The sequence below is a fragment of the Podarcis filfolensis genome (genome assembly GCF_964270895.1).
Source record: "Podarcis filfolensis genome assembly, chromosome: 4".
In the NCBI taxonomy this organism is placed as follows: Eukaryota; Metazoa; Chordata; class Lepidosauria; order Squamata; family Lacertidae; genus Podarcis; species Podarcis filfolensis.
Genome location: NC_139607.1, coordinates 2,300,805 through 2,589,162, shown reverse-complemented (window position 1 = coordinate 2,589,162; position 288,358 = coordinate 2,300,805). Strand labels below are relative to the sequence as shown.

General features: G+C 43.5%; 1 protein-coding gene across 13 annotated transcripts; it reads right to left on the bottom strand.

Moving 5' to 3' along the window:
• Positions 1 to 82,385: 82,385 nt before the first annotated feature.
• PCDH17 (protocadherin 17) lies at positions 82,386 to 225,124 on the bottom strand. Of its 13 annotated transcripts, none has more exons than XR_014547212.1 (6): positions 220,714 to 223,379; positions 175,948 to 176,006; positions 175,608 to 175,780; positions 165,081 to 165,235; positions 93,368 to 93,442; positions 82,386 to 84,982 (listed from the first exon to the last, which is right to left on the bottom strand). XR_014547212.1 is itself a non-coding variant. In XM_083610455.1 (6 exons), the coding sequence occupies exons 1-6, from the start codon at positions 223,312 to 223,314 to the stop codon at positions 84,297 to 84,299; spliced, it is 3,678 nt and encodes a 1,225-aa protein (XP_083466581.1). In that variant the 5' UTR covers positions 223,315 to 223,376; the 3' UTR covers positions 82,386 to 84,296. The 13 variants fall into 13 exon arrangements, 12 of the variants coding, with proteins under 12 accessions (XP_083466581.1, XP_083466586.1, XP_083466583.1 ...); XM_083610455.1 differs by lacking the exon at positions 165,081 to 165,235 and adding an exon at positions 121,243 to 121,326 and having other exon boundaries at positions 220,714 to 223,376; XM_083610460.1 differs by lacking the exon at positions 165,081 to 165,235 and adding an exon at positions 121,243 to 121,326 and having other exon boundaries at positions 175,608 to 175,777; positions 220,714 to 223,376.
• Between the last annotated feature and the right edge of the window lie 63,234 nt (positions 225,125 to 288,358).

Sequence of the window (288,358 nt, the reverse complement as noted above, 5' to 3'; positions counted from 1 at the left end):
CTGATGGGGTGCACCTGTCGGTCACTGGGAACAAACTCTGGTTGCAGGATCTGGCCAAGGGCCAAAGGAGTGGTTGTGCATCTGAGTGGTTTGGTGGTGACACAGCAAAATGGGGGGGGGGCTCGGGGGCATTGGGTTGGATCCTTAGCTAAAAAATCCATGTACGAAAAAGTAAGAAACCTTCACTTACCAGAACTGTAAGCCCCTCTCTCTGAATAACCCCAAATTGTTTCAGGTGAATTCAGCTGAAATGCCCTCCAAAATTCAATCAAAACCTGAGAGTGAAGCAGAAGGAAACCAGCCCTATTGAAGATTATGCTTCACTTGCAGTGAACTTGGTTTATCATCACAGCCCCCTCAAGTCTGAACGTCACTGGAATCACTGATGTTATTACCTAGGACAAAAAATTATTCCCAGACCTCTGAGCTGATAACATGCACAGAAATCCCTTCTGCCACAAAACCATCTCCCCTTATGGTCTGCACAGTGTTGTTGACATCTGATAATCTGGTATCCCATTTATAATGACTATTGTGTGTAGAAAATATTAATACTGTATGATTTCTAGCTCAGTGCCTGAGCGAGAAATATGTTGCACATCAAACAGTCAGCACCGATGCGAGAATAATAGACTCATTTACAAGACGCGTCAACAAATAGTTCTTAAAGCTAGTGCAAATGTATTCCTAAAAGCATCAGTGTTGGAAATGGAACAGAGAGAGTCTGCTATTCCCCAAAGTTAAAACTTCTTCTAAAAAAATATTTTCAGCATGCTTCCCCTCTCTAAAACATAAAAGATAAAAATGTTGGGTGTAAGAAATATGCACAAGATTTACAAGTGGAGCAGACTGATTCTGTCCTTCCAAAACAAGGAAGGGTTTGCAGTTTTTCCCACTCTCGGACCAGGCTGCTTTACACAGGCTTAACTGGGTAAGTGACTGGCTTCACAGTTTAAAATCTTGCACATCGCCTTTTTTTTTTTTAATTGAAGAATGCAAAAATACATAATTATATCTATTCTTAAGGAAATCAGCTCTGAGTGCTCACTGGAAGGACAGATCATAAAGCTGAGGCTCCAATACTTTGGCCACCTCATGAGAAGAGAAGACTCCCTGGAAAAGAGCCTGATGTTGGGAAAGATGGAGGGCACAAGGAGAAGGGGATGACAGAGGACAAGATGGTTGGATAGTGTTCTTGAAGCTACCAGCATGAGTTTGACCAAGCTGCGGGAGGCGGTGGAAGACAGGAGTGCCTGGCGTGCTCTGGTCCAGGGGGTCATGAAGAGTCATAAACAACTAAACAACAACAACAATGTGCACTAAACATGGTGAGATGTAAAGAAAAAGAGAAACAGTACCCAAGGTAGAAGACAAAGTAAAGGGAGGAGGGGAAGAAAACCAAAATTGCATACTTTACAAAGTTGTTATTGTAATTCACCAGATCCTAACCTATTACAATATTTGTAAGAATGGATTCCAAATACCATTGAATTTGTCCATGGCAAGTCTGTGTTTATATGCAAGTTGTTCATATGTGAGTTTGTATAGGTCTTCAATCCAATCGTAGAAGGGAGCTGCCACATTTTTATTTTTCCAATTCATCAGCACCAAGTCTTTTTGCCTTGGTTAGGGCTTGGAGAGTCCATTCCTTTTGTAAAGTTCCATGTGCTGGGTATATAATTCAAAAGGATATTTTGCACCGTAAATGTAAGATTATTCTGTACAGTTCTGTTGATAGTTTCTTGATAGCTTACCTGTGTTATAATACTTCCAATTCAAAAAAATTGCACTGTGATCAGAAACATAACATACATCAATATCACAGTTTGAATTTGATGGTACAAGGATGCTGTTATTAAGAAAAAAATCCAACCTAAATTTTTTTTTATGCACTTGATTATAGAACAAAAACTTTCGGTAGGATGTCTTAAGCACCACGGGTCAACCAGATTCACCTCTTGCATGTACTTTTTGAGAGTTTCTCTAACTAATGAATCTTTTTTTCGTGGTGGTGTGTTTCTATCAAGGTTAGGATCAATTATTTCATTGAAATCACCTCCCATTATAAGTTTATCATATGTACTTTGACTCAGATGACTAAAACACTGATAGAACGTATCTGGGGAATCTACATTTGGCCAATATATATTATTCAACATTATTATCATTTTGGCAATTGTCACACTCAAAATAAAATAGCATCCATTTTCATCACTAATAACTTGTTGTATATCCATCTTCAATCCTTTTCATATCAAGACCTCTAGCATTAGTGGGATAATTTGTAGTATAGTGGTACCTCGGGTTAAGTACTTAATTCGTTCCGGAGGTCCATTCTTAACCTGAAACTGCTGCTGCACCGCCGGACCACGATTTCTGTTCTTAACCTGAAGCACTATTTCTGGGTTAGCGGAGCCTGTAACCTGAAGCGTATGTAACCTGAAGCATATGTAACCTGAAGCGTATGTAACCTGAGGTACCACTGTATATACCTTTCCTACCCAATCCTTCATTAACACTTTTTTGTCTTGTTGCAACAAATGTGTCTCTTTTAAATAAGCGATATTAGTATTTAAATATTTTAAATATTGCAGAATTACTTGCTGGTTTTTTTAAATGTCTTTACATTCAGACTAACTTCATATTGTACTATTAATTTTCTTTTGGCCCCTCTTATCTCAAGTCATAAATCTTGCACATCACATAACAGCCTAATCTAGCTGACATTAAGGCAAGTGGGGAACAATGGAAGATAAATATGATTTGGGGAATCATCAATTCCCCTGACAATATCAGTGAGGGCTAAAAAGAGGGGGTGTTGAAGCTACTTCCCACTGGACTGGTCCATCTATGTGGACATAGGAAAGGACCTCAGTCCTTGGAGAGCCAGTACAGAGTCATCGTCGTCATCATCATCATGTGTAATGCAGGAGTAAAAAGGCTAATGCAATTCTAGGCTGCTTCAACAGAAGTATAGGGTCCCGATCAAGAGAAGTAATAGCCCCACTCTATTCTGCCTTGGTCAGACCACATCTGGAATACTGCATCCAGTTTTCAGTGCCACAATTTAGGCTGGAAGGTGTGCAGAGGAGGGTGACCAATATGATCCAGGGTCTAGAAACTCAGCCTTATGAGGAACACTTGAAGGAGTTGGGTATATTTAGCCTATAAAAGAGGAGACTGAGAGGAGATATGATTATAGCCATCTTCAAATATCTTAAGGGCTGTCACATAGAAGTGGAGCAAGCTTCTTTTCTACTTCTCCAGAGGGTAGGACTCAAACCGATGGATTCAAATTATAAGAAGGCAGATTCTGACTAAACATTAGGAGGAACTTTCTGACAGTAAAATCTAGACTCTCCTTCATTGGAGTTTTTAAAGCAGAGGTTGGATGGCCACCTGTCATGGCTGCTTTAGTTGTGATTCCTGCATTGCAGGGGGTTGGACTAGATGAGCTTTGGGGTCGCCTCCCACTCTACAGTTCTATGATTCTATGATCTCCTTAAGGTTATAGCTAACCTTAAGGTGAGATTAAATAGCAGGTGAGCACCCTTAGGCACCTCTGAAAGTGGAGAGTGTTTCTGGGGGCCAGCTACTCTGGGTTATGGGGCCCTTACCCTGGACATGGAACACCATGGCTCTAGCTGTAGTAGGACTAAAAGAGCCATTGTCCTGGCACATGGCACATGCTTGCCAGTTCTGAGAGGTGTTGAAAGTCAACAGTATGTGGAGGACTACAAGTTCCTGCCTCACATGGTATAAGCAACACACCCAATACAGTCGTACCTCGGAATAAATACGCTTCAGGTTGAGTGCTTTCGGGTTGCGCTCCACGGCGACCCAGAAGTAACGGAGTGCGTTACTTTTGGGTTTCACCACTTGCGCGTGCGCAGACACTCAAAATGATGTCACATGCATGCACAGAAGCAGTGAAACACGACCCGCAGACACGCTGTTACGTCTTACATTCTGTTCGGGATGCGAACGGGGCTCCGGAATGGATCCCGTTCGCATCCCGAGGTACCACTGTAATAGTAATGCATCTTTACCAGTTTGGAATATCTTGCTTGTTGATGTCTGAAACAGTGGGATTGCTGCTGCTGCTGCTGCTGCTGCTGATTTAAAGGAGGGAAGTGTTCGTTTCCTGATGACACAAAAGGACAGGAAATGTAGCAAATATCTTCCAAGAAAAAAAAAGATGCGTGTCCTATGATTTAAAGAACTTCAAGACCAAACAGAAAGGCACCTGGAGGAAAACGACATGCAAAGGTACAAGAGGAAGACAGCTGAAGAGAAACAAAAAGAAAGGAAAAAAATATAACAGAACAAGGACACCCAGAGGCACAATCTGATCCAAATTATTCTGGGCGTCATAGCAGAATGAAATATCCAATCTGACTTCCCCTTACATACACTTGAAACAAATATCCCATCATTTGTGCCTCTTGAAGTTTTGTGGTATGGATGTGCATACCTATGCAAAATAAACACTGATGAGAGAGGCAGAGGTGAGCAGAGACTCCAAGATGAGAGACTTAAGCAGCAATCATAGCAGCAGGCTCCATAGGTCAGGATCCAGCAGATCTCTGGCTGAGCTGGAGGTTAACTCCCTCCTTCTTGGCTCAGTATATCTCCCCTGGCTCAGTGGGCTGAGCCAAGCTGGTGTAAGTCCTGAAAGAAAATGGTGTGGCAGAGGCATGGCAGGGGAAGGGCGGGGCAGGATGGCTTAGGTTATATATTAAGCCACCTGGCCAAATGAAACTGGCAAAAAGGGTGGCATAACTCAAACACTACTTTATAGGCTTAGGCCAGCTGAGGCAGCAGTAGCCCCACTGCTGAATGGAGTTTGGATGTGCTGCAGCTTAATACCAGCTCACCTTACACTGTCCTCCTTTGTGTGGGCTTCTTGTGCATAGGTTCATTTCCTAAGGGTAGTGTTCTACTGGTGCAACAGGGCTTCAGTTTCCTCTTCTTCCCCTGTAACCCACCCAAATTTAGCTCCCCTCACCCTGGAGCTGATTTTGAAGGCACACAGAGGCCTGGAGGAGACAGAAGAGGCAGTGCCACTCCACACACAGAACAGAAGTCCCTTGTGCCAGTAGAGCTGCCCAAAGTGTGGCTAAGAGGAATGCGGTCTGGACTGGAAGTACAAAGTGGAGGTACACCATCACCCACAACCACCAAGCCCAAGAAGGCTTGTAAAAGAGTTTTTTTTTAAATGACTTTTTAAAAATAAAGAATAACATTAAACATTGCAAACAACTAATAATGGGCAATGGTCCCCAGGGCCTTTATGGGAGCTGCTTAAGTCCTTCCTTGCCAAGCCATCACATGTTTAGAGAACACATGCACTATGTTCACAGTGGTGTGCTGCTCTCTGGCTGGGGTTCCCAACATCTACACATTCAGTTATATGCATGAAAGAGCACCCTGAGTACACAAAGCGGAATACACACGGGAGCTTTCACACAGTTGGGAACCACAATGGTGCAGGATTTCTGATTATATTCATGTCAGGCTAATAATGCTTTCCAGGTGTCCTCACCAGCTGCCTGTTTCTGAAGCCTGTCACCTGCCGGTGCCCTTTTTATCCTGCCGTTTCAGCTGCCCAGTAAATATTAATTATATCCCAAAGGCATCATAGACACTATATCAGGTTTTTATAAAAATGTATTCATCATTCCCCGCCTTCAATGTACTGGGACCGGCCCGTTTCTTCTCCAGCTCACTCAGAAGCTTCACTCCTCCCTTGAGAAGATGAGCTCTTTTCAAACAAATTCTAAATGCTGCGTGAAGTTACAAGGAGGCCTGTCACTTAAATGGGTTGCAACTACGTAGGTCAGAATCAGTGGGGGAGGTGCCTGCCCAGAAGGGTGCACCAATGTTGGGAGAGGCTTCGTATATTAATAAATGTTGTGCTTTAGTGAAAGTTAAAGAGCATTGCCAGCACTCCACGTATCAGGAGTGCTGAACACATGCTAGAGGCGGTAGACAATGTTGTCTCCCTGGGCTCCACTATAACTGCAACCTTTCCATTGATGCTGAGCCAGACAATTGCAATTCTTAGGCCACTCTTCTGAAGGTGGTTCCGAAGGGATCCCTGCTATCAGAGTTGCTCCTCTACTGTTCCTATTCTCTCCCTACCCTCTTCCTTTGCAATGAAACAGCAGACACTTAAATAATTGCTGTTTTACTAATACTTCACACCTAAGCATGCTTGGCATACGTCAGGAAAATTCCTGACATGTCCTGGTTTTCGGGTGTAAAAATGGTGTCAGGGGGGAATTATGTCAAATTGGCAAAATGTCGGGGAAAACCAGGATGTATGGCAATGCGATGGAAAAAGCTCAACAATTTGGGTTTTTTCCTTTTAAAAGTTCATACCGAGAAACCATACATTATGCAGACGCAAGCCTCACTGAACTCCATGCAAATTGTTCCCTTATATCTATGTCCAGGATTGTAGCCTGAATGGGTTAGTCTTTAAGGTCTCACACAGGACTGTTAACAAGGGTCCCCAAAAATTTCCAGGTTGGTGGGAAAAGACTATTTCCCTCCCCTCAATGTATGCACGTCTATGTCTTATTTCCAGAATGTGGAATAAGGTAGAAGGATATAAATGGACTGGGGCCAGAGAGATGAGGGTTAAGATCACCACCCAGCCATGAAATTCACTGCGTGAGCTTGAGCTGCTTAATGCCTCTCAGTGTCAGATCCCTCACAGGGTTGTTGTGACGATGGCATGGGGGAAAGAAGACCAAGGATTTCCACCTTGAGCTCCTTGGAGGATACAAACTCAATAATAATAAATAAAGGATGATAATAATACATCTACTCCAGCCTACCAGTCTCTGGTTTTGAATAGGGGGAGGGTCAGGTTAGAAATCATGAAAAAAGACCAACCTAAAAACAGAAGGAGAGAAAAATGGTGATTTCAAAGCATGGCAGAAGTTTGAGCAGAATGAGCAGCTGATGACACTGAGGAGGGAGTTTCGAAAGGCTCTACCTTATCTTTTTGTGTTTGTCTCTGTGCTGCACCCATCTCTGCTATTTCTCCTTGTTAAAACTGGTTTGATTGTATTAAATAAACTCTGTGTGCCTCTATCCCAACTTTAATCAACCTCTGCTGTTGTTTAAAACTACCATTTCCTGCTCAGTATATTCCATCCCTGCTTTACTCAAACCTTCACACTTGTTCAAGTGTAAAATATGAATGGGACAGGAAAGCGTTTGTGGCTTTGAGAATGTGGGAAGGGATTTAACAAGAATACTCATTGGCAGAACTGTACCCCGTACCAGCCATGGACCAGCTTCCCCTAGTTAGATGGTATGCTGGCAAACAGGAAGCCCAAGGCTTCCTCAATGCCATGTCCAAAATACTCTCTAAGCAAAATTTCTTGGCAAAGCACCTGTGAATGTGGTGAGAACTGTACCTCGAAATGAGGCTGGATTTGAAATGCCATCCAAACTTCTGTTAGGAAAGGTCAACATCTCAACCAAGGTGCAATAATTGGGCTAAGGAACTAGTGAGAATTCTAGAGGAAGGTATAAAATGCCCAGAGCTGCCTACTGTAGAGCTGCCAATGGATTTTTTTAAAATATTCAAAATGCCTCAGAATTGCATTGCTCAAAGATCACAGCATTAACTGACAAATATTTATTTAACAAATGTAAGGTAATTAGTAAGAATTTGCAGAATTGTTTCACACAACTGCCTATGTTCTCACACTGTATAAGGCAACGACATGTGAGAATTTCATGGGGTATGAGGAAATGACACACAGAAATTACTTTTTCACACCTGGGCAGGAAAAGAAATCTGTATATCTTCCAAAGGTAACCTCTACTTTTGTTTTTCTCCACAGCTGTACAGTATAAATCTCTTGGTGTCACTAGAAATGTTCCCATTGTTCCTCATGTAACTGAAGTACATGCATATCTTCATTAGCACTGAAAGGAAAAACTGATTACCTGTTTCAGAGATGCTTCTGCTATTGAAAGCTAGAGTGTCGCAACAAACACATGATAGTTACCGGTACCTGGCAGCTCCTTACATAAACCAAGTATCAAGACATGACCTGGAAATGAATAGAGGGCCCCAATAGTAATGCCAGGGCAACATTAGGCCCTATTCAGCTCTGCCCCCAGCAGTAGCTGGCCAGACTAGTAAAGCAGGAAGTTGGTGGTCATTCTTTGTGGCTTGTCCCCAGCATCTGGGAAGCAAAGGTTTGCTGTCTCCAGAGATGGCCCACCCGTGAGGCAGACGGAAGCCGCTGCCTTGGGTTGTGGGATCTCATGGGCTCCCCACCCACCCCTGCCACCACACAACCCCTGTCAGCAAAGCTCTGGCCACCTTCTTGTTTCACCTCTGAAACATGTTTCCAAAGAGAAGTACACTAGCCATTCGGACGCATGCTCATCCATGCAGAAGGTCACACGGTGGCATCCCATGGGTTGGGAAGGGCACTCAATGTATGAGGAAACCTTGCAGTGTCCTAGTACCAGGAAGTCAGTAAAACTTGTGTGTGTGATCAACATAGCAGCTAGGACCTGCTACATGTGTAAGACCAAGGTTCCAGTCTTGATAAGCCATATTGTCCAAGAATGCCTACACCTGCCACACACATCTATTCTAAAGGGGGAGTTGTTTGCAACTAGTCAGCAGTATAGACCAATAACTCCAGCGCCGTCTTCTTTAGGAATGAGCAAACCCTTGCCTCTTTCAAGGCAGTAGAGACCCTCCCCTGTTTCATAAGGAAGCATTAACCAGGCCAATCAAACCCCCTCTGCTAGATTTAATAAGCCAAGAGGGACAGGGGTAAAGAGTGTGCTTGGTTGGACATAGAACCACAGGACCCTTGTCCACATCATCAGGCTGCATAAACTGAGTGGTCCACCAATGCATTTTGGTAGGGAGTGCAACAAATATGGAACCAAGGTCTCTTCAAAGTTGAATGACTTTATCCTTGAAATGTGCAGCTGGTTGGTCAAAGCAGGTCTTTGAGGGCTCCAGAGATTATTTCTCCTCTGTTGGATCAGCAACCTCTGGACCCACCAGAAAAAGCTCCATCAGGCAGTTGCTTGAGAATGAAATGCAAGCTATGAAGTTCACTGTCTTCATTGCCTGCACTGCCACACAGTAGACACAATCCTATGCACCAACCTGTGTTTTGTCTGCTTCAGAGTGAGACTTGTGCTTTTGCTCTAGTCTGTATGGCTTGCTTCATAGCCCATAAGTTCATGAGCATATTTGGAGTGATATTGTCAACCACCCACCTCATCTCACTGACTGGGGCTTCAACAGCATTGTTGACTTTCTCCACTGGAAAATTCCCCAGAGCAATCCAGAATCTGTCAGATTTCATTAGTCTCTGGTGGCAGACCCATCCAAATAATCCAGCTGCCTTGAAAGGGGATGGGGGTGGGTATTATCGCAAACAATCCCGACATCACCAAATGGTGGGCAGACCATGACAATATGGTGCACTCCAATTCCAATGCCCACCTTCAAAACACCCCTCACATCACTTGTGAGAAAAGACAACAGCAAATGTCTGCCCTGTTCGGTGTGTTGGACTGATGTCTCTTTGAGATAGTCCTATTGTTGGCATGGAGTTTAGAAAGTGAAACAAGTTCAAAAAGTTTGGGAACCAAAGTTTGAGAATCTTCTTTCCAAAAAGAAGCAATTCTGGGGCAATGGTTCACAGGTTCTTGGAGTCTAGTGTAATGCAGGTTAATGATTGTATAAAAACAAGGCAACAGAGGAGATAAAAGTGTTACATTATTGGATAATCCATGCATCATCTGTAATAACCAGTAATAACTTCATAGGAAAGCAGAGCACTCAGACTGAAAGTCAAAGTATAGACATACAGTATGTGTTTCAGTGGGGGGGGGGGGCAAGAAAGCTTAGAAAGATTACAGAATGCAGTGCCAAGTGTAGCAATCAGTTAAAACAGTAAATGTGAAATGAAATGAAAATTGCAGCAGAGGTTAAGATAAATAATAAACCATATTTTCAAGTACACAAGAAATGAGAGGTCATTGAAGGAGACAGTGGGATTTCAAAGAGATAGCCTGGATAATTTACTAACCGAAGAGGCAGACATTGCTAAAATGCAATCAAATGAATTCTTTTTCTCTGTGTTCACACAGAAGACTGGGGGACAGATGTCAGCAACAGACATAAATTTCCCAGGAGAGCCAGTAAAAAATATCCAAGGCAGATAGATTCATGCTAGAACAGGTGATCAAAAAATTAGAACATCTGAAAACTAGCAGAGCTTCAGAGCTGGGCGGGGGGAATATGTGGATCCTCTCAGGAATTCACAAAGAAAAGGCTACAAATGGCAGGGAAAACAATTCCAGAAAAATTTGGAACCCTTTGAGGATTGCAGAGGGGTACCAAGATGAGGAACTATTCCCAGATGGTGGGCCTGGTCATTCTCATAGGTTGACAAAGCTTTGCAGGTATAAATAAAGGCAAAGGTAAAGGGACCCCTGATCGTTAGGTTCAGTCGCGGGAGACTCTGGGGTTGCGGTGCTCATCTCGCTTTATTGGCCGAGGGAGCTGGCGTACAGCTTCCGGGTCATGTGGCCAGCATGACTAAGCCGCTTCTGGCAAACCAGAGCAGCACATGGAAACGCTGTTTACCTTCCCGCCAGAACGGTACCTATTTATCTACTCACACTTGATGTGCTTTCGAACTGCTAGGTTGGCAGGAGCTGGGACTGAACAATGGGCGCTCACCCCGTCACGGGGATTCAAACCGCTGACATTTCTATCGGCTAGCCCTAGGCTCTGTGGTTGCAGCAACACATAGGGTTGAGATTGAGAACCAGCCTTGCAGTAAGATAAATTATGGGGGCTGGGTCCCCTTTAACAAAAGTTTGCAAACTGATGGCAGGTTTTTTAACGAAAGCCTGAAACAAAAATGTGGGCCTGTTCCAACACTTCAGTAGTCTGCCTTTAGAATTCTGCCAGTGCCTCAATGAGTCTCTGGAATGTGGAGATGAGCCGGTTGATTGATATGATCCTAGTATCCTAGAATGGTAAAGTCTGAAGTAGTCCCAAAGGTCATCTAGTCCAACCCCCTGCAATGCAAGATTCTCAACCAGATCATCCTGGCAGATGGTCACCCAACCTCTGCCTAAAAACCTCCAAGGAAGGAGAGTCCACCACCTCTTGTGGGAGTCTGTTCTGTTGTCTATATGGTTTCTGGTACAGACTATATAGCTTTCTGGTTTACTGGGATGTTGAAGCAAAGAGTGAACACGGCGTAGGGCTCACCTTCTGCTTGTTTTAGAGGGATTCTTCCTGGTGAAAATGTTGATTGTTTTATATTTACTGTTTTAGCCCACTGGTATAACGCTGATATATGTTTTATAAGTTAATAAACAGCCTTGACAAGGTCCTCTCTCATCAGGAGGGGTCATGGTTGGTGTATCACCTGAAGCTGGAGAAAAGCACCCCACGCCACTGGTGCCACCTGGGCACCTCAACAAAAATGCCTGGTTGGGGAGAGTGCACCCCAATTCCAAACAGGTTAAATATCCAGCCCCTGGGTCCCAGCTGACGACTTCCACTGCTGTCCTAGAGTCAGATGTAAATGAGCGAGAGAGCCCATGGGTGACTGTGCAGCACAGATATCCAGATGACTTCACCAAGCAGTTTCATGCAGGTGTTGAACAGTGTGGGGGACAAGATGGAACCCCAAGGAGCCCCATAGGCCACAGGCCCAAGGGAAGGGCAGCAGCCTCTCAGCACCACCATCTGGGTCCAGCCTCCCAGGAATGAAGGAAAGAAGAGAGTGTACACAGAGCTTGTCCCTACAAGGTGGTCCAGAAGGATACCATGGTCGCTGAGAGGTCCAGGAAAACCAACAGGGTCACACTCTCTGGTCCATCCATCTCCTATCACAAATCAGTAGAATGGCCAACCAGTTTTATTTCCCAAAACCAGTTAGGAAGTCAGACTGAAAAGGATCTAGATAATCAGTTTCATCCAGAAATCCCTAGAAATGCTACACATCTTGTCCAAAACAGAAGTATTTAACAGTAGGTGATAATTGTTCATACTGGAGGAGCCATAACAAGAGGGAGGAAGGACCTTCACAACAGGGGCTGAAAAGCTGACAGTCCTAACACTCTTATTCCACAGGTGCCCAGACACCCACAGGAGGGATCTCTTTGCAATAGCTATACTTTTCGGTTAGGGGTGGTTAAGGGGTGCAGAGACTTGATTGGCCAGAGAGCAGGTGATCTGCAGAAATGCCTCCACAAGCTTCTGTAAGGAGCATAAAATATGTATGGGACAGAAAAGATTGTGTGGGTTTGTTTACTTTTGGGTGGCTGGGGGCTTTAAAAGAATTGCTTGCTGTTCTCATTGGATGGTTGTGCCCTAGCAGCTCTATCAGAACAGTCTTCACTGCTTTTCTGACTTGAAAATAAATTGTCCCATGTGAGCCTTGTACTTCCTTTTTTTTCTTTTTGGAAAAGCAACCCTTGGCCTACATGCTGGCCATGCATATTTGGACTTAGCAAACCTCTTGACGCCCTTCCTTTTTCTCCTTACTTCAGCAATTGTAGATATAATGGCTGATTAAGCTAATTTGTCGTACAGCATCTTGCAAGCAACTTAGAACAATCAATCACCTCACCATCACAAAGGTTAAAATAAACTACCCACCTGAATAATTCAGTCTGAATAGTTTCATAATTATATACTCATATTGCAGGGGGACTGACTATGACTGAGTGTGGGTTATGTCAGCCCTACGAAGTAGTCTAGTGTTGTTATACCCATTTTTCTGAAGGGAGTGGTGAGGAAGTTTGTGACAATCATGTTGTTAATTTGAAGAAGTGCAAATTTTGAAGAATAACTGTGTTTCAGTTTGTATATTGATCTTTGCCACTGCCAGTTTCTTACACTTGCTAATCGCCATCATTCTATGGGTGTTTCCAGCAATCGTGGGACCATTTCCCCATGGCCACCAACTGTTCATCTGGCACTGCATGCATCACAGAAGAAGGTGGATGAGTCGCCTATAACTCAGATTACTCGGTGTCCATGCTTTTGAAGGAATGCCTTCATCTCCCACTCTCTTGTGCAGAGATATATGTCTAATTCCAGGAGCAGCCCTGAAAAATTAGGAAACTTGGAGGGCATGCAAGGTCCCTTGAAAGGAGGGAAGCTCCACCTCACGATGCTGAGACCTGGCCAGGATCCACATATGGCTACTGCCTCCAGGAGCTTGCAGCTCAGGTCAGATAAAGTGTCCCTATTGCAGAAGAGGCATTGAAGCATGACTTACAATAAAATGTAATCCAGGCAGATCAGAAAAATCAGGAAGTATGTAATCATAGCTACCCATTATAGAACAGTACATAGCTAATTATCTCCTTTGAACTACGCAACAAGATATATAAAGCAAAACTTAATTAACACCACTACAAGACTAGTATATCCCAGACCAAACACCAGGTTTTTCCATTTATTATCAGAATTCTAAATCTGTTCCAAAATGCATTTATCTACTTCTGGAATAGGGACATATGGTGTGTGGTCTATGAGAAAATTATTAATTTGAATGGATAGTTCTAAATTTTAAAATACATTTCTTTATATTTCCTGAGGAAATATCTGAATGCACGAATCTATGCCTGGTTAATGGAATAGAGCCAGGTTTCTGTTTGGTTTTTTTTTTAAATAAAATATTTATTGAGATTTTACAAAAACATAAGTTTCCAAAATAGAAAAAAGTCATATAGAAAGAAAAGGTATTTTCGGGTTGTGCTCCAGAAGCATGCGCAGAAGTGGCAAAACGCGACCCGCGCACGCACGCAGTCGCGTCTTACGTTCTTTTTTTTTTAAAAAAAAAGATATTTATTGGGATTTTACAAAAACATAAGTTTACAAAATAGAAAAAAGTCACATAGAAAGAAAAAGATACAAAAAAGAAGACATAGAGAAATACATAAAAAAGAAAAAAGAAGAATAAAAATACAAAATACAAAAAACAAATAGATAAAAAAGAATTAAAAACAAATCCGTTTTTAGTAACTTTAAACTCATTAGCTTGTTTCCTTGACCTCCTCACACCTCCCCTTTTTGTATTCCCATTTAAGTACCGTATTTTTCGCCCTATAGGACGCACTTTTTCCCCTCCAAAAATGAAGGGGAAATGTGTGTGCGTCCTATGGGGCGAATGCAGGCTTTCACTGAAGCCTGGAGAGCGAGAGGGGTCGGTGGGCACCGACCCCTCTCGCTCTCCAGGCTTCAGGACAGCCCCAGCGCCAGCCCCACAAGGTCGGGGGACAGAGGGAGGCGGAACGCCGCCATCCCGCTGTCTCCCGAAGTGGTTTGGAGGCTGACGGCGGGGAGACCCCGCCGCCAGCCCCGCAAGCTCGGGGGACAGCTGGGAGATGCAGCGCGTCTTCCTGCTGTCCCCAGACCTGATCTGAAGGCAGGCAGCAGGGAGAAGAGCGCTTCTCCCCGCTGCCTGCCCCACAAGCTCCGGGGACAGCTGGGAGACGCAGTGTGTCTTCCTGCTGTCCCCAGACCTGATCTGAAGGCGGGCGGCAGGGAGAAGAGCGCTTCTCCCTGCTGCCTGCCCCGCAAGCTCCGGGGACAGCTGGGAGACGCAGCGCGTCTTCCTGCTGTTCCCGGACCTGATCTGAAGGCAGGCGGCGGGGAGAAGAGTGCTTCTCCCCGCTGCCTGCCTCGCAAGCTCTGGGGACAGCGGGGAGATGCAGCGCGTCTCCCCGCTGTCCCCGGACCTGATCTCAAGGCGGGCGGCAGGGAGAAGAGCGCTTCTCCCCGCTGCCTGCCCTGCAAGCTCCGGGGACAGGTGGGAGGCGCAGCGCGTCTTCCCGCTGTCCCCGGACCTGGTCTGAAGGCAGACTGCGGGGAGAAGAGCGCTTCTCCCCGCTACCGGCCCCACAAGCGCCTGGGGGGGAAAATAATTTTTTTCCCCTTTATTTCCCCCCCAAAAAACTTGATGCGTCCTATGGGCCGGTGTGTCCTATGGGGCGAAAAATACGGTAATCAAATCAGCAAATCCTTACCCTCTTTCGTTTATCTTAACTCTATATCTTAACATATTATAACTCTATATTTTCATCCATTTATCAATTCATTTTTGCATATTCTTATTAACTTTGTTGCTAATGCCACTTATTTTCAATCCAACATCATTTTAACATTCATTAATTTTACAGTGTTTCTGAAGATAGTCTTTAAATTTCTTCCAGTCTTCTTCCACCAACTCTTCTCCCAGGTCTCGGATTCTGCCAGTCATTTCCGCCAATTCCATATAATCCATCACCTTCATCTGCCACTCTTCCAGGGTGGGTAGATCTTGTGTCTTCCAATACTTTGCAATAAGTATTCTTGCTGCTGTTGTTGCATACATAAAGAAAGTTCTATCCTTCTTTGGCACCAATTGGCCGACTATGCCCAGGAGGAAGGCCTCTGGTTTCTTCAGGAAGGTATATTTAAATACCTTTTTCATTTCATTATAGATCATCTCCCAGAAAGCCTTAATCTTTGGGCACGTCCACCAAAGGTGAAAGAATGTACCTTCATTTTCTTTGAATTTCCAACATTTATTATCGGGCAAATGATAGATTTTTGCAAGCTTGACTGGTGTCATGTACCACCTGTATATCATTTTCATAATATTCTCTCTTAAGGCATTACATGCCGTAAATTTCATACCGGTGGTCCACAACTGTTCCCAGTCAGCAAACATAAAGTTGTGACCAATATCTTGTGCCCATTTGATCATAGCAGATTTAACCGTTTCATCCTGCGTATTCCATTTTAACAGCAAGTTATACATTCTTGAAAGTATCTTAGTTTTGGGATCTAACAGTTCTGTTTCCAATTTTGATTTTTCCACCTGGAAGCCAATTTTTTTATCCAAATTATAGGCCTCTCTTATTTGATAATAATGAAGCCAGTCTCGCACTTTATCTTTTAATTTCTCAAAACTCTGCAATTTCAATTTGTCTCCTTCTTGTTCCAATATTTCCCAATATTTTGGCCATTTGGCCTCCATATTGACCTTTTTCTGAGCCTTCGCTTCCATTGGTGACAACCACCTTGGGGTTTTATTTTCCAGTAAATCTTTGTATCTTATCCAGACATTGAACAATGCTTTCCTGACAATATGGTTTTTAAATGCTTTATGTGCTTTAACCTTGTCGTACCACAAATATGCATGCCATCCAAAAACGTTGTTAAAACCTTCTAGGTCCAAAATGTCTGTGTTCTCAAGAAGCAGCCAGTCTTTCAACCAGCAGAATGCTGCTGATTCATAGTAAAGTTTAAGGTCTGGCAGGGCAAATCCACCTCTTTCCTTTGCGTCAGTTAATATTTTAAATTTTATTCTAGGCTTCTTGCCCTGCCAGACAAATCTGGAAATGTCTCTCTGCCACTTCCTGAAACAGTCCATCTTGTCCAAAATTTGCAATGATTGAAACAGAAATAACATTTTTGGCAATACATTCATCTTTATAGCTGCAATTCGACCCAACAAGGAAAGCTTCAAATTTGACCATATTTCCAAATCTTTTTTCACTTCTTTCCAACATTTCTCGTAGTTATCTTTAAATAAATTTAAATTCTTAGCAGTCATATTAACCCCCAAATATTTTACTTTCTTAACTAACGTTAAACCAGAGAGCCAGGTTTCTGAACCCAAAAAGTTTAAAACAACAACACACACCACACCAGTTCAAGCCCCCACCCAGAGAACCTGGGAACCAGTTTCGACTGGGTGATATGCCACACCATTCACACACCAGACAGCAACTCTGTATTTACTTCAAACACATTAGGCAAAGAAGAAGAACGCTAGAGGACTAAGAACAATTCCAATTTCATTCCAAGTATCCTAGAGTCCTGTGTCATGGGTTTTTCCCCATTTCACTTTTAATTTGTGCATGTAGAAAACAAGCATGTTGTACAGAAATCTAGCCTAGCCTTCTCTCTCTTATATGCTATTTTTCTATGTGCAGGATTTTTTATTTTATTTTTGTATTCAGTTATATGAGCCCACATCTGCAAAGCCCAAACTCGGGTTTAGCACCTCAGCAAGTATTACACTTTAGAAAACTTGTTTAAGAGCACTGCATAATGACTTGCTTCCTCCCCCTCTATTTCTTTTTTGACACTGGCTTTGGGGCATGGTGCAGCTTTTGCATCTCTCAAAGGACCAACTCTGGCAGAGTGTGTCACAGGAGGTGAGACAACTACAGGTTGTGCATGCATTTTTTATGCCTGTACACACCAGAGTTTACAGATGCGACGTCTGCTGATGTGCCCCCTTGCTTTAACCAAGTAAACAAAGAAGAAGAAGAAAGTCTTATGCATTTGATATTTATTTTCTCTTTTGATATTTCCTATCTTTTCTTGTGCAATCTGTCCCTTCGTATTTGGGAGGGGGAAGAAGGGAGGTAATGTGCTTTAAGATCTTCATTTCTCTTTCTCTCTCTTTTAAAGTCTTTTTTCCATTCTGTAAGAGAGTAATGATCAAGAGATACCTACCATGTCTCCATAGTATCTCCTTTATAAAAATATGTGTGAGCTTGTACAGTATATATAAGATTTAAGTGAGAGAAAGCCACCTGAGGTTTCATTAGGCAATAATTCAGGAACAAAGGTAAATTCACATCCCAACCATATGGGTGTTGAACAGAAACAAAATCTTGATAAAGGACACCTCACAATATTTAAAGCTACATCAACTAAATGATTAATATAGTGAAAGATATCATGCTGACACGGGTGGCGCTGTGGGTTAAACCACTGAGCCTAGGGCTTGCCGATCAGAAGGTCAGCGGTTCGAATCCCTGTGACGGGGTGAGCTCCCGTTGCTCGGTCCCTGCTCCTGCCAGCCTAGCAGTTCGAAAGCATGTCAAAGTGCAATTAGATAAATAGGTACCGCTCTGGCAGGAAGGTAAACGGTGTTTCCTTGTGCTGCTTTGGTTCGCCAGAAGCAACTTAGTCATGCTGGCCACATGCTGACCTGGAAGCTGTACGCTGGCTCCCTTGGCCAATAAAGCGAGATGAGCGCCGCAACCCCAGAGTTGGCCATGACTGGACCTCATGGGCAGGGGTCCCTTTACCTTTACCTTTATCATGCTGAAGGAGCTATGGGAGCAAAATGAGAGTTAGGCAAGTGAGGGGGAATGAAAGGGGATTTAGTAGGGTTTGTTTTTACTTTTACATCCATGTTGAGACAGCAGCAAAAATAGCTCATGGTCTTCTAGGCTGCATCAACAGAGGTCTAGTGTCCAGATCAAGGAAAGTAATAGTACCACTTTATTCTGCCTTGGTCAGACCACATCTGGAATACTGTGTCCAGTTCTGGGCATCACAATTTTAAAAGGATGATGACAAGCTGGAACATGTGCAGAGGAGGTGACCAAGATTATCAAGGTTCTGGAAACCAAGCCCTATGCAGAGCGCTTGAAGGAGCTGTGAAGGTTAGCTAGGAAAAGAGGAGACCAAGAGGAGATAGGATAGCCATTTTCAAATATCTCAAGGGCTGCCACATGGAAGAGGAAACAAGCTTGTTTTCCCCTGCTTTGAAGGGTAGGACCTGAACCAATGGACTCTAGTTACAAGAAAGGAGATTCTGACTCAACATCAGGAAGAACTTTCTGACAGTAAGAGCTATTTGACAATGGAAAGGTCTCCCTTGGTTATGGACTCTCTTTCCTTGGAGATTTTTAAGCAGAGGCTGGATCTGTTATCTCAGGTTTAGCTGAGATTCCTGCATTGCAGGAGGTTGGACTAGATGACACTTGGGGCACCTTCCAACTCTGTGATTATACTAGACCACTGTCGTCATTATGTCCTGTTACAAGTTAGAATGCTCCTGTGGGCAGACTGATCCAGCAAAGGGCATCCTTACATTCACTTTTAACCAGTGTTTTTTTTAAAAAAGAAAAAAAAGAAAAAGAACTGCCGGAACTCACCATGAACACCTCCCTCTTAGAATGGCAAGGACACCCACCTGAGAGGTGCTGGAACTGAGTTCTGGTGAGTTTCCCTTGAAAAAAGTCCTGCTTTTAACCCAAACGTGCATTGCAGGACTCATTTCTTAAAATTATAGTGGTGATGCTCCTTTCCTGTTGTTATCCACCAGCTGAAGACCAGTTCTCTATTTGGTTTCTAATTGTTTTGCAGAATGTAGACATTCTCTGGCATCTTTTTTTATTTGCTATTTATTTAAGATGCTTTAATCTACAGTGCAAACCACTTGCAGATTTGTTTAAATATTAGTGCTATGAAAATTGTCAATTTTGTATTTTATTTTTTGGAAGAAAAAATGAATCTGCCCTGGGAGCACTTGCTGAAGGGTGAACTACACATACATATAATAAACAGTAAGATAATTCCATTTGGTTCCCATATTACAACCTCCAAAACAAGCAGGAAGAATAGGTAGTCTAAATCATAAATTTGTAGAGGTGCCATCAAATGGAAGCTCAGAGATCCTGCACTCAGCCATCCAGTTGGACAGTTGTACCAGCACTTGAAAAGGCATAATGCAGAGGAGCAGAGGAGGTTCAATCCAAGCAAACTTATGCAAGGTAAAGGTAAAGGACCTCTGGACGGTTAAGTCCAGTCAAAGGCGACTGTGGGGCTGCGGCCCTCCTCTCACTTCAGGCCGAGGGAGCCGGTGTTTGTCCACAGACAGCTTTCCGGGTCATGTGGCCAGCAGGACTAAACCGCTTCTGGTGCAATGGAGCACCATGACAGAAACCAGAGTGCACGGAAACGCCATTTACCTTCCCGCTGCAGCAGTACCTTGCATTGGTGTGCTTTCGAACTGCTAGCTTGGCAGGAGCTGGGACAGAGCAACGGGAGCTCACCCCATTGCACTGATTCAAACTGCCGACCTTCTGATTGATAAGCCCAAGAGGCTCAGTGGTTTAGACCACAGAACCACCCGAGTCCTTGTGCAAGCTTATGTGTGCAAGCTTAAGAGCCCTAGCTGCCAGTAACACTACATGACATTCAAGATCATAGACCCATTAATAATGTTTTTACTAGTGGTGATATAATCTTTGATGCTAGCAGTAATTGCAGGTTCCTTTGCTGCATTTGATAAAGCTGTTCATGTGTTCATCTCCATGCATTCTCAGAATGTGTGGCAAGAGAATGAAAGCTGAACTGGGCATGCTAAACCTATCCACCCCACTTGTCTCTGCCTGCTGTAGCCGCATTGAGCAGAAGGTCTAACGGGGGAATAATTTTTGCATTTAGAATCTCCACATGAGATTCTGGGTGGTTCCTTCTTTTTATTATTTTACAACATACAAATGTATTTTATGCCTTTGACCTTCCCACTGAATGTTGATTTTGTTCTTCGCCTGCCAGAAAGGATTCTGTCTGTAGATTATGTGTGACTAATCCATGTAGTTTATATTTATGCTGTGGATGGAGGTAAAAGTTTCTGCAGTTCCTATCCTTCTTTTAAATAAAAACTAATTGTGGTCTGTGGGAGGATATCAGATATCCTCATTACTCTTCTCTGAAAACAGATCTGTGGGCTTTGTTGTCAGTGGTGCACAAATGTCAATATGTATTGGAGTTCAGCAGCTAATCAGAATCATGTAATCCATAGAAACCATTTCTGGCTAACCGTAACAAATAAAAGCAGTTGCGTAAAACTGTGCAAGGGCCCTAACAGTAGAGGAATGCTCACAAGACAAAAAAGTGTCTCCCCAAAAATCAATATCCAAGTCTTGGCACACTTCACGCTCCTAAGTGCTTCAGTGCTTTTGGGGGGGGGGAGTTGCAGGGTTTACGTAGTTTGGAATAGTCATAAAGACAGCTCCTTGGCACTTGCAAGTGTGAGAGGGGGAGAATCTTCATTTGCAGCAATTTTCCACTTGCAGAATCTAAAAGCCTTCTTTGTTTGTTTACTAAGCCAGTTTTAAGCACTTGCAGGAGACACTCACTGGAGTCCACAGGCCAAAAGGGCCAGTCTGCCATCACTTCATATATTTTTAGCAAGGTAAGTAGATTTGGGAAAAACAGACCATCCATAAAACTACAGACAGCAATGCTGCTGCTGCCTGGAAACATCTCTCATTTCTGTTCACTGCAGTTCACTTATTCCTTGTATGTTTTCCCAGTTTTCAAAAAACAAATGAAAACACTTATGCAGACAGTACAGTCATGGGTTTGGATGTTAAGCAGTATGCTAGACCCCACTGATCCCTGGATCCAGCAAGTGTTAAAATCTAATCAAGCTTTCTAATTCCTGGAAACAGCCAAGCTGGCTTTCTGGTAAGGTGATGGGGACTGAAGGGCTCAGTGTGAGATGGCAAATGGGTGGCCCCCCTCTCTGAAAAGACAAGGCAGAGCTGAGGGCAGAGAGTAGCAGTGATGTGAGCTAGAGGTAAAAGCAGCAAGCTGGAGAGAGAGAAGAGCCAGGACTGATTTGTTTGAATCCAAGGCTGCAGCTCTGGGAGAAGCAAGACCCTTTTGGAGTGTTAATGCTGTGAAGCCCTCCATTGCGTATATGGGCAAATAAACCATATATCCCAGGCATGTCCAACTCCCATGAGACTGTGATCTACTCCCAGTTTTTTAAAAAAAAAACTGGTACTGATCTACCCATTGTCATTGGAGGGAGGAGGAGCGTCTGTGGGGTGGGGGGGGTGTGGATTGCCCAGAGTTGCTGAGCTTTTTTTAGGAGGGCAGTGCCCAGAGTTGTAGAGCTTTTGGGGGGGAGGATTGCACATAGTTTTTTAAAAACTTTTTCCCTGTAATTTTTTGTACATGATCCCGCGATCTACCAGGATCAGCCAGAGATCTACCAGTTGGACATCCCTGATATATCCTAAAGACACCACTATCTCTGCTGCCCCTCATTCTGATGAAACCAAATCCTGGGTAAATGCCTGAAAGCCCTGGAATCTCACAGCACTCAGACTGGTGTGGCAAGAGCACTACACCCACAAAAAAGGCAGTCACACTAGGATTTGGGGCACAATTTTAGCCTGAGCCTTAATATTGTTCTGCTATTTATTTTTACTTGGCTTATTGCAGAAAGGGAAAACATGATGCATGGATGGATGCATGGATGGATGGATGGATGGACACACATACCCCCTTGGCATTCATGTGGCACATTTCCAAAGGCTCAGAGCGCTTTGCCTCACAGCAGTGCAGTAAGTCTAGTATAAATGTGAGACCATTTTGTTTTGCATCTCTATGGAGTGCTGCCTGGTCATTGTCATACTCAAATGAGCTCCCTAAACCTACATGTGTAGCATTAACTCACATGGGACTGTTCCTGGGCCTGTGTACAGCACTCTGCCAAGTTAATGCAGCATTCCTGGGTGTCGAATAAGGCAACAAACTGCTTGAATATAAGAAGAGCCCTGATGGATCAGACCAGTAGCCCATCCTGTTCTCACAGTAGCCAACCAGATGCCTATGAGCAGTGCTTTTTTTCTAGAAAAACAGGTGCTGGAACTCAACATGAATACCTCTCTCATTTTCTTAGAATGGCAATGGTGCCCACCTGAGAGGCGGCAGAGCTGATTTCCTGTGAGTTCCTCCTGCCTATGAGAATCCTATATGCAGGACCTCTGTGCAACAGCACTCTCCCTCCTGCAGTTTCCAGGAACTGGTATTCGCAAGCATACTGCCTCCAGCTGCGGGCCTCAAACATAGACATCAGGGTTAGTAGCCACTGGCAGCCTTATCATTGGAACTAAGGGAGAACCAATGATGCTGTCCATTTCACTTTTCAGCCATTCACCAAATCTTTGTATCACAGGACAAATCTAACAAATATGTAACATGCTCCCATTTTGGTGTGGCTTTGCTCTTCTGGAACTGGCATCATCCAGTTTAATTTTGGACACTCTTCTCGCTTGCAGGGAAGTAAACATGGGAGGGGGAGTATGAAAGGCAGAGGTCTGAAGTGGGTAGCCTCCTCATTGCTCTCTGTGCAATTGTGCAGGGCTGTAAATCACACATCCATGAGCAGAGGAGGTCTTGTGCTCCAGACCTTTACCCTCAAACTTGTGCAGGGCTGCAAACTGGCGAACCCTGATGCCCTAGAGGGCCTTGGCAATGCACCCCAAATCACCTCTCCATGTTCACGTGCATGTGAGCAAAAAGGATGCCCAAACAGGGCTTGCAAAGATTTGCTGGCTGGAATAGTGTCACACATGTGCATTTGGTAGATGTTTTAGTTGTGTGTGTTGGAGTCTTTCTGTGGAAAGCAAAGGAAATCTATTTCCTCCCTGAACATCTGCATTATATTCTCTTAGGTTTTCCTTTCCTCTCCCACACACGCCTTGCTCACAATAATGCAGCAATATGTGCTTTGGGGATGTGAACCTGCTGCATTCCAAGAAATCCATTACTTTCACAACAGTTGGGTAATGTCTAGTTTCACAGACAATACACAATTATGCAGTCATCACTTTTTGCAAAATATTTTCTTCTGAGGATACTTGAACAATCCCCTGAATGGAATAGTGCTGGACAGCAGTGAAATAACATCAATTCTCTGAAAATTGGGATCTCCATTAGCACGGCTTCCATCTTATTTCATAGAAGAAGGTAATTGTTTATTTAAGTTACTATCCCCATCTGTTCCAAAGACACAGACCCTGTTATCTTTGAATATTCAAAAGACATGGTAACAGTATAAATCAGTTCCACAAGTAGCCACTTGCCAGTAAATAGACACCTAGTGGCAGCCCACTTCCCTTTGTTGTGTGAGGACTGCTATAAGGTGTTTGGGGGGGGTGATTGTGTGTGTGTGTGTGTGTGTGTGTGTGTGTGTGAGAGAGAGAGAGAGAGAGAGAGAGAGAGAGAGAAATCCTACCCTTCCAAGGAGTCCAGTTAAGGAAGTGACTACCATAGATTTGTGTGGGCAGGTGGGGTAGCAAACGCCACCACCACTGACTTACTAATGTTGGGTACTTATTTGAAAGTAAAATTACTCAGCAGCAGTTGACTTGCAGACACTGAGGTGTGGCTCACAAGGTAAGTGTTGAAGTAGCAATGCCACCACATAGGATTATCTCCTCAGCATTACTGCTACATCAGATCAAAATGTTTGCTGTTCTGTTCCCACACTGGCCAGCCAGGCGCTTATGGAAAGCCCAAGATTTGATGAGTGCAATAAAGGTGTGCCACAGCCCGACTCCAGGCACACTGGAGCACAGGGTATGGTGCCCAAAGACATACCTGTCTAGGTGTATGCATGTATGTATTTATGTAGGTATAACTTTTATACACCGCCCTTTTGAATAAAAATTCATCCAAGGCTGCACATTGCCCCAAAGGTCAGGCTCTGGTTACACATATTTATTTTTCCCTGTCATTTCTTTGTAATTTTGTAGGGACGGAGTGAAGCAGCCGGGTCAGGGGCAGTGATGGCAGCGATGGCAGAAAGCTCAACAGCAAGAGCAACTGAAAAGCCAGCCCAGCAGGATTTGCATTCATTGGTGCAACTCACCCAGCCCTTAATAAATTGTTTTGGGGCTAGAAAAGTTCAAAGCCAAAAGTGGCTGATTTCCCCGGAGCCAATCAATACGAGAAGTGTGCTGGTGTTAGGATCACAGCTGAGTGGGTTTTGTCCTTTCATCACTAGCTGCAGATGGCATGTAATTTAGGGATGCCCGTTTGGTGAAATTTACTAGCTTCTCTGGAGATTGCACATATGGGATTGCATTTTAAAAAAACCAGTTGTGCCATATATAGTATGTAAAGTAACAGATGTAAGTATTGACGGGAAAAGGATAACATTTTTTAAAGAAGCTATATCTACGAAACAGATACTATGTGTGCATGTGGTATGCTTTGAAGCATCCTACGTGCCATTTTTAACTTCACAGAAAATAGACAGAAAATACCAAAGCTCCTAAATTAGATATGAGAATCTGTCATTACGGTTTATGGCTTTCTAGCATCTATATTGTATTGCTCTTGTGGCAATGAAGCCTATGACATTGCCTGGCTCAGAATTTTCAGTTGCACAGGAAAGACTAAATTTCTAGTGCAGGTTCTGTGAGGTAAATATTATCTCGTTTGTCTGGTTATTTCCTGCTTAGACTACTGCAATGCGCTCTACATGGGGCTACCTTTGACTGTGACTCGGAAACTATTACTAATCCAGAGTGCAGCTACCAGACTAGTGACTGGGAGCAGCCACCGGGACCATATAACACCAGTCCTGAGAGATCTTTGCTGACTGTCAGTATGTTTCTGAGCACAATTCAAAGTGTAAGTGCTGACCTTTAAAGCCCTAAATGGCCTCGGCTCAGTATACCTGAAGGAGAATCTCCATCCCCATCGTTCAGCTCAGACATTGAGGTCCAGCGCCAAGGGCCTTCTGGCGGTTCTCTCGCTGCGAGAAAAGAAGCTACAGGGAACCAGGCAGAGGGCCTTCCCAGTAATGGCACCTGCCCTGTGGAACACCCTCCCATCAGATGTCAAGGAAGATATCTGAAGGCAGCTCTGTATAGGGAAGTTTTTAATGTTTCATGTTTTTTTGTTGGAAGCCACCCAGAGTGGCTGAGGCAACCCAGGCAGATGGGCGGCATATAAACAAAATATTATTATTATTATTATTATTATTATTATTATTATTATTATTACCTCACATGGAGTCAACTGAAAACTGGAGAGCTATCCTAGTTGTAGGGAAGATATGAAACAGGAGCCCAAAGTCAAAGAAGTTAAAGGGTGGGTGCACAGAAGGTGGTGGCCTGAGACAGAACAACCTAAAGAAAGAGTATATGGAGAATGAGGCTTCATGGAAAGGACAGCAGATGCAGGGAACTGAGGAGAGATGAGGCTTACTAGGCAGATATGAAGAAGCCTCAGAGTACTTAAGGGAAGAAATGAGAAAAGTGCTTAGGAGACCAATAAAAAGCTAATGGAAGTAGGTCAAAGCAGGGATGGTGAACAAAGGAAAAACTAATGATAACTTACAACCGGGGCAAATCTATATAGGGATTGGAGAAGAGATCCTGAGGGTCATATAGTTCAACCCTCTGCAATGCAGAGGCCATCCAGCCTCTGCTTAAAAGCGTCAAATGAAGGAGAGTCCACCACCTTCCAAGGGAGTCTGTTCCCCTGTTAAACAGTTCTTACCATCTAAAAGTTCTTCCTGATGTTTAGATGGAATCTCCTTTCTTGAATTAATTGGTTTGGGTTCTGTTCTCCAAAGCAGGACAGAACAAGCTTTCTCCATCCTCCATGTGACAACCCTTTAGATATTTGAACATAGCAATCATTTCTCTTCTCAGTCACCTCTTTACCAGGCTAAACATACCCAACTCCCTCAACCGTTCCTCATAAAGCTTGGTTTTAGGACTCTTTATCATCTTGGTCACCCTCCTCTGCACATGTTCCAGCTTGTCAATATCTTTCTTAAATTGTAGTGCCCAAAACTGGACACAAGACTCCAGATGTGGTCTGACCAAGGCCGAATAAAGAGGTGCTATAACTTGCCTTGATTGGGAGACTAGACTTCTGTTGATGAAACATAGAATTGCATTAGCTTTTTTGCTGCTGCGTCGCACTGTGGACTAATGTTCAGTTTGTGATCTCTTAATACCCCTAGATCCTTTTCACATGTACTACTGGGAAGCCAGGTGTACCCCATCTAATATCTGTGCAGCTGGTTATTCCTGTCTAAGTGTAGAACCTTACATTTGTCCCTATTGAAATTCATTTTGTTAGTTTGGGCCCACCTCTCCAGTCTGTTAAGGTCATTTTGAACCCTGATTCTGTCTTCAGCAACATTGGTTATCCCTCCCAGTTTGGTGCAATCTGCAAAAGTGATGTGCATCCCCTCAATGTAGAAATGGATTGAGGCACTGGGAGAGGATATATTATTTAGTTATTAGCCTTCCTTACACACGTGAGTGAGGACAGCAGAGTACCATCCTTTGCAGCTTTAAACTTGGAAGCTAAAACAAAGTTGTTTTAACCTTCTAGAAACAATAAGCCAAGATACTTTAAGGCAGACCGGATTTTTGTGATATTATCCCTCCCCCCCCCCTTAAAAACATCACACACACACACATACACAGAGAGAGAGAGTTTGGTGAAGAAATAAAAGTAGACACATCTACAGCAATTACAGTAGCAAAATGAAGGCAGGTTAATAAATACTATCTAAGTTGTTGTTGTTTAGCTGTTTAGTCGTGTCCGACTCTTTGTGACCCCAAAGTACAAAGTGTAAGTTCAGAAATGCAGAGCTCAAACATGCACATGTGGTCAGCTTGGAAGCCTGAAGAAAGAGGAGGCTGCCCAGACAGGAAGGAAGTAGCATATCTCTCTAGTAAGCTCTGTGAGCCTCGGCCCCTTCATGTGTCTATCTAGCAAAACAAGAATTGTGGGTTTGACTCACTAATGTCCCATACCTTCATCCAAGTCATTTATAAAAATGTTGAACAACAATGGGCCCAGGTCAGAACCTTGCAATAGACCTTAACCTATTGGCAGAAAAGGCCATTGTTCAGGAAAAGAAGAAAGCAGAGAAGCAGAAAGCAGAGAGAGCCAGTGAGGTGTAGTGGTTAAGAGCAGTAGACTCATAATCTGGGGGACTGGGTTTGCGTCTCCGCTCCTCCACATGCAGCTGCTGGGTGACCTTGGGCCAGTCACACTTCTTTGAAGTCTCTCAGCCCCACTCACCTCACAGAGTGTTTGTTGTGGGGGAGGAAGGGAAAGGAGAATGTTAGCCGCTTTGAGACTCCTTCGGGTAGTGATAAAGCGGGATATCAAATCCAAACTCTTCTTCTTCTTCTTCAGAAGGTATCTAAGGACTGGATCCAGGATCATTGTAATCCACCTCAAGAGTTGTTAGGCTGACGGGTGGTATTGTCATGTCTTCAATAAATGCATTAAAAACGTTAAACCATCAGACAAACAAAGCATCCAAATGTACGGCTGCAGATTCATATTACATTAATTAAGTTATATTATTTTTTCACAACGATAAAAACTTCAGGTCAGTTCTCCACATATTCACATCAGTTGGCAACTTAAAAATCCTCATAAAATTCATCTACATTTTAATCTAAATTTCTTCTAATATACACATTTTTGTATGCAATTTTGCCTAGCAAACATATTTCTGCAAAGTTATTTTCCCCCAATGCAATGCATTTGGGTATGTTATTTTCAATAATGCACACATTTGTATGGACCCTTTACTCCAGAATATACATTTTGTACACATTGCTTTTCTGGAGAACTGTATCACAAATTTGGAAAAAGTGCACATTTCAAAGGATGACCAATTCAGTTCACATTTTGATTCAGGACACGTGAACTGGGCAAATTTGCTTTTAAATGTAAACTGAATCCGATTTCTCCTCCATCTCTGAATATCACAGTCAAGGTCTTAAATCTCCAGAGTGTACTGAACTACAGAATGAAGAGCTTTTTAGTTCTTGGTGTAGAAGACTGGAGCCAAGAAGAGTATTAGATAAAACCTACCCTAGATTAAATGGTTGTGGTTTTTTAAAAATATATTCCTTCATGAACATACAAGAAAGAATTTTGAGTTCTAGCCAAATTTTTGTTTGTTTTTTAAAAGTATGTGTGACCTTCCAGCTTTGCAAAAATGTTGTCAGTGCAAAAATCCTCCACAGATATTGTTGGACTACACCTCCCATCAACCACAGTGTTGAATCAAGCCTTGTCAGTCAGAGGAATTTGGCCACCCTCCAGGTGCCCGGCTTGAATCCTTGTGACCTCCTGTCTGCGACTCCCGGCAGGATCAAGGGAGGTCTCCAATCGGCGATTCTTCCCAACGTGAAAGAAGAACACACCATTCCTCCCCCTCCTCTCCCAGGGAGGGGAAAGAGACAGACAGAAATATATCTACATGTCTTTATTTCTGTCGTTCCAGCAGTACAGAGAAAACATGTCTGTACCCTCTGATATCAGCAGCCAGAGAGAGGATAACTCCACCCATGTACTTCCAGTACAGGGTCATGTGACACTCTGAGCTAACATCCGGTGCTCAGAGCACATAATAGACTGTCCCTTCTTCCCATGGTACAGTCCCATAACATCAACATCCTGTTTGGCTTTCCAGCCATCTGGAGCACTCAGCAGCATTGCTCCTTTTTCGTAACAACCTCCCCCAAAAGAATCAATGTGTGTTGCGGCAAGCATAGCGTGATCCAGAGAAGAAAACAAACAGTTGTTATACACATAACACTCCCCTGTTGTTTCAGTTCCACCCTTGGAACTACCCGCCACTGGTTTCCCCAGTGTACCTCTCTGGTTGTCTGGCTTCCAAGGAATGAGTGCATCTGCATTACCTTGGCTAGCAACTCTCTGTTGTGTCTTTGTCTCTGACTTTGACACAGCTCCAACCTGTCCTCGGTTGTGTACAACAGCAACACATGCAACAGCTAAATTAGCATACCCTTCTGAGTACCTTTTGGGTGGTTCACCCTTTGTGACTCTCTCAGACCTGCGTATGAGGTGCTGATCCTCTCTGCTCACTGGTTCAGCCTCAGGGCTCTTAGGAGAACCAGTTCCAACAGTAAACAGTGGTTCAACCTTCACCGGTGAAGGTCTATCCATTGTGTGAGATTTCCTCTCAATGACTGTGACAACAGAGCTCTCTGAGCTATCACTGTCGCTCTCAGTACCACTGTACTCTGTGAAATCATCATCATCATCTGAATCGTCCTCTGTGGGAAATGTGTGTGCTATCACTCTCTCCTTTTCAGGAGCACTCTCTAGAAATTTTGTGAGAATCACCTGACCAGATTCAGACAAAATTACTCTGTAGAGACCCTTTTCATATCCCACAAAAATGCCTCTGGCATTCTTTACTCCACCTGGAGCTTCTGTCCTCACATGAGACCCAAAAACCTTGAAATGGGCAACAGAAGGTTTTCTCTGGAACAGTTTCTCAAAAGGAGAACTTCCCAACTCTTTCGACACCTTTCTCACCCATGCATGGCAATACGACATGAGTGACTCCGCCCAGAACTCATGTGGCAGATGTGAACTAAGCAATTGCGCATTCATTCCCTTTTGCAATTCTTTGTTCACTTTTACACAGACACCCCTGTTCCATGCTTCCGCTGAAACAGCAACCTTGTGTCTAATTCCTTTCTTCTGCAGGAACCTCTGGAAATCCTGTAAAAGAAAAATCTGCTTCTCATCTGTCAAAAGACAATCAATGTTAGCATCATGCATATCTTTAACTTTGTCACAAAACTCCTGAAACCTTTCCAAGGCTTCCTGTGGCCTCTTTAACACATAAACCCAGACAAAGTTAGAGAAATGATCCACACACACAAGATAAAATCTTGCATTGCCTCTAGATGGTTCTAGAGGACCAATCACATCAGCATACACCCGCTGAAACGCTCTGTCGACCCTGGCCACCTTCTTGGCGCTTGTTTTGGTCACACCTGCAAGAGAAATCATGTTAGACTCAGAATTACATTCCATGTAATCACTTTGCTTAAAGTCCAACAAATATAGTCCATCCTTCTCTCTGGCCGAAAGAAATAACTCTCCATCTTTGTAAATCTCGCAGCTCTCAGCATCGTAGGACAATCTCAGTCCTTTCTTTGCAATCTGCGAAACACTCAGCAGATTGAACTTCAATTCAGGAACCAAGTAAACATTGTTTATAGTCAGGTTCAGACTCTTAAGATAGACAGTTCCAACCCCGGTCGCTTCCAGCTTCTGACCGTTGGCTTGTTCCACAGCGAAGCTTTGCTTCTTAAACGTCGAAAAGAGCGCCTTGTGTGGGGACATATGAAAATTACAGCCCGTATCGATTACAAAGGAGTGTCCAACATCTGGCGTGGTTCCTTTCGCCATCAGGGCCTTTGCAGGTTTCACCGAAGACTTGGTACGACCTTTGCCTGCTGCCTCAGGCTTTGCTGAGTGGCCCTTCGCTCCTGTTGGCTGGCATGGCTTTTTGCAGCTCCGCTGACAATGCCCAGCCTGTCCACAACTGTAGCATCGGACAACGTTCAAAGCTACAGCATCCTCTCCAGTAGCAACATCAGTGGGGGAATTAGAACTCCGTTCTTCCCTCCCCCTGTCCTTGGCATCCATTTTGAATCCAAGCCTCAGCTCTCCACTCTCGAGCTAGTAAAATCCCAAAAGCTCCTTTTGAGCTGTTTTTCTGCCTCTCTCTCAGGCAGGCAATCTCCAAGCTGTCTCAAAGTCAAAACAACTTTCGCTTTCCCGGCTCTGACTGAGCCAGCCCCAGGTGTCAGTAACCTTCTAAGCCGACTGACCTTCGTTGCTCAGCAACTGTGCATACTTCTTCGTTATCTCACCACAAAAATCTGTGGTATGCAAGCCTTTACTCTCAGAGCTGTTTTTTCCAAACGCAGCTCTCGTGAACCAGAGAATAAATCAATCTGCATTCACACTTTTAGCCCGATATTCAGCATACCTTTTTGGGGCTCCGTTGCTTGGAAAACACCCCCTCTTGGTGTCCTTCCGTCTGTTCAGCTTCTGGCTGCAATGCAGACGTTATCTTCTTTCCTTGGTGCAGAGGATGGCACACGATCCATCAACCTCTCACCTCTCATGCTGATTCCCATGGATCAGATAACCAGCAGCGTCTGCTACCATATGTTGAATCAAGCCTTGTCAGTCAGAGGAATTTGGCCACCCTCCAGGTGCCCGGCTTGAATCCTTGTGACCTCCTGTCTGCGACTCCCGGCAGGATCAAGGGAGGTCTCCAATCGGCGATTCTTCCCAACGTGAAAGAAGAACACACCATTCCTCCCCCTCCTCTCCCAGGGAGGGGAAAGAGACAGACAGAAATATATCTACATGTCTTTATTTCTGTCGTTCCAGCAGTACAGAGAAAACATGTCTGTACCCTCTGATATCAGCAGCCAGAGAGAGGATAACTCCACCCATGTACTTCCAGTACAGGGTCATGTGACACTCTGAGCTAACATCCGGTGCTCAGAGCACATAATAGACTGTCCCTTCTTCCCATGGTACAGTCCCATAACATCAACATCCTGTTTGGCTTTCCAGCCATCTGGAGCACTCAGCAGCATTGCTCCTTTTTCGTAACAACTATGACCAATGGTCAAGGACATAGGCACCAGGTTCCACCCAACTTTTTGGGGAGGGGGGAATTGCATGTGTGTGACGTCACCCGTATGACACACACATGTGACAGGGCCTGCCACAGTTGCAGGGAGGCCTGACATGGCCCACTGCAGTGAGGCCCAATGGGTCTCGGCCCCTCAAGATTGGGGGGAGTCTGCTCCATCCCAATATATTTCCTCAGCCCCGCAGAGTTGGCACCTATAGTCAAGGATGATTGGACTTGTAACCTGACATTATTGCCAGGGCCACAGATTCCCCATCCCTGGTGCAGAACTTTTGCCGTATATTACAGAACTTGTTCCTGCTCACCTTGCCTCCTCTAACTTGTATTAATCTTGGGTTTTTTATTTAAATGATCTTGGTTTTTTTATTTAAAAAAGAAACCTTCCAAAACATTCCTAGATATGTGAGTAATGCTGAAGGCGGAAGATCTTTTTTTAGCTACATGGGAAGTGCCTTGTGGGTGTTTTTTACTGTCCGCGCTATTCTGTTACTTCAGCTCTTTTATCTCTTGGTTATTTAAGTGGTTATTATGTGCTAATGGTTTATTGCTATTGAGACTGTGATATTCATATGTAATTCTGAAATGCTGTTTGTCACTCTGAGGAACCTCATGTGAAAAGGCAAGATATAACACTCCAGATATAACACTAAACACGCAGCTGCTCTGCCAAAAACAGCAGCACCCCCCTCCCCCCCCCACAAAGTATGGTTGTGATATTGTGATGCTGAAAGACTCTTTGCCATCTTCCTACCATCACAGATGTGGGAAAGAGGTGGTAAAATCCAGAATTATTATGACATGAGGTAAATTGTATTCAATATTTCAGAGAGGGAGCGGTTGCTAAATGAATGGCTTTTGTTTCCAGCACCATCTTATAATTTGGCCCTGATTAATACCAGCAATGAAGCAGCAACAATGACTTACAATGCAATGGGGTGTGTTCCCCGGCAAGCATGCACAGGATTTCAGGTTTAGCTTCAGAACTGGGAACAGGTGTAAAACTGTATGGAGAACAGCATCAGCCTTGTTCTGGCAGGGCATGTGGTGGTACCTGATTTCCATTTCTCTATTCAGGTGTTAGCGAGCACATATGCTGGAGACAAGGGATCTGCCCAGACTTTTCTATTCAGCAGTGCAATCTGGTGTCTCTCTCTCAGCTGTTCATTCTGCCATCACATATGGAAGCAAAACATAATTAAAAGATTGGACTGGTCCATGAGGCTTTCTGACATGGATTGTTTGTAGACTGCACATAATTTTGTGCTATTTCTCTCAGCCTCCTGACGTAAATAGCCAGGACCGCAATTTTGCATGCAAATCATGGGCATTAACAGAAGATCTGATGGAGGTTCCCACCCCCTGTTGTTTATGAATGCCAGGCATTTGAAATTGCTAGGCACAGAATAGCTTTCACCTTGCAATGTTCTCTCCACACTTCCTGAATAGGAAGCAGGTTCTCCAAGGAAGAGCAAAGGCTGGCTGCCAAGACAAATCCAGGCTGGGTTGCACAGCCCCCATGGTGTGCCACAAGGCTGAGGAAATTGATTGAGTGATGACTGTACAAGCAGAACCTTTCTTCCCGCATGCAGCTGCATTTTTGAGCTCTTGCAGGGACATGCAGGAAGCCAATCCATACACAGTCCTGAATATGTGACTGGTAGTCAGGATGCTGACAGTTGCATGGAACAGCTACAATACTGTTTGCGTGAGTGGTCAGGGGGTTTCTTTACTTCAGCCATGTAAGGTTCTTGAACTCCTGTGGAGAATGGAAGGTTGACATTGCAGTTACTTCCCATGGCTGGCTCTTGGGGGAGATGTATTGGCGAGGGAAGCAACCACATTGGCCTTTTGCAAATGATTTGTTAGGCGTTACCTTACCAGAGCAGCATGGGAATATGTCTTTAGGGCTTGTCCTCACTTCTGCTTTTCCTGCTGCTTCCCCCTGGGAAGAGCCACTGTTTTCCGGGGGGGGGGCGGAGTTCTGCAGATAAGACATTTTTCTGCAGATTGACATTTGTTCTGATTCAGTGCTAAACTGGGTTTTCTGGGGAAAGTGGTGACACAAATGAAAAGCCACTTGCAGCTGTACCTAGAAAGCATGGGACAAGCGGGAAACCTCTCAGCCCCCTGCTCTTCTAGGCTTGGGTCAAGCAGAAGCATGGATGACGTGCCCTTAGTCTCCCCATAATCTAAGACTGACTCCTGAGGCCTCTTCCATCCTCTCTTGGCAGCAGAGGAAGTGGAGAACAAATGGACAGTGGGTGAATGAGTGGGAGGCAGTAAAAAAGAGGAGGAAAGGAGGTGTCTTTGGCCCACCACTGATATGCTGCCCCAAAGGGAATGTGGTGCCCATCCCAGAAAAGCTGGCTCACCCTTGCAGTAAACAGTCAAGACTTTCCCATTATGAATTTCCAATACTTTTTGTTTCACTTTAACATATGAACACCTTAATGTTCTAATAGTAACTGCAGAGATGAGATAGATAGATGATAGATAGATAGATAGATGATAGATAGATAGATGATAGATAGATGATAGATAGATAGATAGACTCAATTATATAGATCCAGGTGTCTCTATAAGGCCCTAAATATTGTTTAATCAGGATGAAGTTTAAATATTTTTACATTATTGTTCCTGAAGTACAAAGAGAAATTGTGACCTGAACAGCTGATAACTCAAATCCAGCAAAGAATCAAATCTATTGTCATCAAATTTATATTTATATGCATGGAACATTATAACTGACATCTGATTAATTAGATTGCTTGAATACTATCACTATTATCAAGAACCATTTTGAATTACCCCCCACCACTAGAATTGCCATTTCAGATTTCAGTGGGGAAGAACAAATGACTGTTGAAGTAGCTGCCGTCCAGAACTACTGCCACTAAGTACGTAGCAACTGAGGAGAGGCTTGTCTCTTACTAGCTCATCGTGCAGAGAAGTGGCTGAACTTTAGCTGGCTGTGCTCAGCATGAGTCACTGGTATCAGCAGCCAACACTCACACGGCGAGTCCATAGCGGCACCCCTGAACTGCGCCGCCTCCAGTGTTGTTGTGTGGTGCCAATCCAAAGGCCAAGTCCCTGCCTTCTCAGCAGCTACTGTGCCAGTGGCAACCACTGCACGATCCATTACCTGGTGACAGTCATGAGAAACAAAATCAACCAGGTTTCTTTAGACCAAGTATGGCAAAACAGAACAATACATGAGGGCCATATACAAGAGCTGGGGTGATATTGCAGACAATTAGAAGACAAGTAACCTGGCCAGAGATAAGGGACACTCCTCTTTCAACCATGGTGTCACTATTAACATGCAGCATGCCAACGCATTGGGAGAAAATTGCAACTACTTTGCTCCTCTCCTCTGCTGCCACCATTCTGCTGGGAGTTAATCCACGGTTGGCTTAGAAGTACGTCAGGTGTCTCAACCCAGGCTTGTGGTTTGTTACCCTGAAACAAACCATGAGTTTACCACGGTTTACAAATCAGAATTTTTTGAGTTTGGACTTAATGCTAAGGCAGGTGAAGGAGAAAAATGACTGCAATTTTGTCCCCACATACCAGCAAACTGAGCATCCATCTTTAAAACATAGTTAAGATTAATTGTGATTTAAAATGATGTACAAACCAGGGGGCAACCTGAAATATGAGAAGGAACTTCACCTGGACAACTTTGCATAGTCCAAACGACTAAATCAAATCGGGGGGGGGGGGGGAATAAAGGCATACTAAATGCAAAAAGAATCCCCTAAGGATGTGTGTTATGTATGCACATAAAGTGAAGGAATACTAATGAAGAGACTAAATGGAATTTCATTTGGATTTTTTGTCAGAAATGCAGTCACATCAGGGGGGGAAGTTACTCTAAATTCCTGCATATTTGAATACAGGACCATGGGAATTAGACCAATGGTTCTTTTCGTGCTGCATGTTCACCACGAGTGTTGCTCAAGTATGATACATCAGCAGATGGAGCATTAGATTGCAAAATGAAGAAGAGTGAGCAAAACATACACTTTGTCCTCTTTTCTCCCTTCCTTCCTGAACCATCCCCTCACCTTAATCGCCCCCTGGATACATGCTGTCAGGAGCTTGAGTGGAAGTCCTCTCCTGATACTCTTCCTCCCACCCTCCCACTTTTCTTTAAGTTGAACATTTGCATGCATACCCATAGAACCACACGTAAGCAGAGGCCCTTACCTTGCCCAAGTGTGACCCCATTAAACCACAGGTGGCACTGGAGTTCGGCATCAGGAGGAATAAATGGGATCCCACAACAAAATGTTCCTAGGTATCTAAGGTGTGACTTGGCATTAGCCTTGGCATTTTCCTTTCCCTTGGTGCAAACTGTATGTGCTTAGAAGGCAGAAATTCAATGGATGAAACTTTGGTCGTTCCCCCCGAGTTGTGCAGAGGGGGCTGCCATTACCTGTGGAATTTCTGCCTAAGGGCAGGTAGCCCTCATGTGGGTCGGGGTGTGTGTCTGGAGAAGTGGTAGAAAACCTGATCCAACCTGTGGGACGGGGGGAGGTCACCGAGGCTCCAGTCTTTGGGAATTGGGAGAATTATATAAAAGGAGGGGGGGTTTCAGGGAGAAATTGGGCTGTAGGGTGCCCCCTGCCAAAGGTCAAGCATGAACCCTATTTGGCCACCAGCTTCTCAGTTGTTGTTTGTTTCCCTTAGTTATGGTTAAAACTTCTTGGCTTGCACATAATGTTCTGCAACGCGCTACATAATTTACAAAATCCACATTTTGGGGCAGGCAGCACAGAAGGTTTTTTTTTCTTTTTGGAGGAAGGGGGTGTCACAATGGGAAAGCAGCAGAACCTGATGGTCTAAGTGCTAGTGGAAGGGAACCCTTCAATGACACAACATTTGCAATGGGGAGGGGACACACACATCCCACCCACCCCAAGTCAGCTCCTCCCGCCTGCTATTCCAGGATGGCTCCAGAGTTTTTAGCTGGCAGAAAAAAAAACCCGGGTGGGATCCTGCTCAGGGAGGGGTCAAGACAGAGAGGAGAGGCTGGGGGGTCAGACACAAAGCAGGGAAGAGGACACACAGCGAGTCTCTCTTGCTCTGGACTCAACAGTGAGCAGCTCAGGAAACCAGAAACACAGCTGGGGGGGGGGCATGGGAGTCACTTTCTCCACCATTAATTCTGCTACACTCAGCTGTGAGGTGAGTGAGAAAGCCACCTCTCCATGGGCAGCATACAAAGCACACAGAAGCCTGGGAAGCAGGTAATCCAGAAGGGATCCGGCTCCACTTTGGACATTTCAGTGTCCAGGAAATGCAATTTACCCCCCCCCCCATGCAATTTGGCCCCCAGAGGTACTGACTAGCACAGTGTAGCAGCAGCAGGTGGGCAGCGGACCACGGGATCAAGGGGGCCCCACTGAGGCCCCCCATCTCCCCCTCTCTCCAGCCAGGAGAGAATCTGAAATATATTCCGAGTCCTGTAGTGATTTCAGGCTCTTTATTGCAGCTTGTAAAACAGTGATTGAATTGCCCCCCAAACCTCAGGCTTTTATATACATTATTTACACAATCAGAGTCCCGTCTGATTGGCTGATTCTGCTTCCCTCCTGGAGCCTGATTGGTCTTTTCCTGCAGGCCAATCAGTTGTTGCATTCTAGGATCCTACTTGCCTATTGTTCTAGGATCCAAGCTTAGTACATAACAGAAGAGAGGAAAAGATTCCAGCAATCGAGACCCCTCCCCTCGAGACCTGCCGTATTCTGGGAGAGTTACACTGCAGGGCTGCCATCTAGGCCCCTCTCTTCCCTCACACGGCCCCTTCCACCCTTACGATTCACACCAGGCCCCCTTCACAGATGCAAGGAGCCCACAGAAAGGAAAGGGAGAGCAGGACCAGGGTCTGAGATTCCCAAGGTGCACAAATTACAAGAGAAGTCTAAAAGGGGTACATTTCTGAGTCTCTCTCTAGAAGCTATGAACACGAAGCTGCCTTTAAAATGCTTACAATACTTTTCGACCTCCCATTTTCATATCTAATGGCCAAAATTCATAATTGAAACCTGTAATTTCTAGCACAGCGAGAGCCAATCTGTCCATGAAATAGAATTTGGGGCTCTTGAAGTTACTTCTGCCTTCGTTTTCAGAATTTGATGTGGGGGAAGGCACTTCCTGTAACAAAAAATAGTAATTTACATGCAGAGTGGCAGCTTCATTAACTACTATAGTGAAGCTATGCACAATCCAAAATTAATAGTGATTTTGGAGTCCTTTGGCTTCTGGAATCCTCTTGCTAGATTTCTGAAATGCAATCCAGCAGCCTCATGCAAACCAGTCACTGCAAGGGAACACAGTAGTTAGGAGACCATTTATTCAGTTCTGCTTCATTATTATTCCACAGTTCCATATTATTATGCCTTGGCTTCCACTCTGGTCATCTTCTGGCAAGAAAAGAGAATTTCAGAATAATAATGGAATTTTTGCATGTACTCTCACACTTTACTTGTCACACATTTTCACCCTTCAAATGTCTTCTTAGGTTTTTCTCCCCCTTCCTGCACAAGTACACTAGCGCGGAGAATGTGCCCCCCTAATATAAATAAATAAATTAGAGAAGGGAAGACAAAAATAGTGTTATTCCCCTAGTCTGTGCTTCCATTTTAGCTGTAGGTAGGAGTGCAACAGACCTGAACCCAAACAATGAACGGAGGCACACTTTAAACTCCACCTCACATCCTTACAGGTGAGTGATATACGCCCCCCCCTCCTCAGCCGTGTTTACTGGATCGTCTCTCAGGCATGTGTGTGTACGCGCTCCTAGCAATTGTGGACTTCTTGGTCCTTCAATAAATAAAGGCCTTTTTTTTTGTTTTTCAAGAGCAAAACAGAGAGGAAGAAAAGAGCTGGCAGCACATTTGAAAGCTAGTGTTGCTGGAGTGCTTTCTATTTTATGCCTAGAGGAAAAAGTGATGAGACGTGAGTGAGGGAAGGGATGACATCTTTCTGAAGTAGTTGAACCTAGAGTCTGGATGCCCGATAGGAGCTTATTTTCACAGTGAAAGCAGCCCTTTCTGCATAATGAATAAAGATAAGATATTTGTGAAATGAAATATGCCACTGCCCCTTTCATTTCTGAAAGAAATAACTTATTCGCATGAAAAAACTGTCAGCATGGCGCATTGCTTTCACCAGAGTGTTAGCACATTTTCTTGACAGTTTATTAAAGTTTCACATAGAAGTCATGCAGATTAGTCTAAATATCTTATTTTGCCTTAACACCAGATTCCTGGTGGTGGTGGGTTTAATTTAAAAAACAACCACCAGGAATGAAGTCTTCAGGTTCATTCATCATCATTTGGTTCTGAGCTTGCAGTATGCCAAAAAATAGTAAACACTTGTGGAATCTGTAGTAATTGAAAGCAGCAGTAAATTACATTTTAAGTGCTCATCAAGGTAAGAGGGAGGCTCTTCAGGAGCTCATCGTAGCCTCTTGTTAGGAAATATGCCAAAGGAGGCCACATGAAAGTTCAGAGATGGTGCTGATTCCCAGTCTCTTCACACACACACACACACACACACACACACACACACACACACACCCCTTTTCATTCCGGCGTGCAGGAGAAATAGCATTCCTGGTTTTGTTTAAAAAAACAACCACAACAAAGTGGCAGGATAAGGATTTCCTCCTCCTGACTTTTCAAGTGGTCTGCATCATAATGAGTTCAGTTTTCAGAGCTCTCTTGGAGAATTCCCACAGAAACTCAGAGTTTTCCAAGCTTTCCCCTAGAAAACTGAAGGCAAAAACCAAGGCCAGATTGCTCGTTCCCAACCTTACCTATTGAAAACAAATTTTCCCTTATCTGAAATTCAGCAAGACTTGACTGCTGACATCCGTGTTCCAATAACGTTCTCCACTGTAATGCCATCTAGGTGGGCATGTCTTCAGAGATGCTCAGGAATCCTATCTGGTACAGAGTGCAGCCATCCAGTTGTCATTGGATGCTGACTTGCACACAGCATTTCTCCCCAATTCTGAAAGCAGTTTGTTGGCTTCCAGTCAGTTTCTCAACACAATCGGAGGTGCTGGTTTTAATCTTAAAAGTTTCAGATCAAGCTTATGAAATGTAGGCTCAAGCAAGCTCTTTTTTTTTCCTTTCCAGATGATCTTTATTGAATTTTTAGTTACATACTATACACACATGTACATTATATTTCACATTTGTTCTTGCCCTCCCGAGCTGACTTCCCTCCTTCCTTCTTCCAGCTTTTTTATGTCATCTTTAACTTTTCGAATTGTCTTTGTCCATTTTATATATAATTCTTCTTCTTAATTTTTTTCCATAAAATGCCTGTAAACAAATAAATCTTTCTATATTTACAATTCTTGTTGTCTGTCTATATTCATTTACAAATATTGTTCAACCATAGTCCTAATATACATTTTTAATTCATTTTGATATTATTATCCAATAAATTTATTGTGTTTTCCCGTTATGAGGTATATTTTAGTTCTACTGGTTTCTCTATTTCACATCATCTTCTCTATATATAACATAATTTCCCCCCATTCTTTCTGATATGTTTCATCACCCTGATGTCAAATTTTTGCAGTTAGTTTGGCTTTTTCTGCATACTCCATAACCTTGTACTGCCACTCTTCTATTGTAGGCAATTTTTGCTGTTTCCACACCTAAGCCAGCAATAACCTCACCGCTGTTGTTGTGTATAAGAACAGTTTCTGGTCATTCTTGTCAATATCCTCTCCCACCATTCCCAACAGGAATGACTCTGGTTTTTTCAAAAACGCATACCTAAAAATCTTCTTTAATTTGTTATATATATATATATATATATATATATATATATATATATATATATTCCCAATACGTTTTCACTATGTCACATGTCCACCACATGTGGAAGAAACTGCCTTCTTTCACCCCACACTTCCAACAGTTCTTATTTCCTGTTTTATACATCTTTGACAATTTAATTGGCGTGAGGTACCATCTGTACGTCATTTTTAACAGATTTTATTTTAACAATGTATAAGCTGTAAATTTTAGGCCGGTGTTCCATAATTTTATCCACTTTTCAAACTCAGTGTTGTGGCCTACATCTATTGCCCACTTAATCATGACACTTTTGATTTCTTCATCTTTTGTGTGCCATTCTAGCAAATACTCATAGACCTTAGACAGTGGTGTTTTTTGTTTTTTTGTAGTACTGCAGTTTCTAGTATTGATTTTGTTTGTTCATACCCTCTTGCTTTCTTATCTTTTGAGAATATGTCATTCATTTGATGGTATTCCATCCAAGTTGATAATTTGTCTTTTAATTCCTCATAAGGTTTGATCTTAATTACATTATTCTCTTCCAATAACATGTCTCCATAGGTCAACCATTTTCCTTTCATATTTAGTCTTTTCAGTGAAAATGCCTCTTGGGGTGACAGCCATCATGGTGTCTTCCTTTCAAACCACTCTTTATATCTAATCCAGACTTCAAATAGTGGTCTTTTTATGATGTGATTTAAAAAGTCCCAATGTACTCTGACCTTGTCTTACCAAAGGTATGCGTGACACCCGTATCTGTTTCTGAACCCCTCCAGATATAATATGTCTGTATTTTCCAAGCTGAACCATTCTTTTAACGATGTTATACATGCAGCTTCATAATATATTTTGAGGTCCGGTAATGAAAAGCTTCCTCTTTCCTCTTTATCCGTTAAAAGTTTGAATTTTATTCTAGGCTTTTCCCCCTGCCATACAAACCTAGAAATCACTTTTTGCCACTCATTGAATTGGCCTTGTCCTGTTATAATTGGAATAGTTTGAAATAAAAAGAGCATCTTTGGTAGGACAATCATCTTAATAGATGCTATCCTTCCACAGAAGGATAGCTTCAGTCTGTTCCATATTTCCAAGCAAGCTCAGTGAAGTCTACCAGCCACATGCTGTGGCTTTCTAGGTGCTTTACAAACTGCTCCTCGGTTTTAAAGACACAAGTAGGCAGCAGAAACCAGTTTCCTGCACTTCTGGCAGCTCCTCACCATGCAGCTGGGTTTGCATTAGTTGTGGGTCAAAGGTTGTGCAGGTTGGTATAAGGTTTCAGGGCAGAGATGAAGAACCTGTGGCCCTCCAGATGCTATCAACCCTAGCCAGCATGCCCTATGGTCCATGATGACAGGAACGGCAGTCTTATGGTAGTGTTGGGATGCTGCCGGGGAGACGGGGGCATTTGGCAGGCCCCCAGCTGGCTCCAGCCACCAGCCGGGCGAAACTCCGGTTCTCAGAACAGCATCAAAACTGCAACTCAAACCTCAGAAGCCTTCAGAAGCTTAACCACGCAAGCCAGCAGAGATAAGAACTCTTTGCAATGGAAGAGGCGGACAGAGACATGTGTAAGCATTATTTACAGGCGTTTATTCAGCATAGTTCAGGAACAAAGGAAAAAACATATCTGCTTCCCTTTGTGTCCAAGCAAAACAGCAGTAGCAAAAGCAATATACAAACGGAAGTTCCCAGCAAGCCTGTGCTGGAAGTAAACAGGCATGTGACACACAACAGTCATGCCTGTTCCTTTTAAGGTGAAACGGAACTATATCCTAACAGGCAGTGGCAGAGCCACAGATTCCCAACCCAGTGTAGTGTCAGATATATGGTCTGTGGGGATCCTGTGCACAGCCCTTTGGGTGGAGGCTATTCATTTACCTGATGATATCAATGTTAGGGGTATAGGAGGAGATGATAATGTTTCTGTCTGTATACTGTGCTTCTCCCTCCCTCCTCAAACAATATGGGAATGATCCCTACTGTGAGGCAAGCAGGGGGAAAGGGTGATGCTAGTGATGTCTCTTAAGTGGGTGCTCCTGCCCTCTCCCCTCAAAAGAAAACCTTGGCAAACAATAAGGAAAAGCATAATGATGATGATCTGGATGGTCTTTGTGCACTTTCCCACCCACAGGCAGCTAGGATTCCAACCGCCCCCCCATCAAAAATCCCAACAACTTTTGAACAATTCAGGGGGAAATGATGGTGATGATGATGACTCCCCCTGCCAAAAGACAATAACTTGGGAGCAACCAGGAGAGACGTGATGAAAATGATGCCTACATACTGCTCTCCCCAACAACTTGGTAATAATCAGAAAGAAAGAGATGGTGATGGTTATGCCATGTCCTCCCCTCACCCTCATGTTCAACTGAGGCCCCTCTCACGTAGCTGCCTGGTTCATGTGCCAGCAATCAGCCCCACCAACACAGCAGCAAAGGGACAATTCCCATGTTGCTTTCTCCAACCGCCCTCTCCCCATTTTCAAAAGCAGCTGCCTGCCACATGGCTGGCACGCAACAAAACAAGTTACAGGCAATGTCTGTGATTTCCCACGCCATTCCAATACACTTTTTTTCAAAGTAGCTGCCTGCCTACTGCTCCATGTAGCTGCCAGGAGGCAAGACAAAACAAATGAAGCAGCAAACAGATGAATCTTGCACTTCTTCTTCCACCACTCCAGAGCAGCTGCCTGCTGCTTTCTCCACAAGTCCAGTGGGCAGAAGCGGCAAACAAGCCATGACACTTCTCTTCCTCCCACTTTTCAAAAAGCCACTGCCACCACCGCTCCCCCCCCCCCCCGCTTGAACAAGAAAGCTCCCTCCATTTTTTCATGAATAGGCAGCAAATCAAAGAGAAGGCAAACAACCTTGACACTTCCCCAACATCCTCCCAAAGGAGTGGCAACTATCTTATTTCCTTTCCATCTTTGTCCCACAACAGCTTCCCAGGCAAACCCTTCACTCTGGAAATACCAAATGGAGTTGGAACTGCTCTGTGCTGCAGGGTCAGAAGAAGAATGATGTCATCCTTCTGCTGGTGTTGGGTTGGAGACTCCAGCTTAGAAGGTTGCCTACACATTATGTTTCTTAACTGTCTTTCTAGAAGGGCCAAAGGCTTCTTACAAATGAAAGCTCAGCATCTAGGGTTGCTGCTCCCAAAGGGGTGCAATTACTCCAATTGTCCAGCCCTTTTAGATCCCCAGGGAGAAGAAGAAGAAGAAGAAGAAGAAGAAGAAGAAGAAGAAGAAGAAGAAGAGGAGTGTGGATTTGATATCCCGCTTTATCACTACCCTAAGGAGTCTCAAAGCGGCTAATATTCTCCTTTCCCTTCCTCCCCCACAACAAACACTCTGTGAGGTGAGTGGGGCTGAGAGACTTCAGAGAAGTGTGACTGGCCCAAGGTCACCCAGCAGCTGCATGTGGAGGAGCGGAGACGCGAACCCGGTTCCCCAGATTACGAGACTACCGCTCTTAACCACAACACCACACTGGGAGGGAGTGCTGTTGCCTGGGGTCCAAACAATTCACTTATCAACCAAATCTAGGACCTCCCTCATTGGCTAAAAATCACTGAGAGACGGGAGCAGCCAGGTTGGCAAATTTAACAGAAATCGCTTAGAAACGGCACATTACACTTCATAACGTTGTTGTTGTTTAGTCGTTTAGTTGTGTCTGACTCTTCGTGGCCCCATGTACCAGAGCACACGAGGCACTCCTGTCTTCCACTGCCTCCCGCAGTTTGGTCAAACTCATGTTCGTAGCTTCGAGAACACTGTCCAACCATCTCGTCCTCTGTTGTCCCCTTCTCCTTGTGCCCTCCATCTTTCCCAACATCAGGGTCTTTTCCAGGGAGTCTTCTCTTCTCATGAGGTGGCCAAAATATTGGAGCCTCAGCTTCAGGATCTGTCCTTCCAGTAAGCACTCAGGGCTCATTTCCTTCAGAATAGAGAGGTTTGATCTTCTTGCAGTCCATGGGACTCTCGAGTCTCCTCCAGCACCATGATTCAAAAGCACAAATTCTTCAGCGATCAGCCTTCTTTATGGTCCAGCTCTCACTTCCATACATCACTGCTGGGAAAACCATAGCTTTAACTATACGGACCTTTGTCGGCAAGGTGATGTCTCTGCTTTTTAAGATGCTGTCTAGGTTTGTCATTGCTTTTCTCCCAAGAAGTAGGTGTCTTTTAATTTCGCGACTGCTGTCACCATCTGCAGTGATCATGGAGCCCAAGAAAGTAAAATCTCTCACTGCCTCCATTTCTTCCCCTTCTATTTGCCAGGAGGTGATGGGACCAGTGGCCATGATCTTTTTTTTTTTTTTTTTTTTTTTTGATGTTGCACTTTCAGACCATATTTTGCGCTCTCCTCTTTCACCCTCATTAAAAGGTTCTTTAATTCCTCCTCACTTTCTGCCATCAAGGTTGTGTCATCTGCATATCTGAGATTGTTGATATTTCTTCTGGCAATCTTAATTCCGGCTTGGGATACATCCAGCCCAGCCTTTTTGCATGATGAATTCTGCATATAAGTTAAATAAGCAGGGAGACAATATACAGCCTTGACGTACTCCTTTCCCAATTCTTAACCAATCAATTGTTCCATATCCAATTCTAATTGTTGCTTCTTGTCTCATATAGAGATTTCTCAGGATAAGGTGGTCAGGCACTCCCATTTCTTTAAGAACCCTCCATAGTTTGCTGTGGTCCACGCAGTCTTTTGTGTAGTCAATGCAGCAGAAGTAAATATTTTTCTGGAACTCTCTGGCTTTCTCTATAATCCAGTGCCTGTTTGCAATTTGGTCTCTGGTTCCTCTGCCCCTTCGAAATCCAGCTTGTACTTCTGGGAGTTTTTGGTCCACATACTGCTTGAGCCTTCCTTGTAGAATTTTAAGCATAACCTTGCTAGCGTGTGAGATGAGTGCAATTGTGCGGTAGTTGGAGCATTCTTTGGCACTTCCATTCTTTGGGATTGGGATGTAGACTGATCTTCTCCAATCCTCTGGCCACTGCTGAGCTTTCCAAATTTGCTGGCATATTGAGTGTAGCACCTTAACAGCATCATCTTTTAAAACTTTAAATAGTTCAGCTGGAATACCATCACTTCCACTGGCCTTGTTATTTGCAGTGCTTTCTAAGGCCCATTTGACTTCACTCTCCAGGATATCTGGCTCAAGGTCAGCAGCCACACTACCTGGGGTGTATGAGCCATCCCTATCTTTCTGGTATAATTCCTCTGTGCATTCTTGCTACCTCTTCTTGATGTCTTCTAACTTGTTAGGAAGGCCTTTTTGGAGGCTGCTCCCAGACTTTGAAACTCCTTCTCTAGATAAGTTATTCTTGGTCCTTCCTTGCTTTCCTTTCACTGGCAGGTGATAAACCTTATTTCAACAGGCTTTGAGGAACTGACTGCTTTTAATGAAAGGGCTGGTGCCATGCTGTTTTTATTGTAATCACCTGTATGTTTAAAATGGATATTTTATATTTATATATAGTTTTAATTCAATAAACAGTTAATTCCTGATTAAAGATTGTTTATAGCTGTTCTATCCTATTTATAGCTGTTCCTGTTTAATCTGTAAGCTGCCTTGAGTCCCTATCAGTGAAGGTTTAGGATCAGAGTTTTCCTTCTCCTAGTGGACGAGTCTTATCTGCCCCTCGCCTCCCTCTACAGCACATGCAGAAACCACTTTCTTGACCGCTGGACCCACTATTGGTCTCTATCTGCCAGAGCCTTAATAGCCCAACTCAAAACACAATCCACAAATGCTTAATATCTGGATAGTCCTAGAATCATAGACTTGTAGAGTTGGAAGGGACCATGAGGGTCATCTAGCCCAACCCCCTGCAATGGAGGGATCTTTTGTACAATGTGGGGCCTGAACCCACCGCCCTGAGATTAAGAGTCTTGTGCTGTGCTGACTGGGCTACCCAAGTCTTTTCACCCTATTTTGATTACCCACCATTTAAATTTATTTCCATTCAATTTATTAATATTAGAAATCCTTCGTTCTGTTTTAATTTTATTTGATGTCCCGCCACCTCAGATGTGTGAGGCCCCTTCTCCTTCTGCTTCTGCAGACTTTGCCTGTGCCTGCCTGTAGTCTTCTTTAATCAGTCTTGAGTGATTTTATTTCAATTATGTATTCCCCCTAACCCTTTATTATTAATTACTATTGCTCTGTATGTGTGCCAAATATTGTTTTTCGATTTATCAATATTTATTCCTGTTATTATTAATTATTGCATACTGTCTTCATGTGCCTGCTTTCCACATGGATACTAGTGATTGCCGTAAGCACTTGCTGTGCAGCTGGAGTCACTCAGTCTGTCCTCAAGGGAGTTTCTTCATCCCTTTATCTACCTACCTACCTACCTACCTACCTACCTACCTACCTACCTACCTACCTGTCTACAGCATTGGTGTGTGGTTTGATTTTTGTAAATCTACCAAAGAATAAAATAAAATAAAATCAGGATTAAGGGGTTTTCTCAGGATGGTGGGCGGTGCTTGTGCTTTGTCTGATAGGGGTGGGGGGGTGGCACTTGGCCTTCTTTGATAGGGAATGCTCTGCGGGTGGTGGACAAAAAATGGGTGGGGGTTGAGAAGGGTCACTTGGGGGGAGTGAGAACTGGGGGGGGGGCAGAAACCCAGATGCTGCTGGGGCAGCTGCCAAGCAGAAGAGAAATGGACACACATAGAGACTCAGATAGCCACCTGTTTGTCACATGGTCCCACCCTGGGAGGGGCCAAGCATGTGCTTTGGGCAGAAGGGGTTCCCCTCCCAGAAGTACCTGGCACTTACCCTTCTTCTGGTAGGAAACACTTTGAATAAGGGGTGGGGTCAAAAAGTGGGGGTCCGTGAGGGTCAGTTGTGGGGGGAGTGAGAATTCCTGTGGCCGGCAGAAACACAGGCACCCAAGGGCAGGACACCTTCCAACATTCCTCTGATAAAAATGTCCCTATTTCCTCTGAGGAATGTTGGAGGGTGTGGAAGTGGCTTTTGTTCCTCAGAACTGCAGTGCAGAGGGAAGGGAATAGCCCTAAATCTCACTCCAGGGGATTTCCTCTCTGCGCAAGATCCCCCACTTAGACTGCAGTTTCATGTAGTGAACTGTTGAGGAGGAGCCCTTTCCCAGAGAAGCTTCTTGAGGACACAGAGGACTGCAGGGGGGAGGGGAAAGGATGAGCTCCTCTTCACTTATGCAGCGTTTTGATAAACCCTGTACAGTCATACCTCGGGTTACAGATGCTTCAGGTTGCGTTTTTTTCAGGTTGCGGACCGCCGAAACCTGGAAGTATCGGAATGGGTTACTTCCGGGTTTTGGCGGTCGCGCATGCGCAGAAGCGCTAAATCACACTTTGTGCATGCGCAGAAGCACCGAATTGCAACCCACGTGTGGGTTGCGGATGCTGTGGGTTGTGAACGTGATCCGTGCGGGATGCACAACCCGAGTGCCCACTGCATATTGCACACATAGAAATATGTTCCTTCTGAGCTTGGTGCCATGCAATCCTCGCTACAACCACCATTAAAGGTTATGCAGGTTTTCTTGCTGCAAATATGAACTTGCTTACTGATGCGTTTCTGGGGTGATGCCAAATGAGACTAGGGTAGTAGAAGCTGTTGCCAAATTGCATTAACCCTTCCTGCTGTACAGATGAAGCACCATTTTTGTCTTCTGTTGATGCAACCATCAGTTTACCCTTTCCACATTTTGTTTATTTAAACAACAACAAAAAACAAAACAAAAAACCCCCAGCATTGTATCTTATTTTCAAAGTAATATATTTGACGTCTGAATCAGAAGATCACCTGTCTGAATGGCAGTTCCCTCTTCAATCCTTGCCACAGTTTCCTCTGCCCTTACAGGCTTCGATTCCCCAGCTCCTATTTAATATTCAACTCACTCAAGAACATTCAATGTACTTTTGCAACAATATCACTTTTCATCTTTGCCTAGTCCTTGAAAGTGAGAGGGGAGGATATATGCCTATTAAATACTTTTTTAAAAAAAATCTTGACGGAGTTCCTCCATCTTCTCCAAAATAATTGCACCGTTACACTCATTCACATTCTCCTATAACTGTCAGGTGCTAGTTTTGATATGTAGCACAAGACAAGCATCAGGTGTAATCAAGAGCTCTTTCTTTACAACACAATTTCAAATAATTTTGAGAGTAATCTGAGCACAGGTCATTTCCTTATCTGCGATCCAGACAAGTAGTCGTCATGATCCACTATGCCTTTTGTAAAATCCTATTAGAACAATATTCTTTCAGCAACAATAGTTTGACTTTCGGTGGGGGGGATCTATCATTTAAATAACTACCCCAGTCACATAGGAAGATGCAATTACACCAGGTGTTATTGACTGATGTGTTTAATAATGTAATAAAGATGTCATCTCTGACTAAATTTGTTATCTGAGAATAGGCCATTTTACCTCTAAAGCTGGCAAAGAAAAATATTGCTTACAGATAGAGGCGGTCTGCCAAGTTACCAGTGCTATACATTCAACATGTAACATACACTCAGGGATTTCAGTGGGATCTGAAACAGAAGGCTGAGAGAGGCTATAAGCAGCTCACCGGAGATTCACTGTCAGGATTGTTTGGACTTCAGCCAACAGCCTCTAAATCTGCCCATTGGAGCTCATTGTGGTGGTTTAGTTACAGTTCACTGTTATCAGTTGACAGTTATCAGCTTTTCAACAATCATGCTGTTGGAAAACTTTTTTGCCCCTCAAATGGTTTTGGAGAAGAGGTTAGGGCAGCTATAAACATCCTTCCATAGTTTTAAAATCTGGGCACTTTCTGGTAATGGTGGCTGGGAGTCATAGGAACTGGAGTTCAACAACATTTGGAGGGTACAACACTTGTTTCCCCTCCTGTGCACCACATGGTGAGTCACAACTGTTTATCCTTGTTGTTGTTTAGTCGTTTAGTCGTGTCCGACTCTTCGTGACCCCATGGACCAGAGCACGCCAGGCATTCCTGTCTTCTACTGCCTCCCGCAGTTTGGTCATCCTTACAGATTCTGAATTGCTCAAGTAATTCCAAACTTGTCTTCTTCTTTCTGGAGGGAGACCTTTATGGGCCTGTTTATCATTTTGCCTTCACCTCTACCATGAGGGCCTATTCAGGCCTTGCAGGGGTCCTGATTGGGCCCACAAAGCTGCTTCCCCCAAACCTGGCCCTCACCTGATGTCAGGTGTGGCAAAGACACAGCAGCAAAGGAGCAATTGGGAGTCTTAAAATATACACCCAATTATTCCTTGGAAAGCAGGGCTTGTATTACATTGCAAAAGGTAAGTTCCACTGGGATTGACAGTCCACAGGCCTTTCTCTTCCCATCAGTGGATGGGAAGTGAACTCCAGTGAAGAAGATGGCAGGAATAATGGAGTGCATTGGAGATTAGGAACACTCACATCCATACAGATGCTTTCAGCATTCCCTCCATCTGGATATCTCATATTTGGGGGTTCCAAAATACCTGGATCTTCTTCTGGAAATCAGGTTCTCCTCCCAGAGAGATCACCACAACTGACTCTCTCTTGGGTGGGTAAGTTTGGATTGCCACAGCTACCCGATAGGTCCCTCGGAAGCATGAGACCTGTTCCGGCCAGTGGGGTTGCAGAAATTGCTTCCGAGGGATAGATATATCTGCATGTTGCTTTGAGATTATTCTGTTTCGCTTCGTCCACCGGATCACACTGGAGATGGAGCTCAGCGGAAAAGACTCTGGAAACCTGCCGGAAAGTTTGCCTTTATTCTCCTTCTAATTTAAGGAATAGCCTTGGAGTTTTTCCATTGCATTTAATTCTCTTCCCGGTCCTTCCTTAACTCCCTCCCCCTCCCCTTTCCCCCTTCCCTTGCAGGTTTTTCTTTTTCCTGTGGGATCTATCCCCTTTATCCGTGCTTCAAGCGCCTCTCTGCAGTGGTCCGCTGGAAGTGTTTGGGCGACAGGGTCTCTGGCCAGCTGAGAGTGCAGTTTCATATCTTGCTTGGTGGGGAATTCCCTATTATTTTAATCCCCCAAAGGTGCTTGTGACTTGGTTGAGCCTCTTTTGCGGACGCATCATCCTGGGTGCCCAGGTTTTTTTTGGGGGGGGGGACACCAGTCCTTAGCTGAGAGCAAGCCAGGGTGGGGCATTAATGCTGTGGAAGGGGGACGTACGCCATTGCAAGTGCCCCCAAACTTGGCAGGAATACCATTGGCAGGCCCAGGAGGACTGGAGGCCATTGGTAGTGATTAGAGGGGGTGCGAGTGCCATTTTCTTTAGTGCGCACAGCGGCCATTTTGTGAGTATTTTTTGGCGCGAATGTCACTCCTGTGACTAAGCGAAGTTTGGACGCCATTTTATGCACTCTGCTTTTGGCAGGAGCACCATCTTGGATCCCCCTCGAGTGGGGGGGGGGTGACGGCCATTTTAGGAACCTAAGTCTGTTGGGTTGCCTCTTTTCCTTTATTTTGTGCTGGTTGAGGCCTATTGAGGAGCCTGCTGATTTTGCAAAGGGCTGATCCTTCTCGCTCATTAAGCTTGGTCACTATGCCTCCTAAGAGGGTCCCAGCTTCTGCGGAGACGACCCTTCCTTCCAAAAGAATAATCTGCTGGCCTTCCCAGTTGCTTAGGACTGAGCCTTCATCCTTGCCACCGACCCAAGCTGCAGGACGCTTGGAGGCAGTCATGTCAGGGTTGACTCAGGACCCCCGGGCATTCTTCTTCAACAGTCATTGAGGCCCATGGCCCTTCTGACTCTAGCGATGATGGGGAGGTTTTCCTTGGTCTGGGGAGGCTTGGAGGCAGTCATGTCAAGGTTGACTCAGGAACACCCAGGGCCTTCTTCAACAGTCATTGAGGCCCATGGCCCTTTTGACTCTAGCGATGATGGGGAGGCTTTTCCTCGGTCTGGGGGTCTTATTTAGCGATTCCCAGTTATCTCGCATCCTGGTACCGGCCTCATCATGTGGGCGCCATGGTAGCTTAGATGCTTCTCTGCAACGCACCAGTAAAAGCCAGGGTCCTGCCTACCACTGCTTTCACCTCGGTCTAGGTCCGAGCCAGGGATTGTTGCTTCCGTATCTGGGCAGGGTGTGGGTCAGGCCAGTACCTCACGCTCTCAAAGTTTGTTCCAGATGAGTGCAGAACCTCAAGATCAGGCCCCTGCTGTGGCTTCATCCAAAGAGGACAGCCTGCCAGTCACTAAGAGGCCCTCTACTGCCAGTCAGCGTTGCCAGAAAAAGCATTCAAAGAAGCGTGCCAGGCGGAGTTGTGATGCTGACACCACGTCTTCCACGGGTGCATCTTCTTCTAGCTCAAATGCTGAGGACCAGGCAGTGGTGAGCATATTGACGAAACAGTCTTCGCACTCCAGTAGAGTAACGACACTTTTGCGGGCCTTTGCGCTGCGCTGCTTGAAATTTAATATCGTGTTTTCAGCCCGTTTAATTCCTGGGCCTCTAATGAAATCACCAACGCTTTATCCCATTTTCAGATGGAGCGCTTCAGGCTTCAGGCCCCGGACTTCCGTCAATTGCCGGATTCTTTTCCAGAGCACCTTTGGAGCCTTGGAAGCATTTAGTATTACAGGGAGTAGTAGCTTCAGTTTCCCCCTCCACTTTTCGTTCATACAAAAGGGAATGGACTGAATTCTTAACCTTTTGCTTTCAGTCCAGAGCAGTGGAAATTGGGTGCCTCCATCTCCTGAGCAAGTATTGCAATACTAGGCTCACCTATTTCAGCTCGGCAGGGCCAATAAGACCCTTCGGATTCAATCAGCTGCTATTTCCTTTTTCAGCAAATCTCTTTTTGCCAGAGATCATTGCGTCAAGTTTGTGGTGTGCAAGGCTTTGGAGGGCTGGGGTAAACTTCAGCCCTCAAGGTCCATGGCCAGGAAGCCGATCACTTTTGACCTACTGGGCAGGACACACAGCAAGTTAAGACTTGTCTGCTGGTCCAGGTATGAGCGGTGGCTTTTTCAGTCACCCTTTTTTGGTGCCTTGAGGGTTGGAGAGGTCGTGCTTGAAGCCGTCCAGAGCCGAGAGCCCGGAGGCTTGTTGCTTTGGGATGCAGAATTATCTGAAGCTGAGCTGGTCCTTGCTATAAGGCAATCTAAAACTGACCAATTGGGCAGTGGTGCCCTGCTGCGACTTCCAGCTACCGGCAGGGAAGGCCCTTGCCTGGTTAGGGACGCTAGGAAGTACCTGACGTTGTGGCCCCCCAGGGCAGGTGCATTCCTAGTTCATGAAAACGGAACCCCTTTGGCGAGGCATCAATTTAACCGAGTGATGCAAAAAGGTATTGCAGCTTGTGGTGTCCAGCCCAATGGGTTTGCACCTCATTCCTTTCGCATTGGCGCTGCCATGATAGCTGCCCACTGGGGCTTGTCCGTGGAAAAGAATAAGGATATGAGAAGCTGGAAGTCTGACGTTTACAAACAAAGGATATGTGAGGAAACGTTGCTAATCGTTTCTAGCACTGCCTGTCCTCTCCTTCCTTTAGGCATGGTCCCATTGCACATTTGGATTGTCGGCCACAGCACTGTGTACTGGGCTGAGCAACGGGCAGCAGAGTCTGGGCTTGGACGTTGACTTAGCCTTCCTGGCAATATGTAAGTGTCCTGGATGTCCAGATGGGGAATGTGATGGGAGGAGTTCCTCCCGATGGTGCGGTGGAGGCTGTCCTGCGAGGCACCTCCCGCAGCCATGGTGGTGCAGCTGGGCGAAAATGATCTGCCGTCTTCCTGCGGCAGGAGTATGCGTACCCGCATACAGGAGAACTTGGTCGAGATGGCAACGGCTCTTCCTGGACTCAAAATTTTCTGGTCGCAATTGCTTCAGCGACATGTGTGGCGTGGAAGCCACTGCCCAGCTACCAGCACGTGGGCCAGAAGGCACCTGGATAGCGCAGTGGCCAAGAAGGTTCTGGCTCTGGGAGGGGCAGTTATCCGTTACTCAGGCATTCCCTTCAGTGACATGGACTTGTACAGATCTGATGGAGTGCATCTTTCCAAGGCCGGAAATGATGTTTGGCTGACCAAGGTGTCAGCAGGGTTAAGGGACTGGTTACAGGTGTGATGGTTTGGCGGCGAGAGCAGGTGCTTGTGTGGCGGTTAGGCATTGGTTAATGTGTGTGGAGGGGACGAAGCGTGGCTGTGACCTGTCCCTCCAGTGCTTGCTGTGTAGGTATTCCATGAAAGGAATCCAGGGGCTCACCATGCATTTGTCCGACCCCTGAAAGGGGGATAGGGCTGTGCAAGAGCCCCTGGGAGCTTTCGGTATGTGATCTTAGGGATCTGCACCCATCCCAATCGATCTACCAGGGTGCTTACCTTGACTGACATCTGCAACTGGCAGTTGTCAGTTCTGTTCCTGTCCTGGATAGTCTGGGGCAGGTTCAGATAGTCTAAACTAATGCCTAAGCAAACCAATCACAGCCTGTAATCAATAAAGTTGTGGCCAAAATTATGCCAAACCTCAAACTAAAATTTGAGTCGTGTGAATTTATTTCTAGGTGGTTTTGGTGATCTAACCACACAAATTCGTTTGATTTGAATTTCTACATAGAGTTATTGGCAGATTTGTTTAACTGAAGATTATTGAAGCATAGAACTAATGAAATGTTGATGCAACTGCAGACATTATCACATGATTAAACGAAAAACTGCTTGGAAATGTCTTTTTCACATGCACTGTGTCTTCCAACCCAAGTGCTTTGGGGCTATTTGTTTTTACAATTGTGAAAATTACACTGAGATGGCCTTGTAAGTGTGGTTTGCTAGAGTTGCATGGTCAGCTTTCTATAGGAGCCTTGGACACAGATCTCCTTATCTGGATCAGGCTGAAACTATGAAACCAGACTGGCCTTTTCAGGCATTAATTAACCTGCTGTCCAGGCGATTTGTTTCTCTCCTCTGTGCATTTCTCAGCAGGGGATTTGCAAGGATGATAAAGAAGCTTAAATGTAACTCCTGTGCTTTCCATTAACTAAACAAGATGTGTTTTAATACACACGATTACTCATGCAAATAGAAGAAACAGAACAAGAATAAATTTTGACATTAATGGTAGAATTCTCAAAGAAAATCTGAATGGTGGAACAGAACATGGAGAACTGCCAGTCCATTGAAGATTAATGGAATAAAACTGGGGAAATGCACCACCCCATTCTTCCTGGGCAGCTTTCTTCCCAGTCCTGCAGGTTGCAAATATCTGATTTTTAGAAAGTGGGTCTGAAACACCAAGTGCCCTCTGAAACTACTCTGGCACTAGATTTGGTGAAAAAGAATTTATATTCATCTAGAAAGTGGCCCTGCTGTACAGAGAAGTTTCCCATAGAGATGGGCTGTATATTAGTGGGTGGGTTCCATCCTTAGCTTCATTCTCAGCAGGCTTCATTTACATCTTTATGCCTGTTTTCCCCGTTTTCGTATCTCTTACCAACCCTCGGGATCCTTGCCTCTTCTTCTGCTTCCTCAATTTCTGCATTCTCCTCAGTGTAGTTCACACATGGTGACTGTGTTGGGTGTTGCAAATCTTTCAATGCCTGGAGTGGATTCACTCTCAAAACTGCTTCAAGGCCTCCCATTGTCATTTGTTTTATTTATGTCAATTAAAAAATACCACCCAACAACAAAGTTCTCTTAGGTTATAAGTCAATAAACTACAAGCATGCATTTTTAATAATAATAATAATAATAATAATAATAATAATAATAATAATAATAATACAATAAACTGTGCTAGTGCCAGCACTTTAAAAAGTCTTCTTACACCATGCAGATACATTCCTGCACTTCATGATGGCGCTTGCAGCAACTGCTTCATGCTGCTACCTGATGGTGCTGGCCTGCACACAGAGCAGTCTTTTCATTGGAGGAAACAGCCACATTCCCCTGGGGGCTTCCCAGGTGAAATGTTGAAGATTCCCCATGTGTACACGGTTACTTTCTGCTCTTCTCCTTCTTCCCAGTTTATAGTTCTCTCACATCCTCAGCACCACCAGCAACAAACAGTTCAAGGCAAAAAAAGTGGACAGGCAGATAGAGGTGTGGAGCATTATATGAAATGTGGGGGAAATGTTCCTTCAACTCTTTGCTTTTTTGTGCTGCCTGGATGTTACCCAGGCATTGAAAATGAAAAATAAAACAAAATACCAATTTGGACAGTCAGGAAGTTGAGAGCAGGGGGAAAGATGAAAGCCTGAATCAGTGAATCCAAATCCCAACAGAAGTTTGGCAGGTGACCAAGCTGGTTCCTGTGATGCCAGCATCCGTGGCGAAGGGCCAGCGTCTAATCTTGGATGCATGGCGTGTGGCACCTCGTATCACAATTAGGGCATGTTTGAGGCTCACACAGGCACAGACGCTGATTTTACTGATGCCAGGGCCATGTAGAGGAGATCCCGTGAACCCTAACAAATGTTTCCTTGACAAGATAATTGCTTTTAACCATTTGGAAGGAGTTATAAAAGCTTATACTTAATGGAGACATTTCCTCCCATTTTATTCCTTTTCCTTCCACCAAATGGAGGCCAATGTTTCCTAGCAGGAACAAAATTTGAGTCAGAGACTAAACACTGCTGTAAAAATAGCACAGCAAGATAGTTTTTCGATCTCTACTCACTTTTTCCCCTCCTCAAATATACATTGGGCATTAAAAAAATCATAAACTCACAAGTATTTATTATTTAAGCTAATTCTGCAGCATTGTAAAACAATGTGGAAACTGCCAGCTAGAGAGAAATAAAGTGTGCTGGCCTAGCAGAACTCGATTAGAAAGTGTGATTTGATTATCTCTGGCTTATTTGCATCACAGTGCTGGTTCAGTCGGTTGTACCTGACTGGAATATTTTCTTGGCAGCTCAAGCAGGAAGCTTGAGAAAAAAGCTTGAGAAAAAAGAAGCTTTCCACCATTTTTCACGCTGGAACTTTCTGGCATGCTATTGGTTTAATTAATTAATTGATTGATTAATTATCCCCTCCCGTCTCTGTTGCATTCCCTTCCTGGTTTTCTTGATGGGTTGCTTTGGAAGATCTCCACAAAGATGAAGTTGATCTTAAGGATGAGAAAAGGTGGAAGGATGGGATGCCAAGGAACTAAGAGTTTGCATGCACATGGATTGATGCAACCTCTTAATTTACTGTAGCCTTGAACGATGCACATTTCATCCGGCGAGATGAGGGAGATCACAATCAATCAGATTCTGATGTCTTTAAAAGTCACAATAAAACAGAAGACAGCTGTATATTTACTGTCTGGGAGCTGCAAAGAAGACCCTCTCCTGTGGCAATATTTTTTTTTAAAAAAACACTACCTAACTACAGAGGTCAGCCTGAAAAGCAGGAAATGGAAATGAAAAGAAAACCCTGACGTTTTTGTTCTAAGAAGAAGGATCATTACTTGAATGATTAATTTTTCAAAGACTTCATCCCTCCTCCCTAAGCATTTATTTTCACCTAGTTTTCTCTTCTATACGTTCTACGACTTCTTCAGCCAGGAGGGAGGATGCTCTATGAGCAACTGCTAGGGGTCCAGAGACTCCATCCCTGCCATGCTGCTTTCATCGACCCCCCTCTTCTTGAGCTCCCCAAGCTTGATAATCTGGCAGGCAGGCAGTTCTTCAAAATTAAGATTTGCTATGAATTTCTGTTATTGCTCTGGATTGCAGCATAACTAGACATAGCAAGATGCTGGTGTACATTTGAGGGCATTTCAACTGGACAACTGGTTTAGCAGAAAAACAGACTGGTCGAATTCAGGGATGTGCAGATCCAGACTCATTTTTTGTAGTGTGGTATCATTTTATTCTGTATGCATGTAGAGAGGATCAAGTGAAATGGACACCTCAAATGCGTTGAAAGTTATGAAGGGACATGCGGCAGAGTGGAGAGTTAGACAGAATGCCCATGGTTTTAACTTTTACAGTATAATAGCCATTCCCTGAGAAAACCTGTATGTGCACATATCCTTATATTTGATTTTATTTAGTTTCTTTGTTCATAATAATTTCTACAATGGTCATTTGGTATTCTTCAAACATAATACAAAAAACAAAGCAATAAAACATAACTGGAATAATTTCCCTGTTCCTTAGAAAAATGGAACTGTAGCTTGTCAGAAGTAGAGACTGAAAGTGACCAGGGGATGACATCCCAAATGTGACACAGTTAAAGGTGCATTCTGATGTGGGGTTGATTCCGTTAGTTTTCCTGGTTATGCTAGTGCTTCTGTCCTGATCTCTAACAGTCCCTTTACAAAGCATTAACTGTATGGCCCAAAAATGGAAACAAGAGGAGTTACCGACCCTTGAAGAGTGGAGAATGAAACTTATGGACTATGCAGAATTGGACAAATTGACTGGGAAGATCAGATATCAACGGGATCACAAGTTCATCGAGGACTGGGGAAAGTTTACAGATTATCTGAAAAGCATATGTGACGAACAGACAACGCTAGTGGGATTTAAAGAGGATTTGTGAAAGGTAAAGATGTATTGTAAAAAAGAAATAGAACTGAAAGGATAATATTAAATGGCAATATTAAATATAGAGAATGCGTAAAAATGGAAAATATGGATGATTGGTGGAGAAGCTGGTGGAAGGCCAAAAAGTTGAAATTTGTGAAAATTGTTTGAGATGGCGAATTTGTAAAAGGAAAAATTTAATAAAAATTATTACAAAGCATTAACTGTGGCATTATACCATGGTACCTCAGGTTACAAACACCTCGGGTTACAAACACTTTGGTTTACAAACACTTTGGGTTACAGACTCTGCTAACCTGGAAGAAGTACCTCAGGTTAAGAACTTTACCTCAGGATGAGAACAGAAATTGTGCAGCGGCGGCAGCAGGGGGCCCCATTAGCTAAAGTGGTACCTCAGGTTAAGAACGGTTTCAAGTTAAGAACAGACCTCCAGAATGAATTAAGTTCGTAACCAGAAGGACCACTGTATGGCTTTTCATTGAAATAATGCTGTGACACAACAGCAGATGCCATGAGACATGCCACTACCCTCCACCTCTTAGCTGCTCGTGGGCTTCTCTCCCCCCCCCCCGAAAGTGGCAGGTGCTGGGATACCACCCAAATTTCATCCCATGACTTTCAGGGTTAACAAGGTTGGGTTCAGATTTTTTTTTCCTGGGAGCAATTAACATGGAAATGAGCACTAAACTTCCTCTGTTAGGTTTCCAGAACTAGCATTTATGTCACATAAAATGCAAATATCAGGGATAAAGTACCGTCTGAATACAGCCATACACAATAGTTGTGAGTCCTCAGAAACCATTGGATTCCTATATCTCACGGAGATAAAAACCAAGAAATGTAACAGTCATTATTGTCTATCATTTGGTTTATTAATCATTTTGACACTGGTTTATATAATGTTATCATCTCTTTTAATGTGTGTGTGCCTGTGTATTCAACTAAGAGATTTACCACAATGGGGAATAATAATAATAATAATAATAATAATAATAATAATAATAATAATAATTTATTTATACCCCGCCCATCTGGCTGGGCCTCCCCAGCCACTCTGGGCGGCTTCCATAAAAACCAAAAATACAGTAAAATATCACACGTTAAAAACTTCCCTGAACAGGGCTGCCTTAAGATGTCTTCTGAATGTCAGGTAGTTGTTTATCGCTTTGACATCTGCTGGAAGGGTGTTCCACAGGGCGGGCGCCACTACCGAGAAGGCCCTCTGCCTGGTTCCCTGTAGCTTTGCTTCTCGCAATGAGGGAACCGCCAGAAGGCCCTCGGCGCTGGACCTCAGCGTCCGGGCAGAATGATGGGGGTGGAGACGCTCCTTCAGGTATACTGGACCGAGGCCGTTTAGGGCTTGAAAGGTCAGCACCAACACTTTGAATTGTGCTCGGAAACGTACTGGGAGCCAATGTAGGTCTTTCAAGACTGGTGTTATATGGTCTCGGCGGCCGCCCCCAGTCACCAGTCTAGCTGCCGCATTCTGGATTAGTTGTAGTTTCCGAGTCACCTTCAAAGGTAGCCCCACGTAGAGTGCATTGCAGTAGTCCAAGTGGGAGATAACCAGAGCATGCACCACTCTGGCGAGACAGTCCGCAGGCAGATAGGGTCTCAGCCTATGTACCAGATGGAGCTGGTAAACAGCTGCCCTGGACACAGATTTGACCTATGCCTCCATGGACAGCTGAGTCCAAAATGACTCCCAGGCTGCGCACCTGGTCCTTCAGGGGCACAGTTACCCCATTCAGGACCAGGGAATCCTCCACACCTGCCCGTCTCCTGTCCCCCAAAAACAGTACTTCTGTCTTGTCAGGATTCAACCTCAATCTGTTAGCCACCATCCATCCTCCAACCGCCTCCAGACACTCACACAGGACCTTCACCGCCTTCACTGGTTCTGATTTAAAAGAGAGGTAGAGCTGGGTATCATCCGCATACTGATGAACACCCAGCCGAAACCTCCTGATGATCTCTCCCAGCGGCTGCATGTAAATGTTGAAAAGCATGGGGGAGAGGACAGAACCCTGAGACACCCCACAAGTGAGAGCCCAGGGGTCTGAACACTCATCCCCCCCCCACCACTTTCTGAACACGGCCCAGGAGGAAGGAGCGGAACCACTGTATGACAGTGCCCCCAGCTCCCAGCCCCTCTTGATGGTCCAGAAGGATGTTATGGTCGATTGTATCAAAGGCCGCTGAGAGATCCAGCAGAACTAGGAAACAGCTCTCACCTTTGTCCCTAGCCCGCCGGAGATCATCAACCAGTGCGACCAAGGCAGTTTCAGTCCCATGATGAGGCCTGAATCCCAACTGGAAGGGATCCAAATGTATTTACTGAATTTCATTTTTCCTGAGCATCTCTCTACCTTTGGTCTTCTTGAGGTTAATCAGAAATGGTACAATACAATCAAATTGTAAGACGTCTATTTCAAACAGCACATTTCCATTTCACTGACCAAAACATACGGTTTGAGTAAAATTAAAATAGCAGCATGCTTTGACCCAGCTTTCGGTCTCCATCACAGGCACATTGGGTCATATATAACATAGATTAAATCTACTAGGGCCAGAAATCTTCATTCCCCCCCCCCTTTGTCTCAGAATATTGCCAGCCTCCTCCTGTTTTCATTATACCAATGTAATGCCAGCCATTTCCTGTTTTCATTAGACTATTGTAATGCTAGACTCCCACTGTTCTCATTAGTGCAGGACTCTGTAATGGCAGCCACCTCATGTTTTCATTATAACTTAACTGTATGGTGCCAGCTGCTTCTTGTTTTTTTCTGTACAGAATTATATTTGACCACAGCTTATATAAAGACACGTTGAGGGATTTCTAGGTTTCAGGAAAGAAACAGAGGAGAAGGCTACTTTTCTACTGACTCGAGGCATTGCTCCCTCTTGCCCAGTATGGTCTATCTGACTGGCAGAGGCTCCAATGTCAGAGCTATGTGAGGAAACCTTAGCAGATGGCTGGCATGGGCTCAGATGTGTTGGCCCACGGCCTTGAGAAGGAGAGCCAGTTCTTCCTCCCAGGGTCATAGAGCAGTCAGTTCAGATAGACATTCCTATATTCGGCATTCCTATATGTCACACGGGAAAGGCAGCATGGAAACCAGTAACTTAGCTAAAGCAAAATGATAGGCCAGGATTTGGACCAGGGACCCTCTCAGGTTAATGAATGTTATGATATTTTTGAAAAAAATTATTATGGGATGCTAGGTTGTATTTTATTTAAGTAGTTATGTGCTTGGCGCTCCTGATTGGAGGAAAGGCAGGATATAAAAACAAATACTCAATAAGTAAATCAAATCACTCTCTCCAGAGAGGCTGCAGGCTTGGACACAGTACTGCAAATGCATAAATATTGAGCTGCTCTGCTAATTATCAGTGATTATTGTGACTCCATTGATGTGTGTTTGATTTAATGGCATCAAGTATGGAACCAAGATAAGTCGCCAGGGCATTCACAAGTTTTGTCACCCCGGAAACCTGTAATGCTCATTATTTCAGAGGATACAAACTTGTAATGACACAAAATTCCCTATGTACAGTATAATGTATCCCCTTTCACCAAGGGGATCTCATCTCTGGCATACAAGAGAGGAAGGAATACTGAAAGTGCTGTTCAGTACCAGGACATGCCCAGTTGTGTGGTACATGGCTGATCTTCCATTGCCTGGTGAAAAGCTCTGTTCTGCTCTCCCTAGGGAAACTCTGGGAACAGACCCTTTCCTGGATAAAGTGGTGTTTTGTTCTCATTGGCAATTGCTTGCTGCCACAGCACCTTGCAATGGTCCTAGCCAACCAGTGAGCACGGCCTCCTTGATGCAGGTGCTGAAGGCATGTCCTAGACCACCGCCCTTAGTTCCTGCCATACCCACAACATTTCTTTCCAGTGCTGCCCTCTGCCTTCAAGGCTCAGTCTCAAAACGCCCCTAATAGGTACAGAACAACCCAATCCCAGATTTGCTGTGCTGGATGAGGCAGAAGTGCTGGGCTCTGCTCTGCTGACGGAGACACTCCACTGGTAAGCACTTCTTGGATATAATGAAGCCGCAGTGCCATTTTATAGGAGGTGAGTAGAGAAATGGTGGGAAGGAGGGGTGCTTAACTCTTTCCCTACGTTCCACACATACACATGCACACCACACAACAGCAGCTCTTCTCCCTTTGGCATTCAAAACATTTTGTGTATCATGTGTATCATTGTGGGGGTTGGGGCCTACAACAGAAACATGTGTTGGTCATTAAATCACATCCATTTCATTCATTCACAAGCATTTCAATTGCTTCCTTGCGCTTTTTCATTGTTGTTTTCCATTGCACCCATAGGTACTCTTCTGCTGGAACTTTTTTGTTTTCCTTCCAAATGGCATTCTGCTATAGCAGCTTTAAATAAATAAATCAGATCTGCCAAATTTCAGGCAGCTTGGAAAACATGCTGCCCAGTTTTTGAAAGGCAGGCATGTCCTAACTACAACCAAAACTACTCTAATAAGCTTGTCATAACTATTCCTCTTTACAAATAGTTTGGGGAAATTTTCTTTAAAAAGGGAAACACAAGTATCACATACTCATTCAAGATCTTTGCCACTCCCTTAGCCAGAAAGATATCTGCAATAGGAAAGATGGAATAGGGCAAGATGTAAACTCACTGCTTATGGAAGTGTCTGTTGCTTGGTATCAGAGCATGCAGATGGTCCTGATTTCAATTGCTGGGGATGGTTAGAGGGTCTCAGATTGCAGGGCAAGGCTCTGGCCTGAGATCTTGGCAAGCTGCTGCCAGTAAAAGAATACAATCCTAATGAAGGTGAATTAAGACGACTTGGTCTGATACAGCTGTAGCAACAATGGCTGACCATAAGAATAGTTGTGAAGATTAGTTTAAATAATGTATGTCAGAGCTGCCCAACCCGGACTTACCAAGCTGAACACAAGTCACCAGGGGCTCACAGTACAAGCCTATAAATGTTTGCTCAGAGGTCACAGCCTGTTGCATGGGGCTTATTCCCTAGGAGTTGTATTTAGGAATACAGGCTCAACTTCCTGACCTGTTTTCCTGATGGGTGTATGCAAAACTAGGGGTCAGTCACCACCTTGTGCATCCCAATGCACAACTGGGTGAATGCATTAAGCTTGATGGGACACAGGGTTAGTAGGGATGGGTTCAACACCTGGAGTGTGCTATACAGCTTAGGTTATTGAGAATCACCTGTGCATTTCCTAGTTTAATAGCAGCATTTATACCCATTCTTGTCTTTTGACACATGAGTTCCATATAAACCATATTGAAATACCACTTACGTGTTGTCATTTTTCTTTGCCTGGACAAAGGTTGCTTTTTGACTTCTGTTTTAAATATATATGGGGTTGGGGTTTCTTTCTTTTTTGCCATGTTTTAACCATTGTACATTTTCCTTGTTGCTTGGCAGAGACCACAAATGCCCTCACAAGATAATATTGAACTAGGGTATACCACTATTATTAAAAATACTGGTACCTTCATTCATTACTTAGGTGGATCTTTACTTATTTTTTGTTTTGTTTTTTACTTTATAACAAGGGGGAAATGTTCTTTGTCATCTTCCAATTGCAGTATTATTAATATTACAAAACAAAGTAATTGACAGATGTGTAAAAGTTTGATTCAAATGATTAAAAGCTGCTGAAAACCATAACCTGTCAGTTTTCCCTGGGAAATAAAGACCCATCCATCTGCTGGGGGCTCTGAAAATGACTGTAATGAGTCACCTTTAAAATGACAGCTGTCACCCCAGGAACAAAGCCTTGAAGCTGAGCTAAAATATATAATAAATTATGTACCATGTAGGAAGAGCGTAAACCCTCCCGACACAAACCCTAGACCCCAAAGTCAGCTTCTAATTTTGTGCTATTTTGATCGCTTTCCTCAAGGTAGAGAATAATATCTTGTAACATTATCTGTGATCACTAGCATTTGGGCTAGGCCCAAGTCAATAAGAAGATAGTGATGCCATAGCGATGCTACTTTTTGATAAGGTGCAGAGTGTCAGCTTATATCATTGCAGTTTCCTGTCACATTGCATAGAATGAATGAGGTTTTACCGGGAGAGAGGCAAGTGATAGCATCACACCTGAAAATTAATTCTCTTGAGCTGTGCTACCCCCAAAAGAAGTTATGAAATATTCTTTTTGGTTACTGGCTTGCAATTTCTCCACCGACTCAACCTCCTCCCCTCTTATAAGAGAGGACCTCACCTTCACAGTCAGGCAGTTTTGGCAAGAGGAACTCTCCTAGGTGTGTTCCCCCTCCCCATTTTCTCTCCCTCCTTCCCCCCCACATCATCATTTTTGTCTCCAGTTGCTGGTGTCTAGTGTGAAATAGGGCAGGTGGAGCTGTAACATCCTCTGTGAAATAAAATGCAAATTCCACTATGCAAATGGACCATTAAGAGGTAAATTAGATTGAACAGCGGTGGTAAATCAGCAATTATATTGTTGTTGGCTTAAAAAAAAAGCTAGTGAGATTCCAACAGAAGTAAAACCTGAGATGTTTGCAACACATGTTGGGGGTGGTAATACAACTCGCCACTGGAAAAGCTACCCTAGGGCTGCTGATGTGCTTTGCTGGATCTGGCGCACATTTTGCTGCTGTTTTGAAGTTGTCTTCAAAAGAGGGGATGCTGAGCAAACTGCCTCGAGACGGCTGGTATTAATTACTGTTTATAATAGCTTCCATTTTCACATAATTATTGCATATTTGGGCACATTATGCCAAAGGATATCCCCAGCATGGGCTGGTGATTAGGATTAATATTTATATTGTGGTTAAAATGTCCATGGTTTACCTTTTCCTGCCAAATAGCTCCCAGTCCTTCTGGATTACCCATAGCACCTTTGGACCATATTAAAGTACAACTAAGTTTAAAAACACCACCACACAGGGCAGTACCATAGCTACGGGGGCGGGGGGGGGCTTAGCTGGGGTTTTTTGCCCCAGGTGACGTTTCCAGAGGGGCACCATTGAGCCTCCCCAGCCTCTGTGTGTGTGTGTGTGTGTGTGTGTGTGTGTGTACACAAATGCACACAGGGGGTGGGGGTGCCAAATTGGGTCTTTCACCCGAATGAAACAAAGCCTAGTCTCACCCCAGCACAGGGTCTACTACCAATCCCTGTATTAGGATCAGCTTCTTGAACCAAAGAATAATGATTATTATTTATTAAATTTAAATATGGCCCTCCTTGTTCTAAACACTAGTCCTGCTGTTATGGGATATGTGGTGGATGAGCAATGCAGATGTTTGAGGAGGGAATTACCAGTAAAACCAGAGCCTTGGCAGGATGCTGATTTGATGGGGGGAAACCTCATGACTTTGCCTCTGGCAAAATGTTGTAAGTTCACTCCAAGAAGGCCTCAAACACCAAAACATGTTCTCTTTTATTTGGATACATCTGACTGAACTCCAGATCTCAAAGGAGCAGGTTGATTTTTCAGGCTGCTCAGGTTCAGTAGATTTTTACACACACACACACACACACACACACACACACACACACACACACACACACAACTTGCTTGCTACTGGGCTGAGCTTCCTGCTCAGACTTCTGCCTCTCAAAATACTCTTCAGTTCTGTCATTTTAAGGGTTCTCCCCGCCCCCAATCCCTGTACCTTTTGGGCAAATCTGCCCATCTCAGTCTCCCACCTTCTTCACCCTCCTTCCCAATCAACTGCCCCCCCCTTTCTGGCCCACACGTGGTGTCCACATGTGAGTGAGGGATAAGGAGGATGCAGTGGCAGGTAGCTATTCCCATCCCATCATGCTCCCCTTGTGGCTGAGATGGGAGTGGGCAACTGTGGCTCCCAGTCTCCTCCGCCATTTTCTTTCCCCATCTTTCCACACAAACCTCCAACTCACAGTCAATCCCCATCTGCAAAATGGGCATAATAATGCCAATCTATTTTATAGGCCTGATGTTGTGTTATTGAGATGATCTAGGGAATGGCTTGAAGCAAGTTTGTTTGCCCTGGTTGATGACTTTTCCACTGGGAAATGGGCCGGGGGAGGGCAACCCTCTTCATTCTCCTGTACTTCTCAGCAGTTTTCAATGCCATCACCTGTGGTGTTCTTCTAGTCCAGCTGGTTTCATCAAGACTTGGAGGTGTGGTGGTGGTCACAGTCCTTTCTGGCAGGATGGCCCAGAAGGTTGTGCTAAGGGACTACAGTTCTGCCACATGGACAATGACATTAGCAGTACCTCAGGTTGTCGGTTGTCTTCCACGCTGTTTAACATATACATGAATCTGCTGAGAGGAGTTATCCAGAGGTTGGGGTTAAAGTCTGAGGGAAGCTGTGGAAACTGTTATCCACAGGCAATTTTGGGGATAGACGAAACATAGTCCAGATAACCCAGAGGTACTATGGGTGGAGAAAGATCTTGATCTGGATGGAGGTGTGCAACCAATTCTGGATAGGGCTCCCCTCCTAAGAGACAAGGATCACAGTCTGGCATTTCACTTGGATCAAGCACTGCGGATAGAGATACTGGGATCTGGTCTTGTGTGTGTGTTTTCTAATTATAACAAACATCTATACCATTTTTTGTGTATTGTCCTCTATATGAACTCCATTGCAAAAGGATAGGAATAGGAGTTGATTGTTCAAATTTTGTTTTGTTCTAATTTCTTGGAAATTTGTCTTTCAAGTGTTTTTTAAAGTTACTATAATAATAATAATTTATTATTTTACCCCGCCCATCTGGCTGGGTTTCGCCAGCCACTCTGGGCGGCTTCCAACCAAATATTAAAGACAATACAGCATCAAACATTAAAAACTTCCCTAAACAGGGCCACCTTCAGTTGTCTTTTAAAAGTAAAATAGTTGCTTATTGCCTTGACATCTGCTGGAAGGGCGTTCCACAGGGCGGGTGCCACTACCGAGAAGGCCCTCTGCCTGGTTCCCTGTAACCTCATTTCTTGCAGCAAGGGAACCGCCAGAAGGCTCTCAGCACTGGACCTCAGTGTCTGGGCTGGACGATGGGGGTGGAGACGTTTCTTCTGGTATACAGGACCAAGGCCGTTTAGGGCTTTAAAGGTCAGCACCAACACTTTGATTTGTGCTTGGAAGCATACTGGGAGCCAATGAAGATCTTTCAGGACCGGTGTTATATGGTCTCGGCGGCCACTCCCAGTCATCAGTCTAGCTGCCACATTCTGGATTAATTGCAGTTTCCGGGTCACCTTCAAAGGTAGCCCCACGTAGAGTGCATTGCAGTAGTCCAAGCGGGAGATTACCAGAGCATGAGGCACTCTGGTGAGACAGTCTGCGGGCAGGTAGGGTCTCAGCCTGCGTGCCAGATCATAGCTGTCAACTTTTCCCTTTTCTCACGCGGAATCCTATTTGGAATAAGGGAATTTCCCTTAAAAAAAGAGAAATGTTGACAGCTATGTGCCAGATGGAGCTGGTAGACAGCTGCCCTGGACACAGAATTAATCTGCACCTCCATGGACAGCTGTGAGTCCAAAATGACTCCCAGGCTGCGCACCTGGTCCTTCAGGGGCACAGTTACCCCATTCAGGAGTCCTCCACACCAGCCCACCCCCTGTCCCCCAAGAACAGTATTTCTGTCTTGTCAGGATTCAACCTCAATCTGTTAGCCGCCATCCACCCTCCAACTGCCTCCAGACACTCACACAGGACCTTCACTGGTTCTGATTTAAAGGAGAGGTAGAGCTGGGTATCATCTGCATATTAATGGACACCCAGCCCAAACCCCCTGATGATCTCTCCCAGCGGCTTCATGTAGATGTGAAAAAGCATAGGGGAGAGGATGGAACCCTAAGGCACCTCACAAGTGAGAGTCCAGGGGTCTGAACATTATTGAATATTGTCTACAGATTTTTGTCCTGCATACAAGATTTGACCCTCTATTTTAGATAAATAGGGTAGGTTAAATGAAACAATATTTTAGGACCCAGTTTATTTTTGATAATTGTAAATTTTTAAAAAATATTTTCAATATTGTGTTTTATTGCTGGAACTCTCCCTGGGACCTTAGGATGAAGGGTGGGAGTCACAATACCATCCGCAGAAAGTTGTAGGACACTTTGCATGGAACATCATCCTTCACCTTCTGTCTCTGGTGGTTTCTCCCTGATTCATGTTTGCTTTGCTGGCCAAGATTTGGATGACATCCAAGCCTGAGGGTGACGTGAGCAGCACCTCAGACTAAAATAATCTCCTCTTATCAGCAAAGCTGTCTCCGCTTTACATCCTTGATCCCACATTCAAGCTGGCATGCATCCAGAAAAGCTCTTCAGACATGATGAGAGTTTATCTCAGATGTTCTTCACCCACCTCTGTCTAGTCTGCTGTCCTCCCCGCTCACAATTTCTCTATCTTTCCTCAGTTTATACTGACCTAACATGTTCCTGGCATTTCACTGTGTCTGCAAAAGGTATAGTGAACACAAAGTTCCATTTTCCAACCGGCGTGTGCCATCTCTGACCCCATTCTCTTCAGCTCGATGTAAACCCAAAATGAGGACTATAATGGGCTTTTAGAGCTATTAAGACTTACCAATTTGGTGACAATTGCTCTTATAAGCTTAATGGGCAAGAATAGGGCAGTAATTTTTTTGCAGAAAAAAAGCTAGTTCACTTAGGATTGCTGTGTAAGTCCATTAGTGCAATATTGTGGCCCTCTTTAGCCATGAATCATCAGTGTCAGGGATGGATGTTTCTCCACATGATGCGGTTGGTGAAATGTTCACAAATGTCTGTGATCTAATGGTTTCTTCAGTTTATATTCCTCTGTTTTGGAGAAGTGTGCTACTTTGAGGAAGATTTAGAAATGAGGTTCAAGAGAAAGAAAGAAATGAAATGAAGTCGCCAGACAGGCGGTGGCAAAGTAGCATTACAATGCACGCTGGGACTGATATTATGGGTTTGCCTAATGCCTGCTGGCCTGCGTGCGGATGTATGAGAAGAAATTGCCAGCTTCCGCAGGCAGAGGCAGCATCAATGCATTTAAGGCTGTGAGCTGCTTTCTGTCGTCTGGCTGCTGGTGCAGAAGTCGGGGGCAAATCACAGCCTCAGTGAGCCTAAGAAGCTTGTCTTGGTGCCAAAGATAAAGGCTTATTAATAGTTAGTAATCTACTGCTAAATACCTATTGAAAAAACTTGTGAAATGCATGTTATTAAATCCTTTTCTCTAAAATGCATTTTTTTTCACCAGGTCAAAGCCCCAAGAAAAAGTTATCGGCTATAATTGTCCGCTGCTAGGCATTTCATCTTTACAAAGGCGTTTCAGTACCATTGAACAATGTAATCTACTTAACGGGAGAGATTTGTCTATGTCTTTTCTATGTAATGGTTTTATGCAACATTGTTGTCATTGTTTGCATGTGGTCTTGGAGGTTCAAGTGACCACTGATACCAGGGGTTATTGGGAAGGGCAGGTGAGTTGGGAATGGGGTGGCAAGGCTCTGAAGACATGGGAGCCAGAGACACATTTAGGGTGGTGCAAGCAGTTCCTCTGCACAGGGAACTGAGCCAAGGGGGTGAATAATAATAATAATAATAATTTTAAAACCCTGTATTTATATGGGTACCTACTGAGAAGATCCATTAAAAAAGCAACTGCTCCAAAAGGAATCATGGTGAAAAGAAAGAAATTGGGGGGGGGGTGCCACATTTTGTCCTCACTGAGGGCACCACATTACCGGAGTCCAGCCCTGTGCATCTCTGTGCAGTATTTCTAAAGGGCCCTTCCTCTCGTTCTCTACCACCGTGGCCTTGGCTATGCTGCTGTTGAATGCCAGGTCAGTACAATATTCATGGACAGCAGGGGCAGGTGAACTGGTGGACTTGTTTTGACCCAGCTGTGCCCACCAGGACCAGCATAAGTCATTGGACCGAGGAAGGGGGTTGCAATGACCCACAGGGAATCCAACTCCATCCCTAGAAAATCATTGGGCTTTGAAGTCATCATATTTCTTTTTGTTTTAAAATACTGAAATGCTACTTTTCTGGACAATGCCCATCCAAATAATAAAAACATCTCTCTCCCCCTTTTTGTCTCCAAGAATCAAGCAGGGTCACAAAAAAGCAAACAACTCAGAACTCCAGTACTGTAAAAAATATGTGAGCCTTAATCTGGTGAGCAGGACAAAAAATTACCCAGGGAAGACCAGCCAAAACAAGTGAGTCCTCGAGGCCTTCCCAAAAGCCTCCCCCCCCCCCGTTGCATCTCCCCCGGGAGATAATTCCAAAGGTGTGGGGCCACCCCAGTAAAGGACCTATTCATTGCGGTCTCCCACCTCGCGCCAAGAGGGCCTGCAACTGAGATCCCAGTGAGCAAGCAGAATGACATGGGTGCAGGTGGCCCATTGGATAACTCTGGCCCAAACGATTTAGGGATTTGAAGCTTAAAACCAGCCATTTAATTTCACCCTAGAGCTCCCTCCCTAGAGAAGCTAGACTGGCTCCCTCCTTGTTCTCCTTCCGCTGGCAGGCAAAGATCTTACCGTTCCAACAGGTTTTGGAAAACTGGCAGCTTTAAGGAAAGTGGTGGTGCTGTTTTTACTGTAATTATCTGTATGTTTTTCATAGATCACCTCAGTTTTATTTCTATTAAAGCTCAATTGGTTTTTGATGTGTTTTTACCTGTTCTTAATTTTTACCGTGTTTTTACCTGTTCTTAATTTTTCTGTATGCCACTTTGAGCTCCTGTCAGGGAAGAAGGCTTGGTATAAACAAACAAACAAACAAACAAACAAACAAACAAACAAACAATAATAACAACTTGGCCTGGAAACTCACTGCAAGCCGGTATAGTTGGCATAATACTGGTTATGGCTACATAGTTTCACTGAGTACTTGCTCATGTTTTTGCCCAGCCCCTGGTGAAAGGGTACACAAGGGTTGAATTCCTCAGCCTTTCGGTTGACAATTCTGCAACACTTCTCCTGAGGCAACAAGAGACGTTCTGGCTGCTGTGTGTTTTCCCACTCCATCTGCAGAGTTCTTCATTGCTGCTGCTCTCTCCACCTTCTCTAGCAACCTAACTTTGACATCAACCTCCAAAGACTTTGGATTAAACTACTGACTCTGGACCCTGTCCACAGTCAGAATAACTCAGTGCAAAGGGTGCTGGAGGCTCTGCTTCTTCCTGTTTCCATTGCTGGTGGCTTCTAGTTCCAGCAGAGATCCAGGCTTCTGGGCAGACTTCTGTGCAGCTGAGCTGCTCCAGTTCCAGCTGACCACAATCAGCTCGCCCTGGCTTAAAGTAGGGACTCAGCTAGATTGGCAAGGAAAAAGCGTTTTATATGCACTGTATATGCGACATAACACTGTGACACCAGATGGCTCTGTGGAGTCCCGTCTTTCCCTACCGGATTTCCCTGCATGAGTTTACAATATGTTTAACTGAATCAGTTCTTTGATGTGTCTAGCTCCAGCCTAACTCTCTCCAGCTGGGAACAGGGCTGAGGATTGGGGGGGGGCACTGGCCCAGCCCAGGAGCAGCCAGCTGCACAGCTCCCGCTCAACCACTGCCCTCCTCTCCGCCAGGGTCCTGTGTGCAGTGCTGCCAGGAGAACGCTTTGAATTGGAGTGGATTCTTGCAGGCCAGGAGCATAGTGTGTGGGGGGGGGCCTGCCAGGGTGATGGCCCTGGGTGCATTTGGGGGGGGCACTGCTTATGCTGCCCTGCCAGCCAAGCGCCACTTTGTGAGTCTGGCAAACGGCTCAGGGCTGGCGTTGCTCCAGCATTATCCGTAGTGAGGGCAGGGCTCCATTCACTGCCGCACCCTGCCCCTCGGCACACACCAGCCCGCTCTGGGCACCAGCAAACAATGCTACTGAGAAGGACTATGAACTCCATTCAGTCCCAGTACTCAAAATAAATTCCTGGCTCCAGCATTTTTAGTTCTAGATAAAATCAACAGTGGCACATTAAAGATTTAAAACAAAAATAATGTTATGGCAGAAGTTTATATGGCTTCAAGGCCATTGTGTCAGGTGTGCAGACTCACAGTTTGCAAGTATATAAAGGAGAAAATTAAAAGGTGTGAGTTGAACACCAGTGAGATCAAAAAAATACAGTTGGTGATTATGAGCTTAATATGCACTTAGGTAAAGAGACCCCTGATCATTAGGTCCAGTTGCGGACGACTCTGGGATTGCACGCTCATCTCACTTTATTGGCCGAGGGAGCCGGCGTACAGCTTCTGGGTCATGTGGGCAGCAGGACTAAGCCGCTTCCGTTGAACCAGAGCAGCGCACGGAAACACCGTTTACATTCCCGCCGGAGTGGTACCTATTTATCTACTTGCACTTTGATATGCTTTCGAACTGCTACGTGGCCAGGAGCTAGGACCGAGCAACGGGAGCTCACCCCGTCACAGGGATTCGAACTACCGACCTTCTGATTGGCAAGCCCTAGGCTCTATGGTTTAGACCACAGCGCCACCCTGTCCACTTAATATGTAACAGTTGGTGAGGCCAAGACAGAAGCTGTGGTTTGAGGAGGAAAGGGATTGGGCCATAGGCCCCGCTGATCTCCTGTTCCCAAGAGCACCAAGAAACCTGTCTGGAAATATTTTGTAGCATGTGATTTCTGGCCAAGAGCAGGAAAGCAGAGGGCATTGCTGTGTGTAGAGCTGATATGATTTTTCCACTCTTTCTGAAGTCTAGTGCTGCAACATATAAAGGGCATGTGTCCAGCTTTCATAGATTTGGGCTGTCTTCTAAGGACTTCATTTGAAAGCCAATGTAGCCCTGTGAGCAGAATCTTGGCTGGGAGGCATGGGCTGGAATACTTTGCATAATATGACCATGGACAACTAGCAATCCAATTAGAATGACTGCTGGGCTGTACTGAGGTGCAACACAAAATATATACTATAGCATTTTGCACACAGGCACCATATCGCACAGAGTTATGTATGTGCCCCTAACACAAAGCTAAGCCCATGAAACCAATGGTGTTCAGCATACTTAGTGCTCTGATGGATTGTGACCTAAAAACAGATTATAACTTTCAATGGCAGATGTTAAGAACGTGGTTTAAGATAGGGTTGCCATCTTCTGAAGAGTAAAAAAGAGGATGCTATGATGGCCATTCAAAGCAAATAAATGCAAATTGTCTCAAATTTTATCCCTGAAAAAGAGGATGTGTCCTGAAAGAAGAGGACACAGAAAGATTATTGCCTTTCATTATATTTTATATCTGAGGTTTGGCTTATTTTATAGTCTTTCTTTTGTTTTTTAGTCTGTTAGATCTGTAAAATTGCTGTAAAATTTGATAGTGCCACCTGAGGATCAGATGGTTTTAATTGGGGGCTGGATCCAGACCTTGGGGTAACATACTGGTCTTCTCTTTAAAAAGCAACAAGCTAGTTACATCCTTAAGGTGGGAACTATGTCACTACAACAAACCCATAAAGAGCTTATTTTGTAGCTGGAACTAAACTATAAAATTCATCAGCAGTCTTTTGGTACAGCTTTCAAATAAGCACGGAAAGACTGGAATGACCACAGAGGGAAGCGTTTTGTCTTGAACTTCAGTGAAAGATGCTAGCAAGCTGCCTTTGTTAGCATATGCACGAAACGAGGTGGGAAGGGCTGTGTTATTTTTGCCCCCTGCTATTGCAGGCATCATGGAAAATATGTCTCAAAAGGCTTCGAGATGGCTCATTAAGCTCCCGATCCATTTCTGCACACACTGCTGCTACCACACTGACCTTTTACAGCTCAGACTACAGATGGGCATCTCCCCATTACTGTCAGTGAGATGCAGCCTGTAGGGACACATAACCAGTGGAAGAAATACACTTTCAGCTGTTTTGTCTCTCAGACCCAGAAGGGGAATGGCAAGAGGATCTTTGTCCCATGAATGAACGAACACACACACATCATTCTATGTGGTCAACCTCCGTGGATAGCAGATAACTTTTGCTGCTCCTTTGCAAAGAGGAAATCACCTCTGTCTTGGGGGATGGGTGGGCATGCGATGCAAGGCCTGTTTGGCACTTCCTTTGTTCTTCACACAGCAGCATGAACACAGCCCAGCTCTGAATTCTTTAGATGGAGTTGATGGCAGCAAGGCACAGAAACCTCATTGTGTCTCACAAGGCATATTCTGGCAGGACTCCTCACAGACAGCCACTTGCTGGAGTTTCGAATGCAGCCTGCGGAAGGGCAGGCATACGAAGCTGAAAGCAAAGGAGGGAAACAATAGCTGCCCCCATCCCCAGGTCTGAGAATGGGAAGTAGTTTTGTTAGTGCAGCAAAAAGAGAATGTCCAGCCGGGTGAATGAACTTCCTACCTGTAGCTTGGCAAAGCTCAGTCTCAAGAAAAACAGCAAAAGCCAACAAAAGACTTGAGTTAAAGTAATAATTAGACAGGAGGCACTTCAGCACATTGGCCAAAAGTTTCCAGCCTTGCCTTCTAAGTGAGGCTTTAAATTGAGATTTAAATTTATTAGAATCAATTGCTTTGAGTCACTGCACTCCATCAAATCACATAGTGATTCTTAGTGCCTTCCAATGTTTCAAGTATTTCAGTGGGTGTGATTCACCATTGCTCACTGGATGGACCAATTCCACCTCTCCTCTCCTCTCCAGCTCTTTTGGGAGCTCTCTCTGATGCAGTTGGTGCCCCAATCCACCCACTGAAGGCCAGGGGTCTAGACTACAGGAATCTCCACCCCACCTCCCACCCCTTTTCCCTTGTCTCCCCTCCGCAGATAATTTAAAATACCATGGCCTGTAGTACAGGTGATGCAACTGAACGAGAAGCAATGGAATCAACTTTCCAAGGAAGCTGGTATCTGTCCATTTCTTCCTCTCTCTCCCTTTAAAAACAGAAAAGGCACAAAGTTCATTTTAGACTTGATTTCTGGAAATCATTGTTTGTTTTGTTGAATGTTTAAGTTTCTAATTAAGTTGATATTTAATGATAATTATCTTCTTTTGCTAATAATTCAAGCTTGTGTGTTGCATGGGCACCTTGTTACACTGGCACGTTGGTGGCTGTTGCTGAATAATAATAATAATAATAATAATAATAATAATAATAATAATAATATATTTATACCCCACCCATCTGGCTGGGCTTCCCCAGCTGCTCTGGGCGGCTTCCAACAAAATGTTAAAATACCGTAATTCATCAAACATTAAAAGCTTCCCTAAACTGGGCTGCCTTCAGATGTCTTCTAAAAGTCTGGTAGTTGTTGTTCTCTTTGACATCTGGTGGGAGGGCGTTCCACAGGGCGGGCGCCACTACCGAGAAGGCATAGACTCCTAATGTCCCCCTCAAATATAGACGGTAAATTCCCCAACCCCTATGTAGGGATATATACATGACCAGGTGCACTTCGCTGGTTGCCAGTGGGAGGGAGATTTTTGTGTCCCTTACTTCAGATCTTAGAGATAAAGTGCCCCATTGTTATTTCTAGTTAGATGATAAAACTGTGTGTTTCCAAATTCATTTCTGGGTATTATGGAAGCACATTAGTCATTTGGAGGTGTCATTCATCACCTACATTTTGAAGAGCCACCCAGCCAGCCTTTTCCCAACCTGGTCAACTGCTTTCTCACCACCTTGCAAAGGGAGTGGGGGGGGGGGGGGAATGATATCTGGCTATCAAAACAAGCAGCCAAGATATAGCAAGTGATGAGAAAACATTGCTGCCATCAGCTTTGGAGGAGGCGCTATTATGTCAATCAATCAATCTTGTATGGCTAGGCTGTTGCATTCCTCAAATGATGTACTCAGGGAGAAATAGATCCATTAACTTCTAGTAGGTAAACTGCAACATCTAAAGAGCGCAAGAGGAGATCAGTTTCCCGCTAATAAGACACTAAGAGCTTGATGGTTGATCTCCCCACACCCAATCAAATACCACTTCTAGATTATTTTTCACTTGCATTGACTTCAAACAGACTGTCAGCCTTTGCAATTAAATATCATTTAAAATAAGATTTTGGAGAGCTTGCTCGCCACCCACATGCAAAACCCAACACATACGTGTGTGTGTGTGTGTGTGTGTTTTACTGTGGTGCCATATTCTTGCAAGGCACAGAGCAAATGGCAGGATGTTTACCGCAGCAGCAACTTAAAATACAAACCAAGCCAGCAGGCTGGAAAAACCTCTGCTGCCTTCCTGTCGAGAGAAAACAGTCACACATTCTTAATAAAGGAAGCAGGAACTGTCAACATTCCCCCCCTTCTTTTTTGGCAACCCAGTACCTAGATGCAGGCACTGCAATGTCACAGTTGCTTTTTCTAATTACCTTTGTGGTCCCGGTGGTATGTCTTTAACGCGTCTTCCATATTAATGAAGGCAAGAACAGACAACACCACTATAAGAACTGCTTTATTACTACTCTCCTGCTGTCTGTGGGGTTTGGGTTTCTTTTGTATTGTTACGAACAGTCCTATTTTCCAGATAGGTCATATCAAACACATCCACTGAATAACAGCTATTGAAATCATCCATACAATGAATGCTGCTTGTGTTTGTTCGCTTGTGATGTTCACTAATCACTTGTTGTGACTCTTCGTACCATATGGGAGTCAGGGCTGATAGATGGGAGCTGCAGCCCTGGAAAATGGAGGGGCAAGAAAGTTGAGACCTTAATCAGGTTTCAGTCAATGATACTTAAAATCAACAGATCTTGATAGCCCAAACACCATTTGAATTAATGCACTGATAAATGCCTCCTGATGTCAGGGAATATAATTAGGTGGCCACAAGAGGGTATATATTATTGCCAAGTATCAAACTACTTGTTGACCTCAGCAGTGTTTCCTCCATTAAGCAACAAGAAGCTTGAAAGCTGGTTTGAATAAAATATTGGGTTCCATTACCAGCGACTGAACAGCTTGTCTGAAGTGCTGTTTTTCAAGGGAGATAACCTCCTGCTTGTTGCTGACAGCAACATTTGATAAAAGAGAAGTTCTCTTTTAGCGGAGCAGCCAAAAGCATTCTTGATTTCCTGACCAAATATGAACCCACCCAGTCACCTAATGCCAACCTTTCCTTGACATTAGACGGCCGAGTTCTTGATTTTTGAAAATTTGTTAATTCACATCTTGTGCTGTCTGTTACTTAACCAGCTTTCACTTGCATTGATAATAGTGTATTATATGTATCTGGCTGACTGTACACATATACAACAATACAATCCTCATCACTATTACCTGGCCTAAATCTAGCTGTCCAGTATTTAAGTCCATTGGGTTGCAACTCTTTTGGCCAAATGATACCCTGAGCTTCGTAAAACTTACTGGTGAGTAGCCTGCCTGGTATCAACTGCTGCAACAGAACATCTTACAAAAAAGAATCATGTTTCCTCCCTTCAAACTTCTGGGTGACATCTAAATGCATACTTGGATGAAACCCAGAATAATGGAGAAAGGACACAGAAGTAATTCATGCTTCCTCTCTTGATGATTTCTTGGGGCATCATATATAATTTGTATTAAAGGGCCATTTGGCTACCATTGCAAACTGAGTGGGGAATACACTCACTCTGCCCGGTCCGTTGTCAGTGGTTGAAGAGATGATTGTTTTAAAAATGATTTAGTACATTTATCAAATGCAATGGGTTGAGAGATACACATTTGGGCTCAGATTCAGTACTAGTCATGATCAAGCAGTCACTTCCAATGCTTGGGCATAGAATACACAACAATTCCAATTCATATCTTCCTCCTGCTGCTTCTGCACAGTAGCCTGTTTTTAACTGTGGGATTCCTTTGCTGGGTGGAGGCAATTACATTTCCTTCATGTGTAGCATTTCCTGTTCTTGACATTTCTAATATATCCTTGTTTATATCAATTTGCCTATTGCCAACAGTAGCCACAAGACACCTCTAAAATAGCAGCCAGGATAGATAATATCCATGATTTCTCAGCCTTGGAGAAGTGCAACAGTCTGCAATGCTTTATGTCAGGCATAGGCAAACTCGGACCTCCAGATGTTTTGGGACTACAACTCCCATCATCCATAGCTAACAGGACCAGTGGTCAGGGATGATGGGAGTTGTAGTCCCAAAACACATGGAGGGCCGAGTTTGCCTATTCCTGCTTTATGTCCACAGCTCACTACTAGCTCCTGCCCCATGATCTCCTTTTCCTCCACTTCATGAGTTTGACTTGCAGACAGAATGAAGGTCAAGCCCACATTTTTATTTGAACTTTGGGGGAACTACCCTTGACTCATTCAAATCCAAAGTGCAAGGCCCACTTGCAAACCCTTCACAGTTTGTAATAACAAACATGGATCTGGGAACAATAATTTTCAAACCTCCCACCTGTTCAGAAAAGCGACCTGCAATAGCAGAACGCCTAAATGGGACTGACTTGTAAGTGTGCTCAGAGTTGCAACTGCAGAAAATAATCCACATTTCCTAAACCAAATGAGATGGCACTTCCTTGCCTTGCTACCTGGCACTGTTTTCCCTGAAGATGCCAAGGACCCTAAGGCATTGCACATCTATGATTACATTATATGATTTGTAATCATACTGCTAAAGTTCAATGGGACCTCACGCCCTGTTAACTGTGTTAAAGATTATAGCCTATCTGTACATCACATCCCTAACTATATTTGAATTTTGCTCTTAATCCTAGTGTTTGATCACCCATATGTCTGGGGCTCTGCCATGCCATCGGACAATGGTCGGGTGTTGGCCAGCAGCCATATTGCAATTCGAAGGCCATTTCCCATTCAGAGAGACAGGATGACGGAGTCTGTGACTGCTCCTCTCCACCTCCATGCTTGCCCAGTGCTGGAACTATCATTCTCTGGGTAGAGTCATAGGCTCAGGGGTAGAGCTCATGATAGGCATGAAGCAGGTCCCAGCTTCAATTGCTAGATAACCAGTTACAGGATAGCAGGTTCTGTGGAAAATTCAACTGGAGACTCTGGAGAGCTACAGAATGGGCAGTGTGTGCTTGTGTGTATATGTCAATGATTTAACCTGGCATATGTACAAAGAAGCCCAGTGTGTGTTTCTTCACTTGACTACTCACTTGATCCTTTGCACTCGAGGGGTGTCATGATGTGTGGCCCCATGGGATATATCTGTTGCTAGTCTTTACTGCTTTAGGATGCAGGTGGAAGGTAGACTTAGAGCTGAGCCAAAAGTCATTCGGAGAACTTGGCTTCAAAATCAGAGGCTTATAGTGGCCACTGCCTGCTTGTATATATCTGGCGGCAGTGCTAGCTACTCCCTCCAAATCATTTCTGCAGTTTTTTCATTCTTGCTGGTTTCTGTGTCTTAATACTGTTTCTGTTCTGCATTCTGTTTTACATTCCGTTTCTGCACACCGCTTTAATATTCTTTGAATGTAGAGCGGTTTATAAATTATGAAATAACTAAACAAATACAGAGCACAACACACTTCCACTGCAAAATGCTCACAGCCTGTTAAAGGGCATTTTTCCTAGAGGGAATTTAAAAGTTTGGATGTCCATACCATCTGCCCCTGAGTTGCACCTCTGACTGGTGTGATCCAGGGCAACAGATCTATCAGAAGGCCCCCCTGGTTGTGTGTTTTGCCTCTCAGGGTGGGAGCAGCATTGCAGCTCATGCCATTGGCATGACAGGAGCATTCCAGCTGTGGCATCCGACTGTGGTGGGGCTGATTTGCACATCATGACCTGATACTGTGGCCATGACAGCTCTGTTCAGGCCCTTCTTATCTGGCCAGGCTTCCTGTTTGCAGGAAGGACTGTAACTGTGTTTGGTCCCCTAGGCTTGCAATCCTCCTCCTAACCTTCCTGCTCAATGCAGGAATGTCAGCTGGGGTGTGGGAGGAGGCAGCATGTAGAGCACATTCATGAGCACCAGGAACAACTCACCAAGGGGAAGGTCCATTGCTCAGAAGCAGGGCATCTGCTTTGCATCTCAGGGTTCAAGCCCTGGTCCAGGCTGGGCTGTAAGAGATGCCTGCCTGAAACCTGGAGAGCCAGTCAATGGGTACCATGCTGAGCTATACGGATCAATGGTCTGGCCTGCTATAAGGCAGCTTCCTGTGTTTCTAAATAGGACTTGAATGGCCACAGTATCAGCCCCTGAGCAGTTTTCAGAAGACAGATCAGCATCAACTGGTAAAATTCTGGGTGATTTGGTGAAGATCTGCAAGGGTTTCTGTCTCCCCAATTGTTTAACAGAAGCAACAAAAAGGCCTTTCACCCTTCTCAATTAGGCTGCTGAAATTAAGGGAGCTGTGAGCTGCGGGGAATTGGGAGCTGATTTTTATGTGTGAAGGACTGAGAGCTCAATTATGATCCTGAAAACAAATGGCTGTTTCATAATTTACTCTCCTGACTCACTGTTTTGCACCTGGTTTCAGCTGGTGAACCTTGAGGTTCTACTAACAAAGCAAGGGAGGTCCTGTAAGCCTGAAGTCTTCCCAGCCTGCCTTGTGACCTCTCCATGGATACAAGAAACAAATGCCCGAGCAGGGCTTGGGTGATTGTGTGAACAGATCCAGCAAGCACAGCCTTGCTGCTTCACCCCTTTTCTGCTTCACATTTGTCAGGCCAGGAAGCAAAAGAATGCTTCAGACACAAACAGCATCCCAGAGTTCTATGGTGCCTAGTAATTGACAGCTAAATTAAATAAAAGCAAGATTTCCTAAACTGAGCATTACAGCTGTGAGTCATGAGCATTGCATTACCTAAGCCTGGTAAATAAATAATCACAACTAAATACAGATAATGTGTTAAACAGCTAGAGCTAGTAAATCACCAGTGACAGAGCGCCTTAAGGTAAATTGTTTTTTTACATTGGCAAAGGCCTTTCTGGGAAGGCTCTGCATGTGTGTGTGTTTGTAACAGTAACTGGTTACTTAATGCTGCAACCATTTGGAAAATGCATTTTACCTCCATCACTTAACATTACTTATACACAGAAACTAAGCTTCTGTGGAAGAATTATGTTGCTGGCAGTAACTACATGCCTGATGTATCTAAGAAGGATATTTCAGATGTCAAAGCTACACCATCTTAGAAAATATTTCCTGGTAAAATAATACTTTATAGCACTCAGAACAACACATTTTAGATACATAAATTGATTTGTATCAATTAATTATGAAGAGGAGCTTCAAACATCAAACATGGCCATTTTGTTAATTCAATAATGGGCTCTCGGGTAACAATTCAAAGTTGTCTGGGGCATATGGCGTTCAACATGGGCAGGAGCACATGCAGACCTCAGAATGTCACTTGGGAGACATCCAGACTCCACAGTTTGTAGGTGATTTGAAAACTATATCAAAGGACAATTCCTTTGATTTCCTGCTACCATCACTTCGAGGCAGGAGCAGATGCCATGGTGAGGCAGCGGTGCCCATCTCACCTTGTGATGTTGGGAAATGGGAGGTGGTGGCAAGGTCAGTGCAGTGCAATGCACCCGGGGAGCCAATCTGGCACTCCTGCCTGTGTTTCCACCATGCTAACCTCACCACCACCTCCCACCTTCGTCTCCATCTCCCAGAAAGCAGCAGTGATGTGACTGAGCAGAGGTCAGGTGAGTGCCACCCCCACCACACTGCCAGCTGCAAGGAGATGCAAGGAGGGTCACCCCAAAGCAATCTTAAATGTCAGGAAACAAGGCAGCTCCTGCTCCTAAATAACAGAGCCCAACTTGAGTATTGTAGGCTCATGATTCAAACATCTGTGTGATGGAAACCAAGTTCAAAGTGAGCTGTTTTCAGATACAAGGACAGGGAATTATTTTTAGTCCTATTTTGCTTTCAAGGATGTGATAACCATTGCACAACTAACATAACATCACCTCTGATACTACTCTCTCACTTCTTTAGTGGAGTGAAAAATGTGGCGTTTGAAGTAAAAGAATGGCCGTGAAGCCTGAAATTTGCCAGCCTGAAGTAAGTTTGCTTTTCACACTGAAAAAAAAAGTTAGAAAATGATGGGTTCATATTTAATATTGCTGCTATGTTGCACAGTTTACCCAAAACACAGATATGGGGAAGTAAGGAGATATATGAATGTTTTATGGTGCTCAGTTGTACTTACAAATTTAATTCAAAGAAAACATTAATTTTAAAACGTAGCTTTCGTAAGAATCAAATGCGGAACAGCACATAGAAAAGTGTGTGCAATGGACAGAGAGCGAATAAAATTACCAAAAATTCTAATAATAGAGGATGATAGGAGAGAGAGGAGGGCTGTGAGCTCAAGCTGAAACCTCAGTCAATGTAACAGCAATTTCCAGGAAACCAGACAAAAGATTGTTTGTACCACATGGGCACCAAAGCATTTTCATGCTCCATGAACCGAAGTCTAGTATGAAACTTTGAAATATTAGGGTAATTTGAGAATTCAACCATGACTGCGATATCTAAACAGACGGCCTGTGTTCATGTGAGTGAGTGACGAAGCTCAGTAAAGAACAAGGTTCCAGGTGTTGGTTCAAGTGTAATTTTTGTTATTAAACATGGGTTGCGACAGAAGCTTCTACAAGGACTTGCACATAACCATGACTGATGGATGTATTTGTCGGCCGTTCAGTTAGCTCCATCAACTCACTCAAGACACATTTTGAACAGATTATGTACTGTGGTACTTGGTAGACCATACATTAAACAAGAGACTGCTCTGAGGCTCTGCTTCCGACACTCCACAGGGGGAAAGAAAGAAGGAAAAGGAGAGAACAAAACTCATAGAGTTTGACAGCTACTGAGGCAACACTTGCCATTTACATCATAAGCCCAAATATATTTTTTTGCAACACAACTATATATTAATTTAATAAAATACACAATATAGCTCTTATACACTCAACAATTTGGCTCAAATGCACTGAATCTGCAATAAATCAATAAAAATATGTCATTTGATGTAAACACATTGAATCTTCTTACATTTGCACATTTAAATGGTTTTGTGTGGATTTGTGTTGATGTCTGAAATGTTTGCACTCACTTGAGCTATTTTAGTGTCCACAAATGAATTACAAAAGGTGTTAATAATGTTAATTTGTCTCCTCTATTATTACCTATCAAAAGGTAATTATTATTTGTGATCTCATATTATGCCTCAGGTTTAAAACATACTGCTAGCCTAGAAATTTTGCTGGACACTAAAGCATTTCCCCCCCTCTCCTTTCCACGTGAGTTAGTTTATGCAGGTGCAGGACAAACAAGGACTCTATCATTTCACATTTAACTTTAATATGACATGAGCTGTGTTACTAATGACCAGAATATTTTTGCTGAACAATGTTATGGAATGGATTCTTGGGTTTCTTTCTCTCCCCCCCCCTTTTTTTTTGGTGGCAGATAACTTTATACAGAAATGGTTGTCACAAATGAGTGTTAATTCTTGGTGGGGCCTGGTTGACTACAAGACTTTTTGTTTCTTGGTTTCTGATTTTGGGATTTTCAGTAGAAGCCTATAATGACTGCTGGAAATCTATCAGAGAACTATTCCAGCCTGCTTTTTATGGAGTCTACACATAAACAGTGAACAACTATCAGTCCTAAAATATCAGGTTCCATTTGCCTATTTTCCCTTTATATCTTTCTATTAGATTGTCAAAGTGGCATCCTTTTTCTCCCTCCTCCTTCCTTCTCGTTAACATACATCACGCCGTTCTAATGAAAGTTTGGTAAAAACGAAACCAGTGTTATCTGTGGAAAAAGATAGAGCAGTGAAAAGAACATACTTGTGGGCACTTCAGATGTTCACTAAAAGCCTTAAAGCAGCATTGGTCTTCGTTCATCCCTGTATAAATTTTAGAACCAGGGGAGATTTTTTTTTATTTTTAATTCAGCAGAAGAAGCAAACAAATGCCAGGCTGTCTTTTGTGGTTTTTGTTTCATTTCCTCACAGCTACAGGGTCATTTCCCCGACAGTCCTGCAAAAGCTTGTCAATCTCCCGCACTACTTCCTCTGCATCCACTGACTCTCTCCCTAGTTCCCTGTTTGAACGGTCTATCTGCTCCAACACAGAGTCCATCTCAGCGGAGTCTCGGCTCACCCGGGAATGCACCTCAGCAAAGACCCTGGCCATCTGATCGGACGCAATGAAGGCAGCGTCTCTGGACTGTTTACTAGGAGATAGGTACTGGCTGTCACTGGCTGTCATGTACTGGCTGCTGGGGTCAGCCAAGGCTCCTGTTTTGACTTCGCAACTATCCAGCGGTCCTTTTGTTGAGGTGCAAGGCTCAATACAGGTCTTGGTTGGGCTGCTTGATGCTGAGGGAACCTCTTGGAGGAGAGGGCTCAGGGCACGTTTGGCTTTGAGATAAGGTTTCACATTGGCAATGAGAATAGTGTGCTCTCTCTTGTCTTTCCCAAATGTACAAAAAGTCTTTTTCCCCGTGGGGTTCACAGTTTCGTAAGTCTCAGTCTCAACATTAGCTTCCACTGTGGGGACAAAGAGATTTGTTCGATAATCTGCATTTTCAGCCTGGTTGGCAGCAGGGAACTGGGGCATCCAACATCTGTCAGAATGACCAAGCACTCGGCATTCATCTGTGCAATTAACACACTCCTCTTGTTCTGCAAAAACAAACAAGGGGGGGGATACAATGCTTTTAAAGTCATTAATCAGCTGCCTCAATCAGATCACAGCTTGCTTATTTGATCACTGGCCATCCTCATTACAAAAGGAATCATAATTAAAACATTTCAGGAGCATTGCATAAACCAACAAGTTGAGACCATCGATTTATTTAGAACTATTCTCAAGGTACATCAGTGGCTCTGTAGCCCAAAGGAAGCAGAAAGGGGGCCTTTAGGGAGCTGCTCTCCATGGAACTGAGCTTCATCTGTAAACTAATCTGCGGTAGAAATCTGTTTGTCTCGCTACTGCTTAAATTGTTTGAGAGAATAGCAAATGGTAGTGAACTAACTCAAGAGGAATTATCAGTATTACTTTTTAACACAAGAACCAATAACCGAACAATGGCTGACTCTACATAAACACAAACACTTCATAAAAATTAAGCAAGCTGAGCTTTCATCTTTGACATCTCTGTTGTTTGTAAATGTTTTGTTGCATGGCAGTCGTGTAATAAAAAGTGTTTCTCAAAAAGCTTCCTTTTCTAGCAAAAAACACAGGAATGGAATTTTTCCGCTTCTGCGCATTGAGTACAAGCTTGTCAAAAGAGCTATTGCAGCTGTTTTATTAGACATGAGTATGGATCGTGTAATTGGCTTTTATCTTTTTTGCTTTTGTTTTGGTAAGAATCTGTTGGAAAATTTGATTTCTGCAGCACTTACTATTAGGAAGTGTCATACATTTACGTTTTCTTACAGCAGATAATATTTTCCAGTCAGATTGCTTTCTTCTCTTTTCTCAAGAATCGTTAACAAAGTGGATTTTCTTTTCTCTGCCATGATATTCTCATGAGAATTATCAAAATGCCTGGAGTTACAATGGGCAGTGTGTATGTGTGAGTGCATTTAGAGGAAGGGCGGGTGGTGTGCACATGTGAAAAATGTGTCCTGGACACAATGAACCTTCCATGAGATTCCTGCTGGTGGACCACCCAGTGACAGGAGCAAGGGGCGAGCTTCATCCCCCAAGTGCAGTGCTTTGGATTTCTTGGTAAGGCTGAATTGCAGGGATTCAGTAGCATGAAAAAAAGTAACAGGGTGGACTAAGGGGTACAGCTAGCATAGGAGCTAATCCTGTCCATGGCGATCCCAGTGGAAGGAAGAAGGGGCAGGTTTTACTGTATCTCAACTGATTGTAGCTATTCACTTTGTCCCACTGGGCTGAGTGTCAGCCATTGAGCCGTGGGCCATCACCCCCCCATCTGCATTGATACCCACTTTCATCTCCATATCATGACACACACCCCAGCCTGGTTCGGTATGCTGGTCACACCGAAGTGTGACAGAACCTAGAAACTGGTTTTCAAAGGAATAAATATGAAAGAAGTAAAGGAGTAAAATAGAAAATAAGAAAGTGAATTTCCTTAACAACAACAGTCTGGGTTTCCCGAGTATTCTGTAAAGCCCTGTCAATCAAAGAACAAAAAATGAACACTGAACACAATATAGTCCTAGTTAAATTACATCTAATCCCTGTTCATTTCAATAGGGACTTTTAAACACACATACATTTAACTGTCTTTGGTTGAAGTCAGTGGGACTTATGTGCTTAACCTTGGCTGGATGATGTCCAGAGTATAAATAAGCTGATTGCATGTGTAGGGCTTTAATACTTTGCATATTATCTCCTAAAAGAACTATCATCCTTCCATATATTATTTAAGAATTGTAAAACAAAATACATAAAAATGAAAATATCCCATATAGATTGCTCTGGCCACTCTACAACTGTGTAAAAAACACAAAAATCAGAACATTACTACTAGAAACTTTCAATGCATAGATGTGTACCAAGCCAGTCTATGGATGGCAGTGACTAATATATCCCTCTGTGGACGTGGCAGGGATTCACAGAATTACTTTATTTTCTGTATCTTGATGTTTCTGTGTTGCTTTTTGGCCTGATGGCTTCCACAGCAGCTCACAAAACAGTTTCCAAACTACCTAAGTCACATCTGGGGACTATGACAAACCCAGTAGAATCACTGGCATTTTTGTTTTTGAATGGCAGTCCTGCCCCCCACCCACGTCACAATGCCACGTTACAAACCACATCAGGAACATCCAAACCATATCCAATTATACAAGTTTTGCCAGTTAGTCCACTGCTATTAGGATTTTCTGAGCAACTTCCTGAGCAATATTGAAGATGAGCTCCCTTTAAAATACACCAGGGAAAGGAGGCAGCCACACAAACCAGACAACAGGCTGAAGGTGGAAGGAGGCAGAAAACGTTTTTAGAAAGAAACTGGCTGAAAGAGTCTTTTTTGTTTTCACCACTCCCTCCAGAAAGAGTCCCCTTGTTCTCTGTGCAGGTGGTCCATCCTCCCACTTCAAAACCTTACCTAAGTGACAAGGCCAGTCCAAGACATTTGGGTGTCAGGGGACAAGGGAAATCCAGATGGCATTTCTCCAAGCACACACTCCTAAAGACACATTGCACGCTCTACTGGAAACCTCACATGGGCAAACCCCATCAAGATGAGCAAGAGCTGCTCATGAGAAGGCATATTCCTTGTTCCCTGCCTCCCCAAACCCTGGCGCAGGGGGCCTGTGCAGGAACGGGCTTCCATTGCCATTAGAGCAGCTCTCCGTATCCCTTTCTGCCACCCAGGTCAGAGGTGCCTGCCTCCCTCTCTGCCCCCTGAATGGTGGCCCATTATTTCCCGAGGCAACCATCTCAGCTCGCCTGGTCTCAGCTGCTAGAACCGACCTACGTCACTACGGCTGACTCCACTACTTTCCTCTGAACGTGTGAACTAACGATCCTGGTTTGTATTTATGCTTGCAGTATTGACTAAACATCCACTTGAGCTACCAGGGATTCCTAGCACCAACTGAATTAAATATGAAGAGGGGAGAGTGGTTTTAAGAGGAAATAAGCACGCATTGACCTTGAAGGGAAAACCTACCCCTTCTCCCCGAGCTTTTGTCCCACTGGGCTGGGGGGAAAGAAGGGAGGGGGGGACATCAGCAGCTTTCTGTCTCTTTTATTCACCTTCCTTGCTTTCCTTTTTTATGTCACATCACAGAAAGCAGATTTGAAGTATTGATTATCATATATTATAAGCTGCTCACCTCACCATTAGCCTGCAATTTTGACTTGCTGCAGCTAGCAGACAGGAGAGAAGTAAATCGAAGAGGTACTCTTGTACCAAAACAAAACAAAAAAGCACCTATAAACTCAGAGTGAACTATCACCACCCACAGCTAAATGAGTATTTATGAGAAAGTGAAATCAATTTGAAAGGTAAAAATAAATATATAAAATGGGCCCTCATCTCACACTGTGCAGCAGAAGAGGTTGGTAAGGTGATCTGCGCCATTGGTCTTTATCACAACTCAGGCCGACCTGCTTCTCTGGTTGAAAACAAACCTTTCACAGTCCAAGTGGGTACAATAAACAGCAGCAGCCCGGAGGCTTTGTCAGTCTCTGGAGGCACCGGGGTAAACAATCAGAAGCGCTTTGTGCACATTAGGGAGAGCAAATCCGAAAATAGACCAGAGAAATTAGCAGCCATAGAAAGAAAAGGAAACAAGTTACCTGGAATTAACCATGGCTGGCAAGTCATAGCAAACAGGAAAGCAGAGAAACAAGGCAGCTGCAATAGAATTTAGAGTCGCAAAACCCCAGGATGCAGCCCAGAGAATGTGTGGTTGTGCTAATTGTATACAAGTAGGCAAGGCTCTCCAAGCATACTGAACATTTAAAAAAGGGGTTACAGGGTAAGAACAAACTGAAATTACAGCTGTTGAAAACTGAAGTGCATGTGCCACCAAAATGGACAAACTAGCTACCAAGAGGATAATGTTTAAGCAGAATGATGGGGTGTAAAATGGCAAACAAGAGAGGCTTAGTATAATGCAAATTATTTTTATTTTTGTAATGTTTTCAATGTGCATGTTGCAGCTTCTATTACCTTCTGGATCAATAGGAATTCAGCTTAATGTATTGTTTATAAGGTGTAACTGAATCCAATGGAACAGAAGTGCTTTGTCCATATGATGAATGTGCTTTGTGACCATTTTACGTATCTTTGGCAGTAAAATTTATTTATAGCGCCCCCCCCCCCCCAGTTTCCTCTGGCTTCAAAGCAAATGACAACTGTTAAAATAAATCAACAAATATGCATGAATATAAAGCTAAAATTATCTCCATTTCTGCCACCTAGAACAATGGATAGATGTCACCAATTTGGAGCAGGGTTGCCAACAGCTTTTTATGATCACTTCTGATGTAGCTCCAGCCACTTTAGTTCATGTGGGAGGGGACAAGGATGTTCTCTGTCCCAGATCAGGACTGTCTTTTCTTGGGAGAAGTGAAACACTGGGCTGAGATACAAACACACAGTCCTGGAGAGCAGCTTCCCTCTCCAAACTGGCCGTAACTGTCTACCTTGATGACAGTCATGTCAAGAAGCTGCTCATCAGACAATTTAGTCTCTTGCAAAAGAGCTTTTTAAAAATCAGGCCTGGGGCACAGTTTATAATGGTTGGGATTTTTGAAAGAAAAAAACCCTTTTAAGGTTTTTTTTCTGGAGTGCCCCCTACATCAGGGTGTCTTCAGATACATATGCACCAAATAATATCTATCTGAGGCATGTGGAACTGCTCTGAGTATTTTGAAAGTGGTCTTTCTTAATCTGTGAAAGTGGATTTAAGAAAATCATGAAATGAAATATGCCTGTTCAGGAATTAGGCAAGCACTTTTCCTTATTCCTTGCCTTTTAGTAATTTGTTGCCCATTCCCACAGTTTACATAACATGTTTAAAATAAACCACATGGGATCAGTTCCCTGGAGAATGAGCAGCACTGTCCGTCCAGATTATATTGTGGTTAATAATTCTTATTTTTGACAGCTTTTGTTGCTGCCACAATAGTGTCACAAAACCTTCTATAATTCATATCAAAAAGTCTCTCTCTCTCTCTTTTGGAGGGGAGCAATTGTCTGCTGGAAAAGGATCTGTTATCACAAGGTAAAGTTAAAGGACCCTCGGACGTTTAAGTCCAGCCAAAGGCAATTTTGGGGTGCAGTGCTTATCTCCACTTTCAGGCTGAGGGAGCTGGTGTTTCTCCACAGACAGCTTTCCGGGTCATGTGGCCAGAAAGACTAAACCGCTTCTGGCGCAATGTGACACTGTGATGGAAACCAGAGCACACAGAAATGCCATTTACCTTCCCACCACAACAGAGGTACCTATTTATCTACTTGCACTGGTGTGTTTTCGAACTGCTAGGTTGCCAGAAGCTGGGACAAAGCAACGGGGGCTCATCCCCTCCCGAGTGTGGATTCGAACCACTGACCATCTGATCAGCAAATCAAAGAGGCTTAGTGGTTTAGACCGCAGCGCCACCTGCATCTGTCAAGGTATGTAAGGGGGGGGAGGGGCAGAAGAGGAAGGGATTCTCCTGATGAGAAGGATCAGCTAAAGTGCTTCTTTTGAAGCTGAATTCATCTTTAATTACAATTGATCTTGACATAAATAAGCAGAGACAAACAAATAGAGTTCTATGTTCAAGCTCCATGTTATTAAATAGAGCTCTCTGGAATCTACATATTTATATTGGTCTAGATGGTGTTTTCAGCTAAGGAAAGCAATTAGGAGGGTTAGATTAGAAAACTGATTGGCAATAAATACAGAACAATTCCTACCCCCTCCAGGGGCCTTGCAGTCTCTTTTCAGTACAAAACATTCTGTCTCTGCTAGGGCTAGCTCTATATATGCTAGCCCTATATATTTTGGTGCCTGATGCACCAGATCCCACTTACCCTAATTAATCTTGGGGAAGTCTGCTCCACAAATGGCATAAGAATAGATTGTGCTCCTGCTGGATTGTGTCCATCATGCACCAAGTCCACATTCCAGCTCTGAATGACAACCATATTCTGCCTTCCCTTCCTTACTGAGAGGGTTGTCTCTAGATAGCTCCAACTAGCCAAGGATTGCTACCATTGCTCCTTAAAGGAAGATGTATAGCCATATCTTCCTTTAATGTGGCCCATAAACTTCTTGCGCTTCTACCATTTATAATGTGTGACATCCATATTATGTTTCCTGGGAATCACTGTTGCCCCACACTTTCCCCTTCCTTAATCCAGATTATCCCTACCCAGCAATAATCTGTAGAGGAGGAGAAAGTTCTGATCAAACCACTGCCAATGGCAAGTGGGTCTTTGCCTCTCCTTCCCCTTTCTCCCATGCTTCCGCTTCCATTTCTCTTTCCATCTGGGCCCCCGTTTATTTCTGGATGTTGTCTAAATTATTTCTTTCTTCTTGCCAGAGCTTATTCTACCAGAGCTTCCAAGCACCTTATGTCGTCTTTTTCTTGCCTACTTGTGTGGTATTTCTTTGGCAGGTGATCTGTGGGAGGTGGCAGGTGTTTCGTTCATCCCCCTTTTTCTGCGCTCAGCTGGAAACTGTATTTTGCATGTCATACATTTACTACTTCACAGTTTAACATTTCTTTGCAGAACCAGAAACAATGAATATTTTAAAAAAAATACTTCCTCAACCTCACTTTTTGCTATGTGAGGGGCAGAGGTTTGGAGGTGGGTGGGGTCTTGTTGGATGATCAGAGTTTTGTCCCTTCCTTTAGCTAGATAGTCAATGAAATGTTTGAAATGGAGGAGGAGGGGGTGCTTTACCACATTTGAATGGTTGCTTAAAAGCTACTTTTGGGTTGTTGCTGTTGCTTTTTTAAGGCTCACTATTGGCCCCAAACACTACAAGTTTTACAGTATATTCTAGCATATTGTTTTGTGCATAAACTGATCCATGAAAAAAAAGATAAATCATTTTTGCACTGTTTCTGTGGGGAGAAAGTTGCCATTTTTTATCGATTTAGAATCAAGTTGAGATGAACCTGAACTAGCAGCAAAAACCCTACATACTCCATTTCAGTAATTAAAATGGCAATTTCAGATTAAACAGAAGTAGCTTCTGTGCATGTCTGCATTCATGGCCCAGGAAATTCCATTTCGCACATTTCCTTGGAGGATTTTTTTTTGGGGGGGGGGGGGGGTTAAACAATCCAGAACATGTATTTGGATGTTGAGTGAGTAGTGCATTCTCAGTCTGATCAAAACAGAAGGGTGTGTGCTGAGACAAACTTGAGTAAAAAAACAAACAGGATGCCTACAATATGTGGTCATGGAACTGTCAGATTTTTAATTGCTGATACATGTGCTTAGCTCTCATATTTGGACAAGAGACAAGTTGAACATGAAAAAAATGGATTTTATGCTCAATGTTACATTTTCAGAAATCCAAGAACCATTTTTATTACATAAAAGTTGCTTTGGGACGGTTCATTAAGTGGCAAGGAAATGGGAGAGAGGATGCTTAACTCTTTCAATGGCCAGTATTGTTCTGCTTTATCTCCCCCCTCCAATAATCTGTGCTTCCCCCCCCCCCCCGTTAAGTTGCAAATACACTTTTGCAAGTACAAGCAAGCATCTGTGATGGTAACAAATGAGGGAGGGAAAGCAGCTGACATGGAAAGGGTTAATAATACAAAGATGCTCAGTGTTGCTTTGCTCTCTCCCATTCAATGACTCCCCCAGTGGTTTGGCTGTAACAGCCACCCGCTCGCCTCCCACAACAATTGGGGGGAAATTAAATGTGTATCTATGTGATGTTTAATTAGGCCTAGAAAGGGTTAAGGGAAGATATTTCAACATGAACTCAGCATGCATTATTTCAAAGGCAGTGAAGAGCTGATGGACTAGTAGTGGACCTAATTCTGGTCCATCACAGCTGGGATGAACTGCATAAACAAGAAGCTTATTTAAAGGGGTCAGAGCTGCTCTTTACTCCCCATACTCCCCATCACATAAAAAACCCCTTGTACATAAACTGCTTCTGAGAAATCTGAGTGCCAGTTCAAACACAACCCTGTGAATGAGACTCCCTGTGGTCAGAAGCCTCCGGGTGAGAGCTCTTGGGTCTGGACACAGCGATAGCCGCGCCTAGCCCTGTGCAGCACAGCCACTCGCCTGCCGCTCCTGCTCCTGCAGTGTCAGGTTGCTTGAAGCAAGAGAAACAAGAATGTCTCTTGGTTCCTCTCTGCTGTTGCAATAAATAAAACAAAAAACTGAGCGCTGACGGACGATGAGCAAGCAAATGATCCACACTTGGAGCGAACTGGCAGCAGCGCTCTGTGGGTGGCTGTAGCAGCAGTCAGAATCCCTTCTGTTGTCACCCAGAGGCTTCTCTCCACACTGAAGCCATTTTTAGGCCTCTGGTATGGACATAGTCTGCAATTCTGACATTAAATTTAGAGTTAATATATTCATGCAAGAAAAAGAAAACAATGGTTGTTACCTGAAAATTTTCCTTCCTTACAGCGGGCCGGTCCACAGAGCCCAACAATGGGTCTTTGGCCTCTCCCTTGCTGTTCTGGAGGAAAATTGGACCTGTGAGTTATAAAGCAGAAAACACCCTTCATGCCATACTCCCCAACCACCCGCATTATGCCTGCTAAATTTTAAATGTTCACAGCTGAAATCTGTGCCCAAAGCAGGTTCAAACCTGGACCCTCTGAAAGACAGACATGCACCTCCTTGTTCTCTTGGCCCCGCAGCCTGGTTACCCTGCCCCCTGCACAGGTAAGAGATACAAACACCACAAAAGCCATAAATCTGTCAAGCACAGAATAGTGAAAATACTCACAACATACCCTCCAACATTTCTCTGGTGAAAACAGGGGCACCCTATTCCACCAATCATCATCAGTACCACTATAATTTTACTATTTCTTACCCCGTCCCCCATCTGACTGGGTTGCCCCAGCCACTCAGGGCAGCTTCCAACATATATAATAAAACATTAAACATAATAAACATAATAAAACACCTTCGGGTGTCTTCTAAAGGTTGTATAGTTATAGTCATGGGGCAAAAGTAAGTGCACCCTCTTTGAATTCTGACCCTCTATACATATCAGGATGTAATCACTTGTTCCTTAGCAGGTCTTAAAATTAGATAAATACAACCTCAGATGAACAACCACACATGACATATTATGCCATGTCATGATTTAGTTAACAGAAATAAAGCCAAAATGGAGAAATCATGTCTGAAAAACTAAGTACACCTTTACTGCTTCCATAGGAATTAAAAGGCTAAGTAGCAGACAGGGGCTGCTAATCAAATGTCCTTGCTTAGCTGATCATCAGCAAGTGTGCCCACCTCTACAAGAGCCAAAGTTTTGGCAGTTTGCTGGTCTGGAGCATTCAGGTGTGCTTTAACACAATCCTAAGGAGGAAAGATGAGACAAGGCTCATCTTGGGAGTGAAGCAGGTGATGCTGCCCATGAAACTGGGAAGAGTTCTAAGGCCATCTCCAACCAATTTTATGTCCATCATACTACAGTGAGAAATATTATTCAAAAGTGGGAAACATTCAAGGCAGTTGCCAATCTTCTCAGGGGTGGACGCCCCAGCAAATTCACCCCAAGGTCAGACCTAAGTTAGCATGTTAAATGTTAAGGTTCATGACAGTACAATTAGAAAAAGATGAAACAAGTATGGTTTGTTTGGAAGGGTTTCCCGGAGAAAGCCTCGTCTCTCTAAAAAGAACATGGCAGCACGGCTTAGGTTTGCAAAGTTGCATCTGAACAAACCACAAGATTTCTGGAACAATGTCCTTTGGACAGATGAGACCAAAGAGGAGATGTTTGGCCATAATGTACAGTGCCACATTTATCAAAAACCAAACACAGCATATCAGCAAAAGCACCTCATACCATCTGAAGGAGCTTCTCCACCCCCATCGTTCAGCCCGGAAACTGAGATCCAGCGCCGAGGGCCTTCTGGAGGTTCCCTCACTGTGAGAAGCCAAGTTACAGGGAACCAGGCAGAGGGCCTTCTCGGTAGTGGACCTGCCATGTGGAACACCCTCCCATCAGATGTCAAGGAAATAAACAACTATCTTACTTTTAAAAGACATCTGAAGGCAGCCCTGTTTAGGGAAGTTTTTAATGTTTGATGTTTTATTATATTTTTAATATTTTGTTGGAAGCCGCCCAGAGTGACTGGGGAAACCCAGCCAGATGGGTGGGGTATAAATTATTATTATTATTATTATTATTATTATTATTATTATTATTATTTCAAGTACGCTGGTGGAGGGCTGATTTGGGCTTGTTTTGCAGCCATACAACCTGGGAACCTGGCAGTCACTGAGTCAACCATGAACTCCTCTATATACCAAAGTATTCTACAGTCAAATGTGCGGGGATCTGCCCAACAGCTGAAGGACAAGCATCCCAAGCACACCAGAAAATCTACAACAGAATGGCTGAAAAAGCACAGAGCCAAGGGGTTGCAATGGCCCAGTCAAAATTCAGACCTCAACCCAACCGAGGTGCTGTGTGGGACCTTAAGAGAGCTGTGCATAAACAAATGCCAGCAAACCTCAATGAACTGAGGCAATGCTGTAAAGACGAATGGGCCCAAAATCCTCCACAATGATGTGAGGGTTGGATAAGGTCCTACCACAGCCATCTTTCCCATAGGGCTGGGTGGTGCATCATGCCAGGGCGCCGGCCTCTCAGGGGCTCCCCAGCTGCGCGGCTTTGCTGGCGTCTCACCTTTCCCTGTATGCCCGCCAGCTGCGCCCCACCAACCATAAGGCTGGTGGGCTTGCAGCTTCCCTCCCAAGCCTCCTCTGGAGGAGAGCGGTCCCCGCAGAGGCTTAGGAAGGAAGCTGCGCCCCGCTAACCATAAGGCTGGTGGGCGCACAGCTTCCCTCCCAAGCTTCTGCGGAGATCGCTCTCCTCCCGAGGAGGCTTGGGACGCGTGCAACGTCACTCCCAAGCCTCTGTGGGGATCGGTCGCCCTCAGCGTCATGGGGGAGAGTTGCCCCCCACGATGGCTGGCAGTGCGCAGCTACAGCCACAACAACACTATGTTTGGTAATTTGGGGGCGCTGGGCGGATATTTGCACCCCGGTGCCACATCTGCTAAAGATGGCCCTGGGTCCTACAGAAAACAAATACTTCATATTACTTCATGTTATTGCTGCTAAATGTACTCTACAAGCTATTGAATCATAAGGTGTACCTAGTTTTTCATACATGGTTTTTCCATTTTGGCTTTATTTCTGTTAAATAAATCATGACACAGTGTAGTATGTCATGTGTTGTTGTTCATCTGAGGTGGTATTTCCCTAATTTTAAGACCTGCAAAGGAACAGATAATTGTTATTATGTCTTCATATGTAAAACTACAGAATTCAAAGAGGGTGCACTTTCTTTTTCCCATGACTGTACTTATTCCCTTGGTTTGAGAGTCACATAACTCCATACCCTCCAACATTTCTCTGATAAAAATAGGGTGGTCCAAAGGAAAAGTGGGACAATTCAGGATCACATCAGAAACCAGGATGGCTTCTTTAAATTTGGGACTGTCCCTGGAAAATAGGCAAACTTGGAGGGTCTGTAACTACTGTGTTTCCTTTAAGGACACATTCATATATGACTATTCTTCAATGTGTTGGTCAAAACAAGTAGGACTTACTCAGTGGATTTACAAATGCTTATTCAGACTTGAGAGTGGATCCATTACATGGAAGGGGGAAATATCTGGAAAATGTGGGGTATTTAACATCTTGGTCTGCATTCAAAATCCCCTGTAATGCAGGTAAATGGACTGAATAAATAAATAAATTGTTGTGTGTGTTGGCTGAGTTGCAAACAAAAGAGTTCCTTCACAAAGAGAGTACCATAAAAATATGGAGTTTTGAACTGGCATCCCAAGCAAGAGGGCAGCTCCAGGTACCTGAGCATCTTAGAACCGGCGATCAAGTGTCAAGTCAAGGTAACAAGCAAGTTAAGAATCTGAGTGACTGGAGGCTAAGTGCCTCCCATTTAATTAATTAAGGCATCACTTAAACTTTAGCAAGGGCACAGTCAGGGTGTGCTAGAAGATAAATCCTGTAAAATATATATATGTAGTTCAGGAGCCAAATACTAGGAACAATAAGCCTGGACAAATGCATTTTCAATTCTGCCCCAGAAGGAAAGCTACCTCTAAATTAGCAGAGAAGTCTTGAGGGGCAATAGTAAACCAGAAACCTAGATTAAATACCAATTTTGGAGGAGTAACCCCACCCCACCCCTACCCTTATATGGCTCCACACAATGGAGCAAATGGGAGATATTAAAGGTGGCATTAGCTTTTGCGTGTTCAGACCCAGAGACCTCCCCCCTAAATAAAAACACATTTTAGTTTTGGTTTTTGGCAGAATTTAGGCCACAACTTTATTGCTTACAGAAAAGTGAGTGGTTGCATAGGCTCTGGTTCGACTAGCTCCCTGCATCCTTGCAGGCAGCGCTGACCCAGGGCACCAGCATAGGTCAGCCAAGGGTGAACACCTGAGGCAGGTGAAAAGCCCGAGAACAGACTCTGTCCACTCCCCAGATGCTCCCCTGGACTCAGGCACGGGCACAACCCCCTCTCAGGCATTGACCAAACCAAATTGAGTCCCTGGATTCCTTTAACGGAATACCTTTCACATAGGGATGGCGAGACCGTTCTCCCATCCCTATCACATGAACAAGTGCCCATCCACAACCTTACAAGTTGTGATGATTTGCTACGCGGCAGGCAAAACCCAAATGGCAACAGCCAATCAGCCAAGGGGGGAAATTTCTGCCATGCCCCTGTCCCAATGACAGACAACACACGACGGAATAGCAAGGTCAATCGCAAAGCCCTAAAAGTAGGGAGAGATGGGCAGGTGTTCCGATGCATGAGCTGAAAGAGGAAGTTCTGGGTCACGTGCATGGGTATATATAGGTCCCTCGCTCCGTTTAGACTGCGCCCCACTGGCCAGATTAAACCCAACACCGAGGGACCTACCAATCGGGTGTTGTGGCTAACCAATCAACCCACCCACAACCAGGTGGTCAGTCTCCAGGTCTCACCGCAACACATGCCCTCTTTTAGGGAGGACACAATTTAGTTCCAACGCAGTATAAGTTTCAGTTTTTTAGGGTAAAAGGGACAGCATTTAATGAAAGCCTAAGAGTAGGACTCAGCTGAAAATTTCAGCTTCCAGTTCAATTAACACCAGTTTTAAAAGTAGTTCAATTTTTCAATACTAATGTAAATCACAACTTAAACTGCATGGTTGCTTGCAGTATAAAAAGCTTCAGTTACCATATAGCACAGACCTGGTTTAAGGTATTTAGGGCAGCAAAATCAAAATGGCAGATTCCAGGCCAAGTCAAAGCTTCATCTTTCAGTCCAGCATAAAAAACTGTTCAAAGTTCTGGAGGGACTTCAAGCTCCCACACCCAGGCCATAGTCCCCACCCAATGACTACTTCCCATTTAATCACTGCCCATCATCTACTCCTTAAATTACCCTTGTTTTGGTCATGACAATGCGGTAAAATTTCTAGATTCCCTAAATAACTGCAACCTAGAACAGCTCTGGTCATACAAGAGATCAGAGGGGGTGGGGGCTCTTAATCGTAACTGGCATCTTGCTGTGATATGTCAGTGCTGTTGAACTGACTGGGAACAGCAGTCAGAGTGCTGTCGAATTCAACATATTTTGAAATGGCCAAGGAAGTTCAACACAGTAACATTTGACTTCAAAAGAGGAAACTCCCCTCAAATGAGATCACCTCTCAACTTCATTTTTTACAAAAGGATAAATTTTTCAGGAATGTCAGGGGGTTGTTCAAAACTTCAAGAACAGAGGCTCATATAGAATATATTCTACAGAATGCCAGGGGAGCAGGGAGGACAAACAGGACCAGAAGAATGCCAGCATGGCTAACAAGCAGAGTCAGGGAAGCTATTAGAGGCAGGAATACTTCCTCCGGAAAATGGCACTACAGTGGTACCTCGGGTTACGAACGTAATTCGTTCTGGAGGTCCATTCTTAACCCGAAACCATTCTTAACCTGAGACATGCTTTCGCTAATGGGGACTCCCACTGCTGCGTGATTTCCATTCTCATCCTGGGGCAAAGTTTGCTACCAGGAGCACCTACTTCCGGGTTAGCGGAGTTTGTAACCTGAAGTGTTTGTAACCCGAGGTACCACTGTACTCTTGCTCAAGAGAGAACAAAAAAGGAACGCCAACTTCAGTAAAAGAAATGCAAGCAGTTAACAAAGCATGAATGCAACACTTCCCTTGCAAAACAGCACAGAATTTATTTTAGAGGAGAAGTAGACATTACAGTACACTACTATTATATCAAATTCACCGATATGAATTAATTCTGTTCAGTCTAAAGGTTAAACTACATGTGATATGGGGGATCCATGACTGAATCTTCTTACCCCTTTACTTCAAAGTAGCATGGGAAGAAGGGCTGGTAATTTAAATGGGAAATCATGCTGGTAGTTCAAAACTGCACACACACATGCACACATGCAGACGGAGATGACATTTAGGGAATGTCCCTATATTTCAGAGCACATATGATATTTAGGACCAATATCTATGGTCCTTCACTGGCTCCACATAATGTCTTTATGGTATGGTAGATGCATGTCACAGACATGAATTCAGGTTTCAAAAAAAGTCTGAAATGAGTTAATAACATTGGTAAAACAAGTAAACCACAATGACTGCTGTTTAAAAAGGGCAATTTAAATCTTTGATATATGCAAGCACAAGCCTTTGAATTGTCCTTTGCCCTCGTCCTCAAAATACAAACCAAAACACTTATTTTAGCTAGAGGATTTTTATCAGGATGTCTCCTTCAATTAGAAGATGTATTTTGGGATTAAAAATAGAACTGACATAACTACTTGTGGTAGGGATTTGTTTATCCGCATGGCCCAAGGATAGTTTAATAATGACAGATAAATGGAATGCACTTCTGCAGCATATCAGGAACATCTCTGTACTGCTTTAAACTAGTCCTTTGGTTCTCCTAGCCTAGTGCTGTGGCTCTTCAGGGTTTCAGATGTGAAACAGGCCATTGATTTGGGCAGCTATGCAAGAGACACTTGGATCACATAAAACATTTGGTGTACTTGCAGCAATAGTAATGGTGTTTGTTTGTGGGTGTATATTGCAGTTTCTGCCATTCATATTAAGCACAGACATATTTGCCAGTATCAACAGCAAGATGCGTCACTGGAATGGTGAGAACCCTCCCCAGAATTGTGGCTTTGCACCACAGGAAAATAGTCCTGGCTGAAGTGAAGTACTTACACAAGGAGCAGAACATGCACAACAGCTTTATGCAGTAACTGCATGATCCCCCCAACTATGCCAACAGAAGACAAAGTCATTACCAGATGCGGAATGGATGGAGCTCTGGAGATGGATACAACCATGGCACTTCAGATAAATGATAAATGGGATCTAGGCTCCCTATCCGAAATATGGCCAGTTTTTCCAGCCAAACCTTGACCCATATGCCTCTTTCATTATGTCCACACGTCTACAAATGTCTGCTGTAACAAAACTATGTTTGCTCTGTAGAAGCAAGATGAGAGACTGTTAATACGTTGGGTTCCAGGAAGGCAGATGGTGTACCAGAGACATAAACATCAATACTCCAGTAATGCAAGCAGTGGGCTTTATTGCTATGACCATTTCACTAAAGGTCACCATAAGCCTGCTCTCCCCCCACCTTTTTTTTACTGTTAGATGGATCTGGTAGACAAGACAAAATCCACACCATACTGAAAGACCTGTAGGAAGGTTAGGAGGTGTAGGAAGAGTCATCACCTGCCAATTCTACTCTTGATTATCAAAAACACAAAATAAAAACTTTAAATTCTGTTTGAAAACAAATCAAAGTCTCTTACCAGGTAACCCAAACCATATACAAGTGGACACATCTGTTCATCCACCCACGTTTTGCCCTGGGCTCAGCTCGCCACTGGTGCGCAGACCTTGGAAAGTTGCCCATGAGGGAATGTGGCCATTGCGCTGAAACAGGTTTCCCCACCTCTGCTCTGCATTCCTGTGACAAAAGTGGGAGGGGCAGGGACTTCTAAACCTCTTTATTTGTCCCTCAGAACTCTCCCTAGGCCACACCTCCTCTCCACAGGCCACGCCCCCTCATTAGCCCTGCTTGGCATGCAGGTGTCTTGCTCAGATGTCATGCCTCCTGCTTGTCTGGATGCAGGATGGAGAGGGGTGTGTGAGCGTGAGCAGAAACTAGCATGCCATTTCCATTCCTTGCTCCACCCACTTTTGCCATTGGCCCCCTCCAGTGTTGCCATGTGGCCCTTGGAAAGTCACCCAGAATGGAATGTGGCTCTCAGGCTGAAGAGTAGCCTCACCCTTGTAGGCCTCCTGAGCAGGCCAAGTCAATTGACTTTTTAAATTTATTTATAAAAAACAACATTTTATTTGTTTTTGCATTTCTGCGGACCTCAGAGCTCCACCACGAGCATGCTGCTGTTTCTCAGTGGTTTCGGTTGTAGCTGCCATCACTACCTGAGTTCACTATTAGAAGCCGTGCTTCTTGAGCAAGTTATGATAGTCAGTGGTGAACTCTGCATTCTTCAGTGTAGGACAAGGGCTTTAAGTTTGTTTTCACTGTAGTTGAAAGGAAAAAAAGAAAGTGATTTCTGTGCACCACAGGAAAGACTGGAAACTGGCAGAATTTCTTTCATCCAAAAAGTTTGTGAATCGCTTGCCCTCCATAGTGATAATGATGTATTAGACCAACATTCCCAGTAGGTTCATTAGTGCTTGACCAGATGGCATCACAAACTATGACTTTCCAGATCCACTGAATTATGCTTCATTGAAAGCATTATTACACCCAGGTGAGAGATTTCCTGGATGAGGTTAGATGGCTTCTGTCTGGGTTATGGGAAAATCCATGTTTTGTCCAAAAGCTGAAATGCTACAAGTCTGCCCTGGCTTTCTGCCTCTCTTGTTTCTAGGTTAGCTGATCACTCCATAGCCAGGAACTTGGTGCTCTCTTTTTGTCTGGAAAGCTTTGTCTGGAAAGATTTTAGGACCATAATAAAAACCCTTTGCTTGCGAGGCAATTGAAATACTCCCCACCCCTCGGAAACCCAGTCATGCATCCGTAAGAAAAAAATCAGTAAGGTCCTAAATGAAGTATGAAGGTGCCTCACAGTAACTCAGTCCTAGATAACCACATGCAAAGCAATCACACAACTACTGGCATTTTACAAGTGTTTTCTGTAGTCTAGCTTAATAAATGAACAAGCTGCTTTTTCTATTTTAAACTAGTCAGATGATCACTGCATTTTCATGTGTGTTACTGGTATCTAGGATTGCCAACTACAGCTTCTAATTCCCCATGCACTTTGAAACATAACATGAAGTGTCTGTGTTGTTCAGTTCTTAGTAGTTTTGTTCTCCTTGAGCTTCTGGACCAAACTGGGATGCCCTCTCCTTCACCCCAGGGTTCAGCACTGATCTGTTAGCAGGCACAGAGGTAATTCTCCTCTCCCATAGTTGGTCAGCACAGTGCCTGCAGATAATAGCTGCCACGGTAGTCTCCATTATCAGGATGATACAGGGTAAGTAGAAAGAAACATAGAGAGCAATCCAAACCCACGGTTTGCTGGAATTAGCAGAGTTTGAAATAGGCAGATGTCCATCCGAAGTCTTTCATCCTGGCTCAGATGGAGAAAAGTGGAAATAAGCTGTCTGGGCCAAGGCCAGAGTAAGCCCTCCAAAAGGGGCAGGATAGAACAGGGGCAGACTTAGCCCTGCCCCAAAATCATTTCAGCTCAGTCGCATGATCAAGACACCTAGCAGAAGTTCCACTGGCAAAAAGGATGGTGTAAGTCAAGCTCTATTTTAAAGGGTTATTTTCCCTCTGCCAGGCTCAGCCAGCAGTAATCCCCACTTCTGAATGGAGTTTGCCCTGGAAGAAGGTGTGGGGTGGGGGAAAAGCACACATATGCTATGCCCCAAGTGGAAAACCCAAGTGTGTGAGAGGGGGGAATAAGGAAGACAGTAAGGGTCTCCATAATTTGCTCCTTTGTTAGGGTTACCAGACGTCCCCGTTTCTCGGACCGGATTTGCGAATAAGTCCCCGGACAAATTCCATCCCCGGAATATCCCCAGATTTCATCTAATGTCCCCGGGAAACGCAGCGGCGGCAGTCTCAGCAGCCCGGAGCAGTTGGCTCTGGCTGGCTTCAAGAGCTGCTCAGAAGTCCCCATATGATGGTGGTACAGAGGCTCTAAGATGCAGCTTCCGGGCTGCCTCCACCTTCCCTGACCCCAGCAACTAAGCTGTGAAGGGAGGCTTCATGCTGCCTATCGGAGCAACCTCCCAACTCCTACTTTCGTGCAAGCAGGAGCGGGGCAGGGATCTCTCAGCTGTGAAGGGAGGCTTCATGCTGCCTATTGGAGCTTGTGTGCAAGCAGGAGGGGGCAGGGATCTCTCAGTTAGGCAATGGGAAGCCTCCCTTCCCATGTGAGGGATTCCCACCCCCTCCTGCTTGCACACAAGTAGGAATGGGATTGGGGCTGCTCCGATATGAAGATCCCTGCTCCCTCCAGCTTGCATGCAAGTAGGAGTTGGGATGGGGCTGTGCTAGTGTGAAGCCTCCCTTCCCAGCTAAGAGATCCCCCCCCCCTTGCACGCAAGTAGGAATGCGATTGGGGCTGCTCCGAGAGGAAGGGAGGCATTGTGCTGCCCGAGCTTCGCAGCCACCGCTGCTTTCGACCCTCCTTCTCTGCCTTCCATGCCTGACCCACGGTGCACAGCTTCCCCACCACCACCAGAAAAGAACCAACAACTCAGGGGCTGCCCAGGCTCATGGAGAAAGGAGATACAGTGGTACCTCTGCTTAAGTACTTAATTCGTTCCAGAGGTCCGTTCTTAACCTGAAACTGTTCTTAACCTGAAGCACCACTTTAGCTAATGGGTCCTCCCACTGCCGCCGCACTGCCAGAGCACGATTTCTGTTCTCATCCTGAAGCAAAGTTCTTAACCCGAGGTACTATTTCTGGGTTAGCGGAGTCTGTAACCTGAAGCGTATGTACCCTGAAGCGTATGTAACCCGAGGTACCACTGTAGAAGCCTCAGAGGAAGGGGAAACGTGGCAGTTGAGGTCAAGGCGGTGGCCACCCCCTGCCACCACCATCGCTGCAGCATCAACATCCCAAACGTTTGTTTGTTTGTTTAAAGTGTCCTCGTATTCATTGAAAAAAATCTGGTAACCTTATCCTTTGTAACCTTTAAAGGAAAACTGGCAGCACTTCTCCCTGTCCCTCACACACACCCCTGAACTGGTGGGACAGTTTCTGCAGGGCCATAGCTACCATTTTGCATGACTCCATCCCACACCATTCTGGGACTGCTGGGGCCAATGCTGGCATGGGAGGCAATGCTGTTCCCCCATCAGCTCTATGGGACTCGGCCCTCCCCTCTGTATCCAGATGTTGCTGAAGTAGCATGGGATACAGCCATGGCCTTGGCAGCAAGACTATTGCTCTTGTAACTTAAGGGCCATCACAGGGTTGCTGCTTCCACATTAATTGCTCCTAACTCTGAGGTCCATGAAGCTGCAGCTATAGTTGTAGCTATCAAAAAGACTTATTTTGAGCCTGTTTCATTAATCCTGCCCTAGGACACAACCTGTGTTGCATTGTAGAAATAAAACACTGCTCCTGACAGAAGCAGAACTCTTGCATCCAAAGTTTCTTTTCAGCCTGCCTAATAGTGTCCATATGCATCAGCTTCATATCTTTCATCTCTTAACTTTCAGACATGTAATTTAGCTACACAGCTGCAGTTTAAAAATTATTTCTCTTTCTACCCACCCTCCCACTGCAGCTGCCAGTCTTCTCTCTCTCCCTCCCTCTCTCCCTCTCTCAAGTGACTCTGTGCAGTTCAGCTCAAGACAAATGCACGCCAGCCAATTTGCTGCTACCCAGGGAAAATGTTAGAACATAAAAACATTCCCTCCCCTCAGCTTCAGAAAGAGCCTAGGGCTCAGGGATGCAAGTATTAGTAAATCTGATGCCATGCATATGCTCCTATTGCAAGTGCTTATAGACAGACCTCTGGCATCTGTCTCTCTGTGTTAAAACAGGCTTAATTGTAATAATATCTCTCTTCTGGATTCTGAGCACACAACACTACAAAACCGACTATGACTGATACGATGGTTAAAAATGTTTTCTTTTGGGGGGGGTGAATATATCATCTGTGCATTTTAATGAGCTGAGTTAATGATTGTGAGTCACGTGTATGACTCACATGTCTGTATGAACTTAACAGTGCCTAGTTTATTTTTTGCTGCTTTTTATTTTGTTTTACAGATTATAAATGTTGTATTGATTTAATAATCATATAATGTGCGTTTTGCTTTAATTGTGATGTTTAGCTTATTTTTTTAGTTGTTGCCTTATTAACAGTGTTTTGTAGATTGTAATGGATGCATTTGTAGATGTTCTATTATGTTCTAGTTATTTATTGTTTGTAAGCTGCTTTGGGATTCATTTGAATGAAAAGCAGCATAGAAAGATTTTATAATGAATCAAATAAAATGTTCTGCAAGATCTGAACAGTGAGTTTTGCCCAGAAGCCATGCTGGAAAGGAATCCTCTGCTGCCATCACACCCTCCAGATTGGCTTCCTTGCAATCTGCAGACCTCATGACCCTTGGAGAACTTCAAGCATGATGGTTTACTGCCCTGATCTCAATGTCCCATTTTCACTCTTGGCTCCCTCAGTAGCTGTTGCTTCCCTTTCAGGATCACATTGTGGGGGAAGCGGCAGACTACAATATTGGCCCAACTGTGAAAAGATCTGCAACAGTGACTGCACACTTCTTGGTTAAAGGAAGGGACAGTTTTTTAGGAAGCCAGAGGTAAATGGTGACCATGGGCGCTAGTCTGTATGGAAAGGGGACTCATCTGGGCCAGAAGGTCGCACAGTGAAGGTGAACCAGAGACTAGATGCAGAGGAGCATCAACTGGTTGGAATCAGAGCAATAAATCTGGGCCTGAAGTCATGGCCAGTCATGCCCGTCCATGGAGTCCACACACTGAACCAGAAGAACAACATGAGAGGTGGGGGGGGGGGGGTCGTTTGCTATCCTTGATTTGCCAGCAGGTGTGGAGGGTAGGATAGCTCCTCACATCTAAAGAGAAATTCATTACAAGAAGTTTCTGTTTTATCACAGCCGTTCTGGGGCAACCCAGTCAGATGGATACATATAATTATATCATTACCACCACCATCATTATCTTTGATCTTCACTCTTGTGCCATATAATGATATTTTAAAATAATCTATTTTTTGCTTCTGGCAAAACCATATATAAAACCATATATAAATGAGCTGGTATTTAAATGCGGTGTGGGAAACCTCTCTGAGAAAGGTCACTGCTCTCAGCCAAACATTCCCCCCCCCCACTTCCCCCAAAAATCATAGAAATGGTATTCCTCAGATGGAACCTTTAAATGTGCCTTGAATTACACTTTTGGCAAAACCTGGCAGCAACTCAGGGAAATGTGGAGCTCTTTGTACTGAGACATTTTTCGCTGTCATGCTGAAGCTTTCTAGCTTTTTTCCAAATTCCTCTCAGATGTTTTGCCTGAGGACAAACTTCAAATTCATTACAAATTTCAGTGTTTTGGTAGCAAATCTAGTCTTTGAGCTGTGCCACAGGGCTCTTTGATATTTTCACTGGAATAAACTAATGTGAGTACCTCTATGGAATTTAAAAAGAAGAAATGTTATTTTCCTTGATTTAACAGTGGAAACTGTTCACAGTCTCTTAATCAAACTTAATGCCTAGGAAATGTTTCATCCAGTGTTCTATTCCTCATTAGTTCCCTCTCCCCCCCCCCAATTGCTAGTTCTCCTTCCTTCACACATATAATCTCTCATCCAATCTATGTGGCAGCAAGAAGAGAAGAACGGAGCTTTGCAAATCTGCAAACAAGTGTCTTTAGGTGACTGAAAAAAGTTTATGGAATATTACTTGTCAACAGAATGCAAAACTTGGATAGATTCGTGGGGGTAGTTCAAGGCTTTCCACTTCCTGGCTGAGTAAAAAATAACTGAATTAAGAAAATGTAAAGTATAATATTAGACAATTTGTGACCTAATCTTAGTAATATAATTTGCTTTCAGATAGGACAACAGCATTGGCAATTGCTGTTCATTCAGACCAGCAAATTTACACACATCCTTCAGAGGTATGACCCCTTTCTGCAAGAAAGAATGAAAATGGTTGAAAAGCTGACATCCAACATGAATTATAGCAGCAGAGCCTGAATCTTCTCAAGGTCTTTTATTTTACAGAGCTTATTACTATTCACATTCTTACTCAAGTCTATAAGCTGTAAAATTCTCCCTTCTTGTAGCAATAACTCACTTTCTAGAATGACACCTTGTACTTTGTCTCTCCCTCTTGCATGCGCGCACACACATGCACACACACGCACACACACACACTGCGACTTTCATTGTTATCATTGCTCAGTGTAGCAGTCAAAACATAGTTTTCCACATCCTTCCATTTAATTCTACCGTAGAACAATAACAATACATCCTTTAATACACCTATGGAGTTCTTCTAAGGGGGTTGGTTCCTGTACCTTCTTTGCTTTCTTCTAAGCTGAGGCAAGCCTCTTTCTACGCAAGAGGCCAGAGCAAGTAGCCACACACCGTGGTCATGCAGGGTCTGTGAAGGACTGCCCTCAACGTTTAACTTTTAACCTTTCAGCTTGTGGCCCATCAAGCCCAACAGAGCCACCAGTCCCCTCTTTAACACATGAAGCTGCCTTGGAATGAGCCAGGCCACAGGCCCATCAAGTTCAGTGCTACCTTCTGAGGCAGGCTGTGGATTTCCAGGGCATCAGGCACAGGCTGTTTCCAGCCCTGATTCTTTCTTTTACTCTGGGAAGACAAGGGATTGAAGTGAGGGCCATTTGCATGCCAAACATCCACCCCCATTTTTAACACTCCTATGCAGACACAAAGGTCAGAGCCTTATTGACATACAGCATCATGATCAGATACTGTACTGCAAGTAAACTACTGTTCTCCAATGGGACGTGCATTGGCTTGGCTAACTCGCAACGTTAAGCCAAACTATGGCACAAAGTAGGACTGCAGCTTCTAATTTGCTCCCCTCCTCACACACAACTTCCATGCTACTGTGTCATGACTGGGCTTAGGGCTATGTGTAAACTTAGGTTCATGATTTGTCTTACAGCCAACAAACCAGGAGTTGTAAACAAGGTTTGTTTTGCACTTACCGATCACGTTTTTTTGTGGGAGACACAAACGAAAAGTCTGGGTTCACACATAGCACTTAGTCATGGCTCAGATCCTGGTTGCGCAGCAAGGGGGGAGCAAAGTGGCCACACTTTTCTGACTGTGAACCAGTACACTTGCTCTTTCATGCTTGCTCATGTTTTGACTAAGCATCACATGCAAATGTGGCCGTTAAGCAGGCCAATTTCAAAAAGCTGAAGGAGCTAGGGGGTGTGATCCCGTGGTCAGAAATATTCAATGAGCAGGGAGTCCAAGAAGGATGGGAGTTTCTAAAAGGAGAAATACTGAATGCCCAAATGCGGACAATAGCAAATTGGCCTTCTTAAAGTCCAGAGTGTGTGTCCAACTACACTCAGTTTTCCCTTGCCTCTGTATCCTGGAACCCAGGAGTACAAGAGCACTTCCACTTCATCAATCCGTTCCTCCCGATTGGCAAGGACCAGGTCCAAGACAGATGATGCCCTTGTTGGTTCTTCCACCTTCTGGGAAATGACATTGTCAACGAAGTAACTGAGGCATTTGTCAGACCTTCATGCTTCTGCTGATTAATATTTGTTAGTTGTTTTTCTCATGAAGTGACTCAAACTGATTTGCATAAAAAGCTTATGACATTCATTTTTTGCATATTCATTTTTCAATTTTTAGGAGCACATTTATATGAACTTTAACTATAGAGAGCTAAAAGCATTTTTGCACTCATTTTGTGAAATTATGTCCGTTCAAATACCCAGCAAGCATCTATGGTGCTCTTCTTTAGATGCTTACTTAAAACATTTTGAATCATCCTGGCTTTCCCTTTCAGCATGACTCAGCCATGCTGCTCATCATATTGAAGGTGCTTAACTATCCTCTATTTCATTTTGTCCTAGGGCAGCTGTGTGGCTCACTAGCCCCACCCACCTCAAACCTCACACTGTTAATACTTCCCACTCTTGACTAACCTGGGTAAGCCCACTCCTCACTCCCTTTACACATCACAACCTCCCCCTCCCTCGTGATAATGCCAGACCTTCTCCCCACTCCATGCAATTGGTAGGCCTCCTTTGAACCTTCCCAGTCTCAATTTTGATGTGGATCTCTTCCATTTTGCAGCCTTGCTTTACATCCCCTTCTCCCCCATGCCTTCTCTCCCCTCCTTTCCCATGACCTCCCCACATGCACACAGACCACCCCCACAGAGTCTTCTGGAACTTATCTCCCCCCCCACACACTGCAACTGCTAAGCCCCATTTCCACAAACCCACCAAATTCTGAAGCAGACAGCCCCATCTATTCTGCGTCTCCTTGGTATCTGGGATTTCATTTCCAACCCCTATTCCAATGCTACATCCTCCTTCCTCCTCTTCTGCTAATCCTCTGTCCAACACATCTGGCAAAGCTCTCTGGGTGCAAAAGAAACTCCTCTGTACATGTGCAGAGTGCCTGTGTATTTTTTTCACCACCCCATGACTGGTCTCCTTAGCGCACTCCTTTTTCCTTTTCTCTTTCTCTCCCACCTCCCCGAGTGATTCCCCGTCTCACTGCTTCCCTGTATGGGACACTTCCCCACACTATTTCCCCTTTGATACCTACCCTTTAGCTTCCCTCCATGATTTTGTATCCCTTTCCTCCCTCCCCTTCTGGTAAACCCTGCTTTCTACCCACCCCGTCACGAATCTTGCTACAACAGTATTCCGCTCAAAAGTGGCACCAAAAAAAATAGTCAAAAGGCAATGTGTGAATTGAATATTACATTCAACAGCTGCAGTGTGCTGCGGAAGGTTTCATTTGCGGTGATTTTTCTAACTTCATTCAAAATTCTCATGAAAGGAAACAATTGGATAGTGATCTTTGATCCTGTGGGCTTTCTAAATAGTTTTATTTATTTCAATAGTTCATTTTCAGTCTCTCCAACAACTTTCCACTGTTGAGGTCTCTTCTGGTAAGATAGAAGAGTTAAGTGGTCTGCAAAAACTGAGGAGGAAACCTTGAAGATACCTGCTACCCCAGAATACAATATAATTTCTGCCAGCAGTTTCAAGGGAATGGCTGGCTTAATATGGAATGGAAGGAATTAAAAGGTTTGTGGGGAATACTGAAATTTATTGAGAGTTAGGTGTAAAATAGTGTTGAAATCTGTATTAAAAATAACATCTCTTCCCTGTACCTAGCGTCGGGCTGACACCCCATATTTAACAGCTAATATTTTAAAAGCCACAACCAAGAGGAAATACCATGATAGCAATCTTGCATAGTAAGCAATGGAATGTGTTACAAAGATGTTTCTTGTGATCTCTCCGCCCCCCCCCCCTGCATGCAGACACAAAAACCTCCTGGTCTGCATCATGTTCAAGTCAATGCAGCAGCAGCAGCAGCTGGGAGCTCCAATCTGCAGCCAACAGCATCAGCTCATTGAACCTGCACACCTCTAGGGACTGATTCAGAGCCTCACTGACCCTCTGGACAGACTACTGAGCATCTCATCCACAGTATGTTCTGGGATATGTACTGGCAAAGCAGCGGAATGCCCTGTGGGTGGCAAAAGCTAAAGAGAAATTTCAAATTGGATGGAAAATAAAGGGGGAAAGGGATAAAGCAATGGATTATACAAGGACTAAGGAGAGAGAAATGAATACAGTCAGGGATGGCTAAGAAACAAAATACAAGAATCTTTATCAGCACTTTAGCAGATTTTGAATGCTAAGGGTTAATACTGACAGGAGGAGAAGATACTCAGAAAAATAATTTTCACCCTGATATATTTCTGGAAGGACGCTTTTAACCATGCAATGACTAAAGATATGTGCGTCTGGGAGCATGGTTCATGATGTTCTTCTGAATCTCACTGAAATAAGTGGTGGTTAGATGTGTCGTTTGAGGTAGATTGAAACGTATGCACTTTAATGCACCCATACATATCTAGGTTACTAGCTCTTGAAAGCATCTTGTTGCACGTAATGAGAGCTGGATGGCGAGAGTTAGGGGAAGATTTCAAAAAGATGTGACATCTATTCTGAGAGTAGCCTGCTCAGTGTGTGTTAAAATGCTGTTTTATACTAGTCTGCATTGCATTTGCTTATTTGGGCTGCGGAGAAGCTTCTATATGCACAGCCCCAACCCCACAACTGTATCTGTCTTGTGCTTATAGTTTTTCATTTCAATGATTGGGTTCCTGGAGCACAGTATAAGAAGACTTACACATTTTTAATCCAAAACTAAACTAGTGAAGAAGGATATCAGTCCCACTGGAAAACTGATAGCAGGATTAAGGACTGGCCCACAGGGGTGTCATTTAGGAAAGACAAAGAGGGCAATCTATGTTTCAGACCGCATTTCTCAAGTCTGGCTCTGTAAACTGGGCAAATCCTAGGACAATTCCATTGCCTTGCACATATGTGTGCCAAAGGCACAAAACAGTTTATACTAGGAAGCCAAAAGGATGGCTTTTGGACCAGAGTTACTAACTCCTTATTATGAAGTATAAAAAACATAATTGTAACAAATGCTCCTGAACTGCATTGCTTTTTGGGTGGTGGTGGTGGGAGGAGAATTCAGCCTTGAGTATATTCAGGAGAAGACATTTCACAGTGCTGTTAATCACACACAGACCACTCTGAAATTTCTCTGGCCCTGAAACTTGAAATGCTGGAACTTCTTGGTCCATAAGCAACAAGGTTTAGGATCATAGAACAAAAATGCTCTAATACTTTGCTATGAAGCAGGACCTGCATATGCCAAGCCCCTACAGCGGAAGAAGCAACTCAATCAGGAATACAATGGGTCACAAGAAGTCAGGAGGAAGAGGGGAAATATGTGCGAATGGCCAGGTTCAACTTTATACAACTCAGTGTTCCTGTTCTTCTTAGGAAGGCCACAGTGAAAAGATAACCATAAACCTTTCTCTTTAGCTGTGGCCTGTGCCGCAACACATAACAGTTATGACCTTGCACTGATTCTCAGCATGAAACAACCCGGTAAAAATATCTTTTAGCAACATGCACCACTTGTAGGAGTTCAACCCCCACTTCTCCAAAAGAAAAAAGAAGATGATAAAGTGCTTTGTAAAACAAAAGTGAATTGTATAAGTATTTGTAGTTTTGGGCTTAAAGAAGAGAAGCTACTAATTCAATGTGTCTTTCTATCAATCTCACAGATAGCTAAGTGGAAGTCCAGCAATACCCAGAACTTGTCTAGATGATTATGTCTCATGGAGACACTTCTCTTCTAGCAAAGCCATAATCCTGAACTGAAGGCCAAGGCAGCAAGCCCATCTATTAGGCTCAGCTGTGAGTAGCAGGGATTGTTCTCCTGCTACACTCTCTGTTTTGCACCTATGCAATTACTATAGCAGCACCCTTCTATTTGCCACACTAAATCTTGTTGTTCCTCTTCTACCTCTTAGCACACTTCCTTTGTTCTTCTCCCAGGGTTAGGCGAACAGAATTGGCATTCTTGTTAGCAACCTCCGAAGACACAGAAAATGCAGATATATCTAATCCCCTCCCACTTATTATTCAGGTATTGGTGCCTGCCAATAGGATCAGAGTGTCCCAGAAGACATGAGTTTGATGGGAAGGGTTAAAATCAGCTTGCTTCCTGACACTCTCCATTCTTGAGCTCATTCATCATATTCATGGAAACAGCACCATGGAGGGATCTAAGGTTGCCAATTAAGTTAAATTAAGCAAGATGGACAGGAATCTAAGTGAACAAGATCATTGTCATGATCTAAAGCAACTTCATTAATGGCAGAAAGCAATCTTGGCTAAGACAGTTCTTTTAATCAGGTTTTTCTGTCAGCCTTATGTCTCATTAAAAAGTTCCATTTGGGAGAGATTGCTCTTAGAGCTGTATTCCCTATGAAGGGAATGCTATGAGAATATTATGAGTAAAATTTTGTTACCAATATGAGATCGCTGCAATTGCTCATACTGACATCCTTCTTACTCAAAAAAGTGTCGTTTTAAAAAAACAAGTTGGATCTTATGACATCTTTAATCCCTGATGGAGACGCTGGCCTATCTAGTCTGATCATAGTGTTTGGAATTGGCTTGGGGAGATAATCCTGTCTGACTTTATGACATATGGGTACTCAAAACTTTTTCTTTTGATATTAAAAATACAGCTCTCTTAAATATCCCAGAAATGGATCAGGCTTTGGGACTGAAATGTCCTCTATGTCACCCTCAGATTCACGGTTTGATTAATCTGCCTCCCGGATCTACCAAAAACTTTAAGGCAGAGACTAATAGTTTGAGGCAGGAGTAGCCAAAGCAGGGTCCTCCAGAAGGTTGGGAGTACAAGTCTCATCAGCCTTGATACCAGGGCCAGGGATGATGGGAGTTGCAGTGCACAACTTCTGGAGGCTCCACACTGGGTTGAAGAAAACAGGATTGGAAGATGTAGCAGTCATGATGCTCATGGTGTTGATGATGATTTGGGGATGGTGATTTGGTCCAAGGCTGTGCTTGCTCCATTTTCAATAGAAAACAGGTTGATACAAAAATAAAACAGGGAGATAGCAAAAGCAAGATCCAATTAGTTAAAGGATTTCTTAAAAACAAACCTAAAAACCTTCAGATATGGCAGTGGATCTGCTGCTCCATTGCTGTGTTTTGATTGCTTCACCTGGTCTTGTAGCACAGCTGTGGAACATTGTCAGAAGCATTTTGCAAGCTTGTACCACTCTCTCCTCGCACCCCACTATTTCTCTTTCTGATTCTTGCACTCTTTCTATTTCAGCTTTTGCCCTGTCTTATTTCCTCCTTCCTTCATTTCACATATCAGAACTGACGGCTTGCAGGGGGCTTCTTCCATCACTTTGTCTGTTTCACCTCAACCCATTTTTCATTCCCCTGCCCCGCCATCTTTCCCTCTGGCCCTGACTCCACTCCATAGCTCACTGAAACCTTTTCTGAATCCCACAGTTCACTGTGAAGCAGCTTTGTCTCCTTCTCCGCCTCTCTATATCATCTACACTTGATGCAGAAGAAGAAGCAATTCCCAGAGTGATGGAGACCAGAGAGCAGAGGAAGGGGAGAATATGGCCATATTATTCCAAGGGTATTTTCCAATGGACATTATAAGTAGCCTCAATGCTCAGCTTTATCACTAGCAGAATCCTCCTGCTAAGAGCTTGGTACTGGGACCAATGCCTGGACTTTAAACCAAGTGGTTACAGTGGTACCTTGGGTTAGGAATTTAATTCGTTCTGGGGGTCTGTTCTTAACCTGAAGCACCACTTTAGCCAATGGAGCCTCCTGCTGCCGCTGCACTGCCACTGCACGATTTCTGTTCTCATCCTGAAGCAAAGTTCTTAACCCAAGGTACTATTTCTGGGTTAGCGGGGTCTGTAACCTAAAGCATATGTAACCTGAAGCATATGTAACCCGAGGTACCACTGTATCCTACTTTTAAAAGAGACAATAACTTAACATTTTTTGCTAAGTTAACAGAGACTTCATTCAAAGGTCATTTGTAATACCAGAACCTCCAATCAATGGCAATACACAGAAGTATACAAGCAGGCAAACAAAGGCACAAAGAGAGTACACAGCTCACTACCCTGTATCACTTTAAATCATTTAGTGCCTGTAAAAAGGCCCAAACTGCTTTTCTGAAAGAGTTTTTGTCGCTTGCTTTGCTCATTCTCTTATAATACCTGCAGGTTCAGTAGAACACATTAATACACAGGTTCCGTCTAGCCACAAGAGTGGGGGCGTTTCAAGTGACCTCAAGTCAATTGGAAAAGAAAATCCTACATAGCACAAAGGAGCCTTTTTCTTAAAAGCGCCAAATAAGAAAGCATATCACTGAAAAGGTTGCTTTCACAATATTGCCTCAACAATTCTAAAGAAGAAAACACTTATTACAATATGATAATAAAGAAGAATCAGGTGGCACAGGGTGGAAGGAGGCCTGTGCGTTGCATGCAAGCAGACCAGCTGGTTTCTCGCTCCTAATTGCTCTGTAGTTAGTAAGCAGGTGCTGAACTGGTGAAGAGACTCTACTGAAAAGCCCTGTGTAATCCTGAGAGCTCCAGCTGTGGAGTTATGTCTCTGGACCACTCATACAGGCAAGCCATCATGTGCAGGTGACCCAGGCCCCTTTGGCATGTTTGTGTGAATGGGTTATTTCAAACCTAGCTGTGCAGACAACATTTATATAGCACCTCAAATATTTCTCAGTAGAGGCCAATTCACACACACAGCCACCAATCACTAAGTGTAGGGTGAGTCAAGTGCAGAGAAATCAAGAAGTGTGCATGCATGTATGAATGAATGAGGTCTACAACAAACATGCACACAGAACAGAGAAGCTGAGTGGGCTCAGGAGAAGCTCCTTGACCAGCTAACATGGTTTGTATATACTGCAAGACATGGAGGTAAGACATTTACTCATTTTCTGGAAAGAGAAAAGGGGGGGGGGTCTTTATATATAATTATCTCTCCTAAGTAGTTTTACCTAACTAAAATTAAGAATTCTGGTTTTAAAAAAATAATAAAAGTTTAAATTAGAGTGAATTTTGGAAGCAATTTTAGAGGTTCCTTAATGGCTAAACATCTGAGGAATGTCAAGAGAAGCAAATAAAATTTTGATCCATTTAATAAAGCTGCTTTGAATGGTGCTTTGAATCCTTAACTTGTCATTCAGTGCTTTTCCCCCCCTGGAAAAATAGATGCCAGTATTCACCATAAAGTTGTTACAGTAAGTGCACACTTTTTACCCCCCCCCCAAAGATGCCAGTATCCCCTGAAGTGAAGCACTGCCTACATTACCTACAGCAAAATTTCAAGGTGAAGTTGGATGCTAAGAGACTTTGAACTGTTGCAATTTTACTCAGTAAATCAGACTATACTGAAATGGATTTGGGACTCTAAACTTGGTTCTCACTGAGATGGGTAATTAAGGTTTGGGCTCTGCCATTTCAGATTGCAGGTGGGGTTTTCATGGTTGAAAAAGCCTTACTGCAAAATAGAAATAAAAATGTCCTGCGTGTAAGTTGTAAGGCAGGAGACATGTTGGTTTTCTACATGCAGGGATTTGCGGGTGGAGAGAAATGGAGGATTCTTCCATCGTGTGATGCCCCACCTGCTGCACCTGAAGTACTGCTTTCCAGAGAAAGCTCTGCCACATAAGTACTAGGCTCAGTGTTAGAAAGGAGCCGGAACAAAAGGGCACAGTTTCCACTGTCAGGAAGCTGTGAAGCTGAGCTGGCAATATACTGTAAATAGGTGCCATTGAAATGCCAGGTTCATGTCAAAATGTTCTGGCTGCCTTCCTAGTCTCTGTCTTCTTTTGATTCTCCACCACTCAGCTTTCCTAATTTGATTTTCTCCACGATCATATTACAAGATACTGCTCATTAAAATAGAAAAGTATTTTTTTTAAAAAAATGGCAGAGAAATCCAAAAAAGTAAAAAAGGGATAACAAAGCTAATTCTATAAAATCCCCCACCACACACAATGATTACATTACAATAATTTGGATCCTACCAAGTGAAGAAAGTAGAGACCTCATTCTATTAAATAACTGTACACTACCCCAGGCCTAACCGAGCTAGTTTTGATAACAGAGCCTTAGTTCATCCGATTATCATCAGCACCTGCATTTGGGGAACCCGTGTGGGTAAAACAGGCCTTCCGGCATGTGGCCACAGTGGACAGTGGGAGTCCAACGAAGTGACGCTGCTCTCCTCCCACACGTGATGATGATCATGAGGACAATGTGAGGGGAGAAACCTTGTTTAATACTTACACTAGATCAGGCTAAGATCCAGGAGATCCCAGCCTCCCCCCATGCCCTGCCCTCTCACCATCCTGGTACCTGGAGGTCAGATCTTCACTTCATCCGGATCATCTTTCAGTTTCCAACAATGGCCAGTCAGATAACTGTTCCCTGTTATTGGTCCTCAGCACCTGGTACCCAGAGATATACTATTTCTGAACATGGAAGTTCCATTTAGCTATCATAAGAGACACAACCTCCCTCCATCTGATTATCATTTCATGGAGTGTTGACCCTTACAAATGGCTCGAGTCAGTTATGAATCAAGCTGGGGCGTTCACCTGACATTACTTCAGTCAGAGGAAGGGGGGAATGGCTGTGAATTCATTTGATCCCCAAACTGTGTCACTTTAAAGTGCAGGTGGTTTTTAGTGAGGAGAACTAGTGGGGCTGCCTCCAGTGCAATTTTCATGGGTGGCTTTGGGCAGTGGGATTTCACAGACTCAGCTCCCTACCTGGGAGGTGCCTCACAGAGCAGCTGATGTGGGGACAATGAACAGCAGGAATGCTGCTGCTCCTCTTGAGCCTTGGCAAAGGGGGATTCGCGTCCCCATGACTGAGAGTGTGCATGGAGTCACCACTGATCTGTGAACACAGAGATAGCCATTTATGACTTGTGCTTAGGAAAACTTAGGTTTTCATGTATAGGAATGTTTTCTCATGAAAGGACATCAGCTTGCAGTTGGAGGCGATACAGTCTGGAGTCAGCTTGGCCATCATCTGCTGCTTTTGAGAAGTAGGCCTGAGAGATACCTGAAACCGTCTTAGTGGGAGCTTCTTTGAAATGCAAACCTGAAAATTACTGTTGACATATATGTTAGATTTATGGGGCTGGGGAGAGAAAGTTTATTTTGGATATATTTGGTGCTGTGGAGAGGATATTTGGGGAGAAAACATTATTCAAAGCGGGGGGGGGGGGTGGCTGCAGCCCTGCCAGCCAGCCACATTCCTTCAACAGGAGAGAGTGCTGATAACTTGTAAAGAAGGGCAGGCATTGTTTCTTTTCTTAAAAAACAACCACAACCACGTGTTTCCGGGACTCAAACCCAGTTGCAAGCTGCGCCCCTTTGCAATGGAAGTCATTGCCCCAATCAAAGAGCTATGCTTGGGTGGTTGTGGTTATTCCATGAGGAGGTGTCTTCATGTGTTAGAAGTGTTTGCTTCCTCATTAAGTTGCATACACTGTAAGCAAAACTGTCAGAGTCCTCCTGCTCCTCCTCAGGCATCTGCTGCTTTAAGAGACAAGACTATGATTGCAATCTCCAAGAAGAGGGAAAGGCATCCATCCTTTCAATGCAAATTCAGAGAGATAGGCAATGCTTTCAACTCACATCATCCCTACCACTCAGCGAGGGTGAGGCATAGCAGCTAAGCCCCTAGCTCTAGCATTCCTCCTGCCATAAACTCAGCCTTCTGTCTGTCTCAAGAGACAATGAAGTGTGCCTCTAGGCATTCTGTTAGCAGCACTGAATTGACCTTTCTGGGATGCAAGCCTGGGCAGTGGGCATGGAGAACCTGGGCTGCCCAGACAACAAGACCCCCCTCTCGGCCTCACTGATGTGATCCAAAGAAAAGCAGAACAATGTGTGTGGCACCAGCTTGGCTGCAGGAGTTGCCAGAAGGAGGTGTACAAGGCACCATCCAACTGTCTTAGGGACTCTACTCTGGATTTGTGTCGGGTTTACTCTTTAGCCTTTTTGGCTCCCGAAGTTATCTCACAGGGTAGCAGATGTCTGAGATTTCCATCTCCTAGATGGGCTACCTTCCCAGGTCTCAACCTCAGCTCCATCCGTGTCTGAGATGTGGAAATAACAGTGCCCTGCCCTAAAGAGTTGTAAGGATGACTGTAATTATGTATAGAAAATGCTACCACACAGCTGGACAGCAGTGAGCCCTAGGCTTAATTTCATGAGGTCTAATTTCATGTGGGTGACTATGAAGGGGAGCTGGAAGGTGAGTGAGACAAAGGAGCAGCAGAACGATGGAGAGAGAAAACTCTGTCCCTTTGGCGGCTCTGGCTGAGCTCACTTGGACTCCAGCCCTGCCCACTGGCAGCAAATGGCCACGACAGGTTACCCTCAAGGTTCTCAACAGAAAACAAAAACAAAAACCTAAGGTTTATTACTCTTAATGCAACAGCATTCGAAACTGCCATCATGTAACATTGGGATGACAGATTCATGTCAATTTCTCTCAAACCAAGGAAAAGGTGCATTCACATAGCATATTTTGAAATGGGTGAAACAGTAACAAATTTCTTAATTCCCATTTTGGGCCAGTCCTAACACTCACCAATATGCTAATGATGTTTTAATGATGCTTTTGGTCAAACAGAAATCTTCACAGACTGACAACAATTTAAGAGGGTGGGGGGAGATGTTTCTTGTCTCCAGCTGTCATCCACTGCTCAGCAAAAGCAGGTAATAACGAGACAAAATATGCCAGCTACTTTTGCAAAAACTGCCTTTTCAATAAATTTACGCTAGGCAGTAATGAGCTGTGTTGTGCGGCATTTAATCTGTTCTTTTAAAAGAAGAAGAAGCTAAAAAGGAATTCTTTCAGCGTGGCTCTCAGATATTAAAGTCCGCACATCATTTATGTTGACAGTTCGGCTTCAGGCTATAAAACAGAAGAACCTGTTCTACATCTTCGCTTAAAAAAGGAGCAGAAAACCTAAACCCCCATCAATCCACTGTCATGGTTTTACATCTTATCTGTGGCAAAAAATGAATCATTGGAAAGATTTGTTCTGATTCCACAGACAGATCCATCAACTTGGTGAGGTTGTGAAACAGGTGATTCAGAGACTGGTAATTAGTGGCAACTATCCCATAGGAATGTGTGAACACCTTGTGCAACCATTCTTTTTGCATTCGTAAGTCAGTATTCTGGATTCTGTGTTTCAATTCTGTGCTGCCCCTTTGAGTGTCTCCTTAACTCAGAAAGGGGCAAGCACTTAGCGGGGCTGGCCCAAACAGAAAAGCAAACCGAGCAACTACTTGGGGTGCAGAAATCTCAGTGGGATTTCAGCTATGGTAAACTGATGGGAGGCACACCTAATTGTAGAGCAGTTTGTTGGCTGACTGGATATCTGCTTTATTGCTAATGACACAACTGAGAGTCTTCAAATGTCTATCAGTTCCCTGGGGCACAAACACAGTGGTAAAGGTGAGGTAGTAAAGAAAGGCATTAAATGGGGGGGGGGAGCCTGTGCTAGCTAACTAAGAAAGGAGGTGGGATGGGGTAGAATCCTAACCCCTGCCCTGGATGCAATTAAATTGTGAAGGCTGCACCAACTGAAGGCACCACAGTAGGTATAGGGAATCAAAGACCCAGTGGCCCAACAGAACCCTTCAGGCCCTCTCTCTGGTCCTTGGGACTCTCCCCGGGCTGTAGCCCCTCCCTGGCCACACACACCCCTTGCCAGTCCCACCTTGCACCTTCCTTGAGTAATTCTGAATGGATGGAAGGTGTCCTTGAACTCTGCTAAGGCTTGCCTGGATGGAGGGTGGAGGGGTGTGAGACTGTGTGTAGAAACTATCCTACTGTATAAAAGTAGCCATCACATTTGTTGCTCTGCCCCCCCGCCCCCCCGTATGTGACCTCCCAGAAGGGATTGCCACCCTGATGCTGAAAGTTTGCTACTCCTACCTTCTCCGTTACACACATTTAATACAACTAGTATCAGAAATGTGCTGCTTTGGTCTCAGGAAAGCTGCACTTCAATAGGTGTAGCAATGCCCAGGCCAAAAGCAGTGCACAACATTACCAATCCTGCACAGTAAGAGCAGGCAGAATTGAAGCAAGGACCAGATTTGGTCACTGCTGGCCAAGCACAAAGGAGCTACCACAAGGGATGTGAAGAAGCTTACAAAGCATGTTGCTCCCTGGACATGCAACAGAAGTCAGTCAGTTACCTACATCATGTGCTTTGTGCATGAAATGAGGAGAGGTCAAAACAGCTGGAATTTCAGATCCGCTTTAGCCAAAACTGAGCTCATTTGCAATGCAAAATGTGCTTCTAATTAATGTTCAGAATCCTAATTCAACAAGATCTTTGAAATTCTTTGCAGTAAAAATTCACTTTTATCAAATTCTCAGTTGCAATATTTAAAAAAGACGACACCCCCCACCCCACCCCGAGAAGTTTTACAATTTCACATGCAAAATTCTGACCCCGAGAGTAAGACAGCTAGCAGACGAAGGGTTTGCTCACCTGACAGAAGCAGATCAACAGACTGAAGTCTACTTGTGATGGTGTGGAGGGTGAGGAAAGCAAAGGAAAGCAAAGTCGGGAATGCTTGAAAAATAAAATATTTTTAGTTAACAAGGAGGAAAAAATCATTTGCAGGAGAAAGGGTTCATTTGCATTCCAAACCCCGCTCCCCAAATGGTCTCTGCTTGTGCTTGAAACAGCCATTTAGTTTGGTATATATTGCAGAAAGCTACAGAAGCAGCAGCAGCAGCAGCAGCAGTCCATCATGAATCCCTAGGTAGATATTAGTGAGTCTATCATGCTAAACAACACAAAAAGTTTCATAGAATATCATGGAGGTACTCTGGACAGAGATGTCACTCATCACTGAAAGAAAGCACAAACCTGACAGTGATGTTGACGTCATGCGGCAACATACAAAAAACACCCCACCCCCAGCAATTATTCTACTATAAATGATAAGTGCAGAAAGGCCCTATAATTTGGGGGAGACCCATATTTCCTTTACAGTTTCACTCACCATGAAGCTCCCACAATATTGCTGAAAGGATAAAATGAGGGAGGAGAGAACCATGAATTGTCCCACATAAAACAGCGGCAGGTAAACCTTTTAGCTCCACGGGCAAAATCCTTATCAAGATCAGCTGTGAGGACCCACTCATCTGTCACAACCCATCACTTGACTTTGCAAGCCGCCTCCCTGCCCCTTTGAACTCCAGATCCCAGAGGTTTAAAACAGAAGTATGGGGCAACTTACTACAGCTTGAAAAGAGCCATGTTCAAGTTGGAGCCTCAAGAGGCTCAAATAAGAGAGACGTGGACTAGCCTTGTAAAAGTGCTTTTGGAAGCATCTTCCCTGCAAGCAAGCAGGCAGTTGGGGTGCAGTGGGGTGCATGGGGAGGGGAAGAGTCCTCCCTGCCACTGCCTACCTGGTCACTCCAATGTTAGAAGGAGAACATTTTGGCGGAAATGACTGGCAGAATCCGAGACCAGGGAGAAGAGTCGGTAGAAGAAGGTTGGAAGAAATTTAAAGACTATTTACAGAAACATTGTAAAATTAAGGAATGTTAGAAGGATGCTGGAATGAAGTTATGTGGTTTTAGCAGTAATGTTACAAAGGAGTATGTAAAAATGGATTGTTAACAGGTGAGAATGTAAAGTTACAATATCCTAAGATAAATTATTAAGATAAAAACAAAGATGGAAAGGATTTGCTGAATTAACTAATTGAACTAGAACACAAAAAAGGGAGGTGTGAGGAGGTCAAGGAAACAAGCAAATGAAAGATAAGATATGGAAAAATTGACTTGTTTTTAATTGTTTTTATTTTTCTGTATTTTGTATTTTTGTTTTATTTTCTTTTATTTCTGTAATTCTTTGAAATTTTAATAAATATTATTTTTTAAAAAAAATATTATTTTAAAAAGGAGAACATTTTAAGGGGGTGCTTCCAAGAGTGCTTGTGCAAACCAAGGAACACTTTTACAAGGGGCAAAACTGCTCTTTGAAGCAGCTCCACTTCTCCTTGGAGCAGGTGGGCAGCAGAATCCCCCACACCCCTGCTGCTGCCACTCATGTGCTCACTTCAGTGTTTAAATTATGGGGGGGAGTCCCCCCCCAGCTAGGGTTGCCACCACCTCTCCATTCAGTTAAAGGAGAAGCGTAAAAAAGTGCTTCAATGCCCCCTCATTGGCTGATGAGCAGATACCCAACCCTGGTGCCAAGGCTCTGTGATCTTGTTACTTGCTGGTCATAGCTAATGCAGATTTAGACCCTGCCCGCTGTCCATCAGCTGATGGCACCAGCTGATGTCAGGTGATGGGCAAATGGTGTGGTTTGGGTAAAATGGGCTTGTGAATTAAACCGAACTCCTTGGTGGGCCAAGATTGGCCCATGGGTTACAAGTTCTCCAACCCTGACATAAAATGCAGACTAGGGATCAGATTTTTAAATTCTCTCTCATGTTTAGAACAAAACAAAAGCCTTGCATCTTGAAAATTAAAACATCAGGGATACTGCTTTTTCATAGAAGCATTCTTTTTTGTTTTTGTCCAGCAATTCTCCACTTGCCTTCTGAAATCTACCAATCTCAGTCTCAAAAGGGTCATACCACCTGCCTTTTAAATATATTTATATTTTATTCCTGAACATGCTCTAATTTGTCAATATGGACACAACACACACACACCGAATGTTCACATTGGCCCTTATTGACCAATGTGTCGCCCATAATACTTCCACGTTATCTTCTCATGTCTCTTTGGCCTTTGGGCCAGCTCACATACCCAGAACGGTTCAAACGATTGTAATGTGGTCATGCAAATGCTTTACTGCCAGCCCTGAATGCTGTGTATATTCTACTGTACCAGTATTGGCAACTTTTTTCTAGCTCACTAAATGTGGGTTGCAATGTAAGGTGTTTTGGATGTTGTTATTAGTTTCACAGCAAATTCACAAACTCGCCAGCCAATGATCCTTTTCAAATTATGTCCGATGTTTTGACTTGATGTTATGACTCCCCATGTAAGCCCAGTTTGCTTCCTAAACGAGGAGGGAGGACTATCAAACCTACTGCATGCAGATTTATGAATGGATCATCCACGAGCACGTTGCCTTGCATATGGCAGAATACATATAACAAGGATCCTTGGCTAAGAGGGTATGGAATCCAAACCTTAATCCTAAAACAGTTCAATGCTTTCTAATAAACGATGGCTTCTCCGCCCCTTGCAGAGCCTGAGGTGTTTTGCTGGATGTAGCATGTAAGTCTACTGTAATGACGTTTATTCAACAAAGACCTTGACAACTGTACTCCTTTACTGATTGTTTCTCCCTTTTTGTGCTGAGTAAAACAATTAATTTGTAACAGTGAAAAATACATCCACTTGTAGCATTTCTGACCTGATATCATATTAATTTAATCTGCTTTATGAATTGCTGGAGGAAATATTCAGCTATTTTCTGAAAGACTGACTTGGGGATTATTGGAGCTGTATAATTGTTCTACTGATAAGATGTGAGAAAAAATACTTTATTTGACATTAATCTTACTGAAATGGGCAATGTATCTGAGAAATAGATTGCTGTCTAACTGGCTTGCCAAAATATCTCTTGCTGAGAGCAACTGTAGCTCATTAAAAAAAATTATTTATTTAAACAGCCTCTTTTAAGAATGTTCAATCTTTCGTCAACATCTGTTGTCTCTTCCTCCTTAGGAACATAATTGTGCAGATTTCCAGTGTAAAACAGGCTGTGTACAGACTTCTCAAAATATTCATGCAGTTACCCTGCAGATTTTTTTTAATTTTTGTATATTTCTCCCTTGCTCTTAGAATGCATGCACACAACATATGGAAACACCTGAAAATAAGTTTGCAAAATGCTCTTACTGAGATGACTACTAAATATATACCTCCAGTGCTTTCAAGAGAAGAATAAAATGCAAGCTACTTGCTTAGTTGGTTACACACACCACTTCAAACAATGATGAAGAAGAGTAATACTCTAGAACAGCAGTCAAGGCAATGAGCACTCACACTTTACATTGTGGGTGCCCTTTGCGGGATTGTGCGTGGTGCTACAGTTCCCAGGGAGCTTACTGGCAAACAGGGGCTGACTTGCCTCTCAGTGTTAAGTTTTGGAGGTTCACACCCAGCCTCAGTATTCAAGTATCTTGCTGGGACGTGGGGCGAGCAGGAGCCGACAACAGCCAGGCAGTTGGCTCTGAAGATTCACCCTCCCTTTGTTTAATGTTTCTTGTTTGCAGGTTAACTTTTTCTTCTTGTTTAGCGGGCGCTGCTGTTGAAGGACCGGGAAGAAATGTTCCTGCATTGGCAGGTTTTGTCTTCCCCATAGCAATTCGTCGCAACTTTTGTGGTTACGGCCTTGAGTAGAATCCTTTAGTCTTTTCTTCCCTATATGGGGGGGGCATGGTGCCTCACCCCCCTGCAGCGGCTATTCCAGGGCCCCCCTCTTAAAGGGGTTATATATATGGGTGTCACTGAAAGGTCATCAGTGAACCACCCTGCGTTCAGGGATATAGGATATCTGGCTGCCTGCTACACTTACGTCTTGCAGAGCACCCCCATATCCCATTTACCCTGGTGAGCCCCAGTTCCCCCCGGCTGGGGGGCTGGGAGGGACACACCCCCAAGGCCTAAGCCAAGGTCTTCGTACATTCAGAAGTTTAATAAAGTTGTGGCCTAATTTTAATTCCATATAACGTTGTCAGAGTCTTTATTCCTTCCTTATGATCCCTGGGGGCTGGGGCTGTCGCTGCCTGGTCTAACAATCTGTACTGCATTCATTCCTGCTGGACTTCAAATCCTTCATACATTTGCACTCTTGGGTTTCGTGCAATGCTACTGTATCATTTGGAAGCTTAAGAAAATAGTAATTTCTCCAATGAGAGAAGGTATTGGAGCAGCAGAACTGAGCATGTGACATGAAGATGCCAGAACACTGAATTTAAGACAAAAGGTACAAGCTGTAGAAGATTTTGGTTTACACAGAATTTGACCAGCTTTGTGTCCTTAAAGAGAAGCTGGGTGAACAACCCAGCTCAGGGGTAATGAATGGGATGCCCTCCAGATGCAATTGGACCACAACTCCCATAATCCCTGCCTAGAGCTGATGGGAGTTGTGGTTGAATAGCATCAGTAGGGCACCAAATTGGCAACTGCTGCCGTAGTTCATCCCACATGCAGCCATGGTTCTCAGACCTGTTGGCTCTGGGGAAAAATGTCAAAGGCATAACTATGTCATTGGACAAGATGTTAAAGCGCCTTCATAAGAACTTTTCTCTATACAGTCATACCTTGGTTTTCTAACAGCTTAGTTCATGAACAACTTGGAACTCGAGCGCCTCAAACTCGGAAGCCAGATGTCCAGAGCGGCTTCCACAGCTGGATGCTCCTGCAGCCAATCGGAAGCCACACCTTGGTTTCCAAACATTTCAAAGTCGAATGGACTTCCGGAAACGCATTCTGTTTGAAAACCAAGGTACGACTGTATTACATAAATTAAACCCCATCTCTATCATTCAATTACATTCCTTTCAATTCAACTACTCCTTTACCTCCTCCCTCCCTTTCACTGTGAGGCTGACAGCCTCAGTTCCGTGATATTGGAAGCTGAAGCCAATGGAGGGAATCCACTGACTTTGTAAACTGGAGCAACTTTGTATAATTGTAAGTTCAATGCAATCCATTGACTGTCTTTGGAAGGAAAGATCTTTCTAACATCAAATAAAAATCTTACAATGACTTCTTTGATAAATAGTCCTAATTTTTCAAAGATATGATTTTGGTCAAGCACATTTGCCATTCAGCAAAGAATAACAAAAATGTATGAGGTGTCACGCAGAAAGTTAGATACTTTGTTCTGAAATCCTAGCTATATAGAATTATTTCATTCAAACAGACAAAACTAAAGTATGACATATTTGCTTTCCTCTGAATTTTAAATGGATCATTTATAAGGATGAGTAAAGATTCTTAAGAGCAAATGGAAATGAGGTTACAATAAGGGGAGAGGACAAGTTCACATAAAGGGAAACAACAGAATAGACTAATTAATTGCCTATTATGTATTAGCATAAAGGGTAAACAAGAAGGAACATCAGTTCAAAATATGGCACTAAATTATAATAATCAGTAATCGGATGTGCTGAACCATCTCTCCCCCCCCCCCCCATTCATCTGGCATTTTGCTTTAGGAGAAGCTCTGTGGCAAAATTCATTTGCTGGAAGCGTACTCTCCAGGCAGGGATGGGAACATCAGGTCCAGGGACCAAATGTGGTCCTTGTGGCCTCATGGATCCTGCAGGGCAGCCTCTTTCAGTGTTTCTGCCTTGGTGGAATAATGAGTATTTGAACTCTGATGGCGCTTCTTGACAGTCTGTCTGGAGGACAGAGAGGGGTGGGGGATAGAGTGCAGAAACGAGCTCACGGTAACAAAGGTAAAATTCACATTGGTTGATTTGCCTGTGGACCCACACACCACTGTCAAGTGGCCCCTGAAAGTTTGTTCAGAAGGGAATGTGGCCCTTGGGCTGGGAAAGGGACCCAATTCCTGTCTTAGGGCTTTCTTCCAACACACCATACCACCCCAACACCTGGCTTCTGGCACACAAGTCGCAAAGGATGTAGAATGTGTCAGTTCCACAAGGGGTCTTGCATGTATAATTTGATGCTGTCTCCTGTGTAATAATGGCAACCTTGCTGGGCTGCCACATAAAAATGCTTTGGGACACAAGGGAATCCACATGGGATGGGATGACTTGGTACAAGTTTTATAAATTAACTTGCTCACTCAAACCCGGTCATCATACTATCTACATTGCAAGCACAATTTTAAATGGAAAGGCTTCCCTTAAAATATCTTGGGAATTATAGTTTGGTGAGTTGCTGAAAGTTTTCTGCTAAGCCACTAGCCTTTGTAGTCTTTGTAGCCACTAGTTGTAGTTTGCATAACTACAAATCCCAGTTTCTCCTGATTAGAGGGACTTATTTTAAAGCTAGTTTATATCTGTAATTCAAGTGTATCCTGTGTCATATTTAAAAGCCTGTTTGTCTATCCTATACTTCTGCTGGGGGGGGGGGCTGTGTTAATAGGGCTGGTTAGCACAACTGAAAATAAGAACGATGACAATGCTGCCAAAATTTTACAAAATGGAATTTAATTTTATGCACTGCAGTCTCAGGGCTTTTGACCTCCAAATCAGAGGCTATTTTCAAAACTCATCAACACCATCAGTGAATTTAAATACCAGATATGATAGCATGAAAAAAAGTATTGTGCATTCTCACCTGATTATTTCCTGTCTCCCAAAACATTAACTTTTCCAAACAATGTGTATTTTATTCTCAGGAGCAAGCTCCACCTGCACAGAAGCAGCAAACAGCCCAAGCAGTGTTAAGACTATAAAATCCATAATGCTGTGTAACCATATGCAAAAAAACAAAATATCCTTAAATGAACAATTGTTTGTACTGAAGGAACTGGAAAAATGTGAGTGAACAGGGACTCTTCTCCTTGTAAATCTGCCATTTGAGGCCAGAAAAAGATGGATCTGAAAAAGAGAGAGACCTGCCGATGCATTTCATGCATCTACCTTTTATTACACATGGACAGAAATCCTTTAAATATAATGTGATTTTCTTAAGGGAGAAATCCAAAGAGAAAAGTCTCTCTTTTGTTCTTCTGAATAATGTCTTTTTCCCTCCAAGCAGAAGGTTAAAAATAATTTCAATGTGAAACATCTCATATCAAATCATGCTTTTAAATCTGATAAGCAGAAGCATTTGAATTATTTTTAAGAACACCTTTATGTTGGAAGCTGCTTTTTTTAAAAAAAAGATTACATTTGTAGTTTTTAGTGAAAGTACCCTTTAATAGTAGCCATAAATATGTGCATATGTAATGTGGACATTTCTTTTGTAATGTAAAAATTTCAGGGGGTGGGGCTTGCATTTCTGTGCTCTCTTAAAATCACTGAAGTTACAAGCCCACCTTTTGTTCCAAACTGTCCTCATCTGCTTTCAACACAGGAATCAAAGCAGCAGCCCACAGCATAATGATAAAAAAACAACAACGTTAAAGGCAACAGTGAATGACAAACCCCAGGTGTGGAACCCAAAGCAACTCCACAGCAAACGCACATGTGGGAGGCAGGACTGGAACCGAAATTGCTGAGATGTACACAGCAGGATCCCAGGTGCTTTATTTTAATCTAATAGTGCGTCAAAAATGAAGATACACCAAAAGCAGCATATTCCAAGTTGCACCAAAATAGCATATTTTAGGAGACTTCCGGTAATGGCGGATTCCCTCCAGTTGTGAGGGTATTGCTCCACGGAAATCGGGTCTAACCGCGACGGCGACATGGGGACCCTTTAGGAAACTACAGGCGGGAGAAGCCTGTGTTCGTGGGACTCAGCGGGCACCTTTAGCGCCCCCCCTAACTGCGAAGGAACCCCGTAAGGGGTCCCGGAGCGAAACGGGGAGACAGGTGCGGTGCTGAGAGCCAACTGCTTCTTCCGTGGAGCGAAGCCGCACAGCCGTTGCCGGAGAGTGCTGACCTTTTTCCTGGGACAATTCGGCTAATAAACAACTACCCGTGAGTAGGTCAACTTCAAAGACCCGGGGATTCAAGAAAAAGAGGATTAATTTGGCACTGAAACGGGAAGGCGCAAACAGGAAGTCCACCTTCCTTTCTGTATATAGATCAAAGCAAAGACTGATTAAGCTAACGCTGGAGAGTGGGGTTTAAAAAGGACTTAAATCCTAACGTCAAATTAAAAGATTTCCCTCCTTGAATTGCAGGAGAGGGGAGGGAAGAGGAGAAAATATATGTTGCCTGCAAGAAAAGTGGAGGAAAAAGGAGTAAAAGACCACCACTTAATCCTTGGGAACGGACTGCCAGACTAATAAAATTGCTGTACTGAGAATCGCACTATTTATGGACAATGTTACTTTGTGACAGTTAACTCTGCAAGTGAGACACTTTTACTCTGAGGGTTACTTTGAATTTGGAACTGTTGCTCTTCTCTTTTGTAAAAGGGGGACTTTGGAAAATCGGAAGAGAGACCTTATTGTAACACTATTGATCGCTACTGTGTCCCCCTAGAGGAACTTTGAAATTGTTGCAACTAGCCAGGGGATTTTCCACTCTCGACTGGCCTGGGAAACTTTCATAGCAAAACAAGTTTTGACCGTGGGATTGACCTTGACTTCCAGATTCCTAGACAAAGTGGCATGGCAGACTTGCTTCAGGAAAAGACAACAAGATCGGGAAAGGTTAGACAGCAGCAGACTAGTGTAACGCAGCAGCGTAGAGCATCCGTATCTGCCTCTGCCTCTGTATCTGCCCCTTCTGCATCACAAGGAAAAGACTCTGTACAAGGGAAAGATCCTGCACTAGTTGGGCCTAAAGGAATGGCTACTGAAGAGGGATTCACTTCAGTATTAAATAAAATTTTTGAAAGTTTGGAAAAATTAAGTAACCAAGTCACTGAAGCGACTACTAAAATTGATCAAAATACTACTAGCATTAACAATTTGGGGCAGAAGATGAACTCAAATACAGAAGCTATTGAAAGACTGTTGCAAGAATCTGCTTCGAACCAAAAGGCAGTTGAGGAAGCAAAGGAAAAAGTGCTGGCGGTAGAGGAAAAGATTCCACCTATATGCAAAGAGCTTAAGGACCACCGGTTGCTTCTGTCTATGATTGAATTTAAGGAAAAACAGATTAATCTGAGAATCAGGGCGGTCCCTGAATTGGAAAAAGACAGTTTGAGTGACTTTCTTACGAAGGAATTAGCAGAATTTTGGAATTTGGATGCTAAGCAGGACTTCAAGATAGTAAGTGCTTTTAGACTTGGAAGAGGAGGGAGAAAGAACAGAGCGAGAGACTGTTTGGTTACCCTCCGAACGAAAGAAGAGAGAGATAAAGTATTGAGCCTGCACTTCCAGAAAACCTTGGAAATAAACGATTCAAGAGTGGAGATATTCAAGGATATTCCGAAATACTTCTTGGATCTTAGAACTAACTACGGAGATTTGGTGGCCTTGCTGAGAAGTAACAGAATTGCTTTCAGGTGGGAATTCCCTCAAGGCCTATCCTTTACCTTTAAAGGGAAAAATAAGATCAGTGGAAGATAAGGAAAAATTCCTGAGAGATTACGAAGAAGACCTGCAAAAAGAAGCTCTAGAAGGGCTAAGAGCTTTAAAACCAGGAGTACTAGACATAGTACCACCATCTTCGGGACTGGACAAATTAGAAAAAGTGATACCACCGTCGGAACAAGAGGAATTACTGGGAGCAGTTGGAGGAAAGTAGAATAAATACACCATGTCTCTGCAATTACTAAGTCGGAACATTCATGGACTTAACTCCCCGGAGAAGAGGAGGAAAGTTTTTCATTTATTGAAAAAGGAACAATTGGACTTAATTTGTTTACAGGAAACACATGTGATAAGGCTTCACAGGAAAGTATTGATTAATAAAAGATTGGGACAAGAGTTTATTTCATCGGATAAGGTTAAAAAGAGAGGAGTTGTAATTTACGCCAAAGAGAGCCTGTCACCGAAATTTGTTTTTAAAGATGATCAAGAAAGATTTGTGGCAATCGAAATTCAATCACAAGGAGAAAAATTTTTAATAATAGGAGTTTATGCACCAAATGAGGGGAAATCTGATTTTTTTAAGAACTTGCACGAGACATTGTTTGATTACATGGATCACAACATCATTATGATGGGAGATATGAACGGAGTGGTATCTACAAATATGGACAAGTCGCAGAGACAGATTGTAACTAAAGATGGCAGACTACCAAAAACCTTTTTTGAACTGACTGACAATATGGACTTGATTGACATTTGGAGAATTAAGAACCCCCTAGGAAGAGAGGGAACATTCTTCTCTGAAGCCAAAATGACATGGACAAGAATTGACCAAATATGGATAACTAGAGGACTGGCACCTAAGACTTGAAAAGTGGAAATTTGCCCAAAAACTTGCTCCGACCATAATGCTGTGAAAATGGAGATGAAGCTAACACCAAGCGGTTCCTTCAGATGGAGGATGAATGACACCTTATTTAGAGATCAAGAGGTTATCAAGAAGGCCCAAAAAACCTTGAGAGACTATTTTGAGATAAATTTGAACACTACTACTGAAAAAAGAATAATCTGGGACGCAAGTAAAGCAGTTATGAGGGGGTTTCTGATTCAACAGAATACAATAAAGAAGTGAGCCCAAAATGGAAGAAAAGATAAAATTCTGGAAAAAATAAAGGAGGGTGAGAAGAAACTAAGAGCGAAACCAAAGTCACAAGAGATTCTGAGAGATATAAAGTTATACCAAGTGTAATATATGAAGATGATGAACCAGGAAATTGAATGGAAAATCAAACAAATGAGACAAAAGACATTTGAATCGGCCAATAAATGTGGAAAATTGCTAGCCTGGCAAATGAAAAAAAGACAAAAGCTCAATACTATCACTAATTTGGAAGTGGAAGGAAAGAACATTCAGAATCCAGTGGAAATTAGAAAATGCTTCCAGAGGTATTTTAAAGAACTATATACACAAGGGCCACAGAAAGAGTTTGATATAGACCAATTCTTAAAAACAAATGGATTACAAAAAATCTCTCAAGAAAATAAGATAATGCTGAATTACAAAATCACAGAACAGGAGATAGAAGGTGCCATTCAGAATATGCAGTTGGGTAAATCTCCAGGGCCGGATGGTTTAACCTCAAAATATTATAGATCTTTGAAAGATGGGTTAATTCAGCCACTGAAGGAGGTCTGTAATGAAATTTTGGAGGGGGGAAAAGCGCCAGAGTCGTGGAAGGAAGCCTACATTACACTTATACCAAAAACGGAGTCCGAGAAGACACAACTTAAGAACTACTGCCCCATATCCCTGCTTAATGTGGACTACAAAATTTTTGCTGATATTTTGGCTAATAGATTAAAAAAAGTATTAGTGGAAGAGATACATAAGGACCAAGCTGGCTTTCTTCCAGGTAGACACTTGTCTGACAATACGAGGAACATAATTAACATATTGGAGAAGTTGCAAGTGAACATTAATACTAAAGCAGTTTTAATTTTTATAGATGCGGAGAAAGCCTTTGACAATATTTCTTGGAATTTCATGAATAAAATCTTCGGGGGATGGGGGTGGGTCAAGGGTTTGAAAATGGTATAAGTGCAATTTATTCAGAACAAAAGGCTAAGCTAATAGTTAATAATGTGATGACAGAGGAATTTAAGATAGAGAAAGGGACAGGACAAGGCTGCCCAATTTCCCCATTGCTTTTTATTTCGGTCCTGGAGGTTTTGTTAAATATGATTAGAAGGGACCGTCTGATTAAAGGTATTCAGGTCGGAGCCAAACAATACAAATTGAAAGCTTTTGCAGATGACCTAGTTTTGACGTTACAGGAGCCAGAATCTAGTACGAAAAGAGTATTAGAACTGATTCAAGAATTTGGTCATGTGGCAGGATTTAAATTGAATAAGTCAAAAACTAAAGTACTTGAGAAAAATTTAACACCGATTGAGAAAGAGAGGTTTCAGAAGGAGACTGGTTTAACATTAGCTAAGAAAGTAAAATATTTGGGGGTTAATATGACTTCTAAGAACTTAAACTTATTTAAAGATAACTATGAGAAATGTTGGACAGAAGTGAAAAAAAGACTTAGAAATATGGTCAAATTTGAAGCTTTCCTTGTTGGGTCGAATTGCAGCTATAAAGATGAATGTATTGCCAAAAATGTTGTTTTTATTTCAATCATTGCAAATTTTGGACAGGATGGACTGTTTCAAGAAGTGGCAGAGAGATATTTCTAGATTTGTCTGGCAGGGCAAGAAGCCCAGAATAAATTTTAAAATACTAACTGATGCAAAGGAAAGAGGCGGATTTGCCCTGCCAGACCTTAAACTTTACTATGAATCAGCAGCATTCTGCTGGTTGAAAGACTGGCTGCTTCTTGAGAACACGGACATTTTGGACTTTGAACCTTCTGTTTTAACAACGTTTTTGGGTGGCATGCATATCTGTGGTACGACAAGGTTAAAGCACATAAAGCATTTAAAAACCATATTGTCAGGAAAGCATTGTTCAATGTCTGGATAAGATACAAAGATTTACTGGAAAATAAAACCCCAAGGTGGTTGTCACCAATGGAAGCGAAGGCTCAGAAAAAGCTCAATATGGAGGCCAAATGGCCAAAATATTGGAACAAGAAGGAGACAAACTGAAATTGCAGAGTTTTGAGGAATTAAAAGATAAAGTGCGAGACTGGCTTCATTATTATCAAATAAGAGAGGCCTATAATCTGGACAAAAAAATTGGCTTCCAGGTAGAAAAATCAAAATTGGAAACAGAATTGTTAGATCCCAAAATAAGATACTTTCAAGAATGTATAACTTGCTGTTGAAATGGAATACGCAGGATGAAATGGTTAAATCTGCTATGATCAAATGGGCACAAGATATTGGTCATAACATTATGTTTGCGGACTGGGAACAGTTGTGGACCACCGGTATGAAATTTACGGCATGTAATGCCTTAAGAGAGAATATTATGAAAATGATATACAGGTGGTACATGACACCAGTCAAGCTTGCAAAAATATATCATTTGCCCGATAACAAATGCTGGAAATGTAAAGAAAATGAAGGTACATTCTTTCACCTTTGGTGGACGTGCCCAAAGATTAAGGCTTTCTGGGAGATGATCTATAATGAAATGAAAAAGGTATTTAAATATACCTTCTTGAAGAAACCAGAGGCCTTTCTCCTGGGCATAGTCGGCCAATTGGTGCCAAAGAAGGATAGAACTTTCTTTATGTATGCAACAACAGCAGCAAGAATACGCATTGCAAAGTATTGGAAGACACAAGATTTACCCACCCTGGAAGAGTGGCAGATGAAGGTGATGGACTATATGGAATTAGCGGAAATGACTGGCAGAATCCGTGACCTGGGAGAAGAGTTGGTGGAAGAAGACTGGAAGAAATTTAAAGACTATCTTCAGAAACACTGTAAAATTAATGAATGTTAAAAATGATGTTGGATTGAAAATAAGTGGCATTAGCAACAAAGTTATGAGAATATGCAAAAATGAATTGATAAAGGATGAAAATATAGAGGTACAATATGTTAAGATATAGAGTTAAGATAAATGAAAGAGGGTAAGGATTTGCTGACTTGATTACTTAAATGGGAATACAAAAAGGGGAGGTGTGAGGAGGTCAAGGAAACAAGCTAACGAATTTAAAGTTATAAAAAATGGATTTGTTTTTAAGTCTTTTTTATCTATCTGTTTTTTTTGTATTTTGTATTTTTATTCCTATTTTTTCTTTTTTATGAATTTTTGTATATTTTTGTTTTTTTATCTTTTTCTTTTACTATGTTTTTCTTTGTATTTTCTAAACCTATGTTTTTGCAAAATCTCAATAAATATTTTATAAAAAAACAACAACAAAATAGCATATTTTAACCTGAGACTGTTAGGGACTGACGATAAGGGTGCTTGAAGATTTTTAAAAATATATATATATTTTTAAATTCCAATGTGACCTGACCTAAACTTTGGGTGTCACACTTCTCTGAATTTTGCAAACATTTCTTAGCTCAAAAAACATACCAAAATGTATCAAACATTAATATTTTTGGAAAGAATATGTTAAGAAATTCAAATATTTTATATATTTAAAATATATAAAATACTATTTTTTGTTAAAGTGTTTATTTAAATGTTAATTTCCATGCTCTTTTTCATTTTAACCCAGCAGATTAATATGGAAGCCGGTCAGAATGGACTCATGAATGAAGACATGCAGTACTGACAGGGACCCGTAATAGTCCATCGCCACCCAATGATTCCATGACCATGTTTTGGTAGAGGTTAGGTGTTTATCACTCATCTTGTTTGTAGTAAAAATCATCCTGAAAGTTATTTCAGTGTTTCAATGAAAAGTTGCACACCTGTTGCACACTCTGCCTTCAAACAGACTCAGCTGTTGAAAGCGAAGAGATTTTTCACACACTCCCACAACCCACTGATCCTCTTTGCACAAGAAAGAAAAGCTTCTGCGAGTGCCTCCGTCATTCAAACAATGCAGTGAGTTGCACAGAGTTTCATTCATGCAGCTGACTCATGCATCCTACCCTTGACATTAAGCAGAACACAGAGTCTCTTCTGCTGCAAAAAGAAGAAGAAGAAGAAGAAGAAGAAGAAGAAGAAGAAGAAGAAGAAGAAGAAGAGGAAGAGTGAAGGGCTTGGTGAGCATAGTAGCTGCCCTATTGTTTCCAGGCAGCAGGCCATTGCAGACTTATTGGCAAGGGCACCCTGGCTGTGGAACACTCCCCACTTCCAAGCTTCGGCTTGCACCCCCTTGGCAGTTTTTTGGCAACAGTTTTCCTCTTCCACCAGGTTTTCTCAATGTGCTGTGTGGGCATCTGTGATATATTTGTTTATGTGTTGGGTTATATGGCCAAACTGACTAAAATACCTAACAGATGGAAGGAGATTATATTTTCCTTTATTGTATTGCATCTGATATTGCTGTGACACCCCCCCCCCAAGATCACATGTGATGAGACGCAAGATGTAAATTCTGTAAAGAAAAGGGATTGTGAGGGAAGAAGAGAAAGGCAAGCTCAGGCACTATTTCTTAGTTACAGAATTTTTGACATGATCAGCTGAAATGGAAAGAGGTTGCTGACCTCTCTGCAGAGCTGGTGGGCATGTCCTGCAGTCCCATCCCTGCCCCTCTCCCACAGGGGGTTGGAATGGCTGCTGCAACCAATATTTGGGGTGAGAGTGAGGACTATGCAGTGAGCTGCTCAACTTCCCCTTGTCACTCCATCTCTCTCCACTCATCTCAACTCACTGCAGGAGATTCACTAGCACAAGGCTCAAGACTCCCGTTTTGGATGGTACACTTCAAATAAGAATTTCGTTTAATTAATCTTGTAAAATAACATGTGCATGTATAGTGCTATACAGAGAATACATAATTCTACTGATAATAATAACAACAACAACAGCAGTGAGCTGGAAAGCCAATTATACAATCAGATTAAAGACCCAACAAATCCTAATTAAAGGGCAGGACAGAAGCAGATGCCTATGAAACAGAAATGCAAAGCCAGTATGTGGTTAGCAGGGCAAATCAAGAAAGATGTGATGAGCTGTACAACAAGATGAAAATATGTAAGAAGAATGTAAGAGCATGCAACAGAAATTTAACAGTTCTGCAGAAGGTATGTCAGGCTAACAAAACGATCAAGGAAGACTTATGCTGCATGGCTGAGGATGGGGATGGGGTCTCGAGATTGGTTACAAAAGCAGCCTTATTTGAAGTGAAATAGCAGGTACTTGAGAAACCTAAGTTATTTTAATTCAGAAACCAGAGGAGCTCATAGGAGTGGAATTTTTGGCACTTAAAATTGACATTAACATTAGGGTAGGACATATTTTACGCGGGTGGCGCTGTGGGTTAAACCACAGAGCCTAGGGCTTGCTGATCAGAAGGTCGGCAGTTCGAATCCCCGCGACGGGGTGAGCACCCGTTGCTCAGTCCCTGCTCCTGCCAATCTAGCAGTTTGAAAGCACGTCAAAGTGCAAGTAGATAAATAGGTACTGCTGACGCAGGAAGGTAAACGGCATTTCCGTGCGCTGCTCTGGTTCGCCAGAAGCGGCTTAGTCATGCTGGCCACATGACCCGGAAGCTGTATGCCGGCTCCCTCAGCCAATAAAGCGAGATGAGGCCGCAACCCCAGAGTCGGTCACGACCTAATGGTCAGGCGTCCCTTTACCTTTACCTTTAGGACATATTTTAACTGTTATCAGCAGCACATGCAGCAATACATATGCAAAGAAACACTAACCATTCAGCTTTTTCTACAAATAATAATTATCCGGGATGCTAAAATATCATGGCAAAAGTTAATCTAATAAGTCTCTCATTATCCTGTAATACTTTAAATCTGTGCTGTAAGCTAAACAGTTGTCAAAGAAACCCTGAGCTCTATTTACACCAAGCTGAAGAAGACTGAAATAAACAGAGACTGCGTGCTGAGCTCTAATTACGAAAAGCAAATTGCTCTCTCTGAAATCTAGCGGGGAAAGGTTAGCTCCTTCCCTTGATTCTACAGGTAGAAGTGGCAGGTGAAGGAGCCAAAGAAATCTCAGGTGTCTGCTCTCATGCCAGCTACGCTGATGGTAAGAAATTGTCTATGAGAGAAAAGTCTACCAATGGACATAACATGTTAGGAGCTGCCTTGAAAGAATGAGGTAATGGAGAACATAGGAGTATTTCTTTACCATCTGATGCATTTTAGATTAAAACAGCTATGTAATAGCTTCCAACAGCCCTACAAACTCTGCTTTGTGTGAAAACACACCAAGTGTTTGTTTCATATATCAATTTCGGCTCGTTCTTCCTGGGGTGGCTAGCCTGTGCTTGTGGACTTCCCACTTCATAGCTCATGTGGGAGCCGGTTAGCACCAGAAGAAAACAAGAGCCCCTCTGGGCAGCATCCTGTCCTCACGCCCACAAGCAGGATATGAGCACAACAAGCTCCCCCTACTGGGACTCCCAGCAATTCAGAGACACCCCGCCTCCAATCACGGGGGCCCAGGAGCCACAGGTAGCTTTATCCCCCATGATTCTGTCAAATCCTCTTTTCAAGACATCCAGTTGGTGGCCATCACTACATCATCCAGTAGTGAATTCTTTAACTTTACGGTTATCTGTGAGAAGTACTTCCAGCATTCAGCTTCACCATGTGGCCCAAATTCTAGTATTGTGAGAGGAAGGCAAACTTTCCCACTTTCTCTACACCATGGATAATATTTATTAATTATGATGGTGCTTATTATTATTATACCCTGCCCATCTGGCTGGGTTTCCTCAGTCACTCTGGACGACTTCCAGCATATATAAAAACATGATAAAACATCAAACATTAAAAACTTCCCAATACAGGGCTGCCTTCACATGTCTTCTAAAAGTTGTGTAGTTCTTCATCTCCTTGACATCTGATGGGAGGGTGATGTTGTTCATCATACATTGAAAGCATAAAATCAAAACAACAATTTAAGGAACACAATGAAGGTGCATCTTTTCCACAATTATTGCCTTGGTCAAAGTATTGAAAATCCATACTTAACATTAAGAAGTATTCTGTGTAAACTACAGTACTCAATAAACCTGTTCTACTTTGCCAAAAAGAATTATCTATAATTATATTCACTAATAAAACAGTCCCATATCTTACTAAACCATTTTGTAAAAAAATTCTCTTCCAGTTTTTGCATATAAGATTCTAGCAGCCACTAAGATATAAGAAACAATTTCCTTCTGATCCTTTGTTACCAAAATCTAAATAATTCAATAAAAAATATCACTGGTTGAAGTGCACTTCATAACCCAACCCTTCTCAAATGTGTTTTTTAAACAGTTTTCCAGTATCTATTTGCTACTTCACACTTCTACCACATGGGGAAAAGGTCTCCTTTTTCTTTCTGTCCTTTCCAACATTTGGGGGGAATAATTGTTAACTGTTTTGGCAGGAGCGATATACCACCACCTCACAACTTTTTAGCAGTTTTCTCTTATTCCCAAATTCAAAGAAGCATGTACACAGATGTCCACAGCTTTTTCCTAACCTCCATTGGTCTGTTCCCTCTGGGGTTTGGGGCCCTTTCCATTATGTGCTCTTTACTTTGTTTCTGTTCTGTGCCAAAGTTAAGTAATAAATAACATACAGTGGAACCTCAGTTGTCGAACGTAATCCGTTTCGGAAGACCATTCAACTTCTGAAACGTTTGACAACCAAAGCGCAATTGATGGTCAGCAAAATCCATTGAAAAAATGGATAAACGCGCCTTGGAAGCCATTCAACTTCTGAGGTGCGTTCGAAAACAGAAGCATTCACTTCTGGGTTGTCGGTGTTCAAAAGCCAAAACATTTGACTTCCGAAGCATTTGACAACTGAGGTTCCACTGTATGTATGTATGTGTGTGTGTGTGTGTGTGTGTGTGTGTGTGTGTGTATATATATATATATATATATATATATATATATATATATATATATATGCCAAGCTATGTTTATTTGTTTTTAGTATAGCTTTCTCAGATTCAGTCATCTCCCTAACTCTCATATACTCTTGCACTCTGGAACAAATTTGAAAGTACTCAAACCAAAATTAATTTACACCTTGCATCTCTCTCCACTTCTGCATATGAGATAATTTGTTCTTGATTTATTAGATCTTTATTCTGAACATTTACTTCATTTCCCACATTTTAAACCTCCAAGTACTTCCCCTTATTTTATCTATGACCGAAAGGTAAGAGCTAGGACTTAACAATTTATTATATTGATTAGATTTTAACAGATTTGGTGTGAACAAACTTGGCTCTCTCACTGTTCAGCCCTAATTCTAGTTTCTGAACAAATTAAAAAGCACAGGTCCAGTATTTTGGGGGGCTCCACCAGCTACATCTTTCCATTAAGAGAACTGTCCCAAATATTTCCCCTCTCTGCTTTCTGTTAACCAATACCTAATCCGCAATAGGACATCTCCTCTTATTCTATGACTACTAATCTTACTCAGGAGTCTTTGGCGTCAAACTGATATGATTAATCACTTCTACACCCACCCACAACCCTATTCCGTTTACACAGAAAATCAGCATATTCATTAGAAAGTAACAGCCTTTGTAGAGCATGAGACTCTTAATCTCAGGGTTGTGAGTTCAAGTCTCATATTAGGCAAAAAGATCCAGCATTAGAAGGGGCTGGACTAGATGACCCCCGTGGCCCCTTCCTGTTCTACAATTCTAGGATTCTATGCTCTCAGAGATATCTGGTTTTCTAAGTGGAGGCCAAGATCTTTTTGTATAGCATTCAACCAAGCAGTCTGAACTGCTATCGCTCAGACACGGCTTAGTGAGAACTAAGCCTAAGTGTGTGCACTATTTTCCTGCACCACACTATTAAGCATTAGCTTCAAATAAAAAATGAAATAAATTCTGTATCACTTAAAACAGAGGTTCTCTGCAGTGGATTAACCAGCGGGCTAAAGTAAACTGTAGAACAGAAGTGTTGCTAAACCGGGAGCCCCAGCACAGAGTCATCCTCTAAGAGCACATCTGGTGCAGAGAGTGTGCCAATCTGCCACAGGCAAGCCAGAGCTGTGGGCAGCTGTGCTCAAATGCAGACATTGTGTGTTTGTTCTCTAGCTTATGATCCCTGAAGGCAGTTTCTGAAATGCAGCGGACAGAAAGGACTACTCTGTTGACCAGTCAAGGCAAACCTGACCAGTCCAGAGGTTTCATATCACCCGACAGTCCCAAGGGCCAATTTAGTATTCCTCTTCTCCAAAGAAGACTTTGAGGCCTGAGCACATATCGCTCAGGGAGTAAATAATCTGACTTGAAAGGGCTGGGTGAGCGAAGGACTCGACCTGCTTTATGCGCTATAGATAAATAGCCCCAACGCTTCCAGAAACATGAGATATCCTTCAATTAGAATGTGGCATTCAAAACAACAGCAATTATCTGTCTCACACCTCCATATGAGCTGTACAGTCGCCCCATGGATATGAGAGCTATGCTGATACTACACCAGTTGCCCATAGAGGCTTCCAGTTTCAGTCGAACCATCTATTCATTAACAGGAAGACATCAGTGAACATTTCATAAAATATTGAAGGAAGGTCTATCCTGGAAGGTTATAGTTCTTCAATGCATCCTTTAAGGCCACAAACATTGATGTACTTTAGCCACATGACCAATTTAAGTGGTCTGTTAGTTCATATGGTAGCATACACTGCAAGAAATAGAAAGGTGGGTTCTAATCATGTTATGGCAAGTAAAGAACTTTAGTTTACTTCAACCTTGTTCATTAGGTTCTAGATATGCTAGTCATGACTCTTTTTGGAGGGTCATTACTGATGACAGATCATGTGATGTTCCTTTAAAACAACAGAGACTCAGCACAGAAAAGCGTAGACATTCCTTCCCAGCCATTTTCTGACCACAGCCATGCTAACCTCCTTAACAGCAAAATCACATATTAATGGGCATCTTCAACTAGTGCAAATATTCGTAGCTGAATAAATATGAAGCAGCCAATGCCAACTGTTGCTCATCTATAGGTGTAAAATTCATTTATTGGCGAAAATGCTATTCTACGTGCAACGAATATAATTCAGCTCACCCGGTTCTACCATGGTGAGAGGTGACGTGAGAAATTTGTTTTAATATGAACTAGTTTCTGCTTGTTCAGTACCAGACACAAGAAGCTTTGCATCCAACATTTATGCCGTTTTGCTTATCTGGCACCTAAGTTTCAATCTGTAATTTTCCATGGTGTACATTAGGAGGCAAAATTATTAAAAAACAAATAGAACAGAAAAGCTAGGAAAGTGCAGGATAGACTGCTATTAATACTTACGATGAAGGAAACTCAATACCTTTGTTCATGTTCACCATTTGCAACTCTCATTTGCACTATTTTTCTAAAATTATCGTGACATTCGAAAGTAAAATACAGGATACTACTACAGCATGATTTAACTTGAATTTGCTACCTGGAATACGTCCCAGAATTTGAACACCAATTTGAAAGTGGAGAGAACCTGTGAAAAGTGGCTTGATGGCTTTCAGTGACTTTATTTGCTGGGGTCATTTCTGCAGCTTATCGCAAGAGAAGTCTGCACCTGTGGATTTATCAATCTTTGGTGCGTAAGGCTTTTGCTTTGGCTGCAGAGGTGGCAGCTATAAGCTACGATAAGAGCTTTCAACGTTGGGCCACCAGGATCCCTTCTGCTCGTTGGGATTGAAAGGATCTTGACGTGTGGACTACTTATGTCTCTCCTAATTTTGAGCATAAGTCCACTGAGCAGTTGAAACCGAAGCAAGATGCTAAGAAGTCAGGGAGGCAACTTTTTTGCTGGGAATACAATAAAGGGTCCTGCCAGTGTCAGGGTTGTAAGTATTCCCATGCATGTGATAAGTGTTTTGGGGACCACCCTGCCATATCATGTGGGGCCAGGTGGCCTTTTCGAGGGGCCAGGAGAGGCCCCCAGCAGGAACCAAAGGGAGCCTCTTCCCAAGCAGCCTGCAATGCTAAATGCTGTCTTATTGACCCTAGCTCTCACTCCCATTAAATTGCCCACCTTGAGGGCGTGGCTACTCAGGTATCCTGCCACAGTTGCTGCCTCATATCTGTGACTTGGATTTGTATCCCAGTGGCGTTCCCGCCCAGGGCCATGAACGTTGAAAATCAAAAATCAGTTAGGGAAATTCCGGATATTGCTAGGAAAAAGATGAGGAAGGAATTAGTGTTGGGAGGGATGGCTGGCCCATTTGAGTGCCCTCCTTACCCGGATTGGCACCTTTCCCCTTTGGGTGAGGTGCCCAAGAAGGCTCCAGGGGAATTTCGCTTAATTCACAATTTATCTTACCCAAAGGGTTCATCTGTAAATGATGCTATCCCTCCTGAGATATGTTCTGTCAGTAACTTCTTTAAGTTTTCTCTAATGCCGCTTTAAGGACACTATCCTGCTTGTGGATATAGTAGCTAAAGAGGGTCAGTACTACATGTGATATGAGAAAGATCCTGAAAAATCCACCCTTGAGCAAGGGAAGAAGAGAGTTGGGGGCACTGTCACTTTTTGAGGGAAGGGAAGGGGCTTCTGCCACCCACCCACCCACACAAACACCGTAATTTTCATTTAAAAAAAAGTACAGTGGTCCCTCGGGTTAAGAACTTAATTCGTTCTGGAGGTCTGTTCTTAACCTGAAACTGTTCTTAACCTGAAGCACCACTTTAGCTAATGGGGTCTCCCGCTGCCGCCGCAGCATGGTTTCTGTTCCCATACTGAAGCAAAGTTCTTAACCCGAGGTACTATTTCTGGGTTAGTTGAGTCTCTAACCTGAAGTGTCTGTAACCTGAAGAAGAAGAAGAAGAAGAAGAAGAAGAAGAAGAAGAAGAAGAGGAAGAGTTTGGATTTGATATCCCGCCTTTCACTCCCTTTAAGGAGTCTCAAAGCAGCTAAGAATTTCCTTTCCCTTCCTCCCCCACAAGAAACACTCTGTGAGGTGAGTGGGGCTGAGAGACTTCAGAGAAGTGTGACTGGCCCAAGGTCACCCAGCAGCTGCAGGTGGAGGAGCGGAGACGCGAACCCGGTTCCCCAGATTACGTGACTTAACCACTCTTAACCACTACACCACACTGGCTCTGTAACCCGAGGCACCACTGTATCTTATTCATTACATGGAAGCTACCATGTCAGAAAACAAACAGTCTATTTTTCATAAATTATTAGGTGGAGTAGAGCAGTTTGGGGCTACACTCTGACTCTGGCTTTGCAACTTGTTCTTTGTGGAATTTCATCCCCCCCCCCCTTTTTAATGTGGATTGAAATGAAGACTTCCAGGTTTTCTTCACTGTGACAATGGTTAGGAATGCTTGTATGTAAGTATGTTATTATTAAATCATTCTGATCTGTGCATTCTGGGTAGTGGACCGAAGGCTCTGGACTCCCACCCAACTCTCCTTGCTAAACTTCAGAAGCAGATGGTGTTTGAGTTTTATGATACTTTTTTACAGTTTCATTATACTGTTTTCTGTGGATTGTTTTCATATGCACTGCTTAGAAATGTGAATAATCGAGCGATTTAGAAGTATATTAAATAAGTAACTAAGTTCCAAAAATATCATTATCAAGTGCTTCTTGCATATATCCTTTTATTTCTTTTGTTGTTTTTTACACATTCGATATTAAAATTCTAGCCTGTTCTGTTCTCTTTCACCTTTTCCCCAATTGTAATCCAGAAACTATCTCAACTACCTGAACAAGGAAGAGTTTCATCTGAACCTGGGCTCACAAAACCTTAGCTCTGTTTGAGACCTGGATGTGTCTGAAGTCATAGCACTGAGTAACTGCCACCAGCTTCCATAAATATTAGAGGAAGGGGTGGGAATTCTTGGCCAGAGGATGTGACTTCCTAGCAACCTTGATCCCAGGTTCCCCTGATTTTAGACATTAGATTAGACAATGGGACAAGTACATGAGAACTCTAAAATAGGAGCATGTGCTGTTTGAAATAAAGAACTAAAGGACAATAATAAATGCAACACGAACAAACCAGTTCTTCCCCATTAAATGAAAAGCAGCTCAAGAATCAGGGATGAAAAGAACTATTGAATAAACTTCAGTTAAATGTTACTATCATCTCCCTGAATGGTCTACAAAAGAAAAGGCAGGCAATTAGACCTACTTAATTCCTAATTCTTGCAAATCTACATCACAAATCCAAAAAAATAAGACTCATTTAAAGCTAACCAAGTGGGCAATTAACAGCTTGTTGAAGCCATCAATCAACTGGAGATGTGGGAGGAATTTAAACAGATGTACGTCCTGTAAATCTTCAAGTTTCTCTCTCCCCCCACCCATCTAAGGGAGAAAGACTCCAGTCAGTTTTTGTCAGTCATGTGGGCAAGAAATGTGTGAACACAGTTTTTCCCTAATTGAAAATTACAATTGGAAGCTGCCTGCTTTTGTAAAGGAATGGCAGGGATAGGAATCACTTAATCCTTTGCCCTCTCCCAGTCCTTCTGCTGAAAATGGCTCCCCACCCCCAGTTGTGAAGGGACTCAGAATCTTTCCCCCCATGTCATACCCTCCAAGTGTCCCTATTTTCCAGGGACAGTGCGGGAATTACAAAAGTCATCCCGACTTCTGATTTGATCCTGGAATGTCCCTTCCCCCCACTGAGCTCCGGGGGGAGGAGGAGGAGGAGCCAGCAATTTTCCTGAGCAGCCGTGGTGGTAAGGAAGCATCCCATTGCCTCTCCATGGCCGCCACTCCCGGCCTCCTCCCTTGGGCAGCTCTGGGCAGGAGGAGGAGAGGCTGCCACCACCGAGGCCCCGCCAGGGCCGTCCTGGGCGGGAAGAAAGGGAGCAGAGTGGAGCACAAGGAGTCTGGATTATATATATGTATGTTTTGTGCATCTGTGTCTAATCTCGGCTCTTTCTAAAATGTATTTATTGCTATGTGCTTTTCTTTTTTGCAAATCTACCAAAGAATAATATAAAGTAAAATCAGGATTAAGGGGTTTTCTCAGGATGGCGGAGGGTGTGTGAGCTGTGTCCTGTTGGTGTCTTGGTGGCAGAAATGCTTTGTGACAAAATATAGGGGGAGGGGTCAAGGAGGGTCAGTTGTGGGGCAGTGAGAAATATCCCTATTGAGGAATGTTGGAGGATATGTCATGTTTGGGGGGAAACAACTGGGATAGGAGGAATTTTGATTAGAAAACAGCAAGGAAGGATAGAACATCCAGTTTATATATATATAAACAATAAATATTATAAATAGAAAAGTATCCAACTGACCTCTTACAGCTATTATTATTATTATTATTATTATTATGCTTACAGCATTTGAAGTGCAAAGTGCTCTGTAACACAAGCTCAAAAGTTAAGCTGTGTTTTTACCTACTGATTTTTGTCTAGCACAAATGACATCAAAGTGGAAACTAAAAAGAAACATGCATTTAAAGCTGACTACCTAAACAAGAAAAGGTTGCAGGTACCTTATTTGCCACCCCAGCTCAGTGTAGGCAGTGCATTTTAAAAACACAGTCATTGAGCAAAACCTGGAGCCCCACTCAGCTCTGTGTGAACACTTAGCTCACCTACTGCTAAGGCCAGTCCCAGGGTACCAAAGCTATTCAGGTAGATCATTATTTGGAGTTTATCATCCTACAGTTGATAAGCAATACTTTACCAAACACTAGTCTTGTAAGTTATTCAGTGCAAGTAGATAAATAGGTACCACTGTGGCGGGAAGGTAAACAGCATTTCCTTGCACTCTGGTTTCCGTCACAGTGTCCCGTTGCACCAGAAGTGGTTTAGTCCTGCTGGCCACATGACCCGGAAAGCTGTCTGTGGAGAAACACTGGCTCTCTCAGCCAGAAAGTGAGATGAGCACTGCAACCCCAGGGATCCTTTACCCGTCCCCCACTTGTTTCAGGGTAGGGATGCAGCCTATAGCTTCCGTTCCCTCAGTAGTGTTTCCCACTGGCCAAATCTGATTGGCTGATGAGCTCATCCTTTCTAAGAAGAAGTTGATTATACCTATATGGTCCAGAAAGAGGAGCACTGAAGTTGTGGGTTGGGTGACTCCCATATACGTGAACACTTTTGCTTCCCCCCTCCCCCGCCTTTTATGTCAACCTAAAAACACTGGCAAGGTGTGAGGAAGACTTCGCCATGGCAGAAAATGTTGACTGTGCCACTCTGGCTTAGGACAATCCAAAACTACTTCCAGAGCCAGGTCAAAATCAATATGGGCCTGGCAGGACATAAACTGAGTTCCGCTCACTGCACACACAGGGACAGCTGTGTTCTTCTAGCCCAATGAATCCAGATGGCACCAAGAGTGAAACTGTCAAAAGCTGGAGGGGAAAATTGCTCTTCAGTTGCTAGCTGTTGCGTGAGAAAGACCCCTCAGAAGAACCTAAAATGAAACTCAAATGGAGCACACAAGAAACCTTTCCAAATATGGTATCAGTGTTATATGTTACAAAAGTCTAATGACACACAATAATAGTCTGAGGCCAGGGTGAATGGTTTATAGGAGCAGAAGATAAATAATAATTATTAACTGTGTTTATAGCACTTTCCCTCAAGAACTTAATGGGACCATCACAGTGGTTTTACTGTTTTGTTCCTAGAAAAATCCCGTGAGATAAGTAGTAAAAGGTTGTGGCAGGTCTAAGGATCACTCAGCGAGCTTTAAAGCAGAGAAGGGTGTCCCTATTCTAAGACTGTACCTTTGGTCGTAATAAATACCCCACTTGTTCTCAATGTGAAACTGTTGTAAAAAGTGAATTGATGATCAAGGAATCACATTGATTAGTAATCTCTGAGAAGCAGTGGAGCTTAGCACTGTGTCCATTCACAAGCATGTTTATCACTTGATGAGTGCAACATCATGTGGTGACTTACATGAGTAGACGGGCCATACTGAATCCCAATTCTGTCTTCTGTGGTATTAGCTACCCCTCCCAGTTTGGTGTCAAAGTTGTTTATAAAGACACTGAGCAGCACTGGGCCCAGGAAAGAACCCTGCAGCACCCCCACTTGTCACACAGGTGAGGTGTTTGCCACTGTGAAAGACTCAATTATGCAATCCATCTTCTGTCAACAGGCTGCATTCTACATCACAAACAGTGATGTACATCACAAACAGAGGCATGTCACCTTACATATGTTACATTTCTCTTCATGCAAGGAAACAAATTCATACAAAGGAACGGGGGAAGGGAAAAGCCAAAATTACTGGGAAACTGAGGACTTCTTTCTCATGAGATTTTGCATGCTGCACTTCTCTGGAGAATGAAAGTAGGGCCAGGCTGCTCATAATTTGCCTTCTCAAAATGTATTAACCCTGCAGGAAAGAGTTCCCTTATCATCGTCCCTTTGCCTGTGTGTGGCAAACACTGAGTTTTTCTCACTACAGCAAGCAGGTGTGGAAGAAAGACAGATGAACAATTGGCAAAGAAAGTGCTGTGAAAGGCCAAGACTGGTATGTCTGAAACGTAACTGGCGATTTCAAAAGTACAGTATGATTCTCCACAATGTAAATCAGCAGCTCTAGGTAGTGAGTGGATCCTGAAATAAAAGTCAGTGTTGCAGAATCAATCAACTAATTGTATACTGTTAGTTAATTAAATCTGATCTGTTCATTAGTTTTCTGTCCAGTGCAGGTGTCTAAACAGTCATTGCTACAGGGGCCTGAACTGTGCATATTTGTACTTTTGGGGTGGGGAAGTTTGAGAGTAAAGCATGTATTTTAATTCTTAAAGATGCAGATCTTCTGGACTAAATAAAATGTTTAAAATGAGCAAGGCTACAGCTGAATCTGTGCTTACGTTGCACCTTGCTGACAATTTTTATTGCACTTGCTTTCATATCCATTATTCTGAATGTCAGAGAACTATTTTAAGTACCAGCTTAGTTCAGCTTAAAACATGTATTAAAATATCTACATCTGAATAGAGAGAAAGGTGGCGGCGGGGGGGGGGGAGAGTAACAGCTTATTTTGGATAAAACCAGATGTTACCCCACCTGCCTGATTACAAACAATGATCCAGTTGCTAGTGAGGAATGCCAATAGATTGGAGGAAGCCCGTCCATCCGCCTGAGGCAGGAGGCTGCGCACTAAGCCAAACCAAGTTCATCAGCCCTGCTGCCACGCTCTTGCCCTTCCGTGGGGTTTTCACAGGAGACCAAAGCTATCAGCCTCTCACTCTGCTATTCTGAAGCCATACTCCAAATCCACCACCTTCGGCTGCTTGAGCCGTCTCACAGTGGGGCCACAACTGACGCCTTGTTAACCGTGGGCGCCTTGGAGCAGGTATGAGGAACATAGCCTGGCACTAATCAGAAGAGGTTATGAAACATCTGTAAAACAGAACAAATCTTGCCAGTGCTGTTGGCCTTGGTCTGAACTGTCTCCTTTTCTCCACTTGTGTCCCCATTAATCACCCTCTATTTGGCCACATCTCTTCTGTAAAGAAAATATATAAAGTAAAACTACATATATCTTATACAACACTGTATATCCTACCAATAGCTACAATATAAAAGTAATTCTGAGCATGTACAGCACAGAGTAACTGCAATCAGTCTCCACATCCTTAGGTCTCCTAAAATTATTGCAACGGTGTGATAGTCGCTAGTGCCTCATAGATGGCATGAGAAAACCCAACATTTTGACTGCTTTCCACAACAAATTAGCAGAACAAAAATATTTCCGATGAATTTATCCAAACATTTACTGATTCCAAAAAATGTCCTCTGATAGAGAATTACAAGAAACAGTTACTAAGATTAATCAAGGGATGAATGGTCAAGAAATGAATGGTTACTCCCATCTAATTTAAAACCTGGAGGGAATACCTGATTTAGGAGATGAAGGATATTCTACTTGTGATGAGTTTTTTAGCTGGAGAAAAAAAAAGTGTATTATTCTGAAATGAGGTGGAGGACAATTATTCACCCCATTTGCAAACAGTTTAAAACTATAAGTGATGGTATTTATAAACATACATTAATAGAACTTTCAATGACATACAGGAAACAACTTTGCTGATGATGCGGTTTGATTGTTATAATGACAAATCTTGAGATAATGTTCAGCCTCATCATGTGTTTACACTGCTGTATATATGTGCACTGAACCTGCACATGCTGCACAAACCTGGGGGAAATATCCTCCAAATTGTTCTCTCAGCAAGAAACTATCCTACTGCTAATAGCTGTGCCAATTTTTCAGTACTGGACAAATCAGAAAACAAACACTGCAAAGCTGTCCCTGACATCTCCATGTCATGAGCTTTTTGATGGATACCCAGAGAGATCAACATTTGATTAGGAGGTTATTTAGGAGATGGGAGTTTATGCCTCGTGTTCTTTCTTAAGATGCCCTCATACGCTTGCCAGAAGTGTATTCTGTAAGCTGCATCTGTGGGTCCCACTGATCAGAAAGCCTCTAATAATGAGAGGAGTGCTGTGATGCACTCTGTGATTCTGTCGTTCAAATAATGATACGTGCTGAGCGATGATGAATAGAACTGGGCAGTGTAGATTGACTTCAAGAGCTTGCAATGCATATTTGTTTGGATTTAATAAGACTTGGACTACATATTTATTAAGTGCCTACTGATTCCAAAACCTATTTGTCAAGATTAATAGTTGTTTAAAGACCCATCTGCAATTACTGAGCACAATAAGTGGCTTCTATAGTAATATCATTATCAAATAGATTAATTTAAAATATACAGTTAGCTATTTGCATGACATAAGTAGATTACTTTACACTTTAATGGGGAAAATAGCTATTGTAATATTTCAAAACATTCCCAAACAACTAGGTTAAAAGCATTTTTTACAAAACCAAAACATCTCTAAGTTCACAAATACAGTTTAAATTAATCATTAGAACTTTTTAAAAGTTAAGAAGAATAAATGTGTTATTTTTATGAGTGTTATTTTTTATTTATTTCACTGTGTTTGTATATGCTTTTTAAAAAAGAAATTTACATATGACCGTTTCTGGTGTAGGTGGTATATAAATCTCTTAACACCTAAATACATAATGATGTGATAGCTGTGTTTATTCTGATAATGCTGGTCTCCTTGAACTGACTAAAAGACCTTGATGAAAATTATCATCTGTTTTAAACAGACTTTAATGACTGTTTAAAACTGTTTAATGTCAACTGACATTTAGAATTGAAATGAATAGAAATGGAAACTAGATCACATTTAAATAATCAAACTTCATATTTTCATTTAATAATTTAGAATAGTATCACTTTAGAGGATGTTTAAAATTGCATATTTGCATAGGCTCTATAATTCTTCAGGATAGAAAGTAAATATAGTAAAACAGGAAATTTACAATACCCCAGCAATATTATATACCCTTAATTATTGAAATGCACTGAAGCCCATTCAAGTCCCTTTTATAATTTACACTCTGATGCATCACCTGTCATCTCTGTCCTAGCACTTTTTATAACTCTTTAATGCACGCACGCACACACACACACACCTACCTCTATCTCCCCTTGTTGTTACAGATAGGTAGCCGTGTTGGTCTGCCATAGTCAAAACAAAAAAAAACAAAAAAGGTGCTACTGGCAGAAATTTTTTTTTTTTGTTCCCCTTGTTGTGATTGTTTTATCACTGTTTAGTAGGTCTGGTAAAATAGAACTTTGTAAAAGACTGAAAATCCTCAAGTCCACATTTTGTACATGAAACAGGGTGAACAAAACCAAATACCTCTGATATAATAAGAGCCTATTAGCCACATCATTTATCTTGCCCTCATCCAATAAATTTAGGGCCCATGAGCTTGATCTGTTCCGTCCTCTCAGCATTCCTTTGCTCTCAGACTGCAAAACAGGGACTCACAGCCAATGCTTCCCGATAAGTGACAGAGCTCAGCAGAGTTTTCCCACTTGAAAACTTCCACTCTATCCTTGAGTGCCTTTTCTTTTTTCAAACTTATTTTTCTCTGTTTACAATTTTTAAGCATCATTATTATTCAACTTCATTAAGGGTACATTTCAACTGAAATTAAGGTAAAATTAAAGCAAAGGGGGAGGTACAGTGCACCAAAAAGGCAAATAAGCCAAACACAAAACAATTCAGATGGACATTCGAGGGTACAGATATACAGCTGCAAGACAACAGCAGTAGATGTGAGTAGAGAAACCTGTTTCCAATCAGGAACATACAATGCATCACTGATCAATAAAGCATTACTCTCTTTCAGTCAACACCACTGCCCGCCCAGCCACCCAGACCTGATCTAAGAGTAAAGACATATGGCATTGGGGCAGGGTTAAGAGAGGAACCAAGAATTATAAAGTTTTCTTCTTCTTTTTCTACTCTTCTGAGTCCTGGTCCTCAGAATCTGACATGGAAGCTCATGAAAAATGACGGCTTCCCACACTTTCCCCTTCCAATCTTTATGACTAACCAAAGTTCAAAGCCTTCATTTACTCATCCAGGCTATTATAGCTTTCAGAAACAATAAGAAATTCTGTAAATTTCTGTACAAGTTCAGAGCATCTCCCTGTCAATGCTGTGCAGTATACGAGTTTGGGGTTCTTAGCAAATGCATGCTTAAAAGTTTCCCCACATGCTGATAACACCAGGTCTGAAAACTATTGGTACTCCTACCAAATACAGTCATACCTCGGGTTGAATGCGCTTCGGGCTGAGCGCGTTCGAGTTGCGCTCCGTGGCAACCCGGAAGTAACGGAGCACCTTACTTCTGGGTTTTGCCGCTTGCACATGCGCAGACGCTCAAAATGACGTCACACGCATGCGCAGAAGCGGCGAAAAGTGACGCGTGCGTGCGCAATGTGCCGTCGCTAGTTACGTTTGCTTCTAGATACGAACGGGGCTCCAGAACGGATCCCGTTCATATCCAGAGGTACCACGGTACGGGAAAATGTGCCCATCTGCCGAAACTGTATCCAGAACTGGACAGGAACTAGACTGCTCATTAACTTACACTGTATCACAAACACATTTGTCCATACAGCTAGCTGAGCTGCTCAATGTCAATTTCTTATCTGAGGCTAGAGCTGATAAAAATCCATAACCCCAGTGTTCTTCCAAGCCGTACCATACATCCCCCTCCCCATTTCATACTCATAATCCTGTTTTTATTTATAAGCTGCCTTGAGTCTCATCAGGGGAAAAGGCAGGGTATAAACAAACTAATAGCAACAACAACCCTGTAAGGTAGGTTAGATAAGATAAGAGACCGTGACTGACCCAAGTTTGCCAGAGTTATTCTAGAATATCCCTACCCAACTGGCTGGCGTACAAATGCTGTGTCAAACCCCAAATTTTGAGCAGAAATTAGAGGGGAAGAATTTGTAGGGAATGTGTACCTTGACAGAGCAAAATGGAATCCCCATGAGGTGTGACATGGAGGATTGGGAACCACACCGATTGCCTTGTGGCATTTTAAAATGGATAGTACAATTTGTGAATTTGGTTTTGTCATGCCAAAAATTGGCTGAAGTCATGCCAAAGTCACATTTTGGTCTGCGTGTCCAAACATCATCCACGATGGCTGCCCCCACCTCAGGAACTCTCCTGCGGAGGCACCCCGCTGCCCTGCGGAGGCTTGAAAGGCTGTCCCCGAAGCCAGAACAGTGAGACGGAGCGCTGCACAGTGCTCCGTCTCGCTGTTCTAGCTTGGGGATGCCGGGGCTTTATGGGGAAACCCCGGGCTTCCCCCTTCAGCCCCGACACTGGCTGGGCTGGCTGGGGAATCCCCTGGCTTCCCCATAAAGCCCCGACAAGCTCAGCCAGGGCTGGCTGCTTGCTGGGGCTGTAATTCAAGCAAAGGGAGAGCTGCTTGCACGCGTGGAAGCAGCTCTTACTCTGCTAGATGTACAATGTGCCGAAAGGATGGGGACTGCCCCTTCTGCCCCTCCTCCAGCTTACTGTGCCGGTAATTCCCGGTATTTCCTCCTTTTGCGCTGGTTCCACAAGGCAAGGCAGCTGAAATGATTTGATTCAGAATGTTTTTTACTTGTTTTCCTCCTCTTAAGACTAGGTGCGGCCTATGCTCGGGTGCGTCCTATAGAGCAAAAAATACGGTAACTGCTTTTTCAGCCACACTCCAACAGCTGCTCTGCGGGGACAATAATAGTGGCCTCTTATACGAGGCTATTGCAAGGTTTGCCGAGATAATGTATGTGAACACTTGAATTGTGCTATATAAATGCTAAGTATTATTATATTCCTGATGGCGTAGTGACCTTCAGTGAACAAATACATTAGTGCTAGATCTCCTAGAAAATATATAGCTGAGTTTAAAGCCACACTGCATGTCCTTATTTCTCTTTCTATGCTGCCTGCAGCAAATACACAAGCCTTTCATTTTTTCTCCTTTTTTTGGCCCACTTGTGGATGGTGCAGCATAATCAGCCTGGATGAGTTTCTCTGCTGCTGGGCAGCTCAGATTATTCATATCGCTTACACTGCCTTTGAACTTTACTTGGGCATGGAATGTCCTTAGGTAATTTGACCCAAAGTGACTGCTCAAGTTTTGGGTTTGTTTTCTTTCTTTTTTTAAATCTTTGGGGTTATGAAAGAAACATTTTGCTGCAAAAAAGGGTGACTGCTAAGGTTAGAGACAGGCAATACTTTTAAAGATTATTAGAAGGTTGTTACATCACCAACCACAGTATACACACTAATTTCTTTTCTGTCACTGTCATTTGAGGTGATAGAGGTTTGGTGGATTTTTTAACATGCAAAACATTTTTACCAGAGGCAATAACAGCATGAACGTACGGGCCACAGGCAGCGATGCCTCTGTCATGCCACCTTCTACTGAATACAAATCGTAATCTGCTTCCTTCAGCTTCAGGACTGGTTCATACCAGCTTAAACATTTCTTGATCTCTCTGCACTTGCTCCTGGACACTTGAGGTCAGGAATCTCAATGCATGAATGAACTCCACTGGAAAGCATTGTATTTTAAGGTAATGTGAGGCAGTACTTAACTTATATCTGTGATGTTGTTCATCTCATGGTCCATTTATAAACGTAAGTCAGTCAGGAAGGGGAATGTACGAACATTTATGGACCAGCCCTCAAAGAGTTTTGCAATCCTACATTTCTCACACAACCTCATCTTATGCTGGTTCTTTGTCTGTTTTTGGTGTAAGCAGAGCTTTTCACTGCAACAGCTAAAGCCTCATTCTGTGTTAAACTAATGGAGCAGGGACATGGGACTGACAAGTGACAATCTCTAGCTGCAGTCCTTCCCAGTAGTCCTTAGGATATGGTAGAAGGGTTCACTCAAGTGGTAGAGGGAAAAAAGACAGGAAATAGCAATCACTCCAGGTCTTTTATAAGGTCTAGGGTGCTTGTAATCTACAAATAAATTAAACTTGAGTACAAACCAGTTTAATCCCATCAATGTCCACATAATTAACAACTTAACCTAATCCTAAACACATTACTTGATAATAGGTCCCTCTGAGTTTAATGGATTGAGGCATAATTAACTTAAATTCAGTCATTCTTCTGGGCTATTTAAGAGGAAACACAACATCCTCTAAAACCGTTCTCTGATCAGTTGTGCTTCTCCAACAGTGCTTATTTTTAACTTGAAACAAAAATAAAAATATATCACAGGTGCAAATGCATTTATTATTCAGTAATATGATGCAATCCGGGTACACCTGGATTTGGAAATGAATGGGGAAGTCACTGCTTGGCTTGTGCAGAAGCCACCCAGTTCTGTGAACCATTAATCAAACTGAGCCAAAACAATCTTAAGCCAACGCATGTAACATTAGCAAGCATAAAAATGCCATTGCTTTGGCATGGTCATGGTATCAGATCATTATCAACAAAAATGCAGCACTGAGTCTCATCAGTCCATACAAACAGTTTGATATTCACTCAGCAATGGTTTAACTCATTAAAACTTACAGAAAAGACCAATGCTTTGCATCTATATTTTAAAAATTAATTTTCCTACGTGCTTAAAGTCTTTCACATACTTTGCCTCAGTGCTCTTTACAACAACCCTGTAAAGCAGGTGAATGCTATCAACTCCATTTGCTGTGGAGCAGCTGGGGGAGGGGCTGCTAAGGCTAAAGTGAAAAGGCTCAGGCAATTGCGCACATGGAAAATGTCTTCCATAAGCCATTGAGAACTGCTGGCCAGTGAAGTAGACAATATTTGGCTAGACAGACAAATAGTCGGACTTCCGGGTTGGCGCCATCGCCGAATGGCGGACTCCCTCCGAGCTCCGGAGGGAGTCTGCTCGGCAGGGGCTGGGTTCTACCGCACCGGCGATGCGGGGACCCTTAGAAACCACGGCCACGGAGGCCGTGGACATGGAGACTCGGCTTGCACCGTTAGCGCCCTCCCGACTCGTGAAGGAGCCTTTTTAAAGGCTACGGATCGGGTGCCGGGGAGAAGCGTGGTGCCTTGAGTTTTCTGCTTCCCCTGCTGAGCGAAGCCGCATGCCATCCGGCGGAGAGCGCTGACTTCTTCCATTGAAAATTCGGACTTTTCAACAACAACCCGTGAGTAAATTTGGAAACCGGGTTCAAAAGGAGGAAAAAAAAAATTTTTTTTTCCGAATTGGATACGAGCGGGGGGGATCCAAAAAGGAAGTCAGTCCCCTCCCTATTGTAAACTTTCCAAAACAAGGACGGGGAAACCAAGACCCAAAAAGGCTTGCATTGCTGATAAAAATCCAAAATTTCACGATGGGGAACTACAAGAACTGTGCTGGAGGAGGAACTGGAGAAGGGAAACGCAACCCCCCCCCCTGGGAACCGGGGCGACTGAAGAGAGAGCCTGGTGAAAGGAGTCGGAGATTTTGACAGCTGTCAAAATAGCTGTCAAAGTCGAAAAGTGGAGTGGATTTTATTATGAGAACTTGGCTGGTTAAATTTGATACAATTTGCTACAACTTGTTAAAATTTGGATACAAAATGGCGAATATGGATAACAAATTGACTTTTGGATTAGAGGAAACAAAGTCACAACAATCCCCCTTGAGGAGCTTCGGGACATTACAAGGATTGGGAAAGTGGAAAAACACCAATGGAACTTTACAGGACTGGTTATCTTCTGGGAAAGCTGCAAAACGGAAATAACATCTCGTCTTCAGGGTGTTTTCTTTTTTGTTTTTTTTAAAGGAGACAATAGATTTTTCTATTGAAGAAAGGAAGGGACTGAACGTAAGGTTTTGCCCCTGAATAACAACCATCCCTGCAGACTTACCAAACTTTCGAATTACAACGTTTTAGCAGCGGAACAAAGGGAAATTAGACTACAACCTGGAAAGAACAATGGAGGGAGTTCTATTACAGTTTTATTAAAGACTGAAGTTAAAGTTTTGAAATATAATGATAATAATAATAATTTTGATTTTCAAAAAATTTATTTTTAATTTTAAAAAGAAAAAGCCAGCAAGGAGTTGGGGAAAAGTTGTGATTTATGGCCTTAAGAATTCCAGGCAGACACTAGGGGTTGATGGTCAGGGGGAAATTAAACCGGAGACAGGGGGGGGAGAACTAAAACTCCAAAGGCTTGCCAACTTTGTTATTTTTTGCTGAATTGGTCTATTATTCATTATATTTTTTTATATTTTCTACCTTTTCTGTTTATATTATCTGGGGTGCTTCTTTTATTAAAAAATGGAAATTGTGGAATGACATGGGGTGGGTCTTGGGGAAAGAACACTGGGTTTTTTTCTTTTTTTTTATTATTATTAAGGGTAAAACAAATTAAGTTTCAATTTGAATGGGGAACTTGTTTGGCCAACAATATGAAAGGGGAATATGGTAGGGGTGGGGGAAGGGGGGAGTCCCGTAAAGTGATATTTTTTGTATTTTTGAAAAATTTTAATAAATATTATTTAAAAAAAAAAAATAAAAAAAAAAAAATAGACAGACAAATAGTCTTGACTGACATATAATCCACACTGAAGCCCCTTTCATTTGTCAGGTATAACTGTTGTGGCACTTTCCACTTAAGCAATTGCCACGCAGAGAGCATCCTACACAATACCGTCTCTTCCCTCTTCGTATTATGTCCCTGTGCTACATTACACCATTTAATTTGGGATATAAGTAATGAAATTGTGGGTGGTTCTTAAGTCACTTAAACACACACACACACACACTTAGTAATCTCAAAAGTTAGTGCCACACATGACTGTTATTGGTTATAACTGCATGGTAAGTAAACAACATTTTAAAGCCTCCTTTTTGGTCTTGGGTGCACACATGCACTCCTGGGCAAATCATTACATGCCTAAAGAGTGCCTTGTGGCTTCCACTCCTTTGCAGGTGGCTTTTCTGCTGTTCTTAATAGCATTCACTTCTGTTCATTCATATCTCAAAATGGATCCTCAAAGAGTGGAGTTGTATGTTCAAGTAATCTGCATTGTAATTATCTATGGATTTTCAGCTACAATGAAATTAATAAAATCATGATTCTGAACTGCAAACCTCTGCCTTATGCTCAATAAAAATTGGTGGGGAGGGAAGAAATATGGTAGAATATTTATTATTTACTTAATTAAAAGATTTTGAGGCTGCTTTTCTGGACAAATGTCCACCCAAAGGTGCTTATAATCAAAACATGAAAATATGAAAAGAAGAGTAACACAGTTCAGTGTTCAGTAGAAGGGAATTTCATAACTGAAATGTTAGCAAAGGTGGCATGGGTGCAGGCAGTCTAATAATAGCAGGGCCAAACCATTTGTAGTTTTAAAGATTAACACCAGTACTTAAAAATAGGGTCAGAAACTTGCTGGTGCAGCTATTATAATGTGCAGCTATTATAATGGAGGTACTACAGACCTTGCTTCCAACAGGACTCTAGAAGCTGAATTCTGGACCAGATGAAGTTTCCCAACCATATTTAAAGGCAACCCCACAAATAATGCATTTCTGCAATCTGGTCTGGACATGAACAGAAAAGGGATTGCTGTGTTGTAACACAGTCCTCTCCAGACAGGGGTGTGGTTGGCAAAGCAGTCAAAAGTGGTAAAAAGCATTCTTGGTAACTGACCATCATTTGGGTTTCCATAATCGGTGCCAAATCCAAGAGTACCCTCAAATCACATGCTTAGTCTTCCAGTGTCCAACAACAGCTGTAAAACACCTTTCAGAGCTGTGGACCTCTCTGCCCAGATCACATTCAGATGGTTATGATTCAACTTATTTCATGCACTGGTTTAGGGTGTGGATATAGTCTGATGCCTCTCATTATTATCTACTTGAAGAACATTTGGGCGTGAGGGGAAATAAATATTCTGCTTGGTTTTTCCTTTCTGACTCCTGATAAACACTTCGTGAACAGAATGCTCTATTTGCATACAATGCTGTGCAGCAGCGAGGGCAATACCTAAATCTGCTCCATCTGTCAGAAAAAAGAGAATGACAATTACCTCTAAAAACAAATCCCCCATGGTGAAAGCTGAAGGATAATGGAGAAAGGATGTAGTTCAATGCACACAGGGGTAGTGGCTTAAAATCTGCCAATAAATGGGATAAAATAGACCAGATGTGAATGGGTTCAATCATCCCTGACCATCACCACAGAAGCAGGAGAACAGGAAAAGGCATCTGACATTAAGCAAAGCTACTGAAGTCCACTGGTTTGCACTGGGCAGTAGCACTTAAAAATAAGTCAATGTACCATGGTGCAATGGGTTGGTGCATCTGGCTGTAACCAGAAGCTTGGTGGTTCAAGCCCACCCAGGGATGGCTGTGGGCAAGACTGCTGTGCTGCAGAGGGTTGGAAGGTCCCTTCCAACTCTACAATTCTATGGTTCTAGTAATCTGTCCACTTCCATCCCCATGAAAAGTGAATGGGAAAAGGGCTCAGTCATTAAGCAAAGCTGTGCAGGCCCACTACTGCACACTGAATATTCAAAAAATTGTCAGTAAAGTAGTGGATATAACTTTATTCCAAAAAGAGCTTTTCCCACATGCCCAAGGATGAAGCGGGTGCGGGGGAGAGAAAGGTGGAGTAAAGGTTGCCAAACTACTCTGGCATGTTTGAAGCCATTCCCACCAGTAAGAGTGACAACAGAACAAGGTTGGTTCTCCGTGGGAAACAGCTGTGCCATTGCAATGCAAGAGCAGAACCTCTCCTCTCCCAAATAATCATAAAACAAGTATGAAGAATACCATAGTAAAGGGGCACAACTAGCACAACAGCTATAAATTGGGACATGCATCATGCAAATCACAAGCAAGAAAGAAGCAGCAGTACCATGAGGAAATGCTAATATGGATTGAATCTACCAAATGTGGATTTTAGATATACACTAAGACCATAACTTACACAGGAATTACATTCCAGGGATTGTACATAAAGCCAAAATCTTGTATAGTCAAAACACACTGGGTGCAATGGTGGGTGGGATTGCCAAAGTCTTTTCACCTGGACACCCCCCCCCTTTCTTTTTCTTTTTTTTAAACAAAAATTTTTTTTGCCAAATACATACAGCGGAATGCACACAAGTTAGATGTACATAAGTAGCAGGCTTACTGTACTAAAAATTAGTATAACGCATGCTCCTATGTTCCTACATCTGAGACATAGCATTTTGTCCAAGGTCACCCATCAAGTTCATGGCTGAGATTAGATGCAAATATTTGAGCCAATGGCATCCTAGGTCACAGGACTACAACTTCACTGGCCTCACTTAGCAAAATGTATGCCTGGATTCCTGCTCAAAGAAATATGTTTTGATGTCACAGTACAGGTTTGTCACAACACAGACGCTGCTCTCCCATTGCTGAACTGCGCAGCAGAGCAGATGGAAAGAAATGTAATTTGGCACACCGCCCATGGGAAATGGTGTGACATTTGCCCCTAACACCATGTAGTCACAAGCAGCCCCTTCGGAAGAAATTCACAGCAGAACCTCCACAATGAAAAGGGCATGCATCTTCAGGAAAGGGGAAGAATCAAGAATAATGTATGTTGCTGGTGGCATATTTCCAGCAGAAATAACATGAATGCAGACTTTTTTTAAAAAAATCCTTCCTGCTTTCATGAAAAGTGGGCTCTGGCAGCATGAAGGTCAAAAGAGTTTATTGCAGTGTATCATCAGCTGAATGTGGAGGGAAAAAATACCATCAAGTCATGGAATCCAATTAAAAGAACATAAGAAATACTCAACCGGATCAGACCTAAGGTCCACTTAGTTCAGGATTTTGCTTGCCCACAGTGGACCACTAGATGATTCTGAACAATCCCTGTCAAAAAGTGAAAGCAATGGCTTCATCTTCGGCAGGACGCTCTGCATTTGAACATGCAGATTGCTATTAGCTTTACGAGAGTCATTTGATTACACTTGGCTGCTACTCTGAACATCAAAGAACCCAAGTCCAGAATCTGGTCATCTGTCCTGGATGCTTCAGTTGAGATTCCTGCATTGCAGGGCACTGGAGCAGATGGCCCTGGGGATCCCTCCCAGCTCTACAGTTCTATGCTGCTAGTATTCCTCACCCTTTTTCAGCAAGAGCAGACTGCCCCTTCTGCCTAAGCACCCTCGTTCACAATCCAACTCAATTAGAATAATTATTTTTAAATAAAACATAGCCTCAAACTTACAATATTGTACATCTAAAATTATAGATTTTGGTTTCAAGTAAGCATTGCCTTAACGCCAAAGAAAACTTTAAAACTATTCTTGTTCACATTAGCAGTTTGGGGAGGGAAAGATAAGAGGCAAACACACTATATACATAATTTAAATATTTCTAGAAGCATCTTGAAAAAATTGCTGGCCGGGGTGGAAGATCCGCAATGACACCCTTCCCCTGATAAACCTACAGTTTGGTCTCTTGGGAAGTTTTTCTAGTAATAAGCATTATGGTTGCAAATTGTCGATTCCCAGTGGATTGTGCTCCTGATGGATCAGAACTTCCTGCCTCTACTTTATTGCCCCTTAAAATCCACCACCTGGAAAGACTGCCTTAGTGCGTTTCATGATTGGTCTGTACATCACATATTTCCTTTATTCATATTTAGAGACTTACTATGGCCACAGCTCTTTCTCTATGTAAATATCTGCACAAATGCTCAACAACTATTAACTGTTGCCAAAGCACTCAGCAGTCCAGGCACACCCTCTCCACTTCTGCACCACCGCTAGCCTTTCTCGCAGACAAAAACCCTCGGGATGATGCAGTTTAAATTTTCCCCTTCTGTGCATTTTTCTTCAGAAAAGGAGGACATGGCCCATTGTCACATTTAATTATGTGCCTGTTCTAATTTTGTAATTTACATAACTGGATACACACACATACATAAATAGGCCTGCAATTTAATTCTAATGGAGTTCCACAACTAAGCAAGTTAAGTAGGTAGATTTTCATCTCTTTTATGGAAATTATAGGTTAAAGCATTCTTAAGAATGGTAATGAGCTCCCAAATATAATTGTATAGGTAACAAACAGGCAAATTTGATTTCCTTCTCCAGCAGAGGGCCAAAATGCCAACCCTGTTCCTCTACTTTTGCATTCCAGATTGTTCACTCCTTCTGATTCTCACTCATGTAGTCAAAAATATGTGACAGTTCCCTACTGTTTATAGGAGTATCTCTACTTCATTGAAGACATTCAAGCTGTTCTCATTCCATCTTAAAAGGGAACCCTCTGAGCTGCACTTTGTGGGAGGAGAGGAGGGATTTCAAACAGACAATTCTTAGCATTGTCACCAAACTACAATTCTCAAAATGAAGCCACAAAAGTGATATCAATCTGATACAAGTCTGCAGTGTGAAATATACCCTATGGTCAGATGTTTTTAAATACTAACTATTATTTATATTATATTATATTATATTATATTATATTATATTATATTATATTATATTATATTATATTATATTATATTATATTATATTATATCTCAGGGACGCCGGTGGTGCTGTGGTCTAAACCACAGAGCCTAGGGCTTGCTGATCAGAAGGTCGGCGGTTTGAATCCCCATGACGGGGTGAGCTCCTGTTGCTTGGTCCCTGCTCCTGCCAACCTAGCAGTTTGAAAGCACGTCTAAGTGCAAGTAAATAAATAGGTACCACTCCAGCGGGAAGGTAAACGGTGTTTCCATGCACTGCTCTGGTTTGCCAGAAGCAGCTTAGTCATGCTGGCCACATGACCTGGAAGCCGTACGCCGGCTCCCTCGACCAGTAAAGCGAGATGAGTGCTGCAATCCCAGAGTCATCCACAACTGGACCTAATGGTCAGGGGCCCTTTACCATTTTATTATATTCTCATCTCCACTGTTTCAGGATGAAACTTGAAAAGCTTAAGTGAACAGCAAAACACAGGGTTTTTGTTTTTAATTTAGGATTTTAAACAGAAGGAAAACATTTTGAAACTAACTAAAACCAAGCAAACACACTACTATTTAAATGTGGACTATTCTCCATTTATTTCAATAAATTTTATCATTGCCAGTAACTTTTTATCCCAATTGCTGAAATAATGTTTTGGATGGAGTGGCCTGCACATATTCACATCATCATTTCTTAGTATGCTCTGTTTTCCAATACTTGGAATAAACGAAAACAGCAGCACAAGGGGGAGAGCGGAAGGGAAGCCCCTCCCCAGCCCAAGACTTATTCCCCTGCGGAGAGCCCCACTACCTGAAGGAAAGGCACTCTGTAGTGCATCAACAAGTTGCAAATTAAAATAAGGCTCCACATCCTTGTGTGAAAGCTAATGCCATCAAAATCAGTATGTCTTACTTGAGATGAAACACATTTCAGATGGGAAAGTTAATGTGAGATATTGTACATTGCTCCTCTTTCCACACACTCAGTATTCTTTTTTTCTTATTTAACCAGTGCTGGGGCCTCAGGTGTTAACTCAGTGGCTCTCAGGACCAGGGGCAGAAATAAGTGCAAAACTCGCTTTATCACCTGATATGTGCTGATTTTAAAAAGTGGAGATGGAGACTAAGGGAGTCTGTGCCTTGCCCTTTGGGATTCTGGCAAAGGGGAAAACAAAACAAAGCCAGGTCAGGCCATAGTGGTGGTTGTTTTTCTGACTGGCTGACAACCCCACGAGCAACAGATTCCAGCAAGAACTGCATGCACATGACACTGTGTACTACAATTTAGAAAAGAAACCTTGATCAACATTTTTTTCAAGTGGAATGGTTCCTGAGATTTATTAAAATTTTCTATTAAACTTCTAAACTGAGCATGCAGTTCCTAAAAATACTTTAGCTGTGGCTGAAAGAACCAAGCATATTGTAAAAGACATTAGAAGTAGAGAAACCTGCTTAATACTGAACTAGACTATGAGATGGGCAGCAGCTCCCAAAGACTCAGGCGTTGCTCTGCCCTGAGTTTCTGTTTCAAAACTAGACCTGCCAGGAAGGAACCTCAGTATATGCAAATAATGTACCATATCATGTAGCTATGGCCCTTCTCAATTTTCTCATATGAATACAGCTAAGTCCTCTCTTCCCTACCGGCCTGGTATTGTGCTAGGCACCATGATAGTTCGGCCAGGCTTCTCAGTCTCATGCTTTACTTTAGATTGCCTTGCAGTTCGGCAGTTTCCAGGTCTCAGTGGGCAGCACCACCTCTGCTTTTGCAAAAGTGGCTTACATGCAAGGTGCAGAAGACTTTGATTTGAATGAACAGCTCATTTCCATTGCCCAGCAACAGAAGCATCATAGCAGGGGAGGAACAGGCTGCATGGGACCACTCCCCCCCCCCCACATGCATGCCTCTCTGCATATGGAGGGTGAACAGAGTTCTTTGTGAATGGTTCTTTCACGAATTGGTTGGAGGTGGTTTTGCTAAAGTAAACATACACAGTACTAAAAGCACTGAATGAATTTTCAACCCTTCTACTCAGCTTTAAGCCACCTTTCTCCCCCAAATATTTTAAGGTAAAGCTGGAGAGATTTGGGACCTTTTTGCACTGGGTGTTGATGTGCTTCCCCTGACTGTAGTATTTAGTTGCTTAAAACACAGACATCAATCCGCAATCAAAATGAAAACTAAATCTCTATCGGAAAACCAGGGCAAGGGGTCCGCAGTCTGTACCTGCAATCTACCTATCAACAATCCAGCCTGCTCTTCACCACTAGTTTCCTGAGTTAGATGGAAGTGAAGATGGGAATTGCGTGCACGTCCTAACATACAACAGCAAGGCAGTTTCTTACCTGACCTTGTTAGGGGTAACCAACTTGGAGAGGATGGTACTCTTGGACATAAAGTTTCTTAGGTGGAGTCAGAACAAGGAGTGCAGTCTGACAGCTACTCTCATTTTGGGCACAGAGAGAATGAGAGAGAAGATGTTCTGTCCAGGGGGAAAAACCTATGGGAGGAAGCAATGGTGAACAACATTTCACAGATTGTGTCATTTTAGGGTGGGACTCCCAAACTAGGCCACGCTCACAGTTAGGGAGGAAATCACCAAATGGTGAAAAAATCAAGGAAGTATTTCAGTTTACATGCTTTGGGGTTGTAAATTGATTCATATTGTATGAACCGAGGATTTGCAAAGAACATATTGGTGATCAAGTGGGGGGGGGGGTGTTTCTAATTTACAAAGTGAGACCACCCTACCCAATATTTAACCTGGCCAATTTCTAGATATTTATTCAAGTGCTTCCAATTTTATTTTGTTTTTCTTTTACGAGCCAATGGATAAATATCACCGGTGGCATTAGGAAGTTCAAAACATACTGGAGACTCAAAGCCTATTAAGGAATTCAAACCTATTGTTTTGAAAACATAGCAAAGCCCTGGATTTCAGAAGCTGTCACTCTTTCTTATTCATGGGAAATTTGTTGTGCAAATATTTTTTATATAAATCATAGTAAGAACATTTTCCAAGGGTATGATACCAGCAACTTTGGCTGTTAATTTCATAATTGAGATCCAGGGTATATCTACACTACAAATTTGTATTGTTTCAATATCAGTTTGTGTGTCATGATTAAAAATTCCTGCATTGCAGGGGGTTGGGCCAGATGACTCCCCCCCAACTCTACAATTCTATGATTCTATTACTCCCCCTGCCCCTGCCCCACCCATAATGATTATTGAGAGTTGCTATTAAGTGAATACTGTTCTGGAGATCTCTAGTGTCCTAGCTCTCTCTCCCACAATCACGCAGATTGAAGAGTTCAGTGGTATTCATATGATCCCAGCTCCATTATCATGTAGGTCAGTGAATTAGCAATTGTCAATCTATGGTGACATTAATGACTTAGATCCCAATCATGGAACTGAATCATGAGTGTTTTATATTTGTACAAATTTCTATATTACTTTTTGGTGAGCCAATTTGATTTTTAAAAAAAATAAAAAAATAAGATAGAATCTTTTACAATAATTAAATGCATATGAAACCACTGACAAGATCCAAAGTGAGAATTTGTAGATCTCATTGATTTCAGTAGCAGAGATTTAACAACTTAACATTTTCACCAGGAAAGTTGAAGCTGCAGTTCTATTGCCCCTTGGAGGGATTCATCAGACTTCCCTCTGCAATGCCAGAGCAAGAGAGCGGATGTCAGATGACCCTTCCCACCGCCACAGCAGCTCCCACTGCCCTGGTTCTACCAACATCAGGAGGGTCAAAAGGGGTGGGGCATCACGGAAAGAGTGGGAAACTCTTGTACAGCTGGAAGGGACTCGGAGGGTCATCTCATCCAACCCCCTGCAATGCAGCCTTTCAACCCTGACACACAAACCTCAACCCTGGGAGAGATTCATGCCAGCTCAGGGCATGCCATAAATCCACCCCATTCATTGTTTTCAGCGGAGGGGGCTGCTTTTTAAAGGGGAAAGGACACTGGAGGACTAGAGAGCTCCTCCGGCTTTACTTCCACTCTGTCAGTGTGTGACCCAAGCAGGACATTAGTGGGCAATTAAACTGCCTTCAGTTTCCTCACCACAAGCAGCTTTAAGATTGTCCCACCAGTCTTTGGACCTAGAACGTGCCAAATATATTTTCCTGATTCTGAGCACCAGTGCAATCACATGTCTTTATTGCATGATTCAGTTGGCAACTGATGGCCCAATTCAGCAAAAGCCAAGGTTTCGTAGATCTGCTCAATGAGGTTCACTTGCGGCATGAATGGAAGGAAACATTTCCAGCAATGAGGCAGTGTATGCCATAAGCCGCCCCCTTGCCCCCCCCCCCAATGCTAGGCTCCTGCTTTGTTCCTATACAGTGGTACCTCGGGTTAAGAACTTAATTCGTTCCGGAGGTCCGTTCTTAACCTGAAACTGTTCTTAACCTGAAGCACCACTTTAGCTAATGGGGCCTCCTGCTGCTGCCACGTCGCTGGGGCACAATTTCTGTTCTCATCCTGAAGCAAAGTTCTTAACCCGAGGTACTATTTCTGGGTTAGTGGAGTGTGTAACCTGAAGCGTATGTAACTCGAGGTACCACTGTAGTTCTCTGGAGTGGTGCTGGGTTATTAAGCTCTGCTCTCAAGACCAGGTTCACAACTTGCAGCATTATGCCTAGAGCGGTCATTGGGCAAATTAACCATGTGAATGGCAAAGATGAAACAAATTTGAAATGCAGAATTTGGCTTCATAGCTCAAGCATAATACTGAGCTTAAAAGTGTGAATTTAGGGGGGAAATGGGATAGGTGGCTTTCACATGTATGTAATGGAATGCAAGAGACAAATAACAAATAATGGATACTATTTTCTGGCACTAAAATCTAAGTTTCAGAGATTGAGAAAACACTGAATCTTGAAAGTTGATTTGTAAACTTTAAAACTTTTATCATTTCCAGATCTGTTTTCCCAATTTAAAACCTTAGAACTTTATGATATGATACTATTTATTATCTGTTCCACTCTGATTGTTTTGGTGTGCATATGGTAGCTGAAACACACACAGAGTTTGCCTCATTCTCTTCAATTAGTCAAGGAACAACTCATGCATTCAGTGGAGACTCCTTCCCACAGAGAAACCTCCAAAATAGCCTCTGGGAGCATGGAATTCCTCTTCCACTTTGAAGCTCCATAAAGCATGTCTCACGTGATAAGAGTTCAGATTTATTTTCTTGTTTAGTTTGGCTGATAGGATTACATGTAGAGTTTTTTAAGCTGTTCGTGATTTCATCTGCATTAGGTGTTTGATAATGAGGCTGGTGCTGTGGATTTTGCAACAGTAGCTGGAAGCTCTTTTCCCTACGATGCTGCTGAAGGTTTACGTCTAAACTGCACTTCCTGTCAAAGCAAAGCATCACCAGGCTTTCTAGAGACATTTTAAAAAATCTTACTGTTGGGCAAGAATGGAAGAATTCTAAATAATGAAGGCTTACCTTCTTCCAGACCCTAAATCAGGCCTGCAATTGTGAAATTTTTAGAGCTGAGGTGAGAGACCCCTGTGCCTCACTCTTCTCCCTCTCCTTTTGGTGAAAAGCAGTGACCTGACACTCTACACCCCACCACCACCACCACTGCTCCCAGTGGAAACAACACCAAGCGTTAAGTCCCACATGTCTCTTCGCTGTTTCTAAACCAGGCCTGTAAAACTTTTGATCCACAAGGCCAAACAAATGTGGTCCATCAGTCCTGATTTGTTGCCTTATTGGGACTACAAAAAAGGGGAAGCATTTGCCAGAGCACAGCACAGAACAATGTTCGGTGGACCGCAAGTGGCACCGGCCAGCCCTAAATTACACTCCATGCAGGTGGGGAAATATATCCCCAACACGCCCTTTGGGTTCTAGGCTGAAGGGAAGCTGGTTCCCTTCAGTGGCCTAATCACCAGTTAGCCGAGAGATTGAATTGGTTCCTACTGGATTTGAGGGTTTGGAATGCTTTCCTTCTTTCTTTTTCTCTTTCCTTTTCCCCTTCCTTCCTTCCTTCCTTCCTTCCCTCCTGTTTTCTAATTTTACCTTTCCTACTGTTTGGATACACAGACTACCTAGATAAATGTTATGAATATGGAAAGCACCCCCTAACCCCACCCTACTTTACAAAATTGAGATGAGAAGATGCCAGCAGGACCTGGAATGTTTCGCTTTGGAGCACATCTACACAGCAAGCTTATATTGGTTTTGTACCAGTTCTCCTGCCCAGTTCCTAAAATAACATGGAAATTAAAGTTTAGTGGTGGTGCAGATCGTTTTCTGTTAGAGATAACTATATCTCCCTATGGAACTTCCCATGATCCCTTGAGGTAAAACTAAAACTATTTGGACGTGATTCAGCAGCTTCCCACAAGCCTTCCTCAGGCATTATTCTCAAGCCCCTGATAATAATCACATGAGGGAGGACACCGGAGGGCCACACACATTTGCCCTGCTGCTTTGTCCTGCACCAGCCCTCTCTCCCCGCAAGACTGTCTGCTTGTTGAGGGCATGTCCACAATGGGGCAGCCTGCTGACTGCATGTAGGTTATTCCTGTGAACTAGGACCCTGAGTATTTGGGGTTCCAGGTCCACCTACATGCATCCAGTGGGTTAAGCTTCTGTGTGCGAAGGCAGGGAAAGCGCAAGTGCTCCTGCCATTCTCCCTCACTCAGTTATCGCATTTGGCAATCCCTGGGCTGCCATTATGGGAGGATGGGGAAGTATTCCTGCCTTATTTTAGATTGCACATGGTTATGCCTTTAGATGGAGACCTGCAGAACAATGCCAAATCCCAGCAAAATGCTAGTTAACAAAGCAGAGTTCAATTCTGGTAACGCAGCTTGATGAGGATTTTTTGTGGGGGGAGCACACAGTCTAAAAATGAGGCACAAATAAAATGTCAAGCTGAACAATTTCCCTTAAAGAGTAGTAAACATATGGAGGGAGCTGCTTAGTAAGGCCAGTGAATCAGAGAGCATAAATAAGCTTATGAGACAGCTAGACATTTTAATAGAAAGAGTAGGTAGAGACTTCCTTCAGATAGCTAGAGTGAAGATAACTTAAAGGGGACATGCTTGGTTATTGCACAAGACTTTCTGTCCCAATGATTATGCTTTCTTTTACACAAGCTTTTTCTCCTTTAGGCCACCTGCCAAGATTTATCAAAGCACCCTCATTTTTTATTCTCCTTCCTTTATTTACATTTACCAAGGAGGCTAGCACAGAGCAAATATTGCTATCTGTGGAGCTTTCTTTTTAAGCAACATTTCCTGAAGAGCAGATATTCTTGGGTTTTCTTCTTCATTATTCCTTCCTTTTCAACCAAGCCTTGTCAAGTGAGATGAGAATAGGGACTGTGTTTGTTTAGCTGAGCAACTGGAAGATTAAAGCAGACACACACTGGCATTCCCAAGGATTTCAAGCCAAGTTAAGAGATGTGTCTTTTATTTTATTTCCCTTCTACAAAGTTTGAACATCACAGGCAAATAATAATAATATGGCTTCTCTTCTGATCCACTGATCAGAAAAAGCATCGTGCTGGACCAATACAACCTGAGACCTAAGGGGAGCAGTGAGATGCCTGAAGCATCTTCTGTTCTGATCAAAGCAACTTTGCATGTGATGTGTCTCCACAGTTTGAAAGAATGACTCTTGAAGTACGTGGTGTGACCAGTCATTTGCTAAGGGAGGTCATAGACTTTGTGATCCTAAAGTTCAGGGTCACTTCACATGTGGCAGTGTAGAATGAAAGTGTGTATATATCACCAGTGCTGTTTTTCTAGAAAAATAGATGCCAGAGCTCACCATGAACTTCTCTCTCATTCTCTTAGAATAGCAATGGCCCCCACCTGAGAGGGGCCGCAGCTGAGCTCCACTGAGCAAGTCACACACCCCACCATGTGCAGCCAACAACAGCTGACTGTAATGTATAAAAAGATACATAGCCACAGGAGCTGATACATCCCCAGAAAACTGTGAAATGATCCTTATCTGAGCTCAAAAGAGGCGGCTTCCCTTTTCAAAGAATGCTGCAGAATATGGCAGTTGGTGGTTGGGGACACTGGGACCCTGTTACTCCAGGACAGGGATGAGGAACCTGTGGTGTTCCAGATGCCGCTGGACTACAGCTCCCATCAGATCCAGCAACGATGGCCAAAGGTAAGGAATGCAGGGCAAGACTATACTAGAATGAGAGGAGCCATTCAGGTCACTTCTTCTGGTTTGGCTGTTACCATTCTGCTGGCTTGAATAATTCCTCCATACGCAAACACACCAACAGACTTAGCATTACAAAAATTTCTCTTTAGCGTTTTATTTACTTTCACATATGCTAAGGAAATAACTATTAGTCCTTATATTTATAAATGTGTGTACTTTTCTCCAAAATTGAGATGCAGCAACCTCCACAATTCTTTAGTTATGTAGCCTGGGAAGGGAGAATAATTAAAGAAAATTCAGGGACAATCTGTTCTCAAAATGGTATCGGAAATCATTAATGATGCACAGCCACACAATGAGTTCAGCATTATTAAACCCTCGGTGCCTCTTTTCTTTAACCTTTTAAAATATATTCTTTCTCATTTCCTGTTTTTGAAGATGTACAGTAAGGGTTACTGTTACTCCTTGAAGTACATCTGTAAAATACCTTCTCCTACTGCAGGCACCCTCAGGCATACATTCTTCCTGGGTATCCATCCGAACACATAAAACACACAAATAGTGCACATACCCACAAGGATTAATCTTTCCATCTCTTAGGTATTTAGAAGAGTAGACCAGCCCAATCTACACGCCAAGGATGGAAGAGTTAATACCAACTGTTTGCACGAGCTGGTTCCAGAATATGGTGAAACACTTTGCCTGAACACTTTGCATTATCACTCATATAAGCAATAGTAATGGTTGACTAAACCTGGTTTATTTTGATTTTTTAAATATTTTGCTTCGTAGGACAACTTGCAGGGTTCTAAGTGTTGTTTCTTCTAACAGCGTGAGCCTATTTTTTTATATATTATATTGGTGTGACCTATGGACCACTTTCTTCTAAGCCCTGCAGAAACCTTGAAATTGTACTGCATGCAGCCTCCACCTTCCTCAGCTCACAGCCTGCAGCATCCCAACCATAACTCATAACTTTTGCCCAAATTTTGGCAAGCAACTCTGATCAATAGGAAGAAGTGAGAAAAACTCACCTCTTGCCTACCCAGCCTGATTTGGGATATAGTTTGGACAGACCATATTATTTATCTGGATACATGAACTAGTATTCCTCAGTAGGAATAGAAGTCAGGTACCTCACAGGTGTCACTGGTGAGTGCCAGGATTCTGTTTCTGGGCCTAATGGAACACATGTTGGGCATTCCCTCACCTGGTACTTTCCAGATGTTTCAGACTGTAACTCTCAATAGCCCCAGCTAGCACTAGAGAACATGAGAGAGAGAAAGGCTGATCACATCCCTCAGGGTCTCCAAAATGGATGCAATTAGACCAGAAGACTCTACCTGCAACTCTGAACATTTCTGACTTTCCTGTTGATTACATACAGAATTAAAGAGGGCAACGCTTTCCATGATATTTAGGGAAAGCAACATATGGTGGACATATCCTGTTCACCAGTATTTTGACTTTCACTCTGCTTTTTTGCATCTATAGGCATTGTCCACTGTAGGTTTCTTCAGCCACTGCAATAAACAGCACTTGCAGAAAAGCACAGTTGTGGGTTCTCCTATTCATTTAAATTGAGAACTTGAGAACTTGAGAAAAGAAAAGAAAAAGTACCTGGGAGATTCAGGCTCATGTATTCTGCAGACAGCAAATATATACACAGCATGTACAAGGTTGTGGACAGGGAGATGAGAATCCCAGATTCAACTCCCCATTCAGCTATGAAGCTGTTTTGTGGCCCTTGGATGAGTCTCAGTATTTCTCCATTTATCCTACTTCACCAGGTTGTTGTGAGGTTAAATTCTAAATCTTCTTCAAGGAAGGCTGGCATAAAAATGTAAGAAAAATTTTACAGAAATCCCTTTAATTTTCCTACAAAATCTAGCAGATTTCTTGTTGAAGCAAGGCTTTTAAAAGCTACTATGAATTTCAGTGTAGATAAAATTTGATGGCAGCTAGGAAATGAAAAAACCCTTCCACACTCTTTCCCCAGCAAATGTAGTGAAGCTTTTAAAAATGTCCCTCATAATGCCAAAATATATTCTATCTGGCACAATTCTTCAACAGCTGTACAACCCAAGCTATAGAACAGTTTGGAAGTCTTATTCTGTGTTTTTCATATTAAAATAAATTAGCAGGTATATATGTTAGAAGAGATTTTTTTAGAGAGAAATATTTACACAGAATAGTGGTTCAATTATAAACCAAGAGTCACTATGCAAAGGGGGGAATTTGGCATCTATCATTTGGAAAACAAGGTCATGAGGTCCTCCCTTGAATGAACGAGGAATAAATTACAATGCAGCATTCTAAACATTCTACATGGAAACAAAATCTTATTGCATTCTTGACATGATCAAGAAAATGAAGCCAAGCGTGCATTTGCTGATGAATGTGGTACAACTCTGGCTGTGCTGGAGGCAAAAATCTAGTTCTAATTAATCACCAATTAATAGAAAGCTTAGAATGTGTTTCTGCTTAATTATAAATATAGCTTCTCATTAAGAAAGACTTAATTAATCAATTTTTAAAACATCCTCAGTGCTGTGAATCATTTTCCACACAACAAGCTGAAATGACTAATGGAGATGAGAAACCAAATTCAAAATATTTCAGCTGTGTTCCTCCTCACTGCTTGGAAGCGAAATGTACAACACACACACACACACACACACACACACACACACACACACGGACACACAGCTGATATACTCAGTTTAACTGGCACTGATAGGAAATAATGGGTTTCTTTTGAAATAAACTTACTCTTAGCAAAAGGGAGCATAAACCAAATCATACAGACTTTGGCGAAACAGAGATGCTTTTGTCTCTGTAAATATAACCCAGTTGAGAACACTCACTGCTCTGCTGTACATCACTCTAGCCGTGTCACAGGCACCTGTCAGTAACTTCTTTGTAGCTTGTAAATGAAATGATTTACTAACTAGGGGCCAGATCGTGCGTGTACCAAGGATCTGCACAGCTTCCACTTATTTCAGTGAGACAGGGGTTTTCAAACTGCATTTCAGGGAACTCCTGGGATTGTTTGGAAACTTGTCAAGAGCTTCCTCATGAGATTAACCATGGTGGACAAATTTATCTGAAAGACAACTTGCCCCCGGAGACTAACCTTCCTCTGCCATGTTCTAAATGAGTTCTAAAGGGCCTGGAATGGTGCCTGGCAGGAGCTGTGTATCTCAGAACAGGATACAGAATCCTCCATAACAGGAGAAGCCAATGCAGTGCCCTCCAGATTTTGCAGGACTACAATTTCTATCATGCTGACTGGGGCTGATGGAACTGCAGTCCAGCGACATCTGGAGAACACCATGTTGCCCTCTGCAACATGCATGAATATCTGGCAGGTGCTCTGGGTTCTCAAGCAGGCAAATTAACGAGTGTGTTGCAAGAGGTTGCAATTAAAAACAAACAAACACGGCAAAGGAACAGATTGAGGGCTCGAGTTAGAATCCACTGAAAAAATTAGAACCTGCATCGCACTAGCACTTGGTGGAGTGAGCCCTGTGTCGTGATTTGATCATTTAGTAGCACAAGCAACTCCTCATTTACACATTCTCTATTTGTGCACAACTGTGCACACAGATGTTGCCAGGATCCTGGAAGTTGAACCCAGAAATGGGGAACACCCTGGAGAGGAGTCCTGGCTCCTGAGGAGACCCTTCCCAGGGCGCGAAAAGGACATCCTCTTCAGTCTCCTCGAAGGGTCTCCTCGAAGGTTCTTCCCTGCCCAGCAGCTGAGCTGATCCAGGCAACTCCCCATTTTACGAGAGTTTGCACTTGGGGGTTCGGAACACAACCCCCGACTCTTGAGGTTGCCAACAATGTTTTATATTTGATAATGAAATCAATCTTGGAAACAAAAAAACATGAAGCCACCATTAGTTGGAGTTGGTTCTGATTTCAAATGTTTATCCTGCCAATTATCATAGCAAGTGAAAAAGGAAAAGTATAACCATACTGTGGCCATATTTTTCCACGCAATAAATGCAGCTATCACATAATATCTTGGGTCCCATGAGCTTTCTAACCATGAGTCTGTTATCACAATTAAGCATTTAGGCAAGGAATATTCCACCGATGTGGTGGAGAAGGGCAGATGTGATGATCAAACCATTGCTCTAACTGTGTAAATCCAACTTCACTCTTCGGGACAACACTAAGGAAAAACGGCAGCAGGCTATCCATTTCTAGAAGTCCTCAAGAACATAAAGTCAGGATCCAAAGAGCTGCTTTGTATACACCCGGTGAGATTTTTGCTTTTTCTGTCTTTAAATATCAGGCCCATATGCCATATCACAAGATACTCCCGAAAAGTCCCAAGGCCTCTTTGCAGATGTGGAGCTAGTTAAAAGCCTCTCTGGATCCCAGGGGGGAAACACCACTATTACTCATTAATACATGGCTTGTTGGGGCTGAACAGGCATGATAACTGTCTGTTCCAGTTTCTAATTATTACATACGTATGTGTATATACACCAGTATATTTATATGTGTGTGGTATATGCATACAAACAGAGAGAGAACATGTTTGTGTGGCAAGTTGGCTGGAAGATTTAGTGCTGCATCTGATAGCATTATCAGTGGGCTTGCCTATCTACTGCCAGAACAGAAGTAATAGGTTTCTAATCATTGCTTAAGCTGCAGACGTAGCAAGCGGTGGCTGCTTCACTCACCTGGTTCGAGCGGCTGGCTTTTAGTCGAAGTCGCTTTCATCTTGAGGGCCTCTCTAACCGACATGTCACAACAGGAGCCTTTGTTGGTATCCTGGTCACTGTCTGCTTGGTCACTGTCCCCATGGCCACTGTCTCTCAAGCTGGCTCTCTCAGGGTCCTTGAATGTGGAGCTACTGATATTTCATGTATGGAAGGAAAGAGAACAAGAGAGAAAGGGGGAGAGAATGTGTTAAACTTGTATTTATTTTCCCCCACCCCATTTGAATTGTTCTTTCTGGCAAAGGAATTTCTGAATAGGATGCAAATGGGGAAGCCGAGAAAGTTATTTAATAGGCCTTACCTTTGAACAAACTGCTGCCTGCTGCCCATGTAATTGGGCTCTGCGGGAAAATTGTCTGTCTGTGAAAGAGAAGGAAAAAAAACATATCTAGTTGTACACTGGACAAATCTCCTGCAGAGCAACAAGATTTCCTAGAGGAGGAATGATTAATAATTCAAAAATAATTTTCCCCACCCCTTAATGTTCAGATTTGTACATTTTAATTAAATTGCAAAATGCTGGTATATCATTATGCACTCAGAACAATTAAGTGATACTGGTCCACAAATTACCTGCTAAAACAAACAAGGAAGATTTACATAAGTGACATGGAAATATGGCTTGTAATTAACCAAATACTCATCTTAAGCTTTGTATTAAGGCAAGTTCAGATCACCACATTTTGTTCACAAGTATTTACTGTTATGTATCACCTTTTGCAGATGCAGTAGAAGCTCTCTTGACAAACAGCAAAAAAAAAACCCCAGCTGGAATATTCATTTTGATTTATAAACAGATGTTGGAGAAGGTTCCAAGCTAGCTAGTTTTAAGCCCCCTGATATGATAGATTTCAGCCCCCTCCCCTGTCCAGTGAAGAACTATTCAGTCATGTAGCCCCACAACCTTACTTGATTGACTGCAGTCTGAATGAAGCAGCACAGCCGAGCAACAATTGTACCACACGCTTAGAAAGGCTCTTCTCCAGTCCATGTTAGTAAGCGCACACAAAGGCTTCAGTCAACAGATGCAGCAGCAAGTTGCCCATCTGCTCCTGAATACAGGAATCCCCCCACTAAAACAAAACAAACTTATCAGTGGTAACAGATAGAATACTGGATGAAAGCAGGGAGAAGGACAATCTGCATATGAATCCCACAAGCACCAGGACTTTGGATATTTGATGCGGTTCACCCACAAGATGCTATTGTGCCCCCTATGAAGGGAGATCAAATGTTCTGGGCTGGAATAAATAAGGGTGGAGACAGATGTCACCAAACAGAGGAACTGATTGGAACTCCAGTTTTTGTTTCCAGGGCAGTGAATGTGTATTAAAACCACTTCCACCATACTTAAAGCATAGCCTCCAAGTGCCACTATTCAGCCATGGAAATTAATAAGCTATCCTGCTTTGTTCCTGTGCCAAAGGAAATCTTGGTTTAAGCTGGGGACATAGGCAAGACTGCCACTAGTTTGCAGCCCTTTTAAGAGTATCTTGGCTCCCCAATTCCCCGCCTTGCTCTCCTCTACAAATATGAAATGCTCCTCCCTGTCCAGTTTGCTTTCCACAGTTGCCTGCCCAGCCAGTCTCCTGCTCACCAATGCTTTTCCCCCAGGCTCTGCCTGCCTCCACCCTCTGCCCGATTCCATGGCCAGAAGGCTAGGAGAGATCCTTAATCCACACCGGTGGGATCTTCTCAGCTCGGCAGAGGAGCACTGGAGCAAAACAAGTGCCTCAGAGCCAATGGGCAAGCAACTGCACCTGCGTGGCTTTGCAAAGTTAGCTAGGGATTTTTCTCCTCCCCCCCCCCGCCCCCAGTCCCATCCCAAGCATGTCTACTTAAAGCTGTTGCTGCTCCTGTGAGTGTCTGGCAAGACCACTCCCCCCTGCAAGTCAATTCCATGAGGCCCAAGGGGTGGGACCTACACTCACACATACTCTGAGCAGCTCTCTGCAGCAAGTGGCGAAAATGGTTTTAAGCGTTCTTAATCTGCTGTTAGGGACGCGGGTGGCGCTGTGGGTAAAACCTCAGCGCCTAGGACTTGCCAATCGTCAGGTCGGTGGTTCGAATCCCCGCCGCGGGGTGCGCTCCCGTTGCTTGGTCCCAGTGCCTGCCAACCTAGCAGTTCGAAAGCACCCCCGGGTGCAAGTAGATAAATAGGGACCGCTTACTAGCGGGAAGGTAAACGGCGTTTCCGTGTGCTGCGCTGGCTCGCCAGATGCAGCTTGTCATGCTGGCCATGTGACCCGGAAGTGTCTGCGGACAGCGCTGGCTCCCGGCCTATAGAGTGAGATGAGCGCACAACCCTAGAGTCTGTCAAGACTGGCCCGTACGGGCAGGGGTACCTTTACCTTTTTAATCTGCTGTACCTCGAATGGTGATTTTTTATAACATAATATTATTTTCTTATTTTCTTTCTGTTCTGGGTGGGACAAATGTTTAGTCGGGGCGGGGAGTAGTTAAATTTTAGCACAATTGTTTCTTGCTTTGTTTTTACTGCCATTATTTTGTTACATTATTGTATAGTTTGTATTTTGTTTTTTAAGGGGAAAGGGTCAGGGCTGCCTGGGCAGGGGCCTCAGCCAACAGAATGGCTGGGGTGGGTTCCACGGGGGGGGGGATGTATTGGGCAGCTGGTCCTGACCGGAAGGGTACTGGAATCAGCAAGGGAAACCCACATGGCCTGAAAGTGTTGCCGTGCAATGCCAGGTCAATGATTCATAAGACCACTGCCATCCACGACCTGATTGTGGATGGAGGATTTGACCTGGCATGTGTGACAGAGACTTGGCTGGATGAAGCAGATAGGCCTGTCCTTGCTGCTTGCCCACCAGGTTTCTCTTACGCACAGCAACCCAGGCCTTGTGGATGGGGGGGGGGCCTGCAGTGATTTTTAGGAAGTCATTAGTTTGCACCAGGTATCCTATGGGGAAGACCCAGTTCTCTGAGTGCACGTTCTGGAAGTTGGGCAATAGGGGCAGTACAGGATTCCTTTTGGTGTACCGACCTCCTCGCTGCACCAAGGATTCCCTGCCCGAGCTGCTTCAGGTTGTGGCAGATGTTCTCCTGGAGACACCTAATTTGGTTGTCCTAGGGGATTTTAATATCCATGCTGACACGAACTTACAAGGGGCTGCTCAGGACCTCGAGGAAAGCATGTCCTCCATGGGGCTGTCCCTGAATAAGTTTGGCCCAACTCATAGCCACGGACATGCCTTATCCCTGGTGTTTACCTCTATGGATGTTGGTGATCTGACACTGTTATACAGTGGTTCCGCTCCTTTCTCCTGGGCTGTGTCCAGAAATTGGTGTTGGGGAATGAGTGTCCAGACCCCTGGACTCTCACTTGTGGGGTGCCTCAGGGTTCCCTCCTCCCCCCCCATGCTTTTTAATATCTATATGAAGCCGCTGGGAGAGATCATCAAGAGGTTTGGGCTGGGTGTTCATCAGTATGCTGATGACACCTAGATCTACCTCGGTTTTAAATCAGAACCAGTGAAGGCGGTGAAGGTCCTGTGTGAGTGCCTGGAGGCGGTTGGAGGATGGATGGTGGCTAACAGATTGAGGTTGAATCCTGACAAGACAGAAGGGGGCGGGCGGGTGTGGGGGATTCCCTGGTCCTGAATGGGTAGACTCTGCCCCTGAATGAGCAGGTGCGCAGCCTAGGAGTCATTCTGGACTCACAGCTGTCCATGGAGGCACAGGTTAATTCTGTATCCAGGGCGGCTGTCTACCAGTTCCATCTGGTATGCAGGCTGAGACCCTACCTGCTCGCAGACTGTCTCACCAGAGTGGTACATGCTCTAGTTATCTCCCACTTGGACTACTACAATGCGCTCTACGTGGGGCTACCTTTGAAGGTGACCCAGAAACTGCAGTTAATCCAGAATACAGCAGCTAGACTGGTGACTGGGAGTGGCCGCCAGGACCACATAACACCAATCCTGAGAGATCTGCATTGGCTCCCAGTATGCTTCCAAGCACAATTCAAAGTGTTGGTGCTGACCTTTAAAGCCCTAAACGGCCTCGGTCCTGTATACCTGAAGGAGCGTCTCCACCCCCATCGTTCTGCCCGGACACTGAGGTCCAGCGCCGAGGGCCTTCTGGCGGTTCCCTCACTACAAAAAGCCAAGTTACAGGGAACCAGGCAGAGGGCCTTCTCGGTAGTGGCACCCGCCCTGTGGAACACCCTCCCAGCAGATGTCAAAGAACAACTACCAGACTTTTAGAAGACATCTGAAGGCAGCCCTGTTCAGGGAAGCTTTTAATATTTAACAGACCACTGTATTTTAATACTTTGTTGGAATACTTTGTTGTTGTTGTTGTTGATGATGATGATGTAAGCCCCGTTGTGGCATTTGCTTCCAGGTAAAAGGTGCACAGTCAGAAGAGACCTGCAAAGGGGGTTGTTTCGGGGGGGGGAGAGAAGCTCCAAGGGCGAAGGGCATGGCTGCATTCCTGGAGCTGAGCACCAAGGCAAGGATGCTCATCTTCAGGCTGGGTACTTGGCAGGTACCGGGTAAAGTAAAAAGGTAAAAAGGTAAAGGACCCCTGGACGGTTAAGTCCAGTCAAAGGTGACTATTGGGTTGCAGTGCTCATCTCACTTTCAGGCTGAGAGAGCCAGCGTTTGTCCACAGACAGCTTTCCGGGTCATGTGACCAGCATGACTAAACCGCTTCTGGTGCAACAGGACACCGTGACGGAAACCAGAGTGCACGGAAACACCGTTTACCTTCCCGCCACAGTGGTACCTATTTATCTACTTGCACTGGTGTGCTTTTGAACTGCTAGGTTGGCAGGCACTGGGACAGAGCAGCGGGAGCTCACCCCGTTGCGGGGATTCAACCTTCCGATTGACAAGCCCAAGCTCAGTGGTTTAGACCACAATGCCACCCACGTCCCTACTGGGTAAAGTGGACACAGGGCCACCCTGCTTCTTCTTTGGCCGTTTGCCATTTGTAGCACAGCGCCTCAAAAGCTTCCCAGGCTGGAGGCTGGAATTCTGTGGGGTCTTTAAAAGACTAGCAGTTACACTGAGCTTGTGTTGTGAATAAGTGTATTAAGCTTTTTAATTAACCCCTTTTGAGGTTGCAACAAATGTTTGTTAGGCTTTTAAAGTGCTGCCAGTCTCTGAGTGTGAAGGTGCTCTGTGTGTGTAGGTGTGCCACCATCACACACTCTCTCTCACACACAAACACATACTATCTATACTTTTCTGATACCAACAATTAATAGATACTAAAATACACAGAGATAATTGGGCTTGGACACGGGTTTAGAAGGGAAGGATCTGCAACAAAACATTATAATGTGAACAGTTTCATTCAGGGGTTCAGTCAGCAATGCTTCTCCATTCCATTTCCCTCTCCCCCAAAACAAAACAGCAGTTTAGCATTCTGTATTGGGGGGGGCATTTCCTACTTTACAGAGGACCGTTCTCTGAGTGAAGGGATATCTGGTCCCAATGCCGTTTAAAGATGCAGAACCATCAGAAGTGATCAGAGCCATCAAGCTGCTCATCCCAGCCCCGGGGCAGCCGACTCCACAGACACACAGATCCTCAGGTCACAATTCTCCTCACTACAGTGAGACATTTTGTATTTTTATTTAAACTATAGGTGTTTTTCTAAAGTTGCATTTTTACATAGAAATAGTCACGTGTAAATATTATGCAAATATGTCTCATCTTTTTTGGTGATGCATTTCCTCTATTTTGATGGTACATCCTAATTCTGTGTCCACTAAGCATACGCAGTCCTCGCTGAGCTGGTCTTTGGGGCCTGCCAACTTTAGAGATTTTCCAGTAAATATCTGTATACTTCTATGAACCTTGGAATATCCCTGTGCATGCAAATATTTACTGCTTGTTTCTCTGTGACCTTGTGGTAGCTACAGTCCTCTCTGCACTCAGCAGCTGAGTTCACTAAGAAGGAGTGATATACTGCTTATGAGGGAATAGTGGATTTCTCATTCCTTTCATGGAAGCTGCATCTGGAAATGTGGCAATGTCACCTGGCAAGGTAAGCCTTGTTTCAGACATAGTTCATGCAACTAACAGATGAGGACTGTAAAAGTTTTCATGGATAATATCACTACAGACTGAAGGTGGGAGATCCAGTGAATACATATTTTAGTTTTATAATGTGCTAATAGAAAATAAATGTTATGGGGGAAAGTGCTCTAATGAAGGCTTCATTCTGGTATACTAATTTTGTTGGTGTAGGTTTGTTTTCTCCTGATAGAAAACAATAAACCATGTGATTCCCCACCTGAAGTCAAAAATAGAAGTGTTAAATTCCAGGAACAGTTTTATTTTACTACTTTTTGTGTGAGCAAAGCATCTCACCATGGTTTGTTTCATTATATGAACACATCCCAGTAGATTAACCATGATTGATTTGTTGCCAACAAACTATGATCATAAGTCATGATTTGTGAATGGCTTGCAAGTCTTGACTTGTTCTGGCAAATGCTTTTTATTACACGTGAACCCGACACGGTTTGTTAACCATGGTTTACCCTGCTTCATCACAGACCTCTGCCAAGCGGAAGAGCAATGGGGCATGAGCAGTGTGAAAACAAAACCACCCCATGCCTAAGTGGCTCTTGCTCGCCCTTTGCCTAAGAAGAATTCAGGTCTAACTCACAAGACAGACAACCGCACTTTGCAACTGCTGCTGCTGCTGCTGAGAAAATGAAATTTTAAAGCAACTGCAACCAAGTACAGTGGTACCTCGGGTTAAGTACTTAATTTGTTCCAGAGGTCTGTTCTTAACCTGAAGCACCACTTTAGCTAATGGGGCCTCCTGCTGCTGCTGTGCCGCCGGAGCCAGATTTCTCTTCTCATCCTGAAGCAAAGTTCTTAACCTGAGGTACTATTTCTGGGTTAGCTGTATTTCTGTAACCTGAAGCGTATGTAACCTGAAGCGTATGTAACCCGAGGTACCACTGTATTCCTTACTAACATCTAAAATTAGTGGAACATGAAAGCAAGGAGTTAAACAAACTGTAAAAGGTAAATGTAAAGGATCCCTGGATGGTTATGTCCAGTCAAAAGCAAACTGTATATAGTGATTCTCCAATTTCCCTTATTGAATTGTAGCAAATTCTGTGATTTTAATATGTAGATATAGATATAGTTACACTGCAATTGCTGAAGAGAATAAAAACAAACATTCACATAGGTCAAACTGGCAAAAATTTAAGAAATTCAAACCCCTTGCAATACAGAAATACAGTCCTTGGAAGTCCTTATGTCACATAGAGGAGGGAGAAAGGCTGTTTTCTGCTGCTCCAGAGAAGCGGACACGGAGCAATGGATCCAAACTACAAGAAAGAAGATTCCACCTAAACATTAGGAAGAACTTTCTGACAGTAAGGGCTGTTCGACAGTGGAATTTGCTGCCAAGGAGTGTGGTGGAGTCTCCTTCTTTGGAGGTCTTTAAGCAGAGGCTTGACAACCATATGTCAGGAGTGCTCTGATGGTGTTTCCTGCTTGGCAGGGGGTTGGACTCGATGGCCCTTGTGGTCTCTTCCAACTCTATGATTCTATGATTCTATTCTATGATTCTAAGACAGGGTGGGGGGACTTAGTGAACTTTCAATCAACCGTCAGTACTGCCCATAAGAAAAGAGTGTTGTCTGCAATTTGCAACTCACAGCTACAGTGTAGTTAGCGCCTCCTACACAAAGACCATTCAAGAAACAAACCATAGTTTGTTGGATCATTTGCAAGGCAGTTTGTGGCTGTTTTGTAGTTTGTGAAACAAAGCATGGTTTACAACAGGCCAAATTAGGCCCACGAATCTGGCTTGTGTAGCCATTTTCTGTTGGCCATGCCCACCTGTAACTCACCTGACATGATCAGATCAGGCGCTCCCGAGAGATCCCCTGTTGATAGTAGGCATGAATCCACATGACAACATATGATGTCAGGTGAATGAGACTGGTGAACCCTATCAAAAGGGATCCATGGGGTGCTGGTCTCTTTTGGAAACCTCTACTTCAAGCTCTCATTTCTGAGTCTTACACTTAGTATCTCTGGTCAGTTTCCCATGTGAACTGGAGGTTTGAATAATGTACTTTACTGAAAGTCGCCTTTCTGAATATGTCCAAAAGGAAACAGCAGTTACTGCTATTGTCAATAGCATTATTTCCTAACACCCTTTTGTGTATTTAATAACTTCCTACACAAACTGCAACATTCTCCCTAAGTCTCAAATAACCACTGCAGGCTACTTATATTGGCAGCTTGTGTTCTTTTAACAAACAAGCAAAAATCGGAGGAAACAAGTCCAAGTATGATGGATGTGCTTGATTTCAAGTCTCAGCAAAACTCTGATTCCCTTTGATAGGTGCTTGCAAGCATGGGGGCTGAAGCAAACACAACCAACAAAGGACTCTTAAAAAGAAAGGGAAAGTGATGTGGCGAGCTTTCTAGTCAGAAGATCAGGCAGCTAAGGGCCCAATCCAGCTACAGTTGTTCCATTTCACAGGGAATGTTAGATGCATGCCTAAATCTCTCCCACTCTTTAAAAGTGCTTAGTTTTTCATATTCTAAAGCTTTAGTGAAATAGTCACTGAGGGTCAACTTTAAATGGGAACTCTTGAGAACACTTGATTATTTTTGCAGCTAATTAGTTCTCATGTATTAACTGTAAAACAAGGTGACAAAGGAAACATCCTAACTTTTAAAATTACATTTTAAATTCTCCCATGCATCACTGGCGATACCCCTATATTACAAGTTCGAAGGAACCTATACTAGTGACAATGTGCAAGCTTATTTACATATTATCAAGCACATAAAATGTCCTAAAATTCATTAATAAGATGGTAGTCAGAAGAAATGTAAATTATGAACAAGGATCCAGAGAACATTAAGCACTCTGCAGTTTCACTGATTTCAACAGAACTGCCATATCGAGCCATATTGAACTCTGTGGGGGTCACTTCTGGATAGCTGTGTCTAGGCCTGCACTGTCCGCATGTGTTTAACTCTTACTGAAATCAATAGGGCTTAGAAGTGTTTTAACACTGGATTGATCATGCCCTAGGTTTGGTGAGCGGGTAGGCGGGTATTTACAGTATCTGTGGAAACCAGCCAAATACTAGAACTGAACCACTCTTGTATAGTCTTCTGAGAGAGTATTTTGGGCAAAAAATTGTTTCACAGAATTCCAGCAAATGTACATACACATCACTGGGTGGCCTTGCAACTGACAAGGCTCCTGCTGTGTTCTTCATCACCACGCCTCTATGCTGTGGAGCACCGACGAGATCTGCAACATTGTCTAGGGCTATTACTGTATGCTCCGTGTGTCAGGACTGCAAGATGTGCAGGACTGAGTTGGATAGAACAGGAATGGGCTGTCCTATCCAGCATTCGGAACACTCTTTGTTCTGAATATTTAATGCACATGAATAAAATAGTGTACGACATGGGAACCAGCAGCTCTGAAAAGTCTTCAGGCTCCTGTACAGCCCTCACCCACTGTGATGTCACCCGTGTCAACTATTAAGACCCCAGGTTTGCCGAAGTCAAAACAAAGTGAAACAAAGGAAGTGAAAAGGAAACTGTGTGTGTGTGTGTGTGTGTGTGCGCACGCGCACGCATGCACACACTCAAAATCAGACAGAAGATGTTCAATGACCACAGGATGCTGAATCTGTTTTTTTGGAGGGGGGAGTGGCAAAATTGAAAACTGAGTGGATGAAACAGAGTATCCTCTAAAAAGGGCATTCCTGGTTAAATTGAGGTTGCCAGGATCCTACCTCTCTGTGAGCTTAAGGGCAATCCCCTGCTCCTTCTCCAAGCCAGAAATGTTTGCTTTTCTGTTTGTCCATCTACAACTGAGGCACTCTGAACACCTTAGGCGTATACGGGCCAAGCAATGTCAGCCTTTCTCCTAAACTTGGAGTTGGAGGGCAGGGCATAGTCACACAACTGAGGGGACTATTCTCCCCTTTCTGCAGTGTCATGGTCGAATAGAAGACTGGAGCTTGTCATGTCAGGGGTCACTAAGCTGTCACCATGGCAAGTAAAAATATGGAACCCCAGCACTGACATCAGTAACAACCCTTTGATGCAATCGGGGATAAACTGGGATTTCCTGAGGTCCAGCTATCACTCCCATCCCTCCCCCAAAAGTCTTTCCAAACTCTATGGGGATGGTAACCAGAATCTGCCACTTATTTATTTATCTCATAAAGTTAGACACCACTTGATTGTAAAAAGGGAAAACCCCTTATTTCGCTTTAAGAAATGTCGGTGGCATCAAACGTAACAGCCTCTTCCCATAAAACTGATCACCAGGAGAGGAGAACGCTTTCTTCAGTCTCAGCCTGCCATGATACCCTTGGTGGCGAACGTCTATGTATTATGCTACTTTCCTATCATTGTTATGCCTGCCATAGGGTGCGAAAGGGCCACTGTCGGCAACCAGCAAATCCCAGGGCAGAAGAGAAGCATTGGGCAAGACGACTGCAGTGAAAGTTGCCATCTTTACCCTTCTGGATCCTTATGGGCTACAACGTAGGAACCACAGGCATTCTGGAGAAATGAAGATGTGGCCGGTCACTTCTGCACGTGCCTCGCCCAGTGTGTCTCCTCAGAGCACAGGTTGCCCACTGCTGCCCTGTTGCCCATACCTGCTGCTGCCACCTCCTCTGACCTCCTGTGATCTCTCTTGGGCAGCATTGGTGTGGCATGCGGGTACCAGGGCAGTCATTGCTTGGGGAGTGGGGCCTCACGTCCCCACAGCTTATGACCTATCAAGTGAAATGCTGCCTACCCTCCAAACAGTGTGGCCTTTAACATGTGACCCCCTCCCCTGCTTCTGCAGTTCTGGACAGGGAGCGAAGACAGGAGATTTTAGGTGCTATGTGGCAGTTAAGCTGTCCCCCAAGGTGAGCAGAGCACCTTCTCTCTCCTCTTTGGGGGCCTGTTGGTCTGCACCAGAGCCAAGGACGAGTATGACTATGGCTGAACTGTTTCATAGGACAATGGTGTGCTTCAACCGTGCAGTGGGGGGCTCAACTCACACCTTGTCTTGTTCCCTTCATGAGTATAAGCCAAGCGTCATTTCTCTTCTTTTTTTTTTTAGAGACATGGGTACATTCGCATGAGTCAATCCCATCTCTAACAACCATCTGCAGCTAGAACACAGGATGATGAACGCAAGCTGAACAAAGATAAGACCTGTGAACTTCAAGGCTATTGAGATATGGAATCTGAATTTGGAGACAAGCGCTCAACAAGATCTAGAACTAGGAATCTGTAGGAGGAGTTATGAAATGAAACTGAAATGAGCCAAAGAAGCTGAAACGTTGGCAGGGCTGGAGGAGGAGGCTGCACTCTCACACATCCTTGTACCACCCAGCATTACTAGTGCCACTGCGGGGGGCACCTGCACTGCTGCTTGTGGGCACCACCTGTCATCACCCCCTTTCCCATGCACGTATGCCGTGGGGTGGGGGCTCCTGCATGGGAGTCTGAGACGCTGCTCAGCTCCAATGCATGACAGACGGGGGGGGGGTATGAGCCCTGGGCAGGTGCCCAGGTTTGCACTGGGAGGGGGTGGCTTGGTGGTCCTGTGTAAAGGGCCCACTAAAACCTGACAGTGGGTCCTGAGTGGTAGAAGCTATACCCTTTGTATCAAAAGTTATTCTTTTCATATTCGTAAGTCTTCATACTTAATGTGCCCAATGGCAAGAGATACCTCCATGGTCTTGTTGAACGGGATTTTCCTTTGGAGGATGAGCTTTCTCATCAGGTTTTACCTTGGAGGATGTGCACTGGGCCCAGGTGCTGAGCTTCCCAGGGCTGGCCCAAAACATTTTTCTACCCGGGGCAAATAATGTTTTCCCCTCACCCAATTCCATGTACAGAAGCTAACGAGGTGTTCAAACATTTAATTTTAACCTGTCATCATCTTAGGTATGCTTTTCATTCTTTTGAAAACATGGGTGCACTTTTTGTGCTCTGCTTTTAGGTTTAATCTCTGGCATCACTTGTTTAAGCACAGACTTCAAGGAGAAGTGGCCCAAAAGACTTACACCTGGGCATCAGAGCAGGCAAGACTGGGATACATTGATCCGTGGTCGGATTGGCATCAGCTCCCCCTTGTATCTCAATGTGGGTGGATGTGTGCAAAGCCTTACAGAGAAATTTCACTGCTCTTATCAAGGCTCCTTTTGCTTTGCTCAAAATTCCTTACATGTTCCAAACTGAGCAGGAACCTTGAAATTTCACTTTTAGCCAAATCCAGAACATACAGGCATGAGATATACGAACTAATTATCTGCCTTGAGATAAATAAAGAATGCTGTTATATGAGAATATTGGAAGGTTTTAAAAGAAAGAGATGCTGTGTTATGAATAAGTCACTAAAGAATGCTAACACTCTATGCAAACAACATACCATCATCCTTGGAATAGAACCAAAATTAATAATATTCTTTATATCAGTCTCAAGTCTTCATTTAGAAAAGCCATTCAGCTCCCACCAAGGACCAGCTACACTGATTTACTCCCTTATTGCTTGTTGTTTTCAGCAACAAACAAGCACACATGCACACACAAAAAACAATCTATGATTAGACATTTAGCATTAATATTTTTGAGCAAATGTGCATCACTGTGTAGGCAGATTTTAAAGTAATTAGATTTTCTGGACGTGTTTTCATTTAAGGTACACTGCAATATGAACAAGCAGTTCTCTTTAAAATGCTTCAGCGGCTATGCATTTGGGGTGGGTGGGAATAGAAATTGTTGTCTTTTGACAGCAAAAATATACTTCAAAATATAATGTAATTTTGTAAAAATGATTTTAAGTAAGACCTTTCTATATTTTTCAGTATAAGAAAAAACTGAAAATATTCATATTACTGTTAATAAAAATGAAGACAAAATAGTTAAAATAAAACAAATGAAGTAAAGAGTCCTCTTCATGCAATGAAAATAATGTGGGGGGGGGGACCTGGGGGGGGAGCAGGTGCATAGGCACTCTTCCCACCCTCTTTGCGCCTGCTTGCTCTACCCTGACCTTCCTGCATTGAATGGGAAGGTCTGAGAGGGGCTTCTTGGTGCATTCCAATGAGCATTCCTTCTCACCAATGGGAACCCTGAGAATGCCTGTTCTCACTTGCAGAGATGCTTCTAGACACATTCAGCCAAAAGTTCCCAGAAGCTCCATTCAGGAAGGCTTGAGGTGGAGCAGCATATTTGGCCTCTTCAGGGACCCTGGGAGCAGGGGACAAAGAAGACAGGCTGAAAGCGCTGGGGTCAGGGTAATGCATCTGCTTCTCTGACACACTTTACACTTGTTTTCTTCTATGTATGAACAGGTGTATTTTAGGAATGTAGGAATACTTTTTTTTGGAAATTCTACCAGGGAGTTCTGTGAAGCCCCATTCATTTCACTGGGCCTGGTCTAGGTTAACCTTCTCTGTGTGGTGCCTACAAGTGCCACTTACTGTTCTTATAGTAATATATTTAGCTGTTTCAGGGCCATTTTGGACATGCATGCAGATTATTTGATTTATCTACATGTAATTATTGTGTGCATAATTACTGGGGCAGCCAAATGTGTGAACTCTGAAAAGCATGGGGCTTGAGGTTAAAGTTCTTTTCATGGTATTACATCAGTGATGACCTATTCACAAAATCAAGCCACAATGTTAGTCATCCGTGATGAACATACTTGTTTGATTCAGGCTTGGGATTCCAGCAGTTGCTTCATTCTGGGCACAGATCCAGTTTGTGGGCCTGTTCAAATTCATCGCTACCTTTGTTACAGTTATTAATCTAGTATGAAATAACCAGGTTGGTGTGCTGAGCATGTGTTTCTAGGGATGAGTAAAAGAAACCCTAACTGAAATTTATCACAGGATCTGTTTGCTCCTTCGGGGGAGGAAGACAGTTAGGAGCTTAGTGGGTTGGACTGTGGCGCTAGTAAGGTTTGATCCCCATACAGGCCACGATGCGCCTTCACCTTTCTTTTTCAACCCTATCCTGCCCCTCAATTTCAACAGAATTTAATAGAAATGCACAGGGACATGGCAATTTTGAAATTTTGAAAATGCAGCCAACGCACAATGGCAACTCTGTCATTCTGTGTGCATGACACTGGTTGCCAGTTCGATACCTGAAACATGGAATTGTAGCTTCAGCTGCGTAGATTTCACATGCCTGTTCCAGGGATCAGACAAATCTTAGCTTTGCCACTCTTGCAGCTTAACGGTAGTGGATGCAACTCTAACTCACCATAGCACAAGATATATCATATCCATATGGCCTAAGTACCGTATCTATTAGGGATGTGGCCTCTGACAGCTGCAATTTCCCACCATCTTGGAGCTTCAGTGAACATGGAAAACCCTTAACACAACATGTTAAACTACAGGTAAGGTTATTTGTTAATTGAATCAGTGCAAGGCGGCCATGAATTCCAGTATCACCAGAAACAGTGAAAAAGTATCTGGCATTTTGCATTGATTTTTACAAAAGGACTCTGAAAGTCATTTTAAGCCAAAAATAAATTAAATCAAACTGCAAGTTGCATTTAAAAAACACCACCTAGAAGGACAATTTAATGGCAATTTTAACCAGAGATACTACTGTGAAACACTGTATTTAAAGCACTTGTTAATAGCCTGTAACTCAACAATTTGACACATTTTCTTCATACTGTGCTATGTATAGCAAAACAACAAAATGGTTGGGTGCCTACCTTCAACTGAGCAAACACAATTACTAATAAATCACAAACAACTAATAGGTGAGGGCCATAGAGCAGTTCCAGCAGGCCCAGAATCACAAACCTTTATCATCACACAAACCACTGTAAAAAGAAAAAAAAGGAGAAGCTATGGTTGAGCAGTGACATATTTGGGGCAGAGATCTCTACCATTTCTGCATAAAACTATTCCAAATTCTGCAATTAGCATGCAGTATGCAAGCCTAAGCTGCCTGCAAAGGTTTACTCTGTGCGCAATCCATCCTTCCAAGGAACACTGCTCACAGAGTGGTCTGTTTTACTGTTTCAAACAGTTGAGAGAAAGAATTGGTTTTCTCAGCATAGGTTCCAGGGCCTCATCATGCTCTGCTTTCTCTTTGGGGTTTTTGTTTTTGCTTCACTGGAGAGGGTTGTTCTCCCTTTAACTAAATATAATCATTACTGTGCCCTGCAAGTGAACAGGACTCTATACATGCTGGATGTTAGAAGAGTGATGATGGTCCTTAATGTAAATTTAATGACATCTAGGACACCTTTCTGCAGTATTGCTTCAAACCAGCAAGTTGTGATCTGGTAATCTGACTCCTTTCTCAGCTGTCACAAAAACTTACCTTCCCAGTCTATCCTTCCCATCTCTCCTTTTTATTCTTGCCTATTTTTGACCTTATGTGCCAACATCTCATGGGGGGAAATTCCAGATATTCTGTAATTCTAGAGATGTCAAAAACTGTACAACAGAAACAGAATTACTGGAGGTATATTTTGTTCCTGATAGCTTTATACCACATGAGCTCCCTGATTTTCAAAATTCTTTGTTCTAACTTTAGTTATAAGTCTTCCCTTTAATTTCTGATGTTGTTTATTATAAACATCTTGATGAATTTGTGATACATCAGAAGGGAGATAATGTTTTATTTGGGCTACATGGTGCCCTTTACACAGTCCGCATGCTTTCACACTGGTGAAATGTAGAAATGATCACCTCCTTGCATGAACTATTCTGATCTTCATGCCTCTTGATACAAAACCTATGGCACAAATAGCCATCTTAATTTGCAAGGTTTGCAAATCCAGGAAATTTATAAATGAAGAATCAGATTGGGTCTTAGAGAGAAATCTTTGTCCTCATGACAGAGGTCATGCATGTGAAAGTAAATACTGCACACGAACTGATGATAGTTTCTTCATATCCGGACCCTTCCCCCAGAAGCCAAAAGCTAGGAACAACATGCGAAAAAACATGTCAGAAGAATTTTGCTATTGAATCCATGCCCAGAAAGAATTGTCTTATTAGAGGAAGATTTATTCCAAAATCTAACAAAGACTTAAACATTAATCAGATTTATGAATGTGAGGCTGCTGGAATATTCATAGGTTTCCCCCCACCCCACTCCCAGAATTACAAGAACAAGTATCACATTTTCAAACCGCATGATTCAGTGCTGGCCTTACTGCATGTAGGTGTTCATACCTGAAATTGTAATAAAGCAAAATGTCTTTGCTGACTTTAACTGCTTTTTAATTAAACATTACTAGAAAAAAATGAAATGGAACATCTCTACCCTTTATGGAGCAGCTCTTTAATATCTCATTGAAGCATATTCCAGTTCTTCCCCGGAAATCTTAATTCCAAGTATTTCTCCTTCAGTGCCACAGTAATTTAACATTACTGTTAAATGGCTCTGCAAGACAAGAGAACTGCATTCTGCAAAATGTGGAAAGAAGAGTCGACGAGTGTGGTTTTCACAGAAATGGTACATTTTGACTCAGAACAGGAAGAAAACCCTTTAATCAACATGACTTTGAGGATGTACTTTCCTTTAAGAACTGCATTCTATTTTACAAAATTGAAGTTTCAGCTCTAATAGATAAAAGCTTTACAAAGAAATCCACGTAAGGTCATAGTGTCTCTGAGGATATGCAGAGTGTCATCTTACCTGTCCCCCTTCTTTTAAAGAAATCTTTTTGAGGGAAGTATAAAAAAAATAAAACATTAAACATTAAAAAATATATTATGGCTTTACATCCTCTTATTTAACACAGCAATTTCAAATCTGATTTGTGTCAGGCGGGGGAAGGGGTGTGTGGTTTGGGTGGAAGTGCTTCTCCCCACCCCCAGCCAATCTCCACCCAAGGAGTGATGCCAGCGAGACTCTGCTGGCATGGAGTTCCCCCCTCTGTGGGTGGGCAGAAATGCTGCCCATGGAAAGCCCCACAATTGGGCATTCTGGGATGCAGAGCCAGCTCGGGATCTGCTGGATTGAGATCCAGCCCCACTGCCATCAAAGAGAACCACGTAATGATTCTGGGGTCATCTACTCGAATTCCCTGCAATGCAGGAATCTTTTGCCCAACGTGGGATCCCTCAGGTCTGAGTCCCAAAATCTACTTAGAATGCCCAGCTGATCTCTGGGATACGTAAACTGACAAATCAAAAAGGCTGAGCCCCAGCATGTACATTTTCGCTTACCAGTGAGTAGCGACAACAAGCAGCTAATCTAGTTTCAAGGAGAATGAGTTTTGTATTCTCCGGAATTCAATTATAATACTGCAGGGTTCAAACAACACCTTCATCCTGTCATGGATAACATGGCTTCCTTCCTTACCTACCTGAATACATGTCTCCTAATAGAAAAGCAAATTCCAGAGACAATCTCTTGAAGGGCCCTTGCTTCTTTTTTCAAACAACCAGTCTTTGATCCTCACTATGATTTTAGTGTTTTAAAAATGTGCCAACTGATTAATTGAGGAGAAGATGGATCTTATGGTATCTCAACGGGGCTTCTCAAGACAAACTACTCTTCTGAGAAGGTAGATGAGGTTCCCGTAAGAAGTGCCAACTATCACAGTATATAAATATTTCTAGTCAAGAGAGAACACAATAGCTTTTCCTTCAGCCATCACCCAGCCGAGTCAATAAATAAACGTAATGAAATTCATGGCACATTATTACATTACTCAGTACGGCTGCTATTCATTTTTTAAAAAGGAAAGAAAACGCTGAAGAGTTTTGAAATAATTCACAACATGTCAAACGCTTACGAGTGCCGCAGCTGAGATGGATGTTTTAAAAAGGATTTGTGAAGACTAAGTGACAAAGCTCGGCTTCACTTACATCAAAGTTAAGATAGAAGTACGGGAAACCGTAACAAAATCTATTTCGCTCTAAACCACCCGTATTGTTGTATGAAATATATTCACATCATTCACCACAGGTATGTATTATTTACTGAAGTAGCACTGCCAATAATAACCACATTGGACCGGGTTGGGGGGGGGGGAGAAGAAAGAACCAAAGCAAAACGTTAGACTGTGCTTCCCTGTCAATTAAGCCACAGATAGATTTTGTCATTCTAGTTTCCGCATGTCAGTTTAATATACTGGATCATATTAAGAGTGCTGGGCTTGTCAATAAGACAGATCAGCATCCTATTAATGGAGCTACCTTGCTAATATAATTGGCTTCTCATGTATTGAACTATCCAGTATTTTTTGGGGGGGGGAGTGTGAAATAGGATTAAAAGGTTACAGTGGGTGCATCTATCGTGATGTTATATAAATACTATAGGAATGTGATCCTACGGATGGAAAGAACAGCTGCCTAATCACGTTCCCCCTGTTACATGAGCTTCAAAACAAGAGAACAGTACAGCAGAACAGATAAATCTCACTAGGCTGCCTTTTCTCCTGAAGGTAGTCTACACTTTTACAAGATATCCTGCCTGTGTCACACATGTAAGAGAAGTAAGTGTGTGTAAGGGAGAGAGGCGTAATTCTACTCCTGTGTGAAGTAAGTCATGGGCAGAGAAAATGACAAAGAATCAGAATGAAGGGCTACACAGGAATGAATATGCAAAGGACACCATAAGTTCTGCATCTATTTTATTTCTGCATCATGTGGTTCCAGAAAATAAGTAGGAAGGGTAGTGGCTCAGACATTTAAGTAATACTAAGAAGTTCAGAAACTCTTTTGTTTAACAGAGACCCTGATGAAGTTGAACGTTAGGTATTCTGTAAACCAGCTGGCAGAATATGCAAGAAACCTTTAAACCATCAATACTAAAAGAAGACAAAATACCATAATTTGCATTTTTAAAGGTGTTGGTTGGTGCTGTAACCAAGCTATCTAGGTCATATATATATATATTTTAATGAAATGACATACTCTAACAAGACAATCATGTTGTTGTTGTTCTTGTTGTTATTGTTTAGTCGTTTAGTTGTGTCTGACTCTTCGTGGCCCCATGGACCAGAGCACACGAGGCACTCCTGTCTTCCACTGCCTCCCGCAGTTTGGTCAAACTCATGTTCGTAGCTTCAAGAACACTGTCCAACCGTCTCATTCTCTGTCGTCCCCTTCTCCTTGTGCCCTCAATCTTTTCCAATCAGGGTCTTTTCCAGGGAGTCTTTTCTTCTCATGAGGTGGCCAAAATATTGGAGCCTCAGCTTCAGGATCTGTTCTTCCAGTGAGCACTCAAGGCTGATTTCCTTCAGAATGGAACAGTTTGATCTTCTTGCGGTCCATGGGACTCTCAAGAGTCTCCTCCAGCACCATAATTCAAAAGCATCAATTCTTTGGCAATCAGCCTTCTTTATGGTCCAGCTCTCACTTCCATACATCACTACTGGGAAAACCATAGCTTTAACTATACGGACCTTTGTCAGCAAGGTGATGTCTCTGCTTTTTCAGATGCTGGCTAGGTTTGTCATTGCTTTTCTACCAAGAAGCAGGTGTCTTTTAATTTCATGACTACTGTCACCATCTGCAGTGATCATGGAACCCAAGAAAGTAAAATCTCTCACTGCCTCCATTTCTTCCCCTCCTATTTGCCAGGAGGTGATGGGACCAGTGGCCATGATCTTCGTTTTTTTGATGTTGAGCTTCAGACCATATTTTGTGCTCTCCTCTTTCACCCTCATTAAAAGGTTCTTTAATTCCTCCTCACTTTCTGCCGTCAAGGTTGTGTCATCTGCATACCTGAGGTTGTTGATATTTCTTCCGGCAAACTTAATTCCAGCTTGGGATTCATCCAGTCCAGCCTTTCGCATGATGAATTCTGCATATAAGTTAAATTATATTCCTATTTTAACCTCAAACTCAGCAACCAAAGTCCTCTTCTACCAAGTCAACCTGCAGAATGTGTGACCAACCAAACTCAACACAGCCCTCTCCCTATGTATGCAGACCCAGAAGGATAAATCCCTTGTTCCTACTGGCTGCTTGCGTGTGAGGCACCTAGCAGGCTACAACACTTGACTTGTGAGCTCTATTCAGCTTGGGTCCTAAGTTCAGCAGGCTTGGGGCAGAAATACACATTACAAAGTTAAACATTCCTGCAAAGTATTTCCAGGTAAGCAAGGGAATGCAATGGAGGACATAAGAGGGAAGTTCTTAATACTTTTCCTGCCCATCCATTCTCCCGTAGGAACCTCCCCCACCTAGCTTGCTTTCGAAGTTTCACCACCCAGTGAGCTCCAAAACTGAAAGTCAGTTCATCAGCTGGGGAGAAGATGTCTCTGGGGCAGGGGATCTGCAAGGCAGAACTGGTTGGCATTAACAGAAGCTCCCCTTCCTACATGTCGCCGAGAAGTTCCATTCAGCTGCAGATCTGCATGTGTGCCAGGAATATTTAACTGCTTTGGCTCTTCTTTGTGCAATGTGCACTGAGCCACATTATCCAGAGTTAGCTCTGTACTTTTAATATCCACCTCTGTTGCTTCTTCATCAGCTCTATATCATTTTCATGGATCTTTCCTTTGAGGTTTGACACTCCTGTTGCTCCCTGAGGGCGTGCCATTCACACCATTTTCATTCTAGGGGAAATACATTGGCGGTAATTCTATACTCCCTTTTGCTGTTTCCGCTGAAACAACAGAAAGGTTACCAAAAGAGCAGGAAGGGCAGAAACACACATGGATCTGCTTAAAAGTTTCATTTTCCATAACCATATATAGACAAACTGGAAATCTAGGAGGATGTTTTACTGAAGCACAAACTATATAGATGCTGGTATTGTGTAGCATTTACATAGAAACTTAGAATGTTCAAAGTGCTTCATATATATTATCTTCATCATTTGGTCCTGCAGATGTTTTGGACTCCAGATTCTATCAACCCAGCCAGCATGGCCAATGGTCAGAGATCATGTATTGGAGTCCCAACAATATTCACAACCACCCACCCTATGGCTGCCTAGTGAGTTCAAGGTAAAGGCAAATTTCAAACTGGAGACATCACGATTCACAACTAAGGGTTGTATCCAGTGCTGCACAAACAGGGTTTCATTTGTGTAACGGGATTTCTCCTTCCTCTCCCCCACTGAAAAAAAAAATCTACCGCAGAGGATGCTCTAGAGCAGATTTTGAGGGTGTGTGGAAGTGGGCTGTAGTAGAGAGGAGGGGGTAGTTTCACTGCACAAGCAGAAGTCTCGTGTGCAAGCAAAAGAGTTGCATTGGATGCAATCTAATGTCACTTGCCATGCTACACTAGCTATCTTGAGTTTCTTGCAGCTTTTTCCAGAAGCACAGACAAAGCAATCACTGCAACGTTGTCTTCTGCTGCAAGAAGCGACCAGGCATTGCTGCAGGGACAGGCAGGCATGTGGTGTTCAGAAAGGGCTGAAAGCGGCCCTCTGTGGGTGACTGTAGTAGCTGTCAGAAACAATAGCTGCTACAGTACAGTTATAAGGACCCTTCTGGCTATATTGAGGCTTGTTTATGGCTCCTGTATGAACTAGCCCACCGAAAAGAAGGTTCCCTGAAGGAAAATAAAAGAAACCTCTAGTCCTTCTACAACATCAGTACAAGTAAATTGTGAAGATTACTTTCACACATGGATGCTACTCTTGGCTCATTTGTATGTAAATAAAGCAATATCTAGCAAACTCCAAAAGTTTATTTCTATATTTACTTATTGAAACCTGTGTACTTATTTACATCCCCCTGTCCCACTAGGATAGATCCAAGCATTGCACAAAATGGATCAATAATTTAAAGTTAAAATGTAACTAACATTTATTATTTTTCAATGTGTTTAAACCATTTTATTGCTACTGGTTTTGCCTTTCAAAATTGTACTGTAGTGAGCTTGATTTGGTTATGATTTAACCATATCAATTAAGCACTCTCACAGAGCCTGGAAGGTCCAGCAACACCGTGTGGCACCTCCAGGCAGCTGCCCATGGCCCCAGTCCTCAGAAGCTCCCACCACCAACCCTGCCCCCAAATGCCAGCAAGCTGCACTCAGTCGTACTCCCAGGGCTTGGGGTCATTCGTTTTCCTTTGCTCAGCACTGGAGCTCCAGCAGCTGTGACTGATGGACACATTTCAAATCACCTGCCACGCCACAGGGGCTCCAGTGTAGCTTTGCTCTGGGATTGTGCTATATTGGTATCCCAGAAGCCCAGGAGCTATTAAAACGGCAGGCACCAGCAGCAGTGCATTTTTGCGTGCTGCTGGCCCACCGCCCACTGTCACGGTAAGGGGAGGGGAGGCAAGGGGAAAGGTGCCTCCCACAGCAAAAGGGGGCCAACCCAGGTTGTGCCAAATCTAAAGCCTTCTCATTGTTACTTTTTCTTATCCAGACATAATTCATTTAAAAAATGAAAAGACAAGAAGCTAGCACACAAAAATTGCTGCAAGAAGTGGGAAAACAAGAAGATTGCCTCTTCCTTTCCATGAACTGTGAAATCGGAAATGGTAATATTCTGTTTCATGGAAGGAGTTGTGAACTCACATGAATTAGTTCATTCCTTCAAATTTATGCTACTCATTTAGACCACTTGCATGTGCAGTTTTGTGCAATGAAGCCTGTTTTTATTTTCTAGAGCTGGAGTCAAAGTAATATTTCCTCTAGAGACGCAGGTGGAGCTGTGGTCTAAACCACTGAGCCTCTTGGGTTTGCCAATCTGAAGATCGGCAGTACGAATCCCCGTGATGGAGTGAGCTCCCGTTGCTCTGTCCCAGCTCCTGCCAACCTAGCAGTTTGAAAGCACACCAGTGCAAGCAGATAAATAGGTACCGCTGTGGTGGAAAAGTAAACAGCGTTTCCATGCACTCTGGCTTCTGTCACAGTGTCCTGTTGTGCAAAAGTGGTTTAGTCCTGCTGGCCACATGACCTGGAAAGCTGTCTGTGGACAAACGCCAGCTCCCTTGGCCTGAAAAGCAAGATGAGCACCACACCCCATAGTCAAGTTTGGCTGGACTTAACCATCCAGGGGTCCTTTACCTTTTTTTTAACCTAAACCTTTCCTCTGCTGATCACCAGAAACAGAAGGCAATTCTTGTTCACACATTGACAACAGGTTGAGTATATTTCCCTTTTCTGATCTGTTATTCTTCTCTGGTTTTGCTATGCCCCACAATCTTCCAGTTTAACTTGGATAACTTCTTAAAATTGATTTCAGAATTTGTGCACATGAAACATGCCATAATTTTAAGATTTTCAGTTGTTGTTTTATAAGTTACTAATGCATATTGTTTAAAGCAAAGAAATTTGCATATGATTATCCAAGTGCATCAAGATACAGATTGGACGGTGACTTAATCTAGACTCTCGGAAAGATGAGGCAAACTGAAAAACTGCAGCAAACTGTGTATAAATATTGTGGGGTTGTCTGAAAATCATAAAAGGAAGAATGATGGATTCCTAATGAAATTAATCCAGTCTGGTAACTTGTAAGCCAGTATTCTGCCGATAAAACCAAATGGGAAGAACATCATTAAGCATACCTAATATACATTTCTTCCTCTCCCGCTAGAATATAATCATGGGGTTATGGTCCTCTGAAAAGGAATCATGCCCATTTCTTCCTTTCCTCTCCAATAACAACAAAGAAACAAGAAACTGGAAAAAGCATAAGAATACAGAATGGAACCAAAGGATGATTTATTGTTGTATAATTTTATTGTACATCACCTTGTGTGTAATAGTAAAAGGGTGATTCATTAATATTACCCCAAAAATGCTATGCTTGGCACACAGTTATTAGGGAGCTCTTTGTTTTTATTGTTCCATTAATGACCACGGCACTTTACAGATTAATGCAAAGTGCTAGGGTAGGGTAGCAGTTAGAGTACTGGACTACTTCAAAGAATCCACAGGAGGAGAATCCCAAGAATGCTGACAGTAGAACAAAATGCTAATAGAACTCTGCCTTCAAATCAAAGAATTCAATCTCAAAAGATAGCATATCAAAAATAAGGCTAGATGTGTTCTCACCATTTTCTGGATTGGAGAGAAGCTCTGAGTTGCAATATAATAATAATAATAATAATAATAATAATAATAATAATAATACCCCACCCTTCCCTGAAAGGACCGGGCTCCGGGTGGCTAACATGAAAGTATGATACATTAAAACGTAAATCAAAAAATAATAATAATAAATACAAATACAAAATCAGAGAGGCAAGATTTGGAATTTTTACTAATTTTGAATGCTACTTACAGTTATAATTCAAAACCCTTTATCTGCCAAGTTATTAGTACTATATAAGTTTATATTTTTGTGCTTTCACTAATTACCGCTGTTGTGAACAGTTACTCTAATTTTGCATATAGCTGTGACTGATTTGTCATAGACAACACTCTTCACAGTTCATTGCCATTAACCCTCAGTATTACCTTTTAGCTCTGCTGAATCCCTTGAATTGGAATATATATATAAAATAAGGAGAATTGACTAGATATTTCCTCCAGTTGTAATGTTGGGGTTTTGCCTTCTCTGCTTCCATGAGGACAGAGTTAAGTTGACCAACATGACCAAGGGTCTTGAAACCAAGCCTTATGGTTGAGGCAGTTGTGCATGTTTTACCTGGAAAAGAGGAGGCTGAGAGGAGATAGGATAGCTATCTCCAAATATCACAAGGGCTGTCACACAGATCAAGCTTGTTTTCTCCTGCTCTGGTGGGGAGGACCTGAACCAATGGATTCAAGTTACAAGAAAGGAGATTCTATCAGGAAGAACTTTCTTCTGGTAAGAGCTGTTCAACAGCAGAATGGACTCCCTCAGCAGGTGGAGGACTCTCCTTCATTGAAGGTTTTTAAGCAGAGGTTGGATGGTCATCTGTCTTGGGTGCTTTAGTGGAGATTCTTGCATTGCAGGGGGTTGGACTAGATGATCATCAGGGTGCCTTCCATCTCTATAATTTTATGATTCATTCATTTATTGCATTTATATCCATTTTCTTTCTCCAAGATGTTCATGGTGACTTTCTCTCCCGCTGTCAGACATGGAGAGTCCTCCCCTCCCTTAGTTGACTTCGCAGACAAGAATTAAAGAGAAGTTTGTATTTTATGGTCTTTTTTATTCAGTTATCGGGTTGCAAGCAAAAACCCACCTCTCCCCACAAGGAGAACAGTTGGCTCCTCCTCCTCTATGCATTCCTTGTTCTCTAATACGGACGGACCTCCTAGTTCTTGGGGAGGGAGGGTCCCCCACACTCTCTAATGGTGTCTCTGCTGGCTGTTCCCTCCCTTCTGTTTCTCTTTCCATTATCTTGTAACTAGGTAACTCCTGTCTAAGCTGTTCAGTGTCTGTCTCTCTCTTTGCTCCTGAAACCGCTGGAAACGGGGGGGGGGGATCTTCCCCCTTCTTCTCCTCTTCAAAGAGCTGATCTGCCTGAGAATGCATTTCCCAATCCTCTGATTCACACCATTCCCTGACACCCGTCCTCATTTGATCCCCACCCTGTGAAGTAGCTTAGGCTGGGAGGCAGTGACTGGCCCAAGGTCACCCAGTGAGCTTCCTGGCCAAATAGAGATTTGAATCCTGACCTCCCAGGTCCTAGTCCAACACACTGACCACTACACCACACTGTCATGCAAACGTCTAGGTGAGCTTTCATGTGGGAAGGGTTTTTGTTGCAGTGGCGTACATTGATTTTTGAAGAGAAACCACTGTTGATGGAAATGTGGGGACACCCTACCCTTCCCCACAGAATTCACACAATTAGTAAGCTATGCTAAACTACAAGCTTCCCTTTGAAAGTCTATTGGCTGGGCTTGCCGTGAATTAATCTGCCATTTCACACATCTGCCCAAGGGAGGCATTGTAATTGCAAATTTTGCATGTCGACTGCTGAGAGTCATAACAATTATATATGTGTGCTTCTTTTTAGAATAGAAATAGCCACAGGTGGTTAAAAATGGGTTTAAGATGGGAAACTGGGCATGCATTTTAATTAACCCAAATTACTTTGGGAATCATCTTGATTACAAAAAAACCTATAGAAAATCTATTGCTTGAAATGTACTTTAGAACAAAATGGGAGTTGGGGGAGGGAGACCTTTTCACTCTATCTTCTCCTACTCTCCAACTATTCAATATATAGCTTCCTTTATTAACATCAGCAAGACCAAAAAAAATCCCACCTCTAAGCCATCAGCTATTGTCACTGCCAGCCAAAGAAATCCTGCCGTTCTCATTTGTTTAAACAAATGCAGTTGTCCCTCATTTTACCTTTATGCTAGGATAAACAGCTGCCTAAGTGAGCAGGCCAAAAGCTGTGTAGTGTAGTCACTAATTGTAAGGCATCCCTTGCCAAAATTCAAAATGCTGGGATGAGAAGTTGCCTCTCCCCGCAATTTAACAGAGCTAAAATAAGTCATATTTCTGATGGCAGAACTTCTGACATATAATTGAAAACTAGTAGCAAATGAGCTTCCTTTCTTCATAAAATCTTTATTTCAAGAAATTCATATTCCTGTCGATAAAGAAATGCTGCACATCAAGGTGATCTATGAATGAACAGCAAAAGAAATCTACTCAATAGACTTTGGCTTTTTTATTTTAGGCACAGAGCTGTTAGGGTTGGGCAAGGTTGCCTTGTTGAACCCTCATCATAATGTAAGGCTGGTTCACACGTACTGGTACAATGCAATATTTGGTTTCTCATCACTTGATCACTGCCAGCTGAATGTATGGATGTGTTAATGATGTGTTAATGATGGGCAATGAATTCACCTACTATAAACACATTCTCATCTGACTTATCTTCCCCGACGTATATATGAACCACCTTCATTGGACAGCACTGTGTTTAAGAGGATGTGAGAAGATACGAAAGTGTTGAAATAAAATGCAAAACCTGAGAAAGACAGACAAGGAAAAACAAGGAGGTGGCAAAAAAACAACAAATAAAGCCTACTTTTTCCAAAGTGGGGGTTAGGAAAGAGCACTAGCAGTGCAACTGCTGTGGCAGCAAATAAGCAAGAGTCGGAAAGTCAGAGTCCACGCTTTTGAATGTTCTCCTCAAGAGCCTTGGGGGGGGGTGTTTCATTTTGCTCTGTGCAGGTGCAGGACCCATATGTGGGACTGCACCAAGACAATGAAGAAGTTACCAGTTTTTAAAAACAGCCTACGTAATAGTTTATTACAGTCTATAATCCTTTGGATATGATTTATAACAACAATTAGGGCCATGAACAAAAAAAGAAGTTTCCTTAACACCAGTAGGTGTATTGGATTTAGATCCAAAAGACCTAGAGACACATCTGACCATTTCTTTGGGGGACACAAGGAGGTTGGGGTCATCTGAGCCCTTTGCACTTACTTGCAAATGTGTGTGACTGAGCAGGGCCAAGAAAACACAGCTCGGCTTGCAGGGCCTGTATCACCTCCAACCTGTACAATGGGAATAACCATCACTGGGCAAAACAGAACCAAGAGTTGCAGGAAAGATAACTGAATAAGACCTGCTAAGAAAGTTTAAATATGCCTGATCCACAGCCACTGTTCTTGCAATTTCACAGAGATTATTCTTCATGGATGTGTAGCAAAGTAGATAAGAGAGTGAGCTAGGAAATCCCCAATTCACATTTCCTCCCTGCTATGCTCTCACTGAGGGACCCCTAGGCAAACATCTATTTTCTCAACCTCTGTTTGCAATACAGGAGAAACAGTACTGATCTATTCTATAAGAATGAACAAAGATTGCTGAGATATTGCCTGTCTTCTAACATCAAATGGAGTGGTTCTTCATATGTATTTAAATATTCTCCAATTCTGAAGACTTGCTCTGAGGTGCACAGTTTACACAGAATTGTGTGAATCTGAAAGAAAAAGGAAAAACAACTCCTTCCTCTTTCCCCAAAGAATGTAAGAGGCAGGATCTGGCTCTGAGTCATTGTATAGTGTTCACTGGATAAGAGGCTAGAAAAAGGACAACATCTTTTCTCAGGCTGTTTAACTATTCTTTACAGGCCACATAATATCTCCAGAAAATGCCATTAGATGAGCATTGTTAAGTAAGATTCTTTCTCCATTCCTGCTGAAGTGGATCTCTGTCTCCCTTTGAAGCAGGCTGCTTCCCACCCCCACCCCCCAATCCTGACTGCACACACACATTTAGTTTGTTTGAAGTGTGGCCTAGATATTGAAATAATTTCTAAGGGATTTTATAGCCATTAAAAAAATAAAAATAAAAGGCTTTTAAATCCATTATTTCCTGGGTACTCTAAATTCGACTGTATTCTTACTGTCATTTGATCCAGCAAAAAAAAAAAAAAAGAGAGAGAGAGAGAGAGAGAGAGAGAGAGAGAGAGAGAGAGAGACAAAGAGATTGGGAAAGAACACAGTGGACAGTTTTTTTTACAGCTGTGGCAGGATAATCTTGTGCCTGATCATCAAAGCAGGATTGTGTGGTGTGTTTTTTTTAAAAAAGAATGATCTTCAGATCTGCATCTCAAATTACACACAAGTGTATGCAAAACAGCTAAGCTATCAAGCTGGCAGCCATGAGGATTATCTCAACAGAATACTATAGAATGCACTTGGAAGGCTCCTAGTTAAAAGGTGCACTTATGCTGCATTGGGAACGCAGAGATGCCGTTAAACGGGAGAGGCTACAAGAAAAAGTGCCTGAGGGGCTGGACCCTATCCTGCAGTACACTTACTTCTTAACAAAAGGTTATGATGGACAAGTTGTATTGGAATACTTCCCGATGGGGTTCTATTGTGATCACTGATTTAAAGCAAGGATGACCAATTTTTGGGTGGTAGAGTATTCACAGAAGAGACTTGTATCCCATGACCCATGAAGCTGTCAGGAGCCAGAGTAAATAAGAAATAACACCAGCATCAGTGAAGTTAACTCTGCATTCAAAGATGCCAAGGCAGTGCAGGCCTAGTGATCCCGGCAGCTCTTCCCAGTAGGTCTTGCCCCAATGAAGCAGCTGCAAGGCCTGAAGGTCCCCACCTTCCCACCGCTCTCTAAGGCACTTCCCAGGGTAGCTGAAGCCCTTGCCTGTCCTTCTCCATCCTGTTCATTTCTCTGCATGTTCTGGGAGATGGGGGACGGGGGGGGGTCTAGTTGCAGCAGGAGGGGGAGACCCCTTGGATTCTTTGCCAGCCAGCCTCATCCCTGCCTCTTGGCCTCCCCCCTCTTTTGACTCTGGTCTGCTCTCAGCCACAGACTGTTCTTGCAACTAACCCCTGTTGCCCCTTCAGCTTCTGACACCTCTTCCTCCCCGTCTGCTCCTCTTTCCCCGTCTGACCATTCATCCCTGGATGCTTAAGCTGTGATTCCTGTATGGCAGGGGGTTGGACAAGATGACCCTCAGGATTCCTTCCAGCTCTACAGTGCTATGATTCTATGAGTGGCTGATGTAGCTGCCTTATTGATTTGGGGGAGGGGGTTCAATTCCTGCACCATTTGGGGGGTCTGCCACTTTTTCTGCTCTTTCACATGTGGTAGCCACTTTGTGCTATACCAAGCCTCCTACCTCAGTTGTTTTATGTTAAGCCAAACACCTCATGGCAGCCATTTTGTGACTGGTGCTCACAACACTTTCTCAACATTGTAAATGTGCCCACTGGCCCAGGAAGGTTGGTGACCCCATAGATGGTGACCCCATGCATTGTCTCCATTGCACATTTGTGTCCTCACTGGTGGGTACTGACCTGCAGCTTAGCTACTCTGTGCCTGGTTCACAGAGACTGAAAAAGCTGGGCTGGAGGCCGTTTCCCCTTTGCAAGTCTCCAACAAAGGAAAGAGGAGAGGTTGCAGTAAGAAGGGATTCTGCTTGTGGCCTCCCATCACACCCCCCCCCCCCGGCGATCTCTCAAAATGACCTTGGAGTCCAACAATCTCACTTTTCCGATAGAAAAAAAATGTGAAGGAGCAGACACGCTGGCAGCCACCTTAGCAGAACATCCCAAGCCATGGCTCAAGCACTCAACCAGCTTCAATGTTTCAGGACAGATATATGTCAGTTCTCCCACAATCAGTTCTTCCTTTAAGGCAAGCCTGAAGAACCTTTGATCCACCTGAGCTGAACACAGCCTGCAAGAGTGTTTCATTGTTTTCGTATTTATTGTTGTTGTAAGCTGTCCTGGACCCTTATGGCAAAGCGCAGGTTAATAATAATCACGGCCAGCCACTCCTAACTCTACTACCTGCCCCAGTCCCAGGGTCTTCCTAGTGCTGCAGAAAGAAGCAAGGGGATCAAGCACTTGGCCGATCACAGTGCAGGGCCGCTGGGCTGCATTCGGCGGCACAGCTTACAGAACTATTTCCATTGCAGGGATGGGCATCCTGCGGGCCTCCAGGTGTTCTTGGGAGGACAACTCCTCTCACCCTCGACCAGTGGCTGGTGTGGATGAGACTTGGGTACCCAACAGCCCCCAAAGGGCCACACAACTTCCATCCCTTTTTTGCCCCCGTGATTCTCTCCAGAAATAACAGCTCAGCAATCGGCAAAGACATGGGTGAAAATATGGCTACTAATATAATTTACTGGCAAGCTCTGGTATGGACTTGGGGTATTTACTAAAATGAATAAGTAAAAAGAAACCCATGGGTGGCAATCCTATGGCAAGATCCACCGGGATGAGCAGCCTAGGATGCTGCAGGCAGCTGAGCTCAGCCGGTTTTAAGGGCACAAGTCCAACTCAGCCAAACACAGACTGGCAGAACTTGCTCAGCGTGGCTCAGCAGGTGTAAATCGCCCGAAGGGGGCACTGTGGGGCACAATGAGAGAGAGAGAAGGAGGCTGGATCCTAAGCTGGTTTGGCTCATCACCAGGAAACCCAGCACAGAATGTGAATTTAAAGGCTTGTTTTCCCTCTACCAAGGCTAAGGCAGGACAGCAGCAGCGACAGCCCTGCTAGCTACTGGATGGGCTTTGGGTCTCGTGTAATTTTACACCAACTTAACTTACACAGACTTGCTTTAGGCCAGCTTCTTGTGTGCAGGATGGCTCCCCTAAATTGCCATCAAAAAGAAGAGATGGAAGCAGCATAGCTATCAACAAAATAATGAAATTGTTACAAATTATTCATTAAAAAACAAAATTGCAAATTGTGAAGTCCACGCCACTTAATGGCAAAATATCTTTTAGCTACTATTAAAAATACATCAAAATCCTTCAAAATTTTGATGATGCTATTATTTACCTTTTGTTTTAAAATCCAATTGTCAATTATGTTCCAGTGGGGGGGGTTGGGGGGGGAGGGAGGTTAAAGTATATATCTACAAAGCAAGAGAGACTTTACAGCTTTGAAGACTTGCAATTGATTTTTAATGCACAGCTTCAGACACTACAAAGGCTGTTCTCCTCTGATAAAGACAGTAAACAAGAAATTGTCCTTTAAATGTTCCCTTTAATGTTTTTTTTTCTTTAATTAAAAATCAATCAAAATTGTGCAGCAATTTTGTTTTTAAGTTCAAGGTTTCTGACAGAGTTTTGTTTTTGTTTTTGTTTTGCACAATGAGAAGCGCCCACGGTTGTTGCAGAGGCTGATAAATTCAGGAGCTGCAACCCTGGATTGATAGTCTGGAATCCTGGGCTGTTTAAACTAAACTAGGCATGACTCACGATGGAGCAGCCAAATTTGTTTATACACATGTCTACCCCTTTCAAGTATAAAACAAGAAATAGATCGGGGGGGGGCTATCCAGAAGCAAGCTCCATGCACACCACCCCTGAATTTTTGGGGGAAGAAGGTGGGATATAACATATATATCATTGTGGCTGCCTGTTGCTTCTGCCGGTGTGACTCTTGTTATGGCCAGTCACTCTGGGGTCACTAGGGGCTTCCTGTGGAAGCACAGAAGGTTCCAGAAGGGAGCAAGCCACCATGATGCCAAAGAGTTGCAGGAAGCACCAAGGAGACTGGGTGAAGCTGAAGGAAGACCAAATGGTTGTTATTTGCCCTTTTTAGAATCACAGAATTGTAGAGTTGGAAGGGACCCCAAAGGTCATCTGGTCCAACCCCCTGGAATGCTGGACTCTTACAGTGAATGAACTTGTTATTGCCCTCAGTTGAAAGAAACAAATGCCAAATTTGCACATAATTCTGCCTCTACAACAATATTATTCTCAGGATATGGCCTGGGCTCACTGGCCTGAGTCACCTACGGAGATAACTCGGGGTGCTCTCTCAGTTTATGCACCCCACCCCTGCTACTGGTGAAAGAGTTCCTTGTCGGAGGGGGCAGGGGACAATTCCATTGTCGACATTTCCTTCCTTACATACTTGCTTACACAGTTGATATGAAACAGTGAAAAAACCTTTCCTCATCCTAGGACTTTCTATTTGTTTAAGCCTTAAATTAATATTTGATCGAAGCAGACTCTGAAATAATAAACTATATTGTTATCCCAGGATACCACAGAATGTGGCAACTCCACTGTGCAGAAGCGCAAATGAACTTTAAAATCTTGTGCTTTTTTACTTGTGTTTTCTGTTTTCTGCTAATGGTAGACATTACTTTTTTATTTTTAAAAAGTGCAGTGCTGCATTTTATCACTGGAAGCAGTTATTTTTAATAGAAATGCACCAAACAATAGAAATAACTCATTATTTTTTAAAAAATTACCGAAACAAAATGATTTTTTAAAGTAACATCTAAATTATTTTAATGTATTCCATTCTTCTAATCAGAGCAAAGCCTATTTATGTAGATTAGTTACATCTACAGTCTCAATTTATCCAACCTGTATTTATCCTTCGATCACAAAGCTTGTTAACTTAAATGGTCTTTTATTGTTATGATTCGTTTTCCCATAATTATGCAGTTTAACTGCCGGATTTTTTTCTGAATAAATATATGTAAACGCGCCAATCATATTCAGCCGTATTATGCTAGATGCTCAATGAACTGGAAGCAGCCATTTCAGTACAATAAAACTGCCTGGAAGTGTTCCAGGGCAGGGCCTGCAAATACCCGTAATCAACGCGTCAGAAGGACTAGAATGGGCAAAGGGAGGAAGGCTGGCACATGAATCTCAATAGATCGTCTGAAACATCGTCTGAAATTAATTTCGGGTGTCGATCACTCCAAGAGCAAAATAAAAATAATTTTTAGAGAACACAGATGCCTAATTTCTGCTGCACGGGCACGGCTTTTATCAACACATCTGAGTTCTTCAGTGCCGTGAAACAAGTTTCTTACACATCACCCATCTGCCACAAAGCCTTGGGATACTGGTGGCTTTGAAGACTTACAAGACCACTTCCGTCCCCCTGAACCAAACCTTCCTGCATTCTCACTCTCCCACTGACTTTCTGAAATCTTTGGGCTTGGGGGAGTGGGGAAAGCAACAGAAATCCATTTACCAGTATATCCCTCCCTCTTCCCCAGGCCAGAACAGAGAAGGTGGCAAGCCCCTCTGTTAGTTTCCTGCCTTCTCTTTATGAAGCCACCTGAGCATGGCAGCTCAGGGTGTGACAAAGAAAGAGGGAAAGAGTTGAGCACAGTCCAGAACTGCAACCAATGAATTTAGCCAGCCAGAAGTCAGTGATATTATCATTTCCAAATGGGGACAATGACTAATGTAAGGTAATACATCTAATTCACTTGGAGGTGGGTTTTTGTTTGTTTTTTGGTCTATTCTTTTAGTACCTCAATTGACTATAGGGCAGACTGGGCCAATTAACAATAAAGCAGAAAGCTGGATATATTACATGTCTGAAAGGTAAAGGTAAAGGTAAAGGGACCCCTGACCATTAGGTCCAGCTGTGTCTGACTCTGGGGTTGCAGCACTCATCTCGCTTTATTGGCCGAGGGAGCTGGCGTACAGCTTCCGGGTCATGTGGCCAGCATGACAAAGCCGCTTCTGGCGAACCAAAGCAGCGCACGGAAATGCCGTTTACCTTCCCGCCGAAACGGTACCTATTTATCTACTTGCACTTTGACGTGCTTTCAAACTGCTAGGTCGGCAGGAGCAGGGACCGAGCAATGGGAGCTCACCTCGTCATGGGGAATCGAACCGCTGACCTTCTGATCAGCAAGTCCTAGGCTCTGTGGTTTAACCCACAGCGCCACCCACATCCCATCTGAAAGCTACTAGGATATAAATCCATCTGTGCGTCTTACCGATCTTATGCATAACCTAGAAATTCTAGAATTCTTCCTCTGTACCTCCCACAGCCCCACAGGTATATTCCACCTGCAGCAGCACAGGGGAGCAAGCCAGGGGCTCCCCTCGGACCCTCTTCACTGCACCCAATGTGTATTTTTAATAATAATAATAAATGATTAAAGGTCTACACATTTAAATTAGCATGCAACTAGCCCCTGTTCGCAAGATTTGTGAACTTCTGTGTCACCCTAAGATATGATATAATGCAGGAGAACAACTCACAAGTAACTTGGATCATAGCTAGCTACATTGAGAAGCCTAAATCCATTCCTATGTTTTCTGAAAAAGAAAGATCAGTGTAAGTTTTCCCCTTTAATTAAACAAGGCCAATGAAATACAGTAATGTTAATGAAAATGAGATTTAAAATCCAATCTTTTATGTATCTACTCAGGAGCAAACTCCATCAAGTTCATTTGGACTTACTCTGCTGTATAAGTCTGCACCCTAAGAGGAGCAGCTGCCACAGAAGAGACTCAAGGCTCTTTCTGCAAACTATGTCAAAATTAGGGATGGGGAGAAATTTGATCAGTCCACATTTTAATTCAAACCTACCTCATTCACAATTCCCAAAACAATATGCAAACTGAAATGCAGGTGTACAAAAAGGATACAGTAGGGAGAAATGTACAAAAATGCATTGTATTAGGGGGGAATTCATGCAAAAATGTGTATATTAGGAGAAATGTGCACATGCACGCACGCACACACACACACAGCATATAAATGCTCATACAGACTTAAAACAAAATATCTCCAGCTGATGCAAAATTAGATCAAATTCAATTTAAGACTGGAGAAGTGAGAAACTGAGAGAAACTAAAATCGACAGATTTCTCCATTCCTTGTCAAAATGTCACTCCTCATAAAAGCACCTCTTGTTCTACCAAGCCGAAGATTCATAGCTATGGATAGACCTCTCCTCCCACTAACAGTGGAAATGGGTCCATTTATATTAATTTGGACATCTCCTGCATATACTGAATAAGACTAGTCTCATTCTTAATTGACAGCACCACACTCCTTATGGTGCCAACACAAGTCCCTCCCTGCCACAGAGTATAGAGCCATGGGTGGCAATGACACGCCCTGCCACGGGCTTCTCTTTCCAAAGCCTACTAAAGCAAGAGGGGCTGGCGAGGGCTGGCAGGCGTCAAATCCAACAATATCTAGGAGGCACTGCTTTGGCTACCAGGAAGCAGCCAGGGAAGCCAGGAACAGTGGGAACTACATTTTCTATGGTTCCTGTTGGCCCTGGTCACTGCTGCGCACGCTGACAGCAGGGTGCAGGATCTGAAGCACCAGTGAAGAACCTCCAGCCCACCAGCCTAACTGGACATGACCCAGCAAAGAGCTAAACTGGGCCTGAGAGGACATTTCCCCCAAAACACATCCACCCGGCCCACACCAGACGTCATACATGACATTATGTAGGGGCAAGTAAAGAAGATGAGGTGGCAAATAAATCACTGAGATGCTGATTGTTTCTTGGCAGACGGGGCTGTCAGAGAGCTCCACGGGGACCATCTGCATTGATGAGGTTCTCAGCACTTTGAAGTCCATTTGCAAACTGCTTGTATTCAATCCTCTTGCAAACGAACAACAAAGGCACCCATCAGCTGATTGGCACTGAGAGCTATACCAGATCTGCCCACACTGGACAGATGCCCTGCACAAAGGCAAACCTAAGTCAGATGTTGCTAACCTAAAGCAAGAGCAGATCAATCCAAGGATCCTTCTTAGCACAGCTGACACCTTACATGGAGAAGTCAACCTATACAGAAAACTGTGGGTGCAAACGGATATGGATAAAATACCTGCTGCAGCTAGATACAGTGGTACCTCGGGTTACATACGCTTCAGGTTACACACTCCGCTAACCCAGAAATAGTACCTCGGGTTAAGAACTTTGCTTCAGGATGAGAACAGACATCGTGCTCCAGCGGCGTGGCAGCAGCAGGAGGCCCCATTAGCTAAAGTGGTGCTTCAGGTTAAGAACAGTTTCAGGTTAAAAATGGACCTCCGGAATGAATTAAGTACTTAACCCAAGGGACCACTGTATTGCACTATCCAAAGTGTTTCCCCCACAGAGTCTGTCTAATTTTGTTTGTTTGTTTACTGAATTTATATACTGCCCTATATCCAGAAGCCTCAGGGCAGTTCACAGAGTAAAAACAGTATATAAAACCACAAAATACATTATTAAAATAAAAACAACAACCCAATACCCCACCCCCACCCCACAAAATACAGATGAACCTGCATACCTGGATACGCAAAAGGAATGCATGCTGCCTAGGACCACAACAACCAGTTTCTTCCCATATTGCTGGTCAGCCACACATGCTGTTGTGCCTGAGTATGCCTGAGTATCTCTGGTGCTTGGAAATAGTTTTACTGAATAACATTTTCAGCCCACAGAACTGCTCTTTATCTAGAGAACACCAATAGTGTCACCGTGGATTTAATGAAGGTGCTTTCATTTCAAATGCATCATTAATCCTCCATTCTCACAAAAGCAGTATGTCCCTTCTTGGCTTCTTATCTTGTAGCTTCACTATCAATGTTGCAACAATCTCCCTCAAACCATGGCAGCAATGAAACCCCTCCCAGCAATTGGTCGTGGTGCTGTGACACCTTGGAGGCTGCACATACATAACAGCTATGGGAAAATTGCTGAGTCTTGTTAAGGAGAAGGAAAAAGACAGGAGGACCTGCATGGATAGGTCAGGTAGCTAAGGAATGCAGATCATAAAGGAAGTGAGTTGAAGAATGAAGGGGTAAAGGCAAAAACATGTCTGAGAAAAACCACACTTAAGATCTAGAGAAGTGAGGCTGGATGGCACTGAAGAAGGATGGAGACAAGCAAGAGCTGGAGAAGCTTAGACACTGAGTTTCAGGATCCAATAATGTATTAGCTTGCCAAGAGTTGACAGTTGTGTAGAAGCTGGGATTCTGTCAGATCTGCCTTCTCATTGCAGCTACACTGTGACACTTGCAGTCCAAAGCAGGCTGTGGGAGCCAAGGGGAAGTAGGGTAGAAAACTGAATTGGACATCTTGATTTGAACAGACCATCTGGCATTCACTGCAAACTTCTAGTATGCATACTTTCAAAGTTCTCAAACTCTGAGGGTTCCTCGGTTAACACAATGGGAAAATCTATTTAAGCCTTCAGCACATAGTCCTCAGAGTCAATCTCCAGAACCAATTTTCCCCTCCAGGAAGGCTGGCTTTCCAATTCCCCATCTGCAAAGTATAAGGAAAGGGAAACTAAAGTGCAATCCCAACTGGGTTATTGTGGGCAGCCAAAATGGGTTCAGACTGAAGACCTGATGGAGAGGTCTGCTCTGATGGTTTCTAAAGCAACTGGTCAGGAAGCCAGGATAGGTGGTCTTTGAGAAAGAGTGAAGTGTTTTGGCTTGGCGAAGTGGGCTTTGTCATGGTGATCTACAACTTGTGCAAGCTGGGCTTAGCAGGCTTCATTTAGGGCTAGACATGGTATTATATTAAATGCAAGATCACACTGAATGTACTGGTATTTTTGTGTGTTTTAAGCAGGAGCCATGGGGAGCCTCCTTCAGGACGGGGACTGAAGAGAGGGAGTTATTCCTCCCCCCCCCCCATAAAGCACAGCTTCCCTCCCACAGCAAATAGCTGCTTCCTGATCATATCCTTACCCTTGTGGCTGATTTTTAAAATATACATGAAAAGGATCATTTATTTGACATAATTTATAGTTGCCCGCTTAAAATATACCGACAATTCTTTGTAAAGCATCTATTCCAGATCTGAGGCTTCTCAGTACAATTTCTGGATAGTGATGGACTTTGCTAAAAAAACAAGAAATCTCAAGTTAAAATCTTGTCTTTGACATAAAATCACTGGGTGGCTTAACACAGATCCCTGGCCTGGTTCAGACAATCACAACACTAAAACCACAGCTGAGGGGGTTGGGAATGAGCTGCAGAAAGACTTGGATTCAGGTACTTCCTTTCCTCTCTGCTAGAGGAGCAGCTTAAAAGCTGCACATTGCACCCAAACTTAGGGAACTGTGGTTTCTTCTTACCAAAATTAGTTTAAACAAACCACAACCAGTGGGAGAGATGAGAAGCAGGGCTCATTCCATCAGCTTTGCAAGAAAGACCAGCTCATCAGGCACTTCCTGCCCTTGAACAGTTTATATGGCAGCTGAGATAGCATTTACAAATGTATACAGTCATTCTGAATGTTCTTTATATAGACTGTTTCTGAGAAGGTCTGACTATTGTATTTGGGTGAAATATTGTTTCAACGAACCCCTTCTGTTCTTGGAAGCCAGAACAAGGATTTTCACTAGCGCAGTGGAGCTTTCCCCCCTTTGCTCCCCCACATCTACTCGGGGGGTTGCAACAACCCCCAAACAGCATGTGAGGGAATGAGAGGGGAGGATGATCCATCAGTGAGGCGGAAATGCAGGGGCTGACGAAACAATCTCCTTGCCGATACACTGAATTCCACTTGTATTATTTGGTGCCATGCAGTCTTCATAGTAATTACAACAAAATGGTGATACTATGCAATCCTCCTAAGCATGCATACTGAAAGAGGGGAAATCTGTGGTCCTCCAGCTGCCACCAGCCCCAAGCAGAATAGTACAATTCTTGCACTGAATATGGAAGTCACATTAAACCATCTGGGCCTGACTTCTGAGGAAACCTCCTTCAGCACATGCTGCATGAGTTCTGGGACACAGGCCCTCATTATTTATTTTTCAAAACAGGACTATCAGCCAGAGATCCAGGCAGCTAGTGAATTTCATTAACTCCTGTTACCTGAAAATTGCTACACACATGAAGGATGAAAACAAAATTAAGAAGTATGTGGCAAATTTGGTAGTGGATTTTTCAGTGTGTAACATAAACACAGCATCTTAAAAAAGAAGAATTCTCCCCCTTTCCTGTTGCTGTGTCCTCAGGCTCTATTAAGCCTTCTCAGAACAGACACACTGAAGTTTCTAACAGCAAGCAATGCAACAATAGCACATATAGATGAACAGCATGAACACAGCTTATGGGTTTTTTCTTCCCCCCCCGAAGTCTCTTCTCTTCTCAGATGCTACTAGGGACACCTGGTGATGAAGTTGCATTGGGATTTGACAGTAATCTGTCAGCACATCGTAAACATCAGGTGCCTGGAAGTATTATGAACGATCTGTACTTTATCTTAAAATGTTACAGGACTGCCTACCACAGCAAACCGTGGCGATTCTCAGCTTGAGAGTTTCTTGCAAAATGGCCTTTTTTGTTGCCACTGCTCAATAAAAATCTGCAGCCGTGGTTCTCTTATTCTGTCTCCACTCTTGCTATATTTACAAATCTCTCTGCACCAGATCACAAGTACAATCGTAAATATTCTCTATGATCATCAGCACGACTTGCATATGTAGATAGTTTTCAATGCTGCTGTCATGTCACTTTAAAGAACCTATATCTGCTGCTTTCCCTTTATCCATCAACTCTTTCATCTTTCTGAAAATGTAGAGAAAAAGAAAAAGTGGCTTGTTTGCCAGAAGTAAAAAAACACCCCCCAAAATAAGCCTTTTGTGTGTGACTGTTAGCATGAAATTACTGCACTTATCCACACAAGTTTTCTTCTTCTGATTTTACATGCAAGGATGCTTATATCTGAAAGAAACAGAACAAATCCCTGTTTGCCTTACTTAAGTGACTTGGGTCTGTATAAGAACTTAAGAACTGTCCAGCAGGTTCAGATGAAGGTTACAAACAGGAAACAACAGGGCGGGGGGAATCAGTTATAATTAGCCATGTAATGAGAAAAGCTTACACATAATATGCCTTCTGGATTTTATTTTTTGAGTATTCATCAAGCCCTGCACATCCAACTGGGAGAGGGTTTAAAGGATGTAAGGAGTCCGGCGGTCCTGAAGGACCCAAGTTGTTAAGGGTTTTGTAGAATAATGAAAGAACCGTGAACTTGGGGAAGTCACTCTCTCCCCAGCCTCCTCAGCCCAGAGTAACCTCACAATAATAGGAGTACGTAATACTATATTACACATCCAAAATAAGGGTGAGTTGAAGCTCTACTATTTCTCCTATGCAATCCCCTCTGGATTACCTGAACATGAAAACCAGCCACCATGGATCATTCCATCTTAGAGCCAGTTCCCTAACCAAGAAAGGTTCACCCTTGCTAGTATTCCTGTTTCTGTGGGAGCTTGTTCTAAAAGGGGTGGAAATGGATCAGAACTCCTCGCTCCTGCAATTGCCATGTTGTGCTGCCTTTTAGATTTCATGATTTATAACACAATAACTGTTCCAGATGCATAGTATTACAAAATGTAGTCTGTTCTGCAATCATGCAAAAAGGAAATAAACACCCAGAGAGTTTTACTAGTAGATCGGGGGGGGGGGGGTAACAGTTTGTTCTGAAGACTAAAAAGCATGGAGATTTAAAGAGTTCACAGTTACAAATGTATGGGGGTAAGGGATTGTGGTTCCCTTTTTAAAACACATCCCAAAAAACATTTGAACTATTTTAGCACTTTGGCTGTTGTGGTTCTTACTGAAATTTGAATTTGAGGTATCAACATCAGGTGCACTGATAACTTTCTACACTTGGATTATTTGCCACTGTGGAAAGAAAAAGACACAGAAATCCAACACTTCAGTTACTTTTCCTTCTGCAGGGAGATTTTTATTTTTCCCCATGGGAAAGAATTCAAACATGAGATTCCTCTGATGTGATATAGTCCCAGAAAAGCTGCACCGTACCATATGACTGCGAGACTTGTGTAGGAAAGGTGAAGAGCCAGCTAGTAACGCAGTCGCTTCCTTTTAAAGCCCATGTTATTTGAGGGAAAGAGTATTACTTCACGCTAGCGCCAGCATCTTGAGGCATCCTGGCCTGCTGAGACTATGTGGGTCAAGATTCGTATTCATTTCTGAGGAAGTATTTTTATTTAACTCCCTTAACCTGGGTTTCTAGCACTGGTCCATCTGTACCATTGCATGAAATGGAGCAATTCAACGAGCCTTTCCCTATCCTAGCATTTTCAAGCCAAAAATGGAGGAAAGTGACATTTCTGCCCGAGAAAAGGCCCGAGAAGCTTCACAGGAGGTATTTAAGCAGGGGCTGGATGGCCAACTGCAGCTCCCACACAGAACATGAGGCTGGAGCAGAAGCGCTAAGATTCTGTCCTAAGGTCCAGGATGGAGGTTTCCATTACTAGCTGCAGATTGGAAGTAGCTCATCAACTTGTACCCAAGGAGCCTCATACCCACAACCCACAGAAATCAGTCACCTACCACTTGATTGAAATATCTTTTTCGAGAACATGTAACGCCAGGGGCACTATTACTTATGGCCTAAACCTTGGGGCCCCTGATTTTCCCAGGTGGAAAAAAAGGAGGGGAAATTTAGTCTGCTGACTCCATAATCCCCTCTGCCACACCATGTTACAGATCCTGCAGTTAGTTCCCATCCATGGTTAGCATTTTATTACATATATACAGAAACCACAGAACACCTTTTTAAGGGAGGAAATTCCTCTTTCAGTTTTATATAAATTTCAGGACAAAAAGATATTATGCAGTATTACAACGTAAAAAAGGAAAACAAGTCATGTTTGCCAACTGGGATTTTACACTACATTAAAATCTTTAATGATTCGGCACCATCAATACATGTGTTATTTGCTCTAGATGGATAATTACATGGTTTTAGCAAAATATAATTCTCTAAGATTTAAGTAACTATTACACTAGATAAAAATGGTTTTGGAGAGGGTGGGTTTTAGAGGGCTTGGTATTCTAATTAGTCCATTTTACATTTTTAAGACAGACATGATCTAGACAAATGCCACTAGGAAAAAAAATATCCATTTTAAATGCATGAATTATAAATCAAATTACCTTCCGTTCTGCCCTAACCTGATATTCTTCCTCCAAGTGTCACTTTTTGTTAAAATCAATTTCAAATTTTGAGTATTGCTCAGCTCACCTAATTGATAGCAACACACATTCATGATAAGCATAAAATGAAATTGTTTCTGTAATACAACTCAATAGTGGGAATTGAAGAATCGTTCACAGTGACCTTGCAAGGGGGTTTGCAGTTATTAAAAGACATAACTCTGCTGGATCAGTGACTGCAGTATTTGGGCCTAAGGCTTGCCAGATATCAGCACCCCAGCCTCAGCAGAGCAATTGGAGATTAGTCCGTCATAATGACATACCAGGGAAGTGTGGATGGCAACCTATTATATGGGCGGGGGGGGGGGCATGCTGGAGGCCCACAGGATTCCTTTTGGTGGAGACAGCTTCTGCTCTCCCCTCAACATTGGTTCCAAGAGTCGCACTCCCCACCCCCAGAAATGAACAACAGCCTAGTCACCTACATAGGAACTTGAAACATGAGCCACTCAGCAACACCATTCGAGCGGGAGTTCAAAATGTGTATGGGCACATTTTGTGTTCTGTTTCTTGGTGACACTGGAATGTGACGAAGTGTAACTTGCAGCAGGACAGAATGTAGGGGAGTGGCCTTCTGAAGCCCAATTCCACACGTTTACTCAGAAATAAATCCCCTTAATGTCAATGGATCTTACTCCACGTATGTTTGCATAGGGATTGCTGCGAGCGGCAGAAAGACAAAAAAGAGCAGCAACCTTAAGTATATGAAATCATGCAGAAATGAAAATCTCAAACCCATTATAATTTCTTTTCAGTGCACCAAGAGCAAGAGAGCAACTTTCCCCATTAAGCCTGGAACATAAATGAGTCTCTGTCACTTCTGATACACTTAGATCATTCCCCTGTGACTCAGAATAGCATATTAGAAGCAACCCGGGACAAAACATACGACACTGGCAACGTGTTTAGCAGCCATTATCCAGAGCCTGCACAAGGTTGTTTTGTCATAGGCAAACATCATTCCACAACTACCACTATTTGTACACAGAAGAAAACAATCCCAGGTCAAGTCCTGTTCCATAGGGCTTAGACCCAATCTACTCATCATGCAGAATAAATGAAGGGGTGGAACTTTGAAATGTACCTCTTCAAATTTTAGGTGAGGGTGGGTCATGCTTTTTATGCTTCCTGCATGTAATAGACCAGCACATCAACAAGAGCTGAATCCCAATGTATATAGTATTTTACTACCATGCAGAGAGCTTGCATAAAACAGTGCTTGAAAAAATATGACCCCCCCCCACCTGCAAACCGAAGTGGAACAATCTAGAATGCAACCACTTCATCCTGAATTAGGTGTAGATTGAGACACACCCCAGTGAAGTCCTCAGGTTTCAGCAAAACTGAGCTTAAACGTAAGCCTCCTGGTCCAGGCTATTGAGATGCCATCTATAGCCCACTGGCTCGACAACAGCCCTCTGAAATAAGAAGGGCATGATTTGGAAATACTGAGACCCTGGGAGATGACTTCCGTAGCATCATTATTCCAAACCAATGATCTTCCTCCTTGAAGAAAATAATTTCCTTCTCTGAATTAAAACCAATAACCAGTGCACAACATTCCACCCTCGTTTGCAAGTAAAGAGATGAGTGGCATGCAACCCACCCCAAGCTGAGCATGTTTAAATTAGTCATTACAGGTAGAGAGTTGTGCATGTGCTTCAGTCTCTAATAGACTTTAAAAGTAATTAATTTTGGCTGGATCATTGCCATTCCACAAACATCTGCCATCAGTTTCAGGTAAAAGCATAATGTAGCCCCACATGTACTTGCACCATAAAAATTAAACCATTTCAGAGCAGATTTACACATACATGTACGCTACTAGACAGTTCAGCGTTGCAACCCTTGATAAATGCTGGCTGAATGGATGAACTGACTCCACTGAAAAGCACTATAGTCAAGAGAATGTACAATATTAAAATGTTATCCATTGTATTCCAACTCTGATGGTTCATTCATACATGCAAGTCACCATTTGATTTGCTGCCATCACATGAGGAGCACGCATGCCTGCAGGGTCAGCCTTGGCTACAAGGCAAAAATCAAAATGTCGATTCATGCCAAGAATAAATATTGTGCTTTCACTTCCTTTTTATTTATTTGTTTGTATATTTGAATCCCATGAAGTGGAGCTAAACATATAAATTAAACATATACGCGGCTAAACATATATTCTCAATCCAGTTGAAGTTAAGCACAATCTGAGCCAATGGGGGTGGGGGGCGGGTAACGGCACGTGGCTAAAACCTTTTCTGTGGAATTTCAAAGTGTTTAACTTTCATCAGTTAGTAGCAATCTAGCAAATCTCACTGCAGAATTTATGTCTCTTTTAACTGCTTAGTTCTTTTGGTCATGAAGAAAAAGTGGCAAGAGCACACAGTACTCTTATGTCAAAAATAAATATTATGTGTACAGTATATCTCTGTGTACAGATATATTTAATAGGACATTCTAAACATGAAAACATACATTTGCAAACAGAATTCACCTTGACATACACGAATGGAGAGCTACATACACTGCATCTGCAAATTTCCTCAAATCAAACCCCATATGTGTAGATATATGTTTCATTAAACTGAACAATATCTACCATCTCCACTTAGCGGCGAGGGATGGGCCTACCCATTTTCCCTGGGAATATTACAGTGAAACCTCAGACAAAGCACCTCTGCTGGCCAATTTCCAGTTCTGAGAAACCTGATCAAACATAGTGGTTCTAGGTCTAAATGTGCACCAGTTTCACAGTACCGTAATGCTTCATTGGTGTGCCATTTTTTATTTTTATTTTGCTGACCTAACTTCCAATCAACCTGCTACCAATGAACTGAAACAAGAATCAGGCCCAAATGCGGGCAGGTTTTTGAACCCTGAGCCAACCCATCTTGGGGGATGCCTGGAGAGAGGCCTCTCAGCAGGTTTCACTGCAGACCTAAAATGCAACTGGGCAGTGAGGGAGTTTTGGGTGATTTCTAAAAGTCTCCTACCTGAATTATGGACATCCGGCTCGGGGGAGCCTCACTGACGTTAGTCCCTTGCCCTGTGAAGCTGGTGTGGCACCCCACATGGCCCTGCGGCACAGTCAGGTTGTTGGAGGCAGGTTTCAGGTACATCACCTCTGACCTGGGCGAGCTCAGGGGCAGCCGGGTCTGGTAGTCAAAGTACATGGGGGACGTGGCCAAGGAGGGGCTGCTGACCACGTTCATGACATTGAGGGGCCCCCGGCTGTCCTCCCCTTCACTGGGCACGAGCATAATGTCGTTCTTGCTAATCTTCTTCTTCTTGCCCTTGCTCCCGCCGCTGCCTCCTCCCCCACCTCCGCCACCACCCCCTCCACCCAGCTGGGGGTGGCTGTACTCAGCAATGCGGCAGTTGTAGGTGCGGATCTCCTTGTTCTCCCGCTTGCACTTCACGGCAATGGTGATCATGGCAGCCAGGAGGATGATGGAAACGGTGCTCAGGGTGACGATCAAAGGCAGGGACAGGTCCCAGTGGGGTCGCCTGTGCTGCTCGCCATTCACCTGGGGCTCACCTGCTTCAGGCAGAGGTCCAGCCAAGGCCCGCACAATCAGCTTGGCCACTGCAGAAAGGCTGGGCTTTCCGTGGTCACTGACCTTGACCACCAGCTCAGCCACAGGGCTCAGCTCTTCCCAGTAAGGGTGCAGTGTGCGGATCTCCCCACTGGTTGGGTCCATCTCAAAGAGGTGCTCCTCATTGCCTTCCACAATCTCGTAGGTGAGGCGCCCACTTTCCCCAAAATCGCTGTCCATGGCACGGACAGTGCCCACGGGATACCCAACGCCAGCGTTCCGCGGGACCTGGAGCTCGGCGGTGTCATTGATGAGGGCTGGCAAGACAATGAGAGGAGCGTTGTCGTTGACATCGAGGACAGTGACGCGGACGGTGGCGTTGCTCTCTCGGTGGGGGGAGCCAGAGTCTTTGGCCAACACATGGAACTCAAAGTGCTTGGTCTGCTCGTAGTTGAAGCTACGCAAGGCATAGATGGCGCCATTGGTGGGGTTGACGGAGACATAGGTGTAGATGGAAACGTCACCCACGTGCCCTGGCAGGATGGAGTAGGACACTGTGCCGTTCTGCCCCAGATCTGGGTCCTTGGCCAGCACAGAGCCCAGGTACTCCCCGGGGATGTTGTTCTCAGGGACCTGCAGCACGTAGAGGCTCTTACTGAAGCGGGGAGGGTTGTCGTTCTCGTCCAGGATCCTGACAGAGAAGGATTTGGTGGAGTTGAGTGGAGGGCTGCCCCCGTCTCTCGCCAGGATGGTGACATTGTACTCGTCCTGCACTTCTCTGTCCAGAGGCCGGTCTGTCACCACGGTGTACAAGTTGTCATAGTTCTCCTCCAGGGTGAAGGGCACGGCCCCGTCCCCGCCGCTGCCATCTCCTTGCACCCGGCACTGCAGCTGCCCGTTCTTGCCCGAGTCACGATCCGTCACTCTCACCAGGGCGATAACGGTGCCGGGAGGAGCCGCCTCGCTCAGCGCCCCTTGGCGCACCGAGACGAAGCCGATGGTGGGCGCGTTGTCGTTGCGGTCGACGAGGCGCACGGTGACTTTGCAGTGGGCCGGGATGGGGTTGGGCCCCAGGTCGCGCGCCTGCACGTCGATCTCAACGAGGCCGCCCTCCTCGTAGTCCAGGTTGCCCTTGACGCGGATCAGGCCCGTCTGCGGGTCGATGCTGAAGAGCTCGCGGACCCGCTCGGGCGCGTAGCCGCTGAACGAGTAGAGCACCTCGCCGTTGGTGCCCTCGTCGGCGTCGGTGGCGTTGAGGTCGATGACGGCCGTGCCCAGCGGCGCGTTTTCGGGCAGCTCCACCACGTAGGAGGCGGCCTCGAAGACGGGGCTGTTGTCGTTGGAGTCGATGAGGCGCACGTTGAGCTGCACGGTGCCCGAGCGCGGAGGGTCGCCGCCGTCGAGCGCCGTCAGCACGAGCGTGTGGTGGCTCTGCTCCTCGCGGTCGAGCGGCTTCTGCACCACCAGCTCGGGGAACTTGGTGCCGTCGCCGCGGGCCTTGACGTCGAGCGAGAAGAGGCCGTAGTCGTCGCGGGTGAGCACGTAGGTGCGCAGCCCGTTCTCGCCGGCGTCCGGGTCGTGGGCGCTGGCCAGCGGGAAGCGGGTGCCCGGCGCCGCGTTCTCGGAGATGTCCAGGTCCACCTGGTCCGACGGGAAGGCGGGCGCGTTGTCGTTCAGGTCCTGGATCTCCACCTTGATCATGCAGATCTCCTGGTCGTTGGCGAAAACCTCGAGCGACAGCTGACACTTGGCGCTCCGCCGGCACAGCGCCTCGCGGTCCAGGCGCTGCTTGGTGTACAGCAAGCCGCTCTCGCCGTCCACGTCCAGCAGGTGCGGCGCCGAGTTCTCCAGCACGCGGAAGGTGGACTTGGCGCCGCGGGCGCGCTCCAGGGACGGCAACCCGCCGCCCGCGCCGGGCTGCAGCCGGGCATCGCGGCCGATGTTGCCGATCACCGTGCCGGCGCCCTGCTCCTCGGGCACCGAGTAGTTCAGGTTCTTGAGCGTCAGGGCAGGCAGAGCCCAGCACAGCAGCAAGGAGCAGGCCGAAAGGGGCCACATCCCCGGGCGCGCCCACCAAGCCCCCTGACGAGGCCGCCCGCTCTGCCGTCGCTCCCCGCCGCCGGGAGTCGCGCCCGCCGCCTCGCTGCGCCCCGGCTCGCCGCCGCCGCCGCCTCGCTCAAGTTCCAGGACCTGTTGCTCGCCAAGATCCGCGCAGACCCGCCAGCCCCACCATGGAGGCAGCGCGCGGCGGGCGGGCGGGTCCCCCTTGCTGCGTCCAACTTCGGGGTGCGGGGCGCGAACGGGGCGGAGAGAATAAGTCAGAACCACGCAGCTTCTTTTCTGGACCCGAAGCAGAAATCTCCTCAAATGCAGGGACTTGAGGGCGAGAGTGCGCGCGTGTTCTCACGGAAGCGCTTCCTCGCTCCAAGGCGCCTGGCCCAGAAGCGCAGCCCCGCCAGCACGGCCAGGGAGGGGCGAGCAGCCGCCGGGCGGGGAGGGGGCCGCAGTTGCTCGGCCAAGACTTGCGGGGGGGGGGCGGCGGGGAAGCGACGCCTGACGGCTCCGGCTGCCGGGTTTCCTCAGCGAGCCTCTTGCTGCAGTCGCCGATGAAATCTCGCCGGCTGCGCCGCTGCCGAGCGCCGCATCTCTCAGGCTGGACCCGCCGCCCGCTTGGCCGCCTCCTGCGGCGCCAGAAATAAGGTTCTCAGTCGGAGGGCAGGCAAAGCGCGCTGTCCAAAAGCCCCCCGATAGAGCCGGGTCTCTGCAGGTTTGTAAGTCCTACACACCAGATCCTCCTCCGGGAGGAAGGGGGAGAGAGAGATGATTCAGAGCCCGCCAGAGCCGCTCCTCCTCCGGATTTGCAGTGGGTCTCTCGGCAAAGCGAGACGGGGAGGGGGGGGGGTCAGTTAAAAAAAGAAAAAATCAGCCGCCGGCCCCGTCATAGGCACGCCGGGGGTTGCTGCGCCTGGGAGATCGGGAGGAGCCGCCGCCGCCGCTGCTGCTCGTGGCGCCGCCGCCGCCACCGCGACGAGCCCCTCGCCCGCCCGCCCGCCTCTCGCTGCTGCCTCTGTGCGTGTCTGCGAGAGCTCTGCACTTTCCTCGCTGCAGTTTAATTTCAGTTTGCCTGCCTCGCTCTCTGTCTTGGCCGTCAAGAGGAAATCAACAGGCAACTCATGGCTGGGCGCATAGAATGGAAGGGGGGGAAGGGGGGAGCGAGAGGTGGGCGCTGTGTGTGTGTGTGTGTGTGTGTGAGAGAGAGAGAGAGAGAGAGAGAGAGAGAGACACGCGCACACACGAAGTCTCTCCCTAAAAGGGAAAACAGCCTTTGCATTCACGAGGCAGCGCCTTCAATCGCCCCTCTTTTCTTCCTCGCGCCTCCATCTCCTCCCCACCGCAAATGCCACTTTTGTCCTCTTCACCGAGTAGAGCTCACACAGCTTGGCTAAAAAAAATATTTTCGAATCCTTTTATTTTTAAAAAAATGCTCTCAGAAACTGGGAAGGAAAATCATGAGGCTGCAGCAGCCAGCAGCTTCGGTGCATTTTCACAAGCTTTTTAAAGAAATACGTGTCTGTGGAGCGACAGCAAAATGGGGAGAGATTTTTAAGGGGGGTGGAGTTGGCTGGCGGGAGGGGGGGTTATTGCTGGTGGATGAAGGGTCCTTAAAACAAAGACACGCACAACTCCCTCCCTTGGACGGGATGTCAGGATTTCACAGAACAGTCTTTACTCTCTCCCGGCTTTCGTCCATGGAAGCCAGAGCCAGAACTGCAGGTGTTTCGAAGCGTCTGGGTGAGTCAAAGCTCGCCGAGCAAAAACAGAAAGCACAGAGCACCCAGTCAGTAGCGCCTCACGTTGCTCCGCGGCAGGCGAGTTGCAGCTTCCCGGGCTCTGGACACCCAAGACACGGCCCCCCCCCGGCAGTCCGGGCTGGAGGATGCAATTCTACAGTCTCAGAAGCACCGAGCGGGAGCAGGATAAGAGGCTGCTTTTAAAAATAATGCCATTTGTTGCAATCCACGCAGAGCTGGGGGGAGCCCAGGTGTGGGGAGGGTGCTGGCCTCGGATCCACTTCTGCTCGCCTCGGCCCCTGGAGGTTGAAGGAGGGTCCGAGAGGGCGAGAATCAGCCTGGAATCCCCACCCCCACCCCCGCTGCTTTGGGATGCAAGGTTGCTGTGCCCCCTTGTTTTCCCGGGTATCACGTGTGATAGAAACACCCAGAGTTCAGATGGAGGGGGGGCGGGAGAGAAACACGCCGCACGCTCGCACTGCGCACACACGCAGTCTGAAAAGCACAGCTCTGGCAAGTTTCGGCACTGCTTGGATGTACGTGAGAAGCAGTTGTCTTCTCTTGCTGTTATTTTGTATCTCTACGTAAGTCCTGAGGAGGATCGACGGGCCAGGAGCGAATCCTGCAATCCGCTGGAAGGCGAAGGCTGCTTCGGTCGCTTCCCACGCCTGAAAGCAAAAATTCCTCTCGCGGGTGGGTCAGTGGGTCAAGCCCCACGCGCAGCAGGAGGGCGCGCGGAGCCCGCAGCGAGCAAATCCATCCCGCTTCAATCCCGCAGCAGGTAACGGCTGGGAAGACCGGAGGCAGATGCAACAGTTGGATGTAGCCAAGGAAGAGGAGGAGGAGGAGGATCGGCAGTGGCGCCTCCCCCTCCTCCCTTTCTGCAGCATTCGCCGGATGCAGCAGCCGCCGCCGCCGCCGCGCAGCCCCGCGCTCCCTCGCTCTCTCGCGGGCTCCCGCCTCCGTCTTGCCGACTGACTCTATTCACCTCACGCCGCCGCTTAAACATTGATACTGATTTCTCGCCAGCCAATGGCGGAGGAGGCCGAGGGGCCGGCCTCCAATGAGGGGCGAGTGCCGGGCTGCCGCGGGGCGGGGCCAGAACCCCCCGGGCTTCGCCGAGAAGGGAGTCGGAGCGAGAAGCGGGAGCGAGAAGCGGGATGGGGCGCCGCCGCCGCCGCCGCCGCCTCTTTCGCGTGCGCGGGCGACGCGGCGTCTCCTTCTGCTCCGGGGGCTTTTTCTAGGGGGTGCGCCTCACGGTGTATGCAGCTCCCCCTCCCTTTCGCAGGGTCCTCGTGCAGCCACATTCGTCCACGTTCGCCTCCGTTTTGTTTAATCCGGATTTGCCATTTCCAAGAAACGCATGAGAAAACACAACGCAAACCTGTTGCCAGTTTGCAGCGAGCAGCACCCCATTGGGCATCTCTCGACAACACCCCTTGCCATCTTTCTTGACTGATGGCTCTTGCAAAATAAGGGGGGGGGATTGAGGTTCCCACGGGTCCTTCTGCCCCCAGCCTAGGGGAAGGTATACTGGCTGCCCACGCCCTGCAAGGCGTCCTTCGGATGAGGCTGGGGTGGAGGGGACGCGAGGAGCTCCGCACTCGCTCCCTTGAGAAGCTGCGCGATTCAAGCAGTCGCGCAGTGGACGCGAGAGCGGCGCTATGGGAAGCACCTTTGGAGAAGGTAGCGGAGAGGTCACTGAACTACTCGCAAGGGTGCCAGCGCACCTCGGTCACCCTTTTGCAAAAGCGCAACAAGGCGAAGATGATCCGATTCAGTCCCGCGCAAACGGGCAGCACATAAACGCATCCAAAGTCCCCTTTCTCCGCTACTCAAAGAGCGCAATGATTTGTACCTAGCCAACCCTCCTGAGGTTAAGGCGCGAATTTAAAATATTTTTAATCAACTAAAAACTAGGAGCGCTGGGGTCGGCGGGCAGGCAGCGGCGGAGACAAGGCTGCAAGTCTGTGGGGTGGCTCCCGAGGCACGCAGCTCTTCGCCAACTTTGGGCACTCTAATTGAAACAAAAGTTTCTGGTCCTCGTTGAGAAGGGAGGGGAGCTGAGATCCTGTAGACCGGTCTTCGGCACCCCGGTCTACAGCTCCCCTTCCTTCTCAATGAGGACCAGAAACAACAGCGGAGAGTTGACTAGGCGTCGTGTTCTTCCCGGCTCTCCCAGTCCTAGTAGAGGTGTAAACGCATCGGGGGCCAAGGCCGCGCTGTTGCTCCCAACGCGTCACTTGCTCTGGAAATCTCCGTTCAAGACACGTGAGGACTGGTCGGGGAAGGAAAGCATTGCGCGCCTGGCCAATTCCTGCTAAGGCTAAGCCCTGCCCTGTCATGGAAAGAAGGCCTTAAGCCCCTTACACTTGGGATGCCCGTCCCGCCCCCAGTGGCGCAGCGTGGGTTGTCAGAACCCGGGGCAAGGCAAGTAATTTGCACCCCTAACCCGTGGATTTGCGACCCCTAACCCTAACCCCCAGATGTTGCCCCCGGTGCGGCCGGCCCCCCTGCACCCCCCACGCTACGCCACTGCCCCCCCAATTCCTCTTTGCCACGCAAGTCTTCAGTAGCGGGAGGGGGAATCCGCACACCACCGTGCCTTATTGTACCCAGGAGGGGGCTTTCCCCAGGCGCACCCTGTCCTCCACCAGGACTAAGAGAATGAAAAAAGGTCCAAGGCAGAAAGGAGAACGCCTCGCTCGTTTTGCCTCCTGCGCGATCTCGAGAGAAGCAAACCCGGCAGCAGAGGAGGGCTGGCACTCCCCCCAGGAAGAGAAGGCGGGGAGGCGGGCAGGATCGCCTTCTGGGCCTCCCTTCGCTGTGGTTGGAGGTGTTAGTCGTGAACAACAAACTTGCAGGGAAAGAACGCGCGCAGACTCGCCCTTGCCCCCTCCAGGAGGCATTTGGGGAAAGGTGAACGTTTTTGATTGCTTAAAGCATTGATCTCGATTCATAAATACTAAAGTCAGGTTGCCATTTATAAATTGTGAATGACTCCCGCGTGAGAGACTGACATGAATCACTTAAGGATGGGAGGGAGGGAGAGAATATCAGATTGTGAGGGGAGCAATTACAAAAGCCCCTGAAAATTATCTAAAGGGCCGGGGTTCTTTCCTTCCTTTTTTCATCTTTTCTGGGGCTTGGCAGATTTCTCCCAGTATAACTGCTGGGACTCTTCTCGAGCGACGCTGTTCATAAATCTCAGTCCGAGACGCGTCTTGGGAGGATCTGCATTCCGGTTCCTGTCCTCCTCGAGACGCCTCCCCAGCCAAGCCCCCTCGGCAGCCCGCAAATGGACAGCTAGCCGTGCAGAACGGCGCTGCTGCTGCTGCTGCCTCTGCTCGCCATTATCAAGCCGATACAGAACTGTGCAAAAAGAAAGGGGGAAAGGCGCGCGAGCGTGGGGCGGGGGGAGAGAAAGGGGAACAAAACCCACAAAAGCGCATCACGTCCTGCATGCATCCATTCGCTGCGGCTTAAGTAGCATCGCACTGAGCAGCACCGGAGAAGACTGAAACTCAGGATGCGATTGGCTGAGAAAGGATCTCCCAGGATCATAATCAGATCCTGGGCTGCGTGGTGGGGAATGCCTCCTGCTGCAGCGCCCACGCCTCTTTCCCTCGCTCAGCCAGTCACGCAACTTTGCAAATTCATAACAACAACAACGTCTAGTCAGATAAAACTGCGAGCCGCGGGCGGGTGCTCCATCTGCGCTGCTGCTTGCGGTGGTTGCAATGCACCTTGCAAAGTTTGGCCGTGCTTTATCTTCTCCATAGGAAGGGGGGGGGGAGCCGCCTTGCGATGAGGCTGTGCCTCCCTCTAGTGCGCAGAGCCAGTAGCACGGCCTTGGGGGCATGTTCGCTGGCAAGGAGCAAAGGATGCCCTGGACCAGGCGCAGCGGGTGGCGCCTCAAAGACTACTGAAACGGGCGGGCGGTGCACGCTCATTCGCACCACAGAGTGGTTTCAGCTTTTTTTTTTTTTTTAAGTTAGATGGTCTTTTATTTCTAGAGGTTAGAATGGTACTGAGAAGGAGCAACCCAGTATGTGTTAATGGCATTGCCAATGTTAGGATGTCTGTGTTATCAACAACTGCTTTTCTGCATTTGATATCTCTCTGACGTTGCTGTTTACAGCAGCCACCCCTCCTCCCCCAGGATAATATGTCATGCATCTGACAAAGGGACTGAAGTCCGCAAAACTCATTACAGTATAAATGTGCTATGTTGGACTTTAATGAACCAAAATGCTGTGTTGTTTCTAATGTCTATCATGCTACACCCTATAATTTATTTAGGAATTCTAGCAGGTTTTATAACTGAGATGCGTCATGTTGTTCTACGTGCCTTTTTTTTTTCTTAACTCCCCCTCCGACAAAAGGAAAAAAAATCTGTTACCACCACAGAATCTTCCACTACAAAGTAGTGGAATAGAGACATGATCCACATGGGATGAGCATCTTAATTATTGCAAAAAGCACATAGTTTAAATGAAGTTCCATTTAAACAAAGAACAAGACCACTACCAAAAACAGCCACTGCCCAATTTTTTTCATAAGGTTTATGGAAGTTTGACAAATCAGCCCTTTTGAGGAGGCAATGGGGTATGTTAGTTATTTGGTGAATTGCAATAGTTTTATTATCTATATAAACAGTTTTCAACAATGAAATTGGAAATACATATTTTCTTTTTTGTAATTTTCAAATTACAATCTTGATGGACCTCATCCTTACAATGCAATCATTGGGAAGTTGAGGTGAGATCCAATATAATGGGAGTGAGCTCATGCAGTGGGGCTCACGCAGTGAGGCTTCTACTTCCTCTTCTACCTCTGTATCAGTTTTGGAGGTTTGAGGAACCATCCAGAACTGATTTGGAGGGCACATGGAAGGCATATGTAGGGGGAAAATGAGAAACCAGAAGTCTCATTTTTCAAGCAGACATCACTGGAAGACACCCACAATTCCCTCTTTTGTTTGCTTGCTCTGGATCAACTGATGTCGTTCCCCAGAATTCCATGCAAATTGCGTCAACATACATGCACACAAACATGTTTGTTGTGCTAAAGAAGTTGTGGCCGTTATCCAATGACTTTTCATCAGTAAATAAAGGTGCTACTGGTTTGTTGAAATTATTGAGTCATGTTTTTAAATAACCCTTTATGTTTCATGCTTTATACATAGTGGTGTCACATATATAAACACATGAGGGGAATGGTATATTAATGTGGTTGAGGTGGACACTAAAAACGTCTGATGAATCTTATATTTCACTAGATCATCAAGTGATCTCCATGTGGAGAAAGCACTGGTAGCAAGCAAGCTTACACAAAGGCTTGAATTGAACACACAAGCTTTTCCCTGAACACATGAAGGTTAAAGGTGTGAGCATGAAGATCTGAAGGAGGCTTCTGCATGTGTTCAGTTGCACCCGCTTAGGAACCTCCATGCAACTGGGAACCTTTGCTTATCAGGGGAGAATGGATGGGGGATCTCATACTGACAAAAATATTGCCATTTTGCTATCATTTTGGAAATAGGAAAAGCAGTTTTGTTTTAACATCACTGAAAACCAGCTGCCAGTGGCTCTTTAAGCATTTGTTGAAACAACCTTTTAGGTTACACTTTTGCTTGTGCTTTTTCGCCTCCTCAGTATTTGTATATTGTTGTGTGAGTTTCGAGCGTAAACAAAAAATGGTAAAGAGCATACTGTAGATAAGCTTTCAAATTGTTATGTGGCATTTTACCCACATATCTGTCAAGTAAAAGGTTAGAATTTTCACTCTTCTGAGGAAAACATACCAATTAGCAGCAAGGCAATCCTGTTGCAAGCTTAAAGCTTGGGGGGAAAGTTTTGACATATTTGCAGATATAGTCCCTGCCATTTGTGGCCGCATATTTCTATGATTAATCTTCTAGCTGACCCAGACTTTGTGGTGCCTGACATGCCTACTAGAAAAGGACATGATTCAGCCAAGCGTATGCACAATGCAGCATGATACTAAGATGCATTTACTCTGAAGTTGGGCACACTGGTGGGGGGATTAAATCCCTGTGACTTACATGTGTGGGGTGGATAACAAAAGAATTGGCTGGATTCAAAACTTGAGGCTTAGCACACTCTCCACCAGGAGGAGAGAACAGCACCAAAGTCCCCAGCTGGGGCTTCCCATCACTGCTCTGCATGCAGCCAGTCCATGACACATATGCTCTAAGGAAGCATGTGGAGGACTTTATCCCCAAAGCCACACAGAGATCAATGGGAAAATCAAGCAAATGCAGAAGTATCTCCTGTTGGGATAAAAGTGCTTCATTTTAACCTGGTGTTTTTAATTACTCTCTTTGTCACTGGAACCCCACAAACAAGAAGTGCAACCATTCCCCTCCCACCACATCCTCTCCGTGTGCCAGACTGGAATCGCGAGGGCAGCTGCCATTTCCTTCCAAGGAGGTGCACCATTGTTCCCTGTGGAACACAAGTGCAAGGTTAGAAGCAGCACCACACTTGGCACTAGGAGCAGAGGGGAGGGAGAGGGCCAAGAAAGGCAGATGTGCTGCTCCATGGGGAAATGAGAGGACATTACCATCCCACCTGCATTCGTGACTCAGCTTTGAAGTGTGCATTTATCTGCCTATACACGCTGCCTGTCCACATGAGCACTATTGATGTTAGAAATGAGTAATCACAGCTAGGGATGGACAGATGTCATGTCAGTTTCACATGCACTCAGTTTTAGGTTTCTTTCTTCCTATTTGCAGATACACACACACTTATACATACAGTATTTAAAACTTTGTTCACATATTATATACGTGAATATGTTCACGTATTATATTAAAACTTTGTTCACGTATTATAATCTTCCCCTAAAATACACATTGTTTAAAATGCATTTCTTCCATAAAAGTCATGTTGTGCACATTTTTAAAAAACTGAAAGAGTGTTGCAAAACTCAGAGAAGTGTGTAATCCAGTTGATTGCTGTGTTTCAGTTCATGTATAAGTTCTGGGCCAGAGAATCGGATCAGTTCAAAATGCAAACTGAGCAAATTTCTCCCCCTACTCACAGCAGAAGTAGCCACAGAGTCCCCCATGAGACCCTCCCACAGTGCTACAGTTTATTTATTTTTTAATTTAGTTTGACAATTCATATACTGCTCAATCACAGTCATCTTTAAGCAGTGTGCAGGAGATGTAATATAATGAAACTAAAAATCAGTTAAAACTCTAAAATCAGAATTCAGTCTAAAAGCCTGCTGGACGTTCTTCACAAGCATCTCAATACACAAATTATGCTAGTCTCAGGTCTCAGAAAAGGGCAAGCTACTGCAAACAGAATGATCTTTTATAGGTACGGGAGTCATTTCCCGGTGCTCATTCAGCATTCATTCTGGTTTATTTGCAGTTTATATGATGCTATGTTACCCAAAATTGCCACTGCAATTTTTCCTTTGTTTTGGCATTGGGTTTGTTGGGCAAGAGTGCCCAATTCACTTCAGCTGATCACCCTGAATTTGTCAGTATGCAACTGATTCCCAGTCACAAAATAGTGACAGTTTGCAAAACGAGTGGCAACAAGAAATCTAGAAACTCAGAAAATACCAGAAACATTCTTGCCCACTAGTCAAGGGCCAAAGGACACTTTACATTTACATTTGTAGGTGTGCATCTAAGGTCTTTTACGTGTACACCTCAAAAGTTGAAAGAGACAGCCACAAGCATGCTTGCCACATCAGAGAGGCAGGTGTGTTTGACTCATTGACACACCTAAGTTTTAGAGTACAGGCATCCCCCACACACATTCAACTTGTGCTCAACCATGTATACGTGCAGCACTGGAAAATAAATAAACAATTCCAATCAATCCATCCATCAATCAGTTCAAACCTGAAATGGCAGGAGAGAGCTGGAAAGTCCTTGTGGCTCATGAGGAGACCCTCCCCAGAGCCTGAAGAGGATGTCAGTGAGCCAAAAGTCAATAAAGAAAAGGCTCCAAAATGACGCATGGGAGCTCTCACTGCTGCCACACCACCCTGCTCAACAGTTGTTGGGTGGGAAGCTGCACTGCAGGGGGCTCCCCACTTACAGGCATTTCGCTGAGGCGTACAGGGCCCCAGAACATACTAAGAACTTCTGAGCATGAACACCGAGTTACACAAGTTGATGCTTTAGTTCACCAACAGATTTTTGAAACATATTTTCAAGCCCAGTTTTGTTATGGCAGTTTTTGCATTTTTTATTAGTTTTTGCTAACATAATCGGCACTCTTCATTATCTCGTTTGTCTCTCCTGCTGTTTGCTAAGTACTGATAATGTCTTTGTTCTTATAAATAAACAAACAGAAGGTTTCTTGACCAATCTCTCTAGATGTTTAAAATTTCATTAAACATGAGCTCGACTGAATAGTTGTGTCATCACAGTTAGTACACTTCAATTAATACAGTTTGATTCTATGGCAATAGCTAATGTTGTTACACGGTGAGTTCACCCCTCACTTATGCCAGGGAAGCCCTGCAGAGCAGTTCAGACGTGCTGAGCATACGCTCAACAAGAAGCTGCTGTCCATTCTGACTCCCCAGCACACTGAAACACCTTCAGGCTAAACTAGATGCGAAGGCACCAACCACGACTGCTAAATCACATCTCCGCCCACATTCAGGCATAAAGCCAATAATAAAGGAAGGGGTGGGGACATGGGCATAGCCAGGATTTTTGCTGGGGGGGGCAGCCAAAGTTGTTTAGCTTTTGGGGGAAATCAAAGGTAAAAATACCTGGTAAGAGGACAGTTATTGTGCTTTTAATATTCTTTTGGGAGCCGCCCAGAGTGGCTGGGGTATAAATAATAATTTAAAATTTAAAAAATGCATTACAGGGGATGGGATGGGCAAGCTTCTGCTGGGGGGGGGGGGAGGAGAACCTCAGTTAATTGAGTACTTTCAATGCTTTTCAATAATATTTGTGGATCTATGCCCATGGGGTGAGGGCTGCTTTTAAGATCAAAATGGGCACACAGGTGAAGAAGCTGAACCTCCCTCCTAACCACAGCCAAATATTTTTTTTCTCCCGATCAACCTGGCAGTAAAGGCAGAGAAACAAAGGGGCTCAGGGAGCTGACCATGAAGAGATGAGCTCCCCAAACCCATGTGCCCCTTTTGATATTAAAATCAGATCCTATCCTCATGTTATTTCTTATATTTATTCAATCAATTTCTATGCTGCCTTTCATTGGAGGATCACAGGGCAGTTTACAATATAAAAGCACAAAAATACATAATGTAGTAACAAACAAAAACAATAACCTAACTAGACATTATGGCAGCAGCAACCGTTGTTGTCACAAATGTGCTCTGTGGGGAGGCAGTTTCCCCAAACCACGCCCATTTGACAATCAGCTGACATCACTTGAGAGGGATAACTGGGTTAAATCCTGCATTGGCCTCACACAGATGTTCGGAGCACACAACCAAGGGCCAGGATTTAACACTCTCCCATCAGCTGATGAGTAGGGCTTAAATCCTGTTCAGTTAGGCAGAATTCCATGCAAATCCTTCCAGATTCAGGAAGGGGTTTGCATGGAACGCCCCCCCCCCACGCCTTAAGAGGAAGCCTGTCCCCTTCATCCAGGGAAGGGATTCCTATGCAAACTCCTTCGGCAGCCAACATGCCTTTAAACAACCATGCACATGGGCTAAGGACTCCTGGCAAAGTTCTCAGGCCCAAGAATATGGGAGAAAGAAAGAAAGAAAGATACACTGCTGACACTTTGCCATAGGAAAACAGGGCAATTGCAGACAAACACTATCTACCAGCAATAGATTGCCTAGTTGTCCTTAATGGGAATGCCCTAGACTGAGTGGTCTTAGTTAAAAGATCAGAGCTTAATATCCAAAAATTGTATTCAAATTAAGATTTGCATTTGCAGAGAAAATGAGTAAGTTGTACCCATACTGCACAATTTGTTTTAATTTAATATGTACAACAGTTTTAAGTTTTCCAAATGGGTAACTTAGGATAATTGCCCACATCATTTATGTATTTCCTCATTGGTGAGTCCATTGTGCTGTAAAATAGCAGGCAGAATTGTTTGGAAGAAGAGTTGCATTTTAAATTAAACTTCCCATTGAGTTGTCATATGGATTTGATCAGACTGTTATTGTACATGAATAAAATATAGAAAACTTCTACAGCACATTTATTGAGGCTTAAATGTTGCCTCTTAAGGGTTGTGCTTTTCCATTTCACTCTTTATTGAGGAGTAGTCAATAGCCAACATCTAGAAATGGTCACATTCAACCTTAATTAAATGCATATTTGGGAAACTTAATGTAAAGTGCTAGCCCAGAAGGTTAGTTAATTTGGCTGTAAAGTGAAAACCATATTGATTGATGCAGGCCACAATACTGATGCGAATTCCTCTGAAATATAGCATTTGCTGTCCTGACTGTTGGAAGTACCTCGGGTCATCAAATTGATGCAGAGGTTATTGAACTCTTAATGCAAAACTTAATTACTCAGAAATCTGTTGAATATGCATCTTTTAAAAACTTACCTACTGTTATATTCTTTAAGGGACAATGACCTCTTCTGACCTTTGCCTTGTAAGAATGAAATGTTCTCAATTCAGATTGAAAATGGCAGGTTTCCTGAGCCTGCAAATACCTAATGGCAGGCATTTGTTTGAATTAAACCACCCCTTGTGTTGAGCCAGATAAAAATGTACTTTGTTAATATGCAAGGGCCATCTGTGAGCATTTTCTATGAAGCAATTACTGTGATCAAGGAAGAGAGACCCGCACACATCTTGATTTGGGTCAAGCACAGGCATGAAGGAGTTCTCCAGCCATCAAAATGCCTATCCTACTTTTACTGAACGGCTGGATACAACTTTTGAGGTGCATCCCCACATCTAGCGCCACCATTTGTATTTAACTAGTTGCTCCTGACTACTGCTGGAATCGGAGCCAGTTTATTTCTCTACATGTAAAGGTATGTCCTGTTCTTGTGACTGTAACTTGTTAAGCAGCAGGTCAGCTGAGTACTGCCACCCTACCCACCCCACCATCTCCCATTTATATGAGACCCAGCATGGGATGCTGAAAATGTGGTTTAAAAAATGTGGCCGTGTAGGCCTCTCCATGGAGAAAATTCCTGGGGTGTTACACTGCAGTTTGGAAATGCCTTCCCCAAACTCCCTGTTGATCCATCTTCCCTAGCAGGTTTGACCCAAAGCAAAGCCTCCTCAGATGATTTTAAAAATAAAAAACAAAGCACTCCTTGAAATGCATTGGGCCCACCAAAAATATTACAGTGAAATTCTGATTCACGTGAAGTTAGTGGTTGGATAATGCTAATTTTCAGATACAGACTGACTGTCCAACTGTTTGTGGTGGTGTGGGAGTCAATGGCTTAAAGTACTTTAGTTTATAGATGTAAGCAAATATGCCTAGTACAAAACCTACATTAGTGCAATGAATTTCAGCATCACAGGGGGCAGGATTCAGCTTTGTGGGGGCATTCCCAAGACCCCCTGCTGACCAACGGAACCACCTTCCAGCCTTAATCTTCCACCTTGTTGCTTCTGTCTGTTTGCCAGCTTCCCCAAGCAGGAAATCAGAGACGAGACAAGAAGAAGGAGCAGCTTCCATTGGGCCCTGAGGAAGAAAACACTGGTGTGAGCAGCAGTGACAGGGGCAAGAAAGCAGGCCCACTCAGCAGGGGAGGAGCCCCACTGAAAACCTCTTGCCCAAGAGTCCTCTAAAGTCTGGAGCCAACATGGAGTTTCTATAGTATCTATAGAATACGTATTTGTATATAGTATTCTCCAATCTCTATTATCTATTCTCAGATTATTTTACTTAAAGTTTTGAAAGCCTTTTTAAAATCCTCTAAAATAGACATTTTATGTTGGGGGAAATTAAGGGTTATCAGATAGGATGCAGCACCAGTTACCTTGCAAATCTGGAAGCTGTGGAAGTGATTGTGTGTTTGAAACTGTGCACCACGAACATCCATCTCAGCTCAAGTCAATTGGCTGCAAGCTCTGGTACACTCTAATTAAGGTCTTATTTCTCATCAGGAGAGGGCGGTGACAAAAAAAACCCTTTTGGTTAAATGGGAGTGGGATGGACTTGTTTGTTGGCAACATACTATTTACAATATGACACTTAGAACTGGAAAGCAAAAGTGTGACCCAATATTCCCTCAATGGTGAGTGTACGACCATAAGAATGAGATTTCCAAAGCAACAATCCTCTGTTTTCACAAAAAAATGTATCTGTTTAGCTAGCGTTACCCTGAGTGATATTGCCCATCAGATTTTCCTGGGTATTTGGAGAGCATAGCATTCATATGAATAAGTGCATTCATCTAAATGAGTCTTGTGTTTCTGGAATAGCTTACTTATCCTAGAATAGTAATTACTTACAATGTTAAAACTGTACTGGGGAGACTTGAGTTAACATTTATTCTCAGCTGTGAATCTTGTTGGCTGAGCTGGGCAAGTCGTTATCTCGCTGCCTAACCTACCTCACAGAATTGTTGTGAAGAAAACATGGGATAAACCAGTACATTAAGCCCGGACCTTCATAGAGGAAGAGTGGGATAAAAATTAAATAAGTAAGTAAGTAAGTAAGTAAGTAAGTAAGTTCCACTTTCCCTTTAATTTCTTAATCCTGTAGGAAGATATAATCCCACTCTATTCTGCCTTGGTCAGACCACATCTGGAATGCTATGTCTAGTTCTGGGCACCACAATTTAAGAAGGGTGTTGACAAGCTGGAAGGTGTGCAGAGGAGGGAGACCAAGATGGTCAAGGGTCTGGAAACCAAGCTTGATGAGGAATAGTTGAAGGAGCTGGTATGTTTAGCCTTGAACAGAGGAGACTGAGAAGAGATATAACAGCCATCTTCAAATATCTTAAGGGCTGTCACATGGAGGAGGGAACAAACTTGATGTCTCCTGCTCTGGAGGGTAGGACTTGAACCAATGGCTTCAAGTTAAAAGGAGATTTCGACTCAACATCAGGAAGAACTTTCTGACAGTAAGAGCTGTTTGACAGTGGAATGGTCTCCCTTGGTTATGGACTTTCTTTCCTTGGAGATTTTTAAGCAGAGGTTGGATGGTCATCTGTTATGGATGCTTTAGCTGAGATTCCTGCATTGCAGGGGGTTGGAATAGATGACTCTTGGGGTCCTTTCCAACTCTAAGATTCTATGACTCCACTACTAAGGATGGAAGCTTATTTTCCATGGCTTTCCTCCTCCTCTTCCCTCCCCATTCCTTTTCATTTTGCATAATGTCTATTAGATTGCGAGCCTTGGGCAGGGTCAGTCTGTACCTGTACTGCACTTTGAAAATCTAAGCAATTTAGAAGTGATTCTTATGATTATTTGTTATTATTAGATGATGAAGGTGGTGAGAATTCTGTTAGACGCTTCTAGCCTCTTGCGTAGAACTTCACAAAGGAATTACTATTAAATCAGTTTAATTCTGTGGTGCAGATTAATTTGCATGAATGAGGATGCTGGTGGGAAATTAAACATGCATTCACAATGGAGAGAGTCATCCAATCATACCAATTTCCATAAGAAAATGAATCTTTGTGCATATGTCTACTGTCATAGAGTTGGAAGGGATCCGGTGGTCATCTAGTCCAACCTTCTGCAATGCATCCATGACAGATAGCCAGCCAGCCTCTGCTTAGAGCATTGGGAGTGACTCCTTGGTCCACCTTCATTCTGCTTCTTTTGGTTATTGATTCCATGCCTTGAAAATAGCCTGGCAGACAATGTCTGAGGGCACTTCTCTCCCTTTTGCATAGGAAGAAGATGCAATACTGATAAAGTCTGCAGTCAGTAAATCATGGGAGGCTTAACACATCAGCCTGCGTAAAGCCTGCGTTAGCAAAAGGCAACGTAAATTATTTAAAATTAAATATGTAAATATATTTTGCTGCCACTCTGAAATATTGCTCTAATTTGGCTCAGACATATGTTGTGGGAGAAAAAAGAAAGAAACTGTGGGCTGTTCTGGTGGGTTGTGGATTGCCTCTCTGAATAGAGGCTTTCAATCAAAATATTTAGACCATTCCATGCTGTGAGTGCTGCTGACTCACTGGTGCCATCCGACAGCTTGGCAAGGAGGCGTCACAGCTGAGCTGTCGGGTGAGCTCCAAAGCAGAGTCCTGTGCAAGGATGACCAAGAGTCGCCCCAAAGAAGGAGAGCCCAGATGGGATTTCCAGCTTCTGCTTCCAAAAATTCCGCTACCTGGGCAGGGCTAGGCATGTGAGTCAAAAAGTCCCTGGTTCAAATCTTGTTGCATCATGAACTTGCTAGTTGGCCTTGGGGAAGCCATTCTTCATCACCTGCCTACCCCCACCCCCATCTGCAGAAGGAGTAAACTCTGAATTACCAGTGATGGAAAAGTTCGATTTCATCTCCTGTGGCTTGAATACACAGAATGAGGGGTTGTTGTTTTTTATCTCACATGTGCTAATGTGATTACTAATTAACTGAGCAGCAACATTGCTTTGTGAATGGTCACCATTCAGCTGTAATGTGATTGTCATTCTCTGTGTTTTGTGCATGTCTGTCTGGAACTGTTTACAGTCCAACCTTCACATCTCACCCCCCCAAACCATGTTTCTGTCTACCTGCAATTTGGGCTACAATTTCCTGGACTCTTCTCCATGAAAGCTTATGTTATAAGAAGAGAGCTGGTCTTTAACATGCTGCAAGACTCCTCTTATTTTAACCCACCTTAGAGGAGCTTTTAAGTGCACTCTGCTTTAGGGAGTTTATTTAAAAAAGCCTGGTGACCTTTATATTTTCCATCTGATCTGGAGACTCATCAAACCCAGTCCAGTGGTGTAAGGCTTTTGAAAATTCAAGCTGGCTTTAAGTGGCCTGGGATATGGTGAAATCATTTGTATACTGTGAGTTCAAGCCCTTGGGGTGGTGCTGGCCATAGCAAGCCAACCCTTCCAATGTTCTGATGATCAGCTGAGAGACAAGAGTGGGACACCCAATGGCGACAGCCTTGCTCGTGCCTGGGAGAATTTCAGTGAGTGTGCACATTATCTGACCGACAAGCAGATGCTTCTGGCCAAAGTGCTGACACCATGCAAAACATGCAATAGCAGCTGAGTGATTTATGATTACTCCAGCTTTTCAGCAAGTGGTGAATTTGGACTCATAATGGGAGTATCAGAACCAACTTCAAATCATTTGAATATATTAACAAAAACCCTGTGATGTGAAAATCAGGACGAAAAGTCCTGTCTTGGTAAAGATTAATGAAAGTTTTGCCACCAACTTCAAAGGAACTGTAATTTCCCCATTAACTTTTAACATTTGCAATGCATCTGTTGCCATCTTATGTTGAGACAAATAGCAGGTGTCAATTAGAAAAGAAACAATAGATTATGTAACCAATTACTTTCACTTTCCAGACAACAGTTTGCAATCAGAGGGATGTGTGATAAGGTTTAATCAAAGATTAGAACTTTTTAATTAAATAGGGCCTTTTGTGGCTAGTCGTTTGACATTAATTACTGTTTTAACTTGATGCATTTTGATTTGTAAGAAGCCTGAGTACAACAAAAGAGAAAAATGCATCATAGAAAGTGTTGATTATTAAAGTGGAGATAGAAACTTTTTTGTCATGTAGTTCCCACCTTTCTAAAAAGCAAATGTTATTTCAAATGCGAGGTGGCTGTGTTAGATAATCAGAGCAGTGAGCTTTTAAAGCTACATAGCAGATGGCTCTTGGAGCTGAGAACTACACAAAGACTTAATTGTCATGACTGAAGATCTTATCAATCAATGTTGCGTAAAAACTTTCAGGGGGCAAAATGTTGGCATGAGTTACGTTTGGCGTTTTAACTAGATGTCTACCAATTGGGCATCTTAAAGCTAACTAACAGCATTAATAGAGGTCATCAATCAAAACGAAATGCCAAAGCTGGAAACTTTGGGAGAGATTTTCATTTGTTGGCCCACAGAGAGGCAGATAAATGTTAACAGCATTCTTGTGATAACTTTAAATTCAGGTCCAGGGATGGTGCTGGCAGCAGCTTTTGCAAGTCACTCTTCTGCAAAACCTTCCTTTCCATTTCCTCCAGTTATTCCGTATAATGTGGTGCTTCTATGGACAATGAACTCCCCCTCCCCTCTCAGAATTGACAGCAGAATGGAAAGTGGGGGAGGAGGAAAAAGGACAAGAGAGAGCAGCAGTTATCATTTTCTCATGGAGGATGTGAGGGTGATATATACAGAGGCACAAAAGTACCCTTCTCAGGAGAGAGTGGCGGGAGGGAGAGAAAATGAGAGAGATTCCTGATTTCCTTGGAGGGAAGATAGAATCTAGCTTCAACCTAACAGACAGATACATATCCTCCAACTCCTCAAAAATGAAAATAAGAAGAGCTGTGTGCTGGTTTTTTGTTTGTTTCTTCTGATGATAATTATTTGGAACTTGTGCTCTGTTAAAGCCTGTCCTTCAGTCTTTTTCCCCTGAGAAAGAGTCTTCTGTTTTTCTGCCTGATCCTTGCAGTAATTTGGAATTTCTTTGGAAGTACTGAGGAAATGGGATTGAGCTTACCAGTACTTTTTATCATTGTGATGTAGCCACTGGTGGTGTACATGTGTGTTGTCTTTCTGTTAAAGGTCTGTCCAGCATTCTGCAGCCTTATTCACTGCCTGGACCTTTTGAACAGAGAAACCCCCATGGATGGTGTTCCCGGACAGTACCTTCCCCTGAGCTCTCACTGCAGTGTAGGAAGTTCCCTACTAAATGTCTGAAATTGATGTGTTCCCTGATTTTGTTTTTAAAGGAACTGCTTCCTTTTACGTTTTTTTCTAAATAAAATAAATAAAATAAAAGGAGTTCTACATTGATTTATTGAAAAGGTGTGACCGGAAAGTTCGGTGAATGGTCACAGAAATCGGACAGTGAGAAATATTTGAATATACATGCCTTACAGACCTTCAAAGTAGGCCCCCTCTGATACAATGCACTGTTGACAAGGTTCGTAGAACTGTTGGAAACTTCTGGAGAAGTCCTCTTTCGTACTGCTTTCAGCTCCCTCATCACAGCAGCTTGGACATGCGAAATGTTGGAAAATCTGTGCCATTTCAGTGCTGATTTCAGTTTGGAAAAAGAAAGAAATCTGGTGGGGTCAGATTGGGAGAATATGGAGGGTGGGACAATTCAGTAACCTTAGTAATGATTTCATGTGGAATATGCAATTCTTCCGCCATCATTCGGACGGACAAACACTAATCCCGCATCAATAACTCATGAACTCTGTTGACATTTGCCGCCATTCTGCCCATTGACGGTCTGCCAGACCAAGGGTCATCTTCAATGGTTTGCCGCCCTTCACGGAAACGCTTAAACCACTCACACACTGTCTTTTGAGTTACAGCTTCATCTCTGTACACAATTGTGAGCATTTTGTGGGTTTCTGATGCCGATTTACCCTATTTGAAACAGAATTTTATATTGACTCTCTGCTCCATTTTCAACCACAACGCACTGCACTATCAACAGCTACTAAACGCTACTGCATGAACGTAGGCCTGTCAACGCATGCTGAGAGATGTGCGCATATGTTAGCTGAAATCCGGCAGTTCCCATTATCACATACAGGGGTGATTTGCCCTACCTTCCAGTCACACCTTGTATTTCACTGAAAGAAATGACACTGAACAGCTGTCAGGTACCCAGTGAGAAGTTTCCTATACTTAGCAGGAAAGCCCCACGGAGGGTCTATGATAATTCTAGGAAAGGAAAGCAGCACAGAAGACTGCAGAGTGAGGATGTGTACAATGGTGGAAAGAGCATTCACAAACACAAAATACTCCTAAGCTACCTTGAGAGGTAAACATGAAGCCTTGATAATTCTTTTCCTAAAATGTTTTCTTACATTTAACAATCTTCATGTAATTTTATATTGTCATTAATGGATGGGAAATGGTTTTTAAAATGAGAGAAATTTTGCTCCCAATTCTGAGTAGCTCCTCAGCTGTAATGCACAGGTGAGGAGGGCCATAGCTCAGGGGCAAATCCCATGCCTTGCATGCAGGTTAGATCCAGGTTAAATCCTGGCATCTCCAGCACCTAGTAATAATAGCAGGCTGCTTTATACTAGCACAAGTCACTTCCTGCCTTGTGCTAGTAATAATAGCAGGCTGCTTTATATCTAGCACAAGTCACTTCCTGCCTTGTGCTAGATGGGCCAATGGTCAGACTCCTCTCTGCCTGCTGAAAGCGGTTTTCCTCACTCTGCAATACAGTGTGTTCTTTTGCCTTCTGAAGCATGGTGTGTTAGGGCAGCCCCATACTTTACACAACAGCTGTGTTTGCCATGGGTACACTAGTCTTTTTCCAAGAAAGAGCATAAAGTAAGAGTGGCAGCTGGGTGCCCCAAAGCACCTGGTTGCTTGGCACACACCTGGGAGCCCTAGTCCAATCAAAGCTCTCAGGCACAGGGGCACAGGTGTTGAAGAAAACACATCTGTTGTTGACATAGTTTATGCATTTGGTGTGAGAGATACTGATACCTGGAGTAAGTACAACTGCCACATAAAATGCACAACTGCTCCAAATAAATATACCACAACAATTTCCTTAAAACAAAAAAGTTTTACTTGACAGAATGCTTGGAAAATTCAGCTTTCATTTTGCAGCTGGAGATGGCATGTGAATTAGGAAGTGAGATATATGAGTTGAAGACAGATCTAACCCTTATTTGTTCTTCCACTTAATTTGCACAATGAGTTTATTGGCTGGAAGGATTTATATTAGGAACCTTCATAACCAATGCAAAGTTTAGAAGGAATTTTTGATTTCTTGAGTACCTTTATTCTCAAGCAATTTATAGGATGGAATTTGAATTGTTTTAAGCACATTTCCTTTAAAAGGACTAAAGTCATCTTTGTTGGATCTCTTGGACATCAATTGTAATGGTGGATTAACCTGTATATGCTGTATCAATATTCTTGAAAGATAAAACTGTGACGGGAGAGAGAGAGAGAGAGAAGAAAATAGAATTCAAATCAATACTTTTTAAAGCTAAAGTACTTAAAACACCACTCATGAATATTTGTAAAATACTATTTTTTTGGGGGGGGGAATACACACTGCAGGGATCTCAAAAATAATACTATTTTGTATTCGATACACCTGCTATTTCTCTAAGAAAGCCTATCAGTTAAAATGATGAATTTTAACCTTTCCAATTCTTCCAGGGAACATCCAATTTATATTCTTCAAGCTCTGTGCTACTAGTTTGCCATACTGATGCAAAAATTATTGTTTTTGCAATATTTATAAAGATCTAGTTACAGTTTTTCAAGGGCATAGATTGCATTTCCTCTGGATTTGACTGATCAAGTATAATTAAAGGGGGAAAGAACTGCTTAGACTCTCATGATATGAGTGCATGTTATAGTACATTAAAGCCACCACTATAGGTTTCCTATTAATTCAGCTCTTGTGGTCAATATAAAGCACAAAAATTGCATCATCACAGAATGCAGGAGGGTTATGGACATGAATTTCAATGGATCCAAACTTCTGTGAAAAATTTATATTTTTTTGTCCATTTTAGACATGTATTATTAAAAGCTATAATTCCACAGGCATATGACAAAATACGAGACCTTTAGCGGAATCAATAGTTATAATACAAAATTTGAAATATAACAGTTAGACAGGTTTAAGAACAGTCGGTCCTGTTGGTAATAATTTAATAAATATAAGTGTTAAGAGGGGCTTATTTATATTGCTCTTCATGATACTTACCTTTGATTATATACTTTGTAGTCACATTAAACCCCAGTCTTATTCACAGCTACTTGAAAGTATCATTGAAGAAAATGGGACTTTCTTCTGAGTGTACCTATAAGGAATATGTCTGCACACTCTCACATTATTGTTACTGTAGAACTCTTAAAAAACAATTTCATTGAAATTTAGCGTATTGGTTTTTATGGATTATCCCAACACACCATATTTCATACTGGAAAATATTTGCAGCCGCCCTATCACCCTACCCATGCCTGGATTTGACAGTTATTCAAATATATATGCCCCTTTTATCTGTGCTTAACACCCCCCCCATTTGTTGTTTCAGCATCACTCTCTGTTCTCTGCTTCAAATGGGGCTCTGAGCTGCTCTGCATTCCCCATTCAGTGTAATGGGAAATGTAACTATGGCTATAATATTTCCCCCTCTTGGTCAAAGTGGATTAAATTTACAGGCACAGGAACCCTTCCTGAAGCCTGCTGAATTTCGGGCAAATAGGTCCTAAGACTTTATGTGGGAGAAGTAAAAAAGATTCACTTTCTTCCATAATATTTTATGAACGGATTTGTCTCTTGCTCTGTCTTAGTCTAAAATAATTAATAGGGGGCTTGGGTGCGGTATATTTTTGCTTGTGCATTTTTATAAGCTTTGTAGCTTTTCCCTGGCCTTTTCTTACAAAGCAGGCTTTCCAAAATGTTGCCTGGGGAGTCCTGAAGGGTTCGGAGGGCTTTGTCACTGTTGTTGCAGAGCAACAGGGGATTAAAACATTCAGCAACCTTAAATGAAACTTCTATCTATAAAAGAAAACAACCTCCACTACAGTGCTTTAACAAAACAAAAACCAAAAACAGACCTTGTTCTTTGTGCTCCACAACCAAGGTTTTAAACAGTATTACTTATTGTGATGTATGGAAGTGAGAGCTGGACCATAAAGAAGGCTGATCGCCGAAGAATTGATGCTTTTGAATTATGGTGCTGGAGGAGACTCTTGAGAGTCCCATGGACTGCAAGAAAATCAAACCTCTCCATTCTTAAGGAAATCAGCCCTGAGTGCTCACTGGAAGGACTAATCGTGAAGCTGAGGCTCCAAGACTTTGGCCACCTCATGAGAAGAGAAGACTGCCTGGAAAAGACCCTGATGCTGGGAAAGATGGAGGGCACAAGGAGAAGGGGACGACAGAGGATGAGATGGCTAGACAGTGTTCTCGAAGCTACCAGCATGAGTTTGACCAAACAGCAGGAGGCAGTGGAAGACAGGAGTGCCTAGTGTGCTCTGGTCCATGGGGTCATGAAGAGTCAGACACGACTAAACGACTAAACAACAACAACTTATTGTGAAGCTCTTAGACCTAGATAAACATAGAGCTAAAGCAGAGTATAGAGCTATAAGAGGCATAAATTCTAGAACAACATGAGGCTCAGGGTTGGGTGGGTGGCTGATCTGACTCAGGTGGTTTACTGACATCATGCATTGCCTTGAGAAGGGGAAAAGGACTCAGATCACCCCAGATCGCATTAGTCAGCGCACATGTACAAACACACACACTGATGCTTTTATGTCAATTCTGTGAGTTGGCTGAAATTTTTGCTGGGCTAAAGGGAATAAACTTATGCATCCTCTCCCCAGTTCTTGCTGCAAATATTTTCTTACCTATGAAAATGTGAGACATATCACTGGTATTGCAAGAAAGAGCGAAGAGTAGACAGTTAAGATGCGGATTTCAGGGTTTGCTAGTCACCCAGGGATCTCTGCTCTGTGAAAAATACAAACAGCCTTAGAAACAGCCCTCTCTTCCTTCTTCTGGAGAAACCAATGCTCCTGTCTCACTTACGTGCCTCTGACAGCTGCCATTTTTCGTTCGGTTTATAATGTGGGGAACGGGTGGAATGCTCAGCATGTCTTCAATACAGATTTGCCTGACAGTGTTTGAGAAGTTAAGATCAAGCACTGTCATTCTGGCGAGCTTTGTGGTGCTGCTGCTGCTGTTTTTATTTTGCAAAGGGCAGTTTTTCAGCAAAACCTGTTTTTCTGCAAACCTGTGTCATGGGAGATGTTTCCAGCCCTAATATCTGCAGCTCATCTGCTGAGTACACTGGAAAGATTCATTTTACATTACATGATACCAAATACTATTGTAAATTTTCTGACACTGTTAAATACTAAATATTAGTGCATGCCAACTGTTAAATATGGTCAGCTGCTGGCTGGCTGTCCTTTGTAAAGGTAAGCTGCAAATAGTTTATGATCAGTTGCTGTTTTATTAATGGCAACTAATAATAACAGCTGTTTTCCCGACAGTGATATCTGGAACATGACATTCACCAAAGCTTGGAGAAGGTGACAGCTGAGGGGAGGGGGCAGTGAAATAGCAAAAAGTAGTAATCCAAATGTGAATGGACAGTCAGAAGCTTTTTTCAGCATTCATTTCATTGATAGTGAAAATGCATGGGGTGGGGTCGTACCTCTCCTTGTGTTGCAAATGGCTTAGGCTTTTTTACCAACAAGTGGTATACAATTTTTGTAAATTAGAATGATGGATATTCAGCTGAAGAAAGCCCACATGCATACAGCTATGTGTGTATAGGATCTCTTCTGATGAAGGGTCACAAATAAGGAGTGGCATGGGCAGCAGCCCTACACATCCACAATGAATGCTTGTAAGGGACTTCAAAGTCTTGTTGGGGTGCAGCCTTGAAATGAGTTTTTTGCGGGTGTGATGTCTGCTCTTAGGAACTGGCCTGCTTCCAGTAGGATCTGCTTGCTTATCTGTAAGTAAAGCAAATATTACAAAGACATGGAAATTCTCCACTGGGATCTCATATGGAGGAAGTCCTCGTTGCTTAAGGAAGTAGGGTGTGAATAATGATACAAACAAACACTTAATATCATTACATTTCTAGAACATGCTCTCATATTAGATGTTGATTGTAGATGTCAGACCTTGAATATTTGGCAAAAACCCACATAATTGGCAAGTATTTGGCACCAAACTCCAAAGGATGGTTTTCAGGGTTTTGAATTTGTGAATCATGTTCATTTCAGCTCTGGAAGTGCAAGTCAACATAAATAAGCCTGCTGGCTTTAAATAAGGTTTTAATTTGTGCTAAAAATAACGTTATGAAAAAGCTTGGAAGTGTTTTGACAATTCTTTATGAGAATTAAGGCTGCGTAGGGCACATTCTTCTGTAAAACACATAGCTTAAAGGAAAAGAAAACACAAGTCAACAGAAATTATTTGTGGACTAAACATTGTGACGTGTGCTTGCTGCTGAAGCACAGATTTCACAATTCAATCCTAATCTAGATATCTGATGTCTTGAATGGAATTTAGAAGAGATTTGAGGTTCTGGCAATCAGAAACTCAGAAAGATCTGAGGTCTTTCCTGTGCAAAGACCTCAGTTGTCATCTGAGGCTGATGACACTGGGTGCAACACAAACATCCTTTAAGCTGGACTGTTGGGGGAAAGTGATTGAGTGGGCGCATCACTCCTCTTGCTTCTGCCAGCTCAGCTGGCCTCCCACTTGCCGCTGAACATGAAGACAAGGAGTAGCTCCACTGGTGGTATCTCTACTGTGGAAAACCCCAAAAGGTGGTGTTACAAGAACAGGGCTGAGGCAACACAGTATCTGCTGAGTCCTGTGCTGCTCTTACAGTCAGCATTGAGCCAGCTCCTCACCATTTGCCTGGTCCAAACTTTTTGCCACTGCTGCCGTAAGTGGCTGGGCTGTGGATGTGGCAGAAGGTCCACCAATGTTGTGGATTGGATGGACACAGAGGAGTGGTGGGAGGAACCAGCTGGGGAATCCTCAAGGGAAGAAGGCTCAGAGCCAAGGGAGTGGTAGTGGGACAATGATGAATGGTCAGAGGGAGAAGAGGTAGAAGATGAGGAAGAGCAGGTGTCAGAACCTGAAGAGCTAACAGGGCTTAATGAGCAGGGAGAGTCTGTGCAGAAGCAGAAGCTTCAGAGGCAGTGGGAGGAGGGCAGTTGAGAAGCAGAGATAAGGCAGGCTGGTGGAGAGTCATGGGAGCCTCCTCCTTCTGCAGCAGCAAACTCCCCCCCCCCCCGCCTTCCAGAACCAGGAGAGGCATGAAATGGGAGGAGCAAAGACAAGCTGCACACAGGTACAGTCACTGACTGCTTGCAAGAAGCCCTGGAGAGGAGGAGACATAGATGGCTGTGGACTTTTAGACTTGGCAACTGATTTCATGAAGCATATCATGGACTGGTTTGATACAGAGAAGCGGTGGGAGGCAACAGCTGGGGAACCCCCAAGGGAAGAAGTGGTGGTGGGATGACGATGAGTGGTCAGAGGGAGACTGGGAGGAAGAGGTGGGCTGGGCAATACCTGGTTTTCAACATTGTGATATATTAGCAGCTAAATACTGTGATATTCAGATATATCACGATGTCTGAAACGCATCTAGGCTGCTTCTTCCTCCCCACCTTAGGGGAAGAAAAAACAGTCAAAATACATCACCAAGCCCTACATGAGCAAACCCCAATGCCTCTCTGGTTCTTCGTTAACTGCTCAGCTGGGGGTTGGGAAGCCTCCCACCCCTCAGCTGAGCCAGCCCCCATACTGCTCCGGCTTGCACAAGCCAGAGGGGCAGGGGAGCTTCCTCAAAGGCACAGGCAGGCAGGCAGAGCCCAAGAATGTGCTTGCCCAGAACCTTCTCAGGTTCTGCCTGGCTGTGCTTTTGCCGTCTGCAGGCAATTTGAGTTTGAAGGTTGTACTGCCAGCTCAAATTGACTGAAATCAGTATCACGATCTGAACACCATACTGGTTTCAGGCAATTTACCAATCTATCACCCAGCTCTACTGAAGAGGTAACAGGTTGTAGTGAGCAGGAAAAGGCTCTGTCAGAGAGCAGCCCACAACCAGAGGCTGAAGAGGAGCCTGGAGAGGAAGGGGGCCAAGAGGCAGAGATGAGGCAGGCTGGCGAGGAAGCCCAGGGGTCTCCCCCTCCTGCAGTGACCAGCTCCCCTCCCTCCTGGTCTCCCAGAACCAGAAGAGGTGTGAAGAGGGTGGTGCCAGAGGTTTATCAGTGCATAAATAATATGAAGGAAGTCCCCCCCCCCACACTTTTGCACAAGACTAGAACTTGTGCTCATTCATTGAAATTAACAGGAAGTAGTCAGGGTAGTCCAAAGAAACACAAATGCACTGATAATGCATGGAACTCACTGTTAGGAGGTGTTATAATGGGCCACAACCCAAGGACCAAATCTGTGTAATAGTAGCTTGACATCCTTTTTAGACTATTTAGGGAAAGAAAAGCTGACTTTGGGAGAGTGACCTGGAACAGAGAAACGGCATGGGAGGGAAAATTCAGCCTATTTTCCTCCTGTGGAGTTTCAAAAGAAAGTTGTTTTTTATTTTATATTTGAAGAATTTACACCGCACCTTTACATCATTCAGTGGCCAAAATGACTTAAACAAAATAATGAAAACATCAGTTAATACAAGCCAAAAATACAGTATGACCAAACACATCCAAAACTAGGTTAGAAAAGCAGATCAGCTAACAAGCAGTGACAATTTGGAAAACACCAAAAGACAAAATAAAAGTTTTACTTGCCATCTAAATGGGTGCAGAGACAGTAAACTGCTTTGCTTGTTAACACCCCCAATAAGCCAAATTGTGTTTTTTTATTTATTTTAAAAATAGTCATATTTTGGTTTCTGTTAAAAATCTTCCTTATTATCCTTCTCAACATACTTCATGCACCTTTTCACTACAGCCTGAATGGTGCTGAAGTCACAAAAATGTACTTATTTATTGGGGGCAGTGAGTGGTGGAGGAGCTTAAATATATCAAATGTTCTGAGCTTAAAGGACAGAAAAGATTTGCTTTGAATGAAGCCAAAGTTACTTTTAATGAAGTTTAATGAAGTTCAAAGGCAGATCCTGGAACAGTCTTTGAAACTCAAATTTCAGTCCTTGAATAAAACCAATCTCACATTTTAGACCATGCGCAGATAGTTTCCCAAAGCTGAAGTGTTGGTCCAAATACAGAGCAGTGATTAGAGAATAAGGGAGAGAATGTCTGTCCAGGAGATGGAGGGACAAAGACAAAGAGAAATGGCTGTTGCTGCCAGAGGTCCTTTAACCAGGAACTTCACCATCTGAGGCTGGGGAAAAGAACAGGGTCTTTTGACTTTCCAATTGAACTCAACATGAACCTCAAGGTTTCTTTGTTGCTACTTAGCAGGATGGTTCAGCTGCCTGGAAGCAAGTCGATTTTTCTTTTTCTTTTTGATTTCTTTAAGCTTTATGGAGATACTCAAAACAGGGGGGTTTATTACAGCGGAAAACCAGACAAAAACAATCACTTCAGTAGGTCGCAAGCACCCAAACATTAAAGGTTTCTTTCAGGGTCTTTTCACATGTTATGCTGTTGAAACAGTAGAGTTGCCATTAAATGTAAACACAAAAGGGAACCACAGCTGATCCTGGATGCTTGATCACTAGGGTTGCTAGGCAACCAGACCAAAATGGCCCGGCTTGACTTTTCACCTGGGAAAATTGCCAGATTTTCTTCGGTAAAGACCAGGATGTTGGCTGGTTGCTTTTTATAATAATAATAATAATAATAATAATAATAATAATAATAATAATAATGGTGTTTGAGCAGAACCCAGTAGTTTCATTTCCACACCATACGCAGGCTTGAAATGTTCAGCTCACACATGCTTCCAAAAGAACCCGGTCATTGAGCTCAGCTCCAGTGCACCATTTTCAGGGCTAAATGCAGAATTTGGGGACCCATTAGGTGTGCTGCCATTGGCTGCCTTCATCTCTCTCTCTCTCTCTCTCTCTCTCTCTGCCCATCGCCCCTCCCCAGCTAGAAAGAGAGTTGGCAGTCCTACTTACTGCTGCCACCAATTCTAGGTGAGCAAATGACTTCCAAAGATGCTCATTTCCTATTTGGAAATAAGTCCCAGTGATCTCCACAGGACTTAATTCCTACTTGTGTCCAATGCAGTTGCTCATAGATAGGATGGGTGCCTCACAGCCTCCCCCTGTACTTCCAGGAACATAGGCTTAGTTATATTTTTCTTCCACTTCTTTGAACTATTCTGATAAAGATCTTCTTAGTACTATAATTTGCAATCCACTCCTAGATTCTGAAGATGTCCTGTCCTTCATCACACTCTCATTAAGCACAGCTGAAGGCAGAAAGTGATTAATCATTCTGATTAATCAATTAATGTTTAATTGCTGAGTGAGGCCATGTACTTTATTTGCACAAAAACTTTCTTTCGTACGAAGCTGCCACAGTTCTCACCAGGCTTCCACAACCACAGCTATACATAGCTTCATATGTCCAACCCCAGCAATTTCTGTGGCTGTCATGAATGACTGCATGCCTCTTTCCCCTTGTACTGCACCATCACATTGCTTTCCATCGTTCATTTATTTAACCCTGACCCTGCACCCAGCTGCTGCTACTAGAGCCCTGTCTCATTTCTCTCTCTCCCCCATCAACACTGCTTCCTTTTATTTATCCGGTTTCATGTACTTGAGAAAAAATATATTCTGACCTTTGGTTGTCGAAATAGCACCCATGGTGGTTTGCAAAATTTTTAACAAAAACAATAACATTCAATAAAATAATTAAATAATAATATAAAGCAGAGACAACTGCAGCAAATGAAACCAGCTAAAAAGCAATGGGATCAGCTATTAAAATCTGCCTCACAAATTCTACCTATAGTGGTCCATGTACTATCATGCATATACCAGTAATCCCTAACCCGTTTCTGTATTTTTAACAGTCACCTGACACTGACCTACAGAAACTTAGCAGGTGAAGCAAACCTTTTTTAGCACAGAGATATATAGCAGGAAAAGCTTCACCATCTTACTTAGTTTCTGAGCCAAATTAGAAGTGCTCATAATCAAAAATTTGAATGCTCCAGGTCTAAGATACTTGAGGGAGCATCTTCACCCACATTTTACTCCCCATATTTTGAGAGCAAGAACTGAAACCATCTGAGATTAGTCTGGGTTTTGGTGGGGATTCATCAACTCTTGAGCTTTCTCTTGCTGAAATGCACCACATCTCCTCCACTGGCCCTTTTACGAGAGTTATGGATCATTTCCAGACATGTGAGTTGCAATTGTAAATGTTGTCTTCTCTCATATATGGATTTCTAAGCTGCTATTATTTTAATTTTTGATATTTTATACACTTCACAATGGCATCTTATCTAGGCTTTGAGCTGGTTTAGGGATTGCAGTGGAAAAGAAGGTTATCTCACGACAACGTGAAGAATACCTACAATGTCTGTGTAGACTGCTGTCAAAGTCACATGACCAGAGCCAATCAAACAATGACAACTTTTGTGTAGCTGCTTTTAAAGGCACTTAAAGCTGTCATTTACTGGCCCTGCTCCTGTCCTTTAACAGCAGCTTCTGGAAAAGAGAAAGAGAGAGAGATGTGGATTGGATTCAGTGCCTCAGCAGTACTGAAATGTGATTTATTTGGATTACACAATATAGGGTGTTCTCACATATTTATCATGTTATTGCTACTTCATGAATACAAAAGATACATTTATTTATATGAGATATGGATCCACATTTTTCAGTATATTTATGTGAATAAATATTTTTTTATATTCTTGGTACATTGGATGAAAACTTTGGTGGAGGGGGGAGGTACACTATTAAACAGCCAAGCCAAAACAAATTTTAATGGCTTTAGGGTAGTAAAGTTAACCCTAGTCAGATGATTAAAATGTGCTTTTCTGCAGATAAATTAGTGTATGTAAAAATCACACAAATATGTGCCCTCTTTCTTTGTGATATGTTTCCTCTTTTTGTGTGTTCCTCCCAGGAGAACTTGTTGCAGTAGTGTAGCTAGCTGAGGGGGGGGGGCAGTCTGCACTGGCAGGGGGGTTGTAGGGCAGCATGGGGTTCTGTCGCCTGCGCACCTCGCCTGGTTGTCCAGAGCCCAGGGACAGCAGGGAGGAGTGGGCAGACTCATGGTTACTCCAAGCCAGAGTGGACAGGCATGATTCCACCCCCAGGCCTGTGGCATCGGTGGGGGCCAACCTGGCCAACTCCTAGGCATGCCCCCCCCGGTAATATGGTAGCTCCACTTTGATCTGCAGGATAAGGTTTGGAAAATAGCACTCAAGGTTTCTGCTTAATCCTGCATTTGAGCTATGGCTTCCTGCAAAGTTCCACTTCAACACTCGCACTCAACAAGCTTTTTAACCACCTTTAAGTTGCTGAGGGAGGTCATCCAAGGATTTGGACTCTGTGTATGTGTGTGTTGGGGTTATCAGCGTGCAGGTGGCAGTCATGAAGCCCTCCTTGTCACTGGAGTCAGGAGAGGCTTTGGAAGTGCTGAATTGCTATATGGACTTGGAATGGCCTGGATAAACTGGAGCAGAATTTGGCAAGATAGTGGCACTGTGAGTTGGCAGTTCCTGGCCCAGGAAGTTGTATGTCACCTGTTTTGGATGGGGTTGTACTCCCCTTGAATGTGGTGTGCAATTTGGGGGTGCTTCATGATCCAGTGTTGTGACGTGAGACCCAAGTGGTCTCAGCAGTTCAGAGCATCCCTTTCCAGCTTAAGCTGGCTCATTGGCTGTGACTAATTTGGCTACAGTGAACCCTGAATTAATAGGAGATAACTGCGTTTAAGCAAACATGCTCAACAGGCTTTGTTTTAATTCAATAAATTTCTCCTATAATTGTGGTTTCTTTTAAAAAAATAAAAATCATAGCCCTAAACAGCGCAAGCTCAATATGCAAACTAGGATCTTGTCTTGTGCTTTGTAAGATGAACTTTCAGCTGCTTGTGGTTCACCTACTTAGTTTATGTGAAAGGCTAAGGGAGATGTTAAACAAGGGTAGAGGGAATTGAGGAGTGATGCTAATTGAAGCAAAGCATTTTATTAATGTGGAGCACTGGCTCTAGTCATGCCTGAAATCTAAATAATCATCATAACGCTGAACACTTAATAATGCTGTCTTGTATTCTTTGTTGCACCCCAACTCCCACCAGTCTTAATCATTGTGATCATAAGGAATTGATTGATTAGAACTATGTGAGGAGGCAACAGTGTGTTGAACCTTCACACTGACCCACCTGCAGACCTGACCAGAAGCACAAACAGGTGGGCTGGAGGTGGGGCAGTGCAGCAGCAAGTGACCATCAATGCCAAGGCCCAGGACTTCATGGCTGCCATTATGACCATGCAGGGCCATCCCACCCATGAGGCAAGTTGACACAGCAGCCATGCACTCCATGAATGCCAGATCTGCCACCTACTTGGCAGACTTCCCCTGATGCCTTCTCTACAGAGACCTTTAGGTGAATAGGAGGTACTGCTGGTCCCCTTCCACCCCTAGGGAGGAAATGGAAAGGGCTGCCCTCTGGGCTCTGCACTCACTCAGCTCATTGCCTCCTCCCATGACAGCCTTTGATTCATCATCATCATCACTGACATCTGATGGAAGGGCGTTCCACAGGGAGGGTGCCGCTGCTGAGAAGGCCCTCTGCCCTACTTCAACTGTCGAGTAAGGTTTATTTGATTCCCCACTTGCTCCTGATGTGGATCTTTATTCTCTCCTTGTTCCTTACATTGTTCTTCATCCACTCCTTCTCCCCTGGCATGGGGCAAGCACCATTTTGTGGTTCATCTAAGGTGCCAAAATGTATTGGGCCAGCCCTAAGGCCATGGGGCAGTTTCAACATGTGATCTGAAAATGGAGATCTTGACATTGGTCAATTGTCATGGTCAGATCACCTGCTGCTGTGATTTAGGCTTCAGTACCTTTTCCCTTCTGCAGAGGTGGAGCATAGTCCATCCTTGGAGGCTGATAGATCCAATTGGCTCCCAGGTGAGACTGGAGGATTTTCTGGCTGATATGACTGGTGCTCCTGTCAAAGCCCTGGCCAGCTTGTGGAATATGCAAGTGGCTTGGGCCATTGGCATGAGTGCCCTTTCCCCCTTCTCCTTGGTATACACCAGAGCTCAGGGCAATGAAACAAGCTGGGTAAGCTCCAGACAAATGCAAACTCTGGTGAGTGCTCATGATTGAGTCTACTCGGTCCAGAGCACTAGCTAGTCCTTTTGTGTTGGATGACTTTCAGTTAGGAAGGCTTGAGGAAATGGACAAAGTGATTGGTTCTATCTGGACAGCCACCTGTGCCCCACATGGCTGATAAAAACTAGGAAGGAGGGGACAGCTGGCTGGGCCAGGGAGGTGGTTCATGTTTCTTTGTGAGATGGGTGGTCCCTGGCTGCTTAAAGGAGGCAGTCATGAGTTCTTAAGAAACCCCCCCTAGATCCAGAAAATCAAAATAATTACCAACAAGTCACCAGTGTCCCTTCCTGGTCAAGGTTCTTATGCTGGTGGTTGGAGGCCAGATCCAGGCTCTCTTGGGTGAAGTCAGCTTTCTAGATCTATTTGAGTTGAAGTTTAGGTCCAGTTCTGGCTGAGAAACTGCCCTGGTCACCCTGAATGATGCCCTTTGTCAGGAGAGAGTGTGGCTCTTTCTTTCTTTCTTTCTTTCTTTCTTTCTTTCTTTCTTTCTTTCTTTCTTTCTTGTTAACATTTTCATCTTTTGTTATTTTATAGTATTCTAGAAAAACATAAGTTCTATAAGAATTACTGTGCTGTTGGGAGTATTTGTTAATTTTTTTGTCCTCTGCTGCTGGATTTATGCTGTTTTGGGTTTTATGGTTATTGGTTTTATTTTTATGTAATTCTTTTGTAAAGCTGCAAGCTACCTGTAACACAAATAAAAAAACCAGACATATATGAAAAAATAGCCATTACAAAAAAAATGCCAGGTTAGAGACTTCTGTCTTTGTCCCCTTTTCTCCACCTTTCATTTTCCCTCCCACCACTTGGATAACTTATGTCAAGGCAGGTGGGTCAGAATTTGTGTGTGAGAGAGAAGGAGATGGGGCCAACAGTATCGGTGGTGTCTTTATCAATGACAGGTAATGAGAGGGGAGTTCATGTGTATGGGAGGAAGGGATGGAAACCGTCACAACAGGTAGCATTTCCGAACACAATGCCACATTTATACCTTTTTTTTTTGTAGATTTCACATTCCACATTTAGTTAGCTGTTCATTTTGATGGAGTTTAACAGAAAAAATCCCTCAAAATACATTACGGATAAGAACTGAGAAAATCAATGTGGGGGTAATTTTTGCACACATTCAGAAATATTACGTTGTAGCTGTTAGATACTCACAAGTGCCATTCAGGTCTTCAGATGAGGGGAATAAGTGAGGGGCAGAGTGAGGGTGGCCGCATGCACCAACCCAGCCCCCAGTCTCCCTGTGCCCACTGATTCCACCATGACTATCCTGAAAAAGCTAAGGAAAGTCTGGCCAAAGGTGCTTAGACTCCTCCCTGCAACTGAGAACCCTGATTCTGCAAAGTTCTCAACTGTGGGAAAGATTTGAAGGACATTCAGAATGCAGGAAGAACCCCATGAAAGTGGTTGGCCTCAGTGCAAGAAGCCATGGTCCACCTGCTACTCCCGAGAAATATCACTGGGCTAATTGGAGGAATGTCCAGAGCACAAAGAGTGAAGTGGCAGAGAGGAAGGAGTGGAGGAGGAGGATCATTCATTTTGACAGGCAGATCTGGCTTTTAATCACAGTGAATAATTTCCCCAAGGCACTCCAATCACAGTGACTTGGGGAGGAATTAAAAATTGTTTGATTTCCACTTGGATCCTTTCCCCATTGCAAGTCAAGGGAAAGATTGCCATTGTATCCCTCAAAATCCATGGGAGAGAAAGAAGCTACTCTCCACCAATGGCACTTGAGGTTACAAGGTCCTTGCTCTAGGGTGACATTTTCCCCACAACAGTCTGTTCTGGGGATTTAGGCTGTTTTTTTCCTCCAGCATGCATTCACCTATGCAAGATTTATTTCTATCCCAAGGAGAAGAGGCTGAGGGAATTCCATAGGAGTGAGCAGAAGCCCATTAACAATCTTTGTGTAACAGGATTTTTGCTGGGTGGTGACATTTTCCTCACTGCAGTCTGTCCTGAGAATCCATGCTCTTCATTTTCCACCCCAGCCCACTTCCATTATTCCTACTGTACCCACCTGAAAGTGGGAACACCTGCTCTTGTGGGAGAACTTCCGCAGCAATCATATGACAGGCTTTGGAAGGCGTGGCCATGCCTACAAATGGCATTCGATTCTGGCAAAAAATGAAAACGTTATGGACTTTTCCTTTTTATACAAAAAAGCAAAATGTAAAGGTAAATAAACAAAACAAAGCTGGATGGATGGATGGATGGATCTGCCTTCAATCTGGCAGGATTAGTCTAACCTTGAGGGGCCCCTATGCCTGTAAATTTCATCCACTTTGGTCCACAGGAGAATGTTATGAGCAGAAAAGGACTGTAGGGCTCTGACTTTAGGACCCCCTTCTCCCAAAAAACCATCAGGTGCTCATGATCTTCCAAGGTTCTCCACTTTTCTCCACAAGGAGAAAAGACTCCCCACAGTGGAAGATATGCTGTATATTCCAATATAGGGAAGGGGAAGGAATGGTGCATTTTTAGCTGCATTTCCTGAAGAGGGCTATTGTCTGTGGCTATTCATTGTAAGGTAAGGTGAGTGGTGGGTGAGAGAGCAGTTTTCAGGGAAGGTTATCTGGTGTCTGCTCTTTTAACAGTGGAAGCCCTGTTGCACTTCCTCACTGATACTCCACTGGTCTAAAGTGCTATGTAAGGCAGTGGTAAAGGTAAAGGGACCGCTGACCATTAGGTCCAGTCATGGCCGACTCTGGGGTTGTGGCACTCATCTCACTCTATAGGTCGAGGGAGCCGGCGTTTGTCCGCAGACAGCTTCTGGTCATGAGCAATGGGAGCTCACCCCGTCGCGGGGATTCGAACCGCTGACCTTCTGATCGGCAAGCCCTAGGCTCTGTGGTTTAACCCACAGTGCCACTCTCATCCCTTAAGGCAATGGTAGCATGCTGGGAAAACTACAATTATAGATTAAGGTTACCAGACATCCCTGTTTCCCAGGGACAGTCCCTGGATTTACACATCAGTCCCCACAATCAATTGAAGTTGAAAAGTGTCCCCAGATTCATTGGAAAAAATCTGGTAACCTTACTGTAGAAGCCAATTTTATGCCAAATAAATTCTGAATTTCATACCAACCTGCCCTTTCCTCAAGATTTTTTTTGCCAAGGCTCAGTGAGGACCTTTGCTGTGGCTGTATGCGGATTGTGAATTAATAACCTGTGCCCCCCCTTTATTGCTGGCCCCCTGGCCTGCAGTCAGCAATGATGGAAGTTGTAGTCCAATAATATCTAGGGGCCCACATTTTGCCACCCCTGGATTATAGAGGTTCCATCCTCAGGAGTTTTATTTGTACCTGTCTCTTCTTGCTTCCTACTGGTACAACTAAGTTCTTTTTATTCCAGCTGGACTGAGAAGTTCCTCTCAGGACTGGTCCTATTATGAGGCAGAGTGAGGTGGCTGCCTTAGGCAGAAGATGCTGAGGGGTGTGTGTAGACATTGCTGGTTGGGCCAGGCAGCTGCTCCTGCATCTCCTATGCCAGCCTGCTGCCCTCAGGTGCAGTGCCCTCAGAGCTGAAGAGTGCTTCAAAGGCTAGTTTGGTCAGCTCCTGCAGCTGAAATGGGGGAGACGCCGAAGGACTTCCGGTCGGCGCCAGCGCCCAATGGCGGTCTCCCGCTGAGCTCTGCTCAGGGAGACTGCTCCACGAGTTCGGGTCTGACCGCTACGGCGAAGCGGGGACCCCTAAAATCTCAGGCGCGGAAGCCTGAGAGCACGGAGACTCGGTGGGCACCTTAAGCGCCCCCCTCACTGCAAAGGAGCCTTTTTAAAGGCTCCGGAGCGGCATCGGGGAGCGCGGTGCTGAGAGTCGCTACCCAGCCCGTGGAGTGAAGCTGCGTCGCCATTGACGGAGAGCGCCGATTCCTTCCTGACATTTGGAACCTAATTGGATTATCCGTGAGTAAGACTGAACAACAACTTTAAAAGAAAATACCTGGAAATTGGCTGAAAACGGAGAAGGCAAAAAGTAAGGAAGTCTGCCTTCCCCGGACTGCATGACAACTAAAGCAACGAAATAGGAAGCTGCAATTTGACAGGAAGCAGCTTTAAAATTGACGGACTCTGACATTGGACTTAAATCCCCCCCTTAGCAGGCAGGGGCGGGGGGGGGGGAAGACTTTTGATTTGTATTACCTGCATGAAAGAAGCATAGAAGGGGAATTTTCTGCCGTTTTGAACCCTTGGGGAGGACTGCCTGGAAAGTGAGCCACCGGGGCTAAGAACTGTCATTAGAGACTTGATACAAAGTTGGTGCTCTGCCTTTTACAACAAAGTAAAGACCTTATTTGCTATAAGTCTGGCACTCTGGAAAGTTACAAATTGATAACATTTGGAAAATATTGAACAATTGGTTGCTATTTTTGTTACCTTTGAAGGGAACCCTTGTTTCTTTGTATTTAGAACTTTGGACTGCTCCCTCTAGAGGGTTGCAGGGAAACAGCTATTATTTTCACTGTAAGGAACAGGCTTGTGGAGTTTTCCATCTGAAAGTAATTCCCGTGGGAATGACCTTGGGACATGAGTGGCCCAGCAGAAGAGATAACAACAAGAGCTAAGAGTAAAGCTGCTCAGAAAAAAAGGGGCTCTATTTCAAGTTCAGCTGCAGCAGGCGCAGCTACAACTTTATCTATGGATTCAGTGACACAGGCATTAGTTAAAATAAATGAAGCTCTGGAGGCGCTTGCAAAGCAGAGCACGGAAAACTCTAAACAGTTGAAAGAACTGTCAACAAAATTGGACTTAAATACAGAGTCAATAAACAAATTGGTCCAAGATAATGAGACAACCAGAAAGATCGCTGAAGAGGCAAAAGCTTCTGCAGAAGAGGCAAAAACTTTTGCAGAAACTACACAGGAAAAGTTAGTACCAGTCTGCAAAAAGCTGGAAGAACATGATGCGGCCCTGTCTTTGTTGGAACTACAGAGGAAAAATAGGAATTTGAGATTGAGATTGATCCCAGAAAGTGAAAAGGACAACTTGATAGACTTTCTTACAAAAGAGTTTCTGGAATTTTGGCAGGACAATTTGAAAGAAGAGGAATTCAAGATAGTAACCGCTTTTAGACTGGGCAGGAGACAAAACAGAAAGAGCCCAAGAGACTGTTTGATAACTTTGAGATCTCAGGAGGAGAGAGATAAGATATTAAATTTACACTTTCAAAGAGCTCTTGAGATTGAAGATTCCCGTGTGCAGATATTCAAAGACATTCCCAAATATATTTTGGAAGTGAGGACTCATTACAAGGACTTGGTCACTCTGTTGAGAAAGAATAACATACTATTCAGATGGGAGTTCCCACAAGGCCTGTCTTTTAATTACAAAGGGAAGAAAATTAAAATAAAAACAGTGCAAGATAAAGAACAATTTTTGGAAAGGAACGAGGAGGACCTTTTGAAGGAAACGGCAGAACCTACAGATCTAGCAGAAGTACCAGACATCTCAAACTTATCTTTTGGGCTTAAGACACCAACAGGAGAAGACTTGCTTGGAGCAGTTGGGGGAACAATTAAGTAAACAACAAGATGTCTCTGCAATTTCTAAGTTGGAACTGTAATGGACTGAATCTTCCTAGGAAAAGACGTGAGGTTTTTCATATCCTAAAAAAAGAACAATTGGACTTGATTTGTTTACAAGAAACCCACGTGACCAGAGTACACAGAAAATTACTTATTAATAAAAGATTAGGACAGGAATTTATTTCATCGGACAAAGTGAAGAAAAGAGGAGTGGTGATCTATGCAAAGGAAAAGTTGGCCCCTAAATTAATTTTTAAAGATGAACAAGGAAGGTATTTGGCAATTGAAATTCAAGTTCAAGGAGAAAAATTACTGATAATAGGAATTTATGCACCAAATGAAGGGAAGTCAGAGTTTTTCAAGAAATTGCATGAGACATTAATGGACTATTTGGACTATAATGTAATTTTGATGGGAGATATGAATGGAGTGGTCTCTACAAACATGGACAAAGCACAAAGACAGGTGGTCTCCAAGGATGGGAGACTACCAAAGACTTTCTTTGAAATGACAGACAATATGAACCTGATTGACATTTGGAGAACAAGGAACCCTCTTGAGAGGGAGGGAACTTTCTTTTCTGAAGCAAAAATGACTTGGACTAGAATTGACCAAATATGGGTAACTAGTTGGATGGCATCAAAGATAAAGAAAGTGGAAATCTGCCCAAAGACTTGCTCCGACCATAACGCTGTAAAGATGGAGATGAATCCAACAACAGCTGGCTCCTTTAGATGGAGGATGAATGACTCCCTGTTTAGAGATGAAGAGGTGTATAAAAAGGCCCAGAAAGTGGTAAAGGACTATTTTGAGATAAATCTGAGAACAGAAGTGGAAAAAAGAGTAATCTGGGACGCAAGCAAAGCCGTCATGCGAGGATTTTTAATACAACAGAATGCTATAAAAAGGAAGAGACAGAATGAGAAGAAGGGTAAGATTTTGGAAAAGATAAAAGAAGGAGAAAAAAAAATTGAGATCTAAACCAAAGTCACATGAAATTTTGAGAGAAATTAAGTTTTACCAGAGACAATATATGGAATTGATGAACCAAGAGATAGAATGGAAAATAAAACAAATGAGACAAAAGACATTTGAATCGACAGATAAATGTGGGAAACTTCTGGCATGGCAACTGAAGAAGAGACAAAAACAGAATACGGTTACAAATCTAGAAGTTGAGGGAAAGAACATTTATAAACCAAATGAGATTAGAAACTGTTTTCAGAGTTATTTCAGGAGACTTTATGCACAAGGGCCGGTGAATGAAAAAGAAATAGAAGAATTTCTTAAAAAATATGGATTACAAAAAATTTCTGAACAAAGTAAAGTGATTTTGAACCAGAAGATAACTGATCAAGAAATTGAGGGAGCCATTCAAAATATGCAATTGGGAAAATCTCCAGGACCTGATGGACTGATCTCCAGATATTATAAAGTTTTGAAAGAATGGCTTATACAACCATTGAAGGAGGTCTGTAACGAAATTCTAGAGGGGAAGAAGGCACCTGAATCGTGGAAAGAAGCGTATATTACACTTATACCAAAATCAGAGACTGAGAAGAACCAGATTAAGAACTACCGCCCTATATCATTACTCAATGTGGATTACAAAATTTTTGCAGACATTTTGGGAAAAAGATTGAAAAGAGTTTTGGTGGGGGAGATACATAAAGACCAAGTGGGCTTTCTTCCAGGAAGACATCTATCAGACAATGTGAGAAATATAATAGATATTATGGAGTTATTAGAAGTTAATATTAATACCAAGGCAGTATTAATATTTGTGGATGCGGAGAAAGCCTTTGACAATATTTCTTGGAGCTTTATGAAAAAGAATCTCCAAGGGATGGGGGTAGGCCAAGGCTTTGAAAATGGTATAGGTGCAATTTATTCTGAACAAAAAGCAAAATTGATTGTAAATAATGTGGTTACTGAAGAATTTGCTATTGAAAAAGGGACACGACAGGGGTGCCCAATATCCCCATTACTTTTTATATCTGTCCTGGAGGTTTTATTAAACATGATCAGAGGGGACCAGCTGGTTAAAGGGATTCAGGTTGGAGCTAAACAATATAAATTGAGAGCGTTTGCAGATGATCTAGTATTAACTTTACAAGAGCCAGACACTAGTACGAGAAGAGTTTTAGAGCTAATACAAGTATTTGGTCAAGTAGCAGGTTTTAAGTTGAACAAACAGAAAACCAAAGTACTGGATAAAAATCTAACAGTTGCTGAAAGAGAGAAGTTCCAGAGTGAAACTGGTTTAATGGTAGCAAAGAAGGTGAAATACCTGGGGATTAATTTGACATCTAAGAATGTGAACTTATTTAAAGATAATTATGAGAAATGTTGGACAGAATTTAAGAAAGATTTAGAAATATGGTCAAATTTGAGACTTTCCTTGTTAGGCCGAATTGCTGTTATTAAGATGAATGTTTTGCCGAGAATGTTGTTTTTGTTTCAAACATTGCAGATTGTGGATAAAATGGATTGTTTCAAGAGGTGGCAGAAAGAGATTTCTAGATTTGTCTGGCAGGGCAAAAAGCCCAGAATAAAATTTAAGATACTAACTGATGCAAAAGAAAGAGGGGGGTTTGCCCTGCCGGACTTAAAATTGTATTATGAATCAGCGGCCTTTTGCTGGCTGAAAAACTGGCTGCTTCTTGAAAACACAGACATTTTGGATTTGGAAGGGTTCAATAACAGATTTGGCTGGCATGCATATATATGGTATGACAAGGTTAAAATTCATCAAGGTTTCAAAAACCATATTGTTAGGAAAGCATTATATAATGTTTGGATTCGGTATAAAGACCTGTTGGAAAATAAAACCCCTAGGTGGTTGTCACCAATGGAAGCTAAGGAAGTGAAAAAACTTAATATGGAATCCAAATGGCCAAAATATTGGGAAATTATAGAGCATGAGGAGGGAAAAGTGAAATTGCAGAGTTATGAGAAATTGAAGTCTAAAGTAAGAGACTGGCTTCATTACTACCAGATAAATGAAGTCTTCAAACAGGACAGGAAAACTGGCTTCCAGGTGGAGAGGTCAAAATTAGAAACAGAGCTTTTGGAACCCAATACTAAGAATCTGTCAAGAATGTATAACTTGCTGTTGAAATGGAATACACAGGATGAGACGGTTAAATCAGCTATGATTAAATGGGCACAAGACATTGGTCATGACATTATGTTTGCTGACTGGGAACAGTTATGGACATGTAATGCCTTAAGAGAGAACATTATGAAAATGATTTATAGGTGGTACATGACCCCAGTCAAGCTTGCAAAAATCTATCATACGCCCAATAATAAATGCTGGAAATGTAAGGAAACTGAAGGTACTTTCTACCACCTTTGGTGGACGTGCCCAAGGATCAAGGCCTTCTGGGAAATGATCTATAATGAAATTAAGAAGGTACTTAAGTGTACTTTTCACAAGAAACCAGAGGCCTTCCTCCTGGGCATGGTAGGCCAATTGGTGTCAAGGAAAGATAGGACGTTTTTTATGTATGCTACAACAGCAGCAAGAGTTCTTTTAGCAAAGTATTGGAAGACACAAGAACTACCCACGCTGGAAGAGTGGCAGACGAAGGTGATTGACTATATGGGACTGGCTGAGATGACTGGCAGAATCCGTGACCAAGGGAAAGAAACGGTGGAAGAAGATTGGAAGAAATTTAAAGTCTATCTTAAGAACTGTTGTAAAATTAATGAGTGCTAAAATGTCATGGGTAACGTAAAACAGAATTGCAACGATAAATGATTGGGCAAGAGAAAAAGGATTAAAGAAATTGAATTATAAGTAATTGAAATTAGGGGTTGCTGAAAAAGTTTAAACAGGGATGCAGAAAAGGGAGGTATGGGGAAGTCGTTGAAATAAGGTTTAAGAAAAAAAAGGTTATGAAATTATACGTGTTTACATGTTTGTTTGTTAATGTGTTATGTTGTGAATTGTTAGTTTTTGTGTGTTAATATATGTTGTAAAACCAATAAAAATTTATTATTAAAAAAAAAATGAAATGGGGGAGACACCATCCTGTCAATTGGCTTGGCCTTAGGCAGTCAAATATCTTGGGCCAGTCCTGTTTCTTCTAAGTTGATTTTATGTGCTATACATTTTTCTGTTTTGATATCTTTATTGTCTTTCATTGTTGGCTGATGTAGTTTATTGTGTATTTTTCAAATGGTAATCAATGTCCCTGAGCACCATGTCTGCAGGATATAAATTCTACTTAAATGGTACCTGATAATTTAGTGTGGCAGCCCCTGCACTTGGGAACTCCCTGCCTGTGGATATCAAGAAGGCACCTTCACTGTGCTAAATGCTAAATGCCCAAAACATTATTGTTTAGACACTTCTGCCCAGATGCTTACTATATAACTTTTTGTAAATACTAGAGTTGTAAATTTTTCCTGGTTTTGTTTTAGCTTTTTGTAAACCTCTTTGAGGATTCCTTTACAACCAAATGGTGTATACATTTTGTGAAATAAATACAAGTAAATAAAATAAACAAACAAGCAAAACAAGCAAAAATGCAAAGAAACAAAAATGCAAAGGTGGTGGATAGGATTCCTGAGCTTCCACTGCATCCGGAGCCTCTACAATTTGGCAGAAAAAATGTAAAGGTAAGGATATCTGTGTGTAGACACTGCTGCTGCCGCCTGGGGGAAGGCTGAGGGGAGTATGCAGAGAGAAGGAACTAGTTAGGCATTTATATTCCCCCCTCCCCCCCCCAAAGTCACACAAGGGACTTTATGTGATTCCAGCAGGGGAAGAGGATTAGGGATGCAAAAAGGCATTTGTTTCCATTTTGCCCTATATGGTTTTTTTTAAAAGATATTTATTAGAGTTTTACAAAAAACAAAGATTTACAGAATAAAAGAAAAACCAAGAAAAAGAAGAATTCAAAAATACATAAAGAAGAAAAAAAAGAAAATACAAAAAACAAATCCATTTTTTGATATTTTTAAGCTCATTTGCTTGTTTCCTTGACCTCCTCACACCTCCCCTTTTTGCATTCCCATTTACATAATCAATTCAGCAAATCCTTACCCTCTTTCATTTATCTTAACTCTATATCCTAACATATTATGACTCTATCTTTTCATCCATTTATCAATTCATTCTTGCATATTCTTATTAACTTTTGTTGCTGAATACCACTTATTGCCAATCCGAACATAATTTTAACATTCATTAATTTTACAATATTTCTGAAGATAGTCTTTAAATTTCTTCCAGTCTTCCTCCACCACCTCTTCTCCCAAGTCTCGGATTCTGCCAGTCATTTCCACCAATTCCATATAGTCCTCCATTCTCATCTGCCACTCTTCCAGGGTGGGTAGATCTTGTGTCTTCCAATACTTCGCAATAAGTATTCTTGCTGCTGTTGTTGCATACATAAAGAAAGTTCTGTCCTTCTTTGGCACCAATTGGCCGACCATGCCCAGAAGGAAGGCCTCTGGTTTCTTCAGGAAGGTATATTTAAATACCTTTTTCATTTCATTATAGAACATTTCCCAGAAAGCCTTAATTCTTGGGCACGTCCACCAAAGGTGAAAGAATGTACCTTCAGTTTCTTTACATTTCCAACATTTATTATCAGGCAAATGATATATTTTTGCAAGCTTGACTGGGGTCATGTACCACATTTTGCCCTATATGAGTCACATGCAGCACTGTATCCCTTCTACCACAGTTTGGATTCTGCAAAAAACAAAACCCAACTTTATTTGACATGCTGTTTGCTGTGGCCAGATTTAATAAAGTAAATAAGTATGCTACGGTTACATGATTCTGCACCATTTCAGGGCTGGTGGTGGGTGGGAAATGATATCAATAATACACTGAACAAAATAACAACAGTGAATTGCATACTGGGGGAAAAATGACAACAGCAAAAAATGTATTGTGTTTGCCTCCTTGGTTTTCGTTCCTGTTTGGTGATGGACATGCAATGACACAATCTCCGGTACCATTTCCCATTTCAATAGAATTCTCCAGCTTCCCTAAAGATAATCCTCAATATATTGAGCTGTATTCAATTAAATTGCTGTGCTAGAGGAATCCATCACAACAACCCCCCGCCCAACGCAATGGGACTTCCCATCTTCCCCCCCAATGCCCCTCCACAGATCTGTTCAGGGGGGTTGGGAGAAGCCACAGAGCAGCACACAGAGGGTGGAGAGGGACAACGGCTTCATCCAGCAAGCACAAATGCTTGCTGAAGGAATTATCTCCTTAGCGCTATGTTGAATGAAGCCCATTACTTTTATTCCAGAAGTTTAGTTGGCAATCAGCTCTTTTTCTTTGTAGTATCTTACCCTTGCTTATTTCTTAAAAAGCAGTGGGAAATGGGTCTTGTCTTGGTGTGGCTTTTACTTCCTTCAAGTATGCAAAGCAAGAACAGGTCAAGGATAAAACATTGTCTTAAAGACAGGTGAAAAAAATACAAATGAAGTCTTGGGACATTATGCAGGATACAGTCATACCTTTGTTTTCAAACAGCTTAGTTCTTGTCCATTTTGGCTCCCGAACGCTGCAAACCCAGAAGTGAGTATTCTGGTTTGGAAACTATTTTTGGAAGCCGAATGTCTGACAGGGCTTCCATAGCTTCCAATTGGCTGCAGGAGCTTTCTGCAGCCAATCAGAAGCCACACTTTGGTTTTTGAACATTTTGGAAGTCAAACGTATTCTGTTCGGCTTCCAAAGTACGACTGTACTTCACTGAACAAAATCAGTTCCACGGTCAGTTCCAGGAGTAGGTCAGTCTTGACCACATAAAAAAGTGCAATGCTACTAAGTCTACTAAGGAGTAAAGCCCACTGACTTAAATGGTACCTACTCCCAGGTAAGTGTGTATAGGATTGCAGCCTTAATTACTCTATTTTGAATACATTTAATGTACGTCTATGCCTGAACAAGACTAAATTTAAACAGTAAGAATTATGCCATGAGTGGATGATCTATGTTCTACATCCAATCTGTATAAATCTACCCAAATTGATACTGCTGAAATAAACAGCATGAAAGGGTCCAATGTAAAGATTAACACTGCAATTATTTTATATTACAATATAATATTCATATATTATCTGGCTTAAAATAATCACATTTAAGCTTCTTTAAATGTATTCTGAAGGTTTTATTGATAGAGCTTCCTACAAAGACCTGCCTTGGTAGGTGGTAAACACATTTATCCTGGGTTTTATTATTTATTTATAAGACACCTTTGATTAAAAATGTTTTTTAATTCCAACCAGTATTGGGCTAATTTAAGCCTCAGCTAAACAAACCAGCTGGGATTATACAGCTCATTTGCTGAGTCTTGTCACATTCATGGCAAACATATCCATACTTTATCTTGTGCCTTTTTATAACCTCTCTCTAGCAATTTTCATTAGCATTAACTTTACAGATAGAAAAAGAGTTATTTTGCACAGATATCCTGAGATTTTGTTCTTTACCACTGGCAGTGTGTGTGTGTTGGAGCCAGAGACTATAAGGGTAAATGTAAGGCAAAGGACCCCTGAGCAGTTAAGACCAGTCAAAGGTGACTATGGGGTTATGGCGCTCATCTTACTTTTCAGGCCGAGGGAGCCGGCATTTGTCCACAGACAGCTTTCCAGGTCATGTTGCCAGCATGACTAAGCCATTTCTGCGGCAACGGAACACCGTGATGGAAACCAGAGCACACGGAAACACCATTTACCTTCCCGCCACAGCATTACCTATTTATCTGCTTGCACTGGCGTGCTTTTGAACTGCTAGGTTGGCAGGAGTTGGGACAGAGAAACAGGAGCGCACCACATAACGTGGATTCAAACCACCAAGCTTCTGATTGGAAAGCCCAAGAGGCTCAGTGGTTTAGACCACAGCGAGACCCCCATCCACTAGTGAGACTATATTGCTAGCATGTAAACACTGAGGTTCCCTATCCCAGGACAATTCAGAATAAGCACAAGAGCTCCATCTAGCTTCCGAGTGCTGAGAACCTGAAAGTTGTCAGAGTTTGCTGCAAGGTTTAGCACTCATTGAGCCTGGGCAGAGTAGCCCATTGCTCAAGTCATAGCAGCTGCTCTGCCTTTAGAGCAGATTGCATTTCCACCAAGTCTCATTTAAATGAATGAGCAGTACTATGCAGCACACAGCAGAACATGTGCAGGAGAAAGTCCCAGGGTATTGTGTCCTGAACCTGCAACTTTCTTTACTTAGTACTGTGCTCCAATGAAATCAATGAGACAATTCCATGTAAATCAGTAAATTGGGGCCATCAAAACGATATCAAAAGTGCAGTTTGATTTTTAGTGGCATAGGCATGCTAGCACCAGTACTGTTGTATCCCACCCCAATATTTTTATTGCCGTTCCATCCTTTCTCTAAGAAGCTCAGGACAACATAGATATGTAGGAGCCACACCATTTTTGTCTTCACAACAATCCTAGAAACTAGGTTATGATGAGAGACAGCCACAGACCCAAGACTTCAAACAATGTCTATATGACATTGCTTGGTATTTGGGTACCTGAAGGACTTCTCCCACACAAACCTGACTATCCATGCACCGGTGTCATTGTCCAGGGTGACCACTTATGCATCAATAGACAGAGCTATTCCACCTGGCCTTTAATTTGAATTCAGCCCAATATTTTATTTCCCTTCTCTTCCCTCCCCCTCCCCTTTTATGAAGATTACCCACTCTGAGACCCCACAGCTAATTCTCCCTTGGCCTCCTCGCTGGCCCAAGTAGGACTAATTCAGCCAGCTAGCCCTGGTGACTATCTAATGTTTATTGGATGTATTTTTGAACTTTGAATTTTATTGTTATTCATGCTTTTATACTGTATTTTATGCTGCTACTATGTTGTATTACAATTAAGTGTTTTAAATTTGTTGTTAGCCGCCCTGAGCCCGGTTTTCTGAACCGGGAAGGGTGGGGTATAAATAAAAATGTATTTATTTGTTTATCAATGGAAAATAATATTTACATTGCCAAGAAATAGGACAAAAGAGGAGCATGATCTGTTGCATACACAGCTTAGGAAAACAAACCACAACAAAATACTTTCATAGCCATGCAGTGCAGAGTGGTTAGAATACTGCAATTTTAGAGAACAAGTAAGGAATCCAGACAGGTTCTTCAAAAGAGGTTTAAAAGCAGGATATCTGCCCATTTCCCATTGCCAGAGGCCTGTCTCTATATGCCTTGCCCTCTGAAGCTGACCGGACATGGACTTGCCTTCTCAAGCACAATGCCCTGCCTGAGGAATAGAGGAAGCTGAGCCAAAGCATTAGTCCACCAACTCAGCCATGTCTACCTTGAGTGGTTTCAGGCAGGGGCTTTCCCAGCTCCACGTGGAGATGCCGGAGTCAAAACTGGAAGGATCTGCATGCCAAGCGCTTCCTCAGGGAAGAATCACTTGGTGCCCACCTTCCATTCCCTTTGTGGCCAGACCATGGCATCTTTATTTTAAATGTTAGCTGTGTTGGTTTTCTTCTGCTGCGGCAGTTCCTTTATTTTACTGTTATGTTGTCTTTATTTTATTTTTAATGACTTTATTGATTTTGTTCTTTTTATCTCATTGCTAGCTGCCCTGGAAAATAGTAATGTTGAAAATTTTAAATTAAATAAATGAATTTATATGTTCATACCCAATGAATGTGACTGAACAGGGTAAAAGTAAAGACTCACGACACACAACACCACATTGACTTTCATACCTCATTGGCTCACAAAGTGTTATGGGAGCAGTCATACTACAGGGAGATAACACTGATATGGATTAATAGCCCTGTCATGTTTGCTGCTGACTGGAAAAACCAATAGGACTTACATCTTAGTGAGCATATTGAGAAGCTGGGCTGAAGTCATATACAACCCTGAAGTTATCTATATGAATACTCAAGTGAGTATTAGTTCACTCCTGACTAGGAGTGCTTTATACATATTGCAGTTCATAGGCCGCTTTTCAGGAGTTCACCAGAGTACAAGAATGTGAGGAGTATTGTGGTGGCAGCTTATTATCTGACCAATGCATCTTCAGTAGAATATCTATAGGATGTCTGCTTATACAAACCTATGGGAGGTTCTCACAGACATTCTTCTGAACATGTGTATGTCAGGGCACATTCACTGAGCACAGATGAGCACCTGAAACATCCCATGATATACCTTCAAGAGAGGTGATGAACTTGCTATATAGCCTTTGAGAATTTTTGGAGAACTGGTGAGACCATGCAGACTGGAGGCAGGCAAATGTTGTCCCCATCATCAAAAAGGGGGGGGGGGGGAGAGAAGACCCAGAGAAGGTCCTAAAACAGATAATTAAACAGTCAGTCTCCTCCTTGGTTGTTTATCCAGGAACATCCATGCGGAGGCTGTACATGATGTGGCAAATGACATGGCTTGTTCACATGTTACTTGGTCGCTCCCCATCCAGCCCTTAGCACACTGCTGCATCATCATAGGAACTGAGCCTCACTGAGGCGGCCTACAGGGCTACTGCACACATCACATAAATGCAATGGTAAGATTCTGAATTGTATCACTTTAGAGTGTGTGTGATATATTTGATTCACTAGTTGGCAACTTTTTTAAAAAAATCAACTATCTCATCTGTGTAATGTGAAGAATGAGGCTCTTAAACCTTGACATTCTGAAAGAGTTCCATTTTGAGCATCGTTGCTGCTCAAAGCGCAGCTTAATTTTGTTTTTTGTTTTTTGTGTGTGTGCACATTGTGGATGTTTTCAGTTATCATTCTTTGGCTTTCAGAATAGAATGTGATGCAATCACTCTGGCCTGACTTCCCCCTAGGTTCATAAACATCAGAGACAGCAAACAAGTTTTGAAGGTAGTAGCTGGTGCTAGCAGAAGAGAACACTAATATTTTCTCCTGGAAAAACAACACTTGCTATACAGTGCCAGCTTGCAAAAGAGCTGAGTCAAGTGAAAAAGACCCTGACATTTTTCCAACTGGCCATTGCTCTTCTGGGGCATTTCACTCTTCAAAGAGGAATGCTTTCTACTTCCAGTCTTGTAATACACTTTTTAAAGGTAGTGCAAATATTGTCACCAATGGGTACATAAGAGTATTGCATTCAGAGATACCAGAACAATATCATGAAATGGCATTCAGTAGCACTTATGACTTGGTTTCATTTATCCTACATTTCCCTTATATGTATGCTACATTTCCCTTATATTTTTTCTCCACCTCCCTTAATAAAAAGAAAGAAAAATTTTAAAGTTTGAGCTCACCTGTGGGAAAGCAGCGTGATTAACCTCTGTGAAGTGTATGCAGACTCCTGGAAGCAACACCAGCTGTAACATCCTTCAAGTGACATTTCACGGAATATAGCAAGCTTGAGAGAATGTTGAACAATTACAGCAGATCATTACCTCACGTAAAAATGTTGTATGAGGGTGGCTAAACAAATGTGCGGAGCTGCAGTTTATCCTGTTTACCATATGCTATGTCACTTGCAGTAATAACAATTCTGCTCCCCCAGAAAGTGCCCTTAAATATCAGTGAACAAGGCAGAGCACTTCTTCTTGATAGAACTTTGTAAATTGTCAATGCAAGGAAACATTTGTAATGCAGAAAACTCAATTTATTCTTCAGGAAAGTTTTGCCTACATCAATTTGAATTGCTTTTTTAAAAAAACAAGGAAAAACAAGAAGTGCAGCACAAGGAAATAAAATGCATATTCTGTATATTTGTTTCTCATATAGTTCTACGTTTTCCTGCATTTTACTGCAACTGGGGGTGGGGACCTCCACATTGGCCATTTATTGGGTATTTGCAGTGTCCCAGACATCCCAATCACCCCTCCTCTTGTTCATGCAGATACTGGGGGAGTTGTACCATAAAGACTAGTATTGAGGAGAGAACTACAAAGGTGTGGAGATTTCCAAGTAGAACTCTGCAATTTCTGGAGTTAGTTTGTTTCTGACAAGTTATGTGGAAATCTTTGAAAGTTATCTGGTGTTTCTTGGGGGTGCACTTGGCTCTCTTGCCCTCCATTTTGCCCGAGTGAGCCAGGCACGTCCTCCAGCCAAGTTCCCAAATCCAGAAACATCAGATAGGTTCTGTTTGGAAGACAGAGAAATCCCAGTGGCAATTTCCACCAGCGACAACCATCTTCTCCAGCTCACAGTGGGTATTTGACATCTCCCAAATCCCAGAAACATGACACACTGACCAGATGTTTGGAAGCTGTGGCTGGATGGTTTCATGGGAGCCAATTGAAACTAAATCCTTCGAAGACAGAGGTCCTTTGGCTGGGTTGGGATGGTATGGGGATGAGGGACCAACTCCCTTCTCTTGCGGGGGCCCAATTAGTGCCATTGCCTTCCGTTAAGAGTTTGGGTGTAATCCTTGACACCTCCCTTTCCATGGAGGTGCAGGTTACAGCAACAGCGAAGGCGACATTTTTCCACCTTCGCCGCATCAAGCAGTTGGTCCCTTACCTTTCCCACCCCAATCTGGCCACAGTGATCCACACGACGGTCACCTCCAGGCTTGACTACTGTAATTCGCTCTACGAGGGGCTGCCCTTGAAGCTGTCCCAGAAACTCCAGCGGGTGCAGAATGCTGCAGCAAGGCTCCTCATGGGGTCCCTGCCATGGGAGCATATTCACCCAGTGCTTTTCCAGCTGCATTGGCTCCCAGGGTCAGATTTAAGGTACTGGTTTTGACCTTTAAAGCCCTTCACGGCCTAGGACCCTCGTACCTACAGGACCACCTCTCCTGGTATGCCCCACGGAGGACCTTAAGGTCCATAAATAGTAACACCTTAGGGGTCCCGGGCCCTAAGGAAGTCAGATTAGCCTCAACCAGAGCCGGGGCCTTTTCAACACTGGCTCCAGCCTGGTGGAACGCTCTGTCTCATGAGACCAGGGCCCTGCAGGATCTGATTTCTTTCCGCAGGGCCTGTAAGACAGAGTTGTTCCGCCTGGCCTTTGGCTTAGAATCAATTTGATTCTCTCCCCCTCTTTCTTTTTTCCTTTCTCTTCCTGTGAAGAGGCTGCATCTTAATGTTTTAATGTATTTTAATCTTCTTTTTAAGTTGTATTTTAATCAACATGTTTTTATTATTGGTTGTTAGCCGCCCTGAGACCAGTCTTGGCTGGGGAGGGCGGGGTATAAATAAAATTTATTATTATTATTATTATTATTATTATTATTATTATTATTATTCTGGGTTTTTTTGTAAAAGTTATTTTGAACATCCTTTTCAATTCATTATATATCATTTCCCAGTAAGCTTTAACCTTATTTCATGGCACCCCTTTCTAAGTGCTCACAGACTAACTGTTTAGGAGATTTCCAGGATCAGCATCAAGCTGACTGATTCGTCTTCTCTCCAACACAAGTGTTGAAGATAAGGACAACATTTGCCACCTCCAGTCTGCAGGGAGCTTTTTGGTGCCACCTTAGCCTTAATTGGAAGGGAAGGCAAATGGCAGCAGAAGATTTGGTTTCCTGACTCTGAGCTTGATGCTGGAGACCAGAGTCCCCTCAACTCAAGGCTGGCTGGCAGGCAGGAGGCTCCTGGGCCAGATCTCACAGTACAAGGGGCTACGGAGCCAGAGCCAGGACCCTGATGGACACCTTCCATTGGGGCCAGTGAACTGAGCACCTGTCTCCCAGTCTGGGTACATATTACAACTTACATTGTATTTTAAATTCAGTTTAAACGTTTCAAAGGATGGTTGGATCGCTCACAACAAAGGAGGGAAGATTTTCTAGTTGTTGCATGGATGATAGATGGACAGCACATCTACAAACAAATTTATTGGTCCAGCCCTGTAATGTCTCTTAGCTTTCCCAGTGTGAGGCTTTTCTATTTTAGAAGATAATGCTAAAACATTAAGGGAATATTGTGTAAAAGATTTCCAATTCTCCTCTAACCTTGGAGATGCATATTGCTTCCAGGCCAAGAGCCTCATTATTAACACAGAGGCGCAGGCAATTTAATGGTGGGATTTTGTCTTGTTTTTATGTAAAGGACCTGATTTGTATTTAAAAACAAAAAACAACAACTACTACTACTACAACAACAACAGTGAATGCAAACCACAGATGTCGGGATTCACAAACAACTTACTTATCTCACTGGCTTCAAAGTAAATGCAAAGAATTAAATTCTAGAAAATATCTAACCTTCTGCCTTTCATATGTACATTAAAAAGGTAAAGGTACCCCTGCCCATACGGGCCAGTCGTGTCCGACTCTAGGGTTGCGCTCCCATCTCGCTTAAGAGGCCGGGGGCCAGCGCTGTCCGGAGACACTTCCGGGTCACATGGCCAGCGTGACGAAGCTGCTCTGGCAAGCCTGCACCAGCCCAGCACACGGAAATGGTGTTTACCTTCCCGCTATAAAGCGGTCCCTATTTATCTACTTGCACTTAAGAGTGCTTTCAAACTGCTAGGTGGGCAAGAGCTGGGACCGAAAGACGGGCGCTCACCCTGCTGTGGGGATTCGAACCGCCGACCATGCGATCGGCAAGCCCTAGGCGCTGAGGTTTTACCCACAGCAATGCATGTAATATCAGTAGGAAGCAGCATCCCTACTCAGTAAGCATATCGAGTATAGGGATGCAACTAATACATGTGATACTTTTTTTCTGTGAAACCAATGACCATTTTGTAATTTGGCTGATGGATAGATTAATGGATAGATTAATACATTCTTATTACATTTTTGAAAAAATATAGTATTTTATTTTGGCTAGTGATGATTAGTGTGCATTTAAATTTGGGGGCAGGTCGCTAAGTAGATGTTGATAGGACTGCACAGAGCAACCTCTGGGACTCCCCTTGTAGTGTTGTAGGTTATTTATTGAATTTCTATCCTGCTTTCTCACCAAATGGTGCTCAATATGACTTCAAATTCATTTTGAATTTTGCAGTGTGCAGTGGCAACGTTGGGAGAGGTTGCTGATCTCCTTCTGCAATACTCTGCTGGCTGCCCTCAACATTCCTTTGCTCTTTTACCTCCAAAGTCACCATGGTGGTTTGCTGAGAATTTTGCTCTAGGCCGAGTCTCAGTTCAATAGGCCCCAACCAATTAGCAAAGTCCCTCTTCAAGATGGCAAAATGTGAAATATAGGAATGGAGCTTGTGGCATCACCTATGCCGGTTCCCAGCTTTCTTTAGAGATGCTGCTAGACAGCTGTGGGTTAATCAACTACAGCTCATCACCGACTCAACTTTAATTCTTAATGTGAACATGCCTTGCCTGTCAGTCAAAGGGAAAAGGCTAGAAGCACAGAGAGCTCACTAATGAAGCTCATCTGTACCTCTAGCATTTGTCAGATAAAAGCTAGAAGAGCTGGCTCTTCATAAGCATAGCAGGAAGCAGACTGAGCAAACAGAAACTTCATCAGAAACTGTGTGAGCTCTGTGCAAGAAATTAGGGAAAGAGGGCATGTACTCACCGTGTGAACTCTCCTGCCCATGATGTTCCACATGGCTGGAAATTGAAGATAGGCTATAGAGGGACTTTTAGCTAATTACTAGAGCATCTAGCGCTTGTTTGATCTTTTAGCTGTGCACTGTAAGCTCCATTATTGTGCACTAATTTTATTCACACCAATATCTAGTATGCTGAGGGAGAACCACAGGCACCATTGCTATCAAATATGTACAGTTGGAAGATACAAGCACTTTGTTATGTGGAAAGAAACCAAGGTAACTAAAAAATGCATTTTCCCATCCTGCTCAGAAATGATTTTCTTTCAGAAATTTAACACCATAGATTCCTGTTCTATTTAAGCAATTTTCTACCTCTGGAAGTTGGTTGTGTTCAGCTAGGAGAACTTGCTGGCAGCCAGTCACATTAATTTGCTCTTAAGAACCTGGCAGAAAGGCAGAGCAGAGGAGTTCAGTGTTATATCTTAAAAGGGAACTAGGAGATGAGAAGATTGCAAGAAGAGGGAGAAATGCTAAAGCAGAGGGGTTTTTTGTACCTTGTTTGAGTTCAACAATTGGAAGCATTCTTTCACCCAACTAGGCCACAATCCAACAGAATTATGGCTGAAATCCTACCTTAGAGTAAATTCCACTGAAAATAGTAGGACTAGCTTCAAAGTTAACAGGCACATAGGAAATACTGTAAATTGCCTTGAATATTATCATGGTCTGTTTTGGAGTTGAATGAGGATACCTGGGTCAAATTCTTGCCCAGCCCTTGATTTCTCTGGATAACCTTGAGCAAGGCATTGCCACCCTAATCTAGCTCATAGGGGTGCCATAAAGATGGAATAAGATAACCCCCCCCCCACTCAATGTGTGCCTTTCTTAGCTCCTTGAAAATGTGCATTTGATATTTGACTTCCTTTAGTAATGTCTTTTTAAAAATTTATTTATTGTTAACGTTGCTGCAGTAAAAGCGCATTCTGTAGTTGACCTTCATAATGTTTTATTCTGAAATCTTTAATATATTAGCTTCCTGTTAATTACTTTGCTTTGAATGTATGCTTTATATTTGACTTCTTTCAGTAATGTTTTGTTCTGGTTTGTTTTATTCAATGTGTTGTAAACTGCTTTAAGATTTTTTTCCCATTAAAATATAAAATAGTATTGAAACAAAATGAATAATAATGACCACGAATTTAGATTCCTGCATTGCAGGAGGGGGTGGACTAGATTACCCTCGGGTACCCTTCTGACTCCAATAGTAATCCTATGAATATAATAATAAAGGGAGTGCGGAGCAGGATCAGACTGGCCAGCCCTGTCAGCCCTGACCGGTGTGTGTTGCAGTCCGGAACTGGCCGGATGTCTAAGCAAACTTGGGCACCCAGATCTGCATGTATGTGCAGCTGGGAACAGCAAAAGGCAGGGCACAATCTCACAACGTCTGAACATCCCAGAGGTTTTGGGTGGGTTTCAGGTTTCCTTGGTATTGTTTCCCCTTGCCCTTTTGTGTCATTTATTTTGATACAGTTACAAATACATACGGCTTACCCCCTCCCTTTCTGAGCCACTCAAAAAAGACTTACAAAAGACTTAAAAAATTAAACCAGCATAATTTCAATTAAAACAATCAAGCTATAAAAAAGAGGGAAAGACAGCAGTCTAAAATCACTAAATCCTTCACCAGTCATTAAGCAAGAGCCCCCCCCCCTCAAAAACCAAATGAAACAACTTGCCATATGTTGTTGCATACTGTTGCTGTATGCAAGCGGATTTAGAGACTTTCGTTCTTGTTTACAATGTAAGAATTTTATGACTGGGTGCACATTAAGAGAGGGTAGGGCAACACATCTTGATTGAGGATCAAACCGAAGGCATCATGAGGAAGCCACATATATGGATCTATTGGTATATCGTCTGTGGCATTCACACAAAGCAGGAAGGAGTGCAGCATCATGCAGGGCTCTTGTGTTTTTCTTTTTTTACATGAAATGGAGGACATGGGTGAGGGAACTCCCCTCCCCAGCCTTAACCAAGCCTCAATTCACTGTGCGCTATTGCTTCAAGGGTCTTTCTCTCAACTTGGCTGAGAATAAACTTGCTAATGGCAGAGCACAGAGCTAGCAACAGAGCAAGATGGGGGAAGAAAGGGCAGGCGGTTTCACTCGCCTTGCCTTGGTTCCAGGGCTCTTCTCTAGCCCTCTTCTGGTGTATTTGCAAGGGAGAGCAAGATGTGTTGAGAATTCCATTCCTCCCGTGCTGCAGATGTGTGTGGGATTGGTACATGTCACATGTCTGTTTACATTCCAGCACTGATTATTGGAGTCTTGTGGGCGGAAAGGGAGATTACATGTGGGGAAAGTAAAGGAGGCTCCTGTTCCAGACAGTTGTCCATGAGGGCAATTGGAACAGCAATGTTGTGCTCATTCTTGTGTGTTTATCAAGCAGAAGCCATCACAGAACGCCTGAAGAGGCCAGATGCCTTGAACATGGTTGAGGCAAGAGTGGCTGAATGCTGCCGATTCAGTTAAACAGCAGTGTAGAAATTGTCTTAAATACATTGGGTTGTTGTATTCAACATAGTGGGTGGGGGTCATGCAGATGAGCAGGGGGAGGTAGTTGAATACCACCCATAAAGAATAAATGGAAACATAGAAGTTAGACCATTAACTCTTAACTCCATTAGCAAAGTTCACACAACTGCCCTGTTGCTTCTTGTTGGACCCTTGTTTGTCCCAACATTCATCCTGTGGTGTAAGCAAAGGGGGTTCTTTAAAGCAGTTGCCTGAAAGTGTGGGTGTTGGGTGTACAGGCAGAGGGGCAGGCAAATGTTGGGCCATGATTGACTGGTGTGTTCTGAAGCCTGCTCCCCTTTATGAATGTCTGAAGGGGTTTTCTGAAAAGAGTTACTGTCAGGCCTATTTGTATAAGACCAAGCCGTGGTTCACATGTACATGAATTGATTTCTCCAATGGATGGGTTGACAGCTGGTTGTGTAAACTGACTTCCCTGAAAATTCCCTGTAGTTGTGGTGGTATAAGCTGATCTGAACGTTCCATCCGGGATGCTAGACCTGCCATAGCCCCCTTCCCTGGATGTTAGGAATCAAGTGATGAACACAGATGTATGAACCACTACTGTTTTGCAGACTAACTGAACCAGTCTACTCTCAAACTGGCAATCAAAGGGAAGATCTAGAAAGATTCTACCCTCCTGCTGACAAGACTGCTGCTCCCAGCTCCTTATCTGGGCCTCAGGAGAATATCCTGGTTCTGTACACTCTGTGGGATTTCTGTGCTGTCCAGCACGTTCATCTAAATGTTTTAATTGAGAGACTCTTGAGTTAAAAGTAACCTAATCCATTTGTCCACAGCTGTCAAGATCAAAAGGAATCACACGTGTGTTTCTCTTCTCGATTAATATGTTTTAATTTTTTTTAAAAAAAGTACTTCAATGAATGGCAAGCTAAGATCATATCCTCTCACCCAGATGTCAGTGCAATTTATAAATACAAAAGCAGCTCCCCACATCTGTTCTCTTATTTTCTTTTTCGATTTAAGAGGGAAATTGACCTTACAATCTTCAACGTGACTGCAGGTCATTGTTATTAGAGATGAGAAAATGCTGGTGTTCTGCTTTTGATTTAGCCTGGCAAACCTCCCAGATACATGACAATTGCAGTATAAAAACTCTGAACCGCTTTACAGTATTTTATTTTTCAGGTGGAGACATTTGCTGGTCTCTGTACATTGCACAAAATAGAAAATCATGTCAGTAAGAGGGTGAACAATGATGCCTTTTAGAAACTCTACAGCACAAAAATAAATTCTTCGCTTGACATTCTTTCATGCCAGTTGGATTATAATGTTAATGTTTTGGAGCAGAGCAGGTAGACTTCACAGTTTGCAGGATTTTATATTGAAATGTCTGCCCACCTCCCTATCTATGCAGGAGCAAAGTGGGGTGGGATGCTATCCTTTTCTCCCTCCCACTTTGGGCACTGTATCGGAGTATCTTCTCCTGAATGCGCTTTCCTGAAAGTCAGTGAGTGAGGCTTTGCCCCAAATTTGTCAGCAGGCATTCTACCACTTCAAAACCTCAATTCAGCCCTCAGATAAAATGGAGGGAGAGAAAGAGAAAGAGAACAGCTGCTGGTGTTATAAAGGCAGAAATTCCTTACCCACCATCCCATGACCCGCTCTTTATTGCAAGCCTGGCAACCCTGATGGACACCTCACTAAATATGGAACAGCACCATCTCACTCAGTATGATCTACTCTGACTGGCAGTGGTTCTCCAGGGTTCCAGACAGAAGTCCTTATGCGACCCCCGAGTCAAGGAGATAAGTAACTATACAGCCTTTAGAAGACATCTAAAGGCAGCCCTGTTTCATGTTTTATTATGTTTTCATCTATGTTGGAATCTACCTAGTAAGATGGGTTTAGTATAGGATGATGATGGAATAGGACATCCCTATTTTCACTGGAGAAATGTTGGAGGGGATGTCTTCCAGGCTGGAGAGGCTAGGAACTGAACAAGGGACCTATTTTTTCTTTCTTTTGCAAAGCATGCGCTATGCCCAGCTTCCCCCCCCCCTTTTAGTGGCTACAGCTGATTGGGAGATGGAGGGACGGGAAGGAGACAGCGGCCTGAGGTAAGAGCGCAGGTGAAGTTGTGGGAAGAGGAGGGGAAAGTGGTGGAGCCAGTTGAAAAACAGTCCCACCAATTGGAAATTGTCCTCTTTCTGGGGCCCAACATGCCCTTCTGGGCAGATATTTACATTTTAAAGGAAATGTCTGGGTTTGGGGATGTTTTGCGGGGGGGGGGGGCGCTCCTCGGGCTGCTCTGCACACTGCGGCTGCTGCCAGCCTGAGCTGGGGACAGAGGTGTGCGGGTGCAGTGGCAGTCCCACATGCACACACACGTGCACCTCTTTCCCCAGCTCGGGCTGGCAGTGGCTCAGACTGTCCTCTTTTTTGCTCTTCAAGATATGGCAACCCTGACTTACTGGTAATAGCTCCCTGTAATGGCACCCACCAGCTGAGTTTGCTAACAGAAACGTATACAAAACTAAGAAAGAAAGGAGAAGTATAAGCAAACCCCCCAAGGTTAGAGAAAGGCCAGTAGGCAACCCCCCCTCCTGAAGCAGCTTAGTGAAGACTGAGCATGCTCAGAAGCCATGGGAGACTGTGGGTCAGTTGTTCCTTACAACTGATAATATCAAGGAGGAAGGTTGGGCTGGCTGGCTAGAACCTGGAAAAGGAGAATTCCAGCTTGAGAGGAGGTTATTTTGCAATGGTTTGTTGCAAGGCCCTCTTTTCATAATGCAACCCAACCCAATGGCCAGTTCAGGAGAAGCCCACACATTCATTAAATGGGGTTTGTACAGAAAGATTTGTTCCCTGATTGTGCTATCAGAATGACTCCACCTGCTTGAGGCAGTACAAGTTTATTTTCTCCAAATGGTTTAAATATAATTTAAACATTTTTTTGTGGGGAAATGAATTGCAGAAAGCTTCTGCTGGAATTATTAAACAGTGTTTGAATTTTCTGAGCAAGTATGAGACTTCTATAAAGAGGTTGTTTGTCAGAATCCCCGAGTAGTGAGTACGTGCTCTATTTATAAGGTTTTCCTGCTTTAGCTTTTATTTAATAAATCCTGTGAACAATAAGTCGAGATAAGGCAGTGACTTAATGCACAAAAACAGAGGAAATTCAGAGATCAGCTATTTCGTTCCAGCTTTTACTCCGTCCTTTTCGTCCTGATATTGCAAGAACCTGAGCTTCAAGTTTTAGTACATAAAAAGGAAGATAAGAGAGTGAAACAGAGGAAACAAAATCAACATGATATAAGTGTAAAATTAATATGGCTTTTGTGATCTTGTTCATAATAGAGTGTAACCTGCTGATGAAGGGCTAATCCCTGAAAACAAGTTAGCCCATTGTAGATGGATATCTACTTTAGGGACAAACATATTGCAAGCACCAATCTTTCCCTTGCTACCCATCTAGAATTTCAGCCGCTAATAAGTGTCCTTCTCCTCTCCGTGCATCTCCACCAGTGAGTATCCTGGTCTCAATTGGGGCTAAGTACACGAAAGCACGTCAAAGTGCAAATAGATAAATAGGTACCACTTTGGCGGGAAGGTAAATGGCGTTTCCGTGCGCTGCTCTGGTTCGCCAGAAGCGGCTTAGTCATGCTGGCCACATGACCCGGAAGCTGTATAAATAAAGCGGCCAATAAAGCGAGATGAGCGCTGCAACCCCAGAGTCATCCACGACTGGACCTAACAGTCAGTGGTCCCTTTACCTTTACCTTACACAAAGTACAACACAACTGCTGTGGTTTCTCTCTGTGCTGTTTTCCATATGGACACCTTGAGAATCTCCAGGAATGGCGGATACAGCAAATTGCCATGTGGGGCAGGAGGTCATCCAGCAAGAGAATGTATTTACTCAGCGTGATATGGGATGATACAATTGTCTAGCATTGCCATGGTCTTTGGTTAATACAATAACCTTATTGCTGATGATAATTGCCTAGCACAGCATTTCTGAAACCATAGGCCACTAGTGGGTCTCAGGCCAATTTCAGATGGACATGAGCAGTGCAATTAGTTCCCCAGCTGGACCATGGCAGCAGCAGCAGCTCCCTGCACGTGCAGTGCATAGGCATGCCTGGGCATGGGAGTTGGTTAGAGAGGGAGGTGTACCATGAGAAGCTGGATGGGAGGAAAGAAAAAGAAGAGAAGGAAAGGAAAGGAAAGAGAGGAAATGAACAGGGTGCTGACTACAACATAGTCAACATAGCAATTTAAAACTGCAGCAGAACACATAATAAGATCAGCATCCTAAAAAGGGCTGCTTAAATAAAATCATCTCCACCTCACACCTGCAAGTGCAGAGGGGCTGGCAAGCGTCCCTCAGGAAGCTGCTCCAAATCCTGGGCACCACAGCTGAAAAGACTATTGCGGACATTAACACTGTGTAGTTTGAAGTGACTGGATGCATGAAAACTGAGTCCTTTTGAAATAAAAAAAACATTGTCAAGGCCTGTAAGTTTAATTCAGAAGTTTACTTGCAGAATTTTCTTCAAAACAAAACAGAAAACAGTGTTACATCAAGGTAATTCCATTTCTTGTACATATCCAGGACAGGCTCAGCATCTTCTTAGAAATACCTTTAAACAGGAGTGAGATCACAACTCTGTCTCTCCCCCATTCCAGCCTCCATTAGCCTGGAGCTGTTTTCCTGGAGAACATTTACATCCTCCTTCCATGGAGTCTGAGAACAAAGAACAGCCACTACCCTTCCAAGATGGCAAATTTGCAATTCAGTACCTTCATCACATGATCAAAGGTTATATTCAGTTTAGAGAATAATCAACCAGTTAAAGCTCAGAGATCACTTCTTGCTCTTAATATAGATTCAGTGGAATCTTTTCACCAGTGTTAAACCTTTTCACCAATATACAAAGGCATTTTCCATTTCTGTGTGAATTAAACCAATTATACTTATGAAAAGCCTCCCTCAGGTACCCAGCTGCCTTATCTCAGAGAGATTTCAGAGAGTGGTAGGACCTCAAGGAGGGCCTCCAAATTAGAGCAAGTTCCAGTTCAGTTGACAGGGGATGCAGGAAACTCGCCAGTGAGAAAACAGATCACTTATCTACCAAAGTGTGTGACATTTTTGGAAAAGAAAAAGGCTACAAATGCAGAGTGTAGTCCCTAAGATGGTTGGGTGGGGCCTTGTACACCTCCTTCCGGCAACTCCTGCAGTTGGTGCCAAATGTATTGCTCTGCTTTCCTTTGGACCACATCAGCGAAGCTGCAGGGGTGGATGTCTTGTTATCCAGGCAGCCCAGGCGCTCCATACACGCTGCCCAGACTTGTGTCCCAGAGAGGTCACTTGGTGCTGTTAATGCGGCAAAAACAATGCAGGAAGCAGCAGCTACAGAAGCCGCTATGTTTCTCTAGTGGCTTGACTTCACCCCCGGAGGCACACTCCATTTTCCTGAGAGAGAGACAGATGTGACCAACATCAACTGAAGTGATTCCTAAATGGTTAAGGAGGTAAACATTACCATCTTTTTGCCCAAATGCAAAAGCCAGTTCTTTCCCAACCATGCCACCTTAGTGTGAAGTTTCTTCAACATCTCTGATATCCAAATTAAAAGCTTAGCAACTATGTAGGTTTTGGGAAATTTATCTCTGGCATATCTGATCAATATCAAGTGTTATGCTGAGAAAAGATGATATAATCATAATTCACAAACCGAAATAATGGATAATCAATGTGCCTATCAAATTTTAACTGCCCAATAAACCACTCTGTCCGTGAAATAAAGTTTAGAACGTTGTCCTGCAATTAGAAGAATACAATACATTATCAGGGAAATGGTACATTTTTCTTTGTTAGGTGGCTATGTTTGAAACTTCACAATGGGTTTTTTTAACCCAACCGTTTAATAATGTATATTGTTCCTTAGGAAATCCATGGTATTTTAGACATAATTAATGTCCACTTTTCATTTCCAAAAAGGAAAACAAATCTATCATGCTCAATGGAACCAGTGTGAAGGATTCATCATGATGTAAATGGAACTGAATAAGACACTTTCATTAGCCATGGATCATTAGTACAACACCCCATAATGGCCCTGCCAGTGCTTTGAAGGTTTGTCATGTGAAAGCATGCTCACATAGCCCATTAATGCGTGAACAGCAGACATTCGACATCAAAACATTTACCCTCTTAAAGCCAGCACATTATCCCAGGAAATCTGCATCTATCTCAGAATAGTAGTGCCTCTTTCAAGAGAATTAGATGGAGTGAGACTTAATAGCTCATTACTGTATTATAAATACAGCAATTTTAATGTAATACATTGATATAGAGCCTCTTCAGACTTGTGTTTTATTGTGGATATACTCTGCAACATCTTCTTGAAACGATAAGGAACGGTTTGGATTCTTAGATCACGGACTGCAGTTTCTTGAAGATGGACTTCTGGCAAGCGATGGGCTGCAACTCACAACGGTTGGGAGGAATGTTTTTGCCAAAAATCTCAGAAACCTCATCAGGAGGGCTTTAAACTGACTAATGTGGGGGAGGGAGACAGTGCTCCTGAAGGTAGGAGTCTATCAATTGATGAAGATGATCATCCAAATGTCATAGACCAAATGGAGCAAACAGCACGCAGACCTAGTGGTGGGAGGAAAAAATCCTTAAATAAGAGACACGGGGGAATGATTAATGGACTTCAATGTCTGTACACTAATGCGCAAAGCATGGGAAATAAACAAGATGAGCTTGAGCTCTTGGTACAGCAAACTAAATATGACATAATAGGCATCACTGAAACCTGGTGGGATAAGTCCCACGATTGGAATGTAATAATGGAGGGATAAAATCTATTTCAGAGAAACAGACCAGACAAGAAAGGAGGAGGAGTGGCGTTATATGTCAGGGATGTGTATACCTGTGAAGAGATCCAAGATTTAGAACCTCAAAGCCAAAGTGAGAGCATTTGGGTCAAAATTAAGGGAGAGAAGAATAACAGTGACCTCATTGTGGGAGTTCAGAATAGATCCCCAAGCCAAACGGAGGACATAGATGATGCCTTCCTGGAACAGATGGCCAAGCATGCAAAAGGAAGGGAGATAGTAGTAATGGGGGACTTCAATTACCCGGATATTTGTTGGATGTCAAACTCAGCCAAGAGCATAAGGTCAAACAGATTCCTCACTGGCCTTGCAGACAACTTCATTGTCCAGAAAGTGAGAGAAGCAACAAGAGGAACAGCCATTTTAGATCTGGTCCTAACCAATGTTGATGACCTGGTTAGTGGGGTAGAAGTGGAAGGATCATTAGGCGTGAGTGATCATGCTCTTCTGAAGTTTACTATACAGCGGAAAGGAGCAGCCAAGCATACTAGGACTCAATTTCTTGACTTTAAGAAAGCCGACTTCATAAAACTTAGGGAAGTGCTGGGTGAGATCCCATGGACAGTAATACTAAAAGGAAAGGGAGTTCATGATGGCTGGGAGTTTGTTAAGAGGGAGATAGTAAAAGCACAACTTCAGGCAATACCAATGAGACGGAAGCATGGAAGGTGCCTAAAGAAGAACTTTTAACTGAGTTAAGATTTAAAAAGGATGTGTACAAAAAATGGAAAAGGGGGGAAACCACCAAAGAGGAATTCAAACAAATAGCCAGCACGTGTAGACACAAAGTCAGAAAAGCTAAAGCACAGAATGAACTCAGGCTTGCTAGAGAGGTTAAAAGCAACAAAAAAGGCTTTTATGGGTATGTTCGTAGCAAAAGGAAGAACAAAGAAACAGTGGGGTCACTCAGAGGAGAAGATGGTGAAATGCAAACAGGGGACACAGAAAGGGCTGAACTCCTCAATGCCTTCTTTGCCTCAGTCTTCTCCGATAAAGCAAACAATGCCCGACCTGAAGAATTTGGAGCAAATGATTCAGCAGAGGAAACACAGCCCAGAATAACTAAGGAGATAGTACAAGAATACTTGGCTAGTTTAGATATATTCAAGTCTCCAGGGCCAGATGAACTGCATCCAAGAGTATTAAAAGAACTGGCAGATGTGATCTCAGAACCACTGGCAGTCATCTTTGAGAATTCCTGGAGAACAGGCGAAGTCCCGGCAGACTGGAGGAGGGCAAATGTTGTCCCTATTTTCAAAAAGGGGAAAAGAGAGGACCCAAATAATTACCGCCCAGTCAGTCTGACATCAATACCAGGGAAGATTCTGGAGCAGATCATTAAGCAAACAGTCTATGAGCACCTAGAAAGGAATGCTGTGATCACCAATAGTCAGCATGGATTTCTGAAAAATAAGTCATGTCAGACGAACCTGATCTCGTTTTTTGACAGAATTACAAGCCTGGTAGATGAAGGGAACGCAGTGGATGTAGCCTACCTTGATTTCAGCAAGGCATTTGACAAGGTGCCCCATGATATTCTTGTAAAGAAGCTGGTAAAATGCGGTCTTGACTATGCTACCACTCAGTGGATTTGTAACTGGCTGACTGACCGAACCCAAAGGGTGCTCATCAATGGTTCCTCTTCATCCTGGAGAAGGGTGACTAGTGGGGTGCCATAGGGTTCTGTCTTGGGCCCGGTCTTATTCAACATCTTTATCAACGACTTGAATGATGGACTCAAGGGCATCCTGATCAAATTTGCAGATGATACCAAACTGGGAGGGGTGGCTAACACCCCAGAGGACAGGATCACACTTCAAAACAACCTTGACAGATTAGAGAACTGGGCCAAAACAAACAAGATGAATTTTAACAGGGAGAAATGTAAAGTATTGCACTTGGGCAAAAAAAATGAGAGGCACAAATACAAGATGGGTGACACCTGGCTTGAGAGCAGTTCATGTGAAAAGGATCTAGGAGTCTTGGTTGACCACAAACTTGACATGAGCCAACAGT

Excerpts from the sequence above, each read along its gene's own strand:
- PCDH17 (XM_083610455.1), bottom strand. The coding sequence starts at position 223,314 with ATGTGGCCCCTTTCGGCCTGCTCCTTGCTGCTGTGCTGGGCTCTGCCT. Across the intron at positions 175,781-175,947 it reads AGGCAGCAGTTTGTTCAAAG|TAGCTCCACATTCAAGGACC; the intron begins GTAAGGCCTATT and ends ATGAAATATCAG. Across the intron at positions 121,327-175,607 it reads AAGCCAGCCGCTCGAACCAG|CATTCCCGACTTTGCTTTCC; the intron begins GTGAGTGAAGCA and ends TTATTTTTCAAG.